The sequence below is a fragment of the Ornithodoros turicata genome, chromosome 5 (genome assembly GCF_037126465.1).
Source record: "Ornithodoros turicata isolate Travis chromosome 5, ASM3712646v1, whole genome shotgun sequence".
NCBI classification, from domain to species: Eukaryota; Metazoa; Arthropoda; class Arachnida; order Ixodida; family Argasidae; genus Ornithodoros; species Ornithodoros turicata.
Window position 1 is genome coordinate 13,851,360 of NC_088205.1, and position 288,358 is coordinate 14,139,717.

Consider the following 288,358-nt stretch of genomic DNA (forward strand, 5'->3'; position numbering starts at 1 on the left):
GTTCATGCGTGACCCTTGTTTGTGCCCAACATTGCTTGTATTGATTTGCGGAATGCACTTATGTGACTCAACCAAAAATTGTACATATTATAAGGACAACTGGTGAAGTAATGTAAAAGTAACGGCATTACTTATCAGAAGTAACGGCGTTAGTAACGCGTTACCTACTACCGCAACAGTAACGAATAACGTAACGCGTTACTTTTCGAAAAAGTAGTGAGTAACGGTAGTGCACTACAAAATAAAAGTAACTTCCCCACCTATGGCGTACGGGTACGGTCCACAAAAACTCTCTAGTATCACAAATCAAACTCATATCATAAGTGTCGGAAGCGCTTTAGAACTAAATACCTTTGAGCGCATATCTCCACGTAACATAACTTTCTAATTACAATTTTTGAACACGTTTACTATGCCGCGTACCTTGTGTACAGAGCCACCTGACTACACAGAGGTTAGGTGGCTCAGGAAGGGAAAAGTTGTTTAGCGTTGCAAAGCAATTCTCGACAGCAAAGGAAGAAAATGCCCCTGATATAACCTACCCTTCCTGGTGTGTATGACTTGGCTGACCAACATAATCGAGCACCTCAACTCGGCAAATTTGAAACTGCAAGGAAAATCACACATAATGATAGAGATGTGACGCCGTCAATGCGTTCGTCGCGAAGCTCAACCTTTGGGAGCAGCAACTCCTCCCGATGGAAGTGTGTCGTTTTCCCTGCTTGAACGCTGTTGAGTGGGACGAGGAAGCACTCCGCACGTATTCGTCCGGCGTCCGCAATCTGCACAGTGAGCTCACGTCAGGGTTTCCGGAGTTTGAAAGCGTGAATGGGAGGTTGAAACTCTCCACCGACCCATATTCCGTTGTTCCACAAAACGATGGAACCCGAACTGCAAACGGAACCGACAGAACTTCAGTGTAACTCTACTTTACGAGAAAATATTGCGAGGTGGAAATTTCTGCGTTTTGCAGGTACTTAGCCAGAAAGACGTTTCCCTCTCCCTTTTTTCTCTCTCTTTATAATACGGCGCTGTTACTGACAATGTCTGCCAGCACATACGTTTTCTTTTGTTTTTTAGCATTCCCCCCCCCCCTTTATTATGAACCTCAACAAGTCTCAAGTTGCGGTCACAATTATATGATGTTCATCTCAGAGCGCCGTTACGAATTGCCATGTCACTGAATCTGAAACTGGACTTCGGAAGCTTGTAGGAGACGAAGCGGCCTCAATTTTGATCATCCCGAAACTAGGAAACGGAGCGTTTCCAGTTTGACATATCTTTGCGGTTGGCTCTCACTTGCAAATCTTGGAACCGAGAGTTTCAAAGTTTCAAAGTAGTCTTCTTTCTTTTCCTTTTTTTTTTTTTTTTTGCAATATGCCAATAGCCACACGGAATCCCAGCTATACAGTGCCGAAATAGCAGATACGCAACAAATACACTGCAGTGTTGCCAAAGCTGCTTGCAGGGAGCCCTTCTCTCTCTCGCTCTTTTTTTTTTTTTTTTTTTTTACTATTCTTTTCACTGCATCACTATTCTTCTCTGTGCGGCCCCTCCAGCGCGGCCCGAGGTAAATATGGCCCGCGAGGCAATTCGAGTTTGAGGCCCCTGCTTTAAAGGGGCTACCACTATTTGTGAGCCACGCCACGATGACCGGCCCTTGGGCTAATTTCACTTCTTCTTTGGGCACTTCTTTATCACTCGCCCACCGAAGCCTTAGGACATGCCACGGGAAACGCCTAATTTATCCCGCGGGTCGGAGTATCGCTATACTTTTCAGACGGTGAGTGCAAATATCGGATGGAAACAATTATCTCGAATCGGCCCTTAATTGAGGAGATCCTCTCGGCTCGCCTTAATGACCAGCATAAATCTTTAAGTTAGTCTTCTGGGAAGGCGTTGAAGGAATGTGCCATCTCAAATTAATAGGCCTTCGTGCATTATTTCGGAAACACCACACAGTTGCGCTCTTTCGAGTTTGCTCTTAGAAGGATTTTAGAAATTCCGTGCAGCGGAACAAAGTAACCCGTTGCCGACCATCTGCGGTGATGATGAATCTATTTGCGGCTGTTCGCGACGTGGTACATTGTGGCCCACTAATGTCAGTTAGCGGAGCTTGTTACTGTTGTCCCATTACTGTACAAGCACTCAAGTCGTTCCTAACGAAAGCAATCCAAACTATAGAAACGCGCGCAGGAAATATTAGAAGTGTCCACATTCGCACTTGGATGCGCAACAACAACAACAACAAATACGTCATGATAATGTAGTGGGATGCTTCGTCGCTGAGGCGACACCCTATCCCATTGCTTGAGGGGAAGAAGATGGTGAACGATGGTCAATGTTCAGAGTTCACGCAGGAGCCCCAGTGCTACTAAGAAGATGATGGGGGCTTGAAGAAGCTCGTAGCTGATGCGCTGGATTGGCTTGAGGCCCAAGCAATCGAGGAAGGGCAAGATGCGCAACCGTATCTACTTGGAATAGGTAACCGCGCGGATGTTATGTATATCCGCGAATCAAGGGATGCGCAGGTGGCGCACATACTTTTGTTGTTATTGTATTACGACACGCAACACATATTGATCAGGCAGCTCAATACTCTGGTTGTTACGCGAGTACCTGAAATGTCCTCCTCATAAGACAGAACTGGGCACCATCTACTGACCCTAGGATTGATTTATTGATTTTCAGGTTGAGAATTTTATTGATTTTTGAACCGGGTTCGATCGTGCGTTAGGCGCAGGTGCAATATGCCGAGCTGGATTCGCTAAAACCTCGTAATTATGGTTTCAAAATAAGAAAATGAACTATATGACCGGTTCCACTTTTACGATGACGTTAAGCATCAACAGGATTGTCCGTGGGCACATCACAGAGTTGCGCGAGCGAGATGTATGCGAGTGAGAACTGTAAAATGCAATCGGCATCTTTGCTCCCTAATCAGTGTTTCCGATGTTTTGGGGAGCAGAAACTCGAAATAAGCTGACGCCACGACCGCTATAAAAGCCGTTGGCTACAAAATTCAATTATAGAAAAAGAAATTGACAGCCAAGTTTATTGAAAGAGTTTTGCACGGTGACTTTCAAGGATAAGGGAACTATGCGACGGCTGCGCTGGGTCCGAAATGTGGATTTATAAATGGTTCATGTGTGAACACGTAGGGAGAACCAGGTGTAGTGGTCACTTGACTAACGGCGTTCGCTCGCTCCGAACTCTAGAAGCATATTGTACACTCTTCTGAACGGGCACGATATGCGAGAGAGAGAGCTTTGATAGGGGAGTTGTTGGTTAATTAGTAACGGGTGTTAATCACAACGTAACCCGCATTGAACTTTAAGTATGTGTGTGTGGGGTGGGGTGGGGTGGGGTGGGGGCATTATGAAACTCAGAAGCGTCTCGCCCGCTGCTTAAGCGAGTTTGCTTCGAATCGCTTTTAATTAACCTAATTAATTATTGCCGGCCATAATTCCTCGCCTGCTTAGGAAAGTTTCACCAAAGGGCGAAGCTTATAATTAGGAGCGCTCAATTATGAAAATTGTAGCGCACTGCAGGTGCGCCCTAATATATGGAGATGCTGTGCAAACAAACGTACGTTCAGGTAGAAGGCGAAACTGGGGCAACGTGCACGGCGGCCCATGTTGACTTCTGATAAAAGGATTTCGCAGTAATCTGCAGCAAAATGAAGCTCATTTATGATCATCATCGTATAGTGGCGAGTTTTCGCAGCTTACATATCGGGTTGGATGAACACGTGTCTTTCATCGAATACCCCTTGCTTTCGAAAAGATGAAGGAAAACGTACGTGGCACAGACCACTTTATTGTGCTCGGAAATATGAGCGGCTCCGCGGGAGCACATGATATTGCGGCACTGGACGGCTAGACAGTTGCCCTTTTTTAGTTTCATGGTTTCGAGACCTTCGCGGGAATGAGCTTCGGTACTTCGGAGGGCTGCTCACAACCGTGTGCTCTTTTTGTGCGCATACGTCTGCACGTAGCCCACGCATGAACGTGCACACAAGTCGGCTAACCATTACACCACGCTGTCACGACATCTCGATGGCTTAACAAGATACACACAGCGCCCTCTTTTTCATTTTTCGCCTACGTACTGGCATGCGCACGACGAGGCGGGCGGCATCTCGTGAACGTGATGGAAAGTAAACGGGCCGTGGCAAGCATGCACAGTGTTGCCAGATGAAGTGTTATGTTTGTCCACAGTGATTTAGCTACTATCACCTAAGAATAACGGAATTACCCGTAATAAAGAAGCATGAGTTCGAGTTCCGCCCCGTAATTCCGATGACTGCCTTGTTCCGTTCACCTGAGGCGATGAAGAGGGGGGCTGTATATAAAGGATTATGCAGAGAGGTCGGTCAGGAAAAATTAGGACCTGCTACTGTGTGTGCATGGGTCATTAACTGCTGCTATCAAGTGGAGCCAGGTGTTACCAAATTTACGGAAGGGGTGTCCAGTTGGCGTGACGCACCCTGTTGAGGCTTTAGCGAGTGCTTAGAGTTGTGTTTGCCCACTTGTGTGCTCCGGTCTTCCGTGTGCACACATTCTTTTACATTTTTACACATACATTTTTCTTTGAGGGGGGATACATTTATTAGAAAAGAGAGAGAGAAAAAAAAAACGAGGAAAGCCAGCCAAACGGTATGTCGGCTTTTATTTAAAAAAAAAAAAAAAAACAAGAGAAAAGAATTAGGAAAAAAATTAAGATAAATAACAAATAGAAACTAACTTATTTTTAAATTCCACGTTAGCGCCGCGAAGCAACTGCGGCTATGACTGCGTACAGACATGGACAGATGGAGAGAGGACAGCAGGACGGAGTGGGGGACAGGGGGGGGCTATTATGCGTCCTGGGCCTACTTCAGGGGGAACTTTGCCGACATTCGTCTGGAAAGTCTTCGGAAAACCCAGGAAAAGCTCAAACAGCACAGCCGGTGGTCCTCCCAGCCACTACCTCCCAGTATTCAGCACGACCTTTGCTACCGCCCACAAGCGGGACGCCTTAACTCGCTCGGCCATGCCCATGGTACTAACTAGCGAGCTAGCTAACGTGACGTGACGCGTAACTAGCTAACATATCGTGAAAATTCTGCGTTTTCGGAGTGTAAAATTTTTACGTATACACTCGCAATGTTAATATTTTGTTTCGCCCCTTGGAACGGCAGCCCGGACCTAATCCAAAGCTCAGGAAGTTAAATTCTAAACTTAAATTCTGAGCGAAGTATATTTATAACTGATTTTTCTGGCCAGTGGTGTCCCCGCAGTGACGTCATTGTCAGCAGGTTCCAGTTTTTGTTCTATCACGCATCGAAGCCTAGCATTCATGACAAAACCTTTTATTTTGAATCGCAGGTACGCTATACTTCTAAGTACGCTGCATTGCCAGGAGGCAAGTTTGCTTCCCGGCGATGTAGCACGCGAGCGTAAATAACGATAAACAATATAATAAAGCTTTCCTATTACATTTTATCGTGTCTATAAGAACAGTTAAAATCGATAAACAAAACCCTGTGCAGGGCGACACATAAAGGACGAGACAGACACAGCACTGAGCAGTGCTCTACGTGTCGCCCTGCACTGAGGTTTTTATCGGTTTTAATGGCATACCAAACTACCCTTTCAACCCTTTTCAACGAAGAACAGTCATCAGTCACCTTTTTGAGGAGGCGCACACCTTTTGTCGTGACGTCAGCAGTATCTCACGCTAATGGTACCGTGAAATCGAAACCGCATGGTTCTCAAACTTTGTTTTTGTTCAGCTCCGGAACAAAGGAACATTTTTACGTAGCATCTACACGTAACCCATAGACGAACACAGTTGTAACCTCCTTACTGGTCGAGTCACACTCGTTTTTGTTGCGGTGAATCACCTCATCCCATCGTCATCCATGTAGTCGTTGCTGTTGTTGTCGTTACACTCGCTCCTAGACAACGATACCTGTCTTGGAGCAGCAGACTTGTACGTATTTTGAGTATTGTATTTAAAATACTGTATTTTAAATACAATTTGCGGTAAACTTTCAAACTTTCCGCCGTGCTGCTCGTGATCGTTTTCTTAGGATGCTTTGAGACACTTGTATCCCTGTGCTAAACTGCTTGTGGTGTGCTCCTTTATCGTGGGCTCAGAACACAAAAGTGATGCCAACATCGTGTGTTGGAGCACTTTGAATGTACTCTACGTTGAACCAGGTGATCTGGGGTAGCCGGCCCTCGTGATGAGGGCTACAATCCCCATTTTTTTCTTTCAATCATCATCATCATCATCCACCCTTCAAATCTTCAAGTACAGTGTACTTCAGAAACTTAATTCATACCCCGTCGAGACAACAGCGTCGTCTATCATGCGGGATTTTCGTGCGTGACAAGAAGAAACATTTTTTATCCAATATATAATGATCAGACATCCTCGATGCATAAATTGGAAAAGGGGATTTACCTCTCCGTGAAGGGAGCTTTTCTATTTTAAACACTTTTTTCGGGTAACTTCCTTTCGTCTTCATCGCGCTAAATCCGCATCGTTCCGTGCTTGAGCCCCTTTCTCGCGTCTAGGATTTGCCGAGACTGGAGCTGAATTTAGTAGCTACTGTTCGAGGTCATGTACTGCACGCTTCCCTTCTAGTATTTCTTTTCGTCGGCGAGCTTGTCGTCGTATAACGATATTAAACTCTGTCTCTGCGTTTGTCCCATGTAGGGCTCAGGTGTCTATATCTTATATATGGCGAAACCTCTACGGTTCTTACGAGAAACTGAACTTGACAAGCAATGCTTGTGGGCTGAGTTGCGGCAGCCCAGCTTTATCCGGGCGAGCCGACTTGAGGGGAAACAGCAACGAATCGTTTAAAAAAAAAGTCATACAAGAGTTATACAATCCAAACGACACGTGTGACGTGTCTGACGCCGTAGAAGAGCATCGTAATACACCGTTTCCGCATGGAACCAATCGTCATTCATGTAGTTGTTGTTGTTAATTCGATGTACTTCACAGATCTAAGAACCTGTTATAAGTAGGACGATTTTGTCAGCAACGTCATCAATGGCGTCAAGACATCCCGGAAGGAACCCTCCTCCTCTCAGTAGATCCCACACTGTCCTTACCGTATACCCTTCGTCGGAGCCTTATGGCTATCGTTAGTCGACTTCGATTACATGTCGCATACACCCCGTACTTCTGCCACAAGCTGTGTTACAGTAACACAATGCTATGTCCTTGCTGCAATACTCCAAGTACTGTACAGCACATCCTGATCGACTGTCAGCAGTATTCCACTGAGCGAGGCGTCCTCCAGCGCCAACTTGAAGCCACTTGGGCACCCTCACTTGCCCTTCCTCAACTGCTTGGGCCTCCGGCCAACCCAGCGCATCAGCTACGACATAAAGGGACGATGATGAGATGGGGCTGATGCCGGCCAGCAGACTGGGCGCTGCCACAGTGCCATTTGTAGATAGCGACAGATGATGATGGGGTGAGGATTCAGGTGATCAAAGCAGGGTCGAGAGGCCTGTTGATGACAGGAAATCAAAAGTGGTGCATATGAACGGTACTGGACCATGGGCCCACCACCTTGCCTATGGTAAAGGGGCGGTGGCCGATTGCATGGATTCCGTGCTGCAAGATCTCTGGCTCCCGCTGGAAGTCAGGACAGTCCACAAGTAGGTGGTGCAGCTCAGCACGCACATTGCATGATGCACAAAGGTCCGATGGCGCACGGTCAAGGCGCTGCCTGATAACTGGGGTAAATGCAATATTCAACCGCATACGGTGAAGAAGAGAAGCGTAGCGTCGCGGAAGGCGATGAAGAAGCGACAGAGAGAGAGATGGGTCCACCGTGTGGGGCAGAGAGTAGGGTGGTCATGTCACGCAGCCACGGTGATCTCGTCTTGTCTGTATAGATATAGCACGGACAAGGGCCCGACGGTCACATTTGGGCATCAGCTATACGAGCTCTTCAAGCTATCATGACCTTTTTAGAAGCGTGAACTCTGATCATTCGTCACCATTCAAGCAATGGGATAGGGTGCCGCCTCAGCGGCGAAACATCCCACTCCATCACCATCACTTATTTGTTGTTGTTTTCAGTAGCTGCCCACGTTACCCCTTTCGTGTGTAAACAGAAAATGGAACTCAATAGCGGATATTGTGGGCATGGTTTAGGCCGCTTAGCATGACTTGGGTCATCTGTCTCATTATGTGAGACAGTTGGTGAATGGCTCTTCTAATGGCTCTTCATTAGATTTTTATTCTTTTCCCTCTCCTTTTTTTTTTTTTTTTGCAACTGACGCTTTAGCCGTGACCACGTGTTGCAGCTACAATCATTCACTTGACAAATTAGGAATGGGAAGGCTGTCTTTGTGCAGTATAGCATGCTATATTTTACATTCTTATATAGCATTGTCATCTCTTTAGTAGATTACCTAGATTTGCCATTACCAATTCATTCAATGTACCCGATCAGCTTAGATATTCGCCATTCTCTTATCCTAGTTGGCGTTATGGGTCCTTTAATACCATGCCTAAGCATTTTTCATAGAGAAACAGATACTGACATCTCTCTGTAGACCATGCGTTTTTTTTTTTATCATGTCTTACGACATAAATAATCACGTTATCTACCTAGCTTATAATTCGCGTAGCATCATCGCCGAAAGGCATTGGTGAACCGTAACTTTTAACGCAATTTCCGTCCACTATTTTCTGACCCTTCTGTCTGAATTTTCAGGCCGTTTCGCGAAGAGGCCAAATTATGGCCTCACTTTACAGCCTCCCCTTCATCTTGAGACTCTTGTGACGCCCAGTATAGGTGAAACTCTGTAATGCCCGCGAACGCTTCCTTGACAGCTCCGCATTCCTTGTTCCGGTTTTTGCTTCCAGATGGGAGGTTTGCTTCCTCACACGGCCACTTGTGCGAGGTACACTGTAATCTTCTCAGTTCTCACATTGCCGATGTTGAAATCTACCAAACGCTGAAACTAGATAAATCATAAATAAATAATATACATCAGGAAATAAAACCCCTTATAGCGGAGACAAAAAACAAAAGGAAGAAAAGAAAAGGAAAAACGAAACAGGACACGCGCTATGGGTGGTTTGCAACTTCCTGTCAAAATGACGTAAGTGAAGTTGCAATGTCACATGGATTTATACGCTTCAAATCCGAACTTCTGCTGTAGTCGTATGGCGTCAGCGTGCGTTCAGCGTTAAAATAAGCGGATATTCAGCGCTTAACTGCACTAATTCTGCGGAAAAGAGACATAAAATGTATCGCGTATCCTTGGATCCTACGTCAAGCGTCCTGGAACAGCTGGTCTCGCCAGTGCAGGGACCTACGTTTCCATTTTTTTCTTTCTATTTCTATTCTATTCTATTCCTACGCATTTGGAAAGATGTTATCAGCGTAAACGTAAATTGAACTAAATGGTGTAGGCACTTGTCACCAAATGCCGTGCTGTGTAGTTATATCATGTTGAATTGTGCGTGGTTGCGATAACATTATCAAATCATAATGTGAAAGAAAAGAACAAGAGACACAGTTTCGTCCCACACTAGAAGAAAACGACTACATGCGTACTATCCTCAGAGTGTAGAAGATTGCCGCGTAAAATACCGCCTGTACATTTTCTTGTGTGATATCTGAAATGTTGATCGTTATTATTGTTTTGTGAAGGTCAAATTGACCTCGTTGTAACCGAACATTTCGCAAAGCAAAGATCGCGATTTCAAAGCGCACGACAAACGAAACCGAAACATGCACGTTGTGTCACGAAGTCTTATCTTTGTCATAAGAAAAGTACGTGCGAAGTATTTGTTAAAGTACATTACTTCTTTTGGAGGGGGGGGGGGGGCAGGGGTTCCCAGACGAACTCATCTTGGTTGCCGTCTAAGCCAGGGTTTATAAAATTTTGCTTTGTTCCAACTGAGCAAAATTCCGGACCGGAAGTTCGAAGACCCAGCTTGCGCAGCGACACTTCTCAACTTGAAAACCACCCATTCCGGAAGGAATCAAAAATAAGGGAGCATCCAGCCAAGCGCTGAGCTTGCACCGGCTGTGCTGTCTGGGGTTTTCCCTGGGTTTTCCGAAGACTTTCCATACGAATGTCGGCACAGTTCCCATCCAATGTGGCAATCGCCTCCAATCGCCTGCAATGGGGCAATGTCGGCACAGTTCCCCGTGAACTCGGCCCAGGACGCATACTAGCCCCGCTGTCTCCCACCCCTTCCTACTGTCCTCTCTCCATCTGTCCACGTCTGTAAGCCGCTCATAGCCACAGTTGCTTCGCGGCGCTAACACGAAATAAAAAAAAGACGTTCGTTCTGGTGCCATTGTAGATCCTTCTTCCTTCCTCTCTCACTCTTTCTCTGCTCTTGTCTCTCTCTCCGAAAGCCTTACGGACGGACGTACACGGCTGTCGGTATTAGTGGGCTCTATAAAGCTACTGTGGCTATAGCTTTAGATAATTACGCGTAAGTATATTTCGCATGAATACTCTTTTGTCCCTTATATAATCCTGTACTTCTGAGACATAATAATAAAGAAGCAATCATCAGCTGTCGCTTCTAGCGGGGAAACATTGGCGAAACGACGGCATGGATCTGATTGCTTGTAAAGCTCGTTAGGCCCGTAACTTGTCTGTCTTCTTCCGGTGCCTCACTTCACTTCCGCATCCAACCTCATTGGACTTATGAAGACACGACGAGGATGAAACTCATCAACATCCCAAGGGTGACAAAAAAAAAAAGAAAGAAAGAAGAAAGCCTTTTCCACAAGCAGAAGCGAGACGTACCGGAGTGTGTGTGTTCCACATCACATCAGGCAGCGCCCCGTGATTGCATTACGGACTGGCTTCTCAGCAGAGAGCCGGAAACTGCTTTGATGTGGAATATAAAAGTAAACGCAATAACGCATTAGGATGATGGCAGATGTAACGGGATCACGGAGGGGACCAGTGACACGTGGGCACCAAGCGATGCCTCCAGAGGTCAGTTGTTTTCCACCTGGACAAAGTCAGGGCTGATAAGACGAACATCCATCTTTCCTAATCCATCGTCGCTGAATTAGCTCTTATGAGGAATGCGTCTACGGACTATCACGGATATGTTGACGTTCTTCATCACCCGATATCGCGAAATGAATGGAATGAAAGCGTAGGCGACAAAGCTACATGTCAAGCCGACTAATCGGTGTAAATTGCGACATTACTGTAGCAAGACAGTGTGTGACAGTGACAGTGAGTGACTGACTGAGTGTCTTTGTCACTCATTGGTTTTATTGTAGATAGCCATTTGTGTTTTCCTAAGTGATCTGGAGTAGCCGGCTCTCGTAATGAGTGCCTATTTCTCCATTTTTTTTTCTTTTCTTATCAATTCAACTCAACTCAACTGTAGCAAGAGGATGCTGACGAACAGAAGCTGTTCTGTGGGTGTCTTCATTGAGGGTTAAAAACTGGGCGGTTCGGTAGATCATGGTTATAACCGCTAAAACCAAAGTGCCGGGGAGCTAAAATAACAAACACACATAACGCTTAATACGTTATGCTACGTCCAAACGTTAATGGATTTCTTCATAACATTGAATAAGTTAATACGGAAGTTAAGTTAACACTGTATTAATACTGAATGTTTTATTCAACGCATAGACAGATCCAAATGGAACGCAGGAATAAAATGAACCAGAAAAAGACGTCCTTGTTGCCATGTTGCACTTCTTGTTGTTCTTGAGAGTGATGTTTTCTGCGCGTCACCCAAGCATCCAGATTGTCTTACAGCTTTGCTAAAACATGCGAATGCCCAAAAATACCAGGGACTAATGGCGAATTCCATTGATGTCAAGGCGTGAGTCAAGTGCTTACTCCGAGCGGTGTCTACGGGTTTGCGTTTCCAATGGAATGCCGTGTTGCATTCCGGGATCATAGCGCAATGCGCGTCGGATTGCAATGCTGCGACTTTCTTTTCTGGGATTCGATTGACCACGCGGAGTAAATAGCGACGCACACACGCCAGAATTCCTCGGGACCACGTCGCGTCCTACCGTAGACATGTAGTGGTTGTTTGTGAATGCAGCATTAATTTTGGCGCTACCGCAAAAGCAAGTCCGTAAAAGCTCTTCAACATTACAGCACTCTTTTGTCGCAGGCATGTCTGTCCTTTTCCGTCCCAAGCCAGTTCGCATTGCCCCTCGTGCCCTAATGCCCCAAAAGCCACTTGTGTCGACAAAAAAAAATTTTTTTTTTTTGCTAACCGCAAATTGCTGATCTGGTTCTGCTAACTGAAGAAATACTTACTGCATTTTCTCGGAGCAAAACCTGACCCGCAGCATCCACCCCAGAGTGTCTCTGAGGTTGAGCAGGTCTATACCCCTATCTGTTAAACGTGACGCATTTCCTAGTTTTCGGCGTCCTGATCTGCAGGAACGTAAGCCTAGTCATGAATTAGGGACAGAAAAAGGCATACTTACTGCGACTAAAATGAAAGCAGACGACATATCGCAGATGGCATCAGAGCTTGTGTATTACAGTGCAGCTCATTTTGCTTGCATCTTGCTTGCAGCTCATCTGAGTCTAGACTCTGAGGGATAGTTTGCAGCTGCGGTCTGATTTCGATATCAGACTTGTAATCGACTGTAGGCTAACGTGTAGATGCCAACGGCAAAATTTCATCTCGCAGAACATCGTCGCTTTTTTTTTAAGCGAGAAAAATAAAATATACGTTCATATCCAGTTCCGGCTTCACAGAAGGCAATCGGCAAGTTTTGCCTCGAACCGGTGGCCCGATTGCTTGGCAGAATAGAAACCGGAAGCTACTTGCAGTGACGTCACGGGTGACTATAAAGCAATCCTCGAAATATTTTGTACGTTGATTTTAAACATTATAGAAAGTCTTATAACATCATTTATTATTTAGCTTTGATTTGGTAACGATCCAACCTGTCGCCTTAAAAATGTGTCTCCGCGGCAGTAGCCAGCTGTGATTTACTTCTCGGCCTCCTCGTTCCCACGAGCAACACAGAGCAACATTGATTGTAGCGCCCCCATGTACAGGTCCCTCGCCTGTTTTCCTTCTCGGCTGTATTGCGCGATCTATCTCGTAAATTTATTGCCAAGCAATTCTGTCGGCGTAGGTGACGCGATGTCTGTTTCTCACTTCTTTTCGCCTTCCCCTGCTGCCCATATATATATATATATATATATATATATATATATATATATATATAAGTCAAATATAGCTTTCGAAGCCATGTGTGACCCCCTATTTGTAAAGAGGGCGACGTTATCTAAGGACCTACCGCAGACTTTGGATCACAGCCGGTATTAACGCTTCGACTTTGGAATATCACATCCTTAATGCTCCATTAGTATGCCATTCGCGGATGCCAAAGTGCCTGGACGGAGACTGGTAGGCGTCTTGGTGATTCCAAGGCTACCGTATTATGTGAAGATCGGGACTCGAACCAGGCTGAAGGCTTACTGGCGCACAATCCGCGTGATTGTTTGCGAAAAACGGGTGAAACTCACTCCGCGAGATTGCACTTCTTTCCCTTCATAATCTGTCTCGGAGGGCAGCTGAGTGCTCGAGTGCACTTCATTTTGAAGTACTCTGGCCTTATGAACGGAGCTTCAGTCGTATTGTCGAAATGACGTGGCCTGCCGACTGCAGGACATGTCTGTGGGATATAGCTGTTAAGAGGCAAGCGAAATGTTTTATCGTCAAATTATTGTGCCATTCGCATGTTGTATGGGTCAACTCCATGATAGGCAAACCTGATCGATGGGAAAGGCAAGTAAACAACACAACACGAAGGCTCAAATAGTTGAGGTGATATATTTGAGCCTTCGTGTTGTGTTGTTTATGTGTCCTTGCCATCGCTCAGGCTTGTGTATCATGAAGTTTATCCACCAGCTAACCTGCATCTATGCCGTTCTATTCTATGGGTCATTGGTGGTAGCAGCAACCAGTATTCACAGCTCCGAGCACCTGTGCGTTTGACGCGTTGGCCGCTTGCAGACACTATGAGTTTTTAACGTGTTTAAAAATAAAAGTAACGGAATACAATATAACTGGCGTCCTACCTACCTTCTTGTGATGAACTACCGCGAGTTAAGCTATCGTAAAAGAAGTTAAAAAAAAAGGTAGAGACAACAGCAACATCAATATTGTCTGTCAAAGCTTTCTTAGCCTCCCGTAAAAACTTCGAGATGATATTTTAGAGTGACAAACGATCAATAGCTGTTTGAGTTTCTGAGAGTCTTTCCAAAAGTATTGAATATATTAGGGAACCCTTTTGGCTATCGGCAAAACTTCCGTCGTTCTTTTGGTAAGCCATAAAAAAAAAGAACGTGTAGGTACGATTGCACATTTGGTGGCTCCGTGCAACACCGGGGAACGACAAAGCGCAGCCGCCTATAATTTTTTAACTACGGAGGATCCCGTCTTCCCATTTCCCAATCTTTCCCTCGCCCTCGCAGCATAGGGAAAGAAGGCGAAAGGACGGCGAACGCGGCGCCCCCTCAACGCAACAACTGGCCTTGGGAGTTGCGCTCCCAACCAGACGGGCTCACTTGCGTGGTGGACACAGCAGCATCTTAAAGCAACGCTGATGCCGTGACCAAACGAACGAACACAGTCTCTCCTTCTTCGTGTTCAGCCGAATTCCCTCGTGCACGAATACTTGTCACTTTGCAGAACGTCGAAATTGGACGTGCGAGTTCACGTGGTCCACGAGCGCAACTTTTTCAACGGCATCGCGCGTTCGAAAACCGCTTACGGTAAACTTTCAAACTTTCCGCCGTGCTGCTCGTGATCGTTTTCTTAGGATGCTTTGAGACACTTGTATCCCTGTGCTAAACTGCTTGTGTTGTGCTCCTTTATCGTGGACTCAGAACACAAAAGTGATGCCAACATCGTGTGTTGGAGCACTTTGAAGGTACTCTACGTTGAACCAGGAGGAAACGGTGTTTTTCTAACCGCGTTTCTTTTTACAAATTGGATGTTGTGTACGATTTGATTCTGTGACCTACGGATCATCGGACGCGCGTTCGTACCTGCTCAAGTTTTAGGAATAAATCTTTTACAAGTTTTCATCGCACGACACCAGGTGAGGGAATGAATGATTGTTTTCAAACTTCATATATTCTATCTCAAACTCGTGTCCTTGCTTTAGCGCGTTGAATGCTGACAATGATGTCTGATTCTTCGGTTTTAAGTTTTAGTGGCATATAAAGATGACATAGCTTGGAGCTCAGTTATTCATCTAGAACAGCTATATAACCTAACCCGTATCTAACGACAAGTTTAAGAAATTCGCGGTTACAAATGCGCTGGTGCGTGCGCATCACACGGCCGTAGTACGCGTCATGCACTCTACTTGCTGTAACGAGTGGTACTAGGACCACTATAACCATTAAACGTGACAGTAACGATGGGAGTAACATTCTTGGCGGTCAATGGTACCTCAAAGCAAGAAACCGTACGAAACCGTATGCGCGCAAAAGAAAACGAATATCAAATGTTTTAACGTTGGACTGATTCAAGGGGAGGGATGAGAACTTATTTAAACGTTAAAGAATCGAAAATTGGTACGACCGACAAAGTGAAAGAGTCCCAGGATTTGATGGTTAGCGGTAAGTATGAGAGAAGAGAATGGCTCTCACTTGCGAGAATGATCCAAGCGGTTGTTTCTGTAATATGTGCCACGGGAAGGCAGGAGCAAACTACACTTATAACAATAATTAGCATAGCTTCCATCTTTTGTGCGGAGAAGTTTTTCGTTTACTTAACGACTTCCGCAATTGAGGCCGTATAATGCAAATTAGGTACTTTCTCCATTCAGAGCGACGTCGAATAACGATGCCTTTGGGCGACATTCCTGCGCTGTCGTTAAAGTGTTGCGTTCGTTATGCAGTACCGCTGAATTTTTTCTGAATATTATGAGAGATGCTGCCGTAGCCTCAACGATTGTGGCGTATTCCACCCACGCCCACCCTGTCTGTGTGACGGAGAACAGAGATCCATTGATCACTACTATGTCACGAGGGATCTGGGGTGTGTACATCTTCCTTCCTTAATGAAAGCTTCCGGATTGCTGGCTGTATGCGACCTGCTTTGACCTATATATCTTGTTTACGTGCCTAAACGGGACGCCTGCAGAGGGAAGAGCCAAATTGTTTTATACGCCCATGGCTGTCATTGCTGATACGTGAGCAACACGGACACGGAAGCATCTTTAAGTTGAAACAGAATTATCTATATCGAAGAGGAGTATTTATCGCTAGGGCAACGTTGTAAGGCGGATCCACTTCCAGTCATCAAAAAAAGAAGAAAAAGACGAAAACGATGGGCAAATGACGAAGAAGAAATGTGTCAGATTTTCCGCTATGCTTCGGTGGTCGGGTTGGGACTCTGCAGGCAATCTGCCAAAGTATGATGACCTCGTCCCAAGCGACATTGTATGGAACCAAATTTAATAATATTGGGTTAGAAATTCTGCGCACGGAACACTAGGAATATATGACTGGGGATTACGAAACATCAGGTTTGGATAAGGGGAGGTAGAATTCTTCCATTTATTTGCTTCTTACTGCGGGTAGTGGTCGTGGGGTAACGCCGGTTAGTCGAGCGGGATGTCTGTCTGGACTGGAGGCGGACACACCGCGCTTCATATACTGTAGAAGTGTTTTTTCTTAGCGTGGAATTATTTTTCGCGTTTTTCGCGCATTCTTCCAAAATCGCGAATTTAAGTTCCCGCGAATAACTCTGGCCATATGAGGGCGAAAATCGTGCGGTGCTCGACGTATACCGTGACTACCTTGACCCTTTCTACTCCATGCAGGGTAGGTAGTTTAAGCAAGCCGCAGAAGATTGTTTTATCCCATCAGGCGAGATGTAAAGAAATGAAAATTGATCACGCTTTTGTTACTCCTACAAGCGCATTGCACTGTACATATATACCACGAAGCCGCAACATGCCTTTCCCCGCCTTCTCAAAACTAGCTTGTACGATTGTACGACATCTCAATCGAACTGTTCAATGCCCTGCGTGATAATGTATGAGAACTGCTAAAATGAATTGGCTGACCTGCTCACGGCCAGTACTATGGCCTCCTGCAGGGTCCCTAAAGGCCATTGTACAGGGCCTTAACTCCCATGACTGTGAGGAAAAGTAAGGGATTGACCTAGAACGCCGTCATCCCCGTGAACAACGGATATCTTAGTACGTGCCGATATAGGCCCAAGTATTGACTGCAGCACGACATGCAAAAGCAAAGCACTCCCGGATACCTGTGTCGCGAATTTCAGTTCTCGCGAATCACTCCTCAAACCAGTTTTCCACGCGAAAAAAAAAAAAAAACAAAACACTTCTAGAGTACTTCTACAGTAAATAACTGTAGCGTTTTTCTACTCACCGACATGGGCAATTAAAGCAGCGCGCGTGCTGCGCTAATACCGTTTTTTTTTTTCTTCTGTAACACTTTTAAAGTTGAAGCACGTTCTTAATTCTAGAACTAAGATAAATCTACGTTATGAACCAATACCACGAAGGAAAGGAAACGCTCCGCCCTTGGCAAGAAGGTTAGGATTTCGAACAAAATGTCAAGTAAAGGTATTCCTGGACATCGAGTCACCAACAGACTCGCTATCAAAGCCTCTACCTCCGTAGGTAGCTCTCCTACTTGATGGTAATACACACTGAATTTCGTACATCCAAGCCGTCTGTGCGAATAGTCCGTACCTGAAGAGCCCCAGCGGTTCTAAAGTGTGCCAAACACATACATTTTAATGCGAGACATTCATTTGGAGCTTGCGTGGGACAACAAACACAGAAAAACGGGCTGAACATCCAAGTTTCTCTTTTAATATCGTCCCGGTTATTAGTACTGCACACTCTTCATCAAGCGCACGACTATACGAAGACTTGTATGAAGACAAACAAAGAAAACGAAGGTAAGTATGTGACGCCTGCTCTAACCCTCGTAACTCCGTGAACTCCTAACGCTTATCTTTCAACGTATATAAAAGAAATGAGACGTACAGCCTCTTGGAAGCGTATTTATAGACTCGGATTTGTTCTGATAACACGCAAAAAATGATACATTTCAAAGCATAACGAATGAGGAAGGAGCCGGTTCGCGAAAGTGGAGTTTATGATAGCGTTACCAGCTTGTTTCCGCATCTGCATAAATATTGAAGGTCGAGCGCTTCTCGAAATAACCTCTCGCTGTCGTAGCGACCTCGCACGTATATTTTCGGCCCATATCTGCGCGACCGAAGACCCGCCTATAATGTAATGCGAATCAATATATTGCTGTCGCGAAGAAGCCGCTGACATAGCGCTTCGTGTCTATCGTACACACACACACACACAAAAAAAAGGGAAATGAGAATATTGCGGGACCAAAGCGGGTTTCCAAAAAATGGGTTATTTATTAATACGGCCACGTATTTCGCGAGATTTTGTCGTCTCATAGCTTCGCGATGTCGGCTTTTTTGTAGCTGCTTTTCGAAATCAAGTGAATAATAATGCGTTTTGTCGTGGAAGACTAAATACAACGTGAAATTGGACCAGATCGTATAGGTGCGTTTTATTCCGAACGGGTTTTGTGGTTCCTGCCACTTCTTCCTGTTGTTCTGAAGAACTCGATTGAGATCGAGCGAGGAATGGCAACACCATTTTGTAATATGCAACTACATCAAACCATCTGCTAGTCTCTTGGTGAATATTCTTGATGAGTCGCTCACGGTTTATGCCCGCGCTCAGGCTTCCATCATCCATGCCTTTCCGTCTCTTCGCCTGAATTTGCCCAGAAGAATACGAGGAACTAAACATAAGCACGTCGTAAAACTCTCGTTCTTTCCCTTTTCTTCTTTGCGTTACGGGTGATATAAAGCTGAGCTCTAGTCTCGGATGTTCTGACGTTGCCTACTTGCTTGACATTGCCGGTTAAGACTCGTTGCGTACACTATGGCATAACGGCGTGACCACGTAAGGTAGAACACCTGCTGGTTTGTGGTGGCCGCGAGGTCATGCAGGACACTGGCAAGTACTGGGATCGAATCCCGCCACTGACTGTGTAAAGTGAGAATTTCCTTGCGTTTTCTGGCAAAATTGCCAGGCGGATGTCGACACAATTCTCACTGAAGTCGTCCCAGGGTGCATGTAACTTCATTCTCCATTTTTCCTTCTTTCCTCCCTCCCTTGTCCGTAGGAGACGAACAGTTCATAGCGGACACTTGCTTCGCGGTCTGACAGAAGGTACTTAAAATTTTTTACAGTATGGCTATACCCTCCGTCCGTCTTCACTACCTGATGACTTTAGTGCTTCTCGCTTCCGTCATTTACTCAAAAAAATCGAAAAACGCCAGCAGAATCTCAGCCGAATGCAACAAATTCAGCATTTTGCGGATATATCCCCGAGGTTTTCAACTTGTTTCGATGCATCAGTGGCGAAGGAAATTGTGATGGAGCGATTCCCTTCCTCCTCTCAAAGAGTAGAAAAGTGATGTGACTATTGTGTGTTTTTTTGTGTTTTTTTTTTTTTGCGAGGAAACGTGCTTAGCTACCCTGCACGACGATTCCTTAATGGATGATCTCGAAAAAGAATCTCAAGAGGTGATCGCCTTCCACGCCGAGACTGGGAGGTGAGGCGGATTCGAATCCCGGCACCGGTTGTACTCTCTGAGGTTTTCTGTGGGTTGTCCTACAGACTTTCCAGACGAATGTCAGTACAGTTCCCCCAGAAGTCGGTCCAGGACGCATACTAACCTCCCCACCCCCCTGTTCCCCATTCCTTCCTACTATCCACTCTCCATCAGTCGGCATCTGTATGTCGCTCATAGCCACAGTTGCTTCGCGGCCCTATCATGGAATTTAAAAAAAAAGCCTCAAGAGTACATCATCCATGCATCATCCGAGTGATTGCTGTTATCCCCGTTCGGTCTGGGGCTTGCCGTCTCCAGCGTACCCATAAGCATTAAGAATTGTGCATTAAAAGGGGTTGGGACACTTTCATAGATGTCGTTTATTACATCATGGACGCACTGTACTGCACGCCAGAATACCGAGGGAAAAATAATTATTATTCTACGTGTGGTACCTGCCTGGGTACAAGCCCTCGAACACACTCCCGAGCAAAGCACAGACGTCACAGATCTTAGAGTCGCGTTCATTCCCGGATTGGCAGTCGTAAACACGTGACTTCTCGTGCGCTGCCTCACTGGCGGCGGCGAGGGCCGTGGTGTCAGAGCCGCATGAGTTTCCTCAGAAGGCTTTAAGACAAATGTCGGTACAGTTCCCTGCGAAGTCGACCCAGGACGCACGCCCCACCCCCCTCTCCCTCTCTCTGGTGATAGTCGTGACGTTGCCCGCCTAAGCGTGGCAGACTTACAGTAAGCGTTCCGTAATCACCGCCACTACCACCACCACCACCACCACCACCGCCGCATGAGTCACGATATTCGTGATGCCCATTTTCTCCGCTTCTGTTATACCCTCTTCGCTGTGAAACTTTCAATGCAGGTTCACATCGATGCAGACCCCCTGTCTCCCACTTCCCTGTCCTGCTGTCCTCTCTCCATCTGTCCACGTCTGTACGCTGCTCATAGCCACAGTTGCTTCGCGGCGCTATCAGGGAAATAATAATAAACATCGATGCAAAGAACCCCAATTTACGTTTATCTGATATAACCTAGGATGACCAGTCGCAACCCCTCCAGGCATCCTTGCCACATCGCTTTCTTCTGCAAATCTGGAGCATGCATTTTCGAAACTTCATGTTGTGAACCGGAAGTACCGTGCCACTGTGTCGGGTGACGATTTAATGATGTGTATCCCGCTGTGAATGACAAAGAGTTCTACGCTTTTCGTATTTGAATTTCCGGCAGCGGAAATAAATTACGCGATTTTGTGGTCGTTTGCGTCGAGAGACTAAGTCCCGATTATTTATTTTATTTTTTTATTTTTTGCGGTGTAGTGTAACCACTCGTATTCGGGAAACTTTTAGGTCCAAGTATTACAACGAACACAAAAAACAAAAAAAGAAACGCTTTTACTATGTTTTCTTCTACCATTCCCCTTTTTCCTTTTTATTTTTTTCCTTTTTGCTCTACGTAGATGTACTGGCGTAGAGCCAGTCCGATTGAGTCGTGACTCACTTCCCACATTTTTTCCCCTTCTATCCATCACCATCACTATGTGAAATAGCTGTCGATAAACGCCCTCCTTATTTCCCTAAACATAAAGTCCGAAAGCCACAAGTCATGACGTATAGTTTTTAGATCGTTTGCCTTGACTTGAGAAAAAAACAAAAACAAAGAAACAAGAAAGTCATTTTAAAAAAAGAGCACGCTGAGAGCAACAACACTCTTAACCATGGCGCGGCAAAACCAACAAAACATCTTGCCAGTGGTTATTTTACAAAGCAGTGAACTGCAACGAACTACGCAGAACAGGAAAGAAACGCCTCACTTCGGTTAGTATAAGGATGTTTGAGAAAGTTTTCCTGTCTTGTGTCGGTATCCGTGCCCTGCACTAAAAGAATGCAGTGCAAAATCGGATTAGTTTGAAAAGATTTCTTCTTTGAGAAAGTAGGGAACTTCATGGGCGGCGTTAGTCTTATGAAGAGCAGAGCCTCGTCCCACGCTATTGAGAGTTTACGAGAAGAAAACAGACCGAGCTGAACGAATTGAGCAGCTGTGTTGTCTCTCTTTGGCTCCATTTTAAAAGACTCCTCGTGCACGCCTGCTGTTTTGTGATAACGACAGTTTGTGCGGACTGAATTTCGTGCAACCACTTTGGTTCATTTATCAGCGTCGGTTCTGGTTTTATTCATTCGCAAGCTCCATCTTCACTGGGGATGATACGGTTAACATTCCGCGTCGATTGCGAGGATTTGTCTGCTTGTTTTTCTCGCTTCTGATTAATAGCCCCCCTGCGGTCAATATCGGGTTAGAGTGGGGGACGCCCCCGCTGCCGTTTTCCACTTACGGAGTATGAAGACAAAAACGTGAACACGCTTCATCCCATAACTGCATTAGTTACCGTACTGATAAGCGCGTAACATTTAGTATCATTAACGAGAGGAATAGAGAGGTTGCAAGCGAGCTGGTGGTATAGATCCATAACATAAAAACCCGAGACTGAGGGACAAAAAACGACAACACAGACAAGGTCTCAAACTCAGCTGAAAAGTTTACTCAACTACACAAACATATAAACAAACAAAGTTCAAGTGAGACCTTGTCTCTGTTGTCGTTTTTTGTCCCCGAGTCTCGGGTTTGTATATTATGGATTTAGTATCGTATTTTCTATACAGGGTGTCCCAGAAAACGTGTCATTGAATTATAATAAAAAAACTACACCACCTAGAGTCATGTGGTGAATGGCATTTGTTCTTACTGGGTTTTTGCCACCTCCTCATGTGAATATCGTGTAACGTAAGTTTAATTATGTAAATTTTTGCGAGCTTAAGTCGGAAATTTGCCAAGTAAAGGTCACTTTTTTACCCCACCAATGTGAAGTGCGTGTCTACTCAAATTAAAGATAATTTACAGGGACATTCAGGAGCTATCCCATCGGACAAAATAGCCGAACATCATGCCCTAAGGAGGTCGCACAGAATAGCGCACGATGAATTTTTCAGCGCAATCTTTGTCAGTCCGACGAAAGGAGGTTGGAAACCCAGCCCTCACCGACATCGCAGAAAGAGATAAAACAGGCACGGCTTATCACGTTCGAATGTCGCTGGGATAATGCTTTTCCTCTCCCAACTTTAGGAAGTGTTACTTTTTCTACTATCACTCTGTGGGCTGGCTTCGGAACCTCCTTTCGTCGCACTGAGAGCGATTGCGCTCAACAAGTAATCGCGCGCTATGGACCGGTGTTCTGAAAAGCATGATATTCGGCTATTTTTTCCGATGGTATAGCTCGTGAATATCACTGTGAATTATCATGACTTAATTCCGCACGCTCTTCATATTGGTGGGGTAAAAAAGTGACCTTTACTTAGCAAATTTCCGAGTTCAGTTCGCAAATATTTACATAATTAAACTTGGAGTACATGACATTCACATTAGGAGGTGGCAAAAACCTAATAAGAACAAATGCTGTTGACCGCATGATTCTAGATGGCGTAGTTTTTTTATTATAATTCAATGACACGTTTTCTGGGACACCCTGTATGTGCCAGCATCCGTCAACAACAACAACAACAACATAGATGAATGGATGATGATTATGTGGGATGTTTCCCTGCGTCAGCATCCGTCAGTAGCGAGTTTTACTATATCATTGGTAATGTCTCATCTTTTTTCTTAATTCCGTGTTAGCGCCGCGAAGCAACTGTGCCCATGAGCGGCGTACAGACGTGGACAGATGGAGAGAGGACGGCAGGAAGGGGAGCGGGACTTGGGGGGTTAGTATGCGTCCTGGGCCGACTTCAGGGGGAACTATGCCAACAGATGCCTTATCAGCTAATTCGGTGCGGTAGTGACATTTAAAATGGCTCGCATCCCTGTTTCGTTCATCAAGCAGCCTATATGAAGCCATCATGCAGAACGCAGCCATCCGCCCTGCCCGACCTCCTCGCGTGACGTCAGCAAATCTGCGAGCAGCCGTAAGCTCTCATTGGCCATGGCAAATTCGCTTGCCACCGGTACAGCGCGTCGGCCGCGCCGGGCTACGTCAGGAGTCACCTGGCTGGTCCTCCTCTCCGGCCTGTAAACGTCGCGAAGTGATCGTGGCATTCCACGTCGAGACTGGGAGACGACCCGGGTTCGAATCCGGGCGGCGGCCGTGCTGTCCCCGTGTTTTCCCCTGGGTTTTCCTAGGACGCTTTAAGATAAATGTCGGCAGAGTTTCCTGTGAAGTCGGCCCAGGACGCACGATTCCCCTGCGATAGTGGCGACGTTTCCCGCCTGAGCCTGGCCGGCTATGGCAAGCAGTTTCACCACCACCTCCACCAAGTGGTCACCTTCGTCTCATCAAGTGGCCACCAAGTCGTCACCTCATCATAATCTTCAGCAATATAGTCGTGACGACGCCCACAGCTGTGAGGCCAACAACGGCTAGCTGCCTCCAGCATCACCACCACGAACTGACGTCGATTTCCCTCGCTCACTTACACGCGCTTTGAGAAAGTGGAGGGTTCCTCATTGTGTGCAGTTCTCGCGCATGTGTTAGTGCGGGTGAGCTGCGCGCGTCGTTCGTTCGTGAGAGCTCATGTTATCGCACAACACGCCGGGGCCAAAAACGCAAAATTTGTGGAGGGGAATTGCACTGCTGTTTTAAGCCTACAGCTTTACTTACCTCAGCGAAGACGTAAAACTTTTTCGCCTCGTGCAGCATAGGCGCTGCACTAACAAGAGCCTCGGAAAATTGTACGCTTCAGCATTTTCGTTTCTGAAGCGCCGTTCTGTTTGCTGTAGAGGCAGCATCAAGATTGCCGCGTATGCTGAGAAGAGCCATTTCAGCGTTCTTTCCAAGCTGGATAGCTTCTTTGTGACTTGCTCCTGAGGTTGCGTTTATGTAAACTTTACAGAGAGCTGAACTATAGACTAAAACGAAGAAGCACAACCACCGTTTAATGAGGTTTTTACGTATTACTATTTCCTTTTTTTATGACTGCGAGACTAAATTTGGCCCGTAGGTCGATAACAGATTCGTGTAGGCCCACCTTACTTGTATAGCTCACCGTTAGGTACGCCTACCAAGCTCTCGTTAAAAAATCGCGCCGGCGAATTTCATAGATAAGTAGCGAATGCTTCCATATTTGGCCCTTCATTCTAGAAGGATTGCTACCGGTTCGATAAATAGAAAAGCTAAACATAGAAGATGCCCGTTCTTTCGTGATGAAGCCCAAAGGCGAAACCATCGTCGGAGCGAAGCCCTGAGATTACATATCAAATGCCGCTTTCCAGCGTTGAGCAACGCACTCCTTCGGGAAAAGTTCAGGTTCCTAATCTGTTTCACTTCGATGCAATTCCGCCTGTAATCGATCACGGCAAAGCTGGACATACAATTCGCCTCTCCGAATTTAAGTTCCCGTTGTACAACACAATAGCTGAGTGATCGTTGTTTTTCTAGCTATGCGAGAGCGAGAGGACGCCCGCGTCGAAAAACATTTAGTTGAACGCGGTGGAGAAAATCTATTAGGTTTCGACATCGTGTCTTTCATTCTCTGCCTCCACGTATGTTGCGGTCGAACCTCAGATATTTGCGTGTGGTTGCTTCATTTCCAATACAAGCAGCAGCAGCCTGCCGCGCCGATTTGTGTTGTTTCTTTTTCTTTTTCAACAGCGAAAAAGGACCTACTTTCATGACGTCACGAATGTTTTCCGGCAATATGTAAAGTGAAAGGCGTCTCCGACTACGGTCTTGTTCAAACCGGCAAGATAGGGAGCAGACGTCTTCACGATAACTGTACCGAAGACATGATAAGCAAATGAGCTCTCCTTTGAGGTGGCTGACGTCACATTGCCGAACTTCGATTTGGCGCTCAGTTTATCGTGTTGTTTTCGTTTATCGTGCCTCATATGAGAGAGTTTTAGGAAACAGTTGTGAACGTGACTTGCGTCGAACCGTATCAACCGGAATCAATCACTAGATAAGATTCTGTAGTCACACACGACCGCGATTGGTTCTGATAGGCACGATAGCCTTACCAACGGTTTGCTGAAACTCTCTATTTGCTAAAGTCATTAAAAGGGCAAAAAGGACGACGCAAAAACACAGACTCAGACGACAAATAGACTTGCAGGGCGCTCTGATGTCGCAAAAAAAAAAAAAAAAAAAAGAAATACGGGTGCTTTGAAAAACATACCAGACCAAAGACGCACAATCTTTACAAAGGTGTACACTTGTTCGCTCCGGTAAGCCGATTAAGCATAGAACTGTTTTTATCTGTCTAAGTTCGCGTACTTTATGGACATATTACGTCCAAGTGGATGTGCACGGCATCTGTTTTTGAGGAAATAAATATTGTACTAATTTACACCGAAAATATTGCTTTGTTACGTTGGACTCGCATCTTTTCCGTCCCCTATGATCAGCGATGTATTGCATTGTAGTCTGCTAAAAATTGTTGTGTGCACTCGCGCACGGAAACATATTTCAAAGTTTTTCACGCATGGGCTGTGTGCTTGTTATGTCTTTCTCTGTCCACTTATCACAGCCGACTGGGTCAATTGTTACACGCTACCCGTGTGTGTTTGTGTCATTCAGTACTCTGTTCACTTTTTCCTTTTTCTAATTAATTAATCAACTCTCTCTTTCTCTACACGCCAGCTCCCGTGGTATGGTGGTTAAGGTTTACACACCGAGATTGGGAGGTGACACGGGTTCGAATCATGTCACCGGCTGTGCTGTCTGAGATTTTCCCTGGGTTTTCCAGACGAATGTCGGCAGAGTTCCCCCTGAAGTCGGCCCAGGCCGCATACAAACCCCATGTCCCTCACTCCTTCCTGCTGTCCTCTCTCCATCTGTCCACGTCTGTGCATGACATATAGCCACAGCTGCTTCGCTGCGCTAACACGGAATTTAAAAAAAAATATTTCTCATCATGTGACAGCATTTACTTCTGGGATTTCTCCGCGCTAATGAAGGCGTGATATGAAGTTTTTACGACAAATACGATTATAATGATGACAGCGATGTTATCGGAACAAATAAATAAATAAATAAGCGAAAGGAGACAGTCTCCACTAGGCGTTGCAGCGGCTCTGCTCGATTGAGTACGACATCTCCAGAGAAGAAGAAGAAGAAAGCGTTGTACGGTGGGTGTCGTGATTGTTTACGGCACCCGCTTCATACAGTTGGACTTATTGCGATATATTCCCTAACTGAACTTTGTTCTGCACATAACACGAATAAATTATAGAAGGAACGCGCTAAACAAAATAAGCGGGGATGCATTATTATGCGACATAATAAAAGTGTCAGAGGTACGCAGTTAGGCTCTTAAAGAACTTACTGTAGCTGAACTTGGTTCCGCAAACATTCCCAGAAAATGTTATGGGTGCTCAGTATAACGTACTACGTAAGTACTAAAGTACGTTCAAGCGTATAGATGACGTACTTCATCACTTTACCCGACACACACTATAAAGGTAATGAATTCGGAGTTATGCTTTTGTAAGCTATTTACGAGTTGTACTGCGTACAAGCTAATAGGAATAACTACTCCCAATGATGTAGTTAAAATACTAGCCAAAAATACACATTCACAGTCATAATCATAATCCTGGCATTGGTCGTTACGCGCAGGAATACACACAACGAGAATAAAGTAGTACCTTGTAGGAAGAAGTGCACTTCGAGCACTTTCGGGAGCTCTTCTCCTCCTTGGTTATTCAGCGGAACGGGGTATGTAGCGACAGTGCATGCCTCAGCAAGCTTCAGAGAATGCTAATTAGCGTTCGGGGTCTTTCCCCAACTTCAGCATGGCATTGAGCGTTGCACCCATCAGGGTGTCACTGTGGTTGCACACTCGTAATCGTGCATCACTAATGCGCTCAGAGAGTACGGCTCACTGACTCCGGCTGCAGGCCCAGAAAGAGAACAGCTGGTGATGTCCGATATTTTGCCTACGAAAATCTTCCCAGAGTGACGTCAGCACAGTTTCTCGTGACGTCGACCCGGGACGCAAACTAATACCTCAGTCTTCCACGTCTCTGCAACGCTCCATGGCAATTGTTATTTCGTGATGCCAACACGTGTAGTTGATTAAATCTTAAATCCGCGTAATGTCACTTTTTTAGTTCAATGTTTGCGCCGCGAAGCAACTGCGGCTGTGAGCGCCGTACAGACGTGGACAGATGGAGAGGGGACAGCAGGAAGGAGTGGGGTACAGAGGGGTTAGCATGCGTCCTGGGCCGACTTCAAGGGGAACTGTGCCGACATTCGACAGGAAAGGGTCCAAGCAGCACAACATGTTGGCCCTATATTGGACCAATATTGGCAATGTCGGCCCCATATTGGTCCAAGATTGAGCTAATATTACCAATATTGGTCCAACATTGGGCCAACCTGTTATGCGGCTTGGGCTGCCGTAAAACCCATGGAAACCCTCAGACAGCACAGCCGGTGCAGGGATTCGAACCCGCATCGCCTTCCAGTCTCCGTGGAAAGTGATCATCCTAACCACTATTCCTAACCACTATCCTAACCACTATCCTACTATGCCACAGGAACTGATGTGTCGCTTTCAAGACGTCGTGTTTGAAAGTTACGTTCCCTCCCTTTTCCTACGAAAAACAAAAACAAAACCGAAAACACGGCACGTGTAAGAGTCTACTATATCTTGGTCCGTCGGACGCCTGATGTAAAGAGGTCGCAAGCACTCTAGATCCCAAACGCAGTGACCGCATGATGTCTACTCAGGAGGCCTCTATTCATCCGGAAGAGATATTCAAGCTGGTCCTGCAAATTGACGTCTCTGTGTGCCCGCGCTTCGTCAGTGCCAACAGTGATAAGGGGAAAACGCTATCTCCTGCTGACCAATTTGCCTCATTCAATCAATTCTTATTTTCTCACTCCTTATTCTTTCCAGAGAACCATAAGGGGGACAAAAAAAAAAAAGAAGAGAGGGGAAATCCGATAACTGGTTGTGTAGGGCACCGACGCAAATGGGAGATTCACGGAAGATGGAATAAAACGGCGGGTCACGAGATATATATACGTGGACTGCAAAGAAACCTATGCCTGAAGCTATGCAAATTAGGCTTAGAGAAAAGCCTTGTTCTACATACGCTCGGTGGGTCCCATCTTGAATCCGCGTCCGAGGTGCTTCAAATTTCCCCTCCCTCCTCTCTCTCTCTCGGTTGCGTTATTGTAGCAGCCGAAACGTGTTATGGCGGTTCTTGCATGGTAGGCAGAGACATTTCTAGAGCTATAAACTTCATCTGATATGTATGGCAACCATCATTAAGCTACGAGAGACTGACACTGCCTCCGATTGCGTGTGTATCTGTGTACGCCAAGCGTCGTCTAGGAAAGCCAAGTAGTGTTCGAGATAGACGTGGAAACAGAACCTCAAAGACATTTCCGGTCTCGGTTTTGAGATGATGCGGGGGGGCCATTAGCAGACATTTTGTCGTACGTCACAGGGTCGTGTGGCTCAGATGAATGTGACTGCTTTCAGATCTAATGCTTAACTTTTTTTCTCTCTCGGATCTGGGTCTGAGGCTTCGCAGGGCAAAAACGTGTAGCAGCAATGTCTAAAAACGATTGCACAATAATGGAAGGAAAAGGTGTTATTAAAATAAGGTTAAGATCCGGGCGGGCAGGTGGTACATTCAAAAATCGATATAAAAAACCAGTACACGGGGAAAAAACACTAACTTGTGACTAAAGGCACAAGAAAGAGACGACAGAAAACACTGAGTCCCAACCAAAGACTTTTATTCGTGTAAACATGTTCGCTTATAAACTGTCGAACCCTCTTCCCCTGCCGAGTAATCTGGAACTATCAGTCTCTCCTTGGGATAGCGCTCTATAATAGCGGTCGCTGACACTGTTTCGTTTTCCTCAATTTTTTGTCGCTCTCGTTTCATACTTTTTTTTCCGTCTCGTCGCTCTGTCTATTGACGCTCAACCGTGTCGCTTCTTCCTCGCCTCTCGCATGCATTCGAAGGCAGCTACGCGTCTCGTCTGACTTCACAACACGACTTCGTAGTTTTCTTCTCTGAATTCCTATAGGCCGTGCTGTACAGCAGCGCCGTATGAAGTCCATTTGTCAAGAGCCTCATCGTCCTCCTCCATTATATCGATCCGCGATACATGTGTTTTGGGACCGTCTGCGCTCTGGATATACCGACGACCTTGATGATGATGGGGACTCGCACCGTTTTAGGGCACAGTTTTGGAGCAGTCGCGACCTTCCGTTTTCTCCCCTTCTGATGCGAAACTGTTCTAATCGTTTTCTCTCTCTCCCTCTCTGTTAGATAATTGGTTAAGGTGTCCAAGTTGTGGAGAGGTGGGCACGTAAAGGTTTCGAACGTATGTAACATAAAAACTGTGCTATTTAATATGACGTGTAGTTTGCATATCTTCCTTTCGCTTTGAACTGTGAAAACATAACATAAGAAGTAAATATTAATTATCATAAGAAAACAAAACAATTTTAAGAATTCAATTTATAAAAATGGTAATTTGTGTCTTTACGTCGCGGGACAACTATGGTCGACGCCACAGTGATCGGGTAAACTTTTTATTAATTTTGCACACCTGCGGGTTCTTTAACGTGCGCTGAAATTTCAAAACACGGCACACCGGATTTAACGTTCATCGTGTAGGACGGCATTTCTATGCAAATTACACACAAACACATGCCGGTGCTTCACGAACGTTCCCCGGCTGAATAATTCGCAAACAGGTGGCGCCATCTAAGAACTTCCTTTTTGATAAAGATCCTTGGGACATCGTCCATGAACTGAGAAGTGAGCGGCTCATTTGCATACGCTCACTAATTAATTAAACGTCCTAACTTTTCAATTTTACTTCGCAACTTTACTGAACCTCTGTTTTACGTATGGGGACCTGCAGCGAAAAATATTCCAAGAAAACAAACGCGTCGACACTTACTGATTTTTGTCGAGTAATTAATCGCTTTTCGTTTACGTATTTCGTGCGCGGAGCAGTGCACCAATGCGCTCTTTTGATCAGCTATCCCGCTGTCAATTTCGTGTTCATCCGCCCGGTTGGCACGCGGAGGAGACGGAAGGTAAGGAACAGTTGCTAGACCGCGAGAGATGCTTGTCTTCCTTCTCCTTCTCTACCCGACTGGTATACAGCGCTCGTGGTGCATTCGTCATCATCCATAATAAGAGCACGCTATCTCACCTACCGAACGGCAGAACCGCCAGCGCTGTTCACCAGTCGCGTTCATAAGGAATACCAAAGGTACCAAAGGGTCCCTTGCGGCTGTTCCTAATCCTCCGTCGTCCTCGTGTGTGAACCAGGCGGATGAACACGAAATTGCTGGTCGAAAGAGAGCATTGGTGCACTGCTCCGCGCAAGAAATATGTAAACCGAAACCGATTAATTGCTCGACAAAATCACCAAGTGTCGACACGATCTTTTTTATTTTTTCTTGGAATATTTTTCGCTGAAGGTCCCCATACGTAAAACAGCGGTTCCGTAAACGTGCCAAACAAAATTTAAAAGTTTATTTGATTAGTGAGCGTATGCACATGAGCCGCTCACTTGTCAGTTCATGGCCGATGTCCCAAGCATCTTTACAAAAAAGAAAGGCCTTCGATGGCGCCACGTGCTTATGGATTATTCAGCCAGGGTTTCTTCATGAAACACCCGGTATACACAAAGAGAAAGAAAGAGCGGAGTACCTGGTTGGGCTGAAACGCTGCGAAAAGCAGTACTGTGATCTTCCATTGATTCTACCTGTTAGAAGTTGACAGCGGTTTGTATGCTTAAGGTGACACGTGATCTTCCAGCAGCGCTTGTAAGAAGCGCTACAACCGCCAGAAAACCAGCGGCATATCCGAGTGGGTTAAGGCGTCCCGCTGGTTGTTGGTAGCCAACGGTAGCCAAGTTGGCAGTACGTCGTGCTGAAGACTGAAAGGTGGTGTGTTGGAATCCTACCACCGGCTGTGCTGTCTGAGGCTTTCCCTGGATTTCTGAAGACTTTTCAGACGAATGGCGGCACAGTTCCCCCTGAAGTCGGCCCAGGACGCATACTAAACCCTCCCCCTGTACCCCCTGTCTTTCCTGCTCTCCTCTCTCCATCTGTCCACATCTGTGCGCCGCTCATAGTCATAGTCGCTTCGCGGCACTAACACGAAATTATAATAAAAAAACGCCACAAGGGGCCAATCTGTAAATGCGACGTAACAGAGAAAGAAAAAGAGGAGAAAGAGTACAATCTGATTCAACACGTGGTATTTGTGCTGGACAATGCCCTGGCGATACCCTTGAATATTGAGAGCAACACGCAGTAACTGCTTTATACTTCTACACACATGTACGTACATATTGCTGCCTGCGTTTTATTTGCGGCACGTGTTGGGCTTCCCGACGATCTGATTGCTACCACAAAACGGGAGAAACTGCCAGCGAATAACATGGGCTGTCAGGCCGCATAATTATAGCCGCTATCGAGCAGCCGAACACATCATCGTTCATTCTCGTTTCATATCTTTTCCCAATCTCTTCCCTCCTCATTGGGATGATTTCCCGGAGTGGGGAATATCTTCTTTCGAGCAGCCTTCCTTCGACTTCCTTCGACTCGGAGTATTATGTTCGGTAACTAGAAAGTGAAGCATCTCTGAGATGAGTTTGTAAGGAATCGCTGAACTCCCCGTCTAGTCCCAGATTGCAGTTTCATCCCTTTTCTGTGTTTCAATACACTCGCGGCATCGTTGCTGATTACAGTGGTCGTTACAAAGGGCGAGTGTGTACTTAGGAGATGGCCGCTTGCTGGTTTTTTCGATGCGTTCTTTTTTTGCTTTTCTTTCGACCATGACGCGTTACATTAGATGTCATAATGTGTAGTCGTTTTGCGAAATTTCAATTTTTATAAATGTTTATTCTAATGATTAAAAAAATCCAAAAGATTCTGAATGGTGAGATTTTAATCGTTTACTATGTCAAGGTTGGACATCATCGCAGTGCACTGGGATACATGAACGTAGACCAAAAGGCAGGATACATACTCTTGCATTGACGAAGTACACCGGCTTGACATGACTTGAGCGTACAAAAAATAAAAAATAAAAAATAAATAAAGGTTACAATTTGTGGAATCCTGGCACGATGATACCGATTTTTAAACAGCCACAGCGGTCTTCTCCTAAGCGTTCCAAGTGTATCATTAGGATTTAAAACGATACTCGTTTTGATTTAGTTGACGTTTGAGAGAGAGGACACGGACACTGATTCGTTCATGTGCTGCTGATGATCCCCGAATAGTAGGTTGGTTGGTAAAAAAAGAACAATTTGGAGATGTTGGCCCAGCTCTACATTGGGCCGGCTACTCCAGTACGCTTATGGTAGCGAGGTCTGTCTACCAAGGAGTCTAAAAGGATGTTTGTTCCACAAAAGCCCTAGGGAAGGTGATCACAGGGTGTGAAACATGTCGATGGGCTGCTGGCCAGTCACCGAGTACCTCCTCGAGGTCAAGAGGGCCGTTGTCGTGTCTGACCAAGGCATTCCGGAGAGCTTCTCGAATTGCCGTGAATCGGTCGCAGCTGAGCAGTATTCGGCTATTTTTTTTCGACGGGATAGCTCCTGAATAGCACTGTGAATTATCATGAATTTGAGTGAGTTCGGCACGCTCTTCATATTGGTGGGGTAAAAAAAGTGACCTTTACTTGGCAAATTTCCGAGTTCAGTTCGCAAATATTTACATAATTAAACTTGGAGTACATGACATTCACATTGGGAGGTGGCAAAAGCCTAATAAGTACAAATGCTGTTGACCGCATGATTCTAGGTGGCGTAGTTTTTAAATTATAATTCAGTGACACGTTTTCTGGGACACCCTGTATATGTTCGGCGTCCTTTGGCACTCCGCATTGTCTATAGTGACGGAGCTATCCCGATACGGTGTCGAAAAGCGCGGCCGCTGGGAATGTTCATCCGAAATCGGTAGAGTAAGGATTCCAGTGGTCTGGACGTCCTTAACGGTATTCGATATGTGAGGTGAGGATCTATCCTGTGGAGCAGTGACGTTGGGTCCCTTACGTTCAACCAATCACGTTTTACCAGTCGGGTTCGCAGAAGACCAGACCCGAATAGTCACCGAAACGTCCTGGTATGTGTTTTATTTTCTCAAGTTACGCCACGCCACTTTTGTAGACAAGTAACTATATAGTTACACTTACAAGTTACTTATAACTTCGTTACAACCCCAGACTGGTTTGAGAGTAAATACGTAATAAGAAAGTTCTGTATGTTCAACCGGTGACCCGATTGCTTCCTATATAGCGGAAACCGGATGTTACTGACGGCGAAGTCACAGCAAAGTCAAACATAAACTGCTATTTTATTGAATTGGCTGTTTATTTAATTGAAATATTTTTCACGGGGAGCATCGTAAGAAAGCACCTGACAGCGTGTCTTTAGGTTTGGTATAAGTGCGGAGTATCATTTTCAGCGGTGTTTGAACCCTGCTTCTTTATCCTCCTGGGCCGTCTGCTCAAAGCATGATGGAGTACCTTGAAAAGGAAGGGTAGATTTTTTGGTCCCGTTGGTATTCCATATGTCAACTGGGCAACGCTCAATCAGGAGACAAAGACGGATGACATGTCCCTCGTCCTTTCTGTCCGGCTTTGCCTCCACACTCCTGAGTTTCCAAGAAGGAGCCGGATTCATGCAGTCTTGAAGGGCTGCTTGTTCCTTTCGGTGTACAGTTACCACCTATTTGTGAAGAACTAGCTGAAGAGCACAATGTATTGTAATTTTGCGGGCACAGAGTGTGAAATCTCGTCTCGGCCTTTCTTTACGAAGTAATAATAATAATTGGGTGTTTACGTCGCGAGACAACTGAGATCATGTCTTTACGGAGTGCAAGGTGCTTTGTATCACACACAGGGTTGCCACATTTGGCTACTTTGCTCGAAATTGGCTGCTTTCCGACTGGCGTGGGGCCGAGATATGGGTAGTGGCGACAATGTTTTGAGCTGGCAACCCTGGTCACACAGGCAATTGACAGATTTATTGATCCAAGTAACAATATCTTTGGACAAGGAAATTCCGACAGAATGAGGCCCACAAGGCAGTTGCCGAGGGCAAAACACCCAGAATGTGCCACTGAGTTTGTTCGTTAAAGCCGCATCCACGAGCGCACTAGGAGGATAGCATGACGTAAACAGGATCACTCACATGATGGTCGTACAACATTTTAACGTTGACGCTGGAACCCTTTCATGCGAGGTTTATGTCCCCTATTAGGCGGCCGTGCCCGAACACCCCCAACTCATTTATTTATTCTGATTCTATTTTACGACTCTCGGGTCCTCTTCGGCTCTGTCTTTCTCGCTCGCTACAGTACTCCGGAGTAACTATACTCCGAGTAGCTGGTGGGGGTAATTCCTCTGTAGTACTCCTTCGAAGTCAATTCTTCTTTATATACAGGAGAAAGGGAGAGCTTTTTCCTTGAGTGGACGATCGCACGCTGTCGAAAGAAACCCCGAGGGTAGCTCCTAAATCAACGGAGAATGTGTGGAGAGACGTTGTCTGCGGAGTAGACGCAACACATCCATATTTGAATAGGTACGCAGCAGCACCTCGATACAAGTCTGCGTTGAATGGCTGCGAATCTTTTGGGAGGTGGGTAGTGTGGGAAAACGATTACTTCGGTTGTTGCGTTGCACCCAGTCATGCGAAAGCAGCGAGGTACGGTAAAATCTTGATCTCTGAGGTGCAACAAATTGAGTGCAGATTTTTGACACTGAAAATTGCACTAAACGTAGAGATAACTTGTTTTTAGCATAACTTAAATAATTAACTTAACTTAATAGTTAACTGGGTTAGCGGAACCAAGTGGCTACGAGCTGCGTATGGACGTGGTTTGTTTGTTTGGATTTATTTATATCGTGCCTACCAAAGCTGACAACAGCCTACTGGGCAGTGCACTATAAAAATATAATGTACAATTGAATTCATAAAAAAAAAGAAGAACGAACAACCAGCTGAAATAGCAGCTATATATCAATTCAGGATTAAACAAAATAACAATCGGTAAATAATCAGACATAATCAGTTACAAAGTAGACGATGGGCAGAACATTTGAATTGATGAAGATTCATGGAAATATCAATGTCCAGATGGTTAAAGCCATTAAAGAGAAACTGCATACGAAACGTAGGGATCATTTCCTCATTAACTGGTGGGTAGAATAATACGAGTTTTCTACTAGGACGAATGGTACAATAAAAATGTAGCGTAGATAATAGGTGACAGCAGTTAATACGGCCATTGACCAGCTTATACAAGAACAACAGATCGTTCATAAGACGTCTCCTGCTCAACATAGGCAAACCTAAATAGTCCAAAAGTCTATAGGAATAATACAATCGTCTTCCGATATACTTATCATAAAATACTCTAATAAACCTTTTTTGATTTCTCTCGATATCAGACGACCTCGTCGGTGATATTGGTTCCAAACGATAGGGGCAAATTCGGCCTTAGACCTAACAAGTTGCATAAAGCAAGCTGAATTTTTAAATTCATGCGTAACTCTAGATATGAAACCGAGCAGTTGCAGACAATTACGAACAAGCGAGCGGACATGATCAATGAATGACAAAGAAAAATCAAATGTAACACCCAGGTCACGCACCGTTAAATGCCTTTCTAATGTGGTACTATCAATACAGTAGCTATGAGAGATGATCTCTCTCTCTCGACTGAAGGACACCATTTTGGTTTTTAAGAGGTTCAAGCAAGGTCATTCTGATTACACCAAGTACTGATCGCTTGAATGTCACTTTGCAATAAATAACAATCCCGGTAAGTCCGAATCTCTCGAAAAATCTTGATACCATCGGCAAATTGTAAAATGTTACAGTGTTTCACGTATGACGGCAAGTCGTTGACAAATATCAGGACGAGAAGAGGGCCAAGGTTGGAACCTTGAGGCATTCCTGAGGTGGAAGAGTACCATGAGGACATAACATTTTGCATTCTGACACAATTAAGGCGACCATGTAGGTAGCTTTGAAACCAGGAAAGGTAACTGTTGTAGAGGCCATATAAGGATAACTTCTGGGCTAATAGTGTTATATTAACTAAATCAAATGCTCTAGACGGATCAAAGTAAACATTGTCAACTTGAGACCGGTTAGTGACGTGTCTCTCCGACGATGTCCATAAACACACACAAGTTAGTATCAACAGATCTGCCTTGTAGGAATCCATGCTGCGGGTCACAAAATTTAAGCTTAAAACAACAATTCAATCTTGCAGAAATAACCATTTCAAAGACCGTAGACGGAGTACACAGCAGGGAGATAGGCCTATAATTTCTCACATCACATTTATATCCGTTCTCATGCACTGGAACAACGATTGCTTTTTTCCACAAAGATGGATACACACTCTTCCGTAGTGACACATTAAATACGTGCACTAGGATCAGAGAAAAAACAACTATACAACCTTTAGCAATAAAAGACGGGATACCATCAACACCACCTTTGTAATGGTTTTTTAGCTTTTTTATCGCCAATGTCACTTCTAGCAGAGTAACATCAGTGCAATGTAGCGAATCCCCACATTCTATATCGGGGGCCTGATAAGGACTGTTGTTATTATTGTTTGCGAAGCATTTACTGAAGTGGGTTGCGAAAGCATCACAGCAACCTCAACCGGTGAAGAGGTATAGCTGTCAGTTTGTCGTAATGTAATGGCATCATTGTCCCTATCTGTCATGTTATGACGCACATGATGCCAAAACGTACTTGAGTCTGACATTAAGCTTTCTTCAATGTTTCTGAGGTACATCTGTTTATCCCTAGCAATAAGTTTCTTCACCGTGCTTCGGCAAACGCGAAACCTATTATACCAAACATTGAGCCCAGTTTTCTTGTAGAGCCTATGAAAGTGCAGTTTACGCCTCATGAAATATCGCAATATAGTAGCGTGGACAGATGGAGAGTAGAACGGAATGGGAGACTGATGGGTTTAGTAAGCGTCCTCGGCCTCTTACATGGAGAACTGGTCAGACATCCGCCGGGAGAGTCTGCATCCCGCGAGAGGAAGCCTCTGAGAACACAGCCTATGGAACAACATTCAAACCGTCCACGTCCCAGTCCTCAGCATGGCCTTGAAGACAACACTCGATAGCCACTCGGCCCTGCTGATTCTTCCTTTTTTTGTCTTTAACACGTGTGGGACCAACAATAGTGCAAACATCCTATTCGTACATCATCTTAAAATAAAGTTGTTGTTGTTGCTATTCGTATGCGATCAGCATCATAGAATATTATTAGAATAGTAGAATAAGCCTTGCATGGTCTAAATAGGTGATGTCGCCATGTTGATCTTGTAATGGTCCGTGGCCGTGCCATCCTGACTCACCTATAAACCCCCACATGCTCTGGGGTAGTGTCTCGCAGCCTAACCGGGGAAACACCACATGGCATCATCATTAATTATTGTTATTGTTTGTAACGGTTAACTGTAAATTTAATTGTAATCTTCTTAGAACGGTGACTGCGCAGATATGCTCAATGATGTTTGTTCGCTGTGCTAATGTCCCTCTTTGTGTCCAACTTAACAAAGTTTGCAACGTGTCCACTTGTTGGCCCTGAGGTTCGGGTTCGAATCCAGGCGGGGACATGAACTATTTCGTGAAATTTTACATGGTGCTTAGGCACATTGTCCTTTGCGAGGGGCGTTAAGGACGATGTGTAGTGTGTTGAGATCTAAGTGCACGTTAAAAAAAAAGTCTTCAGCGAAGCAAAAGTAATGAACGGGCCGACGGCGTCGTACATCATCATATAGTTGTCTTCCGACGTAAGCGCAATTTACCACGAAAGAACATCTTGTACTATGCAACCGCACTGCATGGCTTAGATATTCACATCATACTATAATAGTAATAATATATAAGAATATTATAGCGTACCTCTTAATAGCGCTAATTTGTTTTAGAGCACAAAAAATATTGCCTGCAGACGCATCCCCGGCAGATTTCCGATGATATACAGAGCACACTTTCTCGTGGTGGCGCTTTAATATCGGAGGAAAGACTCCATTTCGAATGAGATACATTTGAAATTCTACAGCCTCCATACTTTTCTTTAAATATCTATCCATCCATTCTACAATTTGAACTAGAACACGTACACATCAACAAAAATACACTCTCGACTGGCTCGCTTTGCGTTAACGTGGTAGCACAGTGGTTGAAGCGCACGTCTCGATATGACTTCGGCTCGCGAAAGTTTGTTGGGGAATATCATCACGTTCCCCCGAGATGGGAACCATCAGAGTATATGTCGAATGTGTGACTTCATTTCTATTTCAGCTCAGTTTTGATAACCAGGCTTTATATAAGGTTCATCTGAGTGTATATTGTCTGAAACTCATTTCGAGAACGGGTTCATTTATCTTCGCATTTTGATTTGGACCTTCGTCCAGATTTTCACATATCCTGCATGCATCCCTCTGCGACCGACAGTCGTTTATCTGCGGGACCCTTTTCAGTCGTATCAGGATTTAAAAAGAAAAATTGTTGCCAGATCGAGATTTACCGTCCCTGTTGTCGGTCATACTGAATTTAATGAGCCTCGGCAATTATGTTTTATATGCCCTAGGGGTATAAGCTGGCAAACCGGATTAATGAACTAGCCGACGTCTGAATACGACGTTTCTGTTCGCAGCTACTTATCTCTAGAGTGGTCGATTTCTTACATCTTGTAACGGTACGAGATAATCTCAGTGAAACTTCACAAGCGTCATCCCCATCGCGCGCTCCTCCGCTTTCTCCACGATTCGAAACTTTTCAGCGCCTCGTGATTGTGTGACCGTGTGTTTTTCAGTTTTTTTCCCCTTCCTTTTCTTCTTCTTCTTTTCTCAATAGCAATCCGGCCTCTCTCTGGCGAACCTTTCTTTTTTTTTTTTTCTTTAATAAATCTTCATAGATCGCATGAGGTCTCACAACGTCCCCAGTTGGACGTCGCAACCCTGAGGGCGTTTATGGCCTCTTCGCAGTATAGTCTGGTGAAAGTCGATTCGGTGAGTCGTTGCTCAGTTTCCTGTGGCATACATGATTCCACTCTGGGGTTATCCGTGCTCTCGCTGACGTTAATACTTGATCGGAATTTCTCCCCGCCACATCCACCGATCGATCCCTTTCTAGGCTATGACGTCATCGTTCCATATCCGCTTTTCGCTGAATTTTCGAAATGAAACCTGGAGTGCCCATAATGTGGTATCGGATTGCATCGCATGGCTTACACCAGACCGCCGCCTGCTTAACAGGATAGAGGAGGTCACATCTATGATATGCGCGATTCTTTCTTTTTATATTCCGTGTTAGCGCCGCGAAGCAACTGTGGCTATGAGCGGCGTACAGATGGAGAGAGGACAGCAGGAGGGAGTGTGGGACAGAGGGGTTAGTATGCGTCCTGGGCCGACTTCGGGGGAACTGTGCCGACATTCGCCTGGAAAGTCTTCGGAAAACCCAGGGAAACCTTAGACAGCTCAGCCGGTGGTAGGATTCGAACCCACCACCTCCCAGTCTTCAGCACGACCTTGGCTGCCACCAACGAGCAGGACGCCTTAGGCCGCTCGCCCATGCGGATGGTATAGATGCGCGATTGGCGAATGGATGGCTTGCGTGCACAGCTCATTTGTATAAGTGCTGCCTGATACATGGTCCTACTGCGCAGGCCGAATACTCCTGGTAAAACCAGATTCCATCCGGTGTCCAACCCGCGCGGTCAAACCTGCGTCGCAGTAAAACACTCTGTACTCGAAATGTCGGCTTCTTTTTGAACATCAACGTCAATGCATCGCAGCTGTTCCGGCAACAAAACCGTTAAAAAAAACCAAGAGCGCGTGCATGCATGCACGACCCTGTTGAATGCTTAACAGGTAGTATTGACGCAATAAGACTGTGTGATGTGCGAAACTGAACCCGTGCACAAGAGACACGATTCATTTTTTTCTGTTTATGCTCGTTGTGTGTGTCGTCGCGTGCGACGTTGAACACGCCTTTTCTCTTCTTCTCCTGGAACTACCACCTGAATTTGAGCCCCTTCACTTTCATAACATGCTATGACGTCGATGGGACGTAGCCAATCGCATGGTACTGTAGCGCCCTTGGTGGCCAGGCTAGAAAGGAAGGACGAAGAATAAATGAGCGCGCCCAAGTTGATACCTAGCAGCCGCTCAGCACGGACCCTTGTTCTGTCCCGCTAGTTCTACAAATTTGGTGACCCGAACTCAGGCACCTCATGGGCGAACCTCAGACCCCCCAGACCGCTCACGGAGACGGAGTTAGCCCTCACGATGGAGGTTCCGGCACGACATCGTCCACTCGAGCTCCGACAATTTCCACGACTACGACCCTACGACTTCCGTCGTTTTGGATCGAGAATCCAAAGACCTGGTTTCGACACGTCGAAGCGCTATTCAAGGCCCGTCGCATCCGGAACCAGATGACGAAGTACTGTGAAGTGGTGCCGCTTATCCCCCCGGAGTTCATCGACGACATTGATGACGTTCTTTCGTCGATACGGCCTGACAACTCGTACGATACGTTGAAATCTGCCATTGTCTCGCGCACGACGGTTTCGGAGCGAGCGAGGATACAGCAGCCCCTTACGACTGAGGAGCTTGGTGACCGCCGTCCGTCGCAGCTCCTGCATTGGATTAGACAGCTCCTGGGAGATCGATCAGGCGACAACTCCGCGATCCTCCGCGAGCTCTTCCTCAACCGACTTCCGCTAGATGTACGACTCATCTTGGCTGGGAACGACGATGTTGCCTTAGACCGTTTGGCCGACCTCGCTGACCGCATCACAGATTATGCTTCAGCCGGCGTGGCAACAGTGCGTTCCCCTGCCGCCGCGCCGCCTCCGGCGACTAGCGAACTGGAAGGTGCCATCGCCCGTTTGGCGGGAGAGATGGAAAAAATGTCGACGCAACTGGCTGATCTGTAAGCAAGTCTTCACAGCCAAACTCGCAGGCCCCGATCGAGCAGTCGCCGACGCCCCCGCGCATCGTCGCAGCAGCGTACGCAGAGCCCCCAGTATTGCTGGTACCACCGACGCTTCCGACACCGTTCCACGCGTTGCCAAGCCCCCTGCAGTTGGCAGGAAAACTCTCTGGCCGGTCAGTAATGGCGGTAACCGACCAAGGCCCCCGACCTGCCCGCCTTCTATATGTCAGGGATCGAATCGGGAACCACCGTTGCCTTGTGGACACTGGTGCACAAGTCAGCGTTATACCCGGAAAACCTTCCGACAAGAAAGTTCGTCCGGGTCTCACGCCAGCACTCCAAGCTGCGAACGGGTCCACCATAAACACATACGGTCTACGTTCCCTCACTCTCGATATCGGCATACGCAGGACGTTCAGGTGGCCCTTCGTGGTTGCCGACGTGGAGCACCCGATTCTTGGGGCAGATTTCTTACATTTCCACAATCTTGACGTCAGCATAAGGCAGTGCCGCCTGCGGGACAATATCACGAACCTCGTTACCGTCGCTTCCGTCTCTAGAGCACAGTCTGCTAGTATTTGCACATTTATACCAACTTCACGATACGAGAAGATCTTTGCGTCATTCCCGGAACTCTTGAAGCCATGCAACCTTCCCGCACCAGTGAAACACAATGTCAGTCACCGCGTCGAGACAACAGGTCCACCGGTCACGGGACGCTTCCGACGTCTTTCCGGCGAACGCCTGGCCATAGCTCGTCGTGAATTTGAGCACATGCTGGCCCTGGGAATTATACGACCGTCCGCCAGTAATTGGGCTTCGTCACTACATATGGTTCCCAAGAAGGAGGGAGGCCAATGACTGGATGCCATGTGGAGACTACAGAGCCCTGAAGCACAATCCCCGATCGATATCCTCTACCACACATTCATGATTTTTCTGAGCTATTAGCGGGAGCTACTACGTTTTCCAAGGTGGACTTAGTTAAAGCCTACCATCAGATCCCGATGGAAGCTGAGCATATCCCGAAGACTGCCATCACGACTCCCTTCGGATTGTTTGAGTACGTCCGAATGCCATTTGGCCGGCGGAACTCCGCTCAAACTTTCCAGCGTTTCATCAACGAAGTAACCCGTGGATTGGACTTTGTGGTAGCCTACATTGACGACCTCCTTGTCTTCAGCTCATCCCCCGAGCAGCATGAACACCATTTACGCCAACTCTTCAGTCGACTCCAAGAAAATGGCCTTGCTGTCAATGCACAAAAGTGCACATTCGGAGTGTCGGAACTCGAATTTCTCGGCCATCACGTCTCCGCCGCAGGTATCCGGACCTCTGGACCACAAGATCAAAGGCGTCACAGACTTTCCCAGACCCACTACTGTTCGGCAGCTCCGCCGTTTCCTCGGCCTTATCAATTTCAGCCGCCGTTTTATCGCCAATTGCGCAGACATCCTTCGGCCTCTCACGGACTTGCTCCGAGCAAAAGTAAAGCCATCGGCAGCCATTCCCTGGTCGGAGACCGCGGACGCTGCTTTTGCAACTGTCAAACAGGCGCTCGCGGATGCCGCTCTGCTCGTTCATCCGCAACACGATGCGCCCAGCACCCGGCTCATTGTTGACGCTTCAGGAACCGCTGTCGGCGCTGTGCTACAGCAGTGTACATCCGACATATGGCACCCTGTGGCGTACTTCTCCCAACGACTTAACAATGCCCAGACCAGATACAGCGTTTTCGGCCGGGAGGTTCTCGCAATCTATGCGGCAGTCCACCACTTCCGTCACTTCCTCGAGGGCCGGACCTTTCACATCTTAACGGACCACAAGCCCCTTGCATTTGTGTTCCGGAACAACCGAAATGACTATCTGCCACGAGAAACTCGGCACCTCGCCTACATTTCGGAGCTCACAACCGATATCCGGCATGTCCATGGTGTCGATAACAGCGCCGCGGGTGCATTATCTAGAATCGATGACATCACCGGGCCTTTCCCGATAAGCCTTAAGGACATCGCCGCAGCCCAACTGGATGATTTCGAGGTCCGCGAGCTCCAAGCTGCCCCTCAGACCTCGCTTACTCTTCGTCTTGTCCCCATACCGTCGACGACGATGTCTGTGCTTTGTGACACAACCACTGGCACAAACCGTCCATTTATTCCTGTCGCACTCCGCAGGAAGATCTTCGACGCTGCCCATAATCTGGCCCACCCTGATGTCCGCGCTTCTCAGAAGCTTCTCACGGCACGATACGTTTGGCCAGGCATCCATAAAGACGTACAGCGATGGGTGAGAACTTGCGTCTCCTGCCAGCGCTCGAAAGCTGGGCGGCACACGAAAACCCAGCTGCACACCTTCCTCCCGCCGCGAGCCCGATTCGACCACGTCCATGTAGATATAGTCGGCCTACTACCTACATCCCACCGTTACGAGTACATCCTGACTTGTGTGGATCGGTATACAAGGTGGCCCGAGGCTGTTCCCTTAGCCGATATCTCAGCCCAAACCGTCGCCGAAGCCTTCGTGACCACATGGGTAGCACGTTTTGGCTGTCCATCCACTGTCACAACGGACCGGGGTCCACAGTTTCGTTGTGCCCTCTTCTCAGCCCTCACCTCTCTCCTCGGAGCGCACCATATCCAGACAACCGCCTACCACCCAACGGCGAATGGTTTGGTCGAGCGCCTGCACCGCCAGTCGCCCTCACTGCGCAACCCTCCCGATTACGCTTGGCCCAACATCTTCCTTTTGCGCTGCTCGGCATGCGCGTCGCTGTCAAGCAGGACCTCCGGTGCGCACCAGCCGAGCTCGTCTATGGTTACCCTCTACGCCTTCCCGGAGACTTCCTCACCCCAAGCGCCGATCAACCGCACCCGTCTCCCAGTGACTACGTTCGGGACCTAAAGGAGTTATTCCGACACGTCACTCCCGTCCCACCTCGCATGCCCACACGACGCACAGTCTTCGTTAGCCAGGACTTAAGCACGGCGACGCATGTTTTCGTCAGAGACGACCGTGCGAAGCCCTCGCTGACGCCGTCTTACTCCGGTCCCTATCCCGTCCTATCCCGGACACCCAAGACTGTGCGTATCGAGATCAACGGCAAGTCGGACAATGTCGCCCTCGATCGAGTCAAGCCCGCCTACATAGCATCCTGCCTCCCGTCGTCCACTTCCCTTACCCTCGACAGCTCCTCTCCACATCAGAGCACACCAATCAAACGTGTCACTTGGGCCTTAGATACGTCGACAGTTCCTTTTAAGTACGGTCTGGGGGGGAGCCCTGTAGCGCCCTTGGTGGCCAGGCTAGAAAGGAAGGAAAGGAAAGGAAGAATAAATGAGCGCGCCTCAGTTGATACCTGGCAGCCGCTCAGCACGGACCCTTGTTCTGTCCCGCTAGTTCTACAGTACCATCTAGATGACGCATCCGTGGTGCAGCCAAAGGGGGCCGTACCGGTAAAAAGGCCGTGGCTGACATCTGTGATGAGTGATATTCGAAGGGTGTCATGTACACGTCTAATTCACCGTGAAAATGCGAATGTGTCGTGTGCTTACAAATCCGCCCGATGGTAGGAAGATGAATACAGCGGCCGTACCCTATGACTCCAGCGCATTAAATTGACCGCATTATTCTCGCTCTTCACGTCAGGGTGATGGTGCTAGTCCTGAAAGAGCATCGCTGTTGTTGCCCTCACAGATGTTGGCAACGTCACGTCAATCGCTCTGAGGGGAATGTGCGTCCTGGGCCCGACTTCTAAACCCTAGTGCAGTTCTCAACAGCATTGGCAGTACATTGAGCACGTGCTCTGTGCGCGCGCAGGAAGCGCTGCCAAGGCTATTGAGAAGCGCACTAGGTTCCAGGGACCCCTAAAAGCGGAACGAGAATACGGAGCGGTAAATGTGGCGCCGGTCATTCCCTTACCTTCGTGACGTAAATCCCCGAATTGCCTGTTACCACCAATAGACGATTACAAAGATGCGCGCGGCGCAAAGCGGCATGGGAACTTTGGGGGGCACTGCTCCATCGTCTGCTTCGGTTATGGCTTACCTCGCTGCCGCTGCGGACACTGGGAATGTTGTTGTTCTTCTACCTCCGTCTCTGGTCGTCTCGTAATACTCTAAGGCGTTCCCATGAGCCCTTGCGTGTCACATTTGGCCCTTGCTTTTGTAAAAAAGGTCTATTATTTTACGCGCACATAACGCGCGACACAAATATCAAATCCGTATCCATTGATGCTAACCTTGCCAGCGTGCTGCGTGATTTCGCAATGGCTTAACCGCAAATTATTCCAACTGAAGGTATAAACTCCGTTACAATCAATATATGAAAGAATATCATAGATTTTCCTTACCTTAAGCGATGTTTTGTCTCTCTTCGGAGTCACATCCGTCTTTTAACATTATCTTCCTACTTGAGTATCTTCGTTAGCGTACAGCATGCGGCTGTGAGTGCTATGGAGCAGCCAGCACCCATGCTAGTGGAGACTACATCGCCATGCTTTTCACGTGGAATTTACACCTTTCCGATCGTCTGCGTGGTTGACACCTATGAAATTTCGTGTAAACTTTTGGCGTTATAAAGCGCAGCGTGTCCGAGAGCATACAGTCAGAACATCGGCAGAGCAACGTTCGACGTACGTCTACGGCTGCTCCACTAATTTCGTCTCAACCCTCTCAAACACACTCAATCACCAAGCAACGGGCGTTAACGTCCACTGTGAGAGGTTCTTCAGCTGTTTCAGAACAGTGTCAATCAGTGCTTTACAAGACAAAATCGTCAGCGAATGAACTCATTTAACGTCACGAAAGTCAGCAAAGTAATTTTCTACGCCCAAATTCTCGAGGTTCTCTATAATATAGAGACGTCGACAGAGACACTAATGCTTAGTTGCGGGTAAAATCCTGATATCAGGGCGCTCCATTTTTTTCTTGTACCAATCAATCAATCAGTCAATCCGCGCGCTCCTCAGAGGCGCGCGCTCTTACCCGCACATTATCGGCGCGGATTTCAAAACGTTTTCTTTCTATCCGCAAACCAGGATAGAGATCGGATATAGCCCAGCCCGTGCGCACCCCTATTTATAATAACCACTTAGCCACATGCGGGCCGTCTCTCCCAAATCCCCGTTCCCCTTACCAACCCTGTGAACGAGTGGTCCTTTACCACGTCCACACTGTGAGGATACAGGAGACCGATTCCCGTCACCGATGGTGTTGCCTGGGAAATCTCCTGGGTTTTCAATAAGTTCGTTAAATTCATACACCTCATCGCAATTGCGTGCTGAGATTCCTGAAGTCGGCCCTGGACGCACTATCCAGGGTAGATAACGACGTACAGTAACGGGGCAACAACGATAACGTGCTTTACAGCGGTGAGTAGTACGACCGCATTCCTTCCTCTCGCATCACGTTTCCATGCAGTTGAAAGGGAAATCTCATTCAGTTTCCATGAGTTGAATGCTGGCTAAATATAGCGCTGATCCGAATGTCTAAACGTGGCAAGCTGGTCGAGCGGCTTATTTGCTCCCTTAATGGAATTCTCCGTTGTTTGTAAATCCTTCCGAAACTTTCTGTTGACGCCATTACTAGAATGCAGTCGCAGTCACCCTTCCGCGCGTATCGACAAGAATGCAATAATGGGCGAGTTAAAGCTTTCCTGCTTATTAAATGCGGGAAGACGTACCGGGGTATTTAAAATTAATCTGGCTTCGACGCCCTCCCTCTTTTTGCGCTTCGTTGCGTTCGACGAAAGGCATCTCCTTCTTCAGTGCTGCATTAAAAGGGTGCGAAGCAGCGTTCGAGAAAAAGCCACTTCAGAGAGACTCGAAAACTGTGTCAATATTATTCGCCACGTTACACTTAGTCATAACCTGAATTACACGAACGTAACTTTCATTGAAAATTTACATTTCATCTTAATGACACGATGGCTTTCTAGGACCACGTGACGATGACCGCGTCACCAACGAACATTTACCGGACGGTGGCCCTATGAAGTTAAACGCGTTTGGCACAATGCCGCAAGATGCATACAACTTTATTTGCTTATATGTTCTAGATTTTACTTCAATTTTTTCTAACCTACTCGTAGAATTATTTTAGTCAGAAAGTGTCCTAAAATGGGGGGGGGGGGGAGCATACGCGGTTGAGGAAAATTTGCCCAGCGCAGGGCCGAGTGGAAGAGAAATTTATTTTTGCCAGATGCTGAAGTGGCGCCCAGTACAGTCTTGCAATATTCGACAACAAAACTTTGCCACACTCTTTGCACGCTTCCACGCATTCTACGCTTTAGGCAATAAAATGTCGCGAGAAATGCAAATATACGTACATGTCTAAAAGGAATGTCGGAAAATGTTTTTCCTCCATTGGGTTTCTGACAGGAGATTTTCGGCATTGGTAAAAACTTTCGTTACGATTAATCTCCTTGCTGCATATGAAAGAACTTCTGCCAGTGGTGGCGCTCAGTTTTCTTCAAATCTGAGAGAAGCGTAGAGCAATTTTCAGATGTGTGTACCAGCAGCTGTTGTACGCTGCATCTAACACGCACGCACGCACGCTCACAAGCCGTCCATGCGTGCGCCACTGCTGCGGAGCGATAGGTCCGGAGGCGATTTCAACTGGACCGGTGGCTAAAAAGCGTCGCACTTTAATTGGGGGAAAAAAATCTGGTTTTCCCGACAGAAAGAACCGTTTTCAGCAAAAGTTTATGGAACGCCGGGAAATTTCATAGTCTCTCTAACAAAGAAGCAATTAGTCAACCAGTCCGCCGCAGACATACTAATAGGCCAACAGAAAAATCCCGTACGCCCAGTGCATAATCACCCTGTTTCGTTAGCTGAGGAACGCTAGTCTTTCGAGGAATTCCTTGCTTCCATTTACAACCACACTTTCAACTTTTATTTTGAAAAGAAATTGTCCTCCGGGACCAAGAAAGAGGGAGAGAGAGAGAAAAAAAGAGCTTTATTATCATTACATCGTTTCCGATGCACGCCAGTCTAGTTTATCTTAGTGTAGAAGTTGGAACGTTATATATATATTTTTTTCCATCATTACGTTCACGAGGGGTCATTAGATGGCAGCGTTGCTGATGAGCTTTTCTCCTCTCCTGCGTGGGGAATGGAAAGGTCAGCAGAATGGACGATCAAGTTGTCACCCTCACTGTACAGCTACCGTCCTCTAGAGAATGCCGCTTTGACACGTAGGTTGATCAACCGGCGGATGACGTCGGCGTGTCTTTGTCACCTTTCGTGTTTTATTCGCTCGATGCTCGTCGTGGTAGACCGTGAGATAAAAGCAGTTCACACTGAAGTTGATGGACCTGTGTAGCTGTGCAGCACGCATTGTAACATTTTTTTTAAATCCCGTATTTGCGCCGCGAAGCAACCGTAGCTATGACCTGCGTACAGATGGAGAGGGGGCAACAGGAAGGAGTCGGGGTTTAGTATGCGTCCTGGGCCAACTTCAGCGGGAGCCGTGCCGACATTCGTCTGGAGGGACATCAGAAAACCCAGGGTAAACTTCAGACAGCTCCCAGTCTACAATTGTAATATGTTTTACGTTAACTAATATGTTTCATAATTATAATTAATTGACACTCAGTCAAAATCCACTCCGTATTAACTGAATAAATAAAAAGAAACATTTTGTCTCATTAGGTGGCTAGTTAGCTGCTAAACTTCAGTTAATATTATGGCAATTGATGTCCTGAGGATGGTACACATAGAAAGGACCTACAGCTGGCTAACCTTTTCAGTGACTTCCTTCTTTCATTATTAATTGCAGTTAAGTCGGGACAACTTAACTAAAGTTGTAGTCTTGATACGTCCATCTTTTGTTTTACCTACGCATGTTGCCCATTACGCGTCCTGTGACACTATCAAAAGAAAAGCTAAACGTCTTTTCGGGACTTGTCCGATTTGCTTTTTCTCCAAACTCGCGGTCATCCTCTCCGCTGTTCACCTGTCATTAATCAGCTTGCAGCAGCCGTCTGCGTCAATTTCGTTCGAAAAACTGTGTATTGCGAAACAGCGCTTAGCGCTCCCCACAAAGTCAACAACTATCCGGACTGGGCGGCAGAGCTAGCACTTTGAAAAACAACGGTCTCTCCCCCCCACCGCATGCAGCTCCTGTTGGTGGGACGGCCCTCCCTCAGCGTTCTGGCGACAAGCAGCGGCGGCCTTTTGTCTTCCTTATTCCTTTCGTGTCGCTTGTTCCGCGTCGAAAATTAATAGCATACATCCGGGCTCGTTAATTTGCGCGCGAGGACACGGCTTCATTATGCATACCTGTCGCTGCATCGAATATCAATCGATGTTACGAAGAAGAAGGATCGCACCGTTTCGGTAAGACGTCTACTACGCAGGCTTTACTGTCGTTCATGCGTAGCCTGTTTACGACGTACAAGTCAGTCTCCAACGCTAGCTGCGTACCTTGAAGATCTTTTCCTAATCTTCCTGACCTTGTAGGCGGACTACTGGAAGAATGCTGTTAGTTGCTGAGACTATTCTGTACGGAACAGACGATATTCTAATTAGCCTTGTACATTTGATACAGGGATGGGTGCTGCGATTTTCTTTCTTCTGTGTTAACACCGCGAAGTAGCTGTGACGGTATGCACATGTGGGGGTAATGCAGTACGAATGAGACTGGGCTTAGTGTGTTTCCTGAACAGACTTCGACGCGAATTGCAGGGACATCCCCTACTGGAAAAAGGCATATAGGTTTATATGGGTCCCTATAGAATCCGATACATCCCTAAAATGGCGGAATGGGGGGCTAAAATGGGATCCATATCTCTTATATTACACCACTAGGGATTGGTATAGGGTCCCATGTACCCCATATTTCGTGGTATGGGAGTGATGTGTGATCTCATATGCCTTTTCTCCCCATAAGATCATAGTATAGGATCTTATATACCTGACATGGTATATGGGGCTGCTGTGGGGTCCTACACCAGGAAGGGGTATACTAAGGGATATTATGGGGGTGTTTATTTTGATGAGTTACAGAACTTTTTATAAAGAAGCTATGAGGAACGGCATAGATGTCGCTTGTGCTGTTGAGTCATACGGCCAGGCGAACATCCTCTCGAAGAAAGTATAAACTATAAGATGACTAATTACCTATCATTAAACCTTTAATTAACGGATTTTGGGCAAAAGCGAGATGGCAGAATGAGACACTATCCGTGTTGAAAGTCATTGCATGTTTCAAAAATCCACACAGGAGGCTGGAACACTAGAGCCAGCAGCGTGTCGCAGCAATTTTGGACACAGAGGAGCACATTTAACACGCCATGGTAGCAGGCATTGATTGCCTGCAGGTGTGGCTCATATTTACATGTAGACTACTTGTGCTGTGTGCACCCACCGACACGTCGATTGAGTCTCGCCAGATCCAGTTTACACTGGGCCCTGTATCATGCAACAACAACAACAACAATAAATGAAGAAGTGATGATGACATGGGATGTTTCCCCGTGGTAGCCACATGACCCTACCCACTTCACAGTGGTTAATATGAGAGGATGAATTATGGTGAGATTGAAGCAACGACAGGTCGGAGTTCTGTTTAGAGCTCTTCGAGGGATCCAGTGCCTCGCATGAAAGCAAAAAGGGAGCGAAGAGCCCGGCACTGATGCGCAGGGGAGCTCCATGGGCCAAGTACTCTGGACAGGCCTCAGGCTCTGAATGGTCTATGGTCGAGGAGTTCAAGTTGGCGTCGAAGTACCCGGCGTTCACACGTGTACCGCTCACAGTCCTCGATGATATGGGGGATCGTAGCTGGGGTGCGGCAAGCTAGGCACAGCGCCGTGTTACTGTAACCCAGCTTAACACGGAACACAGGGGTGAAAGCGACGTTGAGTCGTAGACGCCGCAGGAGTGTCGTAAAGCGGCGAGAGAAGCCACCTGGCATCCTAAATGATAATGACGGGTCCACTGCATGGAGGAGCGACCATTGAGTGATGTCATGCAGCCATTGCTGGTGAGCCAAGGGTGACACCAACGCAGACAAGTAGGAGCGCCTATCTCCATTGGAGAGGATAATGGGCACGGCTCTGGAGATACGGTGGGCCGCAGCAGCCGCCAAATCTCCCTCATCGTTGCCCTGAATGCCGGTGTGACCGGGGACCCACCGTAGGGTCACCCGGTGTCCCTGTTCGTCGAGAACCTTGAGCGCCGTCAGGATACTAACAACCACCGGGGCCAACGAGCCGCGGATGCCCATGGTTCCTACACATTGCAGGGCTGATTTTGAGTCAGTGTATATCACCCAGGAGCGGGGAGGGTATTTGGAGACAGTCTTTAGAGATAACATGATGGCATACAGCTCCACAGAGGTCGACGAAGTGCGATGTGACAGGCGGAACCCACATGATAATGACTCCTCCGATATGACAAAGGCAGCGGAGGAGCCATCCGACGTAGACGAACCATCTGTAAACACAGCCGTGCTTCCTCTGTACTTTGTATCCATCCTTTCCAAAGTAGACTGCTTGAGAACCGAAACGGGGATCTGGCTCTTCGGCCCCCGGAGGCCAGGGATGTGTGTCGAGAGGGACGGGCTCGGCAGTGTCCATGGTGCCACTGAAGGGGCGGTCGGGGCAACATTGAAGCCAGGTATGTTTCCAGATGTTGCTGTAACACATAGCGAGAGTTTACTGTTCTTCCGCCTACGTGGCTACGTAGCTGAACCAGAGGATGACGCCGGTGGTGAGCGAGCAACCGTAGGTAGTGTCGGATGGTTTCTCTTCGGCGGAGGACATCGATGGGTATTTCCCCGGCGTCGGCGATCACCATCCGTGTCTCAGCGCTGCGCGGGACACCAAGACACGTCCGCAGGCTGCGTGCCAGTGTACACCGAAGCTTGTGTTCAGACGTGGCTGATATACCGTGCAATACGGGCAAGCTGTATAGCAGGGAGCCGCGAACCAGAGTTCAGCCCCAGCGCACGCCGGCAAAGTGGCGAATCACGTTCCCCCAGCGCTGAGCCTTTGAGGTCAATGTGCCTTCGCCACGACAGGTTGCGGTCCAGGATAACACCCAGGAACCTGTGAAACTTGACTTGTATGAGAGGGCAATCACCAATCCGCAGTTGGAACAAACAACAACAACAACAACTAAATCATGACTATGCAGTTGGAACCTCCGCATCTCTCTTCGAGTAAAAGGAAGGACAGCGCTTTTTTCGATGGAGATGTCCATCCCCGCGTTCAAGAAGAAGTTGTTGATGGCATCCAGTGCTCTTTACAACCGATGTTGAATTGCCGGCCGGGACTTTCCGACAGTCCAAATACACACATCGTCCGCATATATGGAGAGATTTACTCTCCTCGGTAGACATTCCTTGAGGCCAACCATTACAATATTAAATAGTAACGGGCTTAGGACACTTCCTTGCGGGACACCCTGCGGAACAGCAGTCTTTTCTGTGTCACCCTCGCCTGTTCTGACAAAAATTTTCCTTTGGCTCAGGACGTCGGAAAGCCATGCAAGCGCTTTCCCAGGCACTTGCGACCGGGGTGACGCATGAAGAACACCGGGGTGACTTACGGTGTCATACGCCCGCTTGACGTCCAGGAAGACAGCCATCACGATTTGCCTCCGGGCTTTCGCTTCCTCAACAACAGAGACCAAATCCATCACCGAATCCATTGAACTACGATGCCTACGGAAGCCTGACATTTCCTGGGGGAAAACACATCTCCTCTCAAGCCACCACTCGAGCCTGTGCAGCACCATGCGCTCCAGGACTTTGCCTAGGCAGCTGGTAAGGCTGACAGGCCGAAAAGACGCCAGGTCCAAGGGGTGTTTTCCAGGTTTCAGTATGGGAACCACTAGGGCCTCCTTCCACTGAGCAGGGACTTGTCCATCCCTCCATGATTTATTGTAGATCTCTAAGAGGACCAGAAGGCAGGTGTCATTCAGGTTACGGAGCGCAGCATAGGTGACCAAGTCCGGATCAAGTGACGACTTTTTCCGAGAAAACGCCAGGGCCGCCTTGAGTTCTGCAATCGTGAAGTCTGCATCCATGTCGGGGTCCGATGATGGAGGAGCTTGGCTAATAGCGCGCTGTAGCTGCACAACATGTTCCTGAAATCCTGAACATTTCGCTGCCTCAGAGCTCGCTGCTATGGTCTTGCAAAATTCGTATGCAACTTCCTTCTCGGGCTTGGAAATCGAGAGAGACAGAGATCGCAGGGGGTTCTTCGCCGGAGGAGCTTCCCGGAGACTTCGAGCAACGCGCCATACCTTCGCAGCACTGGTAAAAGGGGTCAGAGACGCACAGAACTGCCGCCACCTACGTACATCCACGGCCTTCAGGGCCTTTTGTACCATTACGTTAGCACGACGTGCATCCTGAACATCCGTGAGTTGGCCAGATCGCCGAGCCTTTCGCTCCGCCCGTCTCCTATAAGCACGCAAACGCTCCGCGCTGTATCATGCAAGATCCCATTTCTCTATGGCATCCTATATCATATATTATCCCATTTGTCCATTTGTCTTTAGGATCCCATATCATGAGGATCCCATTTGTGTACAGGACTGCCCATATCAAAAGATCCCTTACCATTATTATTTCTTTATTAAGATGCCCACGAACAGACCAAGGCCTACACAAGTGGTGCATCGCTCAAAACGATGAAAACAACTACTAAACTACCAACACTAAGAAAACTGAAGTAAAAGAACACTTATAATCGAACACTGTCGCACTGCGAAAGTTCAATCCCTTATTTTTTATTTATTTTTTATTCGACACGCGTGCATTCAGTCCTCGTTTCGTTCGCGTTATTTTTGTTGCGGTAAATAACGCGTTTCTAGAGAAAAGAAATTGCTTCGCGCCGGGCGTTAATTTATTCGCGCATTACCGAGCACAACGGCTGCGTGACGTCACTCGTGCATTAAGTTAATGCAGGTGAAAAACAGAGAGGAAAAAGAAAGAGTGCCTTCTCCGCGGGACGCCTAAAAAACATTATGCGCAACGGGCAGGGTCACTCATTAATCTGGCTTCTCTTTCCACCCTTTGTTCGCTGAGTGCGCAACTGGGGAGGCGGATCCACATGCGCTGCTGTCCCCCACCTAAACCGCATTGCTGCTTACATCAGCAAATGTAGCCGCAAATAAATTCAGCGACGCTGCACTTTGTGCGGAACGAGGCTCCTTTTTTCACGTTTTCTCCTCCTGGGCTGACAATGCAGATCACATTAAATTCTGAGCAGTGTTGTTTCTTTCGTTTGTTCTCATATGATGTCCACCTCGCTTATAGCGAGGACTTTGAGCTTTCACGGGGAATTGAAACGAAGATACGCGGTCGGTGGCTTTGCTGGGTCTGCATAATTTTTTTATCATTTGGTGCAGTGACTACGCTCTTATCTCACATTTAGAAAGTGAGCCTGGCTATATTATGTCAAATCGATGAGTAGCGTGTTGGCTGTCCCTTCCTATAGGCCGACGATTAATCGGTGCTGGCATGTCGCTCGACGGAACTATCCACAACCGCATGGCATTTGACGCAGTACAGGCTATGCCACCAAAGCACCTTACATGTATCTGTGGTAGTGTAGCGAGTTATTGCGAACCCATATTTACTTTTCTGTGACTGTCGAGAGGGTTACGAATGTGTTTTCTTCTTTCGCTCCTTCCAGGAAATACCGTCGAAATAGGACTGAAATCACCCAGAGACCCGACCGTGACCTTGGGGAGCTGCGGGCTTGGAGGAACTTCAGCCGGAACCACTCCTGGAAAGGTGAAATCACCAACGAGGTTCCCATGCATTTTCGGTCTCGAGCCCCCGAGACGAGTCGCCGCCCTGGGAACTCCTCCTCAAATAGTTTTCGGTTGGGCCACTACCATAGGAAGGGAGCCGCAGTGGCACGCTCTAGTATTCGTCCCCGACGCGGTGTGGATATGTCTCCCTGAGCAACATGCGGGAAAGAAAAGTATCGGCGCTCGAAAGTGTGAGAGTTTTTGGCAAGTGACGGACTTGAGCAGGCCTCCGTAAAAACTCGAATTTCCCCACTGATCGTTTTGTCGCTGGGAATTTTTGGCAGACTTTCTAGACGCATTTCGGCATCGTTCCATCTGAAGCCGACCCAGGACGCATGCTAACCCCTTGCTTTCCTCTCCTTCACCCTTTCCTTTCTCAGTATGTACCTGTCAGTACTGCGCACATGGCTGTTACTCGCTTCACAATGGTAATAAGGCATCCAAACGAAGGAGAAACAAACAAAAAAACTTGAGGTTCATATCGATACAGGGTGAGCACGGATAACATTAACCGTTCGCGCATCCGTGATCTTAGGATGCGCAACAAATGCGCTGCTTGAAATAGGCGTATCCGCAATCCAATGCGGATATCCTTAATAGCCGCCTGCATTACTTGCAGTTGTGGATCCATCTAGGGAACGCTGGCACTAATGCTAAATATCGGTATAGTGATGCGGAGAGTCGCGCTCTCCGCGGAGGAGGCACGGCGTTATTCTCACTTTATCCGCACGAATTTCGATTTCCATCCGCATCCGAAGGTGTCGCTGGGCATCTGCGCGGACCGGACAATATATAACCGCACCCCGCACACCTCTACCTATTCAATTACATGCGCTACAGTGAGATCTATACGCGAACTTCCAGACTACCGTTCAGAGGGCTCTACAGTGTGTGCGTAGTATATGGGGTTTTTCAGACTCCCATCAAAAAGGAACCGTAAGAAATAGCGGTTCACCTCGTGCCCTATGGACACCTATTTCCACCTTACTTTTCCGTCCCCCTCTCCTCCTTTCCTTCGTGCTTAGCAAGCATTTTTTTTTTCTTCTGTCCCGGGAGAAAGGTGTTCGAGGTCGATAGTGCAATGTTGCGTGGTGACCGTACAGAAATGGAGTGAAAAAGGCGAGGAGGACTGCGGAAGTGAACCTAAATGGAGGGTTCATTCGACGGAAAGACCCGAAATTTTAACGCGCGTTTTTTTTTTTTTTTTTTTCTGTTTTTGACGTAGATCTTTCTACGGTAACCCTTTGTGCACTGAAGTACGCGTCCTGTCACACCACCCAGCGGATTTCCTCTACTGTGCCCCAAGAATACCTTATTCGTACCATGTGTGCACTCTTTCGAATTGAAAATCCTCCTTCCCCCCCCTTCCACTCCCACCCCGGAATCGAAACCCGAGAACGTGGGCGCGGATGTACTTCATTCATTTTTTTTAATTTTTGTTTTTGTTTTGCAGCGACTCCTAGCGTCCGCTGCTGGTTTCCTTGGAACCCACGGCCACGCTAAAACTGACGAATATTTTATTTAGTCGACAGGTCGCCCCTGTGTATAGTTTTCTGTTTTGACACACGCGTTAAAATGGACATTCGAAGCGGATGACGCACAGCTGAGTATACTCTGTGAATTCTTCCAACAACACCGCAGCGAAGGTTATATTTTGAAATAACACTTCCCAGAAAAATGCGTCGTTTATGAACAAAAAAAAATGTTGTTTCGTAGGCAAGTTCTGTAGAGCTTAAAACCAACGGATAAATATCATAACTATGACGGTTTCGTGCCAAGAATCCGTATAAGCTCATCCTGCACAACCACAGAACGACCACAGCTGTCTTCTGGGAGATGAACCATCTGTTGAAGCAGGAGCGAGTCACTTCCCCTTCATCTGCTTCGAGAACAGGGAATCAAGCGAGATGCATTTCAAAGTGCTGCTCCTCTCATCTGACTGCGCGATCACGCAATTTCAGCCCCAGCACCTGCCTCTTAACCCTGTTGCTTCGTTCAGGGGAATGCTGTTGAAGCGCGAGACGTGTCCGGAATTTTTCGCCTGCCACTAGAAGAAGCGGTGCCTTTGCCAAGAGCCTATTTTCTGTCTTCTGGCGCATGGGCTGCAGTAAACGAGGCGTGTGGGCAAATTGCGTGTGGTTATCTCCAATGAGCTTTGTTTTTCTTCTCGCTTCTTCTTCTTCTTTCTTTCTTTCTTTTTTCTGTCGTGCGGTCCACGTTCTTTTCCGATGCCTCTTAATACACCGAACGTAATGCAACAAAAAGCCGGTCTTATATATGTTCTATTTTTCTTCTGAAGGGTTTGTGTTCACAATGTCACACGTTACAGTTTTGTGCGAGACACACGAGAATGTTATGATAATGTTATGGCTTAATAACCTGACCTTCACTCGACGCACTGGAATGTGAAGCTCTGATAAATGCGCCTCACTGACAGCTCCTTCTGGATCTTCGGTGATGCAGCTTTGCGATGTAGTTCGTCAGCGACGCTCAAAGGATGATCGCATGATCATCCTTAGACCGGTCCTCCCGGGAGGTGCTTTGTAGTCATGTCAGATAATAAACTACCTGCACGTACTCAGCAAAGTATACCAGGGCGCAAAATTTTTGAATGAGACTTTCCTTCCGCTGCTTCTGTTCCTTTCCTTAGGAAGCAAGAAAGCTACTTTTGTCAGAAGGTCGCCTTCTCTACCTATTAGTAGTTTTCATACCTGGATAGTAATGTCATTACTGTAATGAAATACTTTTCCTAGTAATTTGTAATGTAATGCATTACTTTTTACATTATGTAATTTGTAATGTAATGCATTACTTTTTACATTATGTAATTTGTAATGTAATTTAATTACATTTGGCAAGTAATTTTAATGACATTACACATTACTTTTTACAAAAGAATCGAGTGTGTGTTTTGTGTTTGCGCTTGGCAGAGAGTTGGGGACCGGCGAGTTAAAAGAATCCCAACGCCCACTATGAACGGTGACGCACTCAATCGGCACGGGGAACGTCAGTTCTCTTCCACGAGCCAGTTGCCTTAGTTAGGGCACCCACAAACAAACGTTACTCAGGTCAACGGTTTGTAGCCTTAGAGAATCATTGTTTGCGGGCCCCATCCTCCAGACAATCTTCCTGTTGTCGTGATACTTTGTCACCTTCGCCTCTACATTGTGGAACGATACGTCATACGTGGCACACTAGCCTGACATGTAGAAGAGACAAATAGAAGAATACAAGCTAACTGTTGTTACATTGTCGCTCCCAATCGCCATGTTGCCAAGTGCGGTGCAGATTTTTCTTTTTTTTTGTGTGTGTGTGTGTGATATTTAGCCAGATTCGTCGAAAACGCAACGGTTTTGTCAAATGATCTAATGTTTCGCTGGTTTCGAGGAAAAGAAATACAAATGTAAGTAATGTGCCTGAATAATGCTTCCTATGTAGCTATGCTCTGGTGTCTTAATTATCGACAGTGACATCATTTGCGAATGACATTCTGTTTCTTCGTGTAGCTCGATGCAATACAAACGAATGACATTCGGTGCGACTGTCATTCGCTGGGAATGCCATTCAGCTTGATATACACATTGGGCGCGTTAGGTAGCGGTTCTGCAGAGCGCGCTCCGTCCACTCCGTCCCCCTCGCTCCGGAGCCTCTGCTAAACGGGAGAGCGTTGCGTGTGCAGAGTTCCTCTAGGCCTCCGGGTGTCACTGAATATTCTTTTCCGGTAGAGCCATCCTCCGATCCAGCTGTCTGCAGCCTTAAAAAGAATTAAGGTGCAAGAAGGTCCAATCAGAGAGGAGGGTGGCGAGCGCGAGAAGCACTCCGAATTGTGAGTATAGGAGCGCGGGAGCACCACACTCCGCAAACGGAAATGTCCCGTTTAGGACAAATGAGCGCGCTAAAAAGTACGAGAGCAGCAGGCAACTCTGGTGCACAATCTCGTCGGCCACAGAAGCTGCTTCCATTGGCTGCCAGTTTTTTTGTTTTTTTTTGGGGGGGGGGGGATATGTTTATTGAAAAAAACGAAAGGGAGGAAAGGTTAGTCAGGCGTAGGTCAACTTGCTATTCCCTCAAGAAAAAAGAAAATAAATAAATAAAAGAAAACATACACAAAAGGGCCTTAGAGGCTGGTCGAGAGGCGGGTGGCACGAAGAAAGCTCAAGAGGGTAGTCTTAACCGCCCCCTGGTTTTGCAGGACCGGGCCGAGCAGGGTGGCCAAAGTGACGTTAGGGTAGCCAAGTTGTCGCAAGTTGCGTTGGAGGATGAGTCTTTGTGAGAGGTACCGGTGGCAGGATAAGAGGTAGCGCTCAATGCCGGCTTCCACACAACAAGTTGTGCAATTGGGGAAGTTCGTCTGGCGCATTTTATACGGGAGTGGGGATGTCCGTGCAACATTCATTCGAAGACGATGGAGGAGTGAGTCTTCAGCTCTATTGCAACGGCCTCTCAGTAGTAGTAGTAGCAATAGTAAAATCCTGCAGGGGTCAATGAGACGTACGAAATGATGATATGAGGTCGAGTCCGCTCGGAACCGCCAGGTACGGACACAGCGCCACCAGCGAATGTGCAGGGAATAGGCAGAGGTCGTTAGGGGTAGAGGGGTAGGAGGGAGATATCAGGTAGATGTTGCGTGTCTTGCTATTGTGTCTGCGCGGGCGTTGCCAAGAAGGCCTACGTGTCCCGGGATCCACTGAAGCGTCACAGAATGGCCAGTAGCCGCGAGTTGTGTCAGAGCTTGCAGTATGAGCGCGTGGAGAGTGCATATTGTGCTGGGGCGAAAAGAGAGTAGCAGATCCAGTGAAGCCTTGCTGTCAGTCAGAAAAACCCACTGCCAGTGTGGGATTTCACAACTTTCTCCCAATAGTGAGGCGCCCACCTTGTTTTTTCTTTCAATCCTTTTTCGGTTCTATTTGGCGCCGCCGGTCTCGCGTCTGACACGAACAGTTGGGTGGTGGCGGTGGTGGTGGTGAAAGGGCTCGCCGTTTTCGGCCTCACAGAGGTGGGCTACGTCACGACTGACGCCCTGGGGGAATGTGCGTCCTGGGCCGACTTCTATGGGAACTGTGCAGCAGTTGGCCAGTAGCCTTCCTACTTCGCCCTAGCAGATGGTTCCCGGCATCCAATAAAAGGGCTCGATTACCTAACGTCACAACGCGCCAGAAGGAGTGGGAGAGATCGCCGCCACATCGCGCGCTGTTGTGAACTAATTTTCTCATAAAATGCGCGCTTCCCAAAGGAAATATTTCGCGTGACATTGCCTGTAGGTATTATGTTAATATCACGCGATAAAAAATATACAGGGTGTTAAAAAATTGTATTGAAAAATCTACTTCTCTGAACACTTCTGAGCACTTTTATCGAATTGAATTCGCGGGCAATTGAATTTTTTCCAAGTGAACTCCGAAATTTGCCAAGTCGACCTCACGTTTCGTTTTTATTTTATTTATTTTTTAATGAGAACAAGAAGCGCATGCCGGGTTTACCACATTCTGTTGCAAAATACATTCAGTAGTACAATGGTAATGGACGAACAAAAACAAAAAAGTTGTGAAAATCGTCGTCTCGAGGAGCGCAAATTGCCGGACGCGCTCAGATCTTCGAAAGATGCAATGCGAGGAGGTCATGTACCTGCCCTTTCACTTTCCCTTTTTCTTAGCTTCTGCTGATAACGGCAACATGGCTACAACGCAAACTTATCAGAAACAATTGAGCGACAAGGAAACAGGAAGGGGCGGGCTTTCCTTCTGGCGGAAAACTGAGTCCAGACGACAATTTGCAGCCCTCGAAACGGCATTTTTCGCAATTTTTTATCTCTTATTTTGTTTTTTCAGCTATCACCAAAGCAGTAGGCAATGGGGTAAATCCGATACGCGCTTTGTTCTTTCCAAAAAGAGAGAGAGAGAGAGAAAAAAAAAAGAAAGTAAAAGGAAACGTGAAGTCGACTTGGCAAATTTCGGAGAACAATTGGGAAAATCCGATTTTTCGCGAATTAATTTCGGTAAAAGTGCTCAGACGTCATGGCAAAATCTCCACCGAGATAACTAGCCTTTACAGTTGACTCCATCTTCTTCAGAGAAATAATTTCTTTAATACAATTCATTCTTTCTTCTTTTTATTTTTTTTTATTTTTCACTTGAGGTGAAACACTCTGTATTCTCGAGATGCCCTTCATGCTGCTTTCAAGTATTCGATGTGGCTGATCGTATACGACGTGACTAGCCAGTCTATACGGTAGCGTCCTTAAATTTCACCCGTCGGGCTGAATATGCAACATTTTGTAGACCCCCTGCGTCTGCAGACACATAATATCTGCGGGGAATTTTGTCCGTGCTGTGCATAATCATCCGTCTGAGGGTCTTCGATGGCGATGTATGGGTTACCGTCGTTACAACGCTAACCCACGCTGGAGGGAATTTCAGAATGACACCTTTGTCATTCTTTGCTTTTAAACTGTCTGCAAGCTTACCTCCGTAACTTCAATCGCGATATGATCAATGACAGTCCGAAATTGATTATACAGGGTGTTTCAAAAAACGTGTCATTCGGACTTTATAAAAAAACGGGGCGACGGAAAAATACGGGGTAAAGGGCACTTGTGTGGCAACTGAATTTGCCATCTTGCAAAATTATTTTCATTTGATTTTAATTAAAATAAATTGAATTTCTTTAATTGAACTCCAAAATTTCCCAAGTCAAACTAACGTTTTTTTTTTTTACTGAATTAGAGAGCCCGTAGCGAACTTAGTCAGATCCACTAAGAAATCCGCTCGATATTGCAAATGGACAACAACAACAAATAAGTTAATGATAATGAATGGGGAAATTCACCACTTAAGGTGCGGCCCACTACCCCAAGGCACAATGGGGCAGGATGTGCAAATGGAACTGCCCAAAAAAAGTCCCGAAATTGAGGCTTCCAAGTTTCGGGTATTCAACGGCGCACCATATCGGACGCAAAGAATCGTGGAGAGAAGGATTGCTCCTGCCCACATGAAAGCTAGAAGGTCGAAAAAACACAGGGCGGGAAAAAAGAATCGGAATCATTTTTGTTTGCCGCTTATCAACGTATGGTGGAATGTCACCTGCCTTGTTATCTGCGCGTCTTGTGTTGCACGCCGGTCCGGCGATAAACTGTTCTAGCTTCATGGGGGCAGGAGCATGTCCTGCCCTTCGCGCATTTTTCCGACTGATTTGGTGCGCTGTTGAATACCCGAAACTCTGAAGCCTCAACTTCGGGACTTTTTTTGGGCAGTACCCTTTGCAATATCGAGCGGATTTCTTGGTGGATCTGACTAAGTTCGCTACAGGCTCTCTAATTCTGTAAAAAAAACGTTAGGTTGAGTTGGGAAATTTTGTAGTTCAATTGAAGAAATTCAATTTATGTTAATTAAAATCAAATTAAAATATTTTTGCAAGATGGCAAATTCAGTTGCCACACAAGTGCCCTTTACCCCATATTTTTCCGTCGCCCCGTTTTTTTATAAAGTCCGAATGACACGTTTTTTGAAACACCCTGTATGTCGAAGAGCCCGAAAACCCTAAATAAGAGATAACAAAAGGAACGCGTCTCGCAACCGGTCAGTTGTGACGTAAGTGTCAAAGCCAAGTTTCACAGTGAAGAGGAAACAAAAGTAAAACACGGAAACGTCATTATGGTCCTCTCGTAGTAGCTATCAAGCCATATCCCGGCTCGAAATGGAGAGGCGAAACGTGCCGCTCCGTACGAACGACCTCTATTTTCTTTCTGGTTCTTATTGTCTGTCTGTCGCATGGCAGTGGACCAGAAATGGTTGATGGGAACGGTAACGTTTCGCGCGATTAAAACCGAGCCAGTGCGGGGACCGTAGCAATGAAACTAAATAAGCGCCTAACGCGCTCTGACTGGCATTACATACACGTGAGCTCTCGGGCAGCAAAAGTTGATTTAGCTAACCTCTCTCGGGATCAGCGACTTTGTGATTGGTTTCCAAATTGGAAACGTCAGGCATTGTACTCTTAAGGGCACAGCAGTGAAGAAGCAAATAACAGCAGTTAGTAGCACAGCGTTGCACAGTTCGACGCCATTTCGGATTACATGCGTACTCTTGAGCGTGCCTCCCACTGGGGGACGTCGGCAGAAATTTCCGGATAAACTGCGAATATTCGCGAGTACCGTAGAAACGCGGGGTTTTAGCGGCGTTTTATTCGCCACTTCGGACGGTTTACTTCAAAACGCTATATTTCTATCCGCAAACGGGAATGGCGCGCGGTTTCGCGGATGTAACCGCACCCGCGCACACCTCTATACGCGTAGCAGCCCACATATTACGCTGAAAAGTACTCGGTACTTTAGCTGGAGGTCTCTAGAGAGACTTACAGATTGCCCTCTGTATTATCGTTTCTCATTTGGTTTGAAAGTGCTGAAGCTTTTCCTTGCGGTGTGAAAAAACCATGGATTCAACAATAAAATAGAGGCAAGTATGTTTGTGTGTACTTTTTTGTCGTAGCCGCTGCGTGACGTTGCCTATAAAAATTGGGGGGGGGGCGAGGCAGGGGGGGGGGGGCTTTCTCCGTTGGGGAGGTCCTCAATGTTTTAGGTATAAAGCTTACTTCGGTGACTTTTAATTTAATTCAGCTGAACTTATCCTAGGAATTAGACTAATCAATAGTTAAGATTGATGCGAATAATTACAGCAATTTAATCAATATCCTGGGTGTTTGTACGCCATAAAGCCCCAAACCATCGTCGTCGTCATTTACGTACGTCAACCCTACACCGAACTTGAACGCCAAAACGTTACACGAACACACAAACGCCACTTAAATGATGGAAAAGACGTCGTCGCTGTAAACCTGTTCCTTTCTTTCTTTTTTTCCTTTCTTTTTCTTTTTTTGCGCGCAATGATTTGTCACGTTTTTTTCGCGCGATCTAGAAGTCTGCGGATTTAAGTACCCAAGCAGCACAATGTACTGGAAGTCGAGTGCTATAGGGGTGGACGGTATGTGTCTTATCGATGTTCCTTAGTTTCACGAGTCGGTTCAAGGCCTTCCACCTACCCGTCCACCCCTATTGCACCCAACTTTCAGTACATTTTGCTGCTTGGGTGCGAAGTACCACTTACGTCACCGAGAAATATGAGCTTGCGTTTTTCGCGAATTTCAGTTCCCGCGTCAACAATAGCCTCCCCCTCCTCATGTCTCGATAGCGTAGTCTAAGTATTTCATCTTTATATGATTACGACGGGCCTTGGGTCGTGCGGGCCCCAGGGGCGCCATCCCCGACTGCCCCTTCCCCTCTCGCCGGTCATGCTGATAAACAGTACTATATCAGTAGTCAGCTTCGGTACAGTATACAGCGTGTATTAAAATATACATAATATTGTTATTCTTCCTCCTCACTTCATTTATATTCCTACATTTATATTTTTTCCATATTTGCATTATATTTCCCACATTTCCACACGAAATCACGTACCAAATGTTCCCATTGTTAGAGGTGAGTGCGGGTAAGCAAACTTGGAACCTCACCCGCACAGTAGCCGCGCATGTGTGACCCGCATCCGCACCCGAAAGAATTTTATCTGAGCGACCCGCACCCGCACTGCTGTCTGTATACCCGAATACCCGCATTGGGACCCGCAGGGGAAGTGTTCCTCGTCCACTTTACCGCTGTTTCTATTTTAAAACAATGAAAACTCTGAGTGTTGGCTACGTGTCTCGGACGGCTTCAATCGTATGCCAATAAAACTGCAATTCAACAGAGAGCCATTTATGTCTGCATTAATAATCGAACTCGTCCACCTGCTGCAGTCTGGCACATGGATTTATACTGCCAACAACATTGGGCACTGTTGAACTCGCGTGTGACAGAGGGATCACCTAGTTGGCCATGAAGTGAGGGCAGTGCGGGTATACCCGCATTACCCGCGGTCGCATTGCGGGTAAACCCGCATTTTACCCGCTACCCGCAGCGATCGCGAATTCCTACCCGCAAATCGTGACGATGTGCGGGTAACTGCTGGTACCCGCGGGTATACCCGCATCCGCGCACAGCTCTACCCATTGTCATTACTCTGTTCATGTATGTATGTATAGCAGCTAGTGAGAACGTTCGCATGCCTTAATGCTGTTCATTGTATGTTAAAAACTGCGAGTGAAATAGTAGTAATATTATGCATGCAGTATTTGCGCTAGACTTGAAAGTATCATTGAGTAACGTGCTCAAAATACTGTATTTGAATCACTTTTGCTAGTATTTTATTGCCTCACTCCCTATCTTTTACGAAAGATATTTGTACTGTATTTCGAATACTTTTTCAGTATTTTCTACTCAGTACCTTAATTACTTTTTGTTTGATTGGTGGTCATTTTGAAAGGCAACTTCTGTACCACCCAGTGATGCATACGCTGTTAGACAAAAGAAAAATCGGCTTTGATGACCAATATTCAAGTGCTATCTTAAATGTACCTGACGTACTTTTACAACTAACTCTACTCTAATTGCTTTCCTTCTGAAGCGTCTGTATTGTATACTCATTGCCTTCTGGTTTAAGTATTTAAGTATAGTAGCGCATCTCAACTATTTTTGTGGTATATGTTCATTTTGAGCAAGGTGAAAAAAAAGAAGAACAAGAAGCGTGGAGGGACCTTCTGCTGATAGGGGCGTGACCTCACAGGTCATAGCGTCAACCATCACTTCGACACGACTTGGTATACATAGGCTTGATTACGGGCTCTCATAACAGCGCTAATTGCCTTCAAAGCACGGAATTGTTGACACGCTCTACGGGATAACCAAACAAAATAAGCAAAAACCACCTTTGATGACACGTATTAGGCACTTTAGAGCGGACGCCCTGTCGGAGCATTCGTTCTACGTAGTAATGAGTAACATTATTTTTGTTCCTGCGCCGCATTAAGGCTCTCATTAGCAGCCATTTGGCGGGCGACGGGTTTTTCTCCTCTGCCGCATCCGGGACCTGACCTCGCTGCCAGTGGCACGTTATCGTCTTGCGGAAATTTTCTTAACGACCTGTATGCTCGCTTACCTCGAGAGGAAGCTGATTGGCGGTGACATTCGCAGGCACCTGGTTGCCTCACCGCGCTTTTGTGCTGCTGCCCTCTCAGTAATCCGCCTCTGGAAAACTGGCTCAAAGTTTTGCTAGAAGCGTAATACGACGCGTACAATTACTTTATTTAAAGCTCCCGATATATACTTACATATGCGGAATTTTAGATAACACGTTTCTGTGAAAATTTTGTTTTCCGGTCATATGTGAACGATATTTTAGAGTCCGGTGAACACGATGCCTGCAGTCCATCACAAATGGCGTTCTCGCGCAAGTGCTTCCGCAGGTATCCGCGCTACCTTGACGGCTCCTCTCTGACTTTCGCCACTTCATGCCGATACCTAGGTGTAATCCTTGGTTGCGACCTAACTTGGTCCCGCCAGATGAAGATGGTTACCACAAAGGCGGCTGCCTCAGTTCACGGCCTCAGACGTATCGCTGGTGCGTCCTGGGGCCCGTCCTGCTCTGATCTTCATCGCGTCCATCCGTCCCTCGTGTTGGGGACACTACGCTACAGCCTCCCTATCTTGCATGCCCTCAGCCAAACACAGGAGCGCGAGCTACTTAACATCCAAGCCCGCGGCCTTCGCATTTGTCTGGGAGTACCACGAACATCAGAGTCTTACGGCACTCTTGCTGAAGCACGGGAGACTCCTGTCCCTCTTCTGCGGGATGCTGATACACTTGGAGTATATTCTCGCTATCTCACCAGTCACCCTCACCACTATCTTTGCCATATTGACGACGAATGCCCTGACTCAGCTTTCGGCAAGACCATCGCCCGCCTGAAGGATCATCTTCCTTCCTCCTCAACCACTCCCAATTATGCGCCACCAATGTGGACCCTTGCGCGTCCTGATCAAAGTGCAAAGTTGGGGTAGTTGGTGTGACATTACTCTAGTTTAGGCTGCCAAGGGGGACGTCGGACAAAGTAGGAGACACGACAACAGAAACAGCTTACTCTCAACTGACGAAATTTAAATTTCGTCAGTTGAGAGTAAGCTGTTTCTGTAACTGAAACTGAAACTTTCTGTTTCTGAAACAGCTTACTCTCAACTGACGAAATTTAAATTTCGTCAGTTGAGAGTAAGCTGTTTCTGTTGTCGTGTCTCCTACTTTGTCCGACGTCCCCCTTGGCAGCCTAAACTAGAGTAACGCGTCCTGATATCTGCTCCACCATCCCCGGTCTTCAGCGCAAGCGTGACACTCCCGCACCTGTAGCCCTCCAACTCGCTCTCCATTTTTTGCACTCCACGTATCAGAACCATCGCCAGGTATACACGGACGGCTCAGTCACGGCAGACAGCTCGGGTGCTGCATTTTATATCCCCGATAGTGACTTTCAGCAAGCCTTTGTCCTCCCATACCCAATGTCTTCTATGGAAGCAGAACTTCTCGGCATCCTCTCTGCTCTACAGCACCTGCTCGGTCTGCCGGCTTCACAGTGGGTTGTTCTGACTGACTGCAAGGCTTCGCTGGATTTGCTGGTCTCGTTTCGCCCCAGCACCATATGCACTCTCCACACGCTCACACTACAAGCTCTGACACAACTTGCGGCAACTGGCCATTCTGTGACGCTTCAATGGATCCCGGGACACGTAGGTCTCCTTGGTAACACCCGTGCAGACACAATAGCAAGGAACGCAACATCTAACAGAGCTCTCCCTGCCACCCCTCTGCCCATAACGATCTCTGTCTGCTCCCTGCACATTAGCCGGTGGCGTTGTGTCCGTACCCGGCAGTTCCGAGCGGACTCTACCTCATATCATCATTTCGTACGTCTCATTGACCCCATGCAGGACTTCACTATTGCCTGCCGCTGCAATAGAGCTGAAGAATCACTCCTCCACCGTCTTCGAATGAATGTTGCACGAACACCCTCACTCCTGTATAAAATGCGCCAGACGAACACCCCCAATTGCACAACTTGTTGTGCGAAAGCCGACATCGAGCACTACCTCCTATCCTGTAACCGGTACCTCTCAGAAAGACTCGTCCTCCAACGCCACTTGACACTACCCTAACGTCACTTTGGCCACCCTGCTCGGTCCGGTCCTGCACAATCAGGGGGCAGTGACGACTGCCCTCTTGAGCTTTCTCCGTGCCACCGGTCTCTGGACCAGCCTCTAAGGCCCTTTTGTGTATCTGTCTGTGTGTATGTGCGTGTGTGCTCTCGTTCTCTTTCCTTTTTTTTTTGTTTTCATTCCTTTTTTTTCGTTTTCTTTCCTTTTTTTCGTTTTCTTTCTGTTTTTCTCGTTTTCTTTCATTTCTTTCGTTTCTTTTCTTTTTGGTTTCTTTCCTTTTTTCGTTTTCTTTCTATCTTTTCGTTCCCTTTCCTTTTTCTCCTTCCTTTTTAAGAGAGGAAAAGCAAGTCGGTCTTTGCATGACTAACCTTTCCTTGCTTTTTTTTCTCAATAAACATATCCCCCCCCCCATCACAAATTTGCTGGTTTGCCCAACTAATAAAATAGACTGTGAAGTATAGAGGATGACATAGACGCAGACCAACTGGAGGACGAGATCCATGGAGAACCCACCCTGAGCTTGGGCGGCAAACAAATGAGGACGACACAGATAACAGCTCAGACGCTGTCAGAGCTGTCACCTGTGGCATCCTTATTTGTTTGCTGCTCAAGCTCAGGCTGGGTTTACTTTTAACTTTTAACTAGAGATGCAGTGAAAGTTTCGGGGTTCGAATTCGCAAAAATTCTCCAAATTTGAACTTTTCTTCAGAAAATTCGAAAAAGTTCGCAGAAATTCGACTTCGACCGTGCGTGCGCTCCGATTTCCTCACCGGCAGCGCAAGCATTTGTTTTACGACGCGGAAAGCCGCCGAGTACCTGTGTTACGTTTAAATTATGACGTTCTATATTTTTCTGTGTGCTATATATTTATTACACTAGCAAGGTTAACTGGAAACATGAAGAGGAAAAAGTATAATGCGAGCCACCAGCTGGTTGCGACTGAGACACCGCCGGGCAACAACCGTGTTTTCCTGTGAGTCGCTTGTCTCATACGATCATACGAGGGGCGTTCAAGTCAAACCGGGACCTTCTGTCTCCTGAGTGTAGAAATAGCTCGCGCTACTTCTTTTTCGTCATTTTCACCACGTGGTGGTCCAAAGTTCGTGCGAAACAGAAGACACCTGTTGGACAAGATGGCTGACAACGAAGTGAACGCGCATATCGAACGGCGAATTGTCATGAAGTTTCTCGTGAATGAAGGCGTAAACACATCTGAAATTCACAGAAGAATTCAGGCTCAGTATAGCCACGATACACTTAGCCGCAGCAAAGTGTTTGAGTGGTGCAAACGGTTCCGAGACGGCCGTACATCAGTGCAGGACAATCCCGGACGGGGCGGCTCAGAGCCCAGTGTCAGAGTTCCTGAGAACATTCAACTTGTGGAGCGCCTGATCCTCAAGGACCGACGGATAATATATCTTGAACTGGCTCGAAAGACGGACCTTTCTGTGGGAACGTTTAACACGTTCGCGACATCACTACTTTTAACACATTGCATGTTTAACCCTCGTCCTGTCATGTTGTCTGCGGAACGCGCTCACTCGGCAATCGAGCGAGTTTTCACTATATGATAGCTACAGTACTAGTGTATTCATCATCACTTCACCTACTTGCCGTTATTGTTATTGTCGTTATATTACTGTGCCTTCTGTGTCGCTGTCGCGACTGCTAGAACACCGATCTTCACTTTCGATGGCCAGTCAAACGCGACGCTATAAGAAGTCCCGCAAGGCTGGAATCCCTGTCGTATTTAAACCAGATAGTTCAGAAGCGTCGTTTTGGAAGGCTAACCTAAACGTCATAGCTCGGGAAATAGTTCAAGCGACACAAGAAAAGGTGTTGTCGCACAGAATTACAAAAGACGATGTCCTTATCAATGTAGCATCGAAAGGGTCGGCTACTAGAATATTGGAGATGAAGGCCCTTGCTGGCCTCCCTGTGCTAACCTCTATCCCGGAGTCCCATCTCCGTACTATGGGTTGTGTCACGGGACTACCCAAGTGGCACACCGAAGAAGAGCTGCGTGAATACCTTGGACGCTATGGCGTTATGCACGTAAAGAGAGGATTGGACTTCATCGTCCATCTCTCGTCGTCATCATTTATTGTTGTTGTTGTTGTTGGACTGCACAAAGACGGTTCACCTACGCTGAAGGTGAGGGGCAGCGTCATCCTCACATTTGCTCAATGGGTGGATTTGTCACTCTTTTCCTTTTTCCGAATTAAGTCAGAATTAAGTGTGCCTGGGCTTTACCGGCACATCCATTCGTCGAATGTGCTCCCTCCTGCTCAATGCTTCAGATGTCGGGGTTTTGGCCTCATCGCCCGGAATTGCTGTGGCAGCAGAAGTGCAAGGTATGCTCCGGAGATCACGATTACAAAAGTTGCACTACGCACACCCAAGAGTGTCAACCTCAGCGGTCCGGTCCGCACGCTGCAACGTTTGGGGCTTGTCTATGTAGTCGCCCGCGCAGCAAGGGAGGTTCATGCCCGCGCAGTCCTTAATGGGCCAGCCACAGCTGCAGAAAGCTGTATACCCCAACCCTACGTAACGTATGTTAGACCTAACGACCGCAGAAAAAAAAAAAAAAACAACAACTACAAGTTTCTGTTCAAGTACGGCTTGGGATAAAAGTTTACGGAACACCGGGGTGTCGCATTTCTCCTTGCAGCGACACCCTAGAAGCAAACTGGAGCTGACACATATACTGAAAGGTGGACCCGGTGGAGCCGCTCACCTGTTTCTTATTCGATCTCTTTATGATATCTAGCAGGGGGCCGCTCCGATGAAGAAATACGCCAGTGCCGTGTTCCGTGAATTTTTATCCCAGCCTGGACCTACTCAACCTTCAGCCCTAAAGGCTCAACCCTCAGATGCTCAACCATCGTCGCTGTGTTCAACATGTGGTGCGCGTGAACATATTCTTCTCGAATGTGCGCGGTTTCACACTGCCAACTTTGCAACTTGAGAGACCCCTGAATCGTCTTGATGACCGACCCTTTGACGTCGTGAAAGTGATGGGCGAATGGCCTGCGATTCATCGTCAGGGTGCACAGCGCTCACTCACAAACTTCGTTATGAGCATAGCATAGCTCTCGTCTTTTTTTCATTCCTTCTTTTCTTCTCTCTACTAAATCTGGAGTAGCTTGCCCCGCGATGAGCGGGCTCACATCTCCACATTTTTTATTCTGCCACCGCAGTTTGTAGCGTGCGTAATCAACTTGTGTGCGCAACCGAACGGCACGTTCACGCTGCGTACACGCTAAACGGAAGGCTACATTCGGCGCATGCGGAATATGCACCCACTATTTCTTTCTGCTTTCTGTACGTACTACTGAAACTGCAATGTTGCGTTAACGTGGCAAATAGCACGTCTATTGTTAGCACTTGACGGCCGGAGAGGCTCGCTTATTTATGGCCTGGCGCACACTCGGGGAGAATGGAACATCCACAAACATATGCGCTATCGCACACCATAGATCACTGGGAATTGTTGAGCACAAGTCTTGTGGACGGCCACTATAGCCTATAGTGAACAACAGCGTGCGTAAATAATATAAATCGCAAGAATAATGTGTCTTACACGGCACTTCCAGAGAGCACATGTTGTGTTATTCGTTGACAGGGTTCGCCCCGCTTAAAGTAGAAAAGGTGGTAATTTCTTCCTTCCTTTCATTTTTATTTAATTCTGTCAAAGCTGAGGTTTATCGGTAGATTTTCTTGCCATTGTTTAGGTTTGTGAGTGAAGGTCGTTCTTCACGATTAATCTCCCAGGGCGAAGAAGCCATTGAGTGACACTGAAAAATATCGCTGCTAAAAAAATCTGCTGTTCATGGACATCGTAAAAATACCTAGTAAGTAAAATAAATCGCTACTATATAGGGCTCGATGAAGTATAGCTGTGCCCATCCGGAGCCTTTCACTATAGGTATACTTTCCTAATTAATGTATCGTTAAGTTCGACATACTCTTCATATAAACGTAATGTACTTGATTTGCAAGCTCTTTTCGTAATGAACAGCGGAAACTCTCCGACGTCCGGACACACAAGTGCGTTTCGGATTGTTCAACGCGCTCTATCCTCACCAGTACTCCAGGTTGTTGAAGTGTTTTCGTCCTCAAAGTATGTGTTAGTCAGAGTTTGCCGAAGTGAAGGGTGCGAGATTTATTGTTGTAAGCACAACAGTCGAAGTATCCCAAACAAAACTAAAAGATAACCGGCAGTGCGGAGTGCTACAACCTGTGAGAAACAGCAACAGCGAAATGCGTGACGATGGGACAAAGTATTTCACCGCAGGAATTACGATACCCGCTTGAAATCGCACGGTCACTGAGGGAAGGAGTTATTTCCTTCATGAAACGAGCACATTTCCATTGAACGGAAATTGCACCAGATGCACGTGATGACATGACTGATTGATCGACCAAGAAAAAAAAATCGAAATACGAGTCAGACAAAATTCGGACAGGCTCCTCCAGGGCACGTAAGCAGTAGAGATAGTGAAAGAACAACAGAAAACCCAACGGAAAAAGCAAAGCAAAACAAATGAAGAAATATAAAAACAAAATTGAGGAACCGTCAACGCTCGGATTTAACACAAATTAGCAGTGGCAGCATCTGAGGCGCGGCGTAGACAGTTTCGTCGCTACATTATTGACAAATGGTGAGTAAGAATTTTACGACATAGTTTCTACTGAGTGTATTTTGCTTCATTGTCCCTCACGTAGCGTGACGATGAGAGCTTTGGGTTATGAGAAATGCGTCGTATAGGAGTTGACACTTCTTGCACCAGTGTTGGATTCTGAAAGACCAAGTCGATGCACGAATTGCAGTCTGTGGTGGGCTCTGTCAGTTTGTTGCACAGATACAATATGTAGCATATGTGATACGTCGCATGTTGCATTCAACCGAGCTCGTTGCATCCACTCTTGTTGCTTGGCTCGGCGCCGTTCTTTGGAGGCAGCTTGTTGTGCAGGCGACGCCTTGGGACGTCCCATCCTGACCAGAGATAATTTCGGGGCACGTCCCACAAACAGAAGAAGAGAGAGACCAATACACACGCACGAACGCAGAGAGGATGGGGGAGGAGGAGGGTTTTGTGTCAACGTCGACGCAGATGCTCGAAGGCGAAGTGTGACATTAACAGCTACCCATGTGAAACAAACAAGGCCAACTAATGAATGGCTCCCGTTAATGAGACCATATAGTTCAAAAGTCGTGGCTACATTAGAAATTACCACTACCACACATTTCCCAGGCTTCAACGTCGTCAACGTCCTGTAAACCAAACTGTCTACGGTCGATTCTTTGCTGAGTCTGCTTTGTGAAACACCTCCTCGTGCGAGGCGCGCTACATGCGGTCGAACGGGCACCGCGTTCCGCGTCTACGGCGAACGAAAAGACGACGGTGAAGAGAAGACGTGGACGTTATTCTTTGTTTCTCTCAGCTGTCAGACACAAATGTCCGTGAGAGATAGCAGGATTTACGAGAGCCCGCCTCGCGTTTTCTGCACGGAAGGGTGTGGTATAGTTAAAGAAAAAAATATGAAGGCGGTAGTTTCACAAATGTGCGTCCTCATGGTTCATAACTCTTAAAGCTTCTTAAAGCTTCTTAAAACTTCTCCGCGACCGCTTGAGATGGAACGAGAAATGACGGAGAAAATTTTCAAGTGCGAAGAAGAAATAAGGTGAAGAAAGAATGGAATTACCGTCGCGCGAGTGCGCTAGAGACTACGGATAAGTTCCGTTCGCTCCACTGAGGTTCCTACAGCTGTTGAGCTTCGAGTTGAACGCTGCTTACAGGGCTTTCAACGCAGGCCTTGAGAAACTGTTGCGAGTACGATAGAAAGTAACTGCTCTGAGGCAGAAGCACAAACAGACGAATAGAACAGAGGCCTTAAGGCGCCTAAGAAGACGAACCATCGAAGTATGGCAGTCGTCGAAAAAGCAAGACAGCAGCGGTGATCGAACCACGCATCTGTGATGTGATGTGATGTGACACCACGCATCCCTCAATTGCCAATCGAGTGCATTAACCAATTACGCTACGCTGGCATCCGCTGTCCGGCGAGTTACCAAAGTGCCTTATTCAACTAGCGAGACACGCACTCTCTCTCTTCACGATCTCTCCTATATACATTTCTTCCCATACACACATACATACAACACAAGTACGAGACAGCGGCATCTGGTGGACACGATGGAAAGTACCGTATTGGTTAACGTACTCGATTGGCAATCGAGGCATGCGCAGTTCCATTCTCGCCGCCGTCTGGCTTTTTGTCGACGACTGCCATATTTCAATTGTACATATGGGTCACGATATAAGCACAAAGAGATCTTCCTTCGGTCGCCATTTTATCTGAATACTGTATGTATTCCCTCCGCCTGGTTGTATGGTACCTGAAGACTGTCCTGCTGAACGATACACATGAGGAAACAGATTTCTTTCCGATATATCCGAGGATTGCAAGAAAAACCGCAGGAGGGTGAACAGTGCCAAGGGCGGGACGCAGGGAATGCGGCTCATGCGGATGAATCGCGTTTTCTAGTGTACCATAGGTCACGTGACATAACGGCAGAAAGTGACCCACCACATCATCATCCCATTTCAGTTTGTGTGTGTGTGTGACATAGTAAGAGCATTACACTTAAATTTCTGGAATATACGCAAGAGGAACGCCTTCTGGCGTGGCCTTCAGGCTTCTACAGCGAAATGTCGTTTTCATCTTGCGAGGAATTTGTGCAAAGCACATTCACATAGGTACATGCACGTATCATATATAACGGCGCATTCACGTCTATTTAGCTTCGAATCACGCAGTTTCTCGCACGGATCTTCATCTAACAAGAGGCAGAGCCCTTAGAAGCGTACGGGAAAATTCTCGTAATGAACGGAAAGGAAGAAAAGAGGGAAGATTTGAAAGGCAGACTTTGTGCGCTTGTGACCACCTCATCCACCGTGCCGTTTCGTCCACCTTGCTAATCCATCCAATTTCGTGCTGTCTCATTCACCGGTCTAGAGCTCTGCACCATCCGCGGATGGAAGCGGATATCCGCGGATAACTGCAAGATACTTGCGGGTTCGAATGAAAATTCTGCACATTCTGCGGTGTGCGGATCGGATGCCGATGCGAAGGCAGCGGATCGGTAGCGGATCGGATGCGGATATACCGCGTGCTGTCATTTTTCCACCAGCAATTTATTTGTATTGCGCGCCGACAGCGAGCGCATGCTCGGGTTCACCTTTGACCACGCACGGCGCCAAGACGGGCATTCTGGCGCGTCTCGAACAGCGCGAGCACCGACAAGGTAGCGGTCCACGCGTTCCAGAAGTGTCTCCATATCACGTTTGTTGAAAGGTTTACCTTTGCTTGTCGTCATGACTGAGTCCTTCCGTGGAGGCATGGAGGCATCCGAAATCATACCAACATGCTTCCTGCGGTCTTTACGCGTCTTTCGAAACGTGCGGATTTTGCGGATCGGATGCGGATGGTGCGTTTTGCTCAGCGGATCGAATGCGGATGTAAACTGTTGTGTATGCTGCGGATGCGGATCGGATGTGCATAACGTGTGCGCGGATGCGGGTCGGATGCGGATGCAAAAAATCTCATCCGCGCAAGGCTCTACACCGGTCCAGGTCATCCATCGTGCTATTCCATCCATGAGTAGTAACTTTTGGAAGTCGTGGAGCGAAATAACCGCAAAAGCGCCGGGCGCTCTTGAGAGTAACTGTAACCGTATATAAGCGTATCTATGTCCACACGAGTGCAAAAACATTTCCCGCGAAAAACCTTTCTCCTGTGCCCAACATTTGATGCTTGGACACAAAGAAGCTTTCAACCCGGACAAGTAACCGCGGTAGCATCCACGAAAAGGTCCAAACGGGTGAACGGCTCGCGTGACTGTAATTGCATACCTTGGTTTAGTTTACTAGTACAGCGTATTGTTTTCGTTGAGGCCCCTGCGAGTAGTAGCACTTGGCACTACCTGTACTGGCATGGGCCGTCCGGCGTAGTCGTCGCATATAGAAGTAAGGGAGCCTTGCGCTGGAAATTGAGCTGAACAGACCAAGGTTTGTACCGTCGATACAAAGATCCGGAAAGCCAGTGCTGCAGTACGAGTGTCGCCGATGGCCGGGATGCGTTCTGATATTTTCGTACAAGTCGTCGAGCCCAAGGAATCCTACGGTGCAATAGTACGGATGTATCTCCTGCTTAACCAACCATGGGGAAGCCCACCCTGTACACTGTAAACTGAAAAACACCCTTATGGGTGTAAATGACTTGTCCTATAACTCACACCGCTTTTTACACCGTATGGTCTGGAACACCCTTTTAAGAGGGTGTGTTGTGTGTAAAACACCCTTTGAAAGGGTGCTTTTCCTTGGAAGTGCATGCTTTTGCACCCTTTTAGGAGGGTGTTTAACAATCTTACACCCTCCTAAAAGGGTATTTAAAGGGTGCAAGAGAAGGCATTTCCAAGGAAAAGCACCCTTTCAAAGGGTGTTTTACAGAGAATACACCCTCTTAAAAGGGTGTTCCAGACCATACGGTGTAAAAAGCGGTGTGAGTTATAGGACAAGCCATTTACACCCATAAGGGTGTTTTTCAGTTTACAGTGATAGTGTACTGCCTTATGACACGGCACGACCAGGAGTCTTACGAAGTTGTTTTTCAATCTGTGAAGGATAGAGAGTGCAGTACTTTTCGGACATATTGGCACACCCCAGAATGCAGAAACGTGGCTCTTCGATTTTGAGCTTTCTGCTATTCAAGCAGCCATCGCCGTGTTTAGTGTGCACCCTGCCATTCAGCCGCTATACGCTCGCGGTCGTGCATTCCACTTCGCGAAGGCGAAGGACGAAAAACGTGACAGCCTCGGGTTGCGTCCACTCTGCAAAAGACACCATGAGGTATAGCTTTGGTTTCCAAGAGTGCGACACCTTTTGTTTGTTCCCGATGAGTTCCGACTGCAATACACACAGGGTCTGATCAGCAACCCTCCAGGAAGCGGAAGGCCACTCTCCACACCAATAAATGAAGAAGTGATGATGACATGGGATGGCCAATCTCCGAAGTGCATCTCAGGTGCTTTTCTGTGTACTTTGAGAGTTTCTGTACACACACTGGAAGCATCAGAGGTCTCTGCGGAGCCATTTTGGGCAGGGTAGCCCTGGGACAACATACGTTGTCCAGGGATGGCACAATGGCCTTCGAGATCAACTTCCGGACAGGTATCCCCAGCTGGGGATACTGATAGAGTGCCTGGAGTATGACTGCAGTCCCTTCAGCTGTCGCGAGATCTTCTAGCCAGGAACTCACGCGACGACGAAACACCGAGTTTGGACGTGAAATGGAACTGTTCCAGGCGCACTACACCTATACAATCAAGTTTCCTTTCAAGGTGTAACAAATTATGTTGACAAGCGTGGCGAAGATCGGGGCGCTTCCCACGTTCTGAGCACCCATTGTTCGTCTATGAAACAGCGTTAAAAGTATTTTGTGGTCACTAAGCCAAGTCTCATGTCGCATTTCTACGTGTGTACCCGATCGGCGAGCATAGCATGGAAACTTTTCTTAGAAACTCGTCTCTGTGATTGTGCTCGTGTTTCCTCTTTTCTTTCTCTCTTCCTTCCTTTTCTTTTCTGTGTAATTCTTCTGGCGCGTTGCTTTAAAAGTCGCGCCGATCTTTTTCCTTTGTGTCACGGTATTCAACAGTAAGGCATGTTAGACAAAATCACCTGAGGCATCTGGTATCAAGACCACTTTCCTTCAGCATTGAGAACCGATAACACATATATAGTACAAGAAGAACTTCCTTGAAGTCATTGGATTTTTATTAATTACTGAACGCTCCGGAAAAAATCATTTTTTTAAAATAAGATAGTCGTTTATTAATAAGATAATATCTTAAATAAGATAATCGTAGAATGCCTAAGCGACCCATGCAGCTAAAAAATATTTCACTTATAAAAAGCGAAACACGACGTCTATATACCTTGATATGCTGGGTACAATTCGGGGCGCTAAAATGGGTCACGCATGTTCCTTTCATCTACCATGCTGCTTCATCCGCCGCTGTAAGACTTCCACAGAGTTGATACATCCAACCCGTGCCATCGCATCCACCGAGCGGTCTCATCCAAGACTGTAGAACAATTTAGACCTTTTTGGGTATAAACGGTTTGTCCCAGGGCGCATACCTTTTGAGGTATAAACGCTACACCTCCCTCAAGGTATATTATTTGCACCTCGGGGTATAAACATATACCTCCTAGAGGGTATATTTTGAAGACCTTGTGGTATAACTGACGAAAACGGTAATATTCAATTTATTTCAGTGTCATATCCCAGTGGTGGCTTCCCAACCGCTCTTTCCACAAAATTTGAAAAAATAACAAAATGAACGATAACGAAACAAGAAAATACCTTGAGACGCTTGCGCACAAACTCACACAGGATGGATGTGAATAGGAGAAGAAAGAAATGAAGCAACAATTAGCATCAAATTGGAAACCAAGAAGTAACACCAACAAATATTTGGAAAAATATTTCCAGGAGCACTTGGCATTAGCTGGCGAACAGATACATATACAACACACCGCGGCTACGCATGGTGGAGACCATCCTTCGCCCGGGAAGCAAGTGAGGGCGCGTAGATTTATTTATTTTGGGAACAAACAATAGGTTCCAGATGTCACTGCCCAACCTAATTAGAATGCTACTGTATTACTGGATATGTTTGTAAATTAACTTATTGTTTAACTGAGATGATATAATCGCTTTCACAAATTAATGTGATTCCACATGTTGTGGAAGAAAAGGTATACAAAATGCTGAAGGTATAAACGTAATGGAGAAGTACTTTATTATACCCTCAGCTGCCATGGAAGGTGTAGACGGAGTGATCTATACCTTACACATGGTTTAAACAGGGTACATACAGTGGTAATGAGGTATAAATGTCGTACTTTAGGCCTCATTTATACCTTTTATACCTTTTACATACCTTTTCTTCTAACAGTGAACGCGCTGTGACATCCAAAAGTGGATTCACCCGGCACGGTAGAAGAGGTTACACGGAATCGACTGTGCGTCAATACACGGCTTGCTCATGTTCCCTCTAGTCTCGAGGACTGACTTGACACACGAGAATCAACACTCCTGACCCCGGTGGAACCAACGAAGTGTGCAAGCGCAACAAACATGTGCACAAATTGAAAGAGCAAGTCGGTTGATTGCGCTTCCAATTAACAGCGGGATGATACCTCGAACGAATGATATTAGTTCTTTTGTCTTCTGCTCGTCGAAAGCAACGCGATTGCATCTCTCTCGAAGCCTCGAACATTGACAGAGACGTGGGCCATTGCGACACAAAAGAACTGTCGCGACATAATCACTAATTAGGCTTCTGCCAAAGCGGTACCCTTTCATTGTTGAGGATGTCTTGTCTTTCCTTTGTGTCGCCGTATTTTATCTTAATGCGTAGGGCGATACTTTGCGCGCTCAAAGTCTACCTGTACTGGGCAACACTCCCTGATGTTGATTAATCTCAAACCGCACACGAGCCAACAGACATTGCGATGGGCCCTCGCCAGAATAGACAACAGATCGTTTGTCGTAAGCAATGTGTTGGGAGACTAGCTCTTGTTCATGGACAAAGTGTCAACTCATATCATTCCTTGAGAATTTTAGATGTATATAGTGTGCATAGATATGTAGTAGTTATATAGTTGTATAGTGTGTATATAGTGCCTGTGTTTTGCGTGCCGTATACAGTGTGTCCCAGAAAACGTGTCATTGAATTATAATAAAAAAACTACACCACCTAGAGTCATGCGGTCAATGGCATTTGTTCTAACTGGGTTTTTGCCACCTCCTCATGTGACTGTCGTGTAACGTAAGTTTAATTAAGTAAATTTTTGCGAGCTTAAGTCGGAAATTTGCCTAGTAAAGGTCACTTTTTTACCCCACCAATGTGAAGAGCGTGTCTAATTTAGTCAGATTAATGATAATTGACAGGGATATTCAGGAGCTATCCCATCGGAAAAAATAGCCGAACATCATGCTCTACGAAGGTCGCACAGAATAGCGCACGATGAATTTTTCAGCGCAATCTTTGTCAGTCCGACGAAAGGAGGTTGAAACCCAGCCCTCCCCGACATCGCAGAAGAGATAAAACAGGAACGGCTTATCACGTCCGACTTTCGCTGAGATAATGCTTTCCCTCTCCCAATTTTAGGAACTGTTACTTTTTCTACTATCACTCTGTGGGCTGGCTTCGGAACCTCCTTTCGTCGCACTGAGAGCGCTTGCGCTCAAAAAGTCATCGCGCGCTATGGTTCGGTGCTCCGAAAAGCATGATATTCGGCTATTTTTTCCGATAGGATAGCTCGTGAATATCACTGCGAATTATCATGAATGTGAGTGAACTCGGCACGCTCTTCATATTGGTGGGGTAAAAAAGTGACCTTTACTTGACAAATTTCCGAGTTCAGTTCGCAAATATTTACATAATTAAACTTGGAGTACATGACATTCACATTAGGAGGTGACAAAAACCTAGTAAGAACAAATGCTGTTGACCGCGTGATTCTAGGTGGCGTAGTTTTTTTTATTATAATTCAATGACACGTTTTCTGGGACACCCTGTATAGTCCTTTAGCGTATCCATCAAATTAGAGTTTGTTGAGTACAGCTTGTGTATTACGTTCATAATAAATTTTCCCTTAACAAGAAGGAAATTTCATCTTACCAATCTGCTGTAAGTCGCTCTAGAGTAGCCTGTTGATGGCCTATGTCTCTACATTTTTTACCACCACCACCACCGTCGTCATCGTCATCATCATTGGCCTGCTGGCAAAAATTATTATTATTATTATAACTTGCGCTCCGGGTTTTCGGATTTATTCGAAAAAATTCGAACAACATACGCTGATGAAATTTAAAGAAATTTTGATTTATACGACAATCTCCGATTTCGGGGTTTCTATAGTAACGGAGATCTGGGCAAGAAAAGGACAGGCTCTCGTGACTCAAATCCACTGCGCAGCAGTCATTTATTTGACAATTTCCGGACCATCCGTCTAATACGCTTGTCACACGGGCGGTCCTCAATGATGATTGAAAAAAAAAAAAGAAAAAGAGGAGAAAAACAGTCATTGAACTAGGGAGCCTGCATGCGGGTTCTCCTCCTGTGTCGTCATTCACAGGGTGGGGATTTCTTAGTGACGGGTCCGCGCCGTCGCCACGGGGCAACCGCCATTTTTGGTCACATCTTTCCGTCTTTCGTTCGCTTGGCGTATGCCAGTATACAGTTCTTAAGAAAAAATCTTCCCGGGAACAGCACGGCAACAGATACTGCCCCGACGACCTTTTTGTCGGTCGCGCATTCAAAGACAGTTCTATTGTGAGCTACAACAGTTCTTTTCGTCATGTCTTCTCCTTGCTTTTGGAACATTTTTGCAGCAATATAGAGCGCAACAACAATTGGAAACGGTGCTGTGAAAACGCACATACAGTAAAAGATGATAGTCACTGAAAATGTTAGCCAGCTGTAGGACTCGAACCCACATCCTCTGGATTACCGGTCCAGAGGGCTCTACCAATTGAGCTAAGCTAACACGCCTTCTCAGCGACTTCCAAGGGTGCGTCATCTGAAGGGACAACCAGCCACTCTCTCTCACTCATCCTCCTTTCATTCTTACATTTTTGCTCACTTTTGCTTGAGGCTTGTATGTGTACGTCCTTTCTATGTTGTTCCAGCCTTAGAACATCAGTTCTCTCTTGCACATACAGTGCCAGGAATTTATGCGTGTGGCTACCAGTGATGTCCGCTAACTACTTCTACAGTAGTTTAACTATAACTACTAACTACTTCGCGATGGTGTAGTTCAACTAGTAGTTCAACTACTTACAGGGGAGTAGTTAAAACTACTTCTTTAACTACTGCAATGTATTTTAACTACATCTATATCTATCCTATAGCTACTTAACGTTGTCCATCAACACCCATCCCTTGTAGTGTTCTTGGACACCTAAATATGAATCACAAGCAGTGATAATGATATTTAAAATATACTCTTGTGCATACGTCGCTTAATTCACATACTGTAGTAAAATCCACTGCCTGCCTCTTGTATATTATGAGCTAACGAAAGAGCTTGCTGCGGAAATATTTTCTGTGGAGTGAAAGCTTCCGCTATAAAGGTACGTACAACATATATCGACGGACCATGTACGAGATTTACACTCAGGCTCCTTTGTCACAGATCAATGTTCCACGCACAAATAGTGTGGTGGGTGGCGATTGCGCCACTGTGGACCGTAAAATATTTTCGCTTAGCCACGATGATCGATCACGTAGCCATCCTATGCGGTTTCAATGCAAATTCATGCAAATGAGGCTTCACTAGACGAGCATGAAAGTGCAGCTCCGTTGCTGTTCCGAAAGTATGAAGACGTTGTGATATTCAGAACCGTGGTCCCAACTTCATTCATAAACGCACATTGCTTTCCAAATTTCCATACTCCTTCGTGAGAAATTTGAGAAAAACTACCGGGCGGCGGTTCCACTTGTGACGCCATACTTGGAACTGCGCGGATTGGATAACCACACCTAGCCAGCTCTGCCTGGCAACCAGTTTGTGTTTACACTCCGTCATGGCCGCTGTATCGTGCTGAAATAGCTGTCACGAGCTATCGGGGACCACCGCACCGTTTTATCATGTTTCTTATAAGGAATACTCCGTCTTCGAGCACGTTCTCGTTCTCAATAGCTTTGGTGGTGCTTTCTGCACGCGCAGCAAGTCCACGCATAGTGCGCTGCCAAAGCTATTGAGAATGCGTAAGTGTACGTCACACGTTAGGTGTTAAGGTCTTGTTGGTAGCATGAAGCACAGTGCGGGCACAGAATGTCCGCTCACGACGGCCGTCGTTGCACAACGAGGCCATCCTGTAAGGCTTGTTAAAGAAGACCGGCAAAACTATCTTTGAGGCTATTAACGACAGCAATTATCACGGAACACACCCAAAACATTCACCTTCGCCCATAGATCTCCGCCATCGCATCGACGATTTGGCGTTAGCCAAGCCACGAGCGCGGCTAAGCCAGGACGAAGCCGGGATTGGTCAGGGTTTGCCAACCACAGGACCGCCGTGCCAGGGAAATTTAAAAAAATGTTTTCTTAAAAACTACAAACAAATGGGTGAAAATTTTTCACATTTATGCTCCCTGAGCGGAAACGAACGCACAGCCCAAGCATGGCTCCATTCTGTCGCAGTCGAAAATCGGCGGAGCTGAGCTTTAAAAGTGAAGATTTAGTACACATGCACGGCACAATTGCTCTGCGCCTCCGTTCTCATCAAACAAGTCGCTCAAGGTAAAAGGCGGAAGCACAATCGTGCCCTAAAGGTTGCGGCAAAATCGGAAGTAGTTGGCGCCTGCAGTACCCTAATTACTGTAGTTAACTACTCGAAATAGTAGTTTAACTAGTAGTTGCCACTACATTTCTGCAAGTAGTTGATAACTACTTTTTAACTACAGCCTGGTAGTTTAACTACATGTAGTTAACTACTGGACATGACTGGTGGCTACCGGTTTGCTCCAGACGCTGTAGGGTCCTCCCCTGCATCTCAAGGACCATTGGCGCTTCTTTTATGCGTTTCTTTCTTCCTTTTGTGTGACGTAGCGCTGCGCAGCCAGTGGAGGGGAGTTCAAGAGTTGTACTTGCCCATAACTTCGTTTTCATATTTCACATCTCATGTTTCGCTTGCAATGGGGTAGTGTACTGTTCTCAAGCGGTGAATGACCCCAGGCCATAGTCATGATTTATTTGTTGTCGTTGTTGTTATGCGTGTGACCTGATGGTCTTATTCCTGTTCGTGTACATTTGCATAGGTTGTATTATCGCGTTACGATGTGCACTTTGAACTTTCGCTTAACGTGCCGATAGCCAGGTCACTTTGTGTGATACATAGTTCTTACGCTAGGTGTCACTGGCCACGTAGTTATGGCGTTAGTGTGCCTGTCAGCGTTCTTATCTGTCTCACGTGACCTGGGATAAATGTGGCATTGTGATCACATGCTCGTGGTATTCTGGCTCGACGCGACGACTGACAGACACGAAAAAGGATGAACAATGCATAAAGGAGCCAGCAAGCTGGTGTAACGATGTTATAATGGTATCATTTCCTTGAGCTTGGGGAGGTGGTAAGGACAAGAACACAAAACAAAGGTATAGACAGGGCTGGACTCGCCCTGTCTACTTGTGTTTTGTGTTCCTGTCCTTACCACCTCCTCAAGCCCAAGGAAATGATACCATCAACGTGAATAAGAAATATGCATTATTCTGCGTCAAATTCGCACAGACAGCCGGTGGTACGGTTCGAACCCACCAGCACCCAGTGTTCAGCACGACCTTGGCTACCACCAACTAGTGGATATGCTTTTATCCACTCAGCCACACCATTGGTTTTCAAATTCTGCGTGGTATCGCAATGCCGTCGGGAAGTGCGCTGGCAAAGAGTGTATAATAAGCTTAGGAGCTCTCCGAGCAACATTCCGGCTGTAGCCCAACCTCAGTCTCCGCTGACTGCGTTACGAATGCAGGCCGTACAACCTTTTTGAGTTGCACCAAGCGATAAGTGGCTTTTCTTCTTCAGTGTGCGAACTTTCGCAGCACATTTTCATCAATTTTTCACGTTTTTACGCGAACAGTAAACGACAACGTACCATCGGACGACACAATTTTTCAATATTGGAAAGCGTTTGCGCTCAGGCAGTTGCCTGCGTCGGAGCGATTCCAGCCACATAGACTGCTGGTTACTTTGCTGTGTGGTCGTTGCAGTACTGCCGACACGGAAACTCAATTTAGTTGAGTTTGGAGGGTTGTCGAAATATGGAAGCGAACAAATCGACATTTAAGTGCGTTGCCAAGTTTCCCTCGGTCGGTAATCGATGCAAGGTATATGTATCCCTCGGAGAGCTTTTTCGTTCCTACCGTACACGCGGACTAAGAGTGATACTTTGTTTCGTGTACTTGTTGCAATAAGGAAATGGAATGCTGTTTTTCTTGATAAGAGAGTGCCATTGGATTCAGTTGCTTCTGTTCCCTGTGACGTCATTCGGACGTAGAACTCCCTCTCTGTGCTCTCAGCCCTTTGCTCATACTTGTGATGCCGAGGGGGGGGGGGGGTCGAAGTAGTTTGCCGTTGTTGGCCGCACTCAAGTGGGCATCGTCACGACTATAGCAAAAAAAAAAAAAAAAAAGGGGGAGAAGAGAGTTAACGATTTCAAAGTGACGATTTCAAAGTGAGGCATAGACAGGATGACCGATACTGATGGGACGGAGGCACACTGTAGATGAGAGCTGCGCTATAGAGTGGTCTTTCCGCGAGGCTTCTGATGCTGATGTGTGTTGCTCCACTTTAACGCAACCAGTGGCATAGCCGTGTGGAAGCGGCAGCCGTTTTGGCCGTTCTACACTCTTAAAAATGAGGGGGGGGGGGTGATGGCAGGATAGGCTCGCCGTTGTTGGCCACACAGAAGTGGGCGTCGTCACGACTATAGCCAAAAAAAGAAAAGGAAAACGCATAGCAAAGCAAAACACAAAGGAAGGACGGACGGATGGAGGATAGAGGAGGTTGAAGGATGGGGATGCGGTGAGGTGCACGAGTTCATCGGGGAGAGTACAGTATTAGATGGGTCGATCAGCAAGGCCTGTCTTCAGCAGGAAGAGAATGAGGTTTCTTGCTTTGGCGGAACGTTCGGCAGAAGAACCAGCGGGGTAGAGGATGTCTGCTAGCGAGCCCGAGGTGGAGCGAGGGAGATGTGTTTCGCGCGCAGAATGGTATGCTCGGCAGTCTCGCAGGATGTGTTCGATTGTTTCGGGTTGTTGACAGTGGCCACAGCAGGCGTCACCCCTAGAGCCTATCTTGAACAGCTGAGAATTGGTGAACGCGCACCCAGTGCGGAGCCTATGGAGCATGGTCTGGATGCTTCGAGGAAGATTTTTCATGGGAAGAGGAGGGCGATTATGATGCATGATGTCCCGTATTCCAGGGTGGCGCTGTTCAACAAGGAGCTGAACAGACATCTGCCTGTCGGCGTCGTCCGGAGTTGGCAAAACATTGCTGCAGCCCAGGTGTGCCGAGGACGCCAGCTGGTCCGCCCTTTCGTTGCCGCCGACACCGACGTGGGACGGTATCCATTGGAAGGCGATATCGCCTCCAGCTTGTTTATGTTGGGCGCACGATCTTCTGATGCTTCGCGCTAAGATGTTGTCACACATGGGGTTCATCACGTCCCATAGAGCGCTTCTCGAGTCTGTGAGTAGGACTGCTCTGGCAAACCCTCGTACCTGGACCGCAGCAGCTGCATGCAGGAGAGCCAGGAGCTCAGCAGTCGTGGAGGATATCGGGTAACGCGATGATCTCCCTTGCCAGGACACGTTCACTGACGGGATGTGGAAGGCACACGTGGCACTTTTGGTACGATCGTCAATAGAGCCATCAGTGAATACCAGAGTATGTGAGTGGTAGACGTCAGTTATGAGGTTCTCAGCCGCCGTTCTAGCGACCAGGGGGCTACATTCCCTCTTTTTATGAAGGCCCGGAACGTCGAGCGTTACACCCGGTACAAACTCTCGCCATGGCACTGAAGGTAACCCAGCAGGATGTTGAGGCGATCGCTCACTGTGGGCCAAGGCGCTAGTAGCGTATACGCTGGGCAAGCGGCCGAGAGACGTGTGTGACCTTTTTACGAGGGCAGAAAAAAGAGAGTGCTTGCTTCTGGAGGTGGCCAAGTTGTCTAAGTGGCGGAGCCCCCTAAGCTCGGAGTGGATACTGACAGGCTTTTCCTTGGCTTCCAGGTAGGTCTGGGTAATTCCAGAAAAGCTGGGTATTCCAAGCGCCGTTCTGATCCCTGCCCGATGGAGCCGCTCAAGAGCCTGCCATTGTGAAGGTCCCAGATCCACGTACGGCGACACGTACAGGATACGCGAGAGAATGAGGGCTTTGTGTAGCGTGAGCAGCGAACTTGAGCTGCAGCCCCATGATTTGCCACTGATCCTTCGGAGTAAATTAAGAGTCTTCTTGCCTTTACACACCGTTTGGCTTACTAGCCTAGATCAGCGTAAAGAGCTGTCAATGGTGACACCAAGGTAACGACAAACCTCACATCTTGGGATGGGGGTGCTGTTGATGGAGAGATTAGGGAAACCCTTGCCCACGTACTTTCGGCGGGGAATGCAAACCAAGCATTGAGATTTTTCTGGAGATACGACAAGCCCCCTTTCAAGAAGAGCCGCACTGAGGCCGTTCAATGCAATTTCGGCGGTGTCACGAAGCTTCTCCTTGTTGTCTCCCACAACGCGGAGGCAGATATCGTCCGCGTAGATGGTAAGCTGAAGGGTATATGGAGATGGGCGAATCCTGCGGTGGACACCGGCCATGATCAGGTTGAATGGAGTAGGAGAGAGAACACTGCCCTGTGGGACCCCACGTTCGAACTTTTTCTTTGAGCTCACGCGCCCATTGACGCACACATCGAACGTACGGGCAGAGAGAAAGTCCCAGAGGTATCTCAGCAGGCGGCCCTCGATACAAGCACCTTGTATCGCAGCCAAACATGCTGCGTGAGTGACAGAGTCGTAGGCCTGCTTTACATCAAGGAACAGAGCGAGGGCAAATGCATTTGACTCCCTTGCCTCTTTGAGCGATGTAGTCACTTCAGCGATGGCGTCAGATGCAGACCAACCCTTCCGAAAAGCTGTAATGTGTTCGGGGAAGTGATTGTCGCGCTCCAGGACCCAACACAGCCTCTTGTGAATTATCCGTTCCAATAGCTTGCCGGTAGCAGGACGGTAGGAGGACAACTGCGAGGGGGGTCTACCCTTCTTGAGGACTGGAATCACCCTAGCATGCTTCCAGTGAGACGGTATGGCCCCAGAGGTCCAGACAGAATTGTAGAGATGAAGGAGAGCCTCCAGCTGCTCTTCACCCAGATTCTTCAGTGCCTGATTGGGGATTCCATCTGGGCCAGCCGCGCTCCGTCGTTTGAAGCTACGAATGGCGTATTTCAGTTCCGACATGGTGATATCGTCGTCCACCGGAAGGGAGAATCTAGAAGACAGCTCGGGTAGCACAGGTGAGATTCCATCAGACCACCGCCCAATCTACGATGATCCTACACTCTTAAAAATGAACTTCACCGCATAGCAAGCTCCTAGCCAACCATTATCTCGAATGATATCGTTATCTGCCCTGATTTGTTGGAAACGGGAGACGTACGCCTTTTCTGTGACACTTATGCTGTTCATAATCGTCACAGAAAAGGCGTACACCTCCCGTTTTCAACAAATCAGGGGACTTAATCGCTTCATCGTCGTTACGGTCGTTACAAGCTAACGAGTGGCGGGAAATTCAAAAAGGTGGGCACGTGACACATTGCGCGTGACGTGTACCACGGCATTCACGTATCGTGCGAAGAGCGCCGTGCACGTGTTTTGTCACGTGCCCACCTTTTTAAATTTCCCGCCCGCCTTTTTGAATTTCCCGCCACTCGTTAGCTTGTAACGACCCTAACGACGATGAAGCGATTAAGCCCCCAGGGCAGGTAACGATATCATTCGAGATGTTGGTTGGCTAGGAGCGTGCTATGCGGTGAAGTTCATTTTTAAGAGTGTAGGATCATCGTAGATTGGGCGGTGGTCTGATGGAACCTCACCTGTGCTACCCGAGCTGTCTTCTAGATTTTCAGGGAGACTAACCACACGGATGCTGGCGCAGTTCCCGCTCATGTCGGCGCAGGATGCCTACTAACCACTCCATCTTTGAGTTCTGAATCCACCTTTGCACATCTGTACACCGCTAATAGCTGAGGTTGCTTCGTGGTACTGCTTTAGCAGAAGCAAAGAAATTGCTTACGTCTGTGGGAATCCTGCAAAACGCAATTAAATGGGGTACTCGTATGGGGCCGCGCTCAGATCCGGATCACTGCCCTCGTGTCGGTGGCATTATAAATTATAATCGTATTCTCTCTCCACAAGTGTCATGGAGGGACCTACACAGCTGTCTATGTTGGCAGGTCCTATAAAGCCATAAAAAAAACTTGGCTTCACACCTCCCTTCATAGTCTCGGGTGTCGTCCCGCTCTCTGTACACCGTCTTCTTTTTCATTTTTTAAGGAATAGCAAGTCGGCCTACGCCGGACTAACCCTTCCTCCTTTCCTTTTTTTCCAATAAACATACCCCCCCACCCCCAGTTGCTTCATGGAGCTGAGAAGGACTACAAAAAATAAAAGGAACACATACATTTACTTCTTGTTTCCTGGAGCCTTCCCTTAATATCGTTAATCTCTGTACACTCCACCGCGTTTCCTTTTTGGTGTCTCTAACGACGTGTGCCTGCCAGCCCTTCCTTCGTGTGTACAGTACTTTCTTCGTTTTGTAGCAAGCCTCACTTGAAGGCGTTAACAGTGTAAACACCTCGTGTCTTTCATCGTGCGTTCATTCGTACGCATCTACTCTGGGTAGATGTGTTTTTATTCTCCCTTCGCCAGCATGATGGTGTTAACACTTTCTTGCTGATTGTTTTCCCCACGATGCATCCTAGAGCTCACATCCTTGATGTTCCGTGCTCTGCAGCTTTCGGTTTGTGTGTTTCGTGTTCTTTCTCCGGCCTGGCCGGTATTGCGTGTGTATAAGGCCCCAGAGCACCATGCCACGACTGATACGTATTCTGCAGCCTCTCGCTCTGCGCTTTAAAGCGGCAGTCTGGGCTGTACTATCACTAAACAACAACAACTAACATAATAATGATGACGATGGATGGGGAAATTCGCAACACGTGAGTTGTGGCGAATCACTAAAGAGTTCCGCAGCATGCTTCTTTTCGAACATTATAACTTGACAATTTGACGCAGCTATTTATAACTACGTTTTTGCTGTTAACCGCCTCACTAACCATGACGTCACCGTTTGTGGCTTCCCTTTCCCCCTCAATCTCTTTTGATATAAGAAAGCCAGAGGCAATAATTGTTAATTGTGCTTTAGCAACTCTCAGGATTGTTCCTTTTATCTCCGTCACAGACCCTCGTGGTAAGTATCAGGCATTTTTAGGATAGCCTACCGAGCCAACGCCACCTATAGATACGGAAGCCTGCTTATTGCCTTCTCTCCCTCCTTGGCTACGTGGACATATAAAGTCAGACTTCGTCTGCTACTGCGTGTCGCCCTTCTGCGAATTCAAGAACTCGCAAGTGATTGCAGCTAACTTGGAACCTGTGGACCCGAATATGTAGACAAAAAGTGCAACACGCTTTCCAGAAAATCAGTCTTGAGAAATATATGGGACCATTTTGCGCTTTATTTTAAAGATTTCCCATTTAGTATGCGGGGACGTTCAATCGCTATACTCGCAGACGACGGTGATTCGTCTTATGGCTACGACAGCTGCAAGCATGTTCGTGATTGGCTACCGCCGTTGAAAGCGCGATCCTGATTGGCCGACTCTTAGTTTTTACGTCACGTCGACGAGTACGCAGGCTTTCTCTATCTATAGGTGGTGTTGACCGAGCCCTCTGGGACCCCAAAGCAATAATTGGTCGTCATTGCACATGCTCACATCCTAAAGAGTGTTTTGTGCAAAGTACTTGGGTACCCACACACTCACACACACACACACACACACACACACACACACACACACACACACACACACACACACACACATATAAGGAGACGATGATGAGATGGGGCTGATGCCGGCCAGTAGGCTGGGCGCTGCCCCGGTGCCATTTGGGTACCGAAGTAACTACTCCTTATTTACCATAGCTTGAGCCTTAAACCGGAACCGGTGTGTGCGTGCCGCTGTACTTGATCGCTTATCCGATTGCCGAAAAAAGACCCGATTGAACGAAATTTTCCACACCATCACAGCGCGGCACCTACATATTCCTCACCTCATACACGGCTTCACACCGTCCCTTTAATACTGCATCTTCCTATGTCTTCGCTTTGTAGCGTTGTGTATTTCTTCAGTCTCGCTACAGTTAATATTCAGAAATCAACCGCTTCGCACGACGGTATTGACAGCACTCGGATTCTCACGCAACCAGTTGCATAACTGAAGCAGTTGGTTGTCAATAAGACTTAGTCTAGATCATCGCCATCTGTTGCACTTGCAGCGGGATGCATCAGCAGCTCGCAATGGAAATTTCATTGTGTATGTAAAGTACCTGTGCGCTGGCCCATTAGTTGGGTTCGTGGTTGCTGCAGGTGTAATTAAGCTCCTTAGGCACTTTGTGAGGCGGGTGAGGAATTTAACGGGATTATTAGAAAGCCTGAATAAAGGAAAGACGGCTTAAGAAGAGAAAAGAGGACGGTTTCTCCAAACTTTAAACACTTTAACGCCCAAAGAGTGCAGTTCCTTCTTGGCTATTGATTCTACTTCGTTAATGGAATCAGTGTGGTCGAAGGAACTGCCGTAATTAAAAGTTCCGCTTTCTGGAAGTGTTATTGCGCATGTGCCTGCCGAAGGCGTAGAAAGTTATTTGGGAGCAACAACTGCACTCACAACGACGAAAGTGAAGTTTGGCATAATGAAATTCTCGAACGCGTTTGCAGTATCTGTCGAACAGACGCTGTAAATATATGAACATGCATGCTCGCCGTTCATACTGCCACTCCTTTTTGAAAGATACATCTGGAGAGCAAAGAAAAAAAAAACACTCATATGCGTCTTAGCTAACCCAAATTATCGATTGTCATATGACGTTACAATGAGAGATGTATGTAACTGAGAAACCTCAGGGTCTGCTGCCAGGTCTACTTCCTGGTAACGCTGAATAGCGAGCACGGCGCCTGGTCGTCTTTTCTTTTTTTTTATTTTTGTAGTTTGCAGGCGGCTTCGCGAGCCCCCTGGGAGTCACGACCCACAGTTTGGGAACCCAGGCATTTGGGAACGTCCCATGCATTGCGTTCGACCATACCCTCCCTGATTTTTTTTTCAAATAAATTGTTTGATTGTTCCCAAGGAGCCAATCTTCTCCCGGCTTATTTTTGCTGCAAAATTTGCACGCATACTGATTAGCAGCCCTGGCGCCAGATGACGTCGACTGTGCATATATAACTTGTTTAATTTAAAGCAAACCCCCCATCTTTCAAAAAGTATTTTGAAAGTTTCCTCGTGTGGGCCGTTTTCACTTGTCAAAGTTGAATGTGTTATAGCAACATTTCAAAACCCTCTCGAACAGCGGCCCCCAAACAGTGCGACGAGGCCGTTTCAAATCGACGCTTATGCCCATTCGAAATGCCCCTAATAGTTCGAAATATTTTGGTAGCTCGAAACACCATTAATCCGTATGACATTCGCTTGCTGCGGAATTTGTTGAAAACACAGACACTCATCGCAAATCGTGCGCATTAGTGTGTTTGAACAGTACACAGAGCTATTACATTCCTGACTTGCATTCGGGATTATTGTGAGGGGCTTTGATTGTGCGATTAATGTGTCATCTGTTGAAGGTGCATTAGCTTCATTCAGGAGATGGCTTACACACTTTTCAGTGAAATCCCTTGGACGTAAACAGCGTAAGCCGCTTTCGGACGCTGGCATAATGTTTGCTGAAATAGCCTATTGTTCCCTCATTATTCCAAACCGATGGATAATCGGAGGTTTTAGGCACTACACTGTCCACCTGTGAAGATTGTTAGTTGCTATATCCCAGTTTAAAAATAGTGACTCTCGTGAATCTATTTCGGCCTGACTCGTGCGACAGCGTTGTCTTAGCACGAGTGATTTATGTATGCGACTGCTGTTTTTCTCATTATTTTAGCAAGAATGTCGATAGTAAAGATGCCTTACATCTAATAGACAACCCCAAGAACACCGAATATCCTGTGGATGTACGAATAATGTGCTAACGAACTCGTACGTCCGATGGATATCCTCAGAATATCCGTCGGACGTACGAATTCGTTAGGACATTATTCGTACAACCAGAGGACATTCGGTGTTGTTGGGGAGTATATCTAATACTCCTGTCACAGGGCGAATTGGATGACATTCGCACCCAATGACATTCGTTCTGTGTCACACGATGGAACCAAATGGCATTTCACGCGAATGGCATTCGCCCAGCGAATGAGTTCGAGTGACTCGTTCTCTTTTCCCTCTGGCACCGACTGCGTACCCTCGTCGGTACAGAGGTGGCAAAAACAACTAGGATAGACCGTTACGAGAAATTAAACACGATTGAAATTATACTTCAATACTTTATCACGAATTTAATGGCGTTTGACATGAACGGAAGAATGTTTAACAGTGTTTTTCAGAGAACTACCCTCGTTCCCTCGCCGAGTTGCTTCTTGCTTGTCTTGGCTTGTGATATTTAGCCAACTGAGCGTCGTCCGAAACGCAACAATTTTGCCGAATTATTTAATGTTCCGCTTGTTTAAAAAAGAAAGAAAATAAAAATAGAACGAATGTCCCTGTATATATATATATAGCTTCACATGTTCGTCCCTGGTATCTTGATCATAATGGGGTCATAATGTAAAAGCCTGAGTCTGGGCGCACACAGGGACGACACGAACACACGCATTCGTGTCGTGCCTCTGTATACCCAGACTCGGGGCGTTACATTATGGAGTTCACCCACCAGCTGGCCTGCATATATGTGCCATATTGACAGTGACATCATTTGTGAATGACATTCTCTTTCTTCGTGTAGCTCGATGCAATGCAAACGAATGTCATTCGCTGGGAATGCCATTCAATTTGCCGTGTGACATCGGTATAAGAGATTACTGTCCTTCAGAGTGCACATTAACATGCCCCTACTGTCTCTACGCCTATTGCTTCATGGCACTGGTCGTGCTTCATCGGCACTTTTTGAGGTTCCTGTGTGTATCGGAAACAACAAAAATCACATTACCAATCGATTGCGTATTTTCTATATTTCTGTACTGCAAGCTTAGAGGCTTGCTAACCTTCTACTAATCCCACCCCTTTTTTTTTCTATCTCCGTCGTGTGTTTCTGCTACTGTTAGGGTTGCCACCAGGCCGGTATTATACCGGCACGGCCGGTTATGTGCTCGCTCTGCCGGTTGCCGGTAGGAGGGTGATACCGGCAGCCTTTTGCCGGTATTTGTGGCTCAACACCACTCATAGGGGCTTTTACGTGGTTTTCCTTTCAACATTCCACTACAGCTTGAATAAATCTGGAGCACAGACCCAACTCCGTAGTCACCAGTCGTTTTCTTAGTTATTCATTATTAGTATCATTGTTGTCTTGAGCGAGTACGCTCGTTCTTTCTCTCTCTCTCTCTGTATACTCTCCACCCCTCACCCACTTTCCCTTTCCCGCGAACATTTCCTCCTTCCCCTCTATTCCACCTCCTCTCCCTCAGCCGGTATTTTTCACTACGAAAGGTGGCAACCCTAGCTACTGTCCCTCATATAACCTGGTATTGGTAACAGGCATATAACCTGGTAAATTGGTAGAAGAGTATTCTTCTAAGCTCCTGTGGGGGGGTGGGGGTGACGTGGGAATTTCGAGCGGTCTGCCTGCCTAGATTGGCGGCACGTTGCTTGGGGAAAGGATGACAGGGGGTGGGGGTAGGCGAAGAGGAAGGCTCACCCCCGCGTCTGTTTCTACAGTTCCCTGCACCAGCTCCTGGACTGATTAACACTTCTTTCTCGCTTTACTTGCGGCCAAATCTTGCCGGCGCGCGCATGAAAGAACCGCGGACTGACGACGTCGCTCGTGCTCATAGTTCTCTCGCGACGTGCAGCCACCAATTATTATTATTAGAGTTGAAGTCTAGATAATGAAAGCGGGTGTCTTTCGTAATGTCAGTTGTCCTAATTAGTCGACACTAAGAAAAGTCTGAACGAAGCCTACCGTACCTGGCATTACCCAGGCCTTCCTTAGCCCGCAACCTTAATTAGAAATAGCGTCGCGTTTCCTGCAACGCTGCTAGAGTGCATCTTCGTATTTCGTTGTATTTCCTACCCATAGTTTTCTACGTAACGTGGGTTAGCCTAATATTTTTTTCTTTAGCCTTTTTTTTTTTTTTGTCTTTGGAGTTGTTGTACCATGCGTAAAACTTCAATATCTATGCAAATAACACTTTTGCCGCGTTCTTCTCTAACTGACAGTTGCAGCTGTTGTCTCTGAGTCAAATCGCATCCCGTACTCTTGAGAGCAGGAGGCTAGCTATTCGTCATTGATCGATTGCGTGATTTCGATTCTCTTCTGTAACGGACGGCCGCTTTAGTCTGTACTATGGTTTGGATCCCAAAATCTCGGGATTTCGCGAGGCTAAATCCCGGGATTTCGGGATAATGAATTTTGGCTTTCGTGACAACGAGGGATTGGTAGTATGCGTGAAAGCGAAAGAACGGTGACTTGCCCATCTTTGTTCCACGAAAAATATTCGTTGCATTCCGAAACAAAAACAACTGCGTCGTTCATGACACATTACAAACACGTCAGCTGCTAATCCAATCTACCATACATCCCAAAGCCGAGAGATCAGCCATCAAGTACACTCCTGCACGGATACTTCGGGTCTGTGAGACCACAAAAGAAAAATCATTGATCTCTTGATCTGTGTCAGTAGGTTGATTTGAAAGTAAAAAGAAAGAATGGAGACAGTCCTTCCAGAAAACTACAGGTTGTCCCGCACATTTTAATCCATTTGTCAAATTTTTAATCTAGGCGCCAGACTAAATAATCCACCTGCCAAAATTTTTTATCCAGGTGCCGTACCGTTTAATCCGAACGCAACATTTTTAGTCCGGTCGCCAAATCAAATAATCAGCGTGCAAAAAAAAATTAATTCCCGTGCCATTTATTTTAACACACCAATGAAATAAATTGCTGGCAAGTGTATTTGATGGATTGGCAGCTCCAAATGACTTTGTTTTGAGGAATCTGTTTCATATTTTTTCTTTTCTTTTTTTTTCCTGACCGGAGCACGTCTCTTATGAACACAACTTCCTTTCACACGACATCCTTGTGACGAAGGCAACTGATTATAAATGTTGGTTCAATTATTATGTAAACTAGGGATATGCCAACCGAATCCTCGAATCCACCAATCCTAGGCAGGGATTCGAGATTCGGGAATCCGAATCCCAGTGCCCAAAACGGCGAATCGAATCTTTCGAATTCACTGACCACGTTTGTTCGTTTCTTTTTCAAATTGGCGCCTCTCGAGTCCGCCGAAAGCCTCATTGACCGACGGGTGTTTTCTTGTTTCTTTGTTTACATTGCTCTGGACTGAAAGCGTTCAGGCAGGAACTGTTACGTTACAAGTTTAAAAGTAATATAGTTTTGCCTTTGATTGTTGCTTTAGCTTTATGGAAATAATTCAGACTCGAGAATTTATGTATTTATTGTAGTCGATGAACAATATGTTAAATATGTTCAGTAAACTATATGGGTATCCTTACTCCCGAAACTGAACAGTTTTTTTTTTTTTTTTTTTCATTAAAGAAATGTATCATATGCTGCTTCAAAATACTCTTCAGTAGAAGTTTTTGTTTCGTGGCTTTTTAAACTCTTTTTAAAGAAAGGATTCGAAAGATTCATGGATTCGCAGAACCTTCCTTGGATTCGGATTTGGATTCGCAAAATTCTGGATTCGTGCCATCTCTAATGTAAACAGATGCGTTAATCTGAAACAGTGAGAAAATTGTGACCGGATTATGGCTGTCATGCGACTCTGAGCATGAACGCAAACCATCGGACGATGTTTCTGGAATAGTAGTGTTTGATTTACTTTGAGCCGGGCATAAGTAATGTGGAAAGCATTACATAGTCAGGGAAGAACGCTGTCGGGTCTTACACGTATTTCAAACGACATGCACGATGAAATTAAGGAAATAAATAACACAAAGAACACCATGCAGTACAGTTTTTTTGGCCCTGCTATCGCAAGTACGGAGCGACCACATATCGCATGCCTTCAAGAGCAGCTGCACCAAACTTAAAATTATTTCGGTCGTAGGCCGCACAGTTCCCATGCACGCATAACCTTTTGCATGGCATCTTGCGCAGCAGAGGTCAGCATAGCCTTTCGGTGCTCCTTTTTTGTAGTGCCTGCAGGAGTTTCTAGCAGTTGATATCTTTTTTCTCTGAGAAAGGCCTTCACACACAGGTTGAGATTCGCCAACATTTCTTCCATAGGGTTGAAGAATGGACTGTACGGAGGCAAATACTTCGTGACGTGCGTTTCTTGGAGCGCTGCGTACCAGTCGGATGAAGAACGAGAAGGAATACAGAAGAGTATCTTGCGGCTGTTGCCGTCACCCCAGTGTGTGAAATAAGCTGATAAGCACTTAATTGGCAGCCGGGTAGCTGAGCGAAAGATCGCATTGGTACGCTGCTCCGAGCAAGAAATATGTAGACTGAAACCAAGTAATTACACGAAAAATCGCTAAGCGTCGACGTGTTCTTTTTGCTGGAATATTTTTCGATTGAGGTTCCGATCGATAAGACGGAGGTTCCGAAAGCGTTCGAGGCAAAATTTTAAAGTTATGAATTTTATTTAATTAATGAGCGTCCGCAAATGATCCGCTCATTGCTATGTTCTAGGCCAATGTTTCAGGGATGCTCGCTGAAACTACTCGCTCTATAAATGTTTTTTGTTAATGCAATATATATATATAGTGCCAATAAAACAAACGTTAGCACACACAAAAAAATGAAGGCTTTTCGATAGCGTTTCGATAGCGTCTTTTCGACAGCGCCACCTGTTTACGAATTATTCAGCTGGGGGACCTTCGTGAAACGCCTGTGTCGTGGGTACTTTCTATCGACCTAGTGTGGACAGTTGTACAAAAATCCCGATACCATCCTGGGTTCCCGGAATCCACATTTAGAAATACCGGGATCGTAAACACCAGGAGCAAATATGCGAACCGAACAGTTGTGTCAAATACGTTAGGACCGTTACGGGTTTCATAATCAAATCGAACACACATACAACATATACGAGACACATACATCTCGTATCCACATGATATATTTATTCGGGTCTTCGTATAGAGCGGTACTCTCTCCGTGGCCCTCTCTTCTCACGTTTTGGGGGCTAACAAGTGCCAACATCAGAAATATTCCAATCAGGGTTGCGGAATGGGATCAACCACTCCATTCCAATTCCATTCCGAGGAATGAAGATTTGTGATAGTTCCATTCCTTTCAGTTCCTCGGAATGAAAAGGTATGGCCAATTCCCAGTCCTGGAATGGCTTGGCAACCCCATACCATTCCTTTAATTCCACCAATAAATGAATTAGCACCGCTAACCGTACTAGCTAGCCCAGCAGTGCTATAGAGGAGATTGACATTACCCAGCACGGAAAATCACAAATACAAGGTTATTTCGCCCTCCTCCTCCCCCTCCTCCTCCTCTTAATTGGCATCATCATTACAGGAGTTTTCCACTAAAGTAACTGGTGCAAGTGATGTGGGGTTGCGGGCCTCACACTAGTGAAGCCAAAATCTCCATTTTATTTTTTTTTAAACCTAACCAAACCATCGCCCTTGACCGTGTGTGGCACCAAGACCATTACATTCCAATTCCTGTCTTCTATCCACAGTGCACTTCAGTCTCATCGGTTTAATTCGCCCTCTACATACCTCACCTTCACCCCCTTCATCCTTCCCTATCTTTCTTTCTTCCTTTTGTTTCTATCTTATTCTTATTTTTTGCTGCCTATGCGTGTGCGGCCAGCCTGTCTTGACATTACCCCCCCCCCTTTTTTCCCCTCTCTCTTTCTCTCTCTCTCCCTTAACAGTGCAGAGCCCCACAGAACGGCAAAGAGTACTACTTTCAATGTCTCGGACGTAATAGAAAACGTAATATGCAATAATGAAGGAGGATGTACTGCACCTTTGCACGACTGGACGATAAAATTTAAAGTGCCCAATAGTATAAAGCTCTCCCATGCTGTGCGCGAAATGCTCAACTTCACTTTTTTTTTTCTTGTTTTTCAGGCGCCTATGGCTCGAAATATTTCGTGTAGAGCGTGAGCATAAAAACAAGCGTGAGTATTTCTTTTCCTAACTCTTACCTATACTTACATTCTTTTCGCCTGCATTCTTCTTCTTCTCTGTTTCTTTTTTTTTTTCTCTTCTGACTACTCGATTAGGGTAGCCGACATAATGGGACAGCATTTTCCGGCAAATGGGTTGTAAAATGTTCGAACCACCGTTACCATAATGGAATATAAATGGGAAGGCATTGCTTTTTCAATAGACGCTTTAAGTGCAGGATGGTCGAGACGAGTTATACAGACACGCAAATGGGACGCAACGCAAGAGGCCCCCCATTAAAGGAGACGTCTTTATTTGGGACGCAATTGACAAAAAATTGGGAGAATGGTAAGCAACTGATCGATATCTACGTACGGTTGTTCTTAGTGAAAGTCCGTTTCTTAGGCCCGTCTGCCTCTAATGCGGACATTTAAAATACACATATACACACACACAAATAAAAGCAAGATTAAGGAGGGAGCCTTCATCCATTATACACGCACGCTCTAGGTCGTCTTTATACATACGCGTATATGTATATCGAGAATATAAAATTGGAATAAATGAGAATACGTGGCTTCCATGAAATATACAAAGCATCTTCCTGTTCCTGCACCAGGAATTCCATCAGCATGACTCGTAGAGTCGTAAGTGGTTTATTCGTCAGTACTTTTAGTTCGCTTCGGAAGAGGCATAATGATATTTACTCGCAACAAGAGGGCGCGCAAAACGTAGCTTCGCTTATTCAGTTTAATAGGTTGAACCGTGTCTTCTAATCGGTATAATTGATCCAGTTCAGAAATATTGCTTCGCGTTTTTCTGTTCATAACGATACCTGAGGATCAGAGCCATGTTTGTACATCACTCATGGCCGCTGCTGCTTCGCGGTGTTACCGCACAAGTAAACAGAAAATTAGTACTGAGTCTTGGGCAGACGAGAGAGCGTAAGAGAAAGAGGGGGGGGGGTGAAAACGAAATCGGTCATCACGAGAGGCCACTGCGGGTGACTGCAGTCTCTTCTAGCCGCCTCTTGGCAGGAAGATTAATGTTCCTTCGGAAAGTGCTGTCCCTACCTTTACTAACCTCACCCCCAGTTATCGGGCAGTGGTAAAGGGTGTCGTGCCTGTGAGCCGTCGGCAGGAAGGAAAAATATAGGGCGGGCAACCGTAAATACCCAAAGTGTGGAAGAGTTACGCAATTCTGAGGTTCCTTGTTCGATATTTTGTTTTATGTGTTGTTTGCGCCAGGAATGTCGAAAGAACTCGTCCAGAAAGTCGCAGTTATGACGATCGCTTGATTGATTGATTGGAAAAAAGGAAAAGGAAAACAGAGGTGTTAGTCCCAAAACACTACAGGCCCCTGCAGGTTGGTTGGCCAGTATAAACAGCGAATTAAGAGAATTTGAATTTACGGTCTCGACAGTGCTAATAATTTTTTTTCTTTTTTTTACGAGCTTCTGGCGGCAGTGTGAGAGAGAGAGGGGGGGCGCTTCACGATTACGCTGCCCTGGGCACAAACTCGCCTCGCGACAGCTTTGATTGCACCTATTTATTCGTTTGTTTTATTTACGCTCGGGGCCCATTGAGGGCATTACGGAACGGAGTTTTTATAATTTGACATATATCAAAACACGATAACGACACAAAAATTGAAAATCACAAAAACAAAACAATGAACACAATAATGACCTATGGACTAGCAAAATAATGGAAGAATGCCTGGTTTAATTGTGTGAAGATTAGCTTTGAGATGATTGAATCCGGAAGCGTGTTTCATTCTGGTATGGACCAATGAATGAGAGATTTAAAGTGACAGTCGTCGTGAAGGCTCGAGTTTGTAAGGTGGGTCAGCCCACATCTGTGTGTCGACATTCTGCACGTGCCCTAAGGTAGGACTGTGGATAATTTCGACCAATTGGGGGTTCTTTGACGTGTGCGGGAAATATCCGACACACGGTGCTGGAAGCAACGTTTGCCTCCACCACATTGCTACCGTCCTCGACCAGTTTCAAACCCGATACTTACACATGCGTTTCGCAATTCTTGAGTGACTCGAGCAGGCACGCCCTCACAGACGTTAGAAGGGCGTACGCCACAGACACGACAGACGTAGGCTGTTTCTCGGGATCGCTGGGGCGTAATCAACACCTGTTGTGTCGAATCTATGACTGTGATGCTTTGTGCAGCAGCAACCCATAGAGTACCCATACGACAGCGGATCTTTTGGTTTCTGGTTAGATCCTGACGATGGGTACCTTCACTGCCACACATTTGTTTATTTATTTTTGAAAATGTTATGATTTCTTCGAAAGACTACTTTGAGTGACATATCCCAAGTTGTTGCAATATGCAAAAAGTTGCAAACAACATAAATGTAGCCACGCCATTCTCTTTCTATTGGTGGGTGCTGGAGAGGAATATTACTCCCCGCCGGCAGGGAGAAGGTGTTATGCTACTCCCTTGAGGGAGTGAGGAGACACCCTTTTGAGCGTAATTGTCAGAATGGCGTAAATGCAGGCTAGCTGGTGGATAAATTCCATGATAGGCAAGCCTGAGCGATGCCTTTGTGTTTGTGTTTGTTTACGTGTCTTGCCCATCGCTCAGGCTTGCCTATCATGCAGCGTAATTGTACTCTCCAAAAGGGTGTTATATATGTGGCAAGGAAAGGAGTTAAAGTACACCCTTTTTTTTTAAGAGTGTACATTGCTTTTGTGGACCTAGAAGGGCATCATCCACGGAGTATTATTGGGCGGGGGGCGGAATTTATTGACAGAAACAAAGAAGAAAAAGGGGACAGGTCAGCCAGGCAGCACGCCGGCTTGCTATTCCCAGAAAAGGAAAAAAAAAAAACTGCTCGCAGGGAGCCTTGGCTCTTCTGACTTTCTTGTCCGTTGTGCCTCTTGCACAATACTTGTATTTCTCTTCTCTGCTATACAAGGGTGAGGGCGGGTCAGAATCGTGGTCTACTTTCAGGCAGTCATTTCCATCGTGGCCGAAAAAAGATGGAATTGGTGCCTCTTAAGGGCACAAAGAAAAAAAATAGAGTAAGCGGGACGGAAAACAGAATAAACCGAGAGGACAGACATAAAAAATGAGCGAAACGAATGGAAAGCTTGATCTCGGTAATTGCGATGGCGATGACGATTAATGGTTTCGACTTACGATAGAGGGCGTTTTCTTAGTCGCTTTGGTTTTCATTCTTTCGTAATGTACTTCTCCCAGCATGTGCCTTTCTTTAATCTAGAAACGGATGCTTAAGGAAGGAACAGCACAGGAAGACAGATGCTCGTAATTCCCTGGGGAATGCGAACTACGAAGGTACCCGCGCGTAGAGTGCCTGCGCGAAGGAATTTTATTCAATCCACCATAACGTTGTGGGGCATTTTATAAATAGAAAGGGCCGCAAAAACATCCATAATCTGTCTAATATATTTTGCAAATGCTTAGAGGTCTGAAATATGGCGGTCATCGAAAAATCCAGACAGCGGCGGGAATGTTTTTAAGCACCTTGAGGCCCGTATAGTGTTTCTCAGTTTTGTGCGTTCCAGCCTCGGAACAGTTACTCTTTATCATGTTGCTTAGAGGACCAGGAAACACTGCTTCGTGCAGCGGCTATGCCTTCATGCATTGCGGGAGGCCATAATAACGAAGAAAATTTGCCAGGCAGAGTACACTTACGTGCCCCGATGGCGCTCGCAGTTCGCACTGCCGGAAAAGTTCTTAAACTTCTTCCGCGGCTTAGTGACTAAGATAACTTCCTTCTGCACCGAGACCGGGTGGTGCCACGGCTTGGAATCCCAGTACCGGCTGTGCGGTGTGGGTGTTGTTCTTTGGTTTCTTTCACGCCTTCTGAGGCAACTTTCTGCACAGTTTCCAGTGAAGTCGACCCATGACGCGCAATCCTTCTCATAACAACACGCTACCACGGGAGCAGGAATGAAACACTCGAGACGCCACAGCCAGCCCGTCCAATTAGTACAGCGATCCGCAACCAGAAGCGTATTGTGCTTCCACTTTCGGAAGTTTATCGCGTGCTATGCGGCCTCCCCTGCTATGGCTTCAACGACCAATGATTGTATGCTTCACTCAAGTGGTGGAGCTAAAGCGGGACTCCAATTACGGGAACTGGAGTAGTCTGTTCCCTTCGAGCGCCACACTGTCAGTTTTATTGTTTCTTCCACTAACGAATGTAGGACCATTCAGGCTAAAGGACGAAGGACGCACACTTGTAACAGATACAAAGACAGTGGGGAGAATAACAGGTATTCCTCTACCCCTTCGTAATGGGCAACGGGTCGTTGCCAAGTTTTTGTGTCCATGCCTTCTGTGTTTCATTTCCCTCGGCTACCACCACGCTAGAGCTACTTTGGCTTCTGGTAGACGTATACTTAAAATGATGAAAAGTCGAGTGCCCTCTGTCTCCAGGCCACATTTGGCCATAAAGCCTCCTGACTCCTAGTCCTAATAAATTAGAAATGAACCTCGTTCTTGGTACTTGATGCTTGGCATTGGAGTGCAGCAGGTCGGCTCTTCATTATTTCTGGCTGCCAACGTTGTTACGATGTCATTTCCGGTCTTTCACGAGTTCCAATATCGCGTTACCCTGCTACTGTCGGAGGAAACTTTATCGTTCGGAATATGAGCGCGCACAGAAACAAGCAAAGGTAAACGGGACATTTCCTCGGGTTATTTTGCGCCTTTCTGTTCGTCTTGCGAGAATGTTCTTTCGCGTTCAGAGCATGCCGAGAGAGATGCAGCGCGCCAAACTCGAACACATGCGTGCCGTTATTTTACAACGCGTCCTTTCTTTATTTTTTGTCAGTCTTGAGGATTTCGAGCAAAGCGGCGGTCGCATATAAATTGCAGCTCGATGTAGTACGACTTGTGCACGTCATTCGTACTGCATCGCTTTTTCGTGCCCCGAATGCTAGAATGCTGCTTCGCATTCTTGTGGCTATAACTTTGAGCTCGGGTGGTACTGCCTCCCCCTATTTCGTTGACTTTCTCGGTGGAACGCAAAATGAAGGTCGTTGGCATATCATTCCGAAATGTAGGCTTATAGCAAGTGCACGTGCGGGTCTGTGTTGCGTGGATGATATATGCAATGATGATTATACCTGACTTGCTCTGACGCGCGCGTAGTGCTAGTCTCTGTGAATAAAAGAACGCGTAGGGAGCCCTGGTTAACTTTACGTACGTCGTTACCTTACACGTATAGACCCAGACAACGCCTATGTGGTTGAACACAGGTAGGAGGCAAGCAAGCTGACGAAACGTACTTCTAGGCAAAATGTTCCTTGGTGCATCGCTTTCGACTGATTGTCCTATAGTGACTGGTTTCTACACAAGGTCGCAAGGATTTTCCCCTCCAAATTGTCAAAGGAACACCCCTCCAAATTGTCTGCCAGAAAGGAAAAAAAAAATCCAGAAAAGCTGAAAATTAGATGCTACACCCCCCCACGGAACACCAACACCCCCCGAGACGAAAATACTGGGAATATTCCTGCAAGGTCCAGTCGGGAAAGCGGTCTCCCTTGAGTGTTCTGTGTGTTGAGTTCTGGAGGATGTGGAGTAAATCCTAGATGTCTGTGAACGTTACTCTGAAGCCGATCACTGCCTACAATCGGAGGGCAGCACTGAATGACTGGGCCTTCAATGCAGTTCCTATAGGGTCTCCGCCATCTTAGTGTGAACAGCTGACACCGTATTTTGTAGATATGTAGTGTGCTATATTATTTTCCCGCTCAATTGATTGAGTGCCTGTGAGAATGTGAGGGATCCCGCTGTGATCTGTTTTGATTGCTGTGAGGATTTTGATTCAGAGGGTGTAATAGAGCTCTTGCAATGGAGCAGGTAGCACCCATGGTGGGTTAATGAAAGCTCCAAAGCTTACTTTATGTTACTAATGTATTAACTAACTAACTCGGGTCTCCGCACCCACAACATAGCAGACAACGTGCCTTTCGGCGTTCTATAGTCAAATATCTCCGGGCATTCAGGTGGACATCCAGTTTCTAATGCTTATAGGGATCTCTGTGAAACAGACTGGGATTCAGCCCACTTCGTTTGGTACTCCCGTGCGACAGTGATTTCACTGCTTCTTTACCTTTTCTTTTTATCTTATTTCGTCTTTACTTTCACTTTTTTCCCTAATGTCCCTGAGTAGTCCACATTTGTGGAACTATGATATCCATATTTTTCTTTATATATTTATATACCCATCTATCCATGCCACGATAGCGATTTCCGCCATTCTAAATAGAAATTAAATTCGGACATGAAAGGAAAAGAAAAACAAGACCCAAAGTTGGGTTCCGTAGCCGATACTTTCTCGAAAGAGGGTCCCTCGCGAGAAAGAAAAACATGCGTGCCCGAGTCATTGCGGCTGGGATTTTTTCATTGGCAACATACACTATAGCCCCCCCCCCCCCCTCCTCCCCCAGTAGAAAGATTAGAAAGCAATTTGGGGAAATCTCCGCCAGTCTGTTATTTAAAATCACCGCTTCCGACTTCCTTGCTACGAGTTGCCCGGCCGAAGTGTGCGTGTCTTTTTTTTATTTTTTAATAGCTTTCAAAAACCAAGCAAAACTTCGGCGTAGATGAAAAAAAAAAAAAAAGAGAGAACGCGCCGCGGGCGTCTTTCGATCCAGTGCGGCGGTCGAGTTTATTTGTCCAGGCTCCTAGTACTTGGAAAATGTCGCTCGAGGGCCGGATGTCAGCGACGTCTGTGGACAAGCGATATAAGGGACACCGTGTGGCGTTCAAGTGGGCTACGCATAAAGAGAGCAAGACGTTTTCCCGAACAGTAGCTATCTTTTTTAGTCAACCCACTTGACCAACTGTAGCGTCTCCAAGTGTCTACGGAGCCTGTGGTGGCTGCAAATTCTGCAGAGCCAAAAGTCTGTAGTGCCTGCAAGTTCTGCAAATGTGTGTTAGCGTCGGGACCACAATGCTTTAGGAGGTGCCCGGACGCTGCTGCACGCAAGAAAATACTGCAGATGACGATGCAGCGTTCCGGCATCGCCAGCGTGCACCGTAAGCCTAGGACGTATTTTTGTACTCGTGCCGATGCAAAGGATATATTTCTCTGACTTCGGCAGCTGTTCTCTCTTTGAAGATCTCTTTGCTTTTTACCATTGATCCTGAATTGACCAACGGGTTCTGCCTGTCTCAGACTGAACCGACCTTCCACCTCCTGAAATCAAAGCTACAACAACGCTACCTGTCCCTCTCCCCTCATGCATACGGCCTTCTGAACTTGTTATAAGTGCAACAATATGGGGTGAGGTAAAGTGAAATATGCAAACCATGAGAAGGAACTCGATAACACCTCGCGCACAAACCAAATGCATTGTCTCTATATCACTACTCACTGTAAGGTTTACAAATGCCGCCTGTGCCGCCTGCGCGCCGAATGCACAAAACTATGCGCCTGTGTTCTTGAGTTGCCAAACGTCCAGCACCTTCACGGTATTAAAATTCCTGCTGTCCAAATAGTCGTGGGCAGATTTCAATTTAGACCCCTGGGGAGTGTATTCTGTGCAGTGCGTGGGTGTGTTCCGCGTTCTCTACCGTTGCCCACACTGAAGAATTTGCATTGTTATCCTACCTAATTTTCTGGCAGAAACTGACAGCAGTACAACGGGACGTTCAGGCGAAATCGATGCAAGGCTGTCCGAAATGGTCATTATACAGTATGTGCCGGAAAGAACGCTGAATTTCATTAGAGGTCTTGTACACAATACTCATCGTGCAAACCTATTTGTGAACTCCGTCAACCGTAGTACATTTCCGTTTGCGTGCGCATGTGCCGGAGGTACGAATAATTCAAATAGGCTCTTGCGGGGAACGCGTAGTTTAGAGGCAAAGCAGAAGAATGTGAATTTTGGGTAACTGAACCGAAGAAGAAGGAATGCTGGAAAATCGCACTATGGGTATAGGAGAGAGTACGGGTTACAACAGTGGGTCAAGACGTGCACACAAAATAAACCTTCAATTGTTGAAAGCAGTGATGAGTAAGTTACTCCGAAAAAGTACTTTAGTTAGTTACTTTGTGAAAATAATAACTTAATTACAGTTACAGTTAGTTTTCACAGAAGGTAACTCGTTACAAGTTACAGTTACTTCGTAGAAGTAACTACACTACTTTAAAGTTACTTTTGATGACAAAAGCATCACAACGAAACGGAGTTTCGATGTCTTTATTGGAACGTTTAAGTGCCTATTTTTACGACTTGGCGTACAGTGCTTACAACGGCACGTCCCGCTTTCAGCATTTACGATGCTTACGCACATTTATAACACACTAACACTTGCTTCCAACATTGCATACGACACCTACTGGCTAGAGACCCACGGAGCCTCATGGTTGCCACACATTGCAGAGCAGCCCGCGAATCGGTGTAGACCACCCAGGCACCCTCCATCGTAGTAGAGGTTCTCCACCAAGTTCAGCGCCTACGTGATGAAGGTCACCATATATCCCTGCAGTGGATTCCAGGTCACTGCGGTCTAAGAGGCAATGAGGAGGCTGGCTGACTAGCAACGGCTGCTCACGAGTCCCCGACAGCCGTGCATATTGTGCTGTCGAGAGTTGACAGACGGACCCTACTAACTGCGTGGTTTCAACCCTTGGCTCTGCAGCAATGGCGCCGGGACATCACGGCTCAATCTCTCATGTATTCGGTAGACCCAAATTTGTCGTTTTCTTTCCCTGCCCGTCTATTATGCCATTTTACCTCCCTCCTGCGTAGACTCCGGCTCAATGTGGCTTTCACCCCGCAATTCAAGTGCATGATCATATGCTGTGACACGGGCCTCTGTTCCACGTGCGGTGTCGTGGCGACCGCCCGTTCTTATGCACATTCATATGCACGTTCGTATGCACATAAGAATGTGCATAAGCACATTCTTATGGAATGTTGACTCTACTGCCCGCACAGGCAGATATTGTGTGATGAGCTTGCCCGTATCAGCAAGAGGCCGCTCACCTTAGCTGCACTCATTGGCCCCTATGAAGATCCTGTGCTATATCGTCGGGTTCCTCACCTGTTCATGGACTTCCTGTCGTACACTGGATTGCTCCAGACGCTTTAGTTCTTTCTTGTGTTTTCATCCTTCCTTCAACATCTTCTCATAATGTTCCACGTGCAATGGGGTAGGGTACCGCACCACCACGGGGAAACACCCTATCTCATCGTCATCGTTTACTGTTGTTGTTGTTATTGACACGTACTGGCGGAGAGCATACATTGTATGTCCAACTAGCCTATAGCTAGCTTGCTGCTTATTGCACCTGAGAAGCAGTTGCCTTTCGAAGTTTCTGTTTGTTAGCCTGCCCCTTTTCATCCAAAATACGTCTCGACTAACGCTGAAAAGGCGTCCTACTGGAGCACTTAAGGGAATGCCCGTAAACTTCACAACAACAACAACATATAAGTGATGACGATGTAGTGGGATGTTTCGCCGCTGAGGCGGCAGCCTATCCCATTGCATGAGAGGGAGAAGATGGTGACTGATGATGAATGTTCCGTGTTCACACAGGAGCCCTGTTGCTGCCTGTAGGCTTGAAGAGCTCGTAGCTGTTGCGCTGGGTTGGCTGGAGGCCCGAGCAGTTGAGGAAAGGCAAGTGAGGGTGCCCCGGTGGCTTCTAGCTGGAGGACGCGTTGCTCAGTAGCCCGCTTATAAAGCTGGTCCATGACTGACGGGAATCAAGTTTTCTGCGATTCAAGGCACACTTCATCCTTCGTTGTGCTCTTGCATGAGGGTGGTGTCTGTTGCACTTACGCAGTACGGCTCTTGTTCAAGTAGCGTTCTAGCGGCCTGGATCGACGTTGGATATTGCACTGGATAGTAGACGTTCTCCATCAAGTTCTGCGCCTACATGATGAAGATCATCATATATCCCTGCAGTGGATTCCAGGTCACAGCGGTCTAAGAGGCAATGAGGAGGCTGGCAGACTAGCAAGAGCTGCTCACGAGTCCCCGACAGCCGTGCCCATTGAGCTGTCGAGAGGTGACAGAAGGAACCTACTAACTGTTGCGCTGGGTTGGCTGGAGGCCCAAGCAGTTGAGGAAAGGCAAGTGAGGGTGTCCCGGTGGCTTCTAGCTAAAGCTGGAGGACGCTCTTATTCAAGTAGCGTTCTAGCGGCCTGGATCGACGTTCGATATTGCACTGGATCGCATGGGAGGCTAAAAGTTGCTTGACATTCTCTCGTCCCTTTTACTTCTTATAATGTGCGCTCTGAGACTGAGTATGTAAAGGCTGGTTTACAAGTGAGTAGTTAGATCCGGTTGTTCCTCGTGTGTTTTTTGGCTCCACGTGTCGTCCCGTTTATGCCCCTTTCCCCTCCCTACCTTTGGTTATAAATGCGCTTGTGCTGTACAGTAAAAACTTGTTGATAGTGGAACTTCTGTTTGTATGCCGTCTTGTGTCTTCGTCCCTGTTTCGACTGCTCCTTGTTCTCCGAGAGCTGGTTTACAGTCTGACGCAAAGTTTCGTCAGTCGCCGTCGAGTTCCGCGCCGCCCGACAGAGTTCGTCACGCCTGCGCTTCGCCGTTTTCACTTGATCATAGTCCGACGAGGTAGAGCGGAGCGAAGCGAAGCGAAGTCACGGCACGATATCATTTGATGCACCCGTACCACTTTACTTCTCAACGTGTCCCCCGCCCTCAAGTCTTTCTTTGACTAAAGGCTAGTTCAGATTCTGACGTAGTCTTCGCCAATCGCCGCCCGCGTTCCACGCCGACAGCCAGCGTTCGCTACGCCATGCTACCTCATCCCACCGGGATCATAGTCTGACATGATTCGGCGCAGCGCAACGAAAACACTACCAAAGATGTTCACATTTCATTGTGTGAAAGCTGTCATATCTGGCAACTGTACCCGCCTGCTGGAATCCCACTAAGGACAATCCGTGTACCCATCTCTGTCTGTAGTACTATAATACGGTCGGTACCCCCAAACATGGACACTGAAGTGAAGAATAAAGTCGCACGTCTTCTAAGCTGTTATCCTGCTTTTGCTTGTCTCTATAGTACATCCGTCGCATATTATATAGGCACAGATGTTCCTCAATAGTTCCGATCAAAAGCTCGATGGGCGACGCCATGTTGGGAATCGCGAGCCCACGCCGTGCACAGCTCACTAGAAACCGCCAGATGTAGAGCGTTGCTCTACTCCCCCTGACGGCGGCTGACGTAGCCGCGCGTTGCCATCGCGCCGCGCTTCGCCGAGTGTCGTCAAACTATGAACGCATCGGCGGCGGCTTGCGACGTGCGACGGTGGGCTGCATCTCGTTACGCCCCGTTCTGTCAGACCCGAAATCAGGCTTTACTTGTCGCGAACAGTTTTCCAAAACTTGTTGCATTCGTCGATGGACGAGACGAAATATCGCTTGTTTAAACAGCGACATAGGATAATGGCCGTATTTACAACGCAATTGAAGGTGGTGTAACAGAGCGCACCGCTCTGAAGTTGAAGGTGAAGTTTTAATCTCCGTCATCCACTCGATGTGTTTCGTGCAGACTGATGATCGTTTGCGGCTTCGAAAGACAAGCGCAGTGCATTGTAGTCGAAGCTACTGCCTGGCGACGCCAAAAAACATAGGGACGCGCCCGCGGAACGTGCTCTACTCGCGCGCCGCTTTCCCGCCGCGTTTCGCTTCATACCGCCGAACTATAAACTGAACGACAGCCACTGGCGTCGCGCATCGATCCGCCGTGCGTCGTTCCTCCCCGTTTCGTCGGACAGTAAACCAGCCTTTAATCTACAGACGCGACCACTGTGGCGTCGCTGATTATCATAGTTGTCTCGCGACGTATAGAGTCACTAAACAAGGAGCAGAGTAGCCACACTGAGCGTGAGCCACGCCTGCAAGCGAGTCCGCCATCTTGAGTCACGCGCGGCTGCGTTGCCTAGCAATGGGACGCAGTCTCCCCCTTCTCCGGGCGAGAACAACGCGCAGTCGAGTCAGCTCGCAACCCAGGAAACCGGTTTGGGATGGAGGGGTGACTGAACATGAACGGCGAGTTCTTGGAAGGAGAAACCACGTGACACGATCGGCCCAATCGCGGACACCGAACGGCGGCTCCGGCGCAGAAAAGGAATGCGATACTCTGTACCGCTACAGCCGTACTTGTGGTGTTTACGGGTTCCTTAACCTTCGTCCGCGTGTTCCTGCTGCGTGCGAATATGACGGATTTCTACCAACTACCCCGCATCCTATACCTGCGTCTCCTGTTAATTCCGATTACGGGAAAGATAAGATCTGCATGATATTGCGTAACGGCGGGCAAGACGTTAACGATATTCGGGATTATAAGAGATCAGGGCACCATATTTTATGTGCCGCCCGCCGCTTAAGGATTATTTCTAAGGCGGGTATATTAATGGAAGAGCGAGGCCAGGCGAAGCGCTTGGGTTTCAGGCTCATGCATTTTCGAGCAAGATAAGTGAACGGCTGCGCAATTCACTTTTTTCCTGTCGATGTCTCTTCCATTACTAATGTCACACGTGTCGCGCCAGTAGCATGACGGCATGGCGTCATCAAACTGGTACTATTTTCGGGAAGATGAAAAACGTCCTGAGAAAAAGGAACAATCTTGAGAGCATCGTAGGTAGAGGTGTGCGTGGGTGCGGTTGTACCCGCGGTTGGATCCGCGCGGACATCTTCGCTGTATCTTTACGCGGACAGAAATATATTGTTTTGAAATGGGAAAAGTGCGGTTAAATCCGCGGATCTCTGCGGTACGCGCCGATACCCGCATTTTATCCGCAAATAACCACAAGTGTGTGTCTACTTCCTCCAGGTGGATCCAAAATTTACAGCACGCAGTAGTGCGCAAATGGTATACATTGCAGTAAACCCTGAGACTAGGGAGTTGGACTGGGAGTTGGACTGGGAGTTGGACTTGGAGGTTGGACTTGGGAGTTGGACCTGGGAGTTGGAGCTGGAAGAAATAGACGCACTACATGCACAAGAATTTTACTGTCATGAATTTTGGTCTGCAGCTGTCTCGTTCTGGTCATCAGCTGCGTCTGGACTCACTTGCTTCTTAGCAATTATTTCACTATCCTGGTGCCGAAGTGTGTTATGATGTGCGTTTAACTGCATTTTTTTTTTTTTTTTACAAGTGCGGATGACGCTCTAACCTGAGTGGTTTGTGCGCTGAAAGGTGAAAAAAATTTGGGACACAACACTACTGTCATGTGGCTTTTTTTCTAGAAATACAATGACCGCGGGTGTGCGGATGCACTCCATATCCACGCGGATGCGGATATTGAATTGACGCGGATCTTACACGCGCGGGTACTGTGCGATCGCGGATATTGTCAATGTTATCCTCGCATGCCTCGAAGCAAAGGCTGTTTTTCGGGATAGCCTGCGCATGGTACAGGCCTTCGCGGGAGTATCTGAAGATTTGGACTTGTTCGAGATTAAACGTGGCGGTGACGCGGGCACGAAGCCGCTCCAACGCAGGCGACGAGAACGGCGCCAAATACAAAATGACGTCAAATACTATAAAAAAATAAATTTAAATTGCTAACGGCCGCTTGGGACGCTTTCGTATAGGGACCGTTTCGGAAGGAGACTGCTGGCGGGAGCGCCACATAGTAAAACGTGTTTTTGCTCCATTGATTGTTGAACGCGTAGCATGTTAATGTAGCGTACGTAAAACGACAACGTATGCTCTTAGGAAAAAGGCTAGTAAAAAGGCAGTGACGACTGCGGTTACTACCCTTGAAGTGCGATACTAGTTGGTCACTAGCTGAGTACTAGGTAAGAGTTGTGGCAAGCAATAAATGCGTATCAATAGCTGTTGTCCAGCAAATGGCTATCTGTTAGGACGAGCTGTCCTGTTTGGTCCACACCCATGATTTGGGAATATCAGTTTCTGTAAGCGCAGCTCCGTGTATCCCCCCCCCCCCCTCTTCCCCCAACCCACAACTAGAGGTGACAGGTCACGGTATGTTTGCTACTACTTCCATATCAAAGTTAGGAAATATATTGGCACTGAGAAAATTCAGCATTCCCTTTTTCTGAAATTATACGCAAGCCGTGTGTGCTTTTTACTTTTTTTTTTACCAGCGTACACTTTGCAATTTCCACTAGGTGAAGGTCGCGCTTTTATTAGCCAAAGGCAGTGTTATCAGCTAAGATGCTACATCAAGAGGTAGTGCTCTTTACTAGCCTCTTCAGTTAGTAAACGTTACTACCGCCACTTTTACTAACTACGGTTACTAAGATCTTAGTGGCTGGTGTGACAAGCACGCGCTTAGTTTTTAGTTAGTGAGCGCACCGACCTTTTTTTTAAAGAGTGTACTGTCCACTAAGACTAAAACACGTTGGTCGTGGGTATGTCAACACGGTGAGCTTGTAAAGCACCTTTCACGCTACACAACAACAATAGATACATGTACATAATCGTATTCCAACATAATGGTACCAGGTGTTTTACCGCAAGAATTGCGGTACCCATTACATGTGGGTAATTATACGTACGCGTGAGATAGGGAGTCAAATGGATGGAGCGCACGCTCACACATGACTGGCGAAGCATACAGTGTGGGCACATGGCACTGAATAGATATAAAAGCCGTTACGTACATTCATATTAGCTGCGCAGTGAATTAGCGCAAATTGCCTCGAAATTCAAGCTCTGCGTCTAGACAGAAAACGCTGCTGCGTACTCCCACGACGTGCCAGAGTGAGTTGCTCTATCCCTCCCCTGGGGCAGGTGGGCCGTGGAGCACTGACTGGAGAGCGTGTGGGTGGTGGTGGTGATGGTGCTGGTGAAAGGGCTAACCGTTGTCGGCCTCACAGAGGTGGGCAACGTCACGACTGACCACCCTGGGCGAATATGCGTCTTAGGCCGACTTCTAATGGAACTGCGCCGACATATGTCTGAAACCGTCTGAGGAAAACCCAGGAAAGGCCACAGACAGCGCGTGGGTTTCGACTTGTCTTCGAATGAGATGACAATGGATGGAATGGACAACAACCTTGGAATGAGATGACTATGACGATGCTACTAGTTAGAAGCGGTTAGAGCCAACGATGAATGAGATGAGGTGGTCTACGATCACTCAGTGCTACTTCCCACCTCGGGATGCGCCAAAGGAAAGTAACGATGGTAAAGTGAAAGGGATACCAAGCCCAAGCAAGAGGAGAGTGAGATGTCGATGGCGTAGACTGTGATAATGGGAGCACTCGAGTATGAAATGCTGCACGGTTTCATCATGATCGCAGTGTGGACACCCTGGCGAAGATAGCACCCCAGCGCGATGGAGGTAGAAACTCAGCGGGAGGGCAAGGGACCGGAGACGGGTAATAAAGACCTGGGTTCGGTGAGAGGGGCAGTGGTTCGGGATCCAGGAGAAGGATAAGTGTTCATAACCAGGGCGGGGTGGGTGCTATCGAAAGAAGGTGACATAGCGTCTAAAGCGCGCACGAACGACGTTGGCGATTGGCGGGCCATCTTCGTCAAGGTGTCGCCAGCCTCACTGAACAGGAGGCCACGATGGCCAGGGGCCCAAGTAATGGCAAGATGAGAGATATGACGAGGAATAAGCGACAGCAACGCATGAAACTATGCGTTTGTGTGACTACCTAAGGCCGATACTACCGATGAAGAGTCAGATGGTAAAAGTACCTTACTGAAGCATGTGGGGACTTTCCGCAACGCCATAACATCGCCAGGAACTTTCCTTCTTATACGGGTGTGTAGTCCGGAAGGCGAACAGAGAAGTGAGAGTCCATTTGAGGGATAACGACACCCACTGGAGCACGCTCGCCTGACACAGATGCGTCGGTTGCAATGACCAGATGGTCGGTGAACCGTGAAAGGTGATCTGTTAACTCCGCCTGCAGATAGCCCAAGGTGGGGTATTTTGCGCCGTGGCGAAAGATATCGAGGACCTGGATGGAGGCGGGTGTGGGCGGAAGCGCTGGTGTAACTATGTCCACAAGGGAAACGTTTAGAGGGGCTAGAAGAGATTCCGCAAAGAGAAGCTGCGGGATATTAGGCTTCCGCCACCGCCTACGCAGCAGAGGTCGCATATCTCTCAGAGACTCGTTATGCCTGGATGCAAGCGGATGCTGTAACAGCGAGAGGAGAGTGTTCACGGTTAGAAAGTAAAAGCGGGTCTTCAGAAGCGGCATTAGCGGCAGAACGCGGGATTCAAGGTACAGCGCGTCGTTAGCCTTGTCTGTGAAGACGGATGGGCTAGAGCACGAGCAACCAATACCAGGCCTAATATACGCGGAAATTCCCCCTTTTTTTTCTTCTTCTATCACATCACATCACATACGCGGATGATAACAGCGAGGAGTAGGACGGAGTTACGGACGTTATGTGCGGCGAGTCGCTGAAGCTTGTGTTCATCAGTGAGAAGGATTATATGGTATTTCGTGATGCCCTGGAAGGACCTTTTACCGTACAGGAGAAAACAGTCCAAAATGTCACTACGTACAAGTATTTAGGGGTGTCGATAAATATGGAGAGTAACTATTTAAAAGGACAGGAATACATTTTGATGAAAAAGGCGAGGCGAAATTTGGCAATAATGAAAAATGGGGGTGTTCAGGAAGAAGTCTAAAGATCAGCCGCGTGACCTCGCATCTGCGCGCTTCACTTCCATTTTTGGTTTCCATTAAACGTTGTCCATCATTCACTATGCAGACTCCTCTTTATATTCTTGCACAAGGGGTCCAGGTACGAAGCAATCCGTCACTAACGCTTGTGTTCAGCAGTGAGAAGTCGGGTTACATGCTATTTCGTTGCGCCCAGGAAAGACATTTGACCATAGAGAAGAAAACATTGCAAAATGTCACTAAGTACAAGTGTTTAGGGGTCTGGATAAATGTGAACAGTAACTACTTAAAAGAACAGGAAGACATTTTCGTGGAAAAGGCAAGGCGAAATTACCTGTATAATGCTTGATATGATCGGCCCTCGTGTCTTAAAGCGGCGCTAAACTGACTGGTATTTGTGGGTCTCATAGGCTACTGGAAGCAGGTATATATTCTGTACTCAACGTTCATTATCTCGAATACACTCGCAATGCAACGTAGGAAAAATAATAAGTGCGCGTTGATTGTGAGGCGTGTGTAATGAGGAGTTTCACGTCAAACTGACGACTGGATACGTCATAATGACGAAATGTCCCACCTGCCACTTCGACATTGGGTACGCACGTGCGACTCGGTAGCTCCACCCACGACTCCCTCTACAAACAACCTTCCTTTTTTCTTTTCTTTATTCAGCTGCTGTTTACCAAACATTAGCCTGTTTATTACGCGAAAAGATCACCATTATCTTCAGTAAATCGTTATTGACATGTTTGCGTGGGATTAGTAAAAGAAAAAGAAAGAAAGAAGAGACACAAATATTTCTCAGTTGACCCTGCAGTATCTGAACCCATGAACCCACGGAGGAAATCGGGAGTCACGTGGCAATGCTCCCGTCACTGATTGGCAGGTGCACCAACAGGGATGGGGGGGACGACAAGCCCTCTCGCCACCACCACCACCACCGGGGTATATTTATTAGAACAAAGGAAAAAGCTTATGAAGTTTCATTCTGGGAACGATGCCGAGCAACTCGGATTGTCGGAATTTCCCGGTTTCAGCCTATTGACAGTATATATTGCTGAACAAAGTTGGCCCGCATGTATGCTGCCTGATTCCGTGCCTGCTACCTTGTTGTGTGGCGGTATTAGCGAAAGCTTCCGCTACTACACATGCGCCGCGGCGATGTGTGTGTCCCTACACGCGCCGTGTCCGCTTCCCTCGCACCACCGTGTTGTTCGGACAAAGAAATGCGGGAATGGGCTGTTCCCGCAACATGTTTGCTTTGATAATTGGGTGCGCTGGGGGTGACGTACCCTTGAAGGTTTGCTCCGATTCGAAGGAAGGAAAGAGGAACCTCCAAAACTGGCACCTTTATTCACGTTTTAATTACAAACGGCGCAAGGCGTGAATCTCGTTCCTTTTGCATTATTCTCATGATTACGGAATCTGTCATATGGTGAACAGGTGTTTTTGCACTTTAGTGCCTCTTTAATCATCGACAGTGACGTCTGTGACAGAATGACATTCTGTTTCTTCGTGTAGCTCGATGCAATACAAACGAATGACATTCAGTGCGACTGTCATTCGCTGGGAATGCCATTCAATATGTCGTGTGACAAGGGTATCAAACTAACGTCTCGCCTACGACCTTGTTGAAGTTGAGCTTCGTGATCAGCTCGCCGAGCCCTATTCAAAGCTCTCTTTATCACAATCTGGTGATAACAGACGGCCAGCGATCATCTATCCCACTTGGCCACGATTTCCCTCAAAGTGATCATCGCTCGAACAAATCTTCCTCTAACGGTAGAGCTTGACTACAGTTTCGCGTCAATCTCCATCAAAACCTTTGCACGCGCGGTTCCGATAACCATGAAATATCGCTCCTCCCACTCTAGCTAATGTTGTGGTGTCATCGAACCACCCAATTCACTCATAATATAAGGCGAATATGCAGAAAAATGGTCCTCATCCTTGCGGCAGACACTTTGAAACATATGGGGTGCTTATTTTTCAGCGTTGACGGTCCATTACTGAGTCAGCTCGTATATTTAGTCGGTTTTTCTGCTGTCATCTGACGAATTGAGGAGACGAAAGAAATGCACTTCCGGTACGCGCGACGGCAACCGTATAAATGATGTCGCAAATAACGCTTGACGCTCGATGCCTATAGTGTCCGTCGTGACAGTATCGTGTACGATTCATGAGGTCGTAATGCGGAAACAGCACGAAAATAGACCACGGCCGTGGTTGAGGATGGAAGCGATATACCGCCGGCATGGCCGAGCGGGTTAAGGCTCATTGGTGATAGCCACACTCTTAAAAATGAACTTCACCGCATAGCACGCTAATAGCCAACCATCATCTCGAATGATATCGTTATCTGCCTTGATTTGATGGAAACGGGAGGCGTACGCCTTTTTTGTGACACTTATGCTGTTCATAATTGTCACAAACAAGGCGTACGCCTCCCGTTTTCAAAAAATCGGGGAAGATAACGATGTCATTCGAGATTATGGTTGGCTAGGAGCGTGCTGTGCGGTGACGTTCATTTTTAAGAGCGTACCACCGACTGTGCTGTCAGAGGTTTTCCCGAGTTTTCCGAAGACTTTCCAGACGAATGTTGGCACATGGTTCCCCTTGAAGTCGGCCCAGGACGCATACTAGCCACCCTGTCCCCCACTCCTTACTGCTGTCCTCTCTCCACCTGTCCACGTCTGTACGCCGCTCATAGTCACAGACGCTTGGCGGCGCCAAGTCGTAAGCGCCCTTTGATTCTGGCTTCGTATCGCCGTCAGTCAATCAGATATCAGCAACGCGATGTCACCCACTCCAAAGGAATCAGGCAATTGGCTCATCATATTTTGAGAAACATTATCGTGAAACCTCGCTAGTTCCCAAGCAGCACAATGTACTGAAAGTCGAGTGCAATAGGGGTGGACGGGTAGGTGGAAGGCCTTGAACAGATTTGTGAAACTAAAGAACATTGATAAAACACATACCGGCCACCCCTATTGCACTCGACTTTCAGTACATTATGCTGCTTGGGTTGAGACGTTTAGGAAAACATACAAGTTTTACGATAATGTTTCTGAAAACATCATTAGCCAATGAGGCTCGTGAACATGACGTCACACGCAGTCTCCGAGCGCCTTGGAGCTACATGACATGGGAAAACATGGGGATGCGTCACAGGGCGGAATAAGGTAGCAGCGTGTGTGTTTAGAATTCCTTCTTGTAATTGCACGCATAGCCCAATAAATCACGGCATGCCCTCCTACCGTGAGCCCGGTGCGGCAATGTGTTTTCCAATGTCACGTGACCAAACGTGACGTCACTGCACGAGCCTCATTGCCTGATTGCTTTGGAGTGGGCGATATATCATGTTGCTGATTGATTGACAGCAATACGGAATCAGAATCGGAGGACACTTACGGTTCCCTAAAACTCACTAGTCTCTTTTTCTGTCGTAATTTGACTGATAAACGCAAGCTGGGGTCGTTATCTTATCAAGCAAACAGGACGAATCTAACTCGTGACCTACAGATATAAGTCATCTCTCGCTTATCCGGACATCTCGGAAGTCGACACCCCAAGCAACACAATGTACTGAAAGTCGAGTGCATTAGGGGTGGACGGGTAGGTGGAAGGCCTTGAACAGACTCGTGAAGCTAAAGAACATTGATAAGACACATACCGTCCACCCCTATTGCACTCGACTTTCAGTACATTGTGCTGCTTCGGACCTTTCGTCCGGATAAGGAATTTCCGGATAAGCGAATCTAGCCAATTTCCAGGGAACCCGAAAATTTAGGACACCTCCTTGTTGCTGCAGGAGAAATGAAACAAGGAAAAGATCGCCCCTGGTATCCTTTACCCCAAAAACTCCGCTGTAGGTTCGCTGGAGTGGCAGTTCTCTTTTTCCGGGTGGATGTCGTAAATAGTGAACTTTCCAGAATCAATACTCGGGGCTTTTTTAGCCCAAGCCAGAGACTGGAGATGCTCTCGGACGGGGCATTCACGTATGTATTTCTTGGGCACAGTGGATATGTTACAGGACACCTCTTCCGCTTCTCGCCTACCATCTCTACTGTGTGCCCGGACACGTCAGAAGGGAGTGACCTCTGAGGAGAGGCTCTGTATTTTGTTATGTTTGTTGAAAGCCGGTGCGGTTCAAACTAGTAAAGATGTCTACTCCCGGCAATTGGACTATATTCAGGAGAGGCGAGCCAAACAGTACAGAAGGCCCCGGTGAGATGTGACCCTTTTTCCGGAACAATGCGAACACAGCACATGCCAAGGACGGATGACGTTGACACATTTCCGGATAAGCGAATCGGAATGACAATGGTCCCCGTACTTGTTGCTCGGATACGGATAACGCATTCCGGATAAATGAGACAAAGAACAACGGTAGCAGGCTTGCTCCCCGTAATGTAGTCCGGATAACGAGTTTTCCGGATACTTGAATTCCGGATAAGCGAGAAATGACTAATCAAATATCAAGTCCTAAAATGCATCGCATCTAGGCAGAAACTGTGTCCTCATACCGGTTTCTTCTGTCGATTCTGTCGTCGCAAACCGCGTAAATTCTATCAAGGGAAGCATACAAAAAGCTCTAGTTCGCAGAGTTCAAAGTTATCTGGTCATCATGTATCTTACGCAGTTATTATCTCCTACTCAGTGAAGACGTTTAAAAGTAACGACGTAAAACGAACATTTTGAACGTCCCGTAGCTATTTTTATGGCCACTAAAATGTGCCACTAAAAAGTGCTGTGCACGGACGTTAAAGAAAGGAACAGACGCGCACACACTGAACTTCCACGAAATGATTTTATTATTTATGTGTTGTACCCGTAATATTTTACGACCTGAGTGCATTGGAAGTTGTATTACTACATCACTCGCGCCGAACGGCAAATATCTGAACGTTGTTAAGTTAATTTGAGGGTGAACTGTGTCTATATTAGTTCTGCCGGAATAATTAGTTTCAGGTTTTCGCAAAGTAGCGAATACAACAAACTAAACAGCGAATTAGCTAACCAACTAGCGAAGTAACAGGCTATAGAAAAGGAAGAATGAACTAACCACCAGGCAAGCAAACTCCCAGCTAGCAGACCAAACGACGAACAAGCTAATGTTTAATCTTTACACGCGAGCAAGGCTGGATGCAGAATCGCCGATATTGTAATTCTCGGCAGCATATGTACATGTATAAATAAAAGAACGAAGTTAAAACTCCGTCTTGTCTGCTGGAAGCTGTGCCATTGGACTGCAAGCTGGCGTTCCATAAACGGCTAGAAGTTATTAAATTTGCTCTACCGTGACTGGGAAAGGCACGACCGTGTTCCGCACGACGCATCACACGCTTCCTTGTTTCACACGCACGAATGTACTTCATTAACACTTTTTTTTCTTACCATGCTCCAACTCAGTTTGAGTGCGGGAAAAAAAGGTTGCTTTCTATCCAAAGGGAGGAAGATTTAATTAACATCGATCCACAAATTTCGACCTCTTTTACGCCGTCTTAGGTTAGCCTGTGAACGACCATAATCTTTCAGGATCGCGGCTCCTTCAAAGCTGCCTTGTAGCAATTAAGGCGAGCATAGCCACTTCTCATCAGACGTGTTTCCGCTATGTAATTAGATTCGGACGGCTTTAAGTGTGTGAGTTGGCGGAACTAGAAATATTACCTTTTGCAGGACGGTAATGTAATGTACGTTAAAACTTGACCGAAGGTGGGTAAATTGAACAAATATGTATTCATCGAACGAATTCTTTTAAATTGCCCTAGGCTCCCCGCTCCTTCCAGCTACGCACTTCCTGTAGGTGGCGTCAGTGAGGGATGCAGTAAGAGCGTAAGGCAACGGAGTAGAAGAAAGGCGGAAAGGAGGGAGAAATACGGGAAAGGAAAGGATATCTAAGGAGGTGATGCCCATCCCTTTGCTTTGCAGGAATCGAATGAGAACGGTGTAGCGTTTATTTCTTCGACTATTTCTTTTATCTGTTCAGCGCGAGACGAAGAATATATTTCCTGGAGGAAGGAACAACAACTACAACTTCATTTAAGACCATGAATGGGGAGTTGGGAGTGAGTGGTACCAGGTCCGAGACCGCCGCATAGCCATGTCTGGAGGTAAGAGAAGCACAAGTATGGGTTTAGAAACTACGTAAACACCACACCAACCTCAAAGTAAAGGCCTCTCATTAGTTAGTAAGGATTACCCCTAGATACTCATGGCGGGGGTTATAGGGTACCTGTGCTCGTTGTCTTAGTCAGTATCGGCTTCATGTCGACCCGTTGTCCAGAACTTATCCGTCCGGGGCCGATGGTGAAGGTTTCTCGACAGGTTCGTCAGTCTCAGGCCTTAGGTAAGGCGGCATCAGGTCCGAGACGTGTATTGGTCCTGTCTCCACTCAGTCAGCACAGCTACGTACCCTGTGGATGATCCTTGAACAAATCCTTGTCTGCGGAACCACCACATGTGGGTGCGGAGCCCCGCGATACCACATTACGCATGGCGCCTAATGCTATTATAGCTATTGCTGTAGGAAGGAATATATTCGTGAATGAATGTATTTCCTTCCGCACCGCAAGCGAGCTGTAAAATTGCGCATGACCGACGCCGTTCCAAGTCTTTCCGCGACGAGCTCAAATCTAGCCTTACCAACCTCGGATACTCCAACTCGGATACTCTCTTGCACGTTACTTGGCACACGCAGCGGTGGCGTAACCGCAGCGCTTCTCAACTAGCTGCGGGTTACCGGTCTCTTCAGCAGCATGTGACATCGTGGGCGAGAGTCGGCGGAAGATTTTGACCCCACATCGCCTGACTCTCACTACCCCAGGAACTTCACTACTGTGACGGGCTGGGCTTTTTGATAAAATCGGTTTCATAGACTTTTCTCAATTTTCTAACATCAAAGGGACAGCGCGCCCTGTTACATTCAAGCGGTCGCAAAAGCTCGTGTTCCCCCACAGTTGAAAGCCATAAAACTTTAGTTGACATGTACGCAGAGTCTCTCCGTGGGAAGGGTGACATCTGCTTCCCCTAGAGGCGGCTGTGTAGAAGCCAGCATAACTGTATGTTAACGGGAGCAGTGGCTATTACAGCGTTCTTAGAATGCAGTGTCGGACGCACATGTGTACTTGGTTTTGCGTACGTGACTGACCCGAACTGTGACATGGCGCGAGAAGGCGATTTAAACCATGGATGACTTTGAGAGAGGGAGAGAGTGGGACAGTCGCCTAAAGAGTCAGTCGTAGTTTGCGTCGAGGACCGGAACCAGCGAAGAGACGTCGAGATGTGATCCAGAGCGGGAGCCCGGACGGATGTCGGAGGGGGATGGACAACGGCGGCGCCTTGATGCCTGGAACCCACCGTCGACCTGAGGGTTCGTCCCCGAAGTCTCCTTCCACCTGCGCTGACGTCCGGGCGACCGAAGTTACGACCTAGAGGCCTAACTGGCGGTGACTGAGCGGAAAGGGTGCACCCGACGACGATGTGGCGAGCAGAGAGACGGATCGACGAAGGCGGTAGCCGAGCTCCTGGGACCGAGCCTCTAAGTGGGATGGTAGGCCTGCCGCCAAGTCTCCGTCTTCGCTATTGTTTGACCCGGCCGTGGACCAAGAATGGAGACCAGAGCGGATGAAGATCGACGGAAGCAGCAACCGAAAGCCACAACATGCAAAGCCGGTCGCGTAGGTCACTGCCGAAGTCGTCTTCAGAGCTCGTCTGCCACGCCATCGTCCATGGCCTGGTGAAGATGTGGTGTCGTCGGGGTGCGCAAAGTCAGGGTCAGTCACTCTTGCCGCCTTGTTATGTCTCCAACGTTTGCATATGCCCCTCGAGTTTAGTTTGTAGTGTCGTTCGTCTTATCGTTCATTTAGGTTGTATGTATGTCACACATTTAAGTTGTATCCGCTTATCTCACGTGTTTTATTGTCGCGATTCCTGTAATCTATCATGCACCGTGATTAATACCGTTGCAGTTGAGCTTTGATTAAGTCATGTTTTGAAGTGCGTGGTGTCATTCCTTCTCGCCTCTGCGGGTGCCCACGTTGAGTGTATCCTCTTTTCTTGGTTAATTTTGTGATCCGTGCCCTTCGTCTACGGCGAGGGACGTCACACTACCCACTGAGGAATTATTTACTAACGAATAGCGAGGCGTCCTTTCTGGCTGACTTTTCCTGCCAAAATGAATAGATCCCCCCCCCCCCCGTCTTAAATATAGTATAAAACGGTTGTCAATATCGTTTCAAGTATTCCGTGGAAATGAACTCGAAAAAAAGGCGAAGCGAATAGAGCTGTTCCTTTCGAAATGATTTTGTTATCTGTAATGTCATTCATCTGAGAAAAGGGAAAAGTGACATAAGGGCCCATTGTGTACAGTATCCGCTAAAACAGGAAGGAGATACATCTTGAAAAGTCTCAGGGGCCACAGAGCCCCCGGCCGGAGCACTATCAGCATGTTTACTGCAAGACACATGAAACAGGATTAATACACAGTCACAGTCACGTTACCTTGCAAGCCACCACGTGAGCTGTAGGTAACGACGTTCCAGAGCCACTTCGGAAGCGAGCAATTACCGTTACCACGCGCTGGATAAGTTCGAGGGAGAAATTTTTCTTTATCGGACTTTTCCATCATCTGGCGACGGTAATTCTCCGGGACAAATTCTTTCTCCCTCTCTTGCATGGGAAGAATTCTGTTACCACGACAATTTGTTGCCGACAGTATCCCAGGTTATACACGTGCTGACAGGCGGTACTCCGATATCCATTACGAGAGAGTGTGGATTATTTATTCCGGGGAATTATAGGTCACGTCTCGCGGCTCTCCCATGGAAATGTTCTCATGAGTTGTTGCACGCTGCCGAAGTGAGATACCTCGTGGATCAGATCGAGTCTTCTACAACCATCTACCGAGATCATGATGGTCGAAGAGGTCTTGGCCCGATTCCACCTACGTTGAGGAGATTCCTCGGTGACTTCGGTAGCGCATCGGGCACGCAGCACAGCCCCCAGCGTTGCTCGTGCGTAGAGCACTGCTAAAGCTACTGCTGATACACTTCGGCCCTGTTGCCACACACAGCCGTAGCCGTAGCCACATTAACACAGCAGCCGAACGGCCCGATTGTGTCTAGTATCCGCTAAAACAGGAAGGATATACATCTCGAAACTCTCAGGAGCCACAGAGCCCTGGCCAGATCAGAAATTGCCACACACAACAGATCCACCATCAACATGTTTACTGCAAGGAACATGAAACAGAATTAATACATAGTCACATTGTGAGGGGTCACGAGTTTTGTGATGATGTCGTGACTATATAAACATGTTGAGAACGCACCTGTTGCGTGTTTCTGTTTTTCTTCCGTCCGCGTCTCTGTGACCCCTGAGGCTTTCAAAATACAGCATGTGCCAAGGACATTGTCGAGATTGGGGGGTGGTGGGTTCGAGTCCTACTTCTAGCCATGCTGTCTGAGGTTTCCCTTATATATTAGGTCGAAATATGGCAGTCGTCCAAGCGTCCAGCCTTTAGCGTCCAGCGTCCAGTTGAAGTGTCCAGTCGTGGCAGTGTTCAGCCTCGGAAAGGTTACTTTCCATCGTGCTTCCTTAGGTTTTTCCCACGGACTTTCTAGACTGTTGTCGACACGGTTCCCCACGAAGTCGACCTAGGATGCGTACTAAATCCCACTCTACCACTCCTTCCTGCTGTGCTCTCTCCAACTGTGCACATCTGTACACCACCCCTTATAGTCACTACTACTAAGCTACTTAGAGTGGCTCCTTTGTGGAGACAAACCTGTAAAGAGCAGTTTGATGCCTTTTTGCATCGCCACCTAGATGAACACAGTCTGATCGCTTAGACGCCGCTAATCACATCTGTTATTTGGGGATGTTTGTGGTGGTGTTGGAAGCAGCCCGTCTTCGGCCTCGTAGCTATGCGCAGCGTCAGGGCTGCAGGTGAAGATGATGAAGTGATGATGATGAAAAGAAGATTGGGTGTGACGTATAAGTATACGAGGACTGATTCCGGGATGATTTTATTGCTGACCGACAGAGGGCAGCACGAGGGTGCGGTGGCGCCATCTGGGAGATCTGGCGTGCAGCGTGGAGTCACCCGATCTACTCTGGGACCTCTGGGAGTTATAAGCGATTTTCTGGTCGCAGTCAGGACCCCATCTGCGATTTAGTCATGAACATCAAGCGCAACCCGAGAACAAACGGCAAGTTTTGTGTCAAACTTCAGAAATCTGCAACGAAGACATTTGAGATGATTCGGCAGGCCTATGGCGATGAATCAGTGAGCCGGACAACTTGTTTCTAGCGGCACGCACATTTTAGAAGTGGCAGGACTTCACTGGACGACGATAGACGTTCAGGAAGACCATCCACAAGCAATAAAAATGGTACCGTGATGTTACACGTAAGGATATAGTCTGCGCAGTGTGGCGACATGTTGCAGTTCGACCACCTGGGGTTCTTCTGATGTGCGCCGGCACGGCAGAAACTACTGAATTTTCTTCGTCTTCTTCGACATTCGTGGTATTGTACACCAACAATTCGTCCCTGTTGACCAAACTCTGAACTACTGTACCCGAAAGTTTTGAGTCGCCTGAGGGAGGACGTTAGGCGAAAACGTCCAGTTCTGTGGCGTGAACAAAATTGGGTGCTCCACCACGGCAATGCTCCCTCACACTCGTCATTGAAAACACCGGAGTTCCTTGCATATAACGGCATGATCGTCGCCCCCCCCCCCCCCCAACTCCGTATTCGCCGGACTTGGCCCCCTGCGACTTCTTCCTGCTCCCTAAGCTGAACTCGCGGCTGAAAGGAGGCCGATTTGACGACGTCCACATGATCTAGGTGGGATCGCGGAAGGTGCTTCAGCAGCTGGATGAACAAAACTTCCAGGAAGCGTTCCGACAATGGCGAGGGCGCTGGGAGCGATGTGTAGGTGCCCAAGGAGACTACTTTGAAGGGGATAGGGCAGAAATTTGAATAAATGATCGGGTTGCATTTTTATAGGGCTGGTCCGGGAACTCTTTCATCAACCCTCGTCGGCTCGGTGGTTGTTCCGCACTCCAAGTAGAAGACGTAGTTGGATCTCAGTCATTATAGGAGCCTCAAAGGCAGCCTCGTTACGCAAAGAAAGTATCTTAAATTATGGGTCCTCGTGCGTCTTGCGGAGAGCGAGTCAATGGTCTGCAGGGTATCATTCCTGCTTCCATCAGCCGCATGGGGAGCCACTGGTTGCCACACAAAACTGCTCTTTGGAAGCGTCTTGCGGCGATTAGCTGAGGCAGGCGGCATGCAGACTTTATTTATATACCCATGTAGCGAACGAGTCAGAGAAGGAGTTAAGCAGGTATCGTGAAATTGCTCTTTCCCGTTCGGAAGCTCCTGAGACGTACAAGAGCGCAGCGCGCGTGCATGCTTGCGTCATCCATCATAAAAGCGCATGCGCGCACGTGGTTTTTCTTTTTTCTCTCTCTCTCTAAGTCATACACTACATAAAACACTAATATTTTTACGATGTCATCTGCACGTAACTCACGATCGAATATTACCCTACGTATATAGTCGACATATGACTAGGTGACTATATATATATATATATATATATATAGTCACATAGGGCTCTTAACAGTGGAGGAAGTAGTCGCTTACACAGAGTAGTTCCACAGAGTAGTAGCTTCTTAGGGAAGCACTGTTACGATAAACAAACCGCACGCAGGGCATGCGAGTTGCGGTAAACACGAGGGGCTGATTTTGCATTCGCAAGCAGGACACGCATAAACGAGAAAGAATTTGTATTGCGTTTTTCCTTCTTTCCGCCGTACGCTCGGCCTGTTTATCCGCACAGTAAACATGGAGAGATTCGTCGCCCGGAAACTTTTAGAGGATGCGAGCTCAGGGATTTGTTTGTACGGGAAAATGCGTTGCGTGTTTTCGTAGTCGAGTGTTTGTTGATCTACCAACGTGTTCTGGCACCCATGGTCACAGGTTCGGTGCCAGATGAGGCTCAAAATGAAAATGGGGTTTCACCAGGTTCGTTCTAGAACTCTCCTCAGCACAGCTTGGCAGCACAGACAATCCATACAAGCTTCCTCAGCTCGGCTGGATGGCAGACCCTTCTGTGTTGTTAAGGTTCTGGGCCCTTGGACACCCGACCATCAGTTCCACGCCATGGAGGCGTTTGTGCGATTTTGCGCAGACTCCAAGTTGGTGGACACAGTGTGACTGACAGTGCGTGTGAGTGAGTGACTGACTGACTGTCTGTCACTCACTGGTTTTATTCGATAGCCATTTGTGTTTTCCTAAGTGATCTGGAGTAGCCGGCTCTCGTAATGAGTGCCTATTTCTCCATTTTTCTTTTTTACTTTTCTTATCAACTCAACTCAACTCTACAGTTTTAGAATAGTGCATCCAATAGGTAGGTTCCCTAATAGATGACAACACACGTGTAAGGTATTCTAACCCTTTGGGGTCTCTATTAAATTGGAGGTCGCCGGTACCGCGTACCCAGAACCCAATCGGTGCTTTGGGGGGCGCGTGTATATTCCGAAAATTGGGTGGGTGAAGGAACTTACGTCGCGCCTATGCGGCGCCAGATACTCCGAGAGAGCAAAAGAAATGGAAGCGAAAGAAATACACATTGTGTGCCCGCGGCAGAGACCGCCCGTTGGTGGTATATAGCCAACGTCGTGCTGAAGACTGGGAGGTGGTGGGTTCGAATCCTGCCATCGGCTGTGCTGTCTGAGGTTTTCTCTGGGCGTTCCGGCAGACTTGCCAGACGAATGTCAGCACAGCTCCTTTGAAGTCGGTCCAGGACGCATACTAACCCGCTGTCTCCTACTCCCTCCCGACGTCCTCTCTCCTTCTGTGCACGTCTGTAATCCGCTGTAGCCACAGTTACTTCGCGGCGCTAACACCGACTTTGAAAAAAAAAAAGATTTTGAAGTCTAACTTATAACGACAGCAATGATATTTGGGACCCAAACGTGTATCCTTGAAGTTAAATGAGTTTTATACACAAAATGAATGCTGTGGCTAGCGTTTGGTGGCGCCCCAAGCGGGTTCTTGGTAGGGTGCCTCAATACTATCATTCTTAAAAGAGAGGGTGTACAGTAACTCCATTTTGGGGAGTACACCCTTGCCACAAGTATCGCTCCCTTTCGAGTGTACAATTACTCTCCAGTAGGGAGTCGAAGAGTCTCCTCAATCCCTGAAGGGAGTGAGGACATTCCTTTTTGAGAGTAATCGTACTCTCCAAAATGGAATGATATATGTGGCAAGGAAAAGGAGTTAAAGTACACCTATTTTTTAAGGATGTAGCTAGTATTCAGGTACCCTAGTTCTTCTGCTTTCGGTTGCGGTAGACAAAGCTATTCGCTTGTGTACGTCTTCCTCCTCGTCTGTCTTGTGCTGCTGCTGTTCAATCACTGCGCTTTCGCGTACAATATGTCATACCAACAAGTCCGAGCTTCTACGTTGTACGCTATGCGAAAGCTCCTTCACGCGTTACTTTCGTTTGCGTCCGTCATACGACCCGTTTATCAGGCAAGTTAAAAATGGCATAACTTCAGTGCTTGCAAACGTGCACCGAGAAAGGGAACGGAACACAAGGGGAACGGTCGTTTTCAAGGCATAGGCATGCCACCTTCGTGTATATAGTCGGCGATTGATTTTCATGTGTGACACTTAAATGATCACTGTGAATAAAACCTTTTCAGTTAAAATTGCGCACCCTCTTCTAAAACTCCCTATTGGCATTTTCATAATATGGTAGCTATTGAATAAAAGCTAGGGCAGGGTAGCATAATAGAGTGCACATGCAAAAGGTGACACAATAGCACACGTTAGAAAAGGGCCGGCGAAGCGTTTTGAGGCTTCTAAGAAATAAGAGTTCGTGACCCAGAACCCAAACAGTGTTTTGGGCAATGCGCGGTGACGGTAGCTTGGAAGTCCTAAAGCGCTCGGATATCCCGTTCTACGGTGGCCTGTTATGTTCCATGATCTAGCTCCAAAAAGAATAGACAGTTTTAGTGTACCGCAGGCTATCGCCTTTACGTACATAAGGGATACCGTTGGTGCTTCTACGCACGCGCAAACCATAAAAAGAGCTTCGCGCAGTGCGCAGAGCCACCACGCTATCCCTTACTTACGTAAAGGCAATAGCGTACGATGTACTAAAACTCACTAATAACGAGGAAACAAAATCGTAAGCGTCGATAAGAAACAACAACAATAAAAAATACGAAACGAAAGAAAAAAAAACGAAATGAAATGAGAGAGGGGGAGGGAGGGGGAGAGATGAAAGGGCCGCGCACACGCATCTGTAGCGTAGAGATAACCGCCTCAGATTCGACCGTTGAACGCAAAGCAAATTCGCGTACAATTCACTGGGCTTCCTTTTATGTTTTCACGTCTAGACCTCCTCGCAACGCTCGCACTGTTTGAAACGTTCCCCCTCCACATTGTTCGAAGGAGAAATTAGAAAGTGGTACTATAAAACATCCAGTTGACGTGGACTCGCGGGCTTCTTCGTGCTCATTCCAGAAGATATATTACTCAGAAACAACAATGAGAAACAGAGTGGGAGACGAAAAAAAAAAAAGATTTATTGTATTGTTACGCGACGCTCAGCGCTGCAAAGCAGACCATATAGAATTTCGCTTTCTCCACCCGTTCGTCTTTCTGGTCTCTTACTATGAGCGGGGTATGCACTGGCACATTCAGTTCTGTTCCAGCACTACGCTCAGTGTGGCGAATGTATCAACTGATTTATTGAAGATACGTGCGAACTACTACGCCGGGGAGGGGAGGGGGGACAAGAAAGACCAGAACTCCCCCCCCCCCCCGAGCTCGGGTAAAGGGGCGCAAGAATACCGTGGGGAGCGCAGATTTCCCGCTTGTCCCCCCGTAGGCGCAAAGTAGACGCCGGTACTGGTAAAGCGTATATAACTTCCGTTAGCGGCATCCACCGCTTGTTCGGTGACGTGTCTACACTCTTTTTTTCTTTCCGCCATCGTTATGTAACGGCCGTGTTCACTTTGGCTCCGAATAAATAATTCAACCTTCCGCGCTCCTCCCAATTCCCTTCGCCGCCGTCGCGCCCTTTATTTTTAGGACGTGTACTCGTTTACGAAAGCTGAGAAAACAAAAGAGAAGATCACGAATGACGTACACATATTAATAAGTGACGCTGGGTGGCAGGAAAGTGTAATGTCCGTACTTTCTTTTGAATACAGTAATGGAGAAGTGGCTGTTTACGTTTCCTGAAGTACGGAGGGTGCAGTCAACGTTTTCATGGACGCTTCGCGGATCATCCGGCGGTGAACTATACAATTAAAACAGAGTTTTAGAACATCGTACGCTATCGTCTTTGCGCACGTAAGGGATAGCGTTGATGTTTCTGCACACGCCCATAACAGAAAGAGAGCTTGGCGCAGTGCGCGGAACCACCAACGATATCTGTTACGTACGCTATCGCTTTATAGTACGATGTACTAAAATTCTCTAATATCCTGTCGATCCGTACCTGGTTCTGGTTCGTATATGGTTCTGACATGGAACGACAAACCATTGGTTCACGCCACATAATAATATGCGCGTAATAATGACAGTAATAATCATTTGTTTGTGTGTGTGGCACTTAAACTCGACAATATGACTTTCCGCAATTACTAACTTAGATTTAGGATGATTAGATACTCATTTGTTTTTCTTACTTTCCTTTCTGTTTCGTTTCATTATTGTTTATTGTTATATGTATACGTATTACTATTTCAGGCTATGAAGGCAGTACATTTTAACTAGAAAATCTCCAAAATCTCCATTTTATTTTTTCCTTAAAACGCAACCAAACCAACTTCTAGAACTGCAACGCGTTAATTCTTGAAATATATTACTGACATTCCCCCTCGCAGAAACTTTCGCCTAAATCTTCCCTATTCATCTATCTAAACAGTGATATAAAGCACCATGGCGAGCACTCAACACGGTGTTGACACTGCGAGTAGTTATCCAAGTGACAACATGCGCCGTGTATTTTTTTTTCACTTTATCAGTGCCACGTGGAACATTCAATGTCGCTTCCCCATCAACATAATTCTGTCTGCCAAACAGCAATGTCGTCTCAGGCCTACAGACAGAGCCAAACGGTCGCCCTTCGAGCAACGCCTCGGCTTGCTTTATACCGTGATATCCGCTTTGCGAAGCAATTTCATCCCCGATAGGCCTTCGCCACGTCGGCAGCAGGAGCAGTATATGGTAGCACTGCGCCGGGCATATTTACTTGCTTGTTTTGTCGTCGAAATACCGTCTGCAGTCTTATATCCCACTTTTACGTTTTGATTTCCCTGGGGCGCTGAGGGGAGCAGTATCTAATCCATACCGTTATACCTGTTATGTAGTGGTGTCATGACGCGTAGGTTGTCCCCTTTTATATCATCTGTCCGCATTGACGCGCCTTTATTTTGAGCCGACACGTGACAACAGCATCGCCACTGCTAACACTGGTGGTAAATATAGATCGGTTCGGTTCATGGTCCAGTCCCCGAGGTCTTGAAACCTAAGCCTTCATCTTCAGTGGGTTGTTACTTCGTTGGTGTTCTCGATCGAAGCGATGTCACATAATAGGAAGGGCGTAGGTGGTTGACAATTCCCCTCCGTCTCTGTGTGGCCCTCCACATGCTACAAAAGGAAAAACACGCCGAACCGAGTGGGCACGTATGGAAGATACTGTTGGGTCTCTATAATCCGAAGAAAGGATCGAAGTGATACGAGTAAAGGGTGTTGTAGGAACGTCCGTATAGACGACCCTCTGTTTACAAACATGTGACGTCAGGAGAAGACCGGTTCGAGGTTATATTTTGCTGTGGTGGGCAAGAAGCGGGAAAAACGCGTCGGCTGATAGGCTGATAAAGCCGATAGTGCCCACCGGCATGCTTTGCGCGGCGGCGTTACGTAATCAGTGACGTAGCGGTGCGGGTCGTCTATACATGTTGCGAAATTCGACGCTTTAAGCCTTGCGAATTTGTAGTTACCTCAATTTATTTGCAGCGCAAAGCTCATGCTGTGTAGACGCCAATCCAATTCCGAAACGAAAGTTTGCGCTTACGGAATATCTGTAGGAGTACGACCTAATGGTTTATGCAACTGTGCCGGCCTTGTACCTGAGATAACGAACGTCGAACTCGCCGTCAGATCTTACTGACCTGCGTTCTCCTTTATGCAAAGGGCCCCGAATGTAGTTCGTTCTCCTCGCAACGTTAATCCCGTAAATGAGTCCGGTCCGTCTCTTCAAACACTGTGCACGAGAAACACAATCGTACCGAATCCATTTGTTGGTTGCACGAAAAGGTTCCTTCTTTACGAGCGACATTCGCATTTCACTATTGTTCTAGGAAAGTCTCGCGAATTTTCCTTACTTAAACCTTACCTCCTCTTCGTTTTTACGGTTTCTAAACACAGGCTGCCATGGTGGGGAGGGGGCATGACTTCCGTGTCTGTATCGCTCGCTCTTTTTTTTTTTTTTTCTTCCTGTGAAAGTTCTCTTGTCTCGGCCACCTTTTCAGACGCAAAGTGCATTAAGACCGAACTGTCCAATTACTCCTGTCGTCGCCCGCATTTCATCGATTAGCACCGCGACTCTGGTGTCTTTCTGCGTTACGTACGCGTTAGGATGCTTGAGAGGAGATGCCGGTTTCACTTAGGGCGGGCGTAACCTCAGTGTTTCGCGTCCTTCGTTCAAGTTTCAAATGACAATTTGTCTTTCTTATTTTTTTTATTTACCATTTACCATCAGAACGATGGGGGAGCCGAGACAAAAAGCTTGAGAAACGTCTCGGCTCCCTTACAATCAGGGCATCTGGACAAGACATGTAACACTTATACAAACTCCAAAGAAAAAACGATCAAGACATAATTTACAAATTCCGCTTACCACAATTGAAGGATGCCTACAGTAGTACCGCAGTTAAAAACAATACAATAATTCCTGATATCAAATGACCATGCTATATGCAACAGATAGGCAATCAGAATTGCAAATGCAACGCGTGCAATTAGGAGTAAATATACAATTAGAACAGCCTAATATCAGTTTCAAAGGTAATGTTTTCAGAACAGCCTTAGAATTAGAACAACCTAATATCAGTTTCAAAAAGTAATGTTTTCAGCTCTCTGAAGGACACGCTACAGATGTCAATACTATGTAGATGAAGGGCGCGCGCATTCAAAAGACGAGGAACTGTTACCTGTAATCTCTGTAGTCCATAACCAGAACGTGAGAACGGCACACAGTAGATGTCCGAGTTACGGAAGGCGTAAGATTTCTTACTTTTTGTGACTTGTGATAGGATGGAAAAGTCGTTTTGGTTCCTCATGGAGTGTTTATATGAAAGAGCGAGGCGATACGTATATTGTTGAAAGATTAATAGGATATGGTGTTTGCGTTTGGGGTTTGGTGTTTGCGTTGGTGTTGGCTTTGTTGTAATGTCACATGGGGCTCCTTCGATGATGCGGATGGCCCTCTTTTGCAGAATGTGAAGACGTTGAAGAGACGTCTTAGATGCTGATGCCCATACGAGGTTGCAATAACTTAGTCTGGATTGAATAAGAGAGTAATATAGTAGTCGCTTATAGGAGGTGAGGAGGAAGAATTTGTTTTTGTGCAGCAGGCTAAGGGTCTTACTGATTTGGGATGCAATGGAAGAGATGTGATTGTGCCACAGTAACTTGTGGTCGAATATGACTCCAAGGATTTTAATGCTTTGAGCGAGCTTAACTTTTGAGTGCCCAATGACAATATCCTTGTTGGGTACAATGTGTGAGCCACGTTGTGTGAAGCAGGGTGTCGAACCGAAACGTTTTTCGTTCCGGTTTTCGTTCCGGTTCTATCATAAACGGTCCAGTACCGGTTCTGCTCCGGAGCAAAAAAATAACCGTTCATGCCGGTTTTAACCGGTTCCGCTTCTGCTGGGCATATTCATTCCCAGAAAAAAAAAAAGCAAGGTTGCAAAATGCAAACCCGTTTATTCCGCATACATGATATTTAATATTAATAGACACCTGTGAAATTGAGAGCCACTGGTTTCTGTAGGTGACTGCCTGTTCAAATTGGCTTTCTCCTTTCCTGAAGCGCATGATACAGACGGACTTGTTTGTCGTGATGTCATACGTAAAGTACTTTCTTGCTGTATTGGCGCGATCGCGTCCCATCCGAATGTCTGTTGCTGCTTCCTAGCCAGCAGGCCCGTACGAGTACGACGCAAATCGAGGAATACCTTCACTCACAAACGCGCTCAAGGGCTCCGTTTTCTTTTCTTCGTTTCCTGTCCAAAAGAGGCGCCACTTCGCACGTGCTTGCCCTTGTGGATACGTAAATGTATTCAACTTCGCTGCTGTCAAACAAGCGACGCGTTGCGCGACATTACCGACATGGAAGCCGTTATGCAGCCCCCTTGGGTCGCTCTTGAGTTGAGGAGAGTTTGGGCGGATGAAATTAAAACAAACACTACGGTACATTGGTAGAGAGTCACAACCGGTCACATGTACCTCTAAGTCTATGTGCACGAACGATAAAACGCTACAAAGGGAGCCTAAGCGTCATATATACCGACGTACATTCCACCGTAACCGTAACCTTCGTAAAGTATCCATGAACACACGACGTAAGTTTCATTCGCCTATTCGTAGTCCAAACCGGCGAAGTTTTTCTTGGACTGAAAACCGTTTAATAAATTTTTCGGTTTCCCTCCTAAGCGAAAAAAAAATGTATACAGTTTCGATTTCGTTCCGGTTCGCACCAAAATAGCGTTTTTTTTTTCGGTTTTTGGTTCACTCCGACACCCTGGTGTGAAGAGAGTCGACAGCGTCTTTTCGGTATTGATTGTGAGTTGGTTCTGTGATGCCCAGCTGGTTACGTTTCCTAGGACTTCGTTCGTTTCCGCAGCTATTTCATCGAATGTTTTCCCGCTGACTAAGACTAATACATCGACTGCGTACAAAACTATATTTGGGTGTAATGTGTCGATGTCATTTATGTACAGCAGAAACAGCAGAGGACCAAGTATGATGCCCTGTGGTACTCCTGCTTTGATATGTAGGGAGCGCGATAGATTCTGATGGTCTAGTGAAACGAATTGACGGCGATCCGAGAGATATGACTTGAAGAGCGATAAACCCATACCACGAATACCGTAATGACTTAGTTTCGCTAAAAGCACTGCATGGTTCAGTGTATCAAATGCCTTGGAAAAATCTATGTATACACCCAGCACAACATTTTTCGCTTCGAAGTTATTTAACATAGCCTCTTTCTGTCTAATGAGAACAAGTCCTGTGGACTTATTTTGCCTAAACCCGTACTGCCTTGACGAAAGAACTTTGTGTTCTTTTAGGTAGCGAAGAAGCCTCTTGTAGACAACTCTTTCCAACACCTTCGAGGAGTATGGCAGAACAGAAATCGGTCTGTAGTTTGACAGAACATTGCGGTCACCTTTCTTTAAAAATTGGTAAAACTCTCGCTATTTTCATGTTTGTCGGGAACACACCACGTGAGATACAGAGATTACAGATATGTGACAGTACGGGTGAGATAAATCGGGACACATGCTTGAGGCTTCGCACATCTAACCCGAAAGCGTCTAGGGAAGTACTAATTTTCAAAGACATGATAATGGAAGACACTTCCTCAGCATGCGTTGGATGCAGTAAACAAGAAAAAGTTGGTGCTTGATCATAGAACACTGGTGAATCTCCTGTACCCACGCACACGGACAGTATAAAATGTTCATTAAACGCCATAGCGAGATGACTGCCGCTTACTTCTGTCCCACCGATTGTAAGTGTGGAGAGAGGCGGACTGGGAACATGCCTTTCTAGCAAAGCGTTCAAATTTCTCCATAGTGTCTTAGTATTTCTAGTGTTCAGCTGGGCATGAATGTATGCAAGTTTGCTTGAACGGAGCACGGAGGTGACTTTTTCCTACAATCTTTGTACACCAGCCAATTTGCCTCAGTACGGTTTTTCAGGAATTGAGCAAATTGAGCTTATTGTGTTTTTTGATCATCCGAAGGAGTGACAGCAATATCCAAGGTTTTCGCACCCGTTTATGCATCCTGAAATTACGGACTGGAAATCACTGATCATGAGCCTCCTGATACATACTTAGTAATGTATCAAATGCTACATCAGGTTTCGTACACGTCATCACCGTACGCCAACCGATATGAATGATAGCTTGCTCATATGAAGTCAGTCCTGCGTCTGTTATGGCCTTCTTGTTAAGAACAGTATTAGTTTTGCTACGTTTCTCATTTGTTTCCATGAACAGAAATGTAGGGAAATGATCGTTTAAATCAGTTTGTATTGTTCCGGCGACTATGGTCGAAAGATTGCAGTTTGTTACCATGAGTTCAATTAGTGTGGAAGAGTTTTGTGTTACCCGAGTTGGGGGTGAACGAATGACGTGCAAGAAGCCATAACTCTCAAGTAGATCGTTCAGACAGTAGCTAGAACGAGAATCTGTGAGCAGATCTATGGTTGAAATATTCGCGTATCACAGCATTCAACTTGTTATCACATGAGTATGATAACAAGCGTTCCAAACAGTCAAAAAAGATTTGGAAGCTTCCTTGTGGGGGCGATAATAAAGCTGGGTACAAGAACTTCCCACTTTCGACTGGTAACAATTCGCAATGTGGTGTGGAACACATTAATTCCTGAACTACCGAGCCATAGGCAAGATCACTTGACAAAAGGATTTCGACGCTGCCTCCTCGCTTATCTGTGCGATTGAGTGAGAAACAAGAGTAGCGTGGCTGGTTATAGCTGGGGTCGTCAGCAGTAAACCAGGTCTCAGAAAACATGAGAACGTCAAAGGAAAACCCGAGGGCTAGAAAGGCATCAACGTCATCATGTTTGTTTCGTAGTGATGAGCATTTAAATGTAAACATGATAAAGTATGTGGTCCGCGTGTAGTATTCAGCAGGTGGAGCGCATTCTGTGTAGGCACAGCTCATGCAAGAATACAGGCCTTCTGACGTAAACAGCAAGGTTTATTCACGGTTAAACGAAGTTGTTAAGGTTCACGGTGGAGCTTACACGGATGGGTTTTTCAGATCCGTCCTTTCTTACATATATGGCACCGTAATTATGCGCGCATCCGAGCGTCGTAGAACAGTTTTCGATTAGATGCGGTCAAGTTCTCGTTAACATATATGTTTTGGGTGTCAGCTTTATGGGTTCGAAGCTTGCTTCTGTTGGCCAGCCAACGTTCACAAATGGATCTGTTCGTGAACCGGACGATTACTGCGGGGATTTTTCCCGGTTTGAACGGTAGCCTGTGAATTGCCTCGATGCTGTTGGTGTCGGGCTTAGGCACATTCAGAACTGCTGCAACTTCGCTTAGTTTGTCTGTCCGGTTTGTAACCGGAAAAAGCGAAAGAAAACAGAGCAGCCTATTCTGTATAATGTGACGTGCCGGTGTCATTGCCGGGTGAATACTGCGTGGTTACCCAGAGTTCATGCTAGACACTGTGGTCGTGGGATGGAATCCTTACTAACCCAACTAGTCTTCCTTGCATGTCATGAGGCGTCCTCCTCCCTTCTGTGAGCAACATTGCTCCAATGAATGACACTATTAGGAGTTTGGAGAATGGTCGCAAGGCCAGTATTTCCGGAGGTGTACGCATTTTTTCGTGAAGGCCGGCACCCACGGAGAGGAGCAAGAAGGACAATTTCTCCAGATCACGTGATGTTTGAAAGAAGGAAGTCACCGAAAAGGTTAGCCAGCTGTAGGACTCGCACCCACATCTTCTGGATGTTCCCCCGATGTTCCCTCAGTGCGGTCACGTGTGAGTGTCCTCTCCCAGGCCTCCTCTAGAGAGACCAAAGCAAATTACTCAATGGGAACACCTCTGTGACGTCGTACTGACGTTGCGCACACGCCTCTCCCTGCGGATTTTTCAAGCCCTCTGGATTCTAATTACTTATAATGCCGAAAATAAATTATACCACGCAGGTTGACGGAAATCGAAGCAAGAAGTCGGTAAATTACGGAATGCACTACCGTTGGAAGCGAAAATCTAGAAATTGGTGCTAAGTGCGTTGAACACCGCTATTGGTGATATTGTGGCCGTGCCATGTAGGGTAAAGTGGGGCAAGATGAGGCACGGGGCAAGACGGGACGCTTATCTGAGAGACGCGTTGCTCCATGCTCTTGAAGACTTACTCATAGGTGGCTCTGCATGTCCGCTTTCTGCACGTGGGAATTGTCCTGATTGAATTGCTGTTATTGGTCGGTTACTCCTGCCTGGAATGTAAAGACCCGCAAAGGCGGTGCGATTTTTTGTAGTCTTTTTTTCTTGCCATCTGTGCATCATCGTTTCGCAGGCTTATTCTGCCAATGTACGTCCACATACTATTTCTTTATTCATTCATCTAGATATATGCAAAATATGGGCACTCTTGGTTATCCGGTGATGAACAGGAAAAATAATGCACCCGATGATATGCACGAGGCAAGACGAGACAATTTAATGTAATTGAAATTTAATGCATTTTGAATTTAATGCAATTTAGAAACTGATGCCAAGTCTATGCTATTAGGTGGCTTTATAATTGTTCCTCGGCGATTTTTTTTTCTTTTTTGCATATAGACCTATCCCTGTTTACAAACAAATGACGTCAGATGGCACAACAGCGCCGCCAACTTGGTAGAGTGGAACTACTGTAGCAAAAAAAAATCAATAAGTCAGGAGAAAGCAACGTTTAAATGTGGCTTTTCATATTGCTAGATTTTTATTTATTTATTTATTTTTTTGTTCTTTACATATTATTAGTTGTATGGTCTTGTTCTGCTCCAGTCTACCGGTAGCCCTTTTTTTTCTTTTTTTCTTTTCGGTAGCTCTTTCTAAAGATGGCTACCGGGCTCTTCCATCTTCTGGAGGCTGAAGGGCACAAGTATCTCTCGGAGTGCACGTGGTGTCTCTATACAAAGCAAGCGCGAACAAAGTCGTAATAACAAACCACATTCCGCACAGTATTACGACACTGACTTTCAGACGATGCAACTTTGGGATGAAGCTTTTTTCTTCCGCGATGGACTGGGAACGCCACTGAAGACACGAAAGCGACGAAAAACGTGACCTTATTTGTGTGTACCACTAATACAAGAAGCCACCTGTGACTTTTGTGAAGGAATGAACCTCCCCACTCTCTATCTCAGAATAAAGTTGTTGTTGATGTGAAGGAATGTGGCTTTGTGAAATGGTGGTGTTCTCTGCCCGCGCTGTTTTGGTTGCACTATGTCTACCAACGTCATGATTACGTCACGATGACGTTTCTTCGGCAGAGGTCTATTGTCTAGGATTTTCCAGCAAATTTTCCGGTTTCCTACGGTATTTCCAGCTAAGCAGAAGCGCACGCAAAAGAGCGAGCGACCAGCGACACATCCAACTGGCGTTTGCCTTGTTTGCTAAGCACGGTGTAGCGAAACAGTACCGGGTTCTGTGTGGTTTCATCGCACATCATGTGGGCGGTGGGCTCAAGGGGGTTGTGTAGGGGCCTACGGGCACTACTTTGTCTGCTTGGATTGAAATGGATTGCAAACTAATTTGTATAGTTCATTACCACGGCATGTCGCATCTTGCCCTAACGCGATGTCTCGTCTGCATCTTTTAAATTTCTTGTTCTCTGCATATTTTGGACCGGCTACGTCCGTTCTGTATTTACAGGTCAGAGGCTCAACACCCCTGAGTGTACACATGGCTAGATTTTTTATTTTTTTAGCACGAAAAAATTGAAATATCATTCAAATGCAAATTTGTCTCATCTTGCCCCACCTTACACTACCTAACTAGGGCTTGGGGCTTAAAGCAGAGCAACATTGAAGCTGATGTCCGAATTGCGTGTCCTTTATTTCGATAAGGGCGTATAACCCAATCAGCTATCTCCCCGTGAATGTACACGGGCGGGCCGGCGAGGACGGCGTCGTATTCTTCGATGGTCTCCATGCTGAGCGGTATCGGAATGGTCATCCTCCTCCTCTTCCTCGATGACCCCACCGTGAATTCGGACTGCCTGCATTTCAAAGGAGAAAAAAAAAAAAAAGAAACTGAGCCCCTAAGTAACCCGTAAGTTCATCGGAGAAACCAGGAAGACCACTGATCATTGTCGAAACTATGCCTTTCATGCAGAATGCATTTTGCTTCGGATAGTAACTCGAATAAAAGTCTGCCGAAGCGAGATCGGTCATCGATCTAAAGCGTGTGGTTCAACAATCGTGCACTGAATGAACAGATGAACTACTTACCACTACGTAGCAGATGAACGAGAACCCTCCGGAACATAATACTGCTGCCATCAAAAATTCCACGAGCATCTTGAGGTACATTACAATCTCTGCGGAGACAAACAAACGTGTTAACGTGTTTACTTTTTTCTTTTTTTGCGAGTCTGGTTATTACCGTATATGCTATGGACCTTCCACGGTGCCATTTCCGCCTTGCTGTAGATTTTGCGCGAGGAATTTGGGTACGACCTGTATGTCTCTATCTTGTAGTGATACCTGCGTATACACACACGAACTTAGGAACGTACGTAATTGGCGCGTTTCCCCTTCGCAATGCCAACTCTGCTGCCTTGACTACTGCTGTCGCCTCCAGAAGTTGCAGCTACAACGGCGGATACACACACAGATGCAGGTTACACTGAAATTCGACGCTGCTGCTATTCGGAAATTTTGGGCTGTGATTCGACATAACGTGTGTGATGCTCACTTAATCAGCGGACTTCGAATGTATCTTATGGTGAATTCCGCCGTCGTAGTGCGCAGCCGAGTGTGCATGTTACACTGGTCGCTTCAGTGGAACGTGCATCACGTTTCATTGGTCGCTCGGTCCCCTCTTCGTTTCTGCACAGAACCCTCAATGAAATACTACAGTGCGCTGCACGAAAACGGCTACCGGAATTCGCGATTATTCCGTCATTGCGCATACTTCAGGAACAAACAGAAAAACACTTTCTGCCATGGCGCCATGTTTCGGGTAGCTCTGTCTAGAAAAACGCTGTTTCGGAACTGCAGGCGCAAGGCTGGAGCGACACAACGACCTGTACCTGCGGAATGGTGGCATGTTGCTCAGAATGACCGAACTGATGTTATTGGGCACGTGGACGAAAGAACACGGGCCAACAATGGGACACCACGACACACGATATCCATCGAAGTGACCAAGGGGCCTCCAGGACAGTTTTATCGATGAAGAACCGAACGGCTGGACAGACGCTTCGCACGGAGGACCGGGCTCTGCAAGAGTGAACACGGGTGATGATTTTGTGCGCCCTTGGAGCGAAGTCTTGAACAGGGCTTGGTGCGTATCTTGACCAGGCAAGGCAACATCATCCCGACACAAAGGAGCGACTGACACAATCCGTATTATAAGTTGTTTCGGAGTTTATGATTTACAGCTCAGTTAATATCCGAAATTCAGAAAAAAACGCACACACAGTTGTGCAGCGAAAACGCAGTTGTCATTTATTGCTTCAACACTAAAGAAACACTAGCTTAACAATACATTTCGTGCGACGCACACTGTTAGTGTTCGGTAGTACTTGCATACGACGACCCCTCCGTCGCGATCGCGGGACGATGTGAACACCTCGGAATCAGGTACACCTTAACGTAGTCGCAGGGCAGCTTTCGCTTGCGTCCCATATTGTCGTCAGCACTCCAACTAGTTGCCCTTTCAGAAACACCACCATGTATGGCCTCTGTTCAATGCTTATTTTAGTGCTTAGGTCACGTGTAGGACAAAGAAATCGGGAAACAGACTGGGGAAAAACCCGTGCGGTGAACCCTCAAGTGGTCGAGATGACCGCCGAAGAAAAACGCTAAGTCACAAAAGCCATTATTACGTTGCCCTGGGGCCGGTATCCGAGGTCAAAAGAAACCTAGGATGCAAAAGGAGTTCAAGAACAATAACCCGGTTATATCAGGGAAACCATTTGCCTGCCGAGTTCCAGCCTACTGGAACCTTCAATCGGAGTGTTTTGGATTAATCCGAATTGCTTAAAATTTTACCGGAGTAAGTTTTTCTGATTTTTTCGGATAAATCCGAAAACCCAGAACACTACTTATAACGGACTGGAAAGCAGTTATTCTTACAATAACACGACATACCGACTGTCCCTCGCTCGAAATGGTAATAGAACAGCGGCTTCCTTGCCCTAAGTAGTTCCACGTTGACGCTGAATCGGGTCAAGTCTGCAGGAAGTTCATAGGAGCCGCTGCTGGCAGGCACCTGGTCCTGGAAGCATTGGAAGATGCACGGCTGGCTATCCCAGCACACCTGCGCCTGCAGCAATCCCCCTCCTGTGTATTGGTCCTTGCTCTTGACACCTTTCCACTTCACTTCCAGCAGGAACGGGGAGTGCTTCACTGCTACGAATGACGATCCTGAGGAAGACCCTTGGGGGTTATTGTTCGTTGTGACGTGTGATATAGCACAACCATCGAACAAGTTATAAACCAGGAGAGCTGTCCTTGAACCATAATCGTCTTGCACTTTTCCTTTTTATTTCAACAGAACGCATTTTCGTTGTTAACGGTTTAATGATTTTCCCCCTTGAAAGCTCACGTCTTGAATATTCATGATACACCAGTACGCTGTACACCTGTACAGGAATGCTCCTTTTAATGTTAGGAAAAGCATATATGACTCAGTTATTCTTGTCTACACCTAATGAGCAGTGCTGACTACCGTGTCTCGTCTACACCGAAAAATGCGAAACAGGGAAGAACGCTTTGGGAATTCAGCGCACAGCCCTGAAGAGACATAGTTAATCCTCATACGGAACGACCATCCTGTCCGTGGCAGTGTCTCGGGAACTAAAACCCTGGATTATCAACTTCACCCTTATCTCCTCCTTTCCTCTTCCTCGAAGACTGAACGCGAGGAAGCGTACTTAGTACTGTCGGTAATTTCTCTTACCGCTTTCCCTGGGACGCGCAGTGCTACATCAATAAATAAAACGGTGAACGTGTGTGAACCGCAAACAAATAAACACAGGAGGGCTTACGATTAACGGGCGCAGTGCGGAGGGTGAAGCAGGTGGCCAAAGACGAGAAACCACCTCGACAGTGTTGACACGCAGGGTACAAGCAAGCCAGGTACACTGCCGCTGGTTCCAGGTTTCTCTCGATGGCGTCGTTGTTAGTGCTGATGACCGACCTCTCGCACCAAATGTCGTCGCTTCTTGAGCCACACCCATTACGTAAGGCACCCCAGCGAGTTGCGCGGCAGTGGAGAACGTCACGGAGCGCCCATGTCTCGGAAGCCAGGCAGCGGAGAAGGCGAGGTCTACGTTGGAGTCTGCAGAAGGTCGGCTCGGGTTACGACGACACTAGAGCCGAACCATGCACGTTCCCAGGCATCAGTGGCTACATTGCATAATACTTTGACGTCTGGAGACACATTTGCGGAGGACGTACATGTACTTTTTGTACATTTTTCTAAATACAACTAGGCTTTCCATAGCGGAAGACATACCATAAAAGCGGTCACACAAATTGTTCCGAGTTTTAACGCGGAATCTTTCTTCTTACGTGGTGAGGTCAGCACAAAATGGCATGAAAGAAACAGCTTGCATGCCCTTCCGCTCAATGCCGCTATAGGAACTACCATACTGTAAAGTTTCTTTGCGGCAGGAACCCACCTGGTGTGTTTAATGAAACATACACATGGCTGGTTGCCATCGGCCGCCCGTAAGCGGGCCGCACGAGACAACATTCTCTGTGTCGCTGCTGCAGATGCTGGGCAACCCAGTCTCACCTGCGTAAAATGTATCCATTGAAACGTAACATGACGTCAGCAAAGTCCGAAAGAAGACACTGACATCTGCTTAGATAGACTTCCTGGCTGCGCTATTGCCGACAGTCATTAGTGAGTCCCGTGACGTACGAAGAACTCCATAATGTCGCACAGCCAACACGTACCATGCAGATGCAAAGCAGAATCCAAAGGGTCACTGGTCCCTTCTGGGACACCTGAATCGCCCCGAGTTTCCAGTCCATGGTTCTTGCAGCCGCTTTCTTCATCTCGTAGCATAAAATAAAAATGTCCACAGAGGAAGTCTTTTCGTCTTCTTCCCTTGTGCTGGCAATGTTCCACACGCGCGATTGGCACTTGCTTGTACCTTGACTTTGTCATAAACGTGGCTACAGCAATGCGGGTCCTAATTGCACACAAGAGGATAACTCGCTAAATAAAGATAACATGGAAGCTTCTACGGAAGAACTTCTAAGTCACCATGACGTCTGAAATCGTGCCAACCACGTTCAAATCCGCTCTCCATCTCGATGTCCTGCTTCTTACACTGTTGTATGCCGTCTCCCTATTGTCAGACCGTTCCATATAGCACAGAGGTTCTCATACAGCACACCTTTAAGTTAGTGCTGTTCGTGTGTTTTTGTCCCAAAATTTCTACAGGATCGTATTCCTATATCGGCGGGCAAAACGAGAAGTAACGAAACGAATCTGCACCACCGACGCTGGACAGTCCAGTACAGTGAACCCTCGTTAATATGACCCCCTATAATCTGACATACTCACTTTATGACACTTACACACACTTTTTCTCGGCAACCGTTCCCCCGCCATGTAAACCCATCTCGTTACCATGACAATCCGCTTTTCTGGCTATGACCACGATGGTTGTCACAAGTAGGGTCAAACACGTGTATTAGCATCTCGTTATTAAGACCACGTCACATGGCCCTCAGAGTAGCCCCAGGGAGAAGTCACCACGTACTCATGCGGAGGGTGACACGTGTTGAAGTAGGGCGCCAAAGTTTGGGATGACTCCTGATGTTGTTGAACTCAAAATTATCCATACTGCTTTTCGGGCTCCTAAAGCACTGTAGTGCTTAAACAGCAGTGACGCCGAGACCAGGTCACAATGTGCTGCTGCTGCTGATCTGGGCCTAAGAATGGCCGGAACGAAACGGTCTCTGAGGTCAGTGGATTGTGCGTTTCTCGTTAGTATGACAATTCGCTTTATGACCAAATCAGAGGGAACGGTGGTGGTCGTATTAACGAGGGTTCACTGTATACAAATGTCCCACCATCCAAAACAGCGACAAAATTGGAGCGTCCCAAAGTGATGTGTGTCACTTGCTGTTTACTGCTGCAAAGTCACCTGACGACCCAATGAGAAGAAACCAGGCTTGTACACGTTACTCGAAAAAGGTAATTGATTACCGTTACTATTACTCTGGTGGCAAAAGTAATTTTTTACCGTTGCAAATTACTCGGCTAAAATGTAATAAAGTGATGGCTAAAAAAGTAACGCGTTACTTTTGCCGTTACTTTCGATAATAATGACTTATTAAAGTCGATGAAACTACACGTACCTGATCCGCTTAATGAAATGGAATTTCGTCGCCTTTTTACAGGATAGGAGCTTTTTTTTATGCAAACACATTATGCATTTAAACAGCACATTGTTTTCGTTTTTTCTTTCCATCACCCTGAACGTTTTGGAAAAGCTGAAGCCACGGAGATAAATCAGGACAGATAGTCGACATGGCAGTGTGGAAGAGGAAGGACAATCGCAGCTACGAACTCAGTATTCTGAACTACCTCCCCGTGGATCTCCTTCCAAAGTTCAAATGCGTTGTGTCCCCAGGCGCTCAACATGCATGTGCGGAATACTATTACAATGACCTCCACTCGTGGCAGTGGAAAGCAAAGCATATAGGAAAGGCTATGATGGAGCCTGTGGGTTGGTTTCGTGTATCAGTAAAGCTTAGTCGAAAAGTAATCGATTACTTGTAACCGATTACTCAAAATTGTAATCGGATTACTTGGAAAATTGCTTGCTCGAAAATCTAATCGATTACTCGCAAAATTACTCGGAAAAGTAATTGATTACTAGTAAGAGCAATTACTTGTAACGCGCTACGAACAAGTCTGGAGGAAACGTAAAGGTTTGTACTAATGAAACGATTAACTATTGTTCATCACTAGCGAGTATTTTTTAGATATAGTACGAGGTTAGTTCGCATCGGTCGACGGCTCACGGCCCTGATGAAACGGATCCACTGCTGGACAAATGTCCATGTTCCTGCCCTTTTCCTGCACTCGATATCTGGAGACACGTTTGTGAAGAACAAGCTTGCAGACGTTATCGAAGCTAGTCGGTGTCTGCACAACTCTCCAAGAACAGCTCTCCAAGGGCGTCCTGCTTATGTGTGAGGCGAACGACGGCCGCTATGCTAACAATTCAAAGGAAGACTCATCGATGCAGGAACGTCACGGGAAACGCGAACGCCACACGAAAGTAGGAGGAAGAGCTCTCGGGAATGTCCCGAAACCATTCCATATATTTCACACATTACAGTAATGAGAACATTAACCCTCGATAAGTGCTTGTGCTGTACTAGCTGAGAACATAATTTTAAATTTACCCTTGTCTTCGTATAGCTTAAAGGTACGTCTTTAATGGAATGTTACGGCTGGGACATCGTACGACAGTATGTGTTATTTTTTTATATATGTATTTTTCCTGCTTTTGCTGTCATATGCGTCTCATGCGTGCCTTTATGGAAGTAATATCGTGGCCGCGAGAGCGACCGAGGAATGTGTTTTGATAAGGAAATAACAAGGGTGTGCTCGTGTGTCATTTGAATTCCGGGAGGCATGCTGAGCAGAAATGTTCAGCACTAGTTTGAGAAAGGCTGCAATGAAACACTTACGCCCGGTTTCACAACGCTGGTTAACTTTGAACCGAGATCAAGCTTTGCTAAAACTTGAATTGAACGTCTAATTCTTTTTTGCAAGCGTTAGTTGGTGATGTGAAGAATGTTTCACTAACAATAACTACCTTTTGTGACGCACAGTTAAGCGTTAAATTCAAGTTCAGGGACCGTTGATCTCCGTTAAAGTGTTAATCAAGCGTTGGTGAAACTGGGCCTTAGCATCACGCTAGATCATCACGCGAAACTGAAGTTTGTGTAGGAATTTATACTTTCTTACTTTGGTTGCATCCAGTGCTCCACTTTGCAAATGGCTCAACCGTGAATTCGAAATGCGTGCGTTTCACAAAAAGCCAGGCCTGAGGTCTCCATAGAAAATACTTTTCTGAAGAAGAAGGAAAAGAAACAGCAAGCGTCCGATTGTTGTTGAGACGTAGTATACTAGATGCCATTATTCAATGGTTGTTGAAACAGCTGTAGAGAAGAACACTTGAACCGCTTGTGTTCTTCCTTATTGCTTCCCACTCTGACGTTTCTTGCGCAACTAAATTCTACATCGTCCCAAGGCTCTTAGCCTACTACTCTGGAAGGAACGTCATTTCGTCGAATTATGGACGTTTCATCGAACGGCGATTCATCGAACGGTGTTTCAACGAATCGGTGGCCGACACTCTTTCTTGCGGCAACATGTGAAATACGTAAAAGGCTCTCCTGACCTAATCTTGGTCAGGCGTCGATGAAACGGCGTTCGACAAAAAGGGCGGACACCACGTTGAGGACAGTATCGCAGCCTGGAGCACTACGGAAGCTACTGAGGACATCAGTGTTCGTGCAAGCGGGCCAGAATTTAGTTCGAGATTTCGAATAGGTTTAATGAGGGATCCCACCAAGGGTCTGTGGGTACTGTCAACGAATAACGAAGATCTTTATAGTTTCTATCCACTTTGGGTCTAGTTGAGGCTGTTAAGGTCCATACAGGATGGTGATCTGGTGAAATTCCAGTACAAGCATAGACTTTCGTCCCACTATTTTTGGAATCGGTGCCTGTGCGCGTAGGTGCTTAACTTTGATTATGTTTCACGATCGCGTGCTCATTCAAAAGACGAGAACGCTGCACCAGCGACGGGAGCTTCTTTTTGATCTGCTCTTGTACTTTTTATTCCTTAAACTTTCTGGCCCTGACACACCACCCGAAACTGACCAGGGCTAAACGTAGCCATGGTTGCTAATTAAAGGAACTATGGCATCCGTCCCGGTCGATTCCGACACTATAGTGCCGTTTTATTCCGCCTTCGTCACTGATAATAGCGCCGAAAATCCTACGCCAATTGGTGGTCTAGTTCCTGTGCAGTTTGATGTAACACATTACAAGAGTCGACGACGCATATTGAGAGTATTCCGGGATTCTCTCTCTGGAAACGTCGCCTGGACAAGGCCAATCAGTGAGCGCGCTTTGGCGCGGACAAGACCAATCATGGAGCGGCTGGAGGGACCTTGGTAGCCTTGGCGACCGACCGACCGGCAGGTGAACAGAAATACAAGAGAGTTTTCGGGACCGGTTGAGCACACCCGGTACGATCAGTTGGGAGAGAAGGGAGAGACGCGCATGCGCTTTACCTCGTGGGGATTATCCTTCCCGCGCGGCGATCTTCCTGGCCGCTTCGAGGTCCGATCGTTCTCTTTCGGGGACTCCTCAACGATGCTGAAACACGGCCACCGGCGACGCGATGGATTCCATTTACTTGGCAGCAGCCAAGTATTCCTTGGATGGCGTAATGGTTCCTCACAAAGTTTCGTTCCTCGGAAACCTCCCGGTGTGTTGGTATTTTTGGTTCATCGTTAGTCAGACTAAAGGTCAGAAACTCGCCGTGGAAAACATCGGAAAAGACCACTGCCGCCATTTTGAATGCCGTTCCATGTGGCGATGCTGTGGTGACTTATAACTGTTCTCAAACGTTCCATTTCGTAGATTGTTCAATATCTTGTCGGTCGAATATGCGTGTGGGAGTACGCTTATTATAGTTCTGTGAAAGAATACTATGCATCGAAAAAATATTTTCCTTCTATTCTTAACGAGAGATGGCGCCACACGTATCGCGGTGGTTGTTTTCCTTCGGTTCCCGAAAACTCTTTTTTGCGAGTCTCCTGTCGGTTCTTTGCCACTGGACCACGAACCAACCGACCGATCGACCGCGTGCACCGATCCGGTTCCCGAAATCTACCTACTAGACGACGGCGTCTGCTCTGTGATCGGTTTGTGGAATGTTGTTTCTGGTTTGCGTCGGACGTGTTCGTACATCCAGGAGCGTAACACCGTGTTCCAAGCGACATGGTCGCGTCAGAACTCACACTGGTAAGCGAAAGTCGGCGTATTTACCGAGGGCTTTTCATCTAGAATATTGGGACGCGAACTCCAAGCAGGTGACCTCGGAGACAATCGCCAGCGCTGCGCTCCCATTCGTGTGCCTGGCTGACGTAATCATTGTGTTAATCGAAAGTATCACTATTGTGAGTGGACGCGGCGACGTTTGCTGTGAGATGCACATGGAAAGACGCAAGTGGTTCTCGAGCCAAGACAGCTGTCGGCTCCTTGGCATTCCAGGTGCGTTTTGGTTGTGTGAGCCGGGCGCCGTGTTTATGAAAATTATCCGTTGATGGGGTGTGGGATGTGATATGGGAGACATATCATCCAGCGAGGTGTTGTGTGTGAGAGGTGTATGTGTAACTACGCGAGATAAAATGTTCGCGCTCAAGTCCGAGACGCAAAAGTGATCAATCTCCCAACTGCCTCGATTTTCTTGCATTCGATTTACTTGACTGTAGCTTAATATTAATCCGACTCCTTGAAAGCTGCTACGGCATCAGTGCCCCAGACGTACGTAATCGATGTCGTATTTCAGCTAACCTCCATATCGTATACAAAAAAGTTAACCTGTACAAATTTGCGGAGGCAACGACCCTGTCAGCGCGATCATCACTTGATTGTGTCCCCGTTGATCTTCATTGAAAACACATATCTCGTTTGTGAAAGACCGAAACACAGCATCATGCTTATTATATCTGACCGAAAATATCTCCCTAATTAAGTTGAAGGGCTTTAGCATGCAGCACATGTTTATGCAGAACCATATATATATAATATACGCTGAACGGCATCTGGATGGTGCGAGGAATGAAGTGAAATCCTTGTGGCAGTCCCATGTGCCAAAATCTATGTCCTTTCTTTTGTCCATTCAATCCATGTCTTCCTTTTTATGACATTCACTTCCTAGTTACCTTTCTTGTACAAAATGTAGAGACAAAAATTGAAATGAAATGGAATGAATGAAATGTAGAATTTGTGAGCAGGAAATGGTGATGCGATAACCAATGCAGTGTGCAAAAGAAGTTAACACGTCATTTTGATCAAAATAATTTCTATACTAAGGTGAGTTACTTGCATAATGCATCAATAAATAAATAATGCAAGCTGAGGATTCTTTCAAGAAATATACTGGACAATGTATACTGGGTCATAGAAATGCAACAGAAGTATTTATTGAAAGAAGCATTCTAAGGCATTAAAACCTACTGTACAGATCCTATTCTTCAAATATGGAGCAGTGTTCTTCAAAAACTCTGGTTATGCCATGAAGTTAGCCAAACATTAGTGTTATATTCTCTTTTCCACCAGTGTTGTAGCTGTCGTTCCACGCTTTATCATGCAGTGCTATTCCTGTGATAAAGAATCATTTGGCTAATTTACACACTACATTCAGCAGTACGCTTCTGATCTGTTTGAACACGTGCATAATGGGGACAGACACATTTGTGCCTTGATGTACAGGCTGATTATACTCCGTACAGCTGTTTTTGGCACTGGAGTTCTCTTTTGTAAACTGTGGTGCTACGAACCCTTCCTTAACATTATACAGTATAAGACAAAAGGCGATAGATGGGTGCCCATAAACGATCGCTGATGGAAGCTAACGGCCCATAAACGCTTTCGAGGAACACGGAACCGCACGGAACGCAGCTGACAGGCTGACGAGAGGGGGAGAAAATGGAGAGCTGAGCAAATCATGTGACACGATCGTCGTTGGTGACGTCACTTAGTTGACCAATAGACGCTTCCGGCCGTTCCTGGACGCAACTGCTCGTTTCAGAAATGCACAACAAAGTGTACAGTGATTTGAACGGCTTCGGTAGGCGGCACCCGTGTTTCTGCATTCTGCATGGCAACCTATAGTGGAGTTTCAAGTTGCGTCGCACCCAAATCATGTACGGTCACAGCGCAGGCGCCGTACCTTCCTTTGCTTGATGACAATACATATGCTTGATGGCAATACATGCTTGCTTCCTGCCTTGCCTTCCAGTATAGTGCGCTTCTTGTGTTCCTGTTTTTGTAAAGTACCCTACCTCCATATGTAGCTCTCCTGCTTGACGACAATACAGCGTCCATCCTGGATTTGGCAATACGAATGCACGCGTACGCAATGCGAAACTGACACGTCTCTGAACAGCCGTCGTCGCTGGGCGAGAGTTGGTATTCAGAATGTGTTTCAGGAAGTCTGTTTGAGATGCTACAGGAAGCCGACCCCTGAGATGACAGCCTTCCATTTTGATGCCAATACACTTTTTGTAGTGCTGTCATATTTCTTCTTTTTTTTTTTTACTGTTGGTAACGTTAAACGTTAGTGGCCTTGACACTCGGCGGTATTTCGCGGAAAGGTCAACTCATGGATGTTATCAAAGCTGAGCCTTTGCCTCCCCGCGTGCACCTGTGTATCTACGCTACCGGCTGTAATCTTTCCCCAAAGGCACATAGATGTGTCGTAAGACGAAGCTCGAGGTCCATAAAAGACGCCAATGGCGTTTGCCGAGATGTCCTTTAACGCAGCTGTCACTTCACTGCCGGTGATTACAGCGGCTCTGGAAGGAAGCTCCGTGTACTCTGGCGTTTACGACTACAGTCCGCGGGGACCGCTCCCGGGTTTTCAAAAACCTTCAGTCTGTTTTTCCTCGCCGACACACGCGCGTGTGAGGTTCCATAGGAGAGCGTATGCGGTGTAAACTGAGTTTACGAGTATTACAAACGAGACAGTGTCGCTGCTTTCAACACCAATGTCCAAATAGCAATGCCGCAATTGTTTGTCTTCTTCGTTGTGTAGACAGTACGGGGACCAAAAAATTAAAAAAAAAACTAAATTATTCAGCATCCAAGCTTGAATTTCAAGTCCAATTGTAGAAAACTGTGGGCTTCTAGTTTTGTTTCGCAATGATAGGGTTCCTTATTATCTGCGCTGGTATTGTTCCACACTCACTGGTGATTTTTTTTTTCATTCCCTGTAATAGCTGCTCTACGTTTTTTAATAAACATTTCATCTGTACAGCCCGTGGATGTCGCTCAAGTTCTTTGAGTAATTCAATGCTACGGGATATTTTTCTTTCGAAGAACGTCAGCCTCAAAGTATCTGCTGTCGGTTCGTGACATGCCACACAATATAGGTACGGTATCTGTCACGGTCGTCTCGAAGCTAGTTTGATTCTGTCGGCGCTTAGATCGTGTTCAAGATGCCCAAAATGAGATTTAAGAGGATGTTTGGCCCTAAAGAAATGAGGGTCCTTACCGCGCACGCCCAGAACCAAAACAGTGTTTTGCGCAGAGCGCAGTGGCGATTCTTTATTTCTTTATGGTCCCAAAGCGTTTTAGTGCCTCATTATAAAAAAAAAAGTCTGATATCGTTACGATGGAAGAAGCAATGAAACTCTTCGAATTTCGAACGCTTTGATCGCTGATTTGCTTTGGAAGCACTGGAGCATGCAGTGTTGCTCTCGTAACGGCTCACTTGATCCTGCAGCTGTCTTGAAAACTTCGCTGAGGAACTGTAAAGAAGGAAGATATCTGGACCCGCTTGCACGAACGTTGAGGCTCAGTGCTGTACTTCGTAGCTTTGTCAGTGCTAAAAGAAAGAGAAAAGCGTCGAAAACAGTACCGTGTGCAAAAAACAGTACCGAAGCTACGGAGCACAGCGCTGAGGAATGGCCTCAGCGTTCAAGCGGGCGCCGGTCCGTATTGTGCAAGGTTCAGGGGTGGGGAATTAGACGCTAGAGGGAGGTGAATGCTAGAAGGCAGCAGTTGTCACCGTAGCTGTTTTGCCTGGTCGTCAGGCTTCATTTCGATGTCGGCACAGTCCCCCCCTGAAGTCGGCCCAGGACGCATACTAACCTCCTGTCCTCCTCTCTTTCCAACTGTCCTCTTTCCACCTGCCCACGTCTGTAAGCCGTCCATAGCTACAGTGGTGCTAACACAGAATGCTTGTTTATTATTATTATTATTATTATTATTATTATTATTATTATTATTATTATTATTATTAATTCCGTGTTGGCGCCGCGAAGCAACTGTGGCTATGAGCGGTGCACGGACGTGGACAGGTGGAGAGCTTACAGCAGGAAGGGAGTGGGGAACGGGGGAATTAACATGCATCCTGGGCCGACTTCAGGAAGACCTGTCCAGGCATTCGTCTGGAAAGCCTGCCGGAAAACCCAGGGAAAACCTCAGACAGCACAGCCGGTGTCGGGACTCGAACGCGCGACCAGCTTGGGCGTGTAGGGCGACCATCCCTATACCCATCCTAACCGCTACGCCACGCGGGCTGGCCTAACACGGAATGAAAAAAAAAAAAAAAGAAGTTCGTTGTTCAAAGGTCAGACACACCATGACCCATTTTATCGCCGTGTCGCGGAAACCTCGACGTGTGTCAAGATCAAGGTCTGGCAATGTCGAAGTGTTAGTGAAGAATTCAGTTTCAGTTTATTTAGTGACAAACAGAAAGAACAAAAACGTGGAACACCTAGGTCTGCAGGGCAAGCCCAGCAAGAATGATGTTTTATAGGCATTATTTGGTATGTGGGAAATTCGGCTAAGTTCGAGAAGAGTGAACTCCTGCCGGCGGTTTCTTTTTATATGTTCACTATCGGAGGGGGAGACTACTTCCAATATCCATCTTCTTCCCGAGTTCGAAAGTACGATTTTCCACGCCTTTAGTACGCTGAACGGCAAAGCGCGTCAATTGAGAAATTATCGTTGAATTTGTTTATTTACACCTACACTCTTAAAAAGGATGGTGGTGGTGTGATGATGAAGGGGATCGCCGTCGTCGGCCTCACAGAGGTGGGCAACGTCACGACTGACGCCCAGGGGAATGTGCGTCCTGGGCCGACTTCTAAGGGAACTGTGCCGACATATGTCTGAAAGCGTCTGAGGAAAACCCAGGAAAAACCCCAGACAGCACAGCCGGCACCGGGAGTCGAACCCGGGTACCTCCCTTAAAAAGGAACTTCAACACATAGCACGCTCCTAGCCAACAATCATCCCGAATGGCAACGTTCTCGCCCCTGATTTGTTGGAAACGGGAGGCGGAGCCTGTATTGTACCCATGAAGTTTATTTTTAAAAGAGTGTATACACTGCTCAGGTAGCGTTATTTTCTGCTTCTTTCTGTTTTATCTGATTCCTTTTTTCACACCTTTCTTTGTCTTATTCACAGTCAGTCAGGAGATGTCAACTCTTTCAAAATTATAATAGTCGTCGTTATCTTGCTCTGACGGTGGACAGAGACGTGCATTCCAACGTCAGCTTCGGAATAATTGAAGCATTCTGACTTCCGCCAATTATATATATATATGGACCGACTACTAAGATACTGCGCCGTACTAAGATATCTAGCTTGTATGGGCTGTTTCTTTTTCTACGGTTGCAGCGTCAGTTCAATCTCACACCTGTTGTTAAGGTTGCCCATTAGACGACGCTCATGACCTTTGCGAACATACATTCGCAAACACACGCTGGATTTGATCTAACACTGTTGCAATGAAGTTTCGCACGAAATGTCTCCTCCATGTAAGTATGACTTTTCTATGCTACAGCAAAAAATAGCCGCAATTTAGGGGGAACGCAACTGCAGGGGGCTTCGTTAGGCAGGATTTCAGAGCAATGAATGCTTGCTTGCTTGTTTGCAAGCGGGTGCTCAATGACAGGCACGTGCTTTGTTGAGCAGCCGCGATGAGCCACATCCGCGGAGTGAGGAACAAAACGACGATAATAAGGCACAGGCCAGGACCGGATGCATTCAACCGTTTGTTGCGTTAAAGGGAGCCAGCCAAGAGATATGGCTGGTCTTCCACCATGATGTCAACAACAACAACTTTATTTTTGGCTTTGGATAGTGGGGAGATTCATCGCAACACCACCATGATGTCAATACATATATATCCCAGGTATAGACGACGGAAGGCTTGGGAAACTTGCACTTGTTTCTAAGCTACTTTGTAAAGTAAGTAAAAGTAAAAAAAGTAAATCTAAGTCGAAGTAAAGAGTTACTTTTAAGTTACTTGCTACATACATAATATGCAGTTTTTACTTCTTGACCCTGCTATAATTCATTTAGGTCTGATCTCACAATGGGCGGTGCAAGACGTTTCATAATAGTTTTGATATATGCAAAGTATACCAATATAGGATATGACGAAAGCATCCTACCTTTATGTGGCTCTTTAGGGAGGCATTTCATGATTTAGATGTCGTAATAAGGGTCTTGAACTGAGCACAAAGCAGGCATTGAAAGTTTAGTTTAGTTCAATGAGTTCAATAGCCACAGTTGCTTCGCGACGCTAACACGGAATAAAAAAAACAACATTTCGTATAACGGCGCCAAGTTTTAATCCTACTACTCAGTGCCCACTGTCACTATAACCTTTTTTATTATTGATTTGCTTTCGGGTTCTTGTTCTGCCTTTTGTATTCTGTTGTGCACGTCGCTCATGGGCACATTATAAATAAATAGTTAGAATAAATACTTCAAAAGAATACTTGAAATACTTGATATTATTTATAAATACTCATCTGTGATGAACGTCATCCGAGTGTCCTAATGCACGGCCAAAAACAGAATTTGTAGCGGTCATCGCTCAACAACTGGTCAGCCACGTGCACGCCGTTCGCATACGTGCACGTGACTGTCGTCTCATTAGGGAGGGAGGACGCCGCGCGCGATCTTTGTAGACAGGAACCAAAGAAAGAGAACGTGAGCTTACCCCAAATTACTTCGACAAAGTTACCTAAAAAAAGAACTAGCTCCTCAAGGAGTTACTGGCGCTCAAAAGCAGCGAGTTAAGCTAAAAGTTAAAAGTAGCTTAGTTACGGTACGGTGTTACTTGTACCCAGTTATCCACAACTCTGGAAAACCATGGTATTAATTAATTGCGCTATATTAGTTAAATTACGCTTAATGAAACGTTATTTATTATAGTGAAATAATCAAGAAGTCTCAATTGCATCTAGTCACCAGAAATAAACGTATAGAATATCCCTCCACTGTTGTAAAGCATGGCAGTCAGAACTGGCTACACCAATACGCGTTTGTGGGTGAAAAAATAGAGCCAGAAAGCCTGCTGACAATCTCATCTTCAAGAGCTAATTACTTCTATTGCGAATCATATTCATTCAACATGACTTGCGTTTGATGATGATCCGTAAGCAAAAGAAAGACAATAACAGACGCAGAACAGAAGCAGCTGGCAACGCACACATTCTAAACAGAATTAGAGACGACTAGTTCCGGTCCAGCATTTACGCTGTTGCACTTCAGGTAGATTGAATTTCGAATGTTGCTAACGATGTCAATTCTTCGAGACTCCAATCAATTATACCCAAAGGGAACGTCATCTCAGCCGCCAGTCGTAGGTGAAATTATTCGACATTTGTTGTATGGGCTGCGTTCGCCGTGTACTTCCAGGTAACCGCTGTGGCTGCACCTATTGTGTTATGGAAGCGCATTGTTATTTTACCTTGTGTAGCATTGTGCAGTTTTGAGTCTGCCGGCTAACGTAGTGTGATTCCTTTGGTCTGTAGCGTATAAGGTCTTCGTCGTCTGTTTACTGTGCGCGCTGGACGACAATGTAGCGTTGCTTTATGCGCACATTTATCCAAACCGTTGCCACCGAATTCACTGGTTTTCTTTCGTACCACGATTCTGCTGACAAGACCATGGCATGTGAGTGGACGTACTTTTACCATTAGAAGTTTTGTTTTTATGCCCTTATACAGGGTGTCTCAGTTAAATCCCTGGCTAAATAATTCGCGAATGGGTGCACCAATCGAAGAACGTTCTTTTTTACAAGTATCTGTCGTATACCACCTATAGGCTGCGCACCGTATGAATGAGTGGGAGGTGCTCATTATTTAAATAAAAATTCAAATGAGTTTTATGAAAAACATAACTTCTAAAGCAGGGCGCCGTCGGCATTAAAATGCGTACTACCCCTTTTGGGACCTTCAGTGGACACCTTTTAGAGAAAAATCTGCCACCGAAGCGGGTGATTGGTTGCGGTAATTAATTGGTTTAGGTTTGCATTTTTTTGTCGCGGCTGGTCGCCGTGAAGCGCAAAAGGACGCTCTTCCACTCCCTTATCCATCAATGAATTACGTGTTCTGGGGAGTGCTGAAGAAAAAATGGAAAGCATGTGGTACCAAGATACTATGTGATTAACTGTGTTTCGTCCGCGCGATCATAACAGAGAAAGGGCGCATATCAGTCAGATAAGCGGGGCGGGGACTGGCGTAGCCTGTTTGACGCTGTTATTTTTTCTCCAGCACTCCCCGTTGCGAAGTAAGCTCACGAACACGTAATTCACTGGTGGATAAGGGAGTGGAAGAACGTCCTTTTTCGCTTCACCGCTACCAGCCGCGACAAAAATATGTAAACCGAAACCAATTAATTACTGCAACATATGATCCGCTTCGGTAGCAGATTTTTCTGTAAATGGTGTCCACTGAAGGTCCCAAAAGGCGCAGTATCCATTTTAATGCCGACCGCGCCCTGCTCTAGAAGTTATGTTTTTCAAGCAACTCATTTGAATTTTTATGTAAATAATGAGCGCCTCCCACTTATTCACGCGGTTCGCAGCTTGTAGGTGGTATCGGACAGGTACTTGTAAAAAAGAAAGTTCTTCGATTGGTGCACCCGTTCGCGAATTATTTAGCCCGGGGATTTAACTGAGACACCCTGTATACCCAAGGCAGCGAAGCCTGCTTCTTATCAATATACCCGACTTGTACGTAACGCGTTACAAGTAGTTGCGTTACTAGTAATCAATTACTCTCCCGAGTAATTTTGCGAGTAAAGTTTTCCGAGCAAGTAATTTCTCAAGTAATCTGATTACAATTTTGAGTAATCGGTTACAAGCAATCGCTTACTGTATGGCGGGCTAGAAGGATTCTAGCCCGCCATACTTACTGTTCGACTAAGCCTCATTCATATACGAAACCAACCCACAGGCTCCATCACAGCCTTTCCTATGTCTGCTTTGCTTTCCACTACCATGAGTGGAGGTCATTGTAATAATAGGTTTCCGTACATGCATTTTGAGTACCTGGGGACACCTTATCCTTTCCGACCACAACCTGCTGTGTGTGCAGTAGGTCAAGCTTCGGACATAGTGAACCACCTGGAATTTCCAAGAATTTCCACCGGGTGAGCTCTTCTATTGTGAAGACCTCAAAGGTCAACGCCTAGGGGAGGGGATCCACAGAGCGTGTCTTCCCACTTCGCCTATTCCCATTTCGCCTAATGCTTTTTATCAGACTATCTCGCTATCCCTCGCCATGTTCCCTCACCATGTTCCCTCACCCGGAACTGCGCGGGGTCCCATTTCGCCTACTGAGGCGTGTCACGTGAAGCAAGAAGGCGGTTCTCTTTTTCTGTTGCAGCCTGTGCTTGATCATCATTGAAGATCGCATTTTAAGCAATATGGCTCACGCACAAACAGGAAAACGGATTCCCGTTGTTTAACAGGGATGTTGTATTGCATTCAAAGTTTTCACACGCGAAGCTTTCGCATATACATAGGCATGCACCAAGCCTGAAGGAGCCGAACACAATTTTAAAGGGTAACGAAGATAGCTCAACCACATTGTTCAGCACAATGCCCGACAGCGTCTACGTATGAAGTCAGCCTTTGTTCGCCGACTTCAAGTTATTTCCCTCCTGGCCGCGTTGTCAAAAACGAAATTTCTGGCTCATTCATTGACGTCCTGGAGGCATGAACCCCACAATGGCCTTTCTCAGGTTCAAGCGCTCAAGGTATTCCCACTTCCTATAAAAATGAGCTATAAAGTCATTCCGTAAGGCTACGCAAATACGCTTCTCACCGTCCGTCACTGAAGTATTCATGATATGCATTGAACAAAACAAGAATATGCATATGCATATGTGAAACAATAAAAGGTGGCAGTCGTCATTTTTACTAAGCGTGTACAACTCTATTTGGATTTGCATGAGAGCTATGCAGAAACAATTTGAAACGGGCTTTAAGAATCAAGCTCAGATGCAATTAGGTTTTGAAAGTTGAGTTCATTTCTAATAACGAAATATATTTATGGAAATAATTTCACAGCTATATATGCAACGAAGTATGAAAAATAAAGTAACAACAGTTGAATGACAGGGCTGGGTGAGCATTTGTCGGCATTATGAGTCTTTGAGGGAGTGATCAAATGTCCGATGAGCAATTATACGGGATCCAGGCGGGGCAACCGCAACTTACAGACTACTTACAACTTATAAGCCTCCGCCGAGTTTCCCGAAAAGGCTATACTATAGGTTGGCGTCACCGAGAAGACAAGTGATATTTCGACATTTTCATTTGAAGTACTGACTCGGAAAATATATACACACACCTCGAGGCACACAGGGAAAGGCCACAGGCCCCGCGGGCCTGGTTCTCATGCAGAACCGCATCGTTAAGTCCTTCGGAACACCCTGTATTTAATAATAATAATAATAATAATTTATTTCACCAATGACACTTGGTGGGGGGATACAGACAAAAAGCTGCAAAAACTGCAGCTTGACGAGGTCTGACCCCCCTTTGTACACTCGACAGATAAAGCAATGACAAAACAGCAAACCAGACAATGCAAAGCGAACAGCAATGACAAATAGCAAACCAGATGAATCACGGAGTTAGACAATGGTAATGAACACAATGCATTAAGATGCATAAAACAAAAAAGCTCTGAGAACACACGAAATAATATGACTATCCTAGTGAACATACATGGCCTTTATTGAGCGAATTGAAAGACAGCTGATGTTAATGTTGTTTTGGATATGGGAATTAATATGTCGTGGAAGATTATATGAAACCAACTGTGAGCCATAGTTAGTTCGTGCACACGGTGTGAAGTAGGGCTCATTGTTGCGTAGTGAATAAGAGGTTAATCTCATGGTTAAATTGGCTAGGGCTAGAAAGATGTGATTATTTTGCTTTACTGAACTTGCATATGTAATGGACATACGGTACTTATAGAGATCCACAATTCTGATTATGCTAAATTTCGCGAAGAGGGATCCTGTTGGATGTAAAAAGGGAACGTTTGCTATGTGACGAAGTACCTTCTTCTGACACAAAACTAACCTTTCAAGATTTGTTTGCGTTGTGGTTCCCCAAACTAGGTGACAGTATGTGAGGTGAGGGTAAACCAGTGCGTTATAGGTCATTTATCGCGACAACTGATTAGAACTTGGTGAGGCATTCAGACTTGCGCACAGAGGCGTAGCTATTCCCTGCTGACGTCAATCAGTGATAGTAACGCCCACTTGTTGGCAGTCCCATTTCGCCTAATGAGATGGCACGACAGTCCCATTTCGCCTAATGAGATGGCACGACAGTCCCATTTCGCCTAATGACAACCACCCGTCTCGCATTTTTAATTCGGCGTCCTAGAAATCGAATTAGGCGAAGTGGGAATAGGGGAACAGGGACGTCAGCCCACAAAGAGGCCGTTTGGAACACTGGGTTCGTAGTTGCGATTGTCCTGCACTCTTAGAAATGAATTTCACGACATAGCACGCTCCCAGCCAACCATCATCTCAAATGATATCGTTATCTGCTCTGATTTGTTGAAAACGGTAGGCGTACGCCTTTTTTGTGACAATTATGAACCGCATAAGTGTCACAAAAAAGGCGTACGCCTCCAGTTTTCAACGTATCAGGGGAGATAACGATATCATTCGAGATGATGGTTGGCTATGAGCGTGCTATGCGGTGAAGTTCATTTTTAAGAGTGAGTCTCTTCGACACTGCCATGCTCTCCTCATTTATCGCCATGGCTTCAGCTTTTCGGAAACGTTCATGCTGATGGAGAGAAAAGAGGAAAACAACGTGTTGTTTAAATGAATAATGTGTTTACATAAAGAAAAGCTCATAAGAAAGTGTTGTTGCTCCTATCCTGTTCAAAGGAACGATCTCTAATACTACGAAGCGGGTCAAGGTACGTGTAAGCGGGTCAAAGGAACGCGTTATTTTTTTTTTTTTTTAGCCGTTACTCTACTATAATTTTAGCTGAGTGATTTGTAACGGTAAACAATGATTTTGGCCACCAGAGTAATAGTAACGGTAAACACTTACCTTTTTCAAGTAATGTGTACAAGCCTGCAATATACGCTACGCATATAGCAACCATAGAAGGCATGAGCGCGTGTCGCACCGTGAAATGCGCAGTTTTGTGGCCGCATGTGACGCCGTATGGCGGGTATTTCCTGCTGTCGACGAGTGAGCGCGGAACAGAGCGGCATTGTGCAGGAGGTGATTTGGCTTGTTAACGCCGGTATTCCAAGAGTTCTTTGCAGGGAGCAGGCGCTACCTGGAGCAGTTGAGTTTCAAAGCCACTGGATGACCTCTGACATTCTCTTTCGGGTGAACAATGGCAAGTTTCATGTTAACCTATGAGGTGTCCCTGTCCTCGTGTTGTTATCCCACTTGCAGCTTTCAGGTGTCGTGGACTGTTGTTGCACGGCGAAATTGACACGTATAGCAATCTCCTTAGCCGCTGGGCGAGAGTTGGTGTTCAGAATGTGTTTGCAGTATGTTTGAGAAGCTACAGGAAGCCGGCCCCTGTGGTCGGCCTTCCATTTTGATGCCAATACACTTTCTGGCGTTTAGGGCCGCTTTCAATCCTGCTGACGGTGGGGGTAGCGTACTGAAGTACGCTTGAAGTACGCTACGTAGTACGCTGTACTGACGAAAACTGCCGTCCTTGATATCATCGCTTGGGCACTAAGATGAAGCATAATGTTGTGTTTTTGTCGGAATTGTATATAATGTTGCAAATTTTATGCAATTCACGTTGCATTCAGCAAAGGCACCGTGCAAAAACCCCAATGTTTTTACCTTTTCGTTTCGCGATGAAACACCCCACTTGTATAGCCACCAAATGTTAATACCACATTGTATTAAATCTTGCTCAAACAACTCAAATGCCAATGTTGTTTGTATATTTTAGACCATTCTACACGTGCGCTACACATACGTCGACAGCCGTGAAGGTCCGTCCATAACATTTGTGGAGAAGGAAGAAGAAAAACGAGAGAGAGAGAGACGAGAAGTTACAATGGCACCGAAACGAGTACGGCTACCCGAAGATCAATTTAAACTCCCTTATAGGGCAGCCACCTAGCTCCAATACATCACACCCCAGTTAAACTTATCTTATCTTATCCATTTAAACGGCGTCTTTTGCAGAACGCTCAAAGATGGTGCCCGTTAAATATCGACTCCGTCTATAGTTTCATTTCTTCAGAGTGGGAAAGTCTACTGAAACCAGTATGTTAGCAAGCCTCGTAGTAGAGGTATATCGGAGGGCAACGCGTTGAGAGCCAATTGGTTTTTACGGAAATAACCGTAACTTATGGCAGGAGGACCGTGAGCTTATATATAACGCAGATGCGCCACCAATAAGATCTCTTTGAACACAGCTGTGTATCCGTCGGTGCGATTATCACAGCGTATTGGTTGGGTTCTACTGTCCGTTGCGACTCAGACAATGCTCGTACAAACAATAGACTCTCTTCCTCATGTCGCATCTGTGGCATTTTAATGTGACGGTACCGAATACGGAATAATGTGACGGAATAAGATTAATCTCCTCTATCTCGAAAAACAATACAAAATATAACTCTGCTCTCTGCGAACATGCTCGCATACAAACTCTGCAATATGAAGGAGTGGAAGAGGATTTGTGCTTGTTGGCGATTAAAGGCGAAACCTGCAGGAGAAAGTGTCAATTTTTGTACACCCTTGCCACAATTACGCAGCAGTTTGGAATGGGCAGTGCTCAACCGTGCGACGGGACACCGGAAGCACCGACTTGTGTACGTTAGACATCATCAGAGCAGATCGGCTGGCGTAAGCGATCGATGTTCAGATGTGTCAGAGACTGGGAGGTGCCCGGGTACGGATCCCGGTGCCGACTGTGCTGTCTGGGGTTTTTCCTGGGTTTTCCTCAGACGTTTTCAGACATATGTCGGCACAGTTCCCATAGAAGTCGGCCCAGGACGCTCATCACCCAGGGCGTCAGTCGTGACGTCGCCCACCTCTGTGAAGCCAAAAAGGGCGAGCCCTACCGCCGTCACCACCGCCACCACCATAATTATAGGCGGTAAAGACCTTGACAGTGCAGGACTTTGTGCTGTGTGTGTCCGTTATTAAGTCTCACACTGTCGAAGTTTTTACGGCTTTTAATTATGGAATCTATAGATTTAGCATAAACTAAAAGTAAAATTCCTGCGGAAAACGTGTGTTGAATATGCTAAGAAATGCCGTGAGCGTTACAGTGAAATCTGCTGCAGTCGGATTTGGCAGCACTGGACAAGCGGCCTTCTGAGTACCACCAAAGTACCCGTGCCAGCCCCACATCAAATTTTGACGTATAGTGGCGTCACACAGAATAACATAATAATTTATGCGTTATAATAATCCTATGCGTCAAAACTTCAAAACTTAGCGGTCACGCATAGTAATCCCGAAAACGCATACGGTATCTTTTCTTTTACTCTTTTCACCCATTCATTTTCTTTGCCCGTTCCTTTCTTCATTAAGCCCTAGCGGTCGTTGCTCAGTGAGGTGTAAGCGTTTTTATGTACGTGCGTCCATCAACCATCCGTAGAACCCTAAATTAACCTCCATAATATTTCCTTTTCAATGTAATGCAATGAACCTTTTTCACAACGGCTTATGGGTATGCGCATTACTTTGAGGAGCCGGAGAGGGTTATCTCCGTCTTCATTGGATGGCGCAGTATGGGGACGACAGAAGTGGGGACCAGTGGGGAGGCCGCACGAACGGCGCGAGCTCGTCGGTCCCACTCCGGACCGGTTTCAATCCTTTGCGCTTTGTTTTGACGCGCTCCGAGCGTGGTTCGCTGCAGAGCCGCTAGGATAGCCGACGTATGTGAAAAACGTCCATTCTATATTGTCTTCTTGTCTAGTCTTCTATGTCTGCAAATATTTATAAATGTTTACTGCGAGTTCTCCTCTAGCAAGAAACCAAAGTGGGGGGGGGGGGATAAGAAATCAGCATTAATCAGCAGGCCTAGCTAATAAAGAGGCCGACAGCGTCTCTAATATTCAGACGGTTCGAAAATAGGGCGCCGGCTGTGCTGTCTGGGTGTTTTCCCGGCGTTTTCCTTTGACGCTTTAACACAAATTGTAAGGCCGGAGTCACACTGGTTATACATTACACATTATACACGAACATCCCGTCATAATGTATGACGAACGTGTATAACAAACATCCCTTAAACATGTATGATCATACAGTGCTGGTCACACTGCTTATAAACCGGCAAAATATGTTTTAAAACACGTGTGTATAACCAGTGTGACCGTGCCGTCGTACAAGCAAGCGCTCTGACGATGTTTGACAACATGTTGTCAAACACACGACGATGTATTTGGGCACTGCCTAAAAACGGCGATGGGCAAGTTGGATAAACGGGCGTATTCGCCACGACAGTTTTCGTTCGCACGAGTCAGTGTCAACAACATCGTGATGCACGTGGGTTATTTTACACGAGTAAGTTGTAAGTCAGTGTTCGCGACATTGTGTTGCACGTACGTTCAAAATGGCGACCTCTTTGCCTGCGCACATGGAGCATGAAACAATCGACAATAAGCACGTGCAACCCCGTCTTCGTCGTCTGCGTACATTTTGAATAGCGATGTCCGAGAATGGAAGCTATATAAACTCCTCGGTTGGTTACTGTGACCCTGACGTGTGCAGTATATCACGGTTTAAGCCACTCCCACTGTTCCTCCAGTCAAATTGTATAACCAGTGTGACCGATGTTTGAACAACATATGTTCGAGACTACGTATAATCATACACGCGTTTGGACCAAACGATGTTGTCAAACAAGAATTGTATAACTAGTGCGACCGAGCATTATACATGCTCCATACATGTTTGAAGACATGTTGTCATACATGTTTGGCGCACGTGTATAACCAGTGTGACTCCGGCTTTTGGTGAGGACGAGGAGGACAGGAGAGAAGAGGAGGAAGAGAGCATTCTTGGTTTCGAGAACGAGACGAGTGGATCTAACTCTTTTTTAACATCCTGTTGACCGCACCTCAGTAGTCCTGGCCAATCTCCCTAGCGGATAAGCGCCATCCCGCTTGAGGAGCAACAACAACAACGAGACAGAATAAACGGTTATCTCAAGAGTCTCACAATTGGCGCAGCCGAAAGTCGAAATGTGGGTGGAATTCCAAGTTCAGATAGGCCCGAATGGACAGATGATCTTCAGAAGGTGTACTGCAGCGGATGAAGATCCCATTGACCTTCCGAAAGCGGTAAGCAACGACGCTTCCCGAGCATTTGTGCTAGCGAAAACGAAGAAAACAGCACAAGATTTGTCTACCGACGGTTTGGTGAAGATCAATATGAAGGTGACGGACTACGAAAACTACATCGGAAGCCTCCTTCGGGAGGCCCCGCCAGCTATCGGAAACTGACACACTCCTCCGTGTAATAGAAGCTCAGGGGCAGCAGCTGATGAAATGTCAGGAAGCTCTGACTGCTCTTATGTTGGCACCACGACAACAACCTTGCGAAGTTGTCAGGCCCGACGTTTTTAATACTCAGTCCTCAAGCCCAGACGCATGGATAACGTTCTATGAATGTGCGTGTGAATGCAACCGATGGTTGACCGACAGCGATAAGATAAGGAACATGCGCCTCTTCTTGTCGGGATTATCAAAAAAATGGTATGAACTGCGTTTGGCGAAACACAACAGCGACACGTGGAAGGCGTGGAAAGAAAGCTTCCTGAAGTCCTTCCGAGAGAACCCAATTGAGAACTTGGACAAAGCAATCTTTCTTTAAATTCAAGTCCGGTTCCATCCATGATTATTTCTATGAAAAAAGCCGCTTACTGCACGTGACGGAACCGAGTCTCCCCGAGACAGCGATCATCAACCTAGTCATCCATGGCCTGCCCAAGGATGTCCAACCTCAAGTGCTCGTTAGAGCACCAACTACAGTCGAACACTTGCTCGACTGTATGAAGGATATAACGGTTCGTCATTTCCAGCCCCGACCTCCGGATATGTCATCTCCAACCCGGCCACTCGACAAACTACGCCAGAGACGTTCCGATATGGGCGACAAAACGCAGTTCAAGTCGGTGTCTGGTACGCGACAAGTAAATACTACGACGATCAATACGTCTGACATTCCCGAAGGGGATTTAAACGAATAAAAGGGTGAACAGTCCCACCTGACGACACCAACGGAGTCTGTCTATCTTGTTCATACAAACTTGATATTCATCAACATCACTAGCGTTTGTGGACACGGGAGCGTCCACCTCTGTGATCAACAGCGTCATGGTTGATCCAGCTCGAGTCAGCATCGGCAAACCCGTGTATGTACAGGGATACGACGGTCGAGTGTCCTTCCATCAAGCTTGGCCAGACGTCGAGCTGATGTTTCAGGGGAAAACTATAACCGTACATGCCCAGGTCATGCCGGATGTTCAATACGAATTTTTACTCTTTGCATTTTGCAGTCCCATTCAAAATCAAAAACGCGGAAACCATCAAGCAGAAGCCCTACCCGATGTCTAAAGAGAAAAAAAATGGCTTGCACAGGAAATTGACGACATGCTGCGCGCCGGTGTCATCAGACGTTCTACATCTGCTTTCGCGTCACCTGTCACCATTGTGCCGAAGGAAGATGGGTCTTTGCGGCTATGCACAGACTACAGGAAGATCAACAGCCACACTGACCTATTCCCTTACCCTATGCCACGCATTGACGACATCATCAGCGAGACTGGGGGGTCAACATGCTTTTCTCGCATCGATTTGTGTAAGGGATTCTGGCGGGTGCCGCTGACGGAGGAAACTAAACAATACACAGCGTTCACTGCCTGCGCACAACAGATTACCGTTTGGATGGGAAAATTCGCCTGGATGGTTTCAAAAAATGATGATTGAGGTTTTGCAACCTTTCCTCGGAAAGTTCTGTCAAGTATACATTGACGACGTTTTGGTGTACTCCAAATCCATCTCTGACCACGGAGAGCACCTGCGACAAGTCTTGGATGCATTGAGGGAGGCGTCTCTCAAAGTGAATTTTAAAAAAAGTGACTTCTTCAAAGATCGGGTCACCTTCCTCGGTAGAGTGTTTGACGGATATACAAAGACAACATAATCTGTCGCTCGAATCACTCAATTAGCTAAGCCTCACAACCTGCACTCGCTTCGCGTGTTCTTGGGACTGGCCGGTCACTTTCGAGCTTACATCAAAGACTACGCCAGAAAGACCAAATGCCTCACAGCTTTAACACGGAAGGATGAACCTTTTGTTTAGACACCCCAGTGCGAGGATGCTTACAACCACCTAGTTTCAGCGATTTCATCGGAGCCCGTTTTGACCCTGCCAGACTTCGAACTACCCTTCGAATTAGACACTGACGCTTCCCACTACGGACCTGGCGCTGTCGTTTACCAGCACGACACCTCGGCGGGTCGCAACCAGCAGTTACGTGTCATTGGATACCATTCATACACGTTCAGCGACGCCGAAGTAAACTACACGGTGACCGAGAAAGAGACCCTTGCGGTCCTCGTAAGTCTTCGATACTTTCAGCCTTACCTCGATGGTAGAAAATTCTTCCTCGTGACTGACAACGACGCCCTTACCCACCTGCTGCGGACAGCCCGTCCGAAAAATCGGATAGCGAGATGGATACTGGAGCTTCAACAGCACGACTATGAAGTTACGCACCACCCAGGTCAACAGCTCCAGGATGCTGACGCCTTATCAAGGTTGTCTCACGGTCACCATATCACCGAACTGAAGGTCTGGGAGGGATTGGAAGAGCTCGACCTAAGAGACACGGAAATACTTCGTCCCACCGACACTACGACCCAAAGAGCTTTCGCTCTATCACGACAGCCCACATTCGGGAGGCCACGATGGGTTTGCAAGGACGTATGGAAAAATCAACCAGCGCTTCAGTTGGCCCAATATGAAAACCGAAGTAAAAAATTATGTACGCTCTTGCCACACTTGCCAGCTAACGAAAGCAAAGTTCCAGCCGCAGCCCGACATCCTGACGCTCCCTGCTCATTCCTCTATGCCGTTTGAAGTCGTCCACTTGGATTTTGCGGAGATCAGGAAGAAGTCGGACACTCACCGCAGTACTCAGTTTTTCCTGTTATCTGTTGATGAGCGTACTCGAACATTAGCCACTCGAGTGGGAAAAGAGAACACTCACACCATAGCTCTCATGAATAGGGCTATGTTCAAGAACACCAAAACCATCGTGTCTGACAATGGCTTGGCGTTTAAGAGTAATCCTCTAGAGTGGGCGGAAGAACGAGGAATCACACTCAAGTGCACGTCACCGTACCATCCAGCTGTCAATGGTCTGGCGGAACGTGCCGTTAGAGATGTTAAGCAGTACATGGCCGCATACCCCGCATTTCCGGGAGGTTGGAAGTGTTGTCTCGAAGCAGCAGCAGTCCACCATCACAACCGTTCGCAAACTGCTGCTCTTGGATGTTCTCCCCACTTCGCGGTCACGGGGTAGCCCGCTGTTCTCACTGCTGACAAGCACCTAGGCATTGACCTGGAAATACAGCTCCAAGAAAGACGGCACACCCCTCAGCAGGAACAAAACTACAGACTGTCTATGAAGAGGTCATATGATAAGCGACACTCAGCAAGGATACCGGGAATCCAAGTTTGCGACCAGGTGCTCGTACGGAAAGGACTACCTGGACCGTCCCGGCATGTCTTAGGCATGTCTTAGGGGTTGGGGTAAAAACAGCGCACAAGGGTGAGATACTTAAGAGGGTTGTATACCTGGAGCCTAACGGGCAACGGTCTTGTGCTGCCATACAAAATGTCATTCCCTATCATCTCAGGAGAGATGAAATTAAAGCGAGGGAGAGTTGTAATGGTGAGGACGAGGAGGACAGGAGAGAACAGGAGGAAGAGAGCATTCTTGGCTTCGAGAACGAGACAGAATAAACGGTTCCCTCAAGAGTCTCACACAAATGTCGGCACGGTTCCCCATGAAGTGGGTCCTGGACGCACGATACCCCCCCCCCCCCCCACACACACACACTTCTGTAATAGTCGTGACATTGCCCCCATGAGCGTGGCCAACTACGACAAGCGGTTTCATCAATGCCCCCACCAGACACAGTTTCTTCCTGACCTGAGCAAAGTTCTCTCTGATGATCGCCAACTATTAGAAAGCTTTGTGGGACGAATGAATGAATGAATATTTGTATATTGGTACACAAAATGAAAATAAATATAAAGGTAGGGAAGAGAAGTTAAGCCGGCGTTACTCCAATGTAAGATCATAACGCACTCATTCCTAGTAATAATAATTCGGGGCGTTACGTCGTGAGACAACTGCGATCATGAGCGACGCCACAGTGGTCGGGTCTAGGGATTAATTTTGCCCACCTGGGGGTTCTTTAACGTGCGCCGAAATCTCCACACACGGCACACCACATTTAACGTCCCTCGCGGAAGACGGTGTGTCTGGGCAACTTGTGCCCTTCCACCAAGTCACCCTAATACCCTGCCACCGTCTTCGGCCGGGTTTGAACCCGCTATCTTGGGATCAGCAGGCGAACAAGCTACCGACTGAGCCACTCATTCCTAAGGAACAGGTCTCGGTAGGTCATTTGGTAAAGCCTCCAATTACTTGTCCCAAGGGTCCGGGTTCGAACCTGACTGATGGCGTATTAGACGTCGCGTTATAGTTTTGCTGGTTATAGACACATCATCTTCTGCGATGGAGTTTAAAAAGGAGGCCTCCTTTGTTGAAAGTTCAGAGCACTTTAAATGTCCAACCCTATGGTATGCAAAAGTAATCCACGGAACTCACCACTGTGGCATTGCTCACGAACGTAGTATAGACTCTGAACGTAAAACTCGAAACAACACACTAAGAAAAAAAGGAGTACCTTTGTTCCTTTTGGGGAGTATATCATTGCTGCAAATATTAGCCCCTTTTGGGGCTAAAGGCACGAAAGTTTGTGCGAAGTTTAGGAACTATTTGCAGTGCAGGTGAGTAAATTTCGGGATCTGCAGACTAGAATGAATCGATATTTACAAGGGACTAGTAGTTATAATTACTCTGTAGTTTACTCTTTTGTTGTTAGAGTGTATATTAATTACTGATTAGTTAATTACATCACTAATTACCTTTCTAGCGAGACTTTCATTAAACTCAATATTGACTTGAATTCTCCTGACAGCTAATGGCATGGCGTATGCCAATCGTATTATCAGTTCAGTTCCAAGATACGGGATCGATATAAGAGCCAGATACCTTCAGTTATTTCCTTGAGGTGACCAGATTTGTCGAATACACCAGGCAAAGCGACGAACCCTTTAAATGATTTCGGTATTATACTTGCAAAGTACCATGCTGCTTATTCTGCGCCATCTCTGTATCAAAACCTGCACTGCGAAACTTTTCAGCAACATAACGTCACAACATTTGCCGCAGAGACGACCGAGCGCTTTAAAGCGTTATGTAATCGATACCCTCACTTTCAAGGGCACCGAAGGAATGCTTCTGATCGAAAACGCCGCTCAAACATTCCTCGCAGTGCTTGTTCGTGGGTGCCTTTCTGTACGTACCCTGTGCAGATGGACGGACTCCCCACTGTCGCAGTCCGCATTTCAAACTCAATGTTTCGCAGAGTATAGCAGCGCTGTTTGACGAGACTTGCATGGAAAAGGGATGCTATATCGTAACACCTTTGGTAATTTCATACAGGACACTAATTACAGGATATTGACGTCCAAAATATATTGTCTCCGCCCACCAGAACAGGCGTTCTCCAAAACTACAGGACGTTCGAACGAAAATTTTCGGTTTTTCCTGTACTTTCTGCTACCGTGAGGGGACTAGCGATGTTGGAACTCCAGAGAGGCAAGAAAAAGAAGGCGTGAGAGAATGGTTAAAAAGCAGGCGAGTTCACTGCCCAACCAGAAACCCTGCTCCGTAACGAAAAAAACCCCAAAACTAGGCGCTGCAAGAAAAACGCGAAAGTTTCACCTGCCGCGTAAATCTATACCCCAATTAATGTCGTTATTGTTATTAAAAGCGCACACGAACAAGGTCTGAAGCAACGAGATAGAGAGGGAATAGAGAGATAAACCGGCAGTCATATTTGAAGCCACCGTGGATGTTGACGTCACCTCACCTTGCCTTGTTTGCAAATGGAGGACATTAGGGACTCATGCGGTGAGCGTCTTTGCGCGCGTACTCTTCCAAATTCCGGGGCATTGATTGGTTCCATTCAGCTGGCTGTTTTCGTGCAGAAAAAGTTTCACTGGCTCGAGAGGGCTTGTGACACGGCCGCTTCAGCCCAACTTGCATTGCGCACTCGCGTTTCATTGGTCCTTCGGTTCGCCCTTGAATCGTTTTCGCCTTGAACGAAGGAGTGCGAGAGGTCTCCTTGAAGCTTCAAAGTTCAAGGGGAAACACCGGGTGGTTGCGCTCCCTATGTATCTCGTTGGTCTAAAGGTTAACCGCATGGGCTTCCACTTTGATGTCAACTAATAACAAGGTTTGAACCTTGTTCGGAACTGAGAGTATGGCATAGATGCAGAGCAGCCGGTGGCTAAACTCCATAATATGAAAAACATGAGTCTGGGAACAACTATAGGGGGACAGGACGAACACACGATCCAGAAGCCTTGTTGGTGTCGTTGCTCTTGTTGTGCCTAGTCTCGAGATCATATGAATCAAAAAGGCCTGTTTCTTCTTATAATTGGAGCGATTAAATTCCGGGCAAGCTTCATTATCTCATGATACGGCAAATACGTGCCTCCTTTCTCACATACAGGTATTTACAGAGGTGCAATACGGCTCCAAATTCGCCGGCCACAACGCAATTCTCTTTTCTTTGCCTGGGTTATGGTTCGCAAGTAGCGAGTAATTGGTCGCGCTCCCAGCAAAAGTTTGTAAAAATATGTTCGGGCAACGCCATGGCTGCTGGTTTTCGAACGATATTGCCCACATACCACGTATTACTAACTGTAGGTCGGGACAAGATTAAGCTTGCCCACATCACGCTTCAAAAATAACGCCGCCTTTTTAGAAAAGCAAGCGCCACCTGTGGCACGCAAGGACTCGTGGGAACTTCGACCAACGGATAATAGTGAGCAAGGAACTTTGCTGTCTCGGGAAGTCAAGGAATTTAACGTTTAGAAAGCAAGTGTGCCAGAAAACGGTCAATATACAGGGTGTGTGCCGATAAACCTAAGTGGCATTTGTAAACATAACTCGTTACCTGTTTATCGAACAGACTTCCGGTGGCACACGAAAACACTTTTATGCGAGCTAATACTTACAGATAAATCGTGGCACTTAAACTTAGTGTAACAGAATAAATCTAGCGACGAAAACTTGAGCTTCCGTGCTTTAGAGTAGACCATACGGGTGTCGACATGGCAGTCTCAAGGGAGCTGTGAGCAGGTACCGCTAGGCGCACTACCGATGAGCATCCATTTGGGACTGTACCTGCACCGGTAGTTCCCCTAGCGGTACATGCATACAGCTCTCCTGATAACACCATGGTGACGTCAGTGTAGCCTATTCTAAAGCACGGAATTTTTTTATCGTTATCTTCATTTTGTTACACCGAGTTTAACTTCCATAATTTTTCTATAAGTTTAGCTCACATTAATTCGTCGTCGTTCACCACCGGAAGTTCGTCCGATTTTCAGGCCGCCAGCTATGCCCGTAAATAACACTTGGGTCTATCTGCACACACCCCTGAGTATACCGGAAAGAAAAATAGACAGACTTCTATCGGTTACATAAAATATAAAGAATAGAACAAGCTAAAAAGCATAAACATCCCGGGCACGAGAAGGGAAAAAAAAAAGAGGGGAGGATATAAGAGCGATCCTTCGTGAGAAAATAAACCGCGATTGTCAGTTCAACTGCTTGTGTGCCTTTGTGTGTGAGTCTATTCGTTTTTACAGCACAGGGGTTTCTACAGTTTCATCACCAACCCGCAGATATTTTTACGCTTTTTAGATATCCTCACTTCCATCGGGTTTACGAGCGTCCACGTAATCCCGCGTATTTTAAGAAATGGTACGAGGACCTACGTCCCCTTCTATCGAGAGAAATGCCATGAGCGAATGCCATTGATTTTTTTTTTACTATTGGGCATCCGATAATAATGCCAGGGAGTCCCGCCTGCGGCCCTGTTGGTGTCGCTTCTAATGGGACGTTTCTCTCTTTTGCAGGCAGACGAATGGATCTTCAAGCTGACGCTTCTTCCACACTGATGGACGAAACTGCTATTTGGCAGTAGGACGTGCTGCCTGGTAAGGTCACTTCCCGGCAGATCGGGAGGACTTTTGCGCGTCGCCAAATACACCCGTTAGAAAGGAAGAAATCATAAAGGGAGAGAGAGGCCACCAAGAAAACTGAGGGAGAGTAAACGATCTGTAACAAAGCAATGCCCTCCATCAATGCAATGTCCTCCATGCATGTCCATCTGGAAACTCGCCATGGTGGATACAGCTGTGCAGCAACCAAAGAACGGAAGTTGATGAAAACAGGAGCAAAGGACTCGAACCTGCATCCTCCTATTGCTGCATAATCAGCAGCTATGGAATAAGGCACTCTAGCACTTTGTGGCCACCAAAATAAGGTCGTTACTGCGCATGCGTAGAACACAGTGTTTCGCGCAACCTTTACAAGGAACAGGAAACCACCTTGTTTTAATCGTCGTGTCGTTGTAATAAGCTATGCATCTGCTCCGTTAGAGGCAGGCAACTGCTCTTACAAGGGTCATATGTAGGTTGAGATAAGATTTCGTTTTGGTTCCTTGCGAGAACCTTGCAAGTGAGCACCCATTTTATGCATAATGTAAAACCCCGAGACTAGGGAACACGAAAGGACAGACACAAAAACGAACCAGCTCGAACTCTTCACCAGCTCGCTTGCTTCCTAGCCATTTTTTCATTGCCATTTTTTCACACCCATTTTATTTTTCATTCGGTGTTGTCATCGCTACAAGGAAACAACAACAACAAATTTATTTTGGCTTTGGAGAGTGGGGAGGTTCATCGCCACAGGCGATACTCTACCCCATTGCTGGTGGGAATGTGGGGAACAAAATAACGAACCCCTTCACAATAACAATCGAAGTCCGATGGTGTGCAGAAACGTCAGAGGAGCTTTGAGCGCGGAGCGTTGCTGGGCTGGATTAGGCCAGGGACCAAGCAATTTCGATAGGGAGAAGGGGCGAGAGTCCAGCTGACGAAGAGACTCGGAGAGTGTGGTTCGGGAAGGTTGGTAGTAGGAGCAATGAAGAAGAATATGCTCCAGGTCCTCAAGCACACCACAGTGGCAGCAGGTGGGAGAGTCAACTTGTCTCAAGCGGCAACGCCACTGAGCTGTAAAGGCCACATCGAGGCGCATTCGGTGGATTAATGCAGCATCTTGACGAGAGGTGTTTCGCGGCATGCGGAAAGCGAGCGTTGGATCAACTCTGCTCAACATAGAGGGGGAGGAATGTCGGTTGTCGATTGGCGGGAAGCCAGGGGTGTCACTAGGCGTCGGAGAATTGAACGGCGGTCTCCTCTCAGCAGAACAATACTGGTCCGTTTCCGATACGAGAGTGCTGCTTCTGCGGCGCTGTCGGCCTGCTCGGTCCCCACGACACCACAATAGGCTGGAACCCACTGGAGAACTAGCCTGTGGCCTACTGCGTAGATGGTGTGGTAAGCCATTAACACATCTGTGACTAGAGGTGCGGATGGGCCTCGTATGCCGGAATTTTCAATTGCAGGCGCAACAAGGGAGTTTTAGAATAGGAAGCGCGATTTTAGTGTAGTAGTTTACCCATACAACGGACCGTACTGCGTGAGTACTCATTTTCTGCGCAATAATAATTCTATTCGAAAAATACAAATTTTGGCGTCAAGTAGCGTTGTTGAATTTGTTACACTCAGGGTGGGCGAGGGGGGGGGGCAAACTTCACCTCACCTTTTTCGCTGAGGCGACATGTCAGTTCGTAGTTTGTTTTCTTAGAAGGACGTAATCACACAGCATATCAATGAAGAAAGACATATCCGTGCATACCAGAGAGGAAAGTGACTAGTACCCTGAATGATGTACATTTTGTACATTTCTTGGAGTTGCAGCACGGACAGAATCGCGACCGCAGTAACACCTCCTTGAGATTGAGGCGGTCCTTCACTATTTCCTCGTCCCTTTCATACTCAAACTCAAAGAGATGCTACCGTTGTCGCAGTTACACCAGCTAGCGTGCGTGTTGTTACCATGTTCAACGGGCGAAACGTTTTTTTTTTTTGGGGGGGGGGGATTTATTGGCAGAAAACAATAAGAAAAAAAGAAAGGGCAAAGGTCAGCCATGCAGCACGCCGGCTTCCTATTCCCCCCCCCCAAAAAAAATATATATATATAAACAAGAGAAAAGCAAATAACAAAAAGATAAATAAATCAATGAAGACAAGAAAAATTGGAAAAAAAAAACTCTGCTCACAGGGAGCCCAGGAGGCCCGTGTCACGCAGAAAGCGGTGCACCGCTTTTGTGACTCCCCACTGGTTAGCTCACTGCACAGGGTCAAGGAGTGTTGCGAGAGAAACGTCTGTCCGTCCGTCCGTGCACCCAAGCTCTGAGAGGTGTTGCCAGAGCACGGCCCGCTGAACGTTTGCTCGATCACGTGTCCCTATTTGTCCACATTTTGTCCCTATTGATCACATGTCCCTGTTTTTCGTAGCGCTACACGATGTAGCAACACGAATACGGCAATATAAACACGTGTACGATATCCGATCACACGTATATCCGATGTTCTCCGTGGAAGGAGACCAAGCAGTGAATGCCCGCTCTTCATTTTGAGGGCGAGGGCAGCACTATTTTTCAGGTGCGATATGGGCCAGCATTACGTCTTGTCCCATCCTGCAGTTGAAAATACAAACAATTATACGATACACAAAACTTGCACGACTGCGATAGCTTCAAGCAGAATTGCGCGGTAAATTCCGTCAGGACCTCCAGACCAGCGCATTCATTATGGAACCCACAAGGCATAGTGCGACGAAGAAGAAAAAATCGGTACCAATCGTAAGTTAATTGAACCCGAGATTTATACAATTGAGGTGGATCCATTCACGTCCCGGACAAAGTGTTGGTGGAAATGAAGGAAGCCTCTTTCATTCACACAAAAGACTCCTCTCTGGCGCGGAAGACAATTACTGCAAGCTGTAGCCGCTCAGAATGGGCGCACATTGGAAATTAATTCCTGGGCTTTTGCCGGCACCTCTGACGAACGGGCTCAAGCTGTCACTTGTTGACAGGCAGCGAAATGATGTCGGCACCGGTGAAGAATGCGCGTATTGGAAGGACGGATGGGACAGGGAAGATATATGATGAAGCTTAGGAATGGAAGGTAGAGGATGAGCATGTCGTCAAGAGATATTGATTTAGAGGTGTGCTTGGGGACGTGTGAGGTCAAATAGCAGACTATGCGAAAGACTACGGAATGTAATTGAGATACCAGAGGATGCAAGAGAAAGAATGCCAATAATAATAACGATATTTTTGTGTATGTGTGCCCGAAAACACCCATAGTGCATCTAAGGAACGGTATGTAACTGCTGAAGCATACAATGTTTGAAGCACTTGCATATGGACGTACCGAGAGGGGGGCAAGCTGTAGCTCCATAGGTCGTCATGATTATTCCGCAGTCCGCAGCGTCCGTCTCCACGAAAAGAGGTGTGGGGGTGCACGCTTTGCCACCCCCTACCCCCCGAAAGCACTTTGCCTCCCTTGGAAAAATCCTGGGGACGCCCATGAGTACATGCATACGCGCGCTCTGCGGAAGCACGCGTAAGGAACTGCAAAAAAAGGAAGAGAAGTAACAGTTGCAGATAATTCAAACAAGGGCGTGAAGATGTCTGTTTTGTAGTTCAGATACAACATTGAACGATTGATGGGGCATAGACTGCTAATGGAATCGGGATAAAAAAAAACAAAAACAAAAAACAGGGTGACATCACAGTGCATGTTGGGGTGGTGGAAGCCGAGGAATGCAAGTAAGTCTGTGCAGCAAAAAATTGCACATACGACCTTACACAAGAAATGACAGTTCGGAGTTTTCTACGACGGGTCAGAGCAGATAAGCCAAGTTTGTCTAGGATGTGTTCGTAGTTGTATTACGTACTTCTACTAAGATGCCGATCATGAAAAGTACAGATCATGTGTCGATGAACATGAAGAGGGGTGTGTTCCGTGTTGCCCCTGGGCAACACGGAACCGACCGAAAGGAAGGCAGCTATTCGTAGAAAAGAACGATTTCGAAATAGTATAGTGTAAAACATACATACATACATACGCGAAAGGAGGAGGATATGTTGTAGGACTACGGAATGGTCTAAGGTAGGAGGAAAAGGGAGGACCAAGGAATAAGGATATGGAGTACATCACAGAATAATTGTGCCCATAATTAAGCGTAGGGATCAACGCAAAAGTATAGTGGTGTAGGAATCACGCAAACAGGCAAAAAGTACGCACGCTAAATGAAATAGTAGAGAATAAACAGTGTCAGGCAGTGCTTGCGAAAGACATGCAAGAAACCCGCACGAAGACAAGATATGTACAGTGTTCTCACGCAAGAGTTTTGTGCGCACGTGCATGCAGCGAACGCGATGGGCGCAGATGTTCATAGAAACCCTCATCGCAAAACGCAATGATGCAAATAATGCATGACGCGAAATCTCTGCACGCTCTCTTTATACAGCAGCAAAGATAATTTCATGTCTCGGATTGCATCATCGTCCTTCGGGCAGAGCGGAGTATTGCACTACTTCGCTGTAAAGAAGGGAACGTCTCTTCAACTCATCCGAAAAATACGCAAAGAGAAAAAAGCAACAGATAGCAACAGATAACTTGTGGGCTACAAGATGGAAAACCTTTCGTCGATGCTCTGAGAGTGGTATTCTTATCCACCTTTCAATTATGAAGCAGTGAAGCCAAGACATTAGAGAAAGCTTTTTAATGCCGTCATGACAGCATCAGCCAATGCTGCGACCTGGCCTTTCCTTCTAGAAGATGAAAGAGCATTGAGCAGAAATACGTTGTTGTTCATGTCACTAGGTGTGTTGTTGTTGTCCGCTGCCGCAAATGGAAAATGTTGGAAAGTAATAGGAAACATAAAACAGCCAATGCCTAGTTCGTTCCTTAAAGAAGCCCCGCTCGATGTCCCCTCCCTCTCCTTCGCTAATGTGGCACTGGTGGTGATTATTGTAGAGAGCTCGTTTGCCGTCCCAGACATCAAATGGGCCGTAGTGGAGAAGGAGGAGATTCTAGCCACGAAAGAATAGAAGCAGGATGCCAGGCCTCTTCCCGAAGGACACATCCGATAAAATGAACAGTAAAGAGCTTCGCTTCGAATATTCATTTTCTATGGAAGCCTGGATGATGGGAGTCGGCCGCATGTCAGCCGCAGCCGAAAGCGGCGGTACCATTACGACAATAGAGGGACGTCACAGGACAGGTGGAGTTCCGGGCTGGATCAAAGGAACAAACACAGAAATCACAGAGACACGCAAAACTGCATTCATACGAATACATCCACCCAGTTCAAAACAAGACCTCCGATGTCCACAAGTGTACGAAGTTGGGGCAGTTGGTATCTTGGCATATTCTTGAATGCAACGTTGAAGAGTTTTTGTCGTCCGTTTGCTTTAAAAATAGAAGCTAAGGGCAATCGCGCACCTCCGATGTCGCCTGGGCCCACAGTAAATAATTTTACACATTTATTCGCTCAAAATAGGTGTATTCTTTTTTAAAAAAACACCCTTTTCTATCCCGCAGACTCAAGCAGAGGGTGCAAAAAAAAAAAAAAAAGCATTACTAGAGGTATCGACATACACCACACTCCAATGTCAATCATTAAATATGTAAAGTGAGGTGTTGAAAGAGATGTTTATGTCCAATACACTTTTTTACACCCTATTTGAACTGGGAATATTGTGTTAAAGATGACGCTTTCATTTATGAAAGGAAAATTATGCTGGTTTCACAGCTCCGCTCAGCAAGTAACCATATTATAGACGATAACCTGAGTTAAAAACACGGTATTTGACAGGGAAGGCTGTTAGGAATTTAGCTGGTATATTTGACTCGTTGCACTTGTACGTGTTAATTGCAAAAACGCCCGTCACCGTTCCAAACGTTTTCCGCCCCACTACACTTAACGAACGTGCCCCAACAAATTGTATTTCGGAATATGATCCATCCGATACGTCAATATAGGTACTTCGGCACTCACACTGGTCCCATAATGTTAGCAAGCTAACGAGGTGTGCTGTGACGCATTGCGCTCCGGTTTAAGTTGTATACGATGAAACCGCGGCTGGAAGTCTGCCGTGTTCGGGGTGCTGCTTGCCATAGAAGCAAGAACGTCGAACTGTATATGTCTCGGGACCATTTGCCACAAAACAACTCGCTCCTAACTCCGTCCTAAAAGGTGTTTTCGATAGCATATTCCCCTGTTAAGGGAGTTTTTGTTTTTAAATGACTGTTTAAGAGCGTTTTTGTGAAAAATACACCGAATTTAAGGGTGTTTTAGAAAACACCCTTCATTGGGGTGTAAAGGACAAGCCCCTTACACCAAAAGCGTGTAACAAACATTATTGTGCACGACCAAATTGAACCGACCCCAAGCGCATACGCTCCATCAGTGGTGCAAAAGCTTTATTTTAGTTACTGCACATTTCCACAATGGATATAGCAGTCACATATCACTCACAAGGAGCACAGAGAAGCAACGTCATTCACCTTACTTGCTTGATTCTCGAGTCAGGTGTCACACGATCGTATTTGTTGTACGTTTGCTTAAGAAATACAACATAAAGCTCAAGGCGGCGCTCATGCTCATGGTGATGATTCCTACTTCAACGTTACACGAGCTCGCTTGTGTACTTTTCCTCTCCTCGAATTCAATCGGTCTGTTTTGGCTCCGTTAGGGCTCTTTCACACGTCTGTTTTTGTCGTACCTTTGTTTCAAAAATAGAAGCTAAGCGCAATCGAGCCCCGTAGGTTCCAATGGGTCCGTTTTGCCTCCGTTAGAAACACGGGCGAGAAAAAAATATACTTTCTCTATATTTTCTTTCTCTATAAGAATGTTTTTGTGAATAGACTCAGTTGTGTTTGAATTGGAATTGGATATGAAAGAAAAATATGGAGATGTTAGTCCCTACCCAGTCAGGACTGGCTACTCCAAAATGCGTTTGTGTGTGGAACAATAGAGCCACAAAAGAGAGAAAAACAAACAAACAAACAGTAAAGAGGTAGAGCGCGTCATGCAAAGCATAAAGGAGGAAGGAGAAAAAGAAAGCGGGGGGACGTTAGGCACCGAGAAACACTCACTGATTCATAATGTCAGAGACCGCACGGACACAGTGTCACAGAAGTTGTCACAGAATGTCAAGCAGATTCGGAGCGGTGAGGATGTCGACAAGAGCGGGCAATGCCGTCACCTGGTGATGGGCAGACCAGCAGCCGAGAACTTTCTCAACGGAGAAAGGGCGATTGTCGATAGTGCCGCCGCAAGTGTAACGACGAGGCGCGTTGTATCGAGGACTGTGTTTGAGATTTTGTCGCATTTTGTTGTTTTTCGCAATCTCAGGGTTTAATTATGGATGGACGAGAAAAACGTCCGTGTGAAACCAGCCTAAAGCACGTTCATGCCGGGGCGAAACACAGTTATCGCGCAAGCTATCGAAGTTATCGCATAAGGGAAAAAAAAAAAAAAAACTACATAAGAGTAAATGGAGTGTAACTATGACTTTTACACTCTTTCTCTCTTCTGCCCAACTTTACTCTTTGGATGCTCTCTTTACCTTGCTATGACGACTATGACGTTGCCGTATACAATGCTGAATACGCAGGTTCTGGTCCGTTGACTACCTCTACTCTAAAATCACGACTTCTGAGTCATCGCCAAAGTATGTGCGTGTTAGTGAGCCATCCTTTGTCAGTCCAAGTCTGAGCGTCTGTACGCCCGTCCATATAACCTCTCAGTGTGTATACACCCAGGGCGGCGTCAGGTATAGGGCCTGAACGTTAAACGGGCACTCCTCATCAATAAAAAAAAAAAAAAGTAGCAGTAACAAAGTAGCGTAAGTGAAGGACAGTAACATAATGTTACCTCACATTCACGCAGAGTAATTTGTACTCCCTTGTAGAGTTAAGTTGCACTGCTGGGCGACAGTGTAAAACGCTTTCGAAAAAAAAAAAAAGAAAGAAAGAAAGAGTGAACATTGCACTAAAAAAGAGTGATTTCAGTGACGACGAGTTTGGACTGCATAAGAGTTGGGTATACTCCATTTTCTTTAGAGTGTAAGTATTGACGCTGTCAGAACTCGACAATCACGTAGTACGTAGTCTTGCGACGTAAACCCCAATATAGATAGTACGTAGCTCTCGGAGTTATATCTGCTAACGTTGTTCTTGACTCGAAAGCTCGTTCACGCCGCAAAGCTCTTCGAGATTTGAACTGCAATGCACCCAAGTAGGCAGCCATGTCTGTAGTGGGGCGACTCTCGGCATTCCTCGTTACGTAACTTCTTGCAACTCTAACACAAGACAGAACAGAAGAAAATTGATTTGTGCCAGGTAGTTTGTTTACTCTACGAAACAAGCGGCAATTTGGTCGATACAGCGGCGAGGTAAAAGCAACTGGTTGAATGCTGCACGGAGTCCCAGAGCAAACACCCCTGGGGGGCAGGAAGTTTGGGAGAAACACACGACGCCAACGGTATTGGGTATTTTGGGTCGGAAGCTGTATGGCGTTTCCCTCTGACTTCGTGAGGAGTAAACACACACTTTAATCAAAACGATGGAAAGCTTCGAACGGAGTTCTCGGGAACACAATTCTGTAACGGGCGTGTTTACGCTTACGGCTTACATGACACGAGATCCTTTTTCGCCACCTTCAATGACTTCCTGGTTTCCCGCACAAAATGTTTTCAAAATGTATTCGGAAATAGGGAAGTATCTCTGTACAAAGTGATTCGATGAACACAACAGGGTGCGCTTGAAAATGCATTTTCACCTGTCTTACGCTGAAGATGGCTCACATGGGGACCGGCTGTGTAGCCACCTTGTTGAGCACTTTTCTGCGGATAAGAATGTCATCATGTGACTTCGCTGTCGTTCAGCAGGGCAGCAGCGTGAACCCTGGAGGAGGACGTTCTCGTGCGAAAGTTTCTGTGCCTCTCTAGCCTCTACTCAGCTAATCATTATGAAGCCAACTTATGCGTCTCTTTTTTTTTACTTTCGCTTATTTGCTTGTTATAGGAAAATTTATTGACGACAACATGCGCGAAAAACTTGGTGACAGGCACACTAGTTACAATATGTACAAGCTAATTCTACAGTCAGTACTAGTTACAATACGTACAGTCATATGTGTTATTTTTTCGTACTGGGTACAAGAATCAACCATATCACTGGGGCTTATTATGAAAATGTGCCGTGACATTGACAGTTCAACGCTAAATTCCGGGGGCACAGAGAAAACTTAAGGCAAACGTTATACGTCTTATAGATTATTAACATTACAGTTGCTTCGATCTACGAAAAGGTCGTTTTGCTGCTCCGAAACACATTTTTCATTATTCCGAACAGTCCTGCAGGACTTCTGTGGCCAATTACATCACTGCCCTCCTGCACGTGACGCGATAGGTGCCTGCTTTTGTACGGTGTAAACGTCGGTGACGCACTGCTGTAGCATAAAACAGACGTTTACCGCGGGCACAGCGGGGAAAATGTCGTACATTTTATGACGATGGGAACAAGAAATGCATTTTAAATATCAACCTTTGCGTGAATTCCTATGCAACACGGAAAACAGTAACCTCACTATACCGTTTTGTCCAATGTCGGCATGTGCGAGTATGTCTGCGTAAGAGCACTAGCTCCTCCAGTTTTTATGAATAGCATCCAACTTGAGATTAACCACGTACGAGTAACTAGTCATACTACTAACTTCTGCTGTTTCGCGGAAGCGGCCCATGTTCAATACAGTACTAACAATGCCAGCCGTACCGTTGGGTACATTAATTTAAACCTTTATATTATGATCCTGAAGATGTTACTCGTCAAAGTATTAGTCCGACCGAAATTGGAATATGCATCGTCCATCTGGGAACCCTCAGGTGGGCAAAATTAATCCACAGACCCGACCACTGTGGCGTCCCTCATGATCGCAGTTGTCACGCGACGCAAAGTCCTAAATTATTATCTACTTTCAATCAACAACAGGCACCTCATCATTGAAGGCCACGTTAACACAAGAGTCGTTATCACTACGGCGGGAAAAAAAGGAAAAAAAAACGGGAATGCTGTCTTTCCCTTTCCATCTACTTTCACGACCCCATTAGTACCTTCTCACAGGTAGCATCCCACCATTGCAGGACCCATGCATTCCTAAATTCATTCATGCAACAACAACAAAACAAGTACTGAATAGAACTACCATCATCGTTGTTCTGCATTAACTCTTACATTTTTCATGGTCTCATAAGTAGTCACCAACTCCCCTCTGCAGCACTCTTTGTCTTGAGGGTACTAATAAATAATGCTATATTTGGCCGATCTTTCAGCATCTAGAAGACGAGCCATTTATTTCCGCATAGTTCTTCATCGATCTCTTCTCAATTCTTGAACTAATCGCCGTGTAGCCTTCGGCCATGAGGCACGTCTGCAGCTTAATATTTTTGGACTGCATTCCTGCATTGGAAATTCAATGGTCGTTAATGCAATATCATGTCTTCCAAACGTGCCCCTAAGCATTTTTTTTTTTCGTCCTACTTGAAAAGGATGTTGTTCAATGCACGAAAGGGGGCATCCAGCCAGTTAAGCACGTTTGTGCCTTCGCCTAATCCAATCTAATCCTTCAAACGCACCCAAGTTCTTCTTCCTGCGGGATTAAAGATTCTGTTTCCGTGCGAACACATCGTCTGCAGGCCTTACCGGGAACATGCAAGACTTGTTTCTCTCTCTGTGTGTCTCTCTCTGTGACTATGTCTGCAAATGATGTATTATGCGTTACGTATACCCCGCTGGAGTGTTTTTGTTTCTTGGTAATGTGAAGATTCGTAATCTTCGTAATCATGCCACTCCCTTTATTTGTGTCTCAGCTGATAAATGGAAGTGAAATGTGTCGCTGTCCGTAAGTCTTTCTTGGGTTCAAACAGTTGCGAAAATAAATGAGAACTATAGAATGACAGCTTGTTTTCTCTTAACGGTATTACATGGCAGGGCAACTGTTGGACAGCACAGAAAGGGGATGTAAGCAGAGCTCACGACTCAGCAAAATACACCTAGAATTTTCTCACTACAATACCCGGATCGCATGTCATACTTGTGACTACGACGTCGTAACGAGAGAAAGCAACTACTAATTCGGCCATGCGCCTTCTTTCCAGGCACATCTTACCTTCTGCCATGGACATCACTGCTCCATCCTCTCTCCCTCCCTCCACCATGCTCCAACTCAATCCCCTTGACGACTCCAACCTAACCTTACCCTTCCCAAACTTGACAGACTTACCCAACCTAACCTACTTAATCAACGACACCACGTTCCACGAGCCAATACCACCAGCCTTGGCCATGTCCCTTCCAGAAGCCCTGGTGACCGCTCTCGTGCTGTCAGCCATCATGGTGGGCACCGTTTTCGGCAACGTGCTCGTCATCCTGGCCATCTTCACCTACAGACCTCTGCGAAGCGTCCAGAACATGTTCATCGTGTCCCTAGCCGCGGCAGATATCGCAGTGGCACTCCTGGTGATGCCCTTCAATGTGGCGTACGCGTTGATGGGCCGCTGGGTATTTGGTCTTCATGTCTGCGAACTGTGGCTCACATGCGACGTGCTCTGTTGTACCGCTTCCATACTTAATCTGTGTGCAATAGCGTTGGACCGATACTGGGCCATCCATGACCCCATAAACTACGCTCAGAAACGAACTCTAAGGAGGGTCTTGCTCACCATCTTCCTCGTCTGGGCCATCAGCGCTCTCATCTCTGTGCCACCCCTTATTGGTTGGAATGACTGGCCCGAGGCAAGTAGAGAATCTTTTATGGACTCTGTACTCATCGAGGCTTTCCGTAATTCCTGGGCCTTTCGCTGGTCTCGCGGAGGTCTGTTTATCTCAGAATCGTTTGGTGATTAAACCCTAGGTAGGAGCAAGAACGGCGCACCGTTCAAGTCACAAGTGCGCATCAATACGTTTGACATGTTCTCATGGGGTTTCGAAGGGAGTTTTTCAAGGAGCTCCTTAAAATGGATAGTAAAAAAAAATATTCTTGCCTCTCCTTACTACTTGGCAGTACTGTGCGGCATAAAGAAAGCGAAGCGGAACAATGTACGGATGTGTTCATTACAGGCATTGTTCTATCACAGGTGTTCGACGAGACTTCCCCGTGCCAACTGACGGAAGAACGTGGCTACGTCGTCTACTCTGCATCCGGCTCCTTCTTCGTGCCTCTCTTCATCATGACCATAGTCTACTTCAAGATCTTCCTGGCCACCAGGCGACGGCTCCGCAACCGAGCCAAGGCCATCGCGGCCACGCTTCAAGTGAAACCGATGTCGGGCAACTTCCTGCCGCTCCCGCCGAACCCCATGGAGAACTCATCGGCCGAGTCCGGCAACACGGAGTGCCCGCAGTCGCCTCAGACCGAGCAGAGCCCCATCGACCCGGACATGGACAGCATAGCGGCTGTGAAGCTGGAGGACGACGAACCGCCGAAGCAGATCAACGGGCAGCCCGTTGTCCCCAACGTGAAACAATACATGGAAGAACGGCAAAGGATATCGCTTTCCAAAGAACGGCGAGCGGCCAGAGTGCTGGGCATTGTCATGGGTGTCTTTGTGCTCTGTTGGTTGCCGTTTTTTCTCATGTACGTTATCCTGCCGTTTTGTGGAGACAGGTGCTACATTACGGCCAAGACTGTGAATTTCATTACGTGGCTGGGCTACATCAATTCGGCCCTGAATCCCGTCATATACACTGTGTTCAATCGCGACTTCCGCAAGGCCTTTATTAAGATACTGGGCCGGAAAAAATGAGCCGTTCTTCTGAAATTTATGTAAGTGCGCTGTCTTCCATAGTGTCAGACGTCTTTGGCCGCTACAGGCAACGCCGTTTCGGTGCATAACGTACTGCTGTACGTGCGAAGAAAAAAAAATGTAGCGTACATTGGCGCTACATTCGTTGCTAGTCACCGATATGTTGTAAAAAGGGCGATGTATTACCGGGAAAGTACATTGCTTTTTTTTTTTTTAATGTGTTGTAAAATATATCCGAGAGACATATATGACGCGCATGCAGCTGTTGCAGCGCAAACGTCTGCTTTGTGGCAGTCGAGGCGAATTGTTGACATTAGTTGTTTTTATCATGGGTGCTGAGAGCAGGTATTGCAATTGTTTTCACTAGTACAGAAATTGTCGTGAAAAGTTGCGAGGGACGAGTCACTGGTCGCAACATTGCACTCTGAATTATGTTGCCCATTAACTATAAGGACAGGTCCTGTTTCTCTCTTTCCTTCATGCCCTCTTCCATTCTCTACGCGAAATAGGAACTGGTATAAAAAAAAAATAACCGAGATATTACACCAAAGCCGTTGGGGATTCAGCGTGACAGTGGCGCCCCCGCTAAAGCTCGCGACGCGGGTAATCGCATAATTGACGTGCATCGCGCCACATCCTCGCTTGAGCTGGATTGGGGCCGTTACAGCAGACGACGTCATACGGGCAAAGGTGGGCGTGCGGAGTTGTCGCGCTGAGCTACTTACGGCTGGAAAATGCGCTAGTGCAGTGTGGCGTTATCGAGGAGTGTGCCGAACAAAGTTGATGCACCGTGAACCGTGAACTTTGAATAATTTTAAATTTAATAAAACGTAGCGGTAGCTTTATATGAAGCCCCATGGAGCAAAAAAAAAAAAAAAAAAATTTGAAGACATGGGCTTCGTTGGAAAACCTTCAAGGTCAGTGTGATCTCGAGAAAAGCTGTTTCAGTGAACATTTCTCAGCCTGAGTTCTTTGTTTACACTTTCAATTCTTGGGCCTCAGGCACTCCCGCGTTATTCACGCTTCGTGGCATCGTTTCAGCTTGTTTTTTTTTTTTGTTGTTTTTTCTCTCTCTCTCGCTCTCTCTTCATATTCGGGAGGAAGAAATATTGACAAGTCCGACGCGAGTAACATAGGATCTGCACCGCCATCCTGGGAGCTGAATATTGGGCTTCTGACAGCTTCCAATATTGCGTGGCGGAAACTTTAAAAAGTTACGTCGTCGGTTCGCAACAGTGAACATCAGTAAAGAATAGAAAGCCCCAGCGTGACTGGCAGTGTAATGCCAACACAGGATATGTCGTGCATTTTTTTTTCTTCTTTTCTCACACATTTTCTTTTACAGGCTTACTGACGACGAGCGACAGGTATGTTCTATATTGCATTCCTGCCCCCTGGGGATCTTTCGTGTATTAAATATCTGCCTTTAATCGCTTGAAGATGTTCATACCGAAATTTTTCGATGCCCTGGGAAACGTGGCAAATTCATTGCGTTGCACGGATTGGTGGTTTCAAGGAGCTATTTTTTTCATTCTTTCCTACTGTTCGGTGTAAATAAAACTAAAGAGAGTTACGCGTCATTTGAGGACAAAATACTTTTCCTCAACGATTCCTCCGGAAAAGAGGCAAAAATTTTAATATCGACAACACATTGTGGCTTATCTTACGCTGTTTCATTCTGACTTTTACACGTCGTGTTTTCGTGTATGTTCCGGTCTCTCCGCTAAGCGCATCGGAGCCTGGTTAAAGAGAGTTCGAAATGCCGCCATATATTATAGCTCGCCGCATGACCTCTAACCTTTCAGACTGAGTTCTTAAATTGTAAGGTTATTGTCGTAGCGCATGTGCTGTCAAGCTGGTTGTACATAATTTACTTAGTAGGCAGTACACTTTGAAGAACACAATTGATGCCGAAATAGTTATGATTCCAATTGTTCACGACACAAAGACTCAAGCTTCCCAAATCAGCTGTAATTAACGTACAGCTCACGAAAGATTCAATGTGTACCAGGGCATCGAGCCTCTGAAGCAGTTCACCTTGGCATCCACGCAGCCGTGTTTGAAAGGCAAAATCTTACATACGATGGACCTTCTTGTCGCCCTTTTCATTGTCGTCCGCATAAGCGTTTTACCGAAGTCTAAGTTTACCAAACTACCAGTAAAAGCTCTGCGACCATCACTGGTGTGCATCATATCCCCCTAAAAACCGTAAATGAAGACAAACTGACGTGCGAATTGATTTTGTCGACATGCCTTGAATTCGAAAAACTTGCCGAAAACATTGCAATGTTTATTTTCTTTCCACTTTCCAAGCCGCGTTGCTTGCTCGTTTTTCGTGAATGCGTGACAAACTTTATCCATGCAAGCCATATTTAGGTTGATCCCCTTAGCCGGAAGGTGCAGTATTCTTGTTCATGTTCGCGGAGTTTACGAGGTGGACTATTTACGATGTTTACCAGATCAGGACACCGTGAAGAAAGCAGCGCGAGAGAGTGTTTCGTCTTACAAATATTTAGCCAATAAAAGTCAAAGCATAGCCAGAGAAATACTACATATGATATGCCTCTCGCACGGTGCTATTCCCTCTTCATGTGGCAATGCGGGTCAGCCTTAACTTAGAGCAAGTTTACAAAAATTGGTGCTTTCATTTATTTCTCTCGACGACGTATTTCCTTGTAGCTGTGCTGCAACGACTTCCGCCTTCCTCGTGGCGTTAGTCTATTTGCACGTGCGTTCTCTATTGGCACATCTGTGAGGTCGCCCGTTACGTTGACAGCGTATAGCTGACGCAGCACTAAAGGACTGCTGGGCAAATTGCATACTAACGGTGACGTGACTTAACCAAAATTGATGCGTACTCGCTCCCGCGTTTCGAGCATGCGTGTACGATGTAGTTTAAAGGACCATGGAGTATACCAGCTGTATTTAGCAGCCAAGTGGTTAGCAGATGTAGCACCTGGCAGCTTGTAACCACCTTGATGATACGTCATGCCTCACTTGAGTACTTCCGTTGCTGACTCATTCGGCCAGTAGCGGAGATTGCGTACTACTGAGCATGTGCGTTAGGAATATGGTAGCTCTCCGAACAAGCATGGGCCCAGTACGTGAGTGACTTTCGCTTCATCATTTTCGCATCATTCCAGAGCAGCGAGAGATTGCCCAGTTAGTTTCGCCATCTGTCGGAGGTCTTCAGCGCCTCCACCTTTCGACAAACTCGAATTAATCGAGGCTGTCTGACCAAACGCAACGACAACTATCAAATCTAAAATATACATAAAACTGTGTTATTGCCATAATGGAATACCGCTTGAACGCAACCGTGTCACTGCTCGCATCGCTGATTGTAAGTTTCGTCGCAAACGTAGGCCAATATCCCCGACTGGTTTTGTTTAGCTGTTCTAGGGTTATTAGGGAGCGTGTTCTGTTAGAGCACGGCATTTTCAGCTACCACGCCCTCATGGTAGCACAGCCTCTCGTAGTATGAGTGCGCGCACTTCGAGTGATTTACCTGACTCTCTCTCTCTCTCGTCTCTCACCCGACACCGCGTTCGGAAGTGCAATTATGCTCGCCATGGAAGACGGATGGACTGTGTGGCTCAACTTGTTCACGGCGTCGTACACACGGCCATCTTACGTCGTCCATCTACTTCGTTATTTCGTGGAAAGTAAAATGGACAGTTAACTGGCTCTCCTGAGCCTCCAGCCATTGCTCCAGCCCGCTTGGTGACATCCGTCTGCGTTAGATTGTGCTGGAGATCATCTCATCGCAAAGTCTGTAGGGCTTGTGCATACCGCCGAAGCGCTGGGACGGCTTCGATGTCCGGGTTCCTCTCACGAACCTGGGACTACCGCTGGGCTGCGTGTTAGGTTTTCGTATTCATAGTCTATATTTTCAAATTCAAGCAAATTCTGGATGTCCTTTCTTTCTGGAGTTATGGAAGATACCATATGTTATTAACGAACACATTTTAATTTAGGAAAACAGTGAACTCTGATGGGAGGCCGGTACTGTGTATGCAGGCGCAGTGACAGAGCACGAAAAGTGAGCCCGCGTTCACCCCTAGCGGAGGTGTCATCTACTAAAGGAGCTGCTTAGATAAGATAAGTTTAACTGGGCTACGGTGAATTGGAGCTAGGTGGCTGCCCTAAGACAACACCTGCTAGATAGCATCAGGCCTGCGCCCCACGTGACACAGCGTCACACGCGAAGGCCTGCTGTGGATGCTGCTGCTGACGTCAATGAAAGAGCGAACAAGAGAAAAGCTCGAAGCAGCTCGCAAATCTCACGCAGGCCTCCGTGAGTTAGGCAGTGCGTAGGCCTTCTACTATCTAGGAGGTGTTATTGCCTAAGAGCGCCTGCAGCTGCTTGTAAGGCAAGCAAACGTTGTTTACATCATTTTGCCAGCTAAACTTACGTCAGGTGTATGATGTACTGCTTGAGACACACTGGTCAACACCCACTACGCTAGCACTCCTACCAGCTGTGCGCCTACTAAAAGTCTAGACTGGTAGCTAACCAGCACGCTGCCAGCAATGACATTTGTGCTGCGTATATGCGTACAGCGTATATCCCGCGCTACTGCATCGGACTGCACATTGAACGAAATAATTTTCTTAGCCGTGTAGCTACAACATTTTCAATCCGCAAGAAACTTATGACAACGAAGGTTTTACTACTCTGGCGACTGCTCCTATAATATCAGTTGCTTCCTGTATGCACAAGCCCTATTCACTGCATACCATGAGACGAGAACCTCAGACAGTAAACGTGTACATAATTTACGAGTATTATTGACGCGCAGCCGATGGGTGACGACGTGTGCCGTTATGGAGAATACTGTTATTATAGGTACGTTATACAAAAGCTGTTTAATAAGTGTGTTCTCTTAAGTGGCGTTCTTCGATGTGTATATGATATAATACTACATGAAGCAGCCGATGCGTGTTGCTGCATTCGACGTTGTGCAGTCACGAACTGAAGCAGCGTACCGCTACTTAAACAACAGTGCACAAAGTACCCTTCATCGAGAAGTTCATCATGAATAAAAAATACTCCACATGTGTGTTGGCATGTCCAACCGTGAATTACTAAATAAGGGCCCACTGGACAGGACAGATGCCGTGTCTGTATATACATTACTTATTTTTCTTTGCGCATAGCGCCGAATATCGCAAAATGAAGAAACCATATCAGAGTGTACATATATATCTGAATAAACATCGCGTATCTCTTGCCATTATTCGAATTGTAAGAGGTTTGTCTTTTTCAGCGTGTGTTCAGCAGGACGGTACTTAGTGCGCATATCACAGACATCCAGAACCACATCCAGAACCACACAACCTACTAGATTATAGCGACCATATCATAATGGGCAAAACCCAATGAGGAGCCCGTTCGCACGATCCGCTAGGGACGCTACTCGTCGGCCTGCGAGATCAGCATCATGATTGGACTATGGAAATTTGAATTTTGAACGCGCAGAGGCGGACGCACGGTAACCGTAGCAGACGACAGAAACTGTTCCTATGAAAACGCGTAGAATGATGATGATAATCAACTTTAGAAGGAAGCATCTCTCGGTGGGACATCCACTGCTTGTACAAAACTACTAAGGTAAGCTAAAGTACAGAGTACTACAGAAATTGAGGAAGCAATAATCGCGCCGATGAGTAACGCCACCGCTATAGCTTCTAAATGCGGCGCTGGGAAGGGCCGCCTATGACGTAGTCGTTATGACTAGGGTTCCGCGATTTCGGTTTTAATCGAAAAACATCGAATACAGAGGAACATTCCAGGAACCATGACAGATACATCGCTGCACATACCCAGCTTAAGATTCCAACATGCCAAGTAAGCTTTCATTTATTACTCTTCTTTTCTTGGTATTTGCTATATGGTTGGATGACCTGCGACCACATTGAGTGTTCCAGGGTCAATCCTCTTCTCGCGGATCGGGTGCGCTGGCTGGAATCTCATTCTTCTGCCATTGTAGGTGCCCTACCGCGCTTGTGAACCTTTTAAGGACGTGACATCAAGTACAATATCGGTCACCGGCCTTTAGTTGTTTAGTGGAGAGGTTACAACAGTACATACACCTCCACTTTCCACGTACGGCGGTCCTGTCTTTCCGCGGCACCCGAGATGGGAAGAAAAAGGAAGAAGGCCTCGGACTACGTTTGCGAAAATCAAGATTTTGAACTGTCAGGCAAGGAAGGTGCTGTCGTATGGAAGTAGCGTCGCGTGACAGTTAATGTGGGCTGTGGAAGAGGTGCCGCGCGCATGTCGGAGCACGTGCAATCGCGGCGCCACGTGAATCTGAAGAATCCTCGTAACGAACAAGGTGAGCAAATGCCTTCCGGTCATTCTTTGCAGCACTAATATAGAACTCGAACTTGTACTTCGTACTGGTGAAACTGGTAACTCGCATTGGTTGTTGTTGTTAAGGCTGCGTTAGACGCGCACAACACTGAAATTACATTGTAATTGCTATTCGCCGATAACTGTCGAGTAAACCATGTACACGCAAGGAAAAACATAAAAAAAAACTCCGATTTCGCGAAAATCAATAAACATCGAAAAATGTACGCCGAATCCGCCCAAAAATAAACATCGAAAACGCGGAACCCTAACCTAGTAGGTCGTGTCCAGAACACGTCATGGGTACTTGGTATTGTTTGCATACCTTGTCAAAGCTCACTCATGCTCAATGTGGCGAATGAGTTGAGCGTGCGTGACCAAACGGGGAGCAGAGCGGGAGATGAGTTAACGGGTGTCGCAAGTGCCGACGTCCGCTTTGTGGCTACCGTATGGGTAGTAATTCGTAGAATGGTACTGCGTTTCTTTGCACCATATGGGAAAATGAGTTTTAAAAAAGCGCTTCATCTTTTATCTGATTTCCGTTTCTCTTCTTCAACACGTCGAAATGTGGTTTTACCGAACACGCGTTCTCGCGCTGTTTCTGAACATCGGTACTTAATTTCACATAACGTGCCACAGAGCTACAGCGACCAGCTACGGCCGCAGCTAGCGTGCTCCGGCTAACCGAACGCCATGAAACTTTGTCCTCGTCGACGAAGAGAATTTTTATGTGCCATAAAAGTTCGTCTGTGGGAAGTTTCACGTGTTTCTTATGTTTCTGAGCGCATACGAGCGACGACAGCATTTCTCTTCTATGAAAGAAAGGAATACAAAACAAGGGTCGAGCCACCTTTTTACTACTTTTATGCATTTATTACCCTTTTACTACTTTACGTTTCCTTGTGTGACACAACGTCTCGCGGCTATCGCATAGTAACACAAGCGGTAACATCGTGATAACGCGTGATAAAATGCTTGACAGTTAAAAGCGTAGCATCCTGGAAATACACCGAATATGTTTGCACATTGAAAATGACGAGAGGGTAAATCAACTCCCAGGTACTTTGTCCGTTAGTTGTTCACGGGTTGCACGGGCTCCCCACGTGTCATTAATTAGTATTTTTTTTACCAGGCACCACCTGCAAGAGTGCAGGGTCTGCGAACAATTGTCTCATACACAGAACGCCGGCAAAATTGTAAACACTTTACAAGTTTGAGCCACTTTACTCCTCACTGCCAGAATGTTTAATGAGTTGTAATCGCAGTTTGGGAAGACCGACACAGGCTATGTCCTCGTTGCAACTCTTGACACGTAATTAGTTTTAATTATACTCACGAGGGCGCCTCGGAAAATACATGTTAACCCTTTCAAAGATCGCCGAGATTTTTTCATGTTTTTTTATACTGGATTCGCTGACGTGAAAAGGAGTGCCATGAGCAGGCGTCCCCGTGCGAAACATGCGAGCCTGACACGTCGCAATAAACAAGAAAGTGTTCTTTCTTCTGAGCGAGGACATCGTATTATTCCATCGTTGATGCTCTCGACTTTTTGAGATGACTTCAGCGTCGACGCCTTTCTAAGGTAGCTAATGAGGCGCGTGATATGAAAATGAATAGAACTTTAACGCGTTTTAGACGCCGTCTAGGCGTGGGAGCTGAACACTTAGGCAAGAGTAGAGTAAATGAGGTTGCCTACGCGAGAATGGTGTCCGAATACCGATGAAGCGTCAAAATTGGTAAGTGATGATACACGACAATGAGTTTTTGGTGTACACAGAAAGCGCCTTTACGGTGATGGTGCCCTGGTACTGACGGGTATAACTTTCGCACGGGGAGTTGGGACAATGGAGATAGCTATGTATGAACGGTTTTAAAGTATAGGGTAAAGTGTTCGTCTCTAATTTCTGATTGCAGCGTAGTTTTATGCGTCCCCAAACGACATCGCTTTCACTTTAACGATGTCTCTTCGCAATGTAACGACAAAGAGAAATACTGAAACGGGGTTTGTATACTGCGTTTTTACAGCGTCAGCTGTATAGTGAAGACTTTCCCGAGACCGCGTCGGCGTCGTCGGCTTTCGCATATCCGCACAAAACTCTTATCACATCTGGGCCCAGCGCTGGGAGTAAGGAGGAGAATCCCACCAGTTTACAACCGCTATCGACGGAAAGTGAGATAAAAACCAAAGTACGCCAGTTTTACAGCGTCAGCTGTGTCGTGCAGCTTCCCACAGCTGCTTGTGGTGGCCGTGTGCTACTTCTCGCCTCGCGCCGCGCCGGAACGCATCCGGCCGCGGCTTTATCGTGTATGTACTCTCGCCTTACCGCACGCACAAGCTTCTCGTCGTCGGAGACTTCAACGTGGACGTTTCACACGACACCACTTTCCTAAGTGATATGTCCGAACAACTGGACCTTACGCTGTGCACCGACATCTTCAGATCATTATCAGGCTTGGCGTCCGGAACAGTTCCCTCCTTCAGGACACCACTCACCTCACTAACCGTTTCAGCAACCACAAATCAATACTCATCACGCTTCAATAAATTTGTCTACACACTTTCATGCGGCCTCATTTCACCACGCGCACAGCTGACACTGAATTTCGCGTTGCACGAGTCGTAACCGTCCTGTAATTTTTTTATATTCCGCGTTAGCGCCTCAAAGCAACTGTGGCTATGAGCGGCGTACAGATATGGACAGATGGAGAGAGGACAGCAGGAAGGAGTGGGGGACAGGGGAGGTTAGTATGCGTCCTGGGCCGTTTTCAGGGGGAACTGTGCAGATATTCGTCTGGAAAGTCTTCGGAAACCCATGAAAAACCTCAGACAGCAGAGCCGGTGGTAGGATTCGAACCCACCACCTCCCAGTCTTCAGCACGAGGCTTGGCTACCAATAACGAGCGGGACGCCTCAATCCGCTCGGCTATGCCGCTGGTTGGTATACCACGTGACAAGTCAGTTCCTACAGGTATATTCCGCCCACAAAATCTAAAGATGTGCGTGTCTCGCTTAGGCGAGTGCAACACGCCTTTCTACGCGTACATTGTCTACTGTACTTCAGAGGACACTTTGGAGAAGACATTTATGCTATAGGTAAGATCGACGATATGGAACGGCATGTGCATGGATGAGATGGATGTGGATAACGTCATGGAGGCTGGAGACATGTCTTGGAACAGACCACCGAAGAGCCCATGGGCTACGACTAAACACATTCTGCTCACTGTTGTTATAAACAATCACGGCACGTTCCTTTTGCTTTCTGGTACGGTGTTCTCCTGTGTGGACCTGTACAGGGTGACAGCAGTTCCATAAGCACAATAGAAAAACTAGCTCGCGATGTGAAGTGGCGGTTCTACGACAGACAACACATAAGGCGAAGAAAGCGTCATTCTCATGAGCATCAACACACTGCGCTGCACGTTCACACACTGCCAGCAAGATCATCATCATCACCATCACGTTCTGGCTTGAACCATCGATGTTTTACGGGGTCGAAATCTTTTACTGGAGCGCGGTCCTCGCTATTGTTGAAGGACAAGGGGACGACGCGTCGGCACTAAAAGCTCATGGCGTCATACCTGATGTGATCAGCGACGCACCTGCGCAAACACTTGCAGTCAAGTATAGCAGCACAGCCGTGATCATGGGAAGCAAATTGGACCTCGAGGTAGGCACCGCCTTATTGCGTCTCAAATGTCTTAGAGCAGGTGCAGCTGCAGTTCAGTCATAGTTTTAAAGGATGCTGGCTACAGAAGTTTCTAATAGAGGTAACGGAGGTAATATTGTAAGCTTGCACTCTAAAAACTCTCCGCACCACAAGCTCATGGACACATACCGTTGTCACTCCCAATGTGAGGGGTGGGCAGGGTGTACGCCTTTCTGCGAATATCAATATAAGTGGCACGTGTCAGAAAAAATGCTTGGCTTGGAGCCTGCTGGGCGATGAAGTTCTTTTTTTTTCTTTTTTCTTTTTGTGTGTGTGCTGTGCGAACAGTCTTTCTAATTATGTAGTTTCTGGTGAGCTTGCCTTGACAAGCTGCAAAGCTAATAATATTTCTTTTTTCTTTCTTTTGTTGTAAAGAAGTACATATCGCATCCTCCCATTCACTGGTCACTCCTCCTCATTTCAACGCAGACGACATCGACGACGCCCACAATAGAGCTGCAGGCCACCGACGGCATGTTCACGCTTGTCATGGTTGACCCCGACGCCCCGAGCAGGAATGCTCCCAAGATGAAGCATTGGCGTCACTGGCTGGTGGTCAACGTTCCGGCTAATGGAGATATCGGAGCAGGGGATACGATTACAGAATACAATGGGCCTTCGCCTCCCGCGGGGAGTGGCCCGCACCGCTATGTCTTCTTGCTGTACGCGCAAAGCAGCCCCGTGGACGTGGATGCCTTCAAGATATCTTCCAACAGGGGCCAGTTCAATCTGGACACGATAACTAAGTTGCAAGGAGTCTCGCAACTGAAAGCGGTTAACTTCTTCATCGCAGAGAGAAGCGGTGCTCAGGCTTTGACCGGAACCGTTGGAAAGTTTCATTTTCTGCCGATATTAGCGTCCCTTCTGCTGTGCATTTCGTCTTCCGGTGAGGCGTGAATTCGTGCACGTGAGGCGCGAACATAGGGAAATAAATTAATGTTTTTGATTGTCGTATGCTTCTTATTATGGAAGGTGACTAATGTGTATTCAAACAAACCATTGCTTGGAAATTCAGGAGGTGGTCACTAGGGTTTGGTTCAGTTTTATGACACTTCTATTCTTCGAGAGCTAGCCCATCTTTGAAGAAGAAAAATGAAATAAAATAAAATAAAAAATCAAATCTTTACGGTCCGTCAGACCTCTCCGCCAAAGGTCTTGGCTGTGTCTGCTAGCTTCTGGTCAACGATCGCTGTATCTTCAAAGGGTCGTAATGTGCATCTTATTGACCGTAACGCGGCATTTGTGGCGAAAAGGGCAGTGTACTGGAATTGCATACGTCCTATTTTGATGGCTGGTCGAAGTCGTACAACACTACTTGTCTTTTTGCAGCGCGAAAGCCTTATGGAGCGCTGAACTGTTCCTTTGCAGGTGCTTTGTACTTGATATTGTGATCATGCGATTAGCCCATGCAATGGCACGAGTCTAGCGGCTCCTCGCATACAGGGAAAGAAGAGGTGAGAACTGAAAGCACGCGACCGAACCATTACAGCTCGATGGGTGGAGATGCGTTGTTTCTCTGTGTTGCCATCGCCGCCGCCGTGGCTTGCGTTCAGGCAGACAACAGAGATGACTTGAGGAGGGCGCACGTAATACCTGACGTCGTTGACGAGGCGCCAGGCAGAACGCTTGTAGTGAAATACGATGACACCGAAGTACTCATAGGCAGACGGCTAGACCTAAAAGTAAGTTGCCTTCTCATGGTGCTCGTACGTGGTACACGTCCTTCTCATATACTTGTCACTGGCTCAAAGTGCGTCGTCGTCGCAATCGTGTTCCCTCTCACCTCGATAGCGTCTCTCTGACGCCTTTCCTCTTGGTGACGTAAAAAGTAAGAGGCAAACTCGATAAGAGATATCATGTGAGTCAGACTACGACTCAGTAAGTTGCTGCTTGAAAACTTGATCTGCAGTTCAGTGTAATTGATAAATGAAAAGCGAGGCAAGCTTCTCGCATTTAGTCTTTTTTCTTCGGTATCTCGCTGGTAAAGTCGCTTGACCTTTTTTGGGTGTAGCTCCGTATCGGGACCACTCGTTTTTTAAAATCAGTGAAATCGTTACGCAGACAAATATTGCATAGAAGTGGAAGAAAGTCATATACTGAATCTAAAAATGTAAGAATTATAAAAGTCTGTGGTCTAGAAGTTTTTTTTTATATGCATTTCAACAACCCCATGTGATGCCACTTCTAGCACAGGAGAAACACGGCAATGCTAAGTGTAACGGATTCGAAACTTGCCATCTTGTAAAAGGTAGGGTCGTTGAATTGGGCTAAATCACCTCACTTTAGTGAAGTTAGTTCAGGTTGGGGTTCGACAAATTGGGGGTCTCGAGGGACTAATTAACAGATATTTTAATAATCTTTTTAACTTTAGGGAACACATCACAATTGCATATTAAAGCCTGATCTCCACATGATGCGCGCGAACGCGCGAAGCGTGCGCTACAGACCTAATAGCGAGTTCAACTGGTCGCTTTCGTGCAGAAAAAGTTGCGCTGGCTCGAATGTGCATGCCACACGGCCGCTTCAATCTAATGTGCGTCGCCTTTAATTGGTCCTTCGGTTCGCTCTTCGTTCGTTTATAGGCTGAACCCACACTGGTGTACTACACTGCGGTGCACGAAAACGACCCGCTGAATTCGCTATAAATGTTACTTCCGTCGTCCGCTGTATAGAGCATGTAATCTGCAAAGGTGCAACAGTGACATTGATCGATATCCCCGCCTTCACTTAACGTCACAGAAACACAGGCAAACCCGTTTCGAGGTATGTTTCACGATCTTTGTTTTCTGTTTACTTTTGTGCTTGCAAGGAGCTTTGTGCATCAGAGCTACATATCAGTGCTTATCGCACCGGAGAAGCGCGAGAGCCATGCGCACCAGAATGAGAGGAGTGATACGGCGAGCGACTCCGAACACGTGGAGGAAGAAAAGAAAACAACAAGAAATACAAAACAAATATCTTGGAATATACCGCGGTAAAGATTCCCTACATCGCGCATGACGTTTTTCTATGACGTTAAGTGAGGGCGGAGTTATCAACGTCGCTTCCGCTCTTTTGTCGACCACTTGCGGTTTACAGGAGACAACAGCGGTCAAATACTTAGGTCTATAGCGCGCGCTGTAATTACTTTTGTGCTTCATCAGTAGTCGAGCACATCACGCGGACATTAATATCGCAGTCGCAATGGGCTCTCTAAAGTCGATAATTAAAAAGTTGATTAAAGGTGATTAGTCCCCTAACTGAGAAAAAAAAAAAAAAACGGTTTCCTAGTAGCAGCCCCGTCGAGTAATCCAATCTCAAAATGAAAAGCATCCTAAGGTAACTCCCCTTTTTATGAAAATTAACTTTACAAAAATAACTATTTCCTTAGTACTCTGGCATGTAGTACTATGCTTGCATGATGCAATGAACCACGTGTATCAAACTGCCACATCGCCTTTAGGTCACGACGTCCGGCTAATGTTTCTCTGCCTTAAACAGACGACAGCCAATGCACCCGGCATCGAACTGGAACCGGACAAGGCCCTCTACACTCTGGTCATGGTAGATCCTGATGCACCGAGCAGAAAGAATCCAACACGCAAACATTGGCTTCACTGGCTCGTTGTAAACATACCCGCGAAGGGCGGTGTCTCTGCCGGCGACACCATCACTCCTTACAACGGGCCGAGTCCCCCGAGTGGAACGGGATTGCATCGCTACGTTTTTCTCCTTTACGCACAAACAAGCCCCGTCGAGCGAGAGAACCTCAAGATTCCCTCCGGCAGAGGCAATTTCAAACTCGCTACAGTCAAGTCAACGCCTGGTGTGTCGCACCTGACGGCAACAAATTTCTTCACCGCAGCCAACGCTGCCGTGTCGCCATTCGGTTTTAACATCACTCTTACCGTATTTCTTGTGACGTTGACGTTGATGTTGATACTGGCATAAAAAAAAAGGTCATAGGGAGAGGTTTCACCTTGACGTGCTTTTCGCCACTGCAAACTTTGGAGTGGTAACAGACGGAGAATAAATCTGGGTTGGTTACCGATCACAATGATATTTCCGTTTCTGTTTCCGGTACCTTTTCGTTTCTCGCAGAATTTGAGTATTTAGCGTTTACGTTCGTGGTAAGAGGCCCTGCTTTGTATGTCATACTTGAAGCAGGAAGACACGGAAGACGTTCGTGGTCTCCCTCAATCACTCACATCCGCCACAAACTCAGGCACCAACTTCGGTATCATTCGCATTGTCTACATGTATTTCGCCATTAAATCGATGTGGTGACTGATCAGATGTGAATGAGAGGATGCCGATATATGCATATTTATGTATGTATTAATTAATACCCTCAAGGCAAAGCATTACTGAAGGGAGTGATGACTGGTTATTATTTGATGGAACATAGCAGTCACACAAAACACCGACGATGGAAGGTGGTCCCATTCCCTGTTTGTTTTATACGCAGAAGTGGGGAAGTTACTCGACAGAGGGAACTCGTTACCAGTTCAGTTACTGTGCGAAAAATGGAACTAAGTTACTAACAAAGTTACACGTAATGGAACGTCAAGTTCCTAGACTACAAAAAAAAAAAAAACATCTATCTATCTATCTATCTATCTATCTATCTATATATATATATATATATATAGCGAGTTACTCCCTAGTTACTTGCTACCCAATGTATACGTTATAGTTCTTGACCTTTCTATGTGTAATTCAGATATTGATCTCACAATGGGCGGTGCACCCCGTTTCGAAATAGTTTTAATATACAAAAACTGTATCAATACTGACATGACAGAAGAAGCCTACATTTATGTGCTTCTTTAGGGAGGTATTTGATGATTTTGGTATCGTAATAAGGTTCTTGAACGGAGCACAACGCAAGTTTATGCTCCATGAGTTGTCCTCTACGCACATGTCGTAGAACCGCGCAAAGTTTTAACCCTACTACGCAATGCGCTCTGTCATTATAAATACACTACTCGTCGCTAAGATGACCGGCACTTGAGCCTCCTAATGTACGGCCAAAACAGAATTTGAAGCGTTCACCGCGTGACAACAAGGCAGTTAGACGCGCCGTGCACGTATTACCGGCGTGCACGTTGTTGTCGTTTCACTGCGGAGGGAGGACGCAGCTCGCGATGTCTGTAGACATGATTCGAACAGAAGGAACTTGGAACTTTCTCCAAGTTACTTTGACAAACTTACCTAAAACATGAACGAGTTCCTCAAGAAGTTACTGGGAAAAACAACGAGTTAAGTTAAAAGTTTGCGAAAAAAGTACCTGAGTTACAGTAATGGGTTACCCTCGTCACTGGTTCTAGGTACGATTGAATTAAATATATTACGATGTTACTTATCGTCTTTAAATATATTATTATATGCATATTAAGAGGAAAGGTAGGGGAATTTTGTTTCCGTTTCGGTTTCCGGTAAAGGTAACGACAATATTTTTGTTTCCATTCATAATTTCGTTTCCTGCGGAATTTGGATATTTAGCGTTTCTCGTTTCCGGTAACCAACCATGGAACGAACTACTGAACTGGATGCCAAGTCGTCGTGTCCACTTGAAAACGGTTTTTGCGAAACGGTTTTTAAAACGGTTTTTCGTGAGCGGGACTTCGGCATCGTACGGCATCATAACTTCCGTAAAATCATTGGCGTATAGACTTTTTAAACTGCCGTGTGGGACTGGGGCTCGACGTCCCAATGCTGAGTACACCCACTTTTAAGTGCCCCACTTTTACGAGGCGTGACTTTATTTATTTGTTTAGGAGCAAATAAATCCACTGCCATTTTTACGTATTTGCAACATAAGCGCTTGTGATCAGAAAAAAAAAGAGAGAAGAAAAAATTACATCTATTGGATAGTACTATTCGTTTTGACCATTGTCTAGTACGTAGTGTACGGAGCCTAGCACGCGATTCTGAGAATATTCCCCGGAATGTTATCTTCTATACCGGGTGGATACACTTCCTGGGTGCGTGGGCTGTTTGTGGCCCCCTAGCCCTGTCCCGCGCAGTCGACGCCGTAAATAAGCGAATTCTGCGAAAACCTTCCGGAAATGCCTCCGTGTAATGCTTCCACCCCCCCCCCCCCCCTCCCTCCCTTTCTCTCTGCACGGCTCTCTCCAAAACCATACCGCTGCTGCCACCTCTGCTCTGGCTGGGGAAAGAAATGGCAGGAGGAACAGCGCCATCTCCTATGCTTGTCAAATACATATTGGCTGTGTTGCATGCAGAAAGGAATCAGAGGTGGCGCAGTGCTTCCTAGCAAACCCGAAAGTTGTTGTTCGTATGGGCCGAGCATACGAGCAGGGAACGCGTTCTAGCTTTGTATGGAGGCTCACGTTACCCGTGAAGGCCCCGGATGCGACACTCTGACAGACTACCTGCCGCGCTGCGTGCACCGACCTCGAAACGGCTTCGCAGACATCTGTAAAATCGGAACGGGAAAGTAGCGATGACGTCAGGTGGCTGGCCCAGAATGTATTCATCATTTTTTCAATCAATCAATCAAATAGAGTTTATTGTTCATCAAACAAAATACACACAGTGCATATACAGATGGAGATCCTATAGTTAAAAACTAGTAGTAAATTTTTTTTCAAACCTGTATGCCTTCTTTCCCGGCTCAAGAATAAGGGACGTTGTCAACCGCACTGTAACTGTGACACACCCTCGATTTTTTCTTTTTTTAATAGCAAGCCGGCACTCTTTTCTTTTTATTGAACATATTCCCCGTCAAATCTGTCTCATTTTCCGTTGGTACTGGAAGGGCTATCTAGCAGTATGGTCGCTCGCCACAAACAGTACTTTCAAGAAACTCAAAAGAAGCAGTGAAATAAATTTGTATGCGTGTATTCCTTCGTAGTTAATATGAAGGGGGGATAATGCTTTGGTGAACGGCAAAAGGGGTGCATGCGGAGCAAAACACGTTGAGAACCACTGCTCTAGAAAGCTTCATGTCGAGGCAAAATCTGACATTCTCAGTGTGGTGAGCTCATCGTAGTGTACTTGTTTCTTAACGTTATTCTAGTGCCCTCTGTGTCTCCTAGTTCGCAAGAGCTTTCTGACTTTACCTTTTCCAAGTGCAGGTGGCGTCGCAGTAGCAGACTTTTTTCCGGTTTGAAGTAGGTGGTGCTGCCAGTCCACCTTGTCGTCGCTATCGTTGTAGACCAGCATGCTGAAAAATTCGGGACAAAACGTAAAGTAGTCTTCGCCTGCTGATGCTTCATAGATGCATGCATTAGGAATCAAAAAGCACGCGCAACACATTCCGCTGACAGCGCTTTGCACTCGTACGCTAGTGTCGCGTTGCCTGCGTCACGGCGAAGCTTTTATGCAATTTTGCAATTTCTTTGGGTGAATATTGCATCTTCCAGGTTCAATTTAGGTTCCAAATTTCCAACATGTAAAGAGGTCTTCATTTCATGCACTGAAGCGTTGGGTGAAGCCAACAAGCATCATACGCGCAATGTATTTGGAACACCAACTTTGTACCAGCAATCGGAATGTTGTGTAGTATCCGTGGAGTATTGTGGAGTAACTGTATGCGCTGTCTCGTAAAATGCGCCGAACGCTCCTGCACCGTGCGAACGTGCGGACAACCCCCTTCAGTTAGCGTGTAGAATCTATAGTAATGTTGCAGCACAATATCGCGATGAGAACCTCTCATACCGTCAGCACGCGCCGTTTAGCGGAACACGTCAAGACTATGGATCCGTGCGGGCAATTCGCACTGCGTACTTTATGTTCGGGGTGTTCCGTCTGCAATGTGGTCTTGGGCACCAACATGGGAACAAGGATGGGCATAAATAAATTTTTCGATTATTTAAATATAAATACAAAATACTTTGTTGAAAAGGGTATTTGAACACACTTCATAAATACTTTTCAATATGAGTATTTAAATACAAAATATAAATGCAGTATTTCAATACCGTAACTACTACCATAAATACTGTGAGGAAGATGTCATCTCGAATTACAGAAGTAGCCACGATCATAACAAATCAGTAAGGAACAATAGATTTTATTTAGCAATAGATTTGATTATCTTGACGATTTTAATTTTAGAAGTTTCTCGAAAACTGTATCTTCTAGGCACCTTCTGTTCGGCCGCACAACCAGGTTCGCAAGGGAGAACAGCATCTCCACTGGTGCCGATAAACAAAGGCTTGCATTAAATTTGACGAAGACGCTTCGTACAGCATGGTAATCGGGTAGTCGCGACCTTTGCCTGCAACAACAGTGAAAAACTCGCCATCTAAAGTGGTTTGTCGCATGCGCATGCTAGCGCAAACACGGCATAACTGCACCCCAAACTCGCCCTTCTCCCCGAAAGGTGAAATTCAGGGCAACTATAATATACGAGTCAGTGTATTCTGTATTTAGTAGTATTTATAAAGTAGTTACAAGAATAAATACCCGAAAATTGGTATTTATAAATATGATTATAAATATATTTTTCGAGTCCGTATTTAAATACAAAATACATATACATGTACTTGTATTTTGAATGGTATTTTAATTCCCATGTATTTAAATACTGCCCATCCCTGCATGGGAACAGAAAATGAACACTCCGTGAGGGGTAAGACACTTCCAGTGGACGTACGAATTATAATTTTGTCGTAAGCAGGCACGACGGGTCCTTTCCGCGGTACGAAATTCTGACATAGTAGCGTTCGTTTGCTAGGTACTTTACGTGCGTGAATGACGGTTGACTGTGGTTATTCTTCCTGTCAATGCATTCCCCGAATCCGTTATTGGGCATTAATTCCGTACGTGAAGCATGAACGATTGAGCAAAGAACGCTCGGCTGTAAGCGCGTCGCAAAACCAATCGAGTAGTCGTCTCATGAATTCATTTAACAGTTCGATCGGAGTTAAAATGCCTTTCACCAATATTGGGGATAAAAAAAAAAGGAAGGAAACGTGTTGCGACTCGAGTAAGAGATAAGATTAGTCTCGCGTCGGTGTTGATAAGCGATAACTGTAGGAGGGGGTGATTTTCTCACTTTTGCATAATTTGCTGGAGAAATAAAGGTAGCACGCGATGCTCTCACTGCACCCTTTGCACTCATGGAGTTCGTGTGGTGGATACAATAGCGAGCCTTAGGAGAACATGGAAGTTTTACGATAACGTGTCGGAAAATATGATTAGCCAATCGCCTGATTCCCTCGGGGTGGCTGACGTCACGTTGCCGATATCAGCGATACGGATTCTGAATCGGTGGGCGCCTTTACGATTCTCTAATAGCGTCCTCGATAAACTTGCTCCGGAATTGCCCCGAAACCACAGTGGTGCGTGGCGCTCTACACTGGCGGTGCCCTGGGCGGAGGCATTATCGAACATGCAACTGCACTGCACTGGTGGATCTGATGGATACTAGCATGCGCTACCTAGAGATCTGTGCTCGTTGTGGCTCGTAGGCTGCGCGACCCGTAGCGAGAGGCACCTGGCGAGCGGCACCGATCGAATGCCATGCTGACGATGACTGTCTGCTGCTACTTGCACGGCTACACCTGACTACTTGCCGCTTCCGCCTTCCTCCGTGCTTCCGGCAATCGCGATGCTTCTTGGGATTGCACTCTGGCGCTCGGCCGATTTTCTTGGTATGGGTTCGGGGCAACTCAGTGCTGCACTGAATGGGTGCACTCCTTTAATCGAGGACGTTCAGTGCAGTTTATCGAGGATGGCAAGCCGCACCAGGTCGCACCGGGGCGCACCGGTGCAGTTTATCGAGGACGCTATAAAACTCCATGATACGGCGGTACTTGCGTGTTTTCAATCGGACATGCGCAACAACTTTCATTTCTGCCTTTTTCATGCAGCAAACAACAGTGCAAACGTTTCCACAGGTGTATACTGCATGTTTTTGTTTGGAATCTGGTGTCGTGTATGTCACGTTCAAACAGATATCTGCACGTATTCTTCGAAAAACGTGTATACGACACTTCCAAGGCAGCAGGATCCCTGGTACAATATGCAGATCACACGAAAGCAATGCAATGGGTTCTAATGCGGATCGGCCGCGTAACCGTCTTCTAAAGTATTAAGTGGAACTCTGTAACGTAAGTTAACGAGAGAGGAAATGAACCCCTGCTCATTGAGGAGGATTTGGCGATTGAATGGGCCTGATGACCAAGATTTTATTCCGAAGTAAATCATGCTGAAGTATTACAAAGATCCTAAAAAGCGGCTATCTAAGCAAGCAGATTCTTCGGTCATTATCAGAGTGTCGGAATACCTATACCTGTTTCATAATTCAACAGCAACGCGTGTGGACGCATGATAGAGCCAGGTTTACTGCTTCTATTATCGTATCTTACTAATTTACTAACTAACTGCTAGCATAGCTGTAGGCTCTCTGTACCGCCGCGCTTTCAGAAATTTTCTTCTAAGCGACGGTATTTGCAACCTTGTAACTCACCATTGCGCAGCAGCGTCAACATTCGCACTACGTATACGTAGATGTATTGACTGCAAATTGACTTGTTTCTACAGGCTAATTGAAGGAAGTTGTTCGGTACGTTGTGCGAAATAATTTGGTTTGTATTGCCCCAATAGAAACACGGAGTTTCATTTGAGAGGAAGTTGTTTTTGTATTTTAGTGCCCCTTTAAGGCATTACATAAGGGGGGGGGGGGGGATCGGATACAGGATACAACATTTCAAATACAAAAGACACAAAACATGCAAAGGATAAGAAGGGGGTGATATATATATTAGAACGAAGAAAAGAAAGAGAGGAAAGGTCAGCCAAACCGGACGTCGGCTTACTATTCCGCAAAGAAAAAGAAAATTAATGAAAGAAAAATAAAATAAATAAAAAGAAACCAATTAGGAGATAAAGGATAAACTAACAGAGAAAGAAGAAAAAGCGTAGAAAAGCCAGCGAACCAGTAAGGAAGTATCAAGGGAAGAACCTCAAGACGAGAGCCGCCGATATTTCGAACGGATACTGTTCTTCGAAGAACAGTCCCTGTTCGAAATATCGGCGGCTTTCGTCCAGGGGCACGTCCCTTCATACAAAGAATAAGCACAACGGGATATTACAAGGAAAAATGAAATACTTTCGATATAAGCACAATTCCGTTATACACGTGTTCTCTAAATTACCTGCAATTTCCAATCACGGGTGCACAGCACCAAGGGAGAATTTCTGTGGTGCTCACTATAGCAAAGTGGGAGCCGGTATCCGTAAGGACGTAAACTAAACTAAATCGGTATGAACGGAAGTACGTAAGTAGAAAGTGAGGAGATTTCATTCTATAAAGGTTATATGCTGCCATTAAACGATACATTTTACATATATTTTCTGGCAAAGGGCTTCACTTATCTTGCTTAAGTATTCTGTAATACTGGAGTCATAAACGTACTGATTGAAAAATGAAGCCGGTAGCCTTTAGGAGCAAGTTTTCGTACACGGTACCTCTGCGGGGGTTACATTTGAGAGATGCAAATTCCAGTTTTCGTCGAATACGAATTTCCCGGGGCTTCTACTTCTATAAGCTTGGAAACATAGTGCGAGAATTAAGATGTGCTAATCTTAATCCTCACATTAGTTATAGTGTTGACTCAACGAGGTGTTGCTGTAACATGTTCAGGTTCATCAGCCCGAGAATGTTCCTGCTAACATGGACAGCGGAGCACTACAACGCCGAGCAAGGATAAAAACGATGCCTGATAATTTGGCTTCATTCCTAATTCTTCATTAAATTTTTTGAGTGGGTAGCTTTCTTGTGTTTGGCGGTCAAGGGCTTGTGATGTTGCCCGTGGGCCCCGGATTTGAGGCCCCTGTGCTAGAATCTAAAGTTCACAGATAGAAAGAATGGAAAGACGGACTCGTTCGGCAGACGGCGGTTACTACTAACTAGAATCTTAAATACGTCAAGGAATAAAGAATGGCCTGTTGTAGGGGTTAATCAGACGCAATAATTCACGCGTTGTATCGTCTGGGAAAATAAAAATATTAGGTTTACATACTATGAGAAACACAAATACAAATGAACGTTCGGGTACATGTGCACAGCCATTTGCACTTGAGCTGTAATACTTTCACATAAGGGGTTCACTACACGCTGTACTGCACTACAGAGTATTGAGTAAAAATCGTTCAAAACGAGCACTGAAAAATATTAAGAAAATTTGCTCGTCGTACTTGACGAGACAGAAAACCCGAGAACACACGTGCGCGCTGAGCGCTGATGTCAAAGGAGTGAGATCTACGGCAACTCCCATTGGTCCCATAAAGCACGCGACATTGCCCGAGGGCCGCCTCACTGACAGTGTTGCCCGCCGTAATGTCAGGGCTGACTGAGTCTCGGGAATTGCGGAGTGGATTTCCTATGCGTATATATCGCTTCCTTTGTTGTCAAAGTTGGAATACAGGTTCACATCCACAAAAACAATTGTTTTGCATATGTGTCCGGCACAACATGGGATGGAGCGTCGAACTCGAAACCCCTTTTATAATACGCTCTGGTAAAATTCGACGGTAGTCCTGTACGCCCGTCGCATGCACTAGCCTCGATATGACTGCGTCACGATTCCGGGAGTTTTCTTCTACGTTGCGTGTGGCAAAATCGCCGTCTTGTCCTGGTCACGGGTCGCAGGCAACGTCATGTTGTGTTCGGGTGACATTGTCACGTTTCGTGCCGACATATTCCCATCAGCATGGACATGAAAGACGTGCCCAAAACATGTACCAGTCTATATTACACGGCACTTTTCACCCCACATGTTAGCTTATTCATCCGAGTGCATCGCACGGGATGAGTGAATCGTTGCGCGCCGGTTTCGTTATCACATTTTTGGGAGTGGTCAGCAGTGCCAGGACACATTTGCTAATCGATATGTCCCACTGGATATCGGATAAAACTAGAGACCGAAGCAGGGAACAATTACAAACGATGCGCACAAAAAGAGCAATAATAATAATTAGGAGTAGGTTTGCACACGTAAGGGGAGTCAGCCTATTTGTGTGGCGTGCCGCAGTGTAGGGCAAGCGGATAATTTCGACCACCTGGGTTTCTTTTGACGTGCGCCGGAAATCTCCGACGCACGGATGCTGGAAGCAATGTTTACCTCCCCCGCAGAAAGAGAGCAATGGCGGGTGTTTACATAGCGTGTGACCACTGAAGTAAGTCGACGTCCGCAACGACGTCTGCCTAAATCCTGTCCAGAATACATTGCGTTTGCATAGCGCGCTGTCGACTATGGTGCGATTCACGGTGGAGCAACCCCTGTGTTCCGAAAGACACTTGGAACTTTCGTTCGTCTCTGTCTTCCAGGTGGTGAAAGTTTTGCGTTGCATTTAAAAGATATAAACTTCGCTCTTGACATAAAGTGTACTTTAAAACGCACCGTGCGCCTGACAGGACAAAAATGGGTGGCTCGCGTAACAAATTAAAGCCCTCTTGTAATGCGAAGACTAGGACTAGTAGGAAGAAAGATGAGCCACTCGTATGTCAGGCACAGGCGCGACCATAGTTGTGAATATCAATTACACGCTGTGGCGGCTTCCTTACACTTTATACCCCAGCGGTTTAAGGTCCCTCTTGTGAACAAAGCTGCTGTTTGCGGACGATATTTTAGCTGCAATCACGCCACCGTGACACATCAAGACGCATGGCTCAAATTTTGGGGGAGCGATAAGGAGGTGGTGGACAAATTACCCTCGCTGGTGTCGCACGTGAGGTACAAGGCGGAAACTCCCTCTTGACTGCCCTCGTTTACGATAAGCTTCTTTGTGTAATCAGAAATTATGTGGACAACACGCTCCTTATTCGAGCGTTTACTCATCGTTGGCAGACAGGCTACTGGTCGAAGTAATGGCCTGGTATTTGCGAGCGAGCTGTCTGTCTGGCTCGTGGCATGTCAGGCTACTGGGGCTCCCAAGAACTGAACAATTAAAAAATTTTTCTTCTGTTGGAAATATCACCGAATTGCTCGATTGTTCAGGCTACTGGGCAATCGAAAGCTGAACAATCGGTGATTTTTAAGAAGAAATCTTCCTGGCAACAGCACCGCAAAGGATGTTGCCCCGACGACCGTGTTATTGGCCGCGCGTTCAAGGACACGGCCCACCCCGGGGCGGACCGCGTTATCAAGGGACCCTTCTCCAAAATATAAAGGACCGGCTCGGTTTGCCTCCCTCCACCACGTACGTGGGTTTGAAGGGAGACCAGAGCCTTTTTAAGAAAAGACCTCCCCGGGAACAGCATTGTAAAATGATGCTGCATCGATGACCGTGTGATATTTCCAACAGAAGAAGAGTCTGGTGAACAGCTCAAGATATTGACGGGTACGAACCTGAGGTTTTTGCTTCGACCTACTGGAGGAAGTGTTTCCTGTTATTGTCTTATTTTTAATAATTCAACGTCACGAGAAAATACACTTGAAGTGTCTTGAAGTGGCTCACAAGAAGCGCAAAGAGGGGGCTCCCTTCAGGATTGCAACGGTTTATATTTTTTGAAAATTATCTGTGCTCTGCTACTTAGTTTCAGAATGTGAAGCGAATTCGCATGATATGGGCGATTATTCAAAGGAAAAAAAAAAGGATGAAGAAGAAGAAACCGAATACTCAAACTGCCACGCTGGTGACGTCACAAGATTGGCGACAAAGGGAAGTGCACCACCATCACTTGCAGCACTTGCTTGCACTCTTTAAAATTAACTTCACAGCATAGCACGCTCCTAGCCTATCATAATTTCGAATGATGTCGTTATCTGTCCTGATTTGATGAAAACGGGAGGCGTACGCTTTTTATGTGACAATTGTGAACAGCATAAGAACTAATTACACCAAATTACACTAATTACTACCAAATTATTATTAGAACTAATAATAATTTGGTGTAAGTTTACACGTAAGGTGGATCTGCGTACACTTGTGTGGCTACATACTGCACGTGCCACAGGTTAGGTGGGACTGCGGAAAATTTCGACCACATGGGATTCTTTAACGCCCGCCGGAAATATCCGACACACGGCGCTGGAAGGAGAAGAAGCAGCTGTTCCAAAGCCATGTGTGCCAAACGCCTTTTGTATGAAGAGCATCGAACTGCTTGTTGGACGCGGAATAATAGGCAGAACTGGGCAGAGTTCCCATTTGGGAAATAAGAAAGAAACATGTGTCAAGGCGTAAGACAACACAAGCTGCGTTTTTATCGTTAAAAGAGAGGGAGAGAGAGACGAAGAGGAGACATACTTTCCTGTTTTTTGTAAATCGAGTCTTTGATATGTGCATTATCCTGTGAAAGGTCAGGCCTACTTTTTGGGAGCCAGCCAATTGTACTAGCAATTTATGGCGTTTGAACTGCAAGTTTCTGAAATGGCTCTATGTGTGGTTTCAATAGCTGCATAGAAAAAGGAACATCAGCAGGATACGCTTGTCATACCGTAAAAGGAAGACAAGAATATCCGAAAGTGTTCACTTGTGAAAGACAATTTATAACGTCCCCGTTTGTCTGCTTGTTGTCCTGCAGGTTGGACATGATCCGTACAGTATTAATCACATGGGGTTGGTTACAGCGCTGTGATTGCCGTAGCTGTTTGAAGATAGACATGAACGCTGCATTTTGCTGGACATACCTCCAGTTCAAATGTGCACAGCCCAGGATTCTGCAAACTGTGTGAGTTGTGCTCTCCTGCCCGCTCTCAAATTGAATTCCACATGGTCTACCAGTTCATTTACAGCAGCGAAGTGCAACGCTGTCATGCGCCGCTCTGTAACGTTAGTTAAGAACTCTTCTCACCAGAAGGATTTCCTTTTACGGAGCTTAAGGCTGCGACCGTGATGGCGAAGAGTTGTAAATGTGTTGTAAACTAGTATTCTGAAGTTCTGGTGTTCCACTACGCATGCTGCGAGTAAAAAAAGAACGACACCACAAGGTAGTGAAAGGATCTTGAAAATTCAAATTGGGAGTAGTTCTTCCATTTGGTAGCACAGTATACCGCTCGTAGTATCTTTATGCTTTGGACGTGAAATAGCGCTTCGTCTGAATTCTTCACCGGCGTCGGCGCGAAGAAGATGAAGAAATGTTCTCCTGTCATGCCTACCGTAGCTGGAGCCTTTATTCTTGTTCTCTCGCTTCTCCACGCTTCTGCAGACCCTGACGGAAGTGATCAACCCGAGTACCGTCTTTACTTGCTGCGCCCCTTCAACCTAGTAGGGCGCCCTGTCCAGTTTACTTGCTCTGTTGCGTCCGCTGGGAACGTCGATATTCTTTGGAACGTTCGCCACCGCGACAGAACCTTCGTTCAGTCAACCGTCGCTTTCAGATCCATGACATTTGGCCGAGGTGGAAGGAACGTTTCTGTCCTGGACAATCGACTTGAACTAAACTCTGCGAAGGCTCACGATGGCGTAGTTGACTGTTTGATACGGGACCAGACACGGACGACTCGGTTATCAGCCGGTTACAGATTTCTCTCCATGGTTTCACGCTTGGATTGCTGGAGCTACAAAACTTGCGATACGAAGACGTCCACGTGCATTATTACTGGTGAGTAGACGCCGAGTCTGACAGTGCCAGCGTGCTCTGTGCGAACTATGGCTGTACCATTACTCCCATAATCGACGCAGTCCGTCACTAGTAAAGTATGTAATTGCATCTGTCGTTCAATGGAGTCCCCTTGCACGCCTTGTGGCGGCACCTACGCTTTTTACTGCTATGGCGAAAGGGTATGCTTGTCGGCTTACTGTTCTAATGTACTGCTGTCTTGTGACTGATCTCATAATATGGGTTCCTAAAGTACTGTGTACTAGTTACAGTTGTGCGCCGCCGCGCCTAGGAGCCGCCGCGACCACGGAATGGTCGGCGCGTGGGTCAAAAACCGTCAAACACTGCGTCTGCTTCGTCCATGTCTGTGTATTTGTGTCTGTGCTCGTGTCTGTTAGTACTGCGTACTGATCATGGGCGGTCCCACGAATTTTTCTCGAAAGGGGAATGGTAAAGTAACTGGTAGATGGTTGGAAAGCGCACAATCCCCCCACCTCTTTCGCGCAGCCCACGTCGAGGGCTGTGCGGGTGTTCAGAGGTTCACATTATTATGACATCTGAGAAAAATCCTGACGTCCTATGAGTAAAGAGTGCACAATTTTCACAAGTGACCTTGAAGTTCCAGGGGGAGGGGGACACGACCTGCCTTGCCCCTCTCGGTACGCTTATGGTAGGGAGACACGTTTTCGAACGCAAAAGTAAGACGACGGCAAGTCCGCTGTTACTCCTGCAAGCAAGGTTTTCGTAGCCTCTGAGATATTTTCAAGTAACGCTTCATTCGTAGAGCAAGCCAAGCTATGTGTGGTGTTATTTTCGAACTCTGGAAAACTGAGACGGGTTGCGGACGAGTACTTACGTAATGAATGTTCGCGTCTCACAAGTAAGCCCCTGCTTTAGATCCGTCTGAGGGGTATGTTTGTTTGCTTAACAGCTTAAAACTTTCTTGCTGCGTACGCCGCATCATAATTGTTGCTCGCAGGGAAAACTGGTGTTATTATCCTTTACTCTGTTATTCATCATGCCGTTGCAAGATGAAGCGCTATGCTTCCTGTGAGTACCTGATTGCCTGAAACATGCAGAGGAACCGGTTTCACGCTCAGAAGGTGATCCTGGTGATCCTAAATTAAGATAAATTGCTCTCTGTGCCGCCGCCCTGTCTAAATACATGCCGCGTCACTGACGCCGCCGCCGCGAAGGACAAATTGAACTGTGCGCCGGCGCCGGCAAAAAGGGCCTCGACGCACACCTCTAGCTACGTAGTTGTTGTAGCTACGTAGCCTGGCTCAGTAGTTGTTGATCTGATGCCAGCCGGGTATTCGGGCGCGCTTTCCCTGAAACTCAAGAGCGCACTTGAAGACAACGCTCGGAACCATCTTGAAAGCCAGCTAGTTACCCACATTGACGGTATGCGGGGCACTCAAACGGCCTCTGACCTGACCAATGATAGGAAAAGGAAAGGAATAAAGGGAGACACATGAACTCGAAGCTTAAGTGAAGTGTTTGGGACCTGCTGCACACTACTCTGTAGCCTCTGCCACGTACTTTCATTTGAATAGTTTGCGGACACATTAGCTCTAGTAAACCAATGTATCCCGTACAAGGTGAGCGCCTGTTGGCGGTCTTCTATTGTCGCGACGAAAGGTCGGTCCTTCAAGACCTCATACTTGTTACGTGACACTTAGACGTGACACTTTCTTAACTGATCCCGTTTGCTGTTGCAGCCTCTAAGTCTATTGACTGTATCTGCAAGACTGAGTTTCCTCACAAGGATCCCTTCCATGGCTTATGCGTATCTGGTGTGCCTCTCAAAGACCCCTGCGTGTTCGACCACGAGTGCAAAGCTTCTGGAAGCGTCTGTCGCGACGGCCACTGCATGTGCGACAGTGGCATGGTTAGCAGCACCGGAGAAGCTTGCATTTACAAGGCAACACTGGGTGAATCGTGTGGGAACACATCGCGATGCACCACGATGTGGTCTGAGTGCACCAAGGGTACGTGTCGCTGCAAGGACGGACAAACAGAACACGAAGGTGAATGCGTGGAGCGTCTCTACAAGAGTGGTTGGAGATGGTCCTGGCCGTCACCGCAGTCCTTCGGTGGGACTTCGGCGCTGCTGTATCTCCTTCTTCTATCACTTCCCGTTGGGGCATTTATTTTTATTGTGAAGCAGGTAGGCAAGTGCAGAAACGATCAGGAGCATGATGCTGAGACGGGACGATGTGATGTTGAATAAGGTACCGCTGTTGTGAAGCAATATGCGAATTTCTACAGCCCGTTTAATCGAGTACCGTAATGATGAACGCATTCAACTGTGTTGTTCGTTTCGGAAAATATACTGTAATCCGTTGATGCGATTGTATTACAACGTGAAAAATACACGTGGTATGGCGATGCTCTTTGTCTAGTACCGTCGTGCTTCTTGTACAGTCCTGATCGTGAAGAACGTGAAGATGCTGTATGTAAACCATACATCTTTCAGCAAGTGGGTATAGTTTAGGAGGTAAACATCGACAAACGAACTGCATGCTTAAATCTAGTTTCGGTTTTGGTGCGACGTATGGCATTAGGGTAGACTATTATTTTGCAGTCACCACCAGATGTGTCGGAAGAGTCCCGAATATGACCACAAAAGGATCTCTGCAGGAGAGTGCTAGGACTTACTGAGGACCTACTGCTCACGGTTACGTCATGTATGAACGGTAGAAACAAAATTCACTGCTGTTCATTGACTAGCTTTATTTCACTCGTTAATTAGTTTTTTTGCTTGAGTCCGCTTTGAGAAGACATCGGTCATGAAAGGTTGTGAAAACTGCATGCGTGCTGGCAATGTTTCTCTCCAGTTTCTTTGTACTGGGCGTTGCTGTATCTGTGCAGACGACATGCTGCATTTTCGTACAGAACGTTCGAGGCACGAAACTAATTATCGGATAGTCTGATAACACGGCGGTGTCTCAGAGCCCGACTACTTTCTGCGACTGCCCAAAGTTTCCCTGACTGTCCTCTGACGACAACATTCCATTTGCGTCTGTGCGCGGCAATGCAGTTGGTGTTCGACGAACAGCAGAAAGAGTCGAAGCGCTCGAGGAATCTAAATGAGCATATAATGAGTTGTTTCGGGCGCTTGCATGACCGATACAACTACGCAACTTCCTTGTACTTCTTTTCGTGTGTGAACACATAGTGGCCGTCCTTGTTACTTTATGTGGGCTTTGGTTAGCTCAAACTTCTGAGTTTCCGTTTGCCCGAAGTCTGAAGAGAGCTCTCGAACTTGTGACAATCAGAAGAGTGTCTGAGGCATGCAGGGTTACTCTCTATTAACGGAGGATAAGAAAGGTACGACATGACAAGAAGATCGAACGCCTGTTGAACATTCCGTGTCTGGTCGTGTTTCTAGAGTTCCCTTGCATTTTTTGCTGCTTCTCTGCATTTAGTCATGTTCAAGCGTTGCAGTGTTACAATGGACTTTTTTACATTGAATCGTATCTTAGCGGCTCTTCCACCGAACCACCCTTGTGTGTGCCAAATTAAGCGCAAATGGGTGACATAGAGGTTCAGAACCGATCTTGGAGTGGTGCTGGGTGGACTTCCCGTGCTTCCCACACCTGACCCCCATTCCCGTCGGCCTACATGGTATGTGGATTGTGAATTAGCCCCATCCAGAGCCATCTCTTGAATACGGAGATAACTCTTTCCGGCGCACCCCTAGGCTATCGGCGCACCCCTAGGCCATCGGCGCTGCAGCGCTTGCGCAGAAGCAACTGTGAAGAAGGTCCCTCTGTCACTTCGACGTCAGTTTCACTGGGACTCGCATGATATGAGGAAACATTAAACTTTCGATGAATAGCACCTCTGAGGCGATTGCCTACGCTAGCTCAACATACGTGTCAGTCTCCTATAATATCACTAGATGGGTATTAGCCTGAATGGCTAGGTACGAGGGTGGTTCCATAAGTTTCCGGCCCGACCAACTTTTAATAGTCATAGAGACGAAACAAGTGTATCACTTTTCGACATAGTCACCCTTAACTTCGATGCACTTTTGACACCTTTCTACCAGCATTCTTATACCCTTGAAAAAATAGTCCAAAGTTTCGTCCGCAAAATGCTGGAAAACTGCCTCTTGCACCTCACTATCGTTTTGAAATCTCCGTCATCTGAGATCCCTCTTCAAGTTTGAGAACAGGAAGTAGTCACTCGGAGCCAAGTCTGGACTGTAGGGTGGGTGGAGGATTTCTTCGAAGCCGCACTCCTTCAGTGCAGCCTTGGCAACAGTAGCCGTGTGGACAGGGGCATTGTCCTGGAGCAATCGGACACCTTGACTCAACCTGCCGCGCCTCTTTTGCATTAATGGCGTCTCGCAGTCGGTGCAGGAGTGAAGCATAATAAGTCGCGTTCACTGTGGTGTTCCTCTCTTTGAAGTCGATGAGGGGGATCCCGTGACAATCCCAAAATATTGTTGCCATGATCTTCTTTGTGGATTGTGTGACCTTGGCTTTTCTTGGGGGTGCTTCTCCTGGTTTGCGCCATTTCATCGACTCCTTTTTCGAAAGGGGATCATAGTAGAGCACCATAGTCTCATCCCCTGTGACAATTGACTTCAATATTACTTCTTCGTTCTCTTGAGAGAGCTCCAAAAATTATTTGGCACACACGACGCGCTGTTGCTTTTGAACTGACGAGAGAAGTCGCCTCACCCACCTCGCACTGACCTTTTTCATGTGAAGGCCCTCGCCGATGATGCGAAAAACGGTTGTTTTGGAAAGCCCCGGCCTTTCTGAGATTTCCTTCACCTTCAGACGCCTGTCGCTCAGCACTTCCTCCTCGAAAAGAGACAAATTTTCTTGTGTCACCACTTCAACTGGACGACCATCGCGTGGATCATCTTCAATGGACTCTCGCCCCAGTCGAAACTGCTTAGCCCAGTCTTTAGCGTTGTGTACGACGGAGACGCTTCCCTGTACACGTTGTCTAGTCGCGCTTTAATTTCCTTAGACGAAAGTCCCTCTTTTGTCAAGAATTTTATCACAGCGCGGTACTCGATTTTTTTTTTTCATTTTAACTGAAGAGTGCACCCTGGCTGTTTGAAATGCCGCTCTCCAACCGACAAAAGCATGGAGAGGGTTGAGGATGGTGCTCCGGCCCTCACACAGATGGCGCCACGCGTCCTTAATTGCATTTTCAAGTTCGCGCGCATTTTCTACCTCGGGCCGGAAACTTATGGAACCACCCTCGTATGAAAAATTTCATATCATTGCGACTTCCATCTCTGTTTTTCCTTCAGAATGTAGAGTACCAAAGTATGAGCTATATATTGTCTATAGAAGGTCCAATTAGCTGAATTATCAGCGTTCTCTTGCTGAGTATCGTTCAACGACAGCTCAAACTCAGCTATTTAAAATCAACTATGTGGGAAAGCGAAGCAAAATCGGCCCTTCAAGATGTTTTGGGGGAGGTTTGTGCCGACGTAGCAGCCGTGGCGAAGCGTTCGCCGTAACAAGTTGATTTGCATTCGCACTGAATGCACTGAAAAACCCCTTTGAATTGGCGACGCCATATGATCTTCAACAGCACGAACATCGCGTTAAATAAGCCCACAGTTCAGAGTCAAGGCAGGGACTGCTCGTCCAAATACACTAAAGCTCTTTCTAGTAGTGGCTTTCACTAGGAGGTAGCATCACTGAAAGTCACCTACGAGAACTTTACCATTTTCCTTTTTTGCGGAGTGTTCTCTTTCATCACACTGTACAGTGAAAGTGGAGATAGGCTTTCAAAATATTGCCGCGAAAACATGTGCGGTTACTTTGGCGGAATGCAATAAAACGACGACGTAAACAACAAAAAAAGAAAACAGGAAAGGTAATCCCGTTTGTAGCGTTTGCTGGGCAAAAGGGAGGGTTGTTTATGTTTTTCATTTGAACCTAGATGGAGCGTTGGACAGGACAGTGATTCGCACTCACGAAGGGAGCTGTACAGGATGGCTTGGTTAGCGTTGCCTTCTTAAGCGTTACATTTTTTTTTTTAAATGAGATTCCAGATTGACGCATTTCAGTTAGAAGGGTTTGCGTCGCAACCTTCGAGCTTTACCTCCAGTATGGGTATTGATCGAGCATCTCTATTGGAGATGATACCGGTATGTACGTTCCCTGTACAACGGGGCGGAAGTCTCATATCCGACGGACGGTGCACGAAAGAGAAAACAATGTCGTTCATGCTAATACAGCTTTTCAAATGGCACATCCCCGCTGTATTCGTGTTCTCATCTTCGAGCTTTCAAATGATGCGTCCGAGTCTCCAGCAACTTAATGTCACGGTGTAAGTAGGGTTGGGAATCCTGAGCTGTTTTTAAGATTCTTGAATTTCTAAATGTAGATCCCGAGACGCGATCGGGTTTCCTTGCAACTATCCCCAGAATGTCTACAGGACTGTCACGCCTACGGAATATTTTAGTGGAAGAAAACGAAAAAGAAGAAAACTAGGAAAAACTGCTTGCGGAGCAAAAGTTTCGCCGCGTGTTATACTGATTCGCACCGTTCCAGAATATCGACTTTGTGTTGGAATGCGTGTCTCCTTTTCCTCCGCTACGGAATATCTTGTAGTTGCAGACCAGGATATTTCCCGCAGTTAGCAGAACACGGGAAGACATGACCTTCAGCACTTGTATAGCTAAAAGCAACGACGTTTTTCGCATCTTCCGCTGGAGTATTCTCGGGCATGTCGCTTGTTTGGATACATGGAATGGTGCGTTCTGCTCTTCTCCCCGTTTATTCATCCACAGTGACTGTTGTGTTCTTGTCTGGAGCAGCCTAATAGTTTTCTGAAAATAATGCCTCCATTGTCTTTCCTCATTTTCAAATACACATGTTCTTGATGGAGGTTGGAAAACTCCTGATTTCGTAGGAGTTTTAATGCTACTTGATGATTTTTCTCTGCCGTGGCTCGCGTCGTTCACACGAGTCAGTAGCTAACGTCTTTGTCATGTGTCGTGGACGACGAGGTAGGTTCGCTTTCGGATTTCAAATGTATATAATATATACATATATATATATATATATATATATATATATAGGACAAATAGGTTAATATATCAGACGGCTACGAAGTTGAATAAAAGTGAAATGATAAGACGTTGACTACAGATTATAGGAACGTTAACAACAACTAATTTATTTAATGGGTAATTTAACACATAGATTAAAAAAAGAATGGTCGACGTTTCGACAGTGGCACTGTCTTCGTCAGAACCATTTTTTTTTAAATCTATGTGTTAAATTACTCATTAAATAAATTAGTTTTTGTAACGTTCCTGTAATCTGTAGTCCACGTCTGATTATTCCACTTATATATATATATATATATTTTTTTTTTTTTTCGGGGAAGGGACGCTTGAAACCAAAAGTAGGTAAGACACCGTTTGTTCCATTTCACTCGTACCACCGAATATGCGTCGTCGGACGCCGAAATTTATTATCCTGATATTTCGGGATTTCGGGACGTGAAACTATCCCGGAATCGCGGGACCCGAACCCTAGGTGCAGGTGCTTAGATATGTGGCCTGTGGCGACATCGTGCTATGTGCTCGGATTTGAGTGCACGCAAAGGACTCTCAGGAGGGCAAACTCAATCGTCAGACCGAGCAGTGTGAAGTTGCTCATGATAATATTCGTCTCACCAGTTCACGTGGAGTAGGACGACGGCCTTCCGCGCCGATACACACGGGTTCAAATCCTGCATGGCAGTCGCTTTGCTGTCTGAGGTTCTCCTTGGGTTTTCCGGCAGACTTTCCAGACGGTTCTCGGCACTGTTCCTCCTGAAGTCCGGCCCTGGACGTATACTAACACCCTGTGCCATTGTCTTTCCTGCTGTCCTGCTGTCTGGCGACGCCACAACTTGGAATCTTTATCGTGAGGTAATGTTTCAAAAGCGTTCTATTCGATAGCAATGTTTCAGAGAGTCCCTCGGGGTCAACGATCACAGAGAAGAGTGCAAACTGAAGCGTTGTCACATAGCAATGATATGAGTACTGCTGCTTTAATATCGCTGCTTGTGACTCGAAGGGACACCTAGTGCTCCAAAGCGTTGCTGCTTCTTAGAGCTAGTAATTTCAATATACTTTAAGTTGCACGACCCTAACTACATGGATCCATTACCCGCTGGTCTGACATGCCAACGACTTCGCTGTCACAAATAAAATCATGTACTGGAACCGCCGGAAGCCATTTTCCAAAGTGGCCACCGGGTTATCCTCTGTCGAAGAAAAAGCTTGCGGCAAAAACTTTCGTTCCAGAACGCAGAGGGGGGCTCCCACGAAACTGAGCCCAAACACAAGTTGATACGCTGGCCCGCGTTTATGCGCAATTAGCTTGAGTGAAGCCCGAAACCCCTCGTTAATGGGCTCTGCTTGGCGTTTCGGTACAGCCATCAATCGGCCTCAATCAATCTGACTCAAGACACCCTCCCTCGCTTTCGTTTCACTAATCTTTGCAGGTCATGGACATCGATTTTATCGTGCGGTTACTCGCTTAGCCTGCGCGGAGTGCTTCCCTGTAGGCATATACGTACAGGGTTCTCAGCGGGTACGGTTGTAACGCATAGATCGAGAAGTCACCCGTCTAAAAGAACTCGTTACGAGTTAAGTTACCGTGTGAGAAATGTAAACAGTTAGTGAGACAGTGAAACAGTTAGTAAACAGTTAGAGAAATGTGAACAGTTAGTAATGTAACTCGCAGTTACGAAGTTACTCAAAAAAAAAATAACAAAGAAAAGACGAGAAAAGAACGAGTTACTTCCAAGGTACTGCGGACACAAAATAGCAGTAAACAGGTGCAGCGCGCGTGAGCAGCTGAGTTCGAGCTTGAGTTGCCTGCGCGGAGGAGTGCAACACGTCGCTAGATCGTTTTCGTTTATGTCCAAGAATTCGTACGCTTTGCATCTTACTCCCTGTGGGTGCACAATGGTTCAGCTTCATTTCAATGGCAGCGGCTCTTACTTCCTGAATAGAATACTGTCATTGATTGAATATCACGTTTTACTGCGTAAAATGCCATGAAAGAACCGGAGAGAAAGCAAGAAAATAAGTGAACGTGCGTGAAAAGCGAAGTAATTAAAAGTAACTTGTAACTTAGCTCAAGTTACTTTGGAAAAGTTACATGAAAAAGAAACGTTCCTCTGAAAGTTACCACGGCGCAAAAGTACCGAGTTGAGTTACAAGTTACCAAAAAAAAAACTTAGTTACAGTAACGAGTTACCTCGAGCCCTGGTTGTACGAGCGCTTCAGGAAGCAACGCGATGTGACGAGCAAATTTTCACGCCGTCATAGGGAAGTGAACCGGGAAACTGCGCAGTCTGGGTGTTCTTCCTGGGCTTTCCTCGGATGCTCTGAGGCTGCATAGTTCCCTGTGAGGTCGGCCTGAGAGGCACGATCCCCTCCCCCCATCCTAGCAACGTGCCACAACATCGGCAGTGTTATTTCACTCAATGCCACCTATTCCGGAGCACGACATTGGCGCAAAATATTCTCTCAAGAGGGAGGGAGATATCCAGTCCTAAAACACTGCAGCCAGAACAGCGCACTGGCATAAGAGAGGGGCTCCCACCCAGCGATTTCCCCAGAAATTCACTACTGGGGGGTGCCGAGCTTTCAAGGGGGGGGGGGGGGGGGGGTCATGCTTGGTGAAGTTTCCACTTACAGAATTTTTCTTAGACACGGAAAGAATCGTGGCACAACGATGACATATCTGCACAGCTTTCCCGGTTTATTTGTACATGTTATTACTTTAGAACACACTACATTAGAATAGAGATTCATTGTGAACGGCATTTCAACATTAAGATGCATAATCACACGACCGACAAAGATAACAGACTACCATCTTGTCAACGAACACCTAGCAATCAACGGTGAAAACCTTAGAATATCTCGCTTGGTTGGGTTGGGCGCAAATGGCTCTTGATGATCCACATTGAGTTTGCGTGCCCGCACGCATTTTTGCTCGTACATACGCGCAATATATGCATTGCACAGTCACTTTCAAATGATTTTGGACAAATACGATCATCTCCATGACTGTGGCCCTACTGCCCAAGTTTGACAGCACAGGATGTAATTCGCTGCGCCGGACTCACTACCAGAACGTGTTGGTGACCGAGTTGGGTGGGGTCACCTAGGAAATTTCAGGGGGGGGGGGGGGTGTTGCAAAAATGCAGGGAGGGTGTACACCCCCCCTGAGGGGGGTGTAGGAAAATCCCTGCTCCCACCGCCGTAACGTTGGACATGCGAATGCCCCCATCATGCTCTGTTCACGTCTTCCATGACGTTTACACTCGTGACCTGTGACGTAATCAAATGTCTGCTGCGCACTGGTATCTCCGGTATCTCAGTATCTCCGGTGTCGACGTGATGTAGTTTCCCATAGCACGTGTAGTTCACACAGATTATTGGTTCCAATTGTGAGTAGTTCCGCCATAATCGAAAAGCTAATTTCTTTTTTACGGTTTTTTACTGCTTCTTTGAAGCGGTCTTACCGCCACTACAATAAATGTATAGTATTCCTGAACTGCTCCTACGCAGACTGGGATTCTTTCTTTCTGTCAACGCGTCGCACAAAGTCTGTCCTTGTCCATTTAGAAGGCACGGTATTTGGCTCTTAAGTATTATTGGTTCCCGTGAGGGAGAATTAAGCTACCCATGTTGCTTTGGGACTCTATACACGGAATACTCCTCCGACAATATTCCGTCTCCTATGCGAGAAGACAAGTGTTATCTATGCTACTTTTCAGAGTTAAAGGACGTCTGCGGCTACCGGGACTTTGCTACTTTCAAAAAGAAAGCTCTCTTTTGAGTTGCCGAGGTGTAAACATTTTAACATTTAATTGTGATTCGTAACATTGGTGTGTAACCTTTATCCTGAAATCCGTGCGACTTTTATGTAAAGGTCACAGACACCTTTCGCAGTCTAGGAGTCTTATTAAAGGTCACTTGCCAAATATAGCATTTGCTTTAGCCTTGCACAAGGAAGCTGCGCCCACGGCATTCATTGTTCTGGTTCTGCTGTTTGCATATGAATGTACTGATTTTTCTACAGTATTGAGCCCTACTTATGCAGCTCCGTCTGCATACACCACGTGATTTTTGAATATGTATGTTAGTAGTACGGGTATTTCATATTTATGCATCTTGATTCATTCAACGGCACTCACATATCACGCCGAACATACAAGTCACCTAAAAAAGGTTGATAACGTAAAAAAAATATGTTGCATATTAAACCAGTCGCATTGTGGTGTGTCCTTATTCGTCAACATCCCAAGGCAGACATAAATCCGCAAGTTTTGAGGTCATGAACGTCATTTTGAGGTCATGTGACTTTGTTTACATGTCATTTTACCGCTTAAGACGTCCAAAACGTCGCACAGAAACAACAAACGCGTTGTTACAAACGGTTTGGCCGCCGGTCACGGGCGCGGCTTCTTTAAGGTAACGTGTGCGTTGACGTTTGCTGTGGCGTGAGACCAGGACCTGTCCAGGATGCATTGTGTTCACCCAGCACGCTTTCGTCTATGGAGCAATACATTGGATGCCACCCCTGTGGTCAACACTAGGGTGCATGAATACTAGCTCCCTCTGTGTGTAGAGCTTTGAGGCACCCTAGTCAACACCATGTACGTGGGCATCTGTCTGTACATTGGACATTGGTTGGTTGGTTGGTTGGCTTGTACGTCATCTTCCTCATCTGGGTTTTTTCCTGGGTTTTCCTCAGACGTTTTCAGACATATATCGGCACAGTTCCCTTAGAAGTCGGCCCAGGACGCACATTCTCCCAGGGCGTCAGTCGTGACGTTGCCCACCTCTGTGAGGCCGACAACGGCGAGCCCTTTCACCATCCACCACCACCACGTCATCCATCACCATCACCATCATCAGCAAAGCAACACTGATGGTCTACCACATTCCTAGCCGCCTTGTGTTCCTAGACCGAACTAGATGACAATAGGGATACCCTACCGCGTATTCGTTCATGGACAATAGCGTGCGGTATGGACGCATTGCATTCTGCATTCTCTTTCCCATACGTCATTGCAGGCGTCAACACTCACGTGACCATAAAGATGGTGGCGCTATGATCGGTAACCAAACTTGTGTAAACAACGCCATTGATGTTTCTGTGCGTCGTTTTGTAGCTTGTTTCGACCTCCGTAACTAGTTTCGTCAGATACCCTCGCCGGAAGAAACGTAGATTTCCAAGCGAGATCGTGTACTGCTGACCACTCCCAATGATGCGATAGGTCACTAGAGTTAAGATTCACTCTGCCGATGCAATGCACGGGAACTCCGGAGGAATAAGCTACGATGTCCTGTAAGAAGCACCGTATGATTTATAGTCGCCAAAATACGTCCGACTATTCGTTTTGTGCTGACATGGATGCGTCGGCAAGCACCAAAACAGAATATCAAGGAAGTCACTTGACGTCAGAATTATGTTATCGATGACCAGGACAAGATGGCCATTTTGCCCCAAGGGACCGCTTGAGAATAGTTATAAAAATAGCTGGTCTAGAGCATCCCTGCGCTTCTGGCCATCCCACAACACGTACCGTAGAGATGCATTCTGGCAATAAGGCTGCGCAATTACTAGGGATCGCGTGCTTCGGGCGCGTGATGACGTCACCTACTTCTTCGCGAAACCGAAACCAAAAGGACTTGCCAGTTCACATATTAATGCGTAGAAAGCGTTCGATGTCAGCACTTATCTTTCTAGTATCGAGTTATTGGGCGGCGTTGTTTTGTAATGCAAACTGAAACTCTAAAGCTCGCTTTTTGAGTTCAGAGTGGCTTTTTGAAACCAACGTGTCTTCAAAGTTTCCCCTTTTAGTGAGCGACTTAAAGAGGAGAAACTTGAAGCCTTCCTTTGTATGTCTGCCTATAGGATGCAATATCGTCCTCCCTCTTGTGTCTGGAAAAGAAACAAAGTCTGAAATTTAATATTGCACGCTTCTCACCAGAGAGAAATGGAGCACCACGCTTGAGGTGGTCTCAAGGCGATCGCCGAGGACGGCATGAAAGGAAAGAAGAGTCAAGCTGTCACCAGACGATTTTCATGACTGTGGACATATCTTTAGGAACAGGCTTTATTTTCCCTTTATGTCGTCCGTTTGTAGAAAGAAGGCGCCCGTTCAAACGAGGAGTAAATCTCAAAAGGATACGCGGAGAACTTTTTTCGCGATAAGGAATGAGAAAGCTTTCCTCCTCTCACGTGGGACGGCGTTATGGCAGAGATGGGATCTCCGGGACATATACCGGTTCTTACGCCGCGTTCAGGCTGCGCTATCGCGTCACTGGAAGGCACGCGGAATCTGGGATCCATAATTAGGAAGTTTCAGGAATTGAAGGAGGAAAAAAAAAAAAAAAAAAGAACGATACGATAGCGGAAGCTGTTCCAGTCAAGTTCAGCTATGTGACGTCACAATAGGAACAATCCGGGGTAGTTGGTATAGGTTCATGAAGACGAATAGCAGCAAGAAGACAAGGACAGGGGTAGAAGAAGACACGACAACTGCAGACTCTCAACTGAGAGCCTGCAGTCAGTTGAGCCTGAGCCTGCTCTCAGTTGAGAGCCTGCAGTTGTCCTGTCTCCTTCTACCCTGTCCTTGTCTTCTTGCTGCTATTCGTCATCATGTGACGTCAGCCGTTACGAAGCAAGAGTCGGATGGGTTATCCCACTTTCGGAACCGTGAAGACCTACGGATCACCTGAACGGATCTATCCTATCCTTCCTAAAAATCACTATCATCACGACTTTCTGGCTTGGAGCCTCTCGCCTTGTCACGACTCCTTGTTGCATGAAAGCGAGCACCTTCTGTGCCCGTCATTTCGCAGGAACGTATGCTTCATGTGGTATCGAAATGTATACTGTTATTGCAATGCACTGATTCTCCGCTGTGCGCACACTGTGCTGAATACGCGTGTGCATGTTAGGAACAACATCTCATGAACCATCCGAGAGATCAACGCGCTTGTATGCCCTTAACGTTGCAGTTTGTAATGCCGCCAAAAAAGGCCACTTCTGTGTGCTCGTGTTTCGATTCAGCGCCTATGATCTTTAGAGGGAAGCTGGTTGAGATCAGGGTTGCGGAGTTACCACTCCGGAGTTGGAATGATTCCGGAATCATTCCAGATTTATCAGAGCCCGGAATGGAATTGGAATGGAATGGCGGAAACTGTCCTAGGAATGGGAATGGAATGGTCTGGGTGCCCAGGTGGCAGTTTGGTTTCAACGAGCTGGTTTCCGCCCTCGCACCCTTTGCACCGCACCTGCAGACGGTCAAGAGTGAAATGACCGTGTCTTTGTGCTTTTTTCCGTGCTTGGTAATGTCAATCTCATCTATAGCACTGCTGGACTTGCCAGTACGGTTACCGGTCCTTTTCTTTGATTGAGGGAATTAGCGGAATGGAATTGGGTTGCCAAGCCGTTCCAGGAGTGGGAACTGACCATTCTTTTTCATTCTGAGGAATTGAATGGAATGCAATTATCTCAAATCTCCATTCCTCAGAATGGAATTGGTTGTAATGACTTGTGTATAGGTATAGCTATATATCAACATGGTCTATTTAATGTAAGGTATAATACCTATCTGATTAAGTAGACCACTCAGTTCTGGTGTGCACAGCACCCGGGTAGACTAGTGCGTTTCATTGCTTAACATTCCTGTCAATATTGTTTGTCCCCATGTGACCAAACTTTCTTGGCCATACGCATTTCAATGTGACAGCCAAATACCCTCGTTAAGAAGCACAATAAATCACGACACTGGCGTCCCCTATCGAGGAACGCACGAATATCCGAGATCTATTTATCTGTTTTCGCTAAAGCCCTCCCCTGCTTATCTCGTTCGATCGCTTTCCTTTGGACCGCTCAAACTCACTTTAAATCCCAGGGCGATCCATCACGGTATAGCATATGCGATCGCTGCAATGTGCTACAGATTGACTAAGATTAATGCGTTCCTAAATTAGGGAAACTTCCTATTTCTCTGTCTCCAACAGGTGAACGAGTTGTAAGGGCAGGATGTGCCTTTTCTTCGGGAACAGCCGCCGCATCGCTAAGTGCTGAACCCATAAAAGTCAGTGTGTGTACATTTTCCATTCATTGGTTGACAGACTTCTCGTGTGCCTCGTGTCAAAAACAGTGCTCCCTGGTCTCGGAGTGAACAGGGCTGCAATATCTGCTAGTTTACCCAGGGAAGCCTTCAGACAGCACAGCGGCCAAAGGGTTGCCAGATTTGACTACTTTGCGTCAAACTGGCTACTTTCTGACTATCGTAGCGCCGAAATGTCTGCGATGGGGGCTTGGCTGTTTCCTGGCTACGTTGTCGGTACTTCTTGGCCCCACATTTGAGTCTTCGGTGTGTCTAATACGAGATAAGAGTGCAAGGTAACGCGATATAGATTTCATCGTGGCTACACATCTAATCCGAAGTACATATATTGCGCTCACTCCGCGATTCCTTGATGATCGGCTTTTTCTGAGTCGGTATACGATTTCCTTTGGACTGCCTTCTGTGTGACTGTTTCTGTACTGGGATTTTAGTACTCGTTAAAGATCCCTCGGTTGAGTGAGATTAATCCACCTATCCTGCACTGTACTGTCGCTCATGATCATAGTTTTCTCGCGACATGAAGACGCGGCTTACGAATTTTCATAAGGTTCCCTTGGGTTTGGCTGTGCGCACTAGGATGGTTATATTTCGTTCTCTGGTCATGTCTGTCGTGGAATCTGAAATCATGTCGACACGACCCTGGTCAGTTTTCCCCCTGAAATATCGTGTGCGTTAAAAATTCGACCCGAAGATTTTACAAATTGAAAAATTCAAATTGGGAGTAGACTTACACGTAATTACCAATTGGTCAATGTACATCGCATCGCATGTGCTCTAGCACAAGTGGCTTTTCCGCATTCATGGTACGTTGGTACCATAGAGGTGAACAGCTCATTCCATTTGATAATGATGGCTACACGCTACACAGACGGGAAGTTGGCTGCTTTTGATTACTTTCTAAGGGCGCGTTGGCAAATTTTCAGGATCTTGACAACCCTGACTTGACAACCCTGAGGATCTTGACAACCCTTGACTTGACAACCCTGCCAGCTACAGAATTGGCTACATACACGGGAAATTGGCTGCCTTTATCTACTTTCTCAGGGCGCGTTCGCGACTTTTCAGGATTCTGGCCCTGTGACCCTGACAGTCCCTGTCAAATACAATTATGTTGTTATCCCCCCTGTCCCAGGGGGGATAACAACATAATTGTATTAGGCTAAATGACAGAGGAAGGGACGAACAAAAAGACAATAGCGCTATGTACCACCTGACGATATCGCAGGAAGGCCTATTGTTAGCTAGAAACAATTAGAATGAAGAAAAATAAAAGAAATAGAAGTAGAGGATCCACCATCTAACAACGCCGCATGTGTAGGTTGGGGCTCAGTAAAATATATAAACCTATTTATAATTATCGGTGCAAGTTCAATACCCTGTTATTACTTCGCTTTTTTTCCTTCTTTATAATTTTTTCATGCGTACTTGAAGTGAGAAAGTTAAATTAAACTAAAACGAAACGTTATTAGTTCTATCCGCGAGCTAACTTATGCGTTCGTATCACTATTTTTATTTGGTCGACCCTGGTAGTGGGATTCGAGATCAACACCTCCCGGACTTTAGCATGACATTGAAGACACCACCAATTATCGGATCCTGTATCAACTCAGCGACGCCGCTGGTTAACTGCGAAAATTGCACTGTTTACTCACGTGAGAATGAAGATTGTTTAGCTGCGTGTGCAAATAGCTAGCTCTTCGGGACGGGATTAAACTCCTGTGCCCTTTCCGTGGTACGCCCACATTTCGAGCCGCCTCCGCCGTGAGTATTAATTGCGGGAGATTACTTCTCTTCCTGAGCCAGCATTCCTTTGTCCGGATCTAGCGTGGATTAGGAAAAGGGCAATCATCGTATCCTTGTACTGCGCCTTTGCCGATTGCCTGCCTCTTCTGTAATCAAATAGCAAAAGAGATCGAAGCCGATTCTTCCGTTAGTTCGTTACGTTGCTCGTATCTGGTATGGCTTGCCTACCAGAAAAAGGCGCGAATTGAGCCCAATTATTGACGTGTCGGGGCGTACGAGCGGTGTCACACGAACGCTTCGAGCTCTACGTCAAAGATCCATAAGCGTAACATTTATATATAGCGCTGAAGTGATCTCAGTAATTTTAGTGACGACGTAATTTTCGCACGCAAATTTCGCAATATGGTCTCTGCTTTTTTATTACTTGATTTTGATCACTTACTCACAAAGAACTGGTCCAAGTGGCAATTTTAATGTAAAATTTTACCGCATAGTGCATTCACCAACGTGTTGTTTAGCTCTCAAACACGCCTTTTCATTCATTTTATCTTCGTTACGAAACTCCGTGCATTATCTTCGGTAGCCCCGTTACTCTCGTTTTTCTTTACCTTCCTTTTGCATTCGTAAGATTCAACACACGCCATAAAATTACATCTGGGATATTCCATCTCGAAAACGCAACGTCCGTAACCTGTTAATTCCCGCTCGGCTTCAAGTGCTGCTTCCTAGATTACGTTCTTTACCATCAGTGCAATAAATGTGGCTACGAACGCATCTCGCACGCACAGCCGCAATGAACTGAATGAAATTAGGAGGGGAGAGAGAGTGAGAGAGAGAAAAAAAAAGAAAGGTTTCTGCGGCCCGATTGTACCTTCAGTATATGAGCTTTCTTTGCGCTGTTCATTTCCCAAAGTACACAAGGGTAAAGCTTATGAGAGGCTAAAGTTTTATTGCATTTGGCAGCCGTTTCTATCACGGCGGCATGAAGGCCATAAACGTCGGATACTTGTATCCCACGGGCCTACTTATCAGCCGTGTAAGGATTCCTGGCAGCAAACGAAGCGTTCTCTGGCCTGCCGTCCACTTGGCTGCACACCATTTCCTGTTGCCGATGGAAGGACAACAACGCCAGACTCACCCCATTTAACGCGCATAACTGTAAACAACAAGTGTTAGATATCTATTCTATCTTCCTATGTAATCTCCTCCGAGGATTGCCCCAGTTTCCTATTTTTCGGTTTAGATTGTGTAGTTTAAAATCATCCCTGCTCCAGCAAAGTATGCGTGCAGCACCAGCAGCTATCGGAACCGGGACCCTATTCTCGTCAAAGTAATCGACCTCGATTACTTTCTGGCTCGCCTCTCATTTGTCGTTACGCGAAGAAGGCGTGAAGAACAGGAATGAATGTCACGCCCCCTCAACCAATAGCCGAGCTCTTGATCCTGAAATCTTCGTGATAAAGTAGATAAAGAACGAAGAGTGCAGGATGCTCGACTATTGGTTGAGGGCGCTTGACATTCACGTCTGTTCTTCACGCCTTGTTCACTTAATGACCAATGACAGGGGAGTCACAAAGTAATCGAGGTCGATTACGTTGACGAGAATAGGGCCCCTGAGCGAAGATAAAGCAATGTAACGCTTCAGGTGATGGGCATCATGCGTAGTTGCCTATACGCATGCGCGTGGCGCATGCAGGCGCCACAACAGGTTCTCTCTGCACTCCACAGGTGGCGCTTTAGGCATCCAAACCGGCGGAACATCTCTCTGCGCGAACGACGCTTGTTCAGGAGACAGGACACGTGTTTTAACGACGGTTTTGTGTTTGGGTACTCTTCACATGAGTTTGTTTTGCCGCGCGACAAGAGTTGCTCGCCAAAGAGCCGCTAGGTCGCATCAGTCTAGTTATTCCAACGTCAAGGGTTGAGCGCGTTTAAGGAATTATAGTAGTTTGCACGCTAATGTCTTTACCCAAAGCCACGCCTCCGCTTCAACGCGATTGGCTTTATTACTCTCTTTTCATTTGATCTATACTTGAAGGCTAGACTGTTCAGACTGTCACACGAGCAGCCTTCAAAGATTGAAACCAATGGCCATTGAACATACGCTTAGCGCCATCAAGCGTGTAATGCGTCAACCTGTCAGGGAGCATTGCTCTTTGATTGATCCAATGATCTCATTTGATTCCATTGATTCAATGCTCTTTGAGAACTTCTACGTTCTACCCTTGGTGGCGCCACGCACATGTTCGTTACCCTTACAGTTCAATGATCATTGAAGAGTGTCCCTGTGGATTATCAACACAAGCTTAACCTGATGTGTCAACAGAAGGGTACGAGCTAAGTTGGCCGCTGTGTCATGACGTCACACTTATGTAAAAGTAATGTCCGCTGCAAGTGGCACAGAGGTCGGATACGAAACTGAACCCGAACCGAAAACCGCTAAAATCCCGTATCTTTCAGCTTTCTGACCAATGACGTCTTGAAATACGGGCGCTATCAATCAAGCTATCCTCGCTTTTTGTCCCCCAGTCCAACATGCGCAGTGCCCAGAGCCATTTATAGGAAGAGTGTGGCCACTCTTTGATCTTTTGCCGCCTCGTTGGTGGAGCCTATTTTGACGTCAGAGTCGTCGTTGCGCCGCCCAAAAAGCCTGGATCCAAGCAGAATCCGCTTATCAGCCATCTGGTGCGCGCCATATTGATGCTGTCCGTCAGCTTTGTTGTCACAATGAATGCAATCTAGAGGAATAACCGGCTTATGACCCACAGCCGCCTGTGATAAGGGGGGCTTTGTTGCCAAACTGAAAGAGTTCAATGATGAAGGGCTTTCGAATGACAATGTACGCACGTGTCTTGCCTCCTTGCATCGTAAACAACGATCAGCATCAATATGGCGTCGGCGACCGGCTGACAACGGGAGAACAATAGAGCACGGCGAGGGAGGTGGCTTAGCCGTGACGTCGCATGTCGCGCTTCAAGTTAGGCTCCTCCTAATGGCTAAACTCTCCCTATAAACGGCTCTGGCAGCGCCATTTGATGAATGCCACCTAGGCGGCTCAAGGCACGTCGGGAACTGTCGTCTGCTTCCGCGGTCGTATCGCTACCGGCTCACGCCTTGCTGGTACGCACCGGGTTGTTGGTACGATTTTTCAAGATAAAACGACATGAGTAGTTGGAATCGAAAAGGCAAGAATGCTTGCATCCATTAAATTGAGTAATTAAGTTCAGAATTGTGCAGTGTAGTGCCCTTTTTATTATTATTTCGTTGTTCTTATTATCTCGTGTTCGCGAGGCCTAACAGCGACAACAAAGCGTATTATTTTGGTTAGATATCAATAGCGGAGCATAACTTGGAACTTATTTTCGAGAAACTTATACGAGGATGTACATCTGCAGCGTAGAATCAGAGTGGTTTGTAAATATTTTTGTCACGAAATTCTCGCTTCACAGTGTTTGCTCTCGTCGCCATTTTGGGTGGCAGCTGACGGTTATGGCGGCCCCCGTGGTAATAAGGAAACCGATGAGAGGCGCGCAACTAGATTGTCAGGTCGAACCTCTTTTTTAGGCTCCTCCCAATGGCCAGACTCCCTTTTGATACACGGCTCTGGGCATAAAACTGTGGTTCCTCATGTAAGTACAGCATTCACCATCCTGATCATATCACGCACTACTGGTTCTACGCTGATGTGACGTCACTTTCACGTGCGACGCTGATGCATCGGCACATGGATATTATTGTGAGCGCGGCCCTTTTAGATGCACAGGATGTGCGCAGGTAACCTACGTTTGCGCACGTAAACAACTGTGGGCGTACTTTACCTGCACCCGCTCCGTACATGGGGGTGAAGAGTCGTGTTGCAAACCAGTAGAGGAGCGTCGTTCAATGTGGGAACGAGCAAGCTTGTCTTGCCATAAGAATAATTTCTTTCTGGTGGCTTATCAGTCTGGTACTCAGGAATCTGTTTATATTTCGTTGCATAGTGAGAATCGTGTAACTCGCACACCTTTCGATACGGTATTCCGGCAGACCTTGCGCATTGCCCACTTGGTTGGCTGGTTTAAAGATACCGCAAATCAGCAGATAGTCAATTCATGTTGGCGGCGTATAGTTACATACCGCGCCACAAGCTGTGTAGTTGGCAGACAACACTTAAGGGAGCACTGCGCTGACCCCCAAATTTTTTTCGTTTTTCTGTGCAAAGTGTTCTCCAACGAATAAAATGAGTTCCCGCGAAAGAACGATGAGCGCAGGGGACCCACAGAGCGAGCGCCAGGGCTCTTTTCCGCACGACTTCCTTCCGCACGAAAAATCCTTCTCCTCGTGAAAAAAGCGCATCCGAGAACGAGAGGGCGTCGTGACGTATGCTATTCCCCTCACGTGACGAGTGACGTACAGCGGGACAGCTCAAGCACGTATAGACCAGATTTTTTTAGCTAGGAAGCAGGGCGCGCGCGCACTGTACTCTCGACGCCAGACGGCGTCTGCTGGCGCCTGTACTGCGGGTTGAGCCATTTTGGTTGAGCAGCTAATAGCCGGTGGCAGGCGTCCATGCGCTTGCTGTGATGTATAAACATTATTCGTCTGGGTGCCACTGCTCCGTTGTTGGTTGCACAAATAACCAACGAAAGCGAAAGGTTCTTCTGGAAGAAGTTTGCGACGTGCACAACGGGAAAAGGAGTTCTTGCATGTGCGGTATTTACTCGCTGCATCGATTTCCCGCAGCGCCGGAAAGACGTCGGCAATGGTTAGTAGCTGTCAACAGGAAAGACTTTGCACCCAGCAAGTCCGCACGGGTAGGTATTGTGCGCATAGGTTTCATCTGTGGCGCTATAATGTTCGTCGTTTCGCCCAGGTATGTTCCGTTCACTTCGTAGACGGAAAGCCAACCGAGCTCAATCCGTGCCCTATGCTGCACCTTGGCTACCCAAAGAAGGTAAGCGTGAACTACCAGAATGTGTGACAGGATCTGCTATGACTGTTTCTCGAAATTAAGATTTACAAAGACTTTGTGAAACGTAGGTCACGCGTGGCAGGAGGCCAATAGTCAAGCATACCATGACTAGGGCAGATGCCACTGCAGCAGCGTCAACTGGAGATGATGTGCACTCTCAGGTATATGAAGTTACCAACAATATTCTCGTACCAACGTTGTAACACACATCACACGTGGAATCAAGTTCGGCCTCCATTTTCTACTGAAAATACTTAGACAACACAAGAAGTTGCAAATGTGTTGCATCAATGTTACTGGATCGTTGAAGTGTTCATGCCCATATTCATCGTTGTAGCAACATATTTGTTTCTGTGTTCATGCTATGTGTCAAAGGCTGCGTAAAGCTAACATTGCGATGATGCTACTGAAGTAATGTTCAATATGTTACACTGGAGGTAATGTGTTGCAAGCAATATCAATGCTATGTAGCAAATGCATTTCTTTGAAAACGCTTAATCAGCAATGTAATGAGATCTGTAGAGCTAGCAGTGTGATTGCGTTACTCAAGCAGTGTTGTGTGTGCTACACTGATGAAATGTCACAGTTACATTGCTGATGTGGTGTTTGGCAATTTTAATGCAGTGCTGCAATAGCACTGCTCACAAAACACTGCATCAGCAACCTAATGTTAACATTGCAGGACTATATTGTATCAATGCTGTTGTATTGTATCTGCTGTATTTCAAAAGACGCGTAGAGCTAACATTGTGATTTTGTTGTGAGAGAAATGTTGCACATGGTACATTGAGGAAACGTCGCAGTTACACTGTGGAATAGAGATGATACCTCTGTAACATCTGAAACATTGCAGCAGAAACAAGCATCTTGCTGCAGTGTTGCACTTTCTGCATGCAAGGTGCCCAACGTGCTTCAGTGTTTCAGTAAGCCAAGACACCTATGCTGACATCTCTCACCCCCTACTACGCAAGCAACACAATGGTTGCACCATGTTATTCTATCTGTGATTGCCACCAATAAGCAATGAAATGAAATTTTTGGAACTTCAGGTGATGTTCACCTATCATCTATCAGCTGGTTGTTGATGATGCATTCAAAAGGCAACGTTTCATGTACAAATGGAATGTTACCGCAGTGCTTCTATTTAAGTGTTGATGCAGCATTTCAGATGCCGCATTTTAGATACATTACGATTATGTTGCTGAGGCAATGTTTCACGTGCTGCCGTGAGGGAACATTACAGTTAGATTGCTGATGCAATGCTGTTGAAGTAATATCGTAGGAAATGTTAGGTAAAAAACAGAACCTTGGTGTTGCTTTTGTAACGTTGCTACAATGTAAAATAACTCGTCATTAGCACAGTTGCATCAACACAACATTGTCACATTTTTGCAATGATGTTTATAGCACTGTTGCCGGGTAACAAATGCAGTTATTAGTAACATAAAATCAATATTGCGTGGCAATTGCACACTGCAATTCACTGCAACAATTTGTGCTGACTGGGTAATTCCTGCTAGAACATATATTTAAAGATTAATCACAACAAAATAGTTCATTATGGTACTTCAAGGTTATAATCTAATAATGTACATGAATATTTTGCTTCCGTCTAGGTATCTTGTGACACGCTGTCAACCCCTGATATAACTGCAGTTGCTGTGTCACCAGACTTGTCCAGAGGCGACCCTCCAATGTCATCTACTTCCCAAGTGGAAGAAAGTTCAAGCACTGATAGCAGGTGGGATACCTGCGGCCAGGCGGACGCTCTGGACCTCAGCACTCGCAGGCTTACAACTCCAGTGAAGTGTGTCCCTGAATGTGAGAAACAGGACCGGAGTTGCCAGGCTGTGCCTACCATGCACAGTGTCTCCGTTCAGTGGGAAGACCCATGTATCAGTGTGCTAGAAGATCACTCATATGCTGCAACACCACATGCAACAACCACGTCATCAGAGACACAAACTATGCCCAGGCCCTTATCTGAAGGCATGTCACAATCTGCATGCAGTTTTTACACTGGACTTTCCCTGGATGCCTTTCACAAGCTTGTGACGACAGTGCCTCTTTCCGCGCATATTATTGGTAGCCTTGGCATTGCTGACCAAGTCCTTTTGGCCCTAATGCGCCTCCGGCTAGGGCTCTTGTATTTCGACCTGGCTCTTCGATTCGGCGTATCAGTCACACAAGCAGGGAAAGTGTTTCGTGGAATGCTCCTGACCTTGCATGGCATTATGAGGAATGTGGTAGTGTGGTTGCCACTTGAAACTATTTTCGCGACAATGCCAGCCCAGTTCAGCACAAGTGGATATGCTAACACGACTTGCATAATAGACTGCACTGAAGTTCAAATGCAACGTCCAAAAAGGCTTTATGCAAGAGGACAGAGTTATAGCCACTACAAAGGATGCAACACCGTCAAGTTTCTGGTGGCAGTAGCCCCAAGTGGTTTTATTATGTTTGTGTCAAATGCCTACGGAGGACGTGCTTCAGATAAGTTTATTGTTGAAGACTCTGGATTTGCGGACTACCTCAGTGAAAACCAAGAAGTCATGGCAGACAGGGGGTTTGGACTTAGCAACACAATGAAGGAAAAAGGAATTCGGCTGAACGTGCCAGCATTTTCAAAAGGCAGGCATCAGTTTCCAGAAGTGGAAGCAACTGTATCACGAAGGATTTCGCACCTGAGGATTCACGTGGAACGTGCTATTAACAGGATGAAGACATATCGTATCTTGAAGAGCTCGCTTCCAATTCACCACAAAAAGCTGATGAACAGTATAATATTAGTGTGCGCAGGCCTGTGCAATTTAAAGGGAGCACTCATTGCACCTCAGAAGGATGACTCTGTTCCTGCACAGTGATACACGTGTCAGATTTCTCTGCATAATGTTGCAATACTGTGTGACATAAAATACCAATGTTGATTCTACATGTATTCTGTACAGTCTCTCAGTCAGGAACAGACAACAGACATTTTATTTACAAAAGGGAATTACATACTGCAAAGTGCCTTGTACTCTTCACAAATTAAGAGATGTCTTGTGTGCACAGCATCAACAAGCCTGGGCAGATAATGCCGAAAATAAAATTCAGAGAACCTTGTGATGTGCATGATGATAAAATCATTGTCATAAGGTACATCAATTAAGACCCTATTCAATGCAGACCACATGAAAAAGTGACACTTAGACCTTCCTGTGCAAAACATGATAAACTGCACTTGGTAATAATAGCCATTTTTGCCATCCTTTGCAAGGTAGTACTGTCCACTACAGTCCCTTTGGACATCATATTTTTTTGAACCCACAAGCTTTAGACAGTCATCAGTATATGGGCACTTTATTTCTAAAATCCTATCATGTCCAACAAGTCCGTCTGGGCTAGCGGAGAGGAAACTGTGCGTTTCACTGATGACAGTGCCGCACTTTTGAACATGCACACCATATTCTTTTTCATATGTTTGCCTTGCAACAGGCTCAAATCGCTGCCCATGGATTGTCGCCTTGTTACCCTTAAAAGTGCTAAAAAGGCATGATTTGACAAACTTATCTGGAGGGGTGTCCTTTTTGCGTGGAACCTTTGAAAGAACTGATGCGGTAAGCCTAAGTTTGCGACTTGTCTCCCACAGCATGCCCCGCTGCTCATGGGTAAGGTCAATGAGCCTGATACGTATTGGTTCTTGGATTTGTACCCATTGCACATAAAAATCAAAGCATGCATTACATGCCAAAGCATCGTGTTCATTGTGAGACCCATGTATTACTCCAGGTGCTATGGTGTTGTGTTCATTAGCAGCAGTACTTGTGCCCAGTGGAACCCTAACACACACTGTTTCATGGAGAAGGCTACCCCTGATGTTGAGAAGTGGTGCGATCACAGATTCTTTCATTTCTTTAACATACGTGGCATGGTCTTTGTACTGGGAAAGCCGCATTTTCTTCCTGGTTGGCAGTGGGTCACTCATCTGTTTAACCATCTTAAAATCCATGTCACGGACCTCTGACGGCACAACATTTTTCTTCGTTCCTCTGTTCCATTTTGCACTCTGATCCGTGCAGCTCTGCCCAGTGAGGCCCTGCCTGCTGGCAAATTCTATTTTCCATAAAATGGCACCTGTAATTGAGCGACCCGAGGAATTATAATGTGGGAATAAAAGATAAGAGACTGAGAGAGAAAAGGATAAAAAAAGGATTCTCCACCTCCAATCCACACATCCCTGTAGAAACCCTGTACTTACCAACATGGCTACATAGTCTTGTCAGTCCAACCTTACAGGAACAGGAGCCAGTCAAAATTCTGCAATCATCTGCAATGCACACCCAAGCTTGGTACGGGCGCTCTTCATCTTTCTGAGAGGGTGCAACCACCCCTTTGAAAAAGCAGATGTTGCTGTCTGTTTTGTACACGGAAAGGTGGCCGACTTTCCCGCTAACTAGATAATTGTATGAGTCTAGGCTTTTCAAGGCCTGAACATCTTCTAAGTCACATGCTTTACTCTTAAGTAAATAGTAAGTGATGTGGTGTTCCTCGACTTGGGGCCACAACTTCATGTTGTCTACCCACTCCGACTCTTTGATTGTCAGAGGATGTGGCAAAATGTGGGTGCCTAGTAGGAGAGAGAGAGATAAATTAGGGTTTATCGTGTGCACATGCAACAATGGCTTTTGAGAATGTCGTACGAAACTGAACAAATTGGCAGCATCTGCAGTGCTTCGGCCCCGTGAGGTATCTATCATTACAAGTGCAAGCTGTAGGCTTGCCACGGCACTCACAACTCAGATATGGGGTCTCTTTATTGGAAGCTCAGACTAAGTAACTTAGGGACACTTGAGTCGGCTGAAACATAACACAATATAGTGCTGTGTTCCCTTTGCAACAATAACACACAGGGCCGAAGCTCGCTTGAGACAATAAGCATCCTACTCACATACACCATGCAGCAAGTGCACTGTAGACCGAAACGAACGCTTCTGTGAACGCATCGTTCTGGTTTGTCACCTGCGAGTATCAGTTCACAAAGGAATGTTGGTGTCTTTGTCTCCTTCATTAATGTGCGCATCACTTCTTACAAAATGCAAATTCTGAGCTGTCACACGCATACAAAGCCTGTGTGTGACACACACACACTTTAGCATGATCCTTTCAGAAAGCACGTTGCGTTCGTCTTGCAGGGCATTATTCCCAAAGCAGAACAACTTTACTACAACACCCGTTAGGGCCCGCGTAAGTTGCACATAAAACGACAATGTTTGAAAATATTGACTTACCGATGTTTAAAGTTAACGCCACATTAGAAGTCTTCGCCATGACCCCTTCTACCACGCGCGCTACGAATGCGACCTGCAGCAGTGCAGTCGGTGACCACGGCGCCCGCGATCAACCGCAGTCCAGGGGGAAACGGCCGAAACGGCCGCGTGGTGCCGCTCAGGTCGCCAAAAAAAATGGCGGCGAAGAGGACCCGCTCTGAAATCTGGTCTATAAACGTCGCGTGAGCCGCGAATAAAAAAACAAAGAAACAAGGCACGTCGTTTCCAATACGTCATGCGAGAATCGTGTTGGCCGTCTGCGGCTGATTTCTACCACTGTTTCTTTTTTTCTTCTCTTTTTGTAAATTCGATTGCACAGGTATAACGCATCGCAGAGCGAAAAAATTTTGCATGGTGAGCCTCCTGGTGGATAGCTTGACAGATGAGGTAGGATTTCGAGGAGGTTAAATATCACCTCATTGCTCCTTTATACTTTTAATTTACTAGCAAAATTGCGGTAAAGGGCCACAGGGCGACGTCTCTTGGGAAATCACCTCCAATTCGTGAAGAGACGGTGACCTACGTTCCCGAGAATTATTCGCTCCTCCTGATACTTCCGATATTTCGTGTGTGTGTGTGTGTGTTTTCGTAATAGACCCAGAGTTATGTATAGGCAATGTTGTTCTGCCGGCGTACTTCGCGAGACATAGTATTGGCGAAACTTTTCAATTTTCATTTTCAAAAAGATGAAAAGGAAAAGGAAACTATGAGTGCAATTGGGAGGAAAATTGTGAGGTAAGCATACTGAAGACGCGGGCTATTAAATCGCTAAATTTTCGTTAATAAGGACCAGCGGCATGGCCGAGCGGGTTAAGGCGTCACGCTCGTTGGTGGTAGCCAATGTCGTGCTGAAGACTGGGAGGTGGTGGGTTCGAATACTACCACAGGCTGTACTGTTTGGTGGTTTTCCCAGAGTTTTCCGATGACTTATACCAGACGAATGTCGGCACAGTTCCCCACCTGAAGTCGGCCCAGGACGCACACCAAAACCCCCTGTCCCCCACTCCTTGCTGTTGTCCTCTCTCCATCTGTCCAGATATGTACGTAGCTCATAGCCAAAGTTGGTCCGCGGTGCTAACACGGAATAAAAAAAAATGTCAATAGGTTTCATAGATAGATAAGTTTTCGGAGATTGCACGTCTGCTTTACGGTACGTTTAAAAAAACAGAGGTTGGCCCAACTTTACATTGGGCTAGATATTCCATCATGGTTAATGTGGCGAAGTGTCGCTACCAGATTTCTTAAATGATGTTTGTTACACCAGAGTACTGAGGAAGGAGATTAAGAGGAACACAACTTGCCGGTAGGCGGCCGATGAATCAACGAGTACACTCTCGATGACAAGAGGTCCGTCAACGTATCTGTTCACTACATTCGGTAGCATTTCACGACTTGCTGTGAATCCTGGCTTAAAATTAATTCACGTTATACCTTTAAAGTATGATCCAACATATTTGGCAAAATCGCATTTCAAATATTGCGTATGTCTATAGCTGCTATATATTCATAGACACCGCCGTCTCAGGTCTTGATGACGTACTTGCACCCTATCTATCTGATCCCTTCTTTCATTTGATTTGCCGAAAATGGCGTCCGTTCTCATCCGCGACCCTCGCTGACGTCCCGGAGACATAACTCGATCGACGTGTCCGGGAAAATATCGTTTCTGGCCAACTTTAAATTTACTTAGAAAAATAAAAAAAATAAAAAATAAACACGTTTATCGGAGGGACACACGCTTCAAGAAATCCATTTCCGGAATCATTCAACTTTGAGGATTTTCTCCGAGGAAATGATTTCTTTGCTTGTACGCGTTTCCTCTCCCGTATAGCTGTGAAAAAGGGCCTCGTTTTTCGTCTTATTGGCTGTACTACTATGGAGAGCCTTAATCCACGCCAATGTCAAATTTAAACCAGAAGTATAACGGGGATATTGCTCTGCCCATGGTGTAGTGAATGTTATCTTCTTTTTCTGTTCGCTATCCTTTCATGTTTAGTAACATGTTGCTTTGTAACGTTAAAGAAGTAAAGGAACTGGTTTTTATCGCAAAATTTCTACCCATTCATGTGCGAAGCTTGAACAGTCTTTCTTGAAATCGTTTATCATATCCGTACTGAATCAAGTAAGGCCTGTTGTCACCTGCAGCCTCATAATGAGGAGCACAACTTTGGTGTACTGAATAACTACAAGGCGGAAAGACATTAGATAGGGTTTACGATAGATTCTCAATTGCTTCTATCTGGCGCTTAAGGATGCGTCAAACGTTCGCATGCTTTTCTCTGAATCCTTGCATTGTCATTTGGGTCTATGTTGCACGGACTCTAACTGTCGTCTGTCTTCCCTTCCTACAGGTGCTTTAATAATAATTGGGTGTTTACGTCGCGAGACAACTGAGATCATGAGCGACGCCACAGCGGTCGGTCTGTGGATTGCTTTTGCCCACCTGAGGGTTCTTTAACGTGCGATGAAAGCTCATCACACGGCACCCCGTATTTAACGTCCCTCGCGGAAGACGGCGTCTCCAAGCAACTTGTACCCTGCCACCAAGTTGCTGGCGTCCTCGGCCGGGTTCGAACCCGCGGGCTGGTGCTTTGAAAGCGAAACATGCGGAATTGGCAAAGGGGTGAAGTGGAAGCCAATTCACATTTGGAAGGTATTTGGGAGAATCATGCTTGGAGAATTGCAGTTAATTGGCCCCCTTAGCTCACCGACACCTTATGGAGGCGCAGATAGAAAAGGGAAGCCCTCCTACGTTTTTTGGGCAGGTTAGTTACAGTGAGAAAAACATGGAGAATCTATCTATTGAGGAGCTCCGCCTCTTTCTTTTCCTTTCGAACGCGTGTGGTTGTAACTGCAGCAGGGACTCGCCGCACCGTTATGGTTAACAGAAATGAAATGAGCAAGGAGTTAGAAGAAATCTACGTCGCCCTAGTGGAGAGTTTTATTCTGCAATCGCTTTCGGAAGCGCTATGAAATAGCGAGTGCACGCTCTGCATGTGCCGAGCAGGGCTCTGCGTTTAACGCGTGCGCAGTGCGAACAAGCTATTTCCTTGCATGCGGAAGGCGATTGCGTACGCTGCAACTAAAGCATTCTAATATCAAAGTCCGCGATATTTATATTTGCCCCCGTTGTCAATTTTAACTGAACACTTCATTGCCTATTGATTTATCGATCACTTTAGTACCCGGTACTGCTTACCACTTACCCGGTACTGCTCCGTGCTTACTAATTACGAACGACAAAACCGTCGCTAGCGGAAGCGACGTTACGCAATGTCGATAGTACGTTGTTACACAGCTACCCGCGTTTCCTATTTACGCTGTTCGGCATAATTGTGGTAGCAACTTCAAACACCCTGGCAACACCTGACAGTCTAAACTCCCGCTAAACTCACGCTCTTAGTTCTGTGGGGAGGCGCTGAAGCCACACTAAACGGGTCCCGTATCTCGGAGCAACACACCGAATTCCGGCCTCCATAGCGGAAGCAGCGAAACGTTGACGTGATGGCAGGACGTGCGTCGGAAATAGATTTCAAATTCCAGAGCGCCGAGCGCAAAACGTGCTTGCAATGGGTTATTTGCTAGCTGGCTACTATAGTACACTGCTTTGAATGCCCCGGGGAGCTTTCGCCTAACAAGGCCCTTTTAAAACGTGGATTAGTCTCCGCGTCCACCACGAGAATTTCAACAAGGCAAGACATACGTCGCTCTTTGTGGCGCTAAGGAATGTTGTATACCTCGGGATACTCACTGTACGAGAGTCCTGCTTCCTTAACAAACAGAGCATATTCAAATCAGTATTTGAAACGTGTATGCGATAGTGTTGAACGAATTCTGTGTGCATGGGCAACAAGAAACACGGACTTGTTACGGACGACACAGGCGCTATCTCCTTACCATTATTACCGTTATTAATAGTAGTGTTTGTTTTTTTTACTTCCAACAGGTTTTAATAACACACTATCAGCGCGAACCCCTCCGCCATTCCCCCACCTCCCTATTGCACGCGTTAAAACCACGACCTATACTAAATCGTATAGTGTCCATGTCACAAAACCTTACAACGGTGAAGCATAGCAAGTACAGTCCTGACAAGATTCAAATGTCACTGGAATAAGAGAAGTTATCAGCTGTGCGGCATTCAGCATGATAGGTGAACGCGTGCTGCTCGCAGAGGGATGTACAAAGGGAAAGAAACCCTGGAAGAATGCATGAAAAAAGAATAAAACGCAAGCGAGCTGGTGTAACGACGTTATAATGGTATTGAGCTTGAGGTGGTGATGAGGACATGGCTAGACAAGGTGGCGTATGCCATTTCTGTACCAATTATGTACTGCATAATGCCACAAAAATGGCGTACGCTCCCTGGTTTAGCCCTGTCTACTTGTGTTTTGTGTCCTGTCTCTACCATCACCTCAAGCTCAAGGAAATGCTACCATTGACATTGTTAGCAATGACGTTCGTTCTTATTTGTTGTTTAGTTTCATGTTAGCGCCGCGAAGCAACTGTGGCTATGAGCGGCGTACAGAAGTGGACACATGGAGAGAGGACAGCAGAAAGGAGTGGAGGACAGGGGGTTAGTATGCGCTATGGGCCGACTTCAGGGGGAACTGTGTCGACATTCGTCTGGAAAGTCTTCGGAAAAACTCAGACGCCAGAGTCGGTGGTATAGGATTCGAACCCACTACCTCACAGTCTTCAGTACGACTTTCGTTCTTTAATTGTAACTAATTTTTTTTCTTCGTACAGCGTCATATGCTCAGTGAAGCACGATCTGCAACTCGGGATCCGGGCTAAAGAACAACAACAACAACTTTATTAGGAGATGATGAATAGGGAATTTCATCGCCAGGGACGATACTCTACCCCATTGCTGGTGGTGATGCGGGGAATGAAATAATGAGCGCCTTCACAATAAGGATCCAAGTCCTATGGAATCCAGAAAGGTGAAGAGAGCTTTGAGGACACGGCGTTGGTGGGCTGGGTGTGACCAGGGACCAAGCTGTTTTGTGTGAGAGAGGGGGCGAGAGTCTAGCTCGTTAGGGAATGCGGAGAGCACGGTTCGGGAAGGTTGGTAGTGTGGGCAATGGAGAAGAATATGCTCTAGATCTTCTACAGCACCGCAGTGACTGCATCGGGGAGAGTCAACTTGCCTCAAGCGGTAACGCCACTGCGCTATAAAAGCCACATCGATGCGCATTCGATGAACTAATGCGCCATCTTGACGACAGGTATGTCGAGGCATGCGGAAAGCGAGCGCTGAGTCAACTCTGCTCAGCATGTGTGGGGGGAGAATGTCAGCGGTTCATTGTTCAGCGAAGCTAGAGGAGTCACGAGGCGTCGAAGTACGGAACGACGATCTCATCTCAGCAGCGCAGTCCGTCTCCGAGACGAGAGAGCTGGTTCTCCAGCGCTGTCGGCCTGTTCGTTCCCTTCGACACCGCAGTGAGGAACCCACTGGAGAACAAGCATGTGCCCTGCTTCGTAGACAAGGTTGTAATCCATTAACACATCCAACACCAACGGTGCGGATGAGTCTCGGATGCCTTTTCAAATTTTGCAGCGCAGGTGTATAGTCAGTAGTGAGTTTTAGTATACTGTTGATAACGTAGCTTGCGTTGAACCGTATCAACCGGATCCAATCAGTGGATAACATTCTGAGTCACGCGCGACTACGATTGGTTCCGATAGAGACGATAACTTTATCAACGGTATACTAAAACTCACTAGTGAACACGACCCATTCCCGTAAAAGTATGGCATAAAGTTCCGCAGCTGTAGATGAAGTTCGATGCGAAAGGCGACGTCCTTGCACTACGCCCTCGGACGGGATGACGAATGCCGAGGCGGACTTTCCATTTCGAGATGCGGCGTCGGTGTATGTTGCAACAGAGGTAGAAAACTTCGTGACCACCAGAGTATAAAAATGGGCTCGAAGGACTTGACGGGGAAACTGACCTCTCCGTTCCTGGAGGTCCGGAAGACCTTAGCTATGAAGCCAGTGAGAGCGTGACGTGTCCTCTGCTCACGGAGAACATTCACGGAGAGTTCACCAGCTTCAGCAAGGACTTGCCGTGTTTTAACCATTCTTGGAACGCCAAGGCAACGACGAAGGCTTCGGGCAAACATTGTCCGAAGGGTATTTAATGACGTTGTGGAAATCCTGTGCAAGATTGGGTGGTTGTAGAGCACAGTCGCCCTCACCAAAGCCGCGTGAACGGCTAGAAGGGAGCGCTGCTCACAGCCCCATCCTAAGCCAGAAAGATGTTGAATTCCAGGAAGCCATCGCTGCACTTTGGTTTCAAGGTGTGGCGAGCCCTGCGCAGGTTCGAGTCCATGACCACACCAAGGAAGCGATAGGACCGTACAGGCTCGAGCTTTTTTGCACCAACCCAAAGGGGGAAATTTCTCGTAGCCTTGCGGGTGAAAGGGAGCTCGGCGCACTTTTCGTGCGAAAGGTCCATTTAAGGCTAGCTGCAAGTGGCTCTGGATGGCTGGTCGTGATTTGCCTACTGTCCAAAAGGCAACGTTATCGGCATACACAGAGAATAATACTTTGAAAGAAATTATCGATTTCAGTCCTTCCATTACCACACTGAAGAGTGTAGGACTCAGAATGCTTCCTTGGGGTACGCCTTGATGAACAGGATGCGTAAGACTTTGGCAGTGGGATGTGCGGAGAGCGACAGTCCGGTTCGTAAGGAAATCGTGGAGCCAGCTGAAGAGTCGACCAGATACTCCAAAAAAGCGTAAGGCGTGCAGTACAGAAATGTGCGAGATGGTATCATAGGCGCGCTTGATGTCGAGGAAAACCCATACAACGATCCGCCGATGTGCACTAGCGTGTGGGACTGTAGAAACGAGATTGAGAACTGGATCCATGGAGCTTCGGTGGCGACGGAAGCCCGCCATTTCGTGAGGGAACGCACCTTGCTTCTCGACCCACCAGTCGGGGCGACGCAAAACCATTCTCTCCATCAGTTTTCGCACACAGCTTGTCAGGCTCACAGGGCAAAAAGAGGACAGGACATTTGGTGGTTTGCCTGGTTTCGGGACGGGAACAACTAACGCCTCCTTCCAGGTAGATGGTAGTCATCCCTGTCGCCAAGACGTATTATAAATATGAAGGAGAGCTTGGAGTGACAGGCCGTCGAAGTTTCGCAGTGCGGCATAAGTGATGCTATCTGGTCCCGGGGATGAGCCCACATTCAGAAGTTTCAACGCCGTCTTTAGCTCGATTTGAGTGAAGTCGCGGTTTATAACCTCCTGTGAATGAGGCCAGCCTTGGTGAATTTCGACCGTCAAGCTCTGGACAAAACTGCTGTGTACCGCAGTCGTCGAGGCAGCCGCCGGTGTCGTTAGTACGACGGAAAAATCTTTCGCTAGCGTGTTTTAGTGGTGGTGGTGATGGCGAGAGGGCTTGTCGTTGTCGGCCTCACAGAGGTGGACAACGTCACGAGAACGTGTTTTCGTCGACACACTTAACGATAGCCAATGCCGCGAGAGGATTCTTTTGTGGGGGCGCATCCTTCAGAGCTCGAATTGTCCTTCCGATCTTTGTGTGCCGGGTCAAACGGTGAAAGGTGTTTACAAAACTTACGCCAACCCTTCCGGTCTTCTTTCTTAAGTTCTTGTGTAACTATATCTTTCATCCGGCAGTATGCTACCATGTCAGGAAATTGCCCTGTTCCACGAACCGTTCTTCCTGCTCTGCGACGTAATGATCTAAGGTGGGTAATTGCTGGAGGATGATCGGCGTGTTCTGTTACCCTTTTAGACAGGACCACTGCGTCCTGAATGGCGTAACGAATGGCTTGCGAGGGGGCCTCTGGGGACATACCGGTGTGGGACGATGTTTGGAGGCCGGCACGAAAGAGTCTCCAGTTCGTGAAAGGAATCAGTACAGTAGTGGGTGAGAGAGGCAGGCTGCCGTGCGAAACATATAGGGGAAAGTGGTCACTACCTCGGGCGTCGACATCGGTAGCGCAAGACAAGCGGCGAATTATGTCTGCTGAGCACCACGAAAGATCCAGTACATCCAGTGATATTGGTCATCGCATATAAGTTGGCTGTCGACTGTTAAGTAGGCACGTGTGAGCATTCTCCATTGCTTCCAACAACCTCCTTCCCCGTCCATCCGTCCGTCCGTCCGTCCGTCCGTCCTATTGCTTCTCCAGGCCGTATGATGAGCATTGAAGTCACCCAGCACGAGAGCTGGAGATGACCGCGAATTGAATAAGCGTTCGAGGTCAATCCACGGAAGCTGTACCGCGGGACCTAGATAGACACTGACGACTGTATCAGCATGTGCTCAAGGCGGATCTTGCAGTTGACATAATCATAAGAGCGTTGACAAGCTGACGCTATGGGTGCAGCAACGAAGTCATTACGTATAACGTAGCAACGAACGTATAACGCTGTTCTGCTCTCAGAGGACTGATGAGATCGATAGATTGTAGATAGATCGATAGGTTTGCAAAAGCAGCTGTTTCTGTAAACCGCATTGTGCCATGTTCATCTTTATTCAGGTAAAAATCTGGACTACTTGATGACTACTGAACGCGGTATTTTTCTCAGATTAGGCAGGGACGCAGGTCACGCTAAATAGCCAGATCCAAAGTGAAGAAAAGACCAGAAAGACCAAATGGTAAGTTTGTGCTCTCGTTCTTGTCTCTTTGTTTTGCTTCATGTTTTTGCTGACGTTTCTCCTTCCGTAGTGTTCAGCGTTCCCAATTATAACCTCCTGCGCTTAATTTACACATGACTTTTTCTCACTCATGCAAATAAACTCGCTCAGAATGGAATTTCGACATAGACCACATCGCGTCGTTTTGAAAGGGGATATACATGTAGAGAGTACGATGAAAGCACTCACATATAGTGACTGCGAATTACTACACTCACCGATAACATGCATAATGAATATTGCTAAATGAAATGCGTGCGGTTAGTAGACATGACATGAATGGAGATATTCAATTAGAGGAAAATTGATTTGAGCCGCATTCAAAGTGTACACCCGAAAAAGCGTACGTCGTAAACATGCTTTAGTGGAAAACCTTGTGGAGTAGCCGATATCCGATACCATATGAATGTTTAATGTTATCTTGCTGGCCCCTTCTGTTGTCAATATGACAATACACGCAATGTAGCAATTCTGGCCTCCCTTCAAATCCGCGTAAGCGGGGGAGGGAAGCAAATGGGAGCCGCTCCCTCATATATCGGAGAGGAGCCCCTGGATAACGCGGTCCGCCGCCGGGTGGGCCGTGTCTTTGAATGCGCGGCCCATAAAACTGTTGTCGGGGCAGTATTGCTTGCGGTGCTGTTCCGTAAAGCTTTTTTTTTCGATTCTTCTTTTCGCTGTTGAGCGCTTATGAGCCTAGCAATAGTTAATCCTGCTGTTCGTTTTCAGGACGAGGGCAGTACTATTCTTCAAATGTGATGCGGGCATGCTTTGTTGTTGCGTTGTTTGCTTGTCCCATCCTACAGTTGGCAATAGGAGCGCTTATGGCTTCCCAGAGATTCTTGTGTCCGGCATTTAGTTGGCTGTATGCGAACCACCGCAGCCAGATGAGTGTAGCAGGATTGCAGTCCTCGTGCTTCCCCGTTCAGCGAGGTGTCCGCCAAGTCTGTCCATTGTCTCCCGCCCTCTACATCCTGGCTTTGGACCCCCTTTTTTTACAATGCGTAGGAGGGTCCCGTGCAGTGAATGGACTCCCCCTTCCTGGAGCGGGAAGTTGGAAGATCTCTGAGCATACTGATGACGTCGCACTCTTCATCAACGACCGATGCTCGCTATCGGCAGCCCTGCAGCTGTACGAGCAATACGCAGCAGTACTCTGCAGTCAACTTAACCTCCCAAAGTCCAAGATTCTCCCTCTTGGATCGTTCATTGTTGACCCTGACTTTCCGAAGCAACAATGTACGAGTATGCGCATCCTTGGTATGTTTTTTTTTTACCAAGATGACTCCACGCCTCTCAGCTGGACACTACCCACTCGGCGGAACCAGTACTCGTGACGCGCAGCGCAGGAGTAAGGCTTTTCGTACAGAGAGCGAGCATATCTCCTCCGGTGCGTCTTTCTATGCCACCTTTGGTTTCTTGCCCACGTTCTTCCGCCGCCTGTCACTGCAGCATCACGTATAAACACGGAGATCCCTCGTTCTTCTGGAATCGGAAAACAGCACTTCTCGATCAGCAGATGCTCGGATGCCTCCACAGAGAGGAGGCTGCGCAGTACCGGCTGTTGCCATTGCCTGTCGGTGTTTTGCATTGCGTACTTTAATGCGCATTTTGTTATCGAGGCACAGCCCTGCACAGGTACTTCTGCAATATTGGCTAGGCCCCCGTCGTCGCCACCTGGAGCATGATGCCCAGCCGAACAACAATCCAAGCGCTGAGGTACCTGCAAGGTTCCAAGCCGCAATAGTGCAATTCTTCCAACAAGTTTGTACTGCAATTCCCACTGTCGACCCCGGAATAGCACCACCCTCCATGTAGCCACTCTTGTAGCTTCCATAGCTGGACCCTCCCGTCGCGCTATACAAGGTGCGCAAATTCGGTGGCCTGCTGCCGTCCCGTCCTGGCTTCCTGGTGACCTTCAGGATATACCCTGGAGATTCGCCAGGAAAGTACAGCCTACCCGTGACCGACTGGGACGCTGGGGAATCGTACCCCACTCTACGCGCCCCCTTTGCAGACACCCCGTTCGAACGAACATAATGTCCACTACTGTCGTGTAGCCAAAGCTTTTTGGCAGAATCTGAGAAGGTCCACACGTATTCCGTGTCCCGTGGACTTCCGTGAAACCTTGCCTCGTCTGCGCTCGCCCGACGGTCACATGCGAATCTTGCTAACCGCATGCGGATCATCAGTCTTGTGGTCTGCCAGGTGCCGAGCTGTTGTCCAGAGTCGCCGAGAGACTCCCACCTTGCTACTGGTATAGCGTGCAAGGTGTCTAGTAGTCAAGACACTCCAAGAAGGGCTGTCTTCAAAAGTGCTCCATAGGTGCTGACTACGTTTTCCTTGCAAGGTGGGAGGGCCTGTCCTATCTAGAACGTTTGGGAGGATCGATCTCCTTGTGGGACTATCGAGAATTGCAGCGCGGAGGTATACAACAAGTGGTACAATTTCGTCATTCCGTCATCTCCATTTTTCATTGCTCAATCCATCTGTATGTATCTCATTAACACCCGTAATAGCCGGCACATTTAATTTTTTCGCCGTAGCATATAGGCCTCACTTTTCCATTACGTTCACATATGTTCATTAACACACTAGTTTTAAAAGCCATGTCTTCGTACCACCTGTAATTACGCCACCCACTGACTGAATAAATTTTTCCCCCCCACACACATAACAGATTTCCGTTTTCTTCGATCGTTGCCTGGTGACGTCCAGCACACATATTAATTTAGATGCCATATTGCTGTAGAATTGGCACCTGCGTAGTCCTAGTGTAGTCCGTGTGAAACGTTAGAGGGAACCAGTTTGTGTGGCTGGTCTTCCGCTCCGATGCCAACACATGGATAGCGATAGTCCCATCCTAGAGTTGCCAATACGAGCGATAGTGATAGCTCAGGTATCCCTTCATATCAGCGCGTAAGCGGGGTAGGGAGGCAAATGGGATAAATACGAATGTGGGCAAGCTATCGCTTGTCCCATCCTACGGTTGGCAATACGAGGTACGTATGTGCTTCACTTTTAGGTGACCATGTAGATTGTGACACATCCTACAGTTGGCAATATGACAGTCTCCTAGAGAATGTTGTTATCTAGCTTGTAGGATTGTAAGTTAGTGTGTGTCCAAAGGGGACTACCACCATAGGTAGCTCTCCTGCTTGGTGACAATGCACACACGCATGTGCTTTAATTTTAGGTGGCCGTGTAGATTGTGCTGTCGTCACGTACGCAACTTTCCGCGAGTCTTCGATCGTTGCATGGTGACGTCCAGCACACATATTAATCTAGAGATCATATTGCTCCAGAGTTGGCATCCACGTAGTCCTGGTGTAGTTTCGGAACAAACTGTACATTGGTGGCCGGCTTCTCGTAAGTACATATTAATAATAATGAATCACCAGAAAGTCAAACAAACGGTGCATGTTTCGCATGATGTGCGCAATAACACTCATTGCATGCTCATATATCCTCTTTCATTTTCTCCACCAATTCGGAAGAGAAAACCAGCGACGTGGCCCAATGTATGAAGCATTCGTGCGTTGATGGTAGCTCCATGGAGGTGCTCAAGTCTTAGAGGTCGTGGGTTCGAATGCTACCACCGGCTCTACTGTTTGAGGTTTCCCCTGACTTTTCCTACAGACCTTCTATACGGATGTAGGCACTGTTTTCTCTGAAGCTGGCCCAGGACGCATAGTAACACCCCTGTCCCCGCTCCATCCCCTATCTGTCCCTCTCTCCACCCTCACCTCTGTCCCGTTTTCCATCTGTCCACATCTGCACGCCGCTCAAAGCCGCAGTTGCTTCGCGGCGCTAAAACTCAATAAAAAAAAAGTCTGAAGAGAAATCCCTTCTGCATCCCAGGCGAAGCGAGATGTCCGCACTCTGCCTATGTATCGCTCAGCTCCTTTTCTCCCGTTTCAGGCGAGGAGGGCCGTGTGGTTCAAGAGCGTTCCGCACCGCGCCGTCTTGGGCTCCGATCCTCCGCGTTAGGCAGTCGCCCCGAGCGCTGTAGCCGCCGGCGGAGATAGGATCCAAACTATACAGAGACCGACCGCTGTGTACGAAAAAGACCGGCCGCGTGCAGCTGTGTGCGCGCGCGATCGTCGCAATCATGTGTTGTCTGGTGCTGCGCGGGGGCAGTGTACAGTGATGTGAGGGAAAACAGAGAGAAATCGTGTGCTGCTTCCGACTGTGAACGTTTGGATTGTGAAAGAGGAACAGTGGTGTTGACACAGGGCACAATGGCGTGAAAAGAGCGCTGGCAAGGGGAACGCTAACTTCTTGGCGGTAAGAACAGTTTATTTGTGTTGCACGCGCGACACGTTGTGTTAGTAATGCACGTTGCTTGAGTATAGGCTCGTTTGATTTCTGGCTTTGTGTAATGCACTAACAAATACTGGTCGTCACGGCCTCCAGCGTTACGCTGATCATGCGAGGGTGTCGTCTTGACGCACGCAGTCTCATGTGTTGGAGTCAGTCAACCTGCGTTGAGACCCGAAGCTCAACTTCCGCGTGCACCTATAACGTTGGTAATCTGTATAGCATAAGGAAAAAGCACTGTCCGGACGCGTCCTAGCTCTTATCGGCTGGCAGTAGAACGAGTTTTACGGGATATGCCTTATCCTTATCGAGTGAGCCTGACAGCGGCTCGTGCAGCGCGTCTTTTATCGGTTATCTTCGTCTACAACTGAAAAACGCGAGCAGCCTACGTCGCAGTGCGTTAGTTTAGTTCTACGACGCGACGTGTTCTTATTTATTTTCTTTTTCTTTCTGTGTGTGTAATGAACTGTAAGAAGTGCAATTATTTTGGCCCTTACCCAAGCAGCACAATGTACTGAAAGTCGAGTGCAATAGGGGTGGACGGTATGTGTCTTATCAATGTCCTTTAGTTGCAGGAGCCTGTTCAAGGCCTTCCACCTACCCGTCCACCCCTATTGCACTCGACTTTCAGTACATTGTGCTGCTTGGGTACGGACTGCACGCTTGATGCAGAGTCGCGCCCACTAGACTATTAAGTTCTTGTGCGGGACAGTTCAGATCAGTTCCGTATTTATTTTAGGCTCTGTAATTCTCAAACGTCAGTTAAAAGTAAGGGGAAAACTGCAGATTTTTCTATTAGAAAATAAAAAAGTTAGCTTTGAACGTTGAGCACGTAATAAAGGCGTCACCTGCTCCATTGCGAGGGATAAATACGTCCAATACAAACCGCGGGAACTGAAATAAATAACAGAAAAATTCATTACGAGATATTCTACGCGGTTTGCGCACAGAATCGGCTCTTTTTTTTTCTTCCGATCTACGTCTGACTCGCTAGTCCGACAGGTTCAGGAAGGCCACTTAGAAGAGAAGGTCACACTGCTTGTCCTTGATTATAAGAATGATCCCGGAAACCCAAAAGCTGAAATGTATATGAAGGAATGGTTAATGAAAAATAATGCAGTAACATGTAGTAGACTTTATCTTATAAATTAGAGGGGTGCAGACCGGCCTCACCAGCTCCCATGGCATAGTGGTTAGGGCGGCCGCTTTCCACGCCGAGACTGGGAGGTGACGCGGGTTCGAATCCCCCGCCCTCACCGGCTGTGCTATCTGGAGTTTTCCCTGGGGTTTCTCGGGTAGACTTTCCAGACAAGTGCCGGCACAGTTCCCCCTGAAGTCTGCCCAAGACGCATACTGATCCCCTGTGTCCCTCACTCCTTCCGGCTGTCCTCTCTCCATCGGTTCACGTTTGTACGCCGCTCATAGCCACAGTTGCATCGTGGCGTTAACACGGAGCTTTAAAAAAAATAGACCGGCCTCGGTGAATGAGTGTCCGGCTACTGAATCCAAGGTTGCGGGTTCGGTCCCGGCCGGTGACGCCAGCAACTGGTGACAGGGTACTCAGATGTGTCAGAAGTTGCTCAGATGCGCCGTCTTCCACGACGTAAAGCAACGACGCATGCACACACATAAAGAGACGGTGATGAGATGGGCAACGCAACGAATTATCAATTAAAAGGGGTACAACCTCGCATATTTGAATACGATTGATTGATTGGTAAATTTATTCTTTATTTATTCTTTAAAGTATATACTGGGTACTTGTGTTGAGAAAAGGTTCAAATTTGGGATGGGCGCTTAATTACAACGGATACTCCTACGCGCTGCCCCATTAAAGCGGTACACCCTTCTTCCGTACAGTAATTGCGTTCAGTTTGTCGGTACCAAAGCACAGAACGAGAATAATCTCCGCACGTCTCCTGGTGCTACTGGTGCTACCAACCGTCGGGCCATGGATCAAGCGGGCGCCTGAAAAGGCACGGGCCCCGCGGCTCCATCCCCGGCTGCTTCCCCCATCTCGGCGGCTTTGGTTGTAGTCACATGACTGGTGCAACTCCATCTCGTTCTTTCCCGTGGATCCATCACACGGAAATTGAAACGTCATAATCTACGGTTACGTGGAAGGCATTCTGATACAGCATGGCTGTGCCATGGTGACGAAGGTTATGCACAACAACAACTTTATTTTCAGAAGGAGAGTGGGGAGGTTCATCGCCGGAGGCGATACTCTACCCCATTGCTAGTGGGGGCGTGAGGTATAACATACCGAGCCCCTTCACAATAACTATCGTAGTCCGATGGTGTTCAGAAATGTCAAAAGGGCTTTGAGCGCTGATCGTTGCTGGGCTCGATTGGGCCAGGGACCAAGCAATTTCGAGAGGGAGAAGGGACGAGAGTCCAGCTGACGAAGAGACTCGGAGGATGAGGTCCGGGAAGGTTGGTAGTGAGGGCAATGGAGAAGAATGTGCTCCAGATCCTCTAGAGCACCGCAGTGGCAGCAGGTGGGAGAGTCAAGTTGTCTCAAGCGGTAACGCCACTGAGCTGTAAAGGCCACATCGAGTCGCATTCGGTGGATTAATGCAGCATCTTGACGAGAGGTGTTTCGTGGCATGCGGAAAGCGAGCGTTGGATCAACTCTGCTCAACATAGATGGGGGAAGAATGTCGGTTGTCCATTGGCGGGAAGCCAGGGGTGTCACGAGGCGTCGCAGAATGGAAGGACGGTCTCCTCTCAGCAGAACAATACTGGTCCGTTTCTGATACGAGAGTGCTACTTCTGCGGCGCTGTCGGCCTGCTCATTTCCCACGACACCACAATGGGCCGGAACCCACTGGAGAACTAGCCTGTGGCCTGCTGCGTAGACAGATTGGTAAGCCATTAACACATCTGTGACCAGTGGTGCGGATGGGCCTCATATGCCGGAATTGTCAATACCGTGAAGTGCAGATTTGGAGTCTGTGAAGACTACCCATGCCCGCGGGGTAAAGTCAGCGATGTGTTGTAGCAAGAAAAGGATGACCCAGAGTTCCGCAGCTGTTGAGGAGGTTGTATGTGAAAGGCGTCGTCCTTGCGCTACGCCTTCGGATGGTATGACGAATGCTGAGGCGGACTTGTTGTTTCGGGATGCGCCATCTGTGAACGTAGAAAACTTCTCGTCTACCAGAGCATGAAAATGGGCTCGAAGGTCTTGAGGGGAACCTGATCTATTCTTTCCAGAAGGCCCGGAAGGCTTACGAAAGTCGGCGGTACCGGCAGAGACCAGGGGGCTTGCGGCGGTATAATGTCCTTAGCTATGAAGCATTTGAGAGTCTGGCGTGTCCTCTGCGCTACTTGATAGAAGTCGCTTTCAGGGCGGTATCGAATTTTCCTGAGGAGCGGGTGACGGGGAATGTGAGCTCGCAAACGTAGGAAGTGCCGCGCCGTTTCACGTTCACATAGAACCTCAACCGGTAGTTCACCAGCTTCAGCCAGGACTTGCCGTGTTTCAGCCATTCTTGGAACTCAGAGGCAGCGACGAAGGCTGCGAGCAAACAGGGACCGAAGGGTATTTAATGATGTTGTTGGTATCCTGTGCAGGATAGGAAGGCTGTAAAGCACAGTCGCCCTCACCAACGCCGCGTGAACAGCACACCGTAGCTCTACCCACTTTATGTGTTATGCAGGGTTATGAACACCTTTGCTTTTCTCCCACAGTGTTCTGTTCTATCGTGACGAAATTGTAGGAGCATCTAAAGACTCGACAACAAATATACCGGGCGAACTCGAAATTAAGATTACAAGCCCTGGGGCGCACACATTCGCACAAAAACTGCGAGCATAGCGCGTACTCCTGCAGCGCAAGAGCGCTTTCAATCTCGCGGGTCAGAAAACCTGCTCCCCTCGGCTGCCAGCCTGCAACGTCGTGTGCCTCGCGAATACTGAGGCGAGCGTCTTCCTTCTTCCTGTCTTTCTTTTTGCAGCGTCACCCTTCTCGCGTCTCGACAGGTCGCTCTCGCTAGCAGATGATTCTCGGTGGCCAATGAAAAACGTTGTGCCACCTGACGTCACGAGGCGCGAGGAGCCACTGGGCGAGGTCGTCGCCGCTTCGCGCTCGCTTGCAAAGCAATTTTCTCAGTAAATTTGAGCTTCCCAAATGAGATATTTTTGCGTGACGGTTCCTGAAGGTAATAGGCTCATATGACGCAGAAAAAAGATATACGTTCCAAATGCCTTCCATGCTCCTTAAAGTGCCTTCCGTCGTGATTATCTAGTAGTATATTCGAAGTCATGTATGAAGCAATGAAGTGGGCTTGTATGCTCCGAAAATTGTGTGGTTGCGTTCGAATCTGTGAAGCGTCTATACCTATTAAATATTTAAAGCAAAACGCTTTCGTGCTGATCGTGCACTTCTTCTGTAGCAGCAGTAAACAGCGCAGCTTCCGATAGTTTTCCTGAGACGCGGCCCTGTACACTCCAGCTCTGCGACGTTGTAAATCTTGCAAGTCCCGTGATATTTATGCGAACGGAGACATCGATGTCGGCGCTTTGCAAATCTTGCTGAGGTGTTGGGTCACTCAGTAGGAGGTTTTAGTACTGCCCACGCTATCGCGGAAAGTGGGTCGAGCTACCGTAATTTTGTTGCTGAGGGAGACGACATCATCGGTTTCATACCACGCATCCTCGTGATCTCGCTTGAGCGTGCGAGCTCCATATTCATTCCATACGCGTGCCAACTCAGCACTTCCTTGACCCCGTGTGTTCTTATACGTACGTCATTTTTACAGCTCCAGTAATCGTCAATTTAAATACAATAACACGCGTTCTTGTGAGGACGGCATGAGGTGGCCACCTGGCGGAGAGCTACTAAATTATATGGTACCAAAAGATGCGGGCTGTGAGAAAAATAAGATGGAAACGTCTTAAAAAATCGAACAGTTATTTTCAAACTGAGAGATAAAATTTCGTTGATTTCTGCGTGATATGTACTGGGCCAGTGATATGGGAATGCTTTGCTCGGCGTCTTTATTCCCTGCAAACTTGCTTTTCTTCTCCTTTCAATTCTCTAACGTCCCAGTGTTGTCGTTACTATGCACATACCATAACGTTTTGCAATGGGCAAGTGGACGTTTCGTGGGGTACTGCCCTTTTTTCAACGACGATGGATGACGGTACACTTTAAGAACAAAATTATCAATTTTACTCCCTTTGTGCACTAAATGCATTGCCACAAAAATTAGTCCCTTTAAGGAGCAAATGCACGAATCTAAATGAAAGTCACAGAGTGGGGACTGCATTTCACGCTTTGTTCTAACAGTCCCGCAGGCACATAATTCATGTGCATGAAGGAAAGTACTTAGAATTAAGCAGTCAACGGTGATATGTCGAATGATATAAAATCTTGCGACATGCACAGGGCACAATTTCGTAAGAAAGAACCGCCAACTATTTCTTCGTCTGTGTGGGTGAAGAACTGCCAAATTAGCTAAGCGATATAGAAAAGAAATTGACGAATAACAGATAGTTACACAGACTGTTGCATTCAGGAGAACATTTGCGAAGTTCAGTGACTATTTGCAGTCCTGGGGAGTAAATATCGGGATTAGTGAACTAAAATGGGGAGCAATTGCAATGTAGGGGACTAAAAGCTGCAATTACCCCCGTCTAACTTCTGTTCTTAGAGAGTATACCTCTGACTGTTGCCGAAATGCACGTACCGCTCACGGAACCGTTACAATAGGATGCATAACGTAACGTAATGTAATGTAATGTAATATAATAGTGTAATGAAATCGCTTCGTGGCCCTCTCTGTCCCTTATCTGAACTCGATAAAGTAACTTTCTAGAGACGGTGCCGTCGTGACACCCTGCACATCTCTATTGCAGTACCAAGATGTGCAAGGCGCTTTCGAAAGCCGTAACATGATGCAAAGGCTGCTTCACCATTGTTTCTTTTAGGAAGACACATACGCATAGACATAGTGATGATAGGATTCTGTCGAAGCTGAATTCAATCCGATAGGATTAGGAGGAACGGTCGGGAGACGTTCCAACTACCACCACCACCCGGTATGTAACGAAGAAAAAAGCAGCTTTCTATAGAGTGCAGTTTGAATTGTCGACAGAAAAGCACGCACTCGATACGGATACGCCGAAGCAAACGCCTCTGAAACATTCATCCTCAACGAAACGGTTCCCCACACGCATTCGATATCTGGAGCAGCGGGAGAATGGCACCACAATTAGTCTGGAAAAACACGGAACCGTGTCCACTACTGTATATAGGCCTATGGTGTTAGACAGCATTTGTTACTTGTACCGAGCGCCATTGGAAATCGAAGCGACTTTGTTGTCGCCCATTGATCAATAGTTGACTGCGTAAAGCTATGGTCCCGTTGTGCGTGGTCTTTGTCCGCGTCCGACTGGACTGAAATAGTTCGCACAGGGTACGATATAGCTGGGACGGCCCCTTTTTTTCGCGTAGCTGTGGTTCTTGACTTCCCGCTGGATACGCCCCAGCTATTTTCGTGCCAAACGCGCTGCAGGTCAAGGATGTCATTGAAGAGAGGAAGGGGGAGGTAGACGAGGCATTAAAGGGTCACTAAAATGCTAAAAGAAGTTCACTTCAAATTACGTTACACGCTACGTTGATTTCGTACTTGTTATCATAATTCAAAACTTTGATTATGTCACGGAGCTACAGTCCAAAGTATACCGGACTCTTTCTTCCTTCGGCGCTAGGCGGTGAACGTGGTTTCAGCTCGTGCATCGGTGTTTTTAGTCCATGCTGCTCGTGCACGCGCGTGCCACGGCATTGGAGCAGTCTAAGTGAAAAACATAGTGCGCTTTGCGAAGCGGACTGGCATCGCTGTCCGAAGGACGTGAAGATACATGTTGTCAGCGGAACATTCGGGTCTACAATTCAGTGAATCGGTATTGAAAAATGCCTCAGCGTGCATCATTCCGCGCATATACGGAACACTATGATCGGACCCGTTCCAAATCCATACTGCCACAATAGGTATGTGCGCGCTTCTCCTGCTGTTTCATTGGATGCCGCCAATCTTTGCGCCCTGGGGATCCCATTCGTTGCCGTCAAACACGGCTCTGTTTTCATTGCGTTTTTCTTCTAAACGGTAGCGCTATGTGACCTAATTTTACTTGCAGTACACTAACTGAAACACGGACTTTCATTTGAAAACAAGTTGTTTTTGCATTCTAGGGCCCCTTTAAAGACTAATGGTTATTTAATAATCCACTATTTGTACGAATGAGTTTCATGGATGTACTCGTACAATGCGCAGCGAGGAAAGTTTCATTTGGTGCTTTGAATGCCCTGCGAAACCTTTCTACATCAATAAATCATAAAACATGCTGAAAGCATGTTACATGTGTATAATGCCTTCTGAGTGGGTCGTCACTCGGTAAGTTCAGCTGCGCTGAACGCACGTTCAACGAATTCCGTGCTAGAGTGCTGAAGAAACGCACAGAACACAAGACAGAATCTGATGCAGGCGTTCACAAGTCCCTGCCTGCGTCATGTTGTATCTTTTGTTCTGTGTGTCTCTTCTGCACTCCAGCGTGGAATCCTATTACCAATGTGCCGCATCGATACTGCTTCATTCAACGTGGTTGGAAAGTCCTCTACTAAGGTTGCGCCATCTCTAACAGGGTCAGCCCAACTAGCCCACATCCAGCGGCCTTGGAGCCGTGGCAAGCTTTCGAAGATGCATATTTTGCTGAACAACACTCGAACGCAATTACATCGGAGATATTTTACATGCCGTTCTAACAGGTGTCAGGTCAGATTCCCCCTGAAGTTGACCCAGGACCAGGGTTGTTTGGATTTAATCCACACGGATTTTATCTGGTGTATTTTTTGGGAGTTTATCCACAAAATTTAATCCGGATTTTTTCGAGATTGGCTTTCTCACTTGACTTTTTTAACTTTTCGGATTTCACTTTTTCCGGTTTCCTTTTCCCGTTTTCTATGTGTCGTGTGTCTAGTGGCTGTGTCCCGTTTTTTTGTGTTTCCCTTTCTTCTTGCCTTTTTTCTCTCTCTCTGGACATTTCTGGACACCATCGGACTTCGATCGTTATTGTGAAGGGGCTCATTATTTTATTCCCCACATCCCCACCAGCAATGGGGTAGAGCATCGCCTCTGGCGATGAACCTCCCCACTCCCACTCCCAATCTCAAAATAAAGTTGTTGTAGTTGTTGTTCTCTCTCTCTCTGTGACAACTTGCTGCTCGTCTCGGCAGGCAGACTGCCCTGTCTTTCTTATTTTTTTTATTTATTTAGATAAACGACCCCCCCCCCCCTCCCCGTTTTCTTCTACTTCTGCCCATTCTGGGAGAAGCTTTCTTCTGCTCCGTGGAGGTATTGTAACCGAAATACGACAGCTAATACGTGCGTGTAGCGCCAACACCATTCACGCACGCGTGCATGGTGTGGGATTCCACTTTTCGGAAGACAATGAAAACTCATGCAATGTTACTGGGGCAGGCTGTTCCATAAACCGAAACTATGAGAGGTCACCCGAAACCAAGAAAAACAGCAAAACACATTTGTTTTTACTCCGTGTCATATTTCTGGGCTTGTATATATTCTTCAAAAATATCCCAAGATATCCGTGTTTTATCAAAAAAAAAAAAAGCTCACCGGATAGGATCTTTTTAAGAATATCCAGATTTTTTTCAATCCTGCCCTGGACACATACTAACCCACCTGTCTCTCACTTCTCGCCTGCCGCCCCCTTTCCTGCGTCTGTGAACCGCTCATGGCCTCAGTTGCTTCGCGGTGTTAACGCATAACTAAAAGGAAAACTTTGAACTACCCGTGCGGCACATTGTGGTTCTTTATAACGTGCACAAGACCTTTCGGTGAACATGGCCGCTGCTCGGTTCCATCACACTGTTATCGATAGAACCGATTTTCTTGGAGTGTTTCTCCCTCTGCGCCTCACAGAACTTTCCCACTGGTCCCACTAATGGCGAAGAACCTGAAAGTAGCAATCCCCTTTCATATCCCATGGCCAGAAAGACGTCAGTCCTTGCGGCAGGATGCTCTGCATTGATTTTCGATGTTGTTCGCCGCTTGTTGTCCTTTCTTACGCTTTTGCTTTTCCTTATCGGACGGCGAGTGTGCGCTTCGATAGGCTTCAACATTTTCTCCCGAAGCGTAAACACGAAAGGATTGTATCGGGAACGTCCACACTGTTGCTCTTGACTGTGAGCGCATACATACGTATAGGGAAAAGCTGTAGGGAATAATGGAATTCCTCGGAGCTGCCCTCGCAAGTGAACTTACGAGGAAGAAAAAGAAGTCAACAGCCTGGGGTTTCTTGTACAATTCTCCTACCGATCTTGGATTGGCAATTTGAGAGGGCCTCACTTTATGACTTCTGCTTTTGTTTCTGTGCATTCTACAATTGGTGGCCTGTACCGTAACCTTCACCACCTTATAACATACATATAGCAGCGGTTACATCCGCATTTCCCTTCATAAAGAAGTGTGGAAGGCACTTCGAACACATGTCCTTTCTCTCTCTTTTTTTTTTTCTTTTTACCGCGAGGAATGAAAATACTACCTTCAGACACTGTCACACGAAATATTTTTTTTTCTGGGAAATGCGATTTTTTTAAAGAAAACTTGTTAACAAGAATGCGCGTAGTAGTAACGATCTCACCTATATATAAGTACTCCAAGCCTGTTATGACGCCTGGTCAGGCGAGCAATTGTGACTGGCTGTCGATAATTATTTAAAAATAATGTTATCCAGTAGTTGTCGGCCATAGCATATCGTACGGAGAGTAAATACAATCAGGACAAGCAAGCGAGAAAATACAAAGTAACCAACCAAAAAATAAACAAGAATATAAACAGCACGCACAGTGGAATGATCAACATAAAATCACTTAGCATCGCGGTTATGGAATCAACGAAAGCAGAGCTGTTTTCGGCACAAATCATAGAGTTCGGGAGTGTATTCCATTCAACAGCTGCACACACAAAAAAGATACTGATAACTCGTGGGAATGTAAATGAATTCTACAAGCTTGTGCATCGTCTGCTAGCGACGCAATCGGTCGGCTGTTCCGCTTCAGTCTGACGCCATCTAGATACAGAAAGCCTACTTAATACAGAGATTTAGAAAAGCGTATGTTGGAAACTCAAACGCAAAAATGTAAACGCTATATCGGACGCAACGGGTCTCTCCGCACAGTGCTTATAGAATACCGTTTCCGTCATGTAATGCTGCTGGCTTGCGTTAGTCGCTTGCAGAGCCATTACGGCTTGTGGGAGCCTATTCCCACTCTCGGGGGCAAAGCCAGTCCATTCGATCCCCGCGAAAGGCGAAACGCAACTAGAAATACAAGATGCTTCCACGTCCACAGTCTTAAGATCCGTTACCGTGTGCTTCCACGTCCATACTGCTTCAAATCCCTTCGTCGTCCGTCCTCCTTTTTACCACCTGTCTCTAACCTCCTCGTCGTCCTCCAACCTTCCAGCTTCCTCGTCCTCTTTTCCCCCCCTCCCCCCCTCCTGTGGTAACTACCACGAACACTCAAAATTCAAAAGTTCACGAACGAACAAACAATAGTTCAAAAATCTTTCTACACGTCAATTATGACGTCTTCCGGGGGATCTGCCCGCTGAGGAGCCTCCCGCAGCAGTTCGGGGCGTAGACGTCGCAGGGTCGCTAACGCTGCTGATACGTCTGCGGCGGTACGGGCGTCGTCGATCCTGGTCCTGTGTAGCAGACCTCGACGATGAGTCGTCCTGTGTAATTCTGGGACGTTGCACATAGGGCACATCAGTCTTCGTTCCTCCTCGGACAGGGGAATCGGTGGATCGTGGGGGTGACGGTCGGATAACGTCAGTCCCAAAAAGGCGTAGGTACCGAAGCAGGATATTCACCCCGGAGGGGGCGTGGCTGCGACGACCATATGGAGCGAGCCACCCATCCAACAGGGCGGTCTTCCGCCACCACTGTCCAGGTGGCCACTGAGCGAAGAGCAGGTCGTGACGGCGAACGAGATCGTGCCGGTTGTCCGCATGATCCCGGGCGGCCTTGGGTAAAATGGAAGTCCCGGGCGCCGCGTTGTCTCGTACGGGGAGGCATCGTAGTCTGTCAGGGAAGAAAAGGGGAATCCGGTGAGAAAGCAGTTTCAAACCGTGAGCACCTGAAAAGGCTCTTCCCCAGAAGATTATAGCTGAAGACTGCGAAACAGAAATCACACTAAGAAAGACCAACCATACAAGAGCACTAGGATTTAGCGACTAGGATAGTGCCAGCTACGTGCGCCGCCTGCGGGACGCAAACTGTAGCGACTGGGAGCTCGTCCGGAAGCGGAATCCTGGTCCAGGTCCTGGGGAGGAGACGGCTGATGATCGGTCTCCTCTCCGTCGGGGTCTCGAAGGTGGTAAGCTTTCAGATCCGAGATGTGTACTGGCCCAGTTTCCTCGCCGGTGTCACAGCGACGAAGCCTGTAAGTGAGGCCGGAGGAGCACGCACTTACCTCGAAGGGGCCGTCCCACCTATCTGCGAGCGAAGCTGCAAAGCCGCGTGACGCATCACTAAGCGGGTGAGTCCGTCGAAGGACAAAGTCACCGACGCTATAGGTGAGATTCCGTCGTCCACGGTTGTACTGCGAGCCTGGTCCAACCTTGCGACGTCCAAGTTCTCCCGAGCCGTCCGAGCTGCGACGTCCAGTCGGCTCTGGAGGTCCTCAGCGTACCTTGAATAAGGAGGCTGGGTACTGCCATCCCGGAGGCCCAGAGCATTCTCTACTGGAAAAGGAGCCTCTCGTTACAAGTTCCGGAACGCCGGGGTGAAGCCTGTAGATCTGTTGACCGTCGCCCGTGTAGCGAACGCCAGCTCAGTCAGGCGAAGATCCCAATCACGGTGGTGCTGGCTAGTAAAAGCAACCAACATCATCTTCAGGTTCCGATTAACACGTTCGGTAATATTAGCCTGAGGGTGATACGGGGAAGTCTTCTTGTGCTGAATGCCAACGCGCAATGACAATGAAGACAGCGCAAGAATCTGAGAACACCTTACTTGTAAAGTAGGTTGCGTTGTCAGTGATCAGCTGAGCGGGAAACCCGAACCGGCAAAAGGTGTCGAGTAGTCGTTCCCATACTCTTTGGGAAATCAGCGTCCTGAGAGGAAACAGCTCAACCCACTTTGTGAAATGATCAGTAACCACAAACAGGCACTGGTTACCTCTAGGACTACGAGGAAAAGGTCTCATCACATCACAAGCAACTATCTGCCAGGGCCTATTGCTCTGAACCGGCTGTAAGCGCCCGGGGGGTAAACCACCACGATGTTTTGCTCTCTGGCATATCGGACAAGTACGAACATCCTTAGTTACGTCCTGCCTAATTCCTGTCCATGTCGCAAAACGACATAACTTTTCATACGTTTTCCTGCCACTGCTGTGACCTGCCAATGCCGAGTCATGAAAGTAACGTATCAAAGACTTACGCAGCTTCCGTGGCGCCACGACTCTGAATGGGGATGTACCGTCGTCATCATCCGCCTGGGGTATGTACCTGAACAGGATGCCATCCTCGCCCAGCAGATAGGAGTCGTGCCGTCCGTCAGACGTTCCGGTGTCTGCCGAGGCCTGCCCAGCTAACCATTGAGACACCCGCTGACAAACGCCGTCCGCTCTCTGAGCGTCTAGGAGCTGCTCTCTGCTCACGACTGTGCCCCAGGACGAGGATCTGTCCCGTGCCACTTGTGCTGCTGCCAGGAGTTGGGAAGGCGCCTCGGTGCCTACCTTTTCCCCCTCCGGTAGAGGCGCACGGGATAGTGCGTCCGCTACCACGTTCGTGGAGCCCCGCCTGTACTCCATGTTGAAGGAGCAGCCTTGTAGCTTCAGGGCCCACCTGGCGAGACGTCCATCTGGGTTATGGAGCTGCTGCAGCCATGAGAGTGCCTAGTGGTCAGTCTGGACGGTGAAAGTGCTGCCATCCAGGTAGAGATCAAACTTCCTGAAGCGAATGATCGCCAGGCACTCCTTTTCCGTGACGGAATAGTTCCGTTCTGCCGGATTCAGCGTGCGACTTGCAAAAGCCACTGGATAGAGAACAGCGTCATGCTCCTGCAAGAGAACTGCGCCAACACCATGATCGCAAGCATCTGTTTGCACAACAAACGGTTTATTTAGGTCGGGCAAATACAGTCTGGCCGTATTAGCGATTGCATGAGATAGAGCTCGGAAGGATTGTTCCTGCTGTTCTCCCCAATGCCAGCATGTGTCTTTGCGCAACAATTGGTTAAGCGGCTGCGCTAACTGAGCACAATTAGGAATGAATTGCCGGTAAAAACCAACCATACCTAGAAAACGCTGCAAGGCTTTTACGTTACCGGGAACCGGAAACTCCTTGATTGCTTTTAGCTTGTCATAGGACTGATGGTGCTTCCGTCCACCACGAAGGCGAGAAGGCTGATCCTAGGCGATGCCAGCTGTTCCTTGCGGGGGTTAATGGTTAGCCCCGCCTGCTTCATCCTTGCAAGGACGATTGACAGGTGTTCCAAGTGTTCCTGAAAATTTCTGGAAAACACTACGACATCATCCATGTACGGCATCGCGAAATTGTACTTCGCATCTCCTAATACGGTGTCCATCAACCGCTGGAAACTGGCTGGTGAGTTAGACAGACCGAAAGGCATCCGTACGAACTCGAACAGACCCCTATGACAGGTAAAGGCTGTTTTCTGGACATCCTCCGGGGCAACTTTGATCTGCAAGAACCCTCTGCTACAATCAAGCGTTGAAAACACGGCAGCGTTGCCCAGGGGATACACGATTGATTCGATGGACGGGAAGGGATAAGAGTCCCTTACAGTTACTGCGTTAAGTCGACGATAGTCGACGCATAACCTTGCCGTACCATCACGTTTCGGAGCCAGTACGACCGGAAACGCCCAAGGGCTCTGGGATCTCTGAACTGCACCGGTTTGGAGCATTTCTTCTAGAGCAGCGTCTAACAAAGCACGCTTATGTACGCTCAAAGGTCTTGGATTACAACGTCAGGGCCTAGAGTTACCCCTGTCTGTGCTATGCTGTAACAGAGACGTCTTACCGTGTTTTTCCGTAAGGATACCGTCGTACTGCCGCAATACTTGTTGAAGCTGACGGCGCTCCTCCTCAGGACCATGGAATGACCCCAAGACAGTCGGGAGTGCAGACGGTTCAGTGGAGACTGCTGCAGCTTGCTGTGCCGTGCAATCGTCCGCCGCCGTGGCGAAGGGGAAGAACCCTGTCGAGCCGTGGTGTACGTATCCTCCATTGGGCAGGTCCAGCGCCAACTTGTGCCGGATGATGAAATCCCTGCCCAGGATAACGGGCACTGCCAGGCCAGGAAGATGAACGAAGCGCTGCTTTCGCCGTCTCCCATCGAAACGGAACCAGAGCACAACTGCAGATTGTGCTGGAATGACGTCATTGGAAGCAAGACGAAGGGTGACCTCAGTAGTCTGCAGAACTACTTGTCTTTGCAGGCAGTGCTCGTAAACACAGTCGCCGATGAGAGAGAGTGTAGCTCCCGTGTCTATAAGGGCGATGTAGTTTCTGCCCAAAATGCGAACGGCGATGTTTGGTTCTCTGTCCTGAATGCCATTCCGAACAGAGAGAGCAAAACGAGCTAATGCGTCTCCTTTGGTGGTGTTGCTGCTTGCAGAGCCAGCTTTTGCATGATCAAGGCCGCTGCTAGCGACCGTTCGTTCGCTCTTTCGGCAGATAGCCGACGTCGTTAAGCGAACGTTCATGGACGTCGGCTGCGGCCGTTTCCCGTTGGCACATTACGGGTATTCGGCCCTCAGTGCGGACAGTCCCGACGGAAATGTTCAAGGCTGCCGCAATTTCAACATCCGGCGCTCCTTTGTGGCTGCGGGCGCGGTAGACGCTGCCGTTCCCACTGGCTGTCCGTAGTTTCGCCAGCTGTGTTGCCGGGTTGACCACGATGATTAGGCAGGACGGGTCTGTCATGGCTCGTTCCTGCGGGGATCGCCCACTGTCCATGACGGAAGGGATCAATTGCTCGGCGGGATGGCTCCGCATAAGGATTGCGGTGGTGCTCATCCTGTCCCACTGCAGGTAGGCGTTTGACCGAGGCTGCTCCCGCTGACCACGTGGTTCTAACGCCCATTCAGGCGGCGGCGGGGGCCGATATTCGAGTCCGGCTAGGAGGTCGCCCTGTATGGTACGAGCCTCCTGCGCCAACGTTTCAAGACTATCAAAGCGATGGGCTCGAAGGTAGAGCCGGAAGCGTGGGTGGCACTGACGGATAGCCCGTGCTACTCGCTGCTGTTCAGTTGCAGTTAGTTCTGCTCTGCTGTAGAGCTCTTGCAGGGCCCGTACGAATTCTGACAACGTCTCATCTGGATGCTGAGTACGTTTGTGCAGCTCCTCCAGGATACGATATTCGTAATCCGGGGGAAGGAATTCGTTTTTAAACTGCTGCTTGAAACCCTAAAAGGACGTGAACCTCGGCTGCAGTCGGAATCAGCGTGCGGCGTCTCCTACCAAAGCAACCTGCAGGATGCGTAGGATCAAGACCTTATCTGAGCTTCCCATACCAGCCTGATAGGCGGTAAAGTCATCCAAGAAGTCTGCGACTGACTTTCTATCGGTGTACCCTGAGAACGTAGGGACAGGGATTGTCAGTCGGACGGGCACTTGTGCCTGCGGCGGCGAAACCAACCCATCATCAAGTTGTCGTGTCATCAACGAGCACAGCTCTGCCATACGTGACAGAAGCTCTGCCGTTGCTGTGGTGTCTGACTGCGGCACTGCAGATACCGCAGTCGACGTACCTTGGGATGGAGGCACGGCAGGTGCCTTCTCATCGTCGGCAGGTGGGTCCAACCGGAGAGGAGGGTAAAGAGCGCGAGAAGCACTCCGACTTGTGGATAGAAGCGTGGGAGCGCCACGCTCCGGAAAAAGAGTGACGTCGTTTAGTAAAAAGCAGCGCGCTCCCTGCGCTCTGGAGCCGCTACTTAACGCGCCCTTTACCAAGTCGTGTTCAACCTAAGAAGGAAAATAAATCTAGTTCGTCTGCTCTCAAAATATTACTGCACCGCAGATAGGATGACTGGACACAGAGATCACGCTCCCTCCTGCGCCAGATAATGTAATTCACCATTCCCACTCTGCTTCCGTACTGGATGTTAAGGCTGGCCACATGACATTACGCTGCGGCAGAAAGTGAAGCAGTGAGGGGCCGCTTCACCCGGAAGCTGGCAGTTGGTTCCGAATTCAGTGTTTTTGATGTTTTATGAAAAAACACGAACGAATTTTGCGAAACTTTTTTGGTGTCTTGTTCCTGGAAGGCATCTCCAAGTGTATATCACACTAACTTTAGAATTCCGCATTCTTGGCGTACACCGCCTTTATCGCGCGACAAGTTGAAGATAGGGCACGGGTACGTGTTGGGTAGATCGCGTTTCATGTTATATTAGTGAGTTTTAGTGCATCGTACGCTATCGCCTTTGCGTACGTAACGGATAGCGTGGTGGTTCTGCTCACTGCGAGAAGCTCTCTTTATGGTTTGCGCGAGCGCAGAACCACCAACGCTATCCCTTACTTACGCAAAGGCGATAGCATAGCGTACGGTACACTAATACCCATGACACACGGGCACATTCAGGACCTCTTACCTCAAGGCCTTTTGGAAATTCCACAATTGAAATAGAAAACGTTCACGCAGCACTGTTTCGCGCTCTCTGCGGCATCGAACTTGTTGCCCTATCTAATAAAACAGTTGAGATAAAAGGCCGTAAATGTGCCCGTGTGACAAGGGTATAAAACTCTGTATTTTCACGCTGTATTTGAACCAATACGAACGGTGCAAATTGCAGCAACGTGACTTTCGCTTTCCCCCTCCGTCACATCTGATAGTTCACGACATAGTTGTACAGAGATATAGTTGTACGACACCTCGATGTATGACTTTGGAAATGAGAAGTTCGGTTGCCGCAGGAACACAAAGGATGGAAGCTATATACCAGCGGCATGGCCCAGAGGGTGACGTCTCGCTCGTTGGTGGTAGCCAAGGCCGTGCTCAATACTGGGAGGTGGTGGGTTCGAATCCCACCATTGGCTGTGTTGTCTAAGGTTTTCCCTGGACTTTTTTCCAGAGGAATGTCGGCACTCTTCCCCCTGAAGTCTGCCCAAGACGCATACTAACCCCCCCGTCCCCCATTCCTTCCGCTGTCCTCTCTCCAGCTGTCCATATCTGTACGCCACTCATAGTCACAGTTGTTTCGCGGCGCTAACACGGAATAAAAAAATTAAAAAAAACTCTCGAAGCATCCATGTCGTGGAGGCCATTACAGCGCTTAATAGTCGACGAAGTACACGCGGGAATTTCCACATCCCTATCTCGACACCTATTAGGCCTTTATGGAAACAAATGTTCACTAGTCGATAACGCTCAAGATACCTCCTCTCTTCCTGAGGCGACGCGGCCATATTGAGTGCGCCAGCCCGTGAAGATAAGGGAGAAGGGTGTAATTTTCAAACAGCTTGGGGCCTGATTAAATTGCCATTAAAATCGAATGGCCTCTTTTATTTCTTTACCTTCGACGCCGAGAGCAAAAACAGGTCTCAGCATGGCGCGAAGAAATGACATTTCTAATCGATGTGGGCGTCTGGAAAATATTGCCTCGCCCTTCATATGCATTTCTTTTTTGTTTTTGCCGAGAAAATATGGGGGAACGGGTACCCGCCACTCAGAGCAATTTTTGTTCAAGGATGCGTTCAGTATTACTATATCTGTGTTATATGTCACCGAGTAGTTATTGTTTGGTAACCTTTACTGTTACTGGTTTCCTGTTTATCTTTTACCTTAGTGGTTCTCTTCTTCACTGAGAGGTGACCCGGGTTCGAGTCCGGGCGCCGCCCGTGCTGTCGGGGTGTTTTCCCGGGGCTTTCCTGAGACGCTTTGATACTATGCCAAGTAGCTCCATCACCCCCACCCCCACCACCACCACCGTTCTGTTCTTTCTGTTCAGTTGCCTTTCGACGCGAAAACCAGGAATGATCCCTATAATTATTTATTTAACTTTTTTGTTTATGGTTTACCAGCGGCATTCGAGGGGATACATCATTCGCTCGTTGGTGCTACCTCCGAATGTCATGCTGGGGACTGGGAGCAGTGGCGGTCCCGGGGAGGGGGGGGGGCAGTCGCCCCCCCCTTCCCAAAATCATAGCCTGGTCTAGTTTTCGTCTCTTCCTCAACATTTTCTCGTACGAAATTCTATCACTGGTAATTTGCCAGTGATAGGATTTCGTGCGAGAACAGGTTGAGCCCGTGTCCAGAACCCCCCCAAAGTACTTCACTAGGACCACCCCTGACTGGGAGGCGTTTGGTTCGAATCCTTCGTCTGGCTGTACTGTCGGAGGCTTTTCCTCGGCTTTTCCGGCCTACTTTCTTCACGAACTAGGGCCAGGATGCATGCTAGACCATTTCTGTCTCCCACTCTTTCTTGCTGTCCGCGTCTTCATACCGCGAATAGCCACATTTGTTTCGCGGTGATAATACGGACTAACAAAAGTTTGTTTTAAAAAATTATTGGTGCACCTGAGGCTACGAGCACTATACGGACGTAGACAGATGGAGAGAGAGGACAACAGGAAGCAGTCGAAGACGGGGGGGGGAGCTATTATGCGTCCTGGGCCGACTTCATGGAGGTATGTGCCGACATCACTCTGGACTTTAAACCCGAGGAAAACGTAAGAGAGCACAGCCGGTGGTATAGAACTCCAACCCACCATCTCCCGCTCGTGTGGGCTCGAGTATGACCTTGTAGCCGCCACCGGCGAGAGGAAAATATATCCATTGGGCCACGCCGCCTGCAAATGGTAGCGGCCCAGTTGCGGGTAATGTCGATTACAGCCGCGCGTCTAAGAACCGAACACGTGGCTCATAGGAAGAGGTCCCCGAAGCTACATGATCGGAAACGAGGACCAGAAGGGGAATGAATGAAGAAAATTGGAGCTCAGACGTGACGTTTCGGTCAAATGGTCTCCATCAGTGAGACCATTTGACCGGAATGTCACGTTTTCTTGCTCCTGATTCTCTCCTTATCGCTTCGACAGCGTAGAAGAGAGTTTTTCTTCGCTCTCTCTCTCTCTCTCTATCTGGATAAATTGAGAAGCACGGATGGCGTGTCGGAATTTGCAGCAGGCCGTCGTTTCCTTTTAGTGCCGATGACGTTCAGAAACATGAGTGACTGTTTCCACTTTACAGCGATCTTTGTGTCTTTCTGGTGTTCTCCGGATCGAGCCATCTGAAGTTTTCTCACGACACTCTACCCAGCGAAAAATGCAAACAAGGCTTGCTTTTGATGACGATGGAAAGGGGCAAATTTTAAAATTCTGTAAATTTAACTGTATGTGCGAGGAATTATTCATATGTAGACCAGTTGCGTGCCTTTTGGAGTAAAGGGCTTTAGGGGTGAATATTCTACACGTCATTCTGTAAATTGCAATTACTGATATCGTGGCTTTGGTCGGAAATGAGGGGTCACGCAGAAAAACTGCAAACTACGAAGGTCAAAGATTTCGTGGCTTAACTTCGTGGCAACTTCGTGGCAAGCTTAACCATGTTCCACAACGGTGGTGTCATATAAAAGTGAAACATAAGGGCTACGAGCGTAATGATATATTCTGGGAACTGAATATATATTCATTAACGCGTGACACTGCCCGAGGCTCTAAGGGCAAAACAATATGGGCGAGAGGAAGTATTAAGGATGCCGAAAAAACAGTTATGCCTCGTCCCCCATGATGCCTCCAGTTGTTACCGGTTCCAGATTGACTCGGTAGATGACGTTTTCCTCCTACCTTCCATAAGAGACTTTGAAGAAACAATAATTATGTCTCATTCCCACATTGCCTTCATGCACAGGCCTGCAATCATGCGATTAGCCCGTTCCCACCTCTGGGCTTGAGCTTTCCAACCGTTTCGCTTTTCCTCCACCCGGGGCCGCTTTGTAATCGGCGAGAAAACGCTCCAAACTTTGGCGTCAGCAGAAATGCATTCCGCGTGTTCTCCATATAGCAAGCGGCAGATGAAGTAGGGTCGGAACGAGCCTTCAAGTACCGCTTAGTAAGTAGGAATTATTGACTATTAGCGTGCGAGTTCACGGTTTTGGCGCGCCCATGGGGGGGCCCTTGTGAAAGCACCTTCATTAGCAGCCGACTGTGAAAAACGACCCCGAATGAAGCTCGATGTGAACAGCATCTGGCTCCAATGCAACGGGATATGTACGGCCACGCTGCACTATATGCTATATAGGAAGGCGGCTTATTTTGAACCTTAATTATGTGACAGCAACCGCGAGTTAATGGGAAAGGATGCCCCCGGCAAAATGCGCTGCTTCTAAAAGGTTCTTCCTTCGAGACAAATAAGTTGGATTTTCTATGTCTTTTTTTTTTTTCCTTGGAAAGATTTTTGCACGGTTCAGTTTATCTCAACTTCGTGACCTGCGGGGGTGTTGGAAACGCGGTGCCGCGGGAAATAATTTATTTTTAACGCGAGTCAAAATATTGCCGCATGTTCTGTATACTGTACGTACGAACTATATAAATAAACTTTGCCTGTACTGCAGGCTATGCGGTGCGGCACTGTGTTTTGAAGAATAAGGCTATCTGGCTGTATGCAACGCTACTCTTTGTATAGTACATTTTACGACCTGAAATATTCCAGAAGAGTCGGACAGCCCGGTTAAGAGTTCAGGAGTTTACATGAAATGACATTGCGCAACTTGTTTCAGGACTACCGTATTACTAGTATTCGTTTCAGGACTACTAGTATTCGAGGCAGCGCTCCAGTGCTTCGAAATATTCAACCACAGTATCAACTGTACTGCGACAGCACACCGTGGTAGATTCCACCACGTTTCTCGTTCCCCTTTCCCCTTTTCCTCCTTTTCCTCGTTTTGTTTTGTTCGTTATTAGCCCATTGAATTGGTTTGTATTGAATCAAAAATTTGGGACGCTGGTCGGTCGTACTCGCCCCCTGTTGTTGCACCAATACATACACAGCCAAACTACACGATATCGTGCTGCCATTTTGAGCTCGACCCTCCCGTTGCTCTTCTACGAAAAATAGTATATGGCCGCTGCGCCAGCATAACAAAACCATTCCTTACACACAACAATATTAATAATAATAATGAGAAGAAAAAGAAATAAAAGCGACATGTTACAAACGGCGGTAGTTCCAGCTACTAATCTGCCCATACTTCACCCACTTATTAGCCTGGTGCCCACATATTACCCGCTCCCTTCATATGCGCACAAAACTTCCAAGCAACAGCTCGCGCTATGAAATAAGTGAGACGCATAAATACGGCGGACATGAAATATAACTCGGGCAGTATCTTCAGTAGAACACACTTTTTTAATCTTTCCAGCTACGTGAATATAAGCAGTTCACTTTTGACTTCACTGTACCCAATTCACACTGCCGTCCTTGACCCCGGCAACACCACTCCCTAATCCCTTACAGACTTATTCAAAGTCAGATATCTATTATCGCCGAAAACCATTTTTCTTTTTTTTTTACAAGGCGGGCATAAATAACTTGAACGGTGCAGGAAAAAAATTTTTGTTTTCAAAGTATGTAAAACTCAAAATTCATTCGGAGGCTTTTTAACGCATAGAACAAAATACATACATCAAAACAAAACAAAACAAAACAAATGATGTAGCGTGCCGTTTCTTCCGGAGGTTATATTTATACCATCATTTACATCGGCTTTCATTTTCTTGATGCACTTCTGTTTTTGCTTCCCATTTGGCATATAGCGAGCAGAGGTCATCCGGCTTGGAAATGACCTCTTTCACTGTTTTCAATTTAAAATCATGTCTCCAGTTTCATGTTAGGAGAGCATTTACATACACGAAGCGCCCCCCTTTCTGCTGCTTTTGATATGGCCCGAATTCGCATATCATGAATACAGAGTTCGCTCTGGTAACTGCTCCAGATCTGGAATTCATAGCTTTAAGTTCTTTCACTTGATTGCGTTCATTTCTCTTTTTGTTCTTCTCGGCTCTTCTCTTTCTTTAGCTTCGTAAAGTGATTTCGAGGGCTCAACTCTGAAAATGGTGTCGCCTTCAGTGCCGTGATTGTTCTTTGCGGGGGGGGTCGCCTTCTGTGTGCACCAATGTTGCACGCGGTTTTTCGTTGTCTCGTGGTTGTCGTGCGTCGGTCATCATCAGGAAGAGGCGCTCTGAGCTAGAACGTTTCAGCTCCACATAGAAAGCTTCGCACGACTTAGCTTCGCAGTAATTAAAAGCGGTGAAAACCTTCAGTGCACTCTCCCGAAATGGGACTTGGACACACACATAAAAAAAAAGGAGCTTACATAAAACTGACTTTCAGCAAGTGATTCTTATTGACAAAACTACCCTTTCTCTGCAGAGAAAAGGGGATACATGTAGATACGGAAACCAGCACTGGTGTAATAATACTTGCCAGGAATCGTCATCATTTATTGTTATTGTTGTTGGCAGGAATGGCAAGCAGAGCGTGTAAAACTACATGCATCACTTACATGTATCACATTTACTGGTGTCATTAAAATAATTTGGTGAAAACCAGTGGTGTGTGCTCGCGCAACCTTTTTACCGCTTGTGGCTGTTCATCGTCACGCTTTTTGTGTGCATCTGACAAACGCCATACAGACAGATACGCACACACACACAAAAAAAACAGAATTAGCGGCGTAATAACGTTATAAAAAATGATAATAAATCATATAATGAAAAGCTGTTTGCTGTCAATCAAGGAAAATAGCAAAGAAAGCCCGTATCCCGGTCACATACACTTTCCTGTCTCCGGCGTATTATCTTGAAAGCTGCCATCTTACACTAAACTTACTACGGCTGATGTAATACTGTACGGTATATCGGCTTTGCGGTACAGAGCACTTGAGCTCGACTTCTTTTTTTCTTTCTTTTTTTTGCTCTTATTTTAACTTTTTAGCTGCTATTAAACTATCTTGCTTTTCAAAAACTTTCTGGTTATCTCTCTTGAGAGATGTCTCTAATTATATCTCTCGTCAAATATGATCTGCTGCGGCTCAAGATGGGCGCATTGATAAAGCTTACCGTCTACCACATAATCCCCTTTCTACTTCGTCTTACTTGTGCTCCACGGTGATTCGTAGGAGCGGTCTCTCATTTCCCCCCATAAAGCGCTTACCAGAGTGCCAATATAGTACGTTAATTATTATTAGGAGTAGCTTGTCCCGCGGTGAGCGGGCTCACATCGCCATTTTTTCTCTTACGACCATCATCATCATCATCATCATCATCATCATCGTCGTCGTCGTCGTATATTAATCATAGTTGTTTTAATTTTCAGGGGTACATGATTAATAAGTTCGTAACTTCCTTCGTCTTTTGTTGTCACTCATACAGTGGGGTGCGTTTTACAAGAAAACTTTTTGGGTATAACCGCCTAGAGCAAGTTTGTTGCATGACTACCACCAACTAAATGAACTTAACATTTTGGGTACCAGCTGGTTCTCCGAGAGGAGTTCCTTCGTGGACAACCTGTTCGCGGTGCGTCACGTAGTGCGACGTCATCTAGACAGGCCTGATCTGTAGTCGAACACGATGTAGCGCCTTGAGAGGCGCTCCAATCAAAAATCACGCTTTCAGCAGCTGTCGCCATGACAACGAGCCGTCTTCACCCACATGGGTACATGGGCTCGTAGCCGCGGAACTTTGAAATAGTCTGCCGTTATTGGCTGGAGCGGACGCCACCGTGACTCTCAGCAGCTACGTAATGAAAGAAGGAGTGGGAGGTACTGCGCAGACATTCTTTATGCCCCTTCATGACGCCCGAGGCGACGTCACAAAGGACTGCAAAAATCTCATTGCTACCGCACACAAAATGAGGCCATAAGCGAAGTGGAAAACACCCTGATGCGCGGAGTAACGTAGAGCCAGGAACGCGAGCGCCGGATATTGCACATGAAGTGCTACCTCACAACCTTGTAAGTCAAAGTACGACCCGTCAGTGCTCCGTGATGTGCGCGACAGGGAAGCACCCCTTTTATTAGAAGGAGACGGGACGAACTCAAACAAACGCGCGCGGCCAAGTCGTGTTTGCCTTTATACAGATAAGGCGCAGTAAAAACGCTATCTCGTTTGTCTGGCAAAGATTCGTAGAGAACTCTCAAAGAGGGGGAAAGCATTCAGTATGTACTGGTCCAATTTTCTTCGAAATGGAACATGGCACGCAACACGGGCCAGTAAACATCGGCGCCAAATTAAAGGTCACGTGATTCCTCTTGGGCCTCCCCAAGTTCGGAGATTCAATCTGGGCAGTTTCGACAAAACGATACATCCCCCCCATCCGTGCGGACCGTAATTTGTGTCGAAGAACACGGACGTTGACGTTTTATTCGTTGCGCGATAGTTTTAGAACTTTGATCTCTAGGGCCTTCTACAGTGAACTTACGAGTAACGAATTGGCCGATCAAGAGGCCGCTTTTCGGTAATTGTGCTTTTCGAGAAACTTCCCTTTTAATTGTAGTTCGATGGTGGGGTTCAGAAGTGCATTGACTTGCAGCTTCTCTGAGCGGAAGCCTTTTCTACTTCACGCATAACTTTCGCGTTATTTTTTGTAATAATATTAAGTTCCTTTTATTTTTACTTGAGGTGAGGCCGAGCGGCAAGTGCATGCGTGTCTCCATGGCGGGACGAGACAGGGAGTGAAGGAATTCATAGTTCCCTTTAATGTTGAATTGAAGTACATAATTTAAATATTACGTGTTACTTTCTGCGTGCGCATTACACATTATATTTATTACATAGGTAACGCACACTTAGGTACATGTAATAATAAAATCACGACTGTGTAGTAATCGCAATTAAAAGGAGGCACGCGTAAATGTTCGTTTGTTGTTTTATCGTGTAGTAGGTTCGTTTTGTTCGTTTGTTTTATTTGATTCCACCTCCACAGGATATGAGGATCAAGTGCAAGAGCGCAGGACACCTGTATGATGCATTCGTGTTATTTTAATAGCGGAGCTGTCTCGGAGATTTAAGCGACAAGCAGGACGAGATCAATAAGGGCATCACATTACATTAGAAGGAAAACGTCTGTTTCAGTGTCTTTCCTCTGCCATGTTTCTCCTTCGTCTGCGCTACATATATGCCACCAAGTTCCCTGCTAGATGCGCGGCTCCCACGTTTTGTATTTATTTTTTTTTTTTCATTTCTTATTTTTTGCTTTCTTCCTTTATATGTAGTTTCGCTTTGATAGCTCCCCTACCGCCATTAGCTATTATTTGCCACCGAACAAGTTTACGCACTGTCTCACAATGAGAAAACTTACACACAGTGGCTCGAAACTCGGATGGCGTACCGTTTCTCGTTCCATTCTGATGGTGATGCTCGGACAGGCATCGAAACGTCGTAATAAATTTTGTTTCGTTGTTACGTCAAACCAGTGTGTGTAAGTTTCCTCCCGACGCCCCTGGCTTTTCAATTGTCTTCACAATGAAGACCAACACCGCGGAAATATATCCGTCGCGCTTCCACCGGCAGAGGTGAGGAGAACTAACGTTGGACATATTTATCTTGTCCTAAATTTTAAAACTGCTAACGGAGCAATTCCTGAGAATGACAGCACCGGTTTTGTTCATAATCCGGACGAACGCCAAAGCCGGAAATTGCGGCCATAATCTTACATCACTTTCACCGGGACGCAGTCGCCGCCAGATGGCCTTTCGATCAGCATGACGTCACGAAAATCACCCTCTCTCATTGGCTAGGATATATGGGTGGCATCCTTGGAAGGAGGTTTCTGGATGCGTCAGCAGTAAGAAAGAAATGACACGAAAAGCAAAACCAATGAAAGAAGCGTCTGTGCTGGCTTGCAGCGAAATTGGACAGCATTAACGACATAAGCCAGAGGTTGTCGGGCTGCTTGAAGTTATACCAGATAGCCTTTGTTTTGGTTGCTCCGTTGTTCAGGAATGATTTTTTTTTCTCTGGTCTGGGGGAGATGATGTTCCTGGTAACGCAAGTGATTGGACCGTTATCTGTTCCTTGCGCCATATTGTCTTGCCATTCGCCAGAAGGAAATTACACTTTCAATGTCATACAACTGGGATTTCATCTTTTTCTTCCTATATTATTGTGAAAAGTGAGAGATGAAACAAATTCCAGCCCTCGAGGTTTCGATCTCGAGCACAGACCGACGATGTCCCTCTTTTTCAGCGGCCTTTTCTCCTTTCTCAGTTGACTTCCTACGTTTGCGGCAAAAGCGCACACTCACAAATCTGTTTTAATAAAACTCTTATCTCGTAGTTTTTCATGCGGCTTTATCCGCGAACTTTAAACGAGGAATGGTCAATTTCTAGAGAGTGTGCGTTTTTGTATGTACGTAAATCTTTAATCTAAACGCGAAAACATACCCAAGCTTCAATGCAGCTACTACGCTTCCATGCATCGTACATGCTCCTTGTCCTGCTCATTGGACATTGTGTTAGCACCACGTGGCAGCTGACGCGATACGTGCGGTGCAGGTGTGACCAGAGGTAAGCTAGAACATTCAAGCCACAGGTACTTTATATTCGCTCCCGTCTAAGAATCTCGCTGAACTTTTCTCAGTTTTATCAGGTACCAAACAAGTTTTGAATGCCATTTTAGGAGAAGAGAGAATGAATCCAACGAGGTAGAAATGGCCTTAATGGCCTTAATGGTCTTGATCCGCAGGAGGCATGATATTTGAGGAACTCTTGGGAAAACTGCGGACAGACATCCACGTAAGATGCAAGATAGCGGACAAGTGTAATCCGCTCTCTTCCGCGCTCTAATCAGTCTCTTCCGCAAGGCCATTCTCTTTATTTATTATATATATATATTTGGGATGGACCAATCGAATCCTCGAATCCTATAGGCAGGGATTCGAGAGTCGGGAATCCGAATCCCAATGCCCAAAACGGCGAATCGAATCTTTCGAATCCACCAACCACGTTTGTTTGTTTCTTTTTAAAATTGGCGCCTGCGGAGTCGGCCGAAAGCCTGATTGGCCGGCGGGTGTTTTATTGTTTGTCTGTTTACATTGCCGTGGGCAGAAAGAGTTAAGGTAGGAACTCTTACATTACGAGTTTAAAAGTAACACGCTTTTGCTTTTGATTGTTTCTTAGTTTTATGGAAAGAATTAAAACTCGAGAATTTATATATTTCCTGTACTCGATGAACGATACATTAAATAAATTAGATTTAAGAGGTAGGAATTTTGTGCGTTTTCTCCTCAAACTGAATTGTTATTTAATTCATTTTTCATTAGGCAAAGATATCAAATCCTGCTCCAAAACAATTTTCAGAAGTGTTTCTTCCCCTGACTTTTTAAAGTCTTTTTTTAAGGAAATGATTCGAAAGATTCGAGATTCCGAAGATTCGTGGATTCGCAGAACCTTTATTGGATTCGGATTCGGATTCGGATTCAGATTCGGAAAATACTGGATTCGTCCCATCTCTAATATATATATGTGTATGTATACATTGGATTGTGCCACGCTCGTCTAGTATAGTAAACATATACCTCACCTGTAGCCACGGAGCTACCGATCGTTTCTCTATTTGTATATACAGGGTGCCTTTTTTTTAGGCGATACAAATTTTTCATTAAAAAACTATAAGAGCTATAGACATGCTGTTTTCACTTCTATCATCTCTGGGCCGGCAGACGTTCTTGGCCGTATGTTGCTCAACCGTCAAATGACTAATTACCTAAAAATCGTTATTTAACTTTTTAATTATAAAAGCTACGAAGTTGTCCCAATGAGAACATCTGTTCCTTTCGGTCACCTGATATCGTAGCCGTTCTCAGAACAAAAATCCGTTCGGTAGATCGTCTGCAAAAAATTCGTGAAGGAACACCATTTTTTTCTTTATTTTGTTCATTGCGCTTCTTCTGAGACCCGTCTTTTCTTCACCTCCAATGTGAGAGGGGGAAAGAGCACACTGGTCACCTCTTGCGTCCTCGAGAAAGATTAACAGAAAATGCAGCCCAAGATAAGGGCAATTCCGATAGCGTCGCCCGATACATGTGTTTTTGTTTTGTTTCCGCAAGTTAAAGCTCATCTTCGACGCATGAGGCGGCACTGTGGCGGCATCTTCGACGCATGAGGCTCCTTCACCATCTCACATTGGGGGTGAGGGAAAGACGCGTCTCGGAAGATAGGCAATGAAGAAAATAAAGAAAAAAATGGTGTCCTTCACGTATTTTTTGCGGACGATCTCCCGAACGGATTTTTGTTCTGAAAAAAAAAAAAAAAACAAATTGTTCTGAAAAAATATCGTAGCCGTTCGGCTACGATATCAGGTCACCGAAAGGAACAGATGTTCTCATTGGGACAACTTCGTAGCTTTTATAATTAAAAAGTTAATTAACGATTTTTAGGTAATTAGTGAATTGACGGTTAAGCAACATATGGCCAAGAACGTCCGCCGGCTCAGAGATGATAGAAGTGAAAACGACATGTCTATAGTCCTTATAGTTTTTTTATGAAAAATCTGTATCGCCTAAAAAAAGACACCCCGTATACAGGGTGTCTCAGTTAAATCCCCGGGCTAAATAATTTGCGAATGGGTGCACCAATCGAAGAACTTTCTTTTTTACAAGTATCTCTCCGATACCACCTACAAGCTGCGCACCGTGTGAATGAGTGGGAGGCTCTCATTATTTAAATAAAAATTCTAATGAGTTTAGTGAAAAAACGTAACTTCTAAAGCAGGGCGCCGTCGACATTAAAATGTGTACTACCCCTTTTGGGACCTTCAGTGGACACCTTTTAGAGAAAAAAATTGCCACCGAAGCGGGTCATTTGTTGCAGTAATTAATTGGTTTTGGTTTACGCATTTTTGTCGCGGCTGGTCGCGGCGAAGCGCAAAAGGACGTAATTCATTGGTGGATAAGGGAGTGAAACAGCGTGTGAGCGAGTAGCGTGTGAGTGAGTAAGGGAGTGAAAATCGACACAGTGTTTGTGCCAACCCGAGAGCGCGTCACATCCTTAGGCTGTGCCGATGACAGGCAACAAGCTCGAAGCGGCCGTCCACAGCTGGGATTGTGACACGCTCGACTTGTAAACATATGCCTCACATGCAGCCATGGAGCATTCGCTCATTTTTATATTTGTATATATATATATATATATATTTGTAAGTCAAACGTCGCCGTGCCAGTACTGGACAGCTGTTTCGGCCTTCTTGGTCTTCATCAGCAGTACGCAGGCAGGCAGCGTTTGAGCGGATGGCGTCAGAAGGTCACGTGGCACGTGATGCCTCCCGTCAGGGTGTCCTAAGACACCACTGAAAGCCCAGTGCAAAGCCAGTCAAGTGTATAAGGCGGGGTGGGGGGTGGGGAATAGCAGTAGCTCTTTAGCTGCACGTATAGCATATGTTTGTAAGTCAAACGTCGCCATGCCAGTACTGGACAGCTGTTTCGGCCTTCTTGGTCTTCATCAGCAGTACGCAGGCAGGCAGCGTTTGAGCGGATGGCGTCAGAAGGTCACGTGGCACGTGATGCCTCCCGTCAGGGTGTCCTAAGACACCACTGAAAGCCCAGTGCAAAGCCAGTCAAGTGTATAAGGCGGGGTGGGGGGTGGGGAATAGCAGTAGCTCTTTAGCTGCACGTATAGCATATGTTTGTAAGTCAAACGTCGCCGTGCCAGTACTGGACAGCTGTTTCGGCCTTCTTGGTCTTCATCAGCAGTACGCAGGCAGGCAGCGTTTGAGCGGATGGCGTCAGAAGGTCACGTGGCACGTGATGCCTCCCGTCAGGGTGTCCTAAGACACCACTGAAAGCCCAGTTGCAAGCCAGTCAAGTGTATAAGGCGGGGTGGGGGGTGGGGAATAGCAGTAGCTCTTTAGCTGCACGTATAGCATATGTTTGTAAGTCAAACGTCGCCATGCCAGTACTGGACAGCTGTTTCGGCCTTCTTGGTCTTCATCAGCAGTACGCAGGCAGGCAGCGTTTGAGGGGATGGCGTCAGAAGGTCACGTGGCACGTGATGCCTCCCGTCAGGGTGTCCTAAGACACCACTGAAAGCCCAGTGCAAAGCCAGTCAAGTGTATAAGGCGGGGTGGGGGGTGGGGAATAGCAGTAGCTCTTTAGCTGCACGTATAGCATATGTTTGTAAGTCAAACGTCGCCGTGCCAGTACTGGACAGCTGTTTCGGCCTTCTTGGTCTTCATCAGCAGTACGCAGGCAGGCAGCGTTTGAGCGGATGGCGTCAGAAGGTCACGTGGCACGTGATGCCTCCCGTCAGGGTGTCCTAAGACACCACTGAAAGCCCAGTGCAAAGCCAGTCAAGTGTATAAGGCGGGGTGGGGGGTGGGGAATAGCAGTAGCTCTTTAGCTGCACGTATAGCATATGTTTGTAAGTCAAACGTCGCCATGCCAGTACTGGACAGCTGTTTCGGCCTTCTTGGGCCTCATCAGCAGTACGCAGGCAGGCAACGTTTGAGCGGATGGCGTCAGAAGGTCACGTGGCACGTGGCACGTAGTTAGGACACCCTGACGGGAGGCATCACGTGCCACGTGACCTTCTGACGCCGTCCGCTCAAACATTGCCTCCCTGCGTACTGCTGATGAGGCCCAAGAAGGCCGAAACAGCTGTCCAGTACTGGCATATGGCGACGTTTGACTTACAAACATATGCTATACGTGCAGCCAAAGAGCTCCTGCTATTTTTCCCCCTTAACCCCCCCAAAAAAAAGCACCCTGCATATATATATATATATATATATATATATGCCGGGTGTTTTTTTTATTCGTTACAGAATTTTCATAAAAAATCTTGCAGAGCAAAATAGATGCTGTTTTTGCAGTTGAGTTATATGGCCAGGCGAACATTCTCTCGGAGAAAAGATGTAACTAGAAGATCACTAGTTACCTAAAATTCATTAATTAACTCCTTCATTGGGGGATTTCGCGCACAAGCGAGATAACAGAACGGGAGATATTCCTCGTTGAAAGCCATTCCATGTTTAAAAAATCCTTAAACGTGCACGTGTGTTGAAATATCCATAGCTGATTTTCGCGTTGCAAATGAACCGAAACAGGAACGAAAGAAGAGGGCCACGTGCTTTGTAGCGATGGAGCTGATTGGTGTATAGCAACTAATCCCAGATAAGGCGAAGGTCGCGTCATTTCTGCGCTCTGAAAGTGCGTAGTTCTTGTTTTGGCTCGTTTGCACGGCGAAATTCAGCGATGGATATTTCGACACACGTGTGCGTCTAAAGCCCCGGGTCGGAAATTGCTCCTCCGGAGGTACGGAAAAGGTGAATCAGTGACGAAATCAAAATAACAAGAAAATGAGCTTTTTTGGCGGGCCCATTTTGAAATGCGCTCGCTCGCCGTGTGTTCTCGCTCTCTCTTAATGACATGACACGACTGCCTCTTGCCGCCTGGAAAGGAAACATTCCATTGACGTTGATCTAGTGGCTGAAAGTATTTCTATATATCGAGGTGACATTCTTTCCTTACAACTACGGTTGTAGTCTGCATCGGATGCATCGTGCGGAACCTATTGTATTCAGTAGTATAGTTATGCGTGGGGAAATGGAAGGTGCTTCAAAACTAAATTGCATAGCAACCAGCGAGTTTAGATAAGCCTGAATGAACACAAGCGCGGTTTGATAATGCGGCCTATTCGTTCAATTGCAGCGCTGGTCTATTAGACCTCCCGTGTTATGTAAACATTGCAGCGACTGGAGCGTCACAGTGGTGGGCGTCGGTCGCACGTAGAACTATTCGCGTGTGCTGGCGGATCTAATCACGTGTTATTTTGCCAATCAGTAGGCAGATCACGTCACAATGACTCAGTTCTTGGGGAACTCTATTGAACGAAGGTACACGCTGAAAGTTCCGCTGAAAGGTATACGCTGTGTACCTTTCAACTTGGTCTTCAATCTTTATTGTTGATTTCCAATAACATCGTCAAAATAAAGTTGTTCTTGAGTAGAGTTAGAGATAGCGCTAAACAAGTGCTGCGCACTCTCGAGTACATTATTTATCTCTTGATCAAGGGGAATCAATGCCTAGATTAGGGTAATCAAGTGTCCCACACACGCTGCCGCATCTGGCCCGCAGTGAGATATTCTGTGACCCCTGTGCTCTTGACCACTAAACAGAATAAAGGTGCCCTCCCCCTCAACAGTCGAGGAGTGGAATAGCCTGCCTGTATCTGCTGTCTCCATGGAGAGCATTGAAAGACCTGTTATCAATAATTATGGTTAGTGTTCATATAAGTGCTGCTCCAACAACTAATGCATTATATTTGTACTTTGTTTTGCCTGCTGTATACTATCCTGCTTGGGCCAACTTATGGCCTGCAGTATGTACTAAATAAATAAATAAATAAACGGTTTTCTTTTCAAATTTTCAGTGCCCAATTTGGAAAGGCAGGTTATTGGAAAGGCAGCTTATCTGTTGGTGTTGGAACATGTGCATGTGTGTGAATATGTATATGCTACATTGCGTTTACAATGGACACAGTAAGAAAAACGACGTTGTGACGATAACGGAAGGAGAGAAAAAGACACGTGATGCGTGACAGTATTCTGTAGTATTGAACGTGTACGGATTCGTTTTCATGCTGAGCAGTCAGTAAAGTTTTGGCTTTCTCCAGCAGTTGGTGTGTCAAGTGAAGTTTTTCAGTGATTAATTGTACACATACCGAGTGCCCAATAACGACATGGCTCCTGTTTCCTTGTGTACATTTTTTATGCTGGGGTATTTTGCGATAATTATGGTCGTTTCTTTTCTGTTCGGTGCTCCATGATGTCCTCCAAGGTAAATGCGGTCTGCGACCCGATTTGAGCTCGAGTCTCCTGGCCTACATTGCCAGCGACTGATGCGACTTTACTGCACCCACTTGCGGGGAACCTACGGCAGGAAGGGTGGGTTCGCACACACCTCCACAACACGTTAGCCGCGTTTACATGAACCCTATAGGAGCAGGTCGAGTTGGCTTGTGGAGTTCGTCTCGTTCGTCGAGTCAAGTCAACGTCGCTCGTCGAGTTCGTCTCGTAAACGCTGTCTGGTCGTGTTGGCCCAGTGTCGCGTCGAGTCAAGTCCACCCGAGTGAAGAGTGACTCCACTCGCTCGGGCTATATAGGCGCCGCTCAGGATAGGCTGGACTCGCTAGGCGCCACTGCGTTCGCCTCTGGTTGGAGTGAGTTCATGTAAACATCATTTGGTCGGGTTTGACTCGATAGTCAACTCGACGTGCTCCTGTCTGCTTCATGTAAAGGAGGCTATAGCGTAATCATTTCACGCCTGACGAGAACAACGCAGGCTCTCCCAGCATCACGGCGTTTCCTTTGAAAGTGACCTGCATCCCGTCAGGGTCTCAAACTTGACGGACAGCTCTAAACAATTTTGTAATATCGTTTTCGAAGACCAAGGTTCTTCATAAAAGGTTTTAGACATGCCTTAGTAAGTGCTCGTGTTTCTTCCGCAACGCACGCTTGGCAGAGGAAATACGGGCATTCCTCTTGCTCTGCTCCACCATCTTCCTCTTATTTGTCACACAAAAATGGGAGGTTGACCAGGTCTATATATGACTATGTAAGATTGATGTATCATTATGAACGAGACATGTATGTTCCCTTCTGCATTCCTCAACTTCATCTTCGCAACTCGTGATCGATGTCCTTTGCTAACAGCACAGGCAGCTGTAGCACACTGTCTCATTTCTATGCATTAGTCATGCTTCCTCTCCTCTCCCACACGAATACTTTACATTCATTAAAGCTATCGTGCTATTATTACACACTTATAGAATCGCCAATCACCAACTTTACAGACCAAGAACGGTTATTCTGCGGTGTTCATAATATGGGTTCATGCAAATTAGTACAGGCATTCGGTTATTATTAGTAATCTGCAATAAAGATGATACACAAAAACGAGTTTCAGGATATAGGAAGGTATTCACGACAACGATCCCGAACGTATGACAAGCCAAGCGCCTCTTCCAACAGGCGACATCACATTGCTAAACTAGGATTTGAAAACTCGCTAAAGTCGAAAGGTGCGCTGCAATTGAATGACATGATCTCATTATTACAACACAATTTATTTAAAACCAGCTCCTGTGGCATAGTGGTTAGGATGACCGTTTTCCACGTCGAGATTGGGAGGTGACATGGGTTAGAATCCTGTCACCGGCTGTGCTGTCTGAGGTTTTCCCTGGATTTTCCGAAGGCTTTCCAGACGAATGTCGGC

General features: G+C 46.8%; 7 protein-coding genes and 1 non-coding gene across 12 annotated transcripts in view; 6 read left to right on the plus strand and 2 right to left on the minus strand.

Annotated features, from left to right (window-relative positions):
• Positions 1 to 14,514: 14,514 nt before the first annotated feature.
• LOC135394081 (probable G-protein coupled receptor No18) lies at positions 14,515 to 192,602 on the plus strand. Of its 2 annotated transcripts, XM_064624559.1 has the most exons (6): positions 14,515 to 15,103; positions 55,279 to 55,379; positions 99,481 to 99,530; positions 174,494 to 174,574; positions 185,722 to 186,358; positions 186,700 to 192,602. In XM_064624559.1, the coding sequence occupies exons 5-6, from the start codon at positions 185,741 to 185,743 to the stop codon at positions 187,366 to 187,368; spliced, it is 1,287 nt and encodes a 428-aa protein (XP_064480629.1). In that variant the 5' UTR covers positions 14,515 to 15,103; positions 55,279 to 55,379; positions 99,481 to 99,530; positions 174,494 to 174,574; positions 185,722 to 185,740; the 3' UTR covers positions 187,369 to 192,602. The 2 variants fall into 2 exon arrangements, with proteins under 2 accessions (XP_064480629.1, XP_064480630.1); XM_064624560.1 differs by lacking the exon at positions 99,481 to 99,530.
• Positions 40,925 to 41,632, plus strand: LOC135395220 (uncharacterized). Its single transcript, XM_064626460.1, has one exon. The coding sequence runs from the start codon at positions 40,925 to 40,927 to the stop codon at positions 41,630 to 41,632; it is 708 nt and encodes a 235-aa protein (XP_064482530.1).
• On the plus strand, positions 41,812 to 42,492 carry LOC135395221 (uncharacterized). Its single transcript, XM_064626461.1, has one exon. The coding sequence runs from the start codon at positions 41,812 to 41,814 to the stop codon at positions 42,490 to 42,492; it is 681 nt and encodes a 226-aa protein (XP_064482531.1).
• On the minus strand, positions 82,015 to 82,093 carry Trnat-ggu (transfer RNA threonine (anticodon GGU)). The gene has a single exon. It is a non-coding gene; the product is annotated as a tRNA-Thr (tRNA).
• On the minus strand, positions 141,009 to 145,285 carry LOC135395325 (uncharacterized). 2 transcript variants are annotated; one of them, XM_064626555.1, is made up of 8 exons: positions 145,104 to 145,285; positions 144,824 to 144,939; positions 144,188 to 144,480; positions 143,289 to 143,564; positions 142,226 to 142,415; positions 141,577 to 141,677; positions 141,423 to 141,511; positions 141,009 to 141,190 (listed from the first exon to the last, which is right to left on the minus strand). In XM_064626555.1, the coding sequence occupies exons 1-8, from the start codon at positions 145,203 to 145,205 to the stop codon at positions 141,053 to 141,055; spliced, it is 1,305 nt and encodes a 434-aa protein (XP_064482625.1). In that variant the 5' UTR covers positions 145,206 to 145,285; the 3' UTR covers positions 141,009 to 141,052. The 2 variants fall into 2 exon arrangements, with proteins under 2 accessions (XP_064482625.1, XP_064482626.1); XM_064626556.1 differs by having other exon boundaries at positions 145,004 to 145,196.
• A 4,550-nt stretch (positions 192,603 to 197,152) lies between the features above and the next one.
• Positions 197,153 to 198,382, plus strand: LOC135395326 (protein D1-like). Its single transcript, XM_064626557.1, has 2 exons — positions 197,153 to 197,397; positions 197,866 to 198,382. Exons 1-2 carry the CDS (start codon positions 197,209 to 197,211, stop codon positions 198,331 to 198,333), a joined length of 657 nt encoding a protein of 218 aa, XP_064482627.1. The 5' UTR covers positions 197,153 to 197,208; the 3' UTR covers positions 198,334 to 198,382.
• Positions 198,383 to 198,929: 547 nt separating this feature from the next.
• On the plus strand, positions 198,930 to 201,366 carry LOC135395223 (protein D1-like). Its single transcript, XM_064626462.1, has 2 exons — positions 198,930 to 199,118; positions 200,917 to 201,366. The coding sequence occupies exons 1-2, from the start codon at positions 198,930 to 198,932 to the stop codon at positions 201,364 to 201,366; spliced, it is 639 nt and encodes a 212-aa protein (XP_064482532.1).
• A 52,335-nt stretch (positions 201,367 to 253,701) lies between these two features.
• The window catches only part of LOC135394082 (alpha-2C adrenergic receptor-like), a 380,096-nt gene continuing 345,439 nt past the window's right edge, over positions 253,702 to 288,358 (plus strand). For all 3 annotated transcript variants that reach the window (XM_064624563.1, XM_064624561.1, XM_064624564.1), the window contains exon 1: positions 253,702 to 254,060. The gene's annotated coding sequence lies outside the window, so the exon portion shown is untranslated. The remainder of the gene's footprint in view (positions 254,061 to 288,358) is intronic.

Excerpts from the sequence above, each read along its gene's own strand:
- LOC135395220 (XM_064626460.1), top strand. The coding sequence starts at position 40,925 with ATGGGCGAACCTCAGACCCCCCAGACCGCTCACGGAGACGGAGTTAGC.
- LOC135395221 (XM_064626461.1), top strand. The coding sequence starts at position 41,812 with ATGGCGGTAACCGACCAAGGCCCCCGACCTGCCCGCCTTCTATATGTC.
- LOC135395325 (XM_064626555.1), bottom strand. The coding sequence starts at position 145,205 with ATGAAGAAAGCGGCTGCAAGAACCATGGACTGGAAACTCGGGGCGATT. Across the intron at positions 143,565-144,187 it reads CCGCACTGCGCCCGTTAATC|GATCGTCATTCGTAGCAGTG; the intron begins GTAAGCCCTCCT and ends GGTCTTCCTCAG. Across the intron at positions 141,678-142,225 it reads AACATGCCACCATTCCGCAG|GTATCACTACAAGATAGAGA; the intron begins GTACAGGTCGTT and ends GTGTATACGCAG.
- LOC135394081 (XM_064624559.1), top strand. The coding sequence starts at position 185,741 with ATGGACATCACTGCTCCATCCTCTCTCCCTCCCTCCACCATGCTCCAA. Across the intron at positions 186,359-186,699 it reads GTTGGAATGACTGGCCCGAG|GTGTTCGACGAGACTTCCCC; the intron begins GCAAGTAGAGAA and ends GTTCTATCACAG.
- LOC135395326 (XM_064626557.1), top strand. The coding sequence starts at position 197,209 with ATGTTTTACGGGGTCGAAATCTTTTACTGGAGCGCGGTCCTCGCTATT. Across the intron at positions 197,398-197,865 it reads GAAGCAAATTGGACCTCGAG|ACGACATCGACGACGCCCAC; the intron begins GTAGGCACCGCC and ends ATTTCAACGCAG.
- LOC135395223 (XM_064626462.1), top strand. The coding sequence starts at position 198,930 with ATGGGTGGAGATGCGTTGTTTCTCTGTGTTGCCATCGCCGCCGCCGTG. Across the intron at positions 199,119-200,916 it reads GCAGACGGCTAGACCTAAAA|ACGACAGCCAATGCACCCGG; the intron begins GTAAGTTGCCTT and ends TGCCTTAAACAG.